The sequence below is a fragment of the Girardinichthys multiradiatus genome, chromosome 21 (genome assembly GCF_021462225.1).
Source record: "Girardinichthys multiradiatus isolate DD_20200921_A chromosome 21, DD_fGirMul_XY1, whole genome shotgun sequence".
NCBI classification, from domain to species: Eukaryota; Metazoa; Chordata; class Actinopteri; order Cyprinodontiformes; family Goodeidae; genus Girardinichthys; species Girardinichthys multiradiatus.
This window is the reverse complement of record NC_061813.1, coordinates 22,257,274-22,545,631: the sequence shown is the minus strand read 5'-3', so window position 1 is coordinate 22,545,631 and position 288,358 is coordinate 22,257,274. Positions and strand designations below refer to the sequence as shown.

The 288,358-nt window shown below is 39.7% G+C and overlaps 6 protein-coding genes across 11 annotated transcripts; 2 read left to right on the top strand and 4 right to left on the bottom strand.

The window, feature by feature from the left end:
- Positions 1-25,424: 25,424 nt before the first annotated feature.
- LOC124858334 (musculin) lies at positions 25,425-26,608 on the bottom strand. The gene is made up of 2 exons (XM_047350329.1): positions 26,001-26,608; positions 25,425-25,834 (listed from the first exon to the last, which is right to left on the bottom strand). Exons 1-2 carry the CDS (start codon positions 26,412-26,414, stop codon positions 25,757-25,759), a joined length of 492 nt encoding a protein of 163 aa, XP_047206285.1. The 5' UTR covers positions 26,415-26,608; the 3' UTR covers positions 25,425-25,756.
- A 1,587-nt stretch (positions 26,609-28,195) lies between these two features.
- trpa1b (transient receptor potential cation channel, subfamily A, member 1b) lies at positions 28,196-66,559 on the bottom strand. The gene is made up of 29 exons (XM_047350128.1): positions 66,498-66,559; positions 64,634-64,760; positions 64,297-64,399; positions 57,279-57,441; positions 56,907-57,082; positions 55,263-55,370; positions 55,027-55,135; positions 54,480-54,625; positions 53,634-53,770; positions 52,205-52,253; positions 50,710-50,809; positions 50,502-50,602; positions 42,993-43,168; positions 41,476-41,640; positions 41,205-41,319; positions 40,112-40,278; positions 39,918-40,008; positions 39,701-39,760; positions 39,525-39,614; positions 34,751-34,821; positions 34,482-34,638; positions 34,280-34,369; positions 33,899-34,068; positions 33,682-33,811; positions 32,706-32,888; positions 31,935-32,003; positions 31,427-31,528; positions 31,229-31,347; positions 28,196-30,041 (listed from the first exon to the last, which is right to left on the bottom strand). The coding sequence occupies exons 3-29, from the start codon at positions 64,390-64,392 to the stop codon at positions 29,828-29,830; spliced, it is 3,354 nt and encodes a 1,117-aa protein (XP_047206084.1). The 5' UTR covers positions 64,393-64,399; positions 64,634-64,760; positions 66,498-66,559; the 3' UTR covers positions 28,196-29,827.
- A 58,084-nt stretch (positions 66,560-124,643) lies between these two features.
- LOC124858084 (potassium voltage-gated channel subfamily B member 2-like) lies at positions 124,644-274,626 on the top strand. Its single transcript, XM_047349851.1, has 3 exons — positions 124,644-125,141; positions 126,139-126,845; positions 267,303-274,626. The coding sequence occupies exons 2-3, from the start codon at positions 126,261-126,263 to the stop codon at positions 269,232-269,234; spliced, it is 2,517 nt and encodes an 838-aa protein (XP_047205807.1). The 5' UTR covers positions 124,644-125,141; positions 126,139-126,260; the 3' UTR covers positions 269,235-274,626.
- On the bottom strand, positions 187,161-192,628 carry LOC124858085. Of its 3 annotated transcripts, none has more exons than XM_047349853.1 (7): positions 192,046-192,628; positions 191,880-191,939; positions 191,569-191,706; positions 188,360-191,367; positions 188,021-188,223; positions 187,745-187,877; positions 187,161-187,648 (listed from the first exon to the last, which is right to left on the bottom strand). In XM_047349853.1, the coding sequence occupies exons 1-4, from the start codon at positions 192,130-192,132 to the stop codon at positions 190,477-190,479; spliced, it is 1,176 nt and encodes a 391-aa protein (XP_047205809.1). In that variant the 5' UTR covers positions 192,133-192,628; the 3' UTR covers positions 187,161-187,648; positions 187,745-187,877; positions 188,021-188,223; positions 188,360-190,476. The 3 variants fall into 3 exon arrangements, with proteins under 3 accessions (XP_047205809.1, XP_047205808.1, XP_047205810.1); XM_047349852.1 differs by having other exon boundaries at positions 188,043-188,223; XM_047349854.1 differs by having other exon boundaries at positions 188,043-188,218.
- Positions 274,627-275,668: 1,042 nt separating the features above from the next.
- Positions 275,669-280,662, top strand: terf1 (telomeric repeat binding factor (NIMA-interacting) 1). 2 transcript variants are annotated; one of them, XM_047348994.1, is made up of 9 exons: positions 275,669-275,934; positions 276,830-276,925; positions 277,214-277,341; positions 277,468-277,554; positions 277,653-277,802; positions 279,212-279,324; positions 279,617-279,714; positions 279,828-279,895; positions 280,014-280,662. In XM_047348994.1, the coding sequence occupies exons 1-9, from the start codon at positions 275,754-275,756 to the stop codon at positions 280,173-280,175; spliced, it is 1,083 nt and encodes a 360-aa protein (XP_047204950.1). In that variant the 5' UTR covers positions 275,669-275,753; the 3' UTR covers positions 280,176-280,662. The 2 variants fall into 2 exon arrangements, with proteins under 2 accessions (XP_047204950.1, XP_047204949.1); XM_047348993.1 differs by having other exon boundaries at positions 275,671-275,934; positions 279,810-279,895.
- Positions 280,519-286,001, bottom strand: LOC124857655 (somatomedin-B and thrombospondin type-1 domain-containing protein). Of its 3 annotated transcripts, none has more exons than XM_047348996.1 (5): positions 285,078-286,001; positions 284,117-284,311; positions 282,784-282,862; positions 282,305-282,475; positions 280,519-280,890 (listed from the first exon to the last, which is right to left on the bottom strand). In XM_047348996.1, exons 1-5 carry the CDS (start codon positions 285,298-285,300, stop codon positions 280,794-280,796), a joined length of 765 nt encoding a protein of 254 aa, XP_047204952.1. In that variant the 5' UTR covers positions 285,301-286,001; the 3' UTR covers positions 280,519-280,793. The 3 variants fall into 3 exon arrangements, with proteins under 3 accessions (XP_047204952.1, XP_047204951.1, XP_047204953.1); XM_047348995.1 differs by having other exon boundaries at positions 280,519-280,895; positions 285,078-285,984; XM_047348997.1 differs by having other exon boundaries at positions 280,674-280,895; positions 282,277-282,475; positions 285,078-285,997.
- Positions 286,002-288,358: the final 2,357 nt, after the last annotated feature.

Genomic DNA, 288,358 nt, shown 5'->3' with positions numbered 1-288,358 from the left:
AGTGGATAGAGGAAATTGTTAAAACATGTGAGCCAGAGCCTCTGGTTGCTGTAACCCTAACCCCCTCTCTGTACCGACCCAAGCAGAGCTTGGGTGCCACCCTGTGCCGATGGTGCCAGGAGAAAATGGAGGAAGTGTGGGGGGAATGACTGGGGTGAAGAAAGACAGGAGTGAAAAGGTCAGCTGATCCTATCAGCGGCTCCCCTTTTCACATGGCTCAAGGCCAGAGAAAATTCTACCAACACAAGAGTGAGCAGTTTTTGTTAGGATACACAGCATTTTATTCATGACTTTTTTGTTAAAATGAATATTTTTAACAGAATTTACATTTATTTTTATTCAATGTAGTTATTCAATCCAGAATTTGCTTGCATGTGTTAAGTGTTGTTTGTGTTGTGTTAAGTAATTTCTGCTTTTTACTACAAATGAGGCCCTCTCGTGAGTGTACTATGGATTGTGTGATAAGATCAAGCCAAGCAAAATGATTAAACAGTAGATTTCTGATTTAGCACAATTTAATACATTTACTGCAGAAGGGTGAAGAACATCGCTATTTTTATCTGTACATGCACTGATGTGTGATTGCATGCGATGTACAGGGGTTGGACAATGAAACTGAAACACCTGGTTTTAACTCAGTTCAATTCAATTCAATTCAGTCAGTCAGTCATTTTCTACCGCTTATTCCATAGTGGGTCGCAGGGGAGCTGGTGCCTATCTCCAGCAGTCTATGGGCGAAAGGCGGGGTACACCCTGGACAGGTCGCCAGTCCATCGCAGGGCAACACACAAACAACCAAGCACACACTCATTCATACACCTAAGGGCAATTTAGAGTGACCAATTAACCTAACTGGCATGTCTTTGGACTGTGGGAGGAAGCCGGAGTACCCACTGATGGGACCATAATAATTTATGAGTATGGTGTAGGGCCTCCTTTTGTGGCCAATACAGCGTCAATTCATCTTGGGAATGACATATACAAGTCCTGCACAGTGGTCAGAGGGATTTTAAGTCATTTTTCTTGCAGGATAGTGGCCAGGTCACTACGTGATACTGGTGGAGGAAAATGTTTCCTGACTCGCTCCTCCAAAACACCCCAAAGTGGCTCAATAATATTTAGATCTGGTGACTGTGCAGACCATGGGAGATGTTCAACTTCACTTTCATGTTCATCAAACCAATCTTTCACCAGTCTTGCTGTGTGTATTGCTGCATTGTCATCCTGATACACGGCACCGCCTTCAGGATACAACGTTTGAACCATTGGATGCACATGGTCCTCAAGAATGGTTCGGTAGTCCTTGGCAGTGGCGCGCCCATCTAGCACAAGTATTGGGCCAAGGGAATGCCATGATATAGCAGCCCAAACCGTCACTGATCCACCCCATGCTTCACTCTGGGCATGCAACAGTCTGGGTGGTACGCTTCTTAGGGGCTTCTCCACACCGTAACTCTCCCGGATGTGGGTAAAACAGTAAAGGTGGACTCATCAGAGAACAATACATGTTTCACATTGTCCACAGCCCAAGATTTGCACTCCTTGCACCATTGAAACCGACGTTTGGCATTGGCATGAGTGACCAAAGGTTTGGCTATAGCAGCCCGGCCGTGTATATTGACCCTGTGGAGCTCCCGACGGACAGTTCTGGTGGAAACAGGAGAGTTGAGATGCACATTTAATTGGGCCGTGATTTGGGCAGCCGTGGTTTTATGTTTTTTGGATACAATCCGGGATAGCACCCGAACATCCCTTTCAGACAGCTTCCTCTTGCGTCCACAGTTAATCCTGTTGGATGTGATTCGTCCTTCTTGGTGGTATGCTGACATTACCCTGGATACCGTGGCTCTTGATACATCACAAAGACTTGCTTTCTTGGTCACAGATGCGCCAGCAAGACCAACAATTTGTCCTCTTTTGAACTCTGGTATGTCACCCATAATGTTGTGTGCATTTCAATATTTTGAGCAAAACTGTGCTCTTACCCTGCTAATTGAACCTTCACACTCTGCTCTTATTGGTGCAATGTGCAATCAATGAAGACTAGCTACCAGGCTGGTCCAATTTAGCCATGAAACCTCCCACACTAAAATGACAGGTGTTTCAGTTTCATTGTACAACCCCTGTAGCTATACATCTAAACAGCACTAAACAGCACAAAGTGTGTTGTGTCACACTTATAACGTGTGACACTCATAAAGTGTGACACTTATAAAGTGTGACACTTATAAAGTGTGACACAGCGTCTATGCATGGTCAACTGCTGTTTGCTTCAAAAACGTAATTAATAAAATACAGAATGGATTTTAAATTGGATAAGGTTAAATATATTTCTTATTATCATCTTATGGAGTTTTGAGATAACACAACCTGTAGTGTTTTTTTTTTTACAGATTATCTATGCGTTTAGGTTGTAGATCAGTTACACAACCTTTTGGATGAGTGTTTGGAATCTTTACCTTCAGGTGGAAGCCATCTTCTTATTGGAGTAAACATTTTTGTTGATGTTGTGGGATGGCGTGGTGTTGCATTGGTTACTGCTGTCGCTTTAGAGTGACAAAGTCCTGGATTTGAATCGCAACTGGTGTTTGTGTGATCTCTCTTTGCGTGCATGGGTTTTACTCTGGGTACCCTGGTTGCTCGTCCCGCAGCCCAACATTTTTCCACTGTAGGTCCACTGGAAAATCTATGTATGAGTTTCGTTGTGCATGGTTGTGTTACTGGTACCCTGGTGACCTGTACATAGTTTACACTGCCTCTTGCCATTTTGACACTGGCGATTGACACAAGGTCCTCCAGAAACCCAGAAAAAGATTATGTATGTATAGCTAATCAAGGTAAAGATGGACTGACAAATGTATAGATGAATGGATGTTTCGTGTTGTTCTGCCTTATAAATTACAGCGTCTTGCAAAAGTCTTTATACCACTTCAACTTTTTCATTTTTGTCACAATATGAATTGAATTAATATTAATGTATTTTTGTGTATATGAATATGTTTACTCTGATATTCCTATGCAAAAATTCCAGAAAGAAATCAACAAAACCAAAAAATCCTGTTTGCTGTTTGCCTCAAACCATGTAGAGGACATAGCTAATGTGTGGAAGAAGGTGTTCCGGTCATTTGAGACCAAAACTATACGTATTGCCTACATACAAAATATTGTATGTGATGTAAAAACAAATACTGCACATGACCTTGAGTACGATTGCCACATCATGCTGTGGGAATGCTTGTCCTGTGCAGGGACAGGAAAGCTGGTCATAGTTAAAGGTTAGGTGGATGGAACTAAATGCATTGAAGTCCTGGAGGAAAACATGTTTGAGGCTATGTTAGAATGTTAAAATATGTCAGAATGGTGCAACAGAAACCTCCTGTCTAAAGTGCTACTGAAACATTTTGAGCATCACAAATTAAAACACAAGAAAACATGTTGTACATACGGAAAATTAGAATAAGTAAAGATTTTAGACACATCAGGGAGAATTTAACTTTTTTAAAAGATGAAAGCAGAGGTTTTATAAAAATATTTAAGAAAATATACCTTTAGCTTTAGTGTTGATAGGAAGCTACAAATCAGACGCCACTGCCAGCTGCAGAGTGTGCCATTATTTCTTGTGCTCACAAATTATTTAGGCAGTCATTGTTTGCCAAATAACACGGCAGGTCTAGATGTACTTGTTTTCCTATTTCAAAATAGAAGTCTTCATTTAAAGACTTTCAGAATTTAAAGCTCTCGCCTTCTCAAAATACTGTAGAAAATTGTTCGCCCCTTTTATTCTGTTTTGTTTTTTTGTTGTCACACTAAAGCTTTCAGATCCAGAGACTAACAAAGACAACCTGGACAAAGACAGAAAGGACCTCTCAAATGATAATTTAATTTAATGAGGCAAAAAGAAATACCAAACAATCTGGCCCTATGGCTCAGTCTTTGCAGAATTGTTTTAACTCAGCTCATTGGAGCGTGTTCAATCATAAACAGCCTGTTCAAGCTCATGCAACATTATTTTATTTTGTCAGCCCACAGAATATTAGGCCAAAGGTCTTGGGGGATCATCCAGGTAAATGTGAGATGGGCCTTTGTTTTCTTGTCAGCAGTGGTTTCGGTTTTAGAACTCTCCCACTGAACTTAACTGAGACAAGTGAGACCTGGAGTTCATTCAACGTTGTTCTTAGATCTTGTGTGACCTCCTGGACGAGTCAGTGCACTCATGGTTCATGTTGGTTCCATGTTTTCTCAATTTGTGGAAAATGGTTTACCTGGAATCCCAAACCCTTAGAAATGGCTTTAAACCCTTTCCAGACTGAAATACAGGTTCTTCTCAAAACATTAGCATATTGTGATAAAGTTAATTATTTTCCATAATGTAATGATGAAAATTTAACATTCATATATTTTAGATTCATTGCACACTAACTGAAATATTTCAGGTCTTTTATTGTCTTATTACGGATGATTTTGGCATACAGCTCATGAAAACCCAAAATTCCTATCTCACAAAATTAGCATATTTCATCCGACCAATAAAAGAAAAGTGTTTTTAATACAAAAAACGTCAACCTTCAAATAATCATGTACAGTTATGCACTCAATATTTGGTCGGGAATCCTTTTGCAGAAATGACTGCTTCAATGCGGCGTGGCATGGAGGCAATCAACCTGTGGCACTGCTGAGGTCTTATGGAGGCCCAGGATGCTTCGATAGCGGCCTTTAGCTCATCCAGAGTGTTGGGTCTTGAGTCTCTCAACGTTCTCTTCACAATATCCCACAGATTCTCTATGGGGTTCAGGTCAGGAGAGTTGGCAGGCCAATTGAGCACAGTGATACCATGGTCAGTAAACCATTTACCAGTGGTTTTGGCACTGTGAGCAGGTGCCAGGTCGTGCTGAAAAATGAAATCTTCATCTCCATAAAGCTTTTCAGCAGATGGAAGCATGAAGTGCTCCAAAATCTCCTGATAGCTAGCTGCATTGACCCTGCCCTTGATAAAACACAGTGGACCAACACCAGCAGCTGACACGGCACCCCAGACCTATCACTGACTGTGGGTACTTGACACTGGACTTCTGGCATTTTGGCATTTCCTTCTCCCCAGTCTTCCTCCAGACTCTGGCACCTTGATTTCCAAATGACATGCAGAATTTGCTTTCAAAAAAGTACTTTGGACCACTGAGCAACAGTCCAGTGCTGCTTCTCTGTAGCCCAGGTCTGGGGAATGCGGCACCTGTAGCCCATTTCCTGCACACGCCTGTGCACGGTGGCTCTGGATGTTTCTACTCCAGACTCGGTCCACTGCTTCCACAGGTCCCCCAAGGTCTGGAATCGGCCCTTCTCCACAATCTTCCTCAGGGTCCGGTCACCTCTTCTCGTTATGCAGCGTTTTCTGCCACACCTTTTCCTTCCCACAGACTTCCCACTGAGGTGCCTTGATACAGCACTCTGGGAACAGCCTATTTGTTCAGAAATTTATTTCTGTGTCTTACCCTCTTGCTTGAGTGTGTCAATAGTGGCCTTCTGGACAGCAGTCAGGTCGGCAGTCTTACCCATGATTGGGGTTTTGAGTGATGAACCAGGCTGGGAGTTTTAAAGGCCTCAGGAATCTTTTGCAGGTGTTTAGAATTAACTAGTTGATTCAGATGATTAGGTTCATAGCTCGTTTAGAGACCCTTTTAATGATATGCTAATTTTGTGAGATAGGGATTTTGGGTTTTCATGAGCTGTATGCCAAAATCATCCGTATTAAGACAATAAAAGACCTGAAATATTTCAGTTAGTGTGCAATGAATCTAAAATATATGAATGTTAAATTTTCATCATGACATTATGGAAAATAATGAACTTTATCACAATATGCTAATATTTTGAGAAGGACCTGTATGTCAATAAATGTGTTTCTCTTCTGCTCTTGTATTTCTTTAAACCGGGCAGTGACATGCAGCCAGGGGAGGCAGGTGAGGCAGTGCCTCATCCTTAATCATGAGAAATAAAACACAAGCAATAATAACAGAAAATGAGTTTGCCCACGTTGTTGTTCTATAAATTAGTTTTCCGTATGATTTCAACATTTTTATGATTAAAATTGAATAGCTGTACCGACCACCAATGGCGCTGTGTCACACACACTGACTGATGCAGGCAGTTGATGCATGCCCATTGCTGTCTCTCTTTATATCAACAACATACATGTTGGATTACACATGTACTAAACATGCTGATATTCTACTGTCTGTCTAATATATTTAATGAATGTGTGTGTCATATATGTGACATATTTATTCTTTCTAAATGACCATAAATGTGCAGTGAAAATTGACAGGGTGGGGTAAAAGGTACAGTGCCACACTGATAGGGGGCAGTGCTGAGCCACATAGGCATAGACAGCTAACAGCACATCACTTCATACTCTACAGCTACGCAGAGGATAGCGGTGTTTTCATTGACAACACCTGTACACCGTAGACCCATTTAAATTTGGTCAGACAAACTGGAAGATAACTTCTCAACACTGGAAAATGACTTTTCTAAACTGGATTTTAAGTGAAACAGACGTTTTAACATGTGGGAGAAAGATAACACGCTCTTTTTCATCAGAGTGTGCAAGCTTCTATTATGGGTTCATATATTTGTAAATCCGACTCCAGAGAATTCTGTGCCTCACCAGTCATGAACACCATCGCACCTAACTGAAACCAGGACACAATGTGCTGCTACTTAAGACTCATTGTGTTGAAAAAGCAAAAACAGTAGAAATCAGGGGTCAAATACTTTTTCACAGTACTGTATCTGGATTCTGTATCTTTGCATCATAACAATAGACAAATTACTTCTGACAAAATCATGATGACAGCAACGAGAGTGCAGATTGTGAGACCAACTCAAATTTCACTGACAAATATTGTTATTTTAATATTGCATAACCTTGTTGCACAATTATATTCAATGTACATTTTTAATTTTTGACCACATTACGGTTCCCTTTTTAGTGCACCGGACTCCAGAGTGTGAGAAGATCTCCTCTCTATGGCAGAAATGTTTTTCAGTTTAGGGAATGAGAACCTCATCAATAGATAAATTAATTAGACACAGTTAAAAATCATCCAGAACTTGAGATTGAAGTTACATTTTATGACTAAATAAAACCTCACAAAACTATAATGGCACCACCTTATGTGCTGCTTAAAAATGGATAAAGCGTAAGGGGAATGTCACGCATATTATAGATAGTCTTTAAATATGTATAGGATGAAAGCAGGATGTTTTATTGCTCTTGATCTTGTAACTCTTCCAATATTCACATATGACATACACTAATTCCAGCATATTAGCAATAAGCAGCTTTCCTAGACCCTGTCCTCCTCCGTCCTGATTCCCACACAGTCAGACAAGCGGGTGGGCGTTCAACAGTTCTAGCTGAGACAGAGCAGGGGTAATTAAACTAGTCTGCGACATGTGGAAAAGACATAGAGCTTTAAATGCCCTCACTGGAGATAACATGAGCGCCACGCAGATAAACCACATAGGAGCCCCCTGTTTACTAGAGATGCCAGCTGCATACAGACACTGCGGCTAGCTTTGTCACCTTGTAAACCAACAAGGACGGACTGTGATGTGATAGGAAGTCCACGGTTTTATGTTTTTTTTTGCTGCACACCAGAGGCGAATAGAGTGGAGAGGGGAACGTGGGGTTTGAAGTTGCAGGGGGCTTAATAAAAACGCGGAGGAGGACGGTGTGCGACGCATGAAGTAGCTCAAACAAGCATCAGGTGTCTCTGGGATTTCAAAGGAAATTTCATGCTGGAAATCTATGATTTATAGTTCTTGGCTAAGAAAGACTGTGAAATTCAAACCCATGATTGTTGACATTAGATATTATTTAGTTTTCTTTTTCATAATATGGAGGCAAACAAGCCTTCAGAGTCTATATTTCAGTGCAAAGGATTTAGCAGATGAAGTAATTGTTATAAAAACAACTGGGTTTTGTTGAGGTGTGATTAGATCTAATCAAGTGCAAATAAAGTGAGTAAACGGATCATTAAGCATCCGGTCCTTATGAATACAACATAATTATTAGATGAATATAGTGATTACACACCCACATGCATTTGAGGGCTGTCTTCATTATCATACAAATTAATCAACACCACCTTCTAATGCAGCTGGCTGCTGCAGAAAAGATACATAATGAGCTGCACCCACTGGGATAAAATTGGATTTTACAAAGTGCCTCACAAAAATATTCATACACCTTAAATTTGACCACAATGTGTTATTTTAGAAACAAAACCGTCTATGCATTTTATTGTGATTGTATGTGATTGACCAACACAAGAGCAAATGAAGGAGTTTACAAAGCATTTTACATGCAACATTTTACCACCCCACCACCCCCCACTTTGTGCTGCAATTACGGCTACAAGTGTTGTGGTGTATGCCTTGACTAGGTTTGCACAAGCCAAGACAGAAAATTATACACACTCTTTTCTGGAAAATGCCAAAAAAGTTTCAGTCAGACTGAATGGGAAACATTCAGGGATAGTAATTGTCAAGTCTTCTCATATATTCTGAATAAAATTTAAGTCTGGACCTTGACTGGAACATTGTAATAACTGAAAATGCTTTAATCTAAACTATTCCATTGTAGATGTGGTTGTATGTTTAGAGTCAATGTCCTGCTGGATTGTTTTAATTGTTTTGCAGCTGATTTTTAAAATTACATACAGGACCACCCTATACTTCACTTCATTCACCCTCCCATCAACTCTGACGAACTTCTCGGCAACCCCACAACATGATGAGGATGTTGTGCTCTGGGTGATGTCCCGCATTAGTTTTCTGCTGCAGCTATCAATTTGCATGTAGCCCAAAATGTTTAGTTTTGCTCTAATCTTACTCTTCCACATGTTTGAAATTGCAAATCGGACTTGTTATGGCTTCTTCTTACGTTAAGGCCAGCAGGAGATTTTCCTACCTGACCAGTGCATCTCTGAAGCTCCTCCAGAGTTACCGTGGGCTAGTCAGTTTAAGTGGATGATCATGTCTTGGTAACTTTGCAGTTGTGCTATACTCTTCCCACTGCTTATAACCCTAACCTGCTTAATACTTCTCCACAATTGTAACCCTCACCTGTCTGCTGTGTTCCTTTTGAGGCCTTTACAAAACAACAGATTTTACACTGACATTAGGTTAGACTTTATTTACCAGTTAGGGAACTTCTAAAGGCTGTTGGTCAAACTGGATTTTATTTAAGGTATCAAAGGTTGAATACCAATGCAAGCAAAATTATGCAGTTCTTTTTGTTGGTCGGACCCATATCCCAGCAAAATACAAAATTCAAAGGGTATCAATCAATGGTCAACCATATTACTATCTTGATATGCAAGTGTGTGCTTGAACAAACAGACTTTTCTGTCATGCATGGCCTTGAGAACCCTCTGTGGATTTTGGGTTCCTGGGTGGGGTGATGGGGCTCTTTGGTTGTCCTTGAAGCTGCCTGTTTGTCTCTTTCCACACCACCGACTAGCCAAACAGCAGGATCCTCCACCTCTCCCACGGGTCAGGTCCCTCTCAACCCCCAGCGAGCTTTGATCTGACACACAGAAGAAGGGGGTCTGAGAGGCCTTTGGGAACTCGACGCTTGGTGTATGTGTGTGATGGGTTGGCTGGCTGAAAGCCAGAGGGGATGATTGGATTCAGGTGAGGTCAAAGGCCGTTGTCCATCTTCACTGTCTTCCACAACTTGGAGAAAAGTTGATACCAAAAAGCATAGCAATTTTGAGTTTAAAATGTTATAGTTTTCGTATTTCACTTATTTCTAAACCCTGTCCTGTGGATGAGTTTCTAGATTAAATCAGATAGACAATTAAAATATTCAGTCATTATTCTCTAATATTGCTTTGCATTGGTTGCATGTGTCACTTAAGTTGTTAAATGTACAAAAGAAACAGTGTTGATATTTTTTCTGTATTGTAATTTCTAAAGACAAAAAAGCATTTTTGTAGTTGTTTTAAGAAATATATTTTTTATGTTGCTGATTTTGTATATATAAAAAAGAATTACATGTATCCAAAAATTATTGACGTTACAAATACTTATATGCATTACGGTAAAACCTTTTCTTCTAATTGTTACATGTTTTAGCTTGTATTCTGATGATTATTCTTTGGTTATTAATCTCACTTCTTTGAGGTTGGAAGGCCTTCCAATCACATTAATCTTTAGCCTCCTACATATATTTTCTATCAGTGAAGTCCAGACTCTTGCTGGGCCACTGCAAAATGTAGTCAGAAGAAACATGTTTGTGAAATTAAAAGATAACTATAAGCCTAAATCTGTCATGGGATTTTCTTTTTTTTATCGTGTCCTGTCACAGCGTTTCACGCATACCATAGTTGTCTGCATGTGCCAGGGCAGTATTGTCCTACAAAAAGGATATCTCAAGACAGTCTCCTAATTGTATGATTAAATTATTAATTCCAGATTCAATCAAGCATCAAAATAGGCCACATTGACATTATAGTAACCTGTGTTCGTATGACCTTCAACCATTTAGAGTAATTGTGTGTTGGTGCATGGATGTGTGAGCATATTTATAGAAATAAGTGTATTTGTGTTGTATGAGTGTACGTGAGTGCCAGTTTGTGACCTGGAAGTGTACATTTGTATGTGTGGTGAGAACGGTAGGGCACCGAGCTCCCCCCTACCAAGCCACACAACCACCCCCAGCCACGCAAGCCAAGCTCTGGAACTGGCAGGACCAGTTGCAGAGCTTGCCGCACCAATCCCTGGCGTCAAGACTGCCTGGCATCAAGCAGGTGAGATCCCTGAAGCCCCCAATATGCCAGGCAGGCACCAGTTGGAACATGGAGGGACCAATGTATGAGGGGCACATTGTATTTCACAAAGCCGGTCCCATAGAGGTCTAGAAGGAACAATGCCCACTAGACCCCAGTGCAGCCCCTGTGGCCCTCAACCAGCCCAACACATTACTGGGAGACATAGGCCACCAGAGGGGGGCCCACCACTCCGGGACTTGGCCAGAGCCGCCACACAGAGAACAACCCACCAAGGCGGGCAGTGCCCCTGCTGGGGACCCACGCCATCCACACTCCCCCAATCCCAGTCCCCACCGAACCTGCATAGACTCAGTGCCGGGAGCCATGGGACCATGGTCCCCCCCAATGGTGTTAGAAATCATAGGGTATGGATACTATTGGACATGGCTGTATGTTTTATTATGATTCTGGATTGAGAAATTTTTCATGCTACTAATATGTTGTTTATGAACTGTTGACTGCACCAAAGAGTTGTACTTACATTTAATCAATAAGATATAAATTGACAAACATTTCTTATTGTACTTGAGGTTTGAGTCAATAAAAACCAGAATAGTTAGAAACGGATTTATTCGAGTAATTACCTTAAATTCATCAATTTGACTAAAGTGGTCTGAAAAACTAGTTACGATTTAGCAATGTTTTTTAGTAAGTACATTAAATTCCAATGAATATGTTGAAATTTTATTTATTTAGGTGTCTTTAGCTGTTTAACTCACATAATTTCTTCTCTAAAATATTGAGAATATTGAAATCTACATACATTGAATGCATGTAAACATTTTTTATCAGTACAAATAATTTTTATATAAAGTTTATTGACATTTTAAGTTTCTATATCAAAATGAGACATATGAATTAAGAATGTCGTATTATGTGGTATTGATAATATTACTTTCGTGTAAAATGTTTCCAGAAAAATCTTTTTCTTTCTTACATATTCAAAAAAGTTTATTGTTAATTAGAAGGGGCAAAAAATGTATGCATCTGTCTGCTTGTTTTCTTTTTCTCTTAGATAACCCGGCTGTACACCTGTCCACACCATGGTTGCATGTGTGTGCGACGTGCATCTACACCTCCACATGTGCCCTTCATCTCCCTGTCTTTTCCCCACAGGCAACCTCTCTGACCACCACACACCCATCAGTCCTCCACTCACTCTTGCCACAGGACAGCCCCCGTTTGAAGGCTGAGTAATTAACGTGCCATCTGATACACCATCCGGCCAAGGAGGCTCTCTCTGGGGTGGGGTGGTGGCACACATACATGCACAACCACATTTGCTATGAGACACAATCATCTCATGCACATACACACATTCAGGTCTGCGTAGACACTCTCCCAAGCTTACACGCACAGGTAATCCATCACACAGCGTTAACTGGCCAAGTGTCGCTGTCAGACGTGTGTTATGTATGATAGTGACCCGAAGGTTCGCCCAGAGAGACCTTCATGGGCTGTAATGGTAATCCCCACTCCGCCAAGCTGTCTGTGGATGTGTGATAAAACGAATCCTGAAATATCACGTCTGAGTGAAGGCCTCCGGCTAATAATTTGAATAGTTTCATATAAAGGATTTTAAAATTTATTTTTAATACTTTGCTAGTTATTTTTTAACCACTCCTAATGATTTGTATATAATCAAAGGCCAATATTTGTGTGTGTAGCTGTTCACAAAGAAATTTGTAGAAGTCTTTTTACCTCAAATGTAAATACTTTTTTTTATTATTATTATTTACAAAGAAACTCTACAGAAAATACCCACTTTGTTTGACTCTTTGTAAAAAAATCCTAATTGACTCTTGATTAAGATTTGCACTCAAATTTTAAATGTGTGTGTGTGTTGAAAAAGGCAAATAAATTATAATTACAACACTAAAGTCATGGAAAATAAATTTTTTCTTGTGTTGCACCTGTGCATGCAAAGGTGTCATCAGTGGCAATAAACAACAATAATTTTTTTCCTTCTACTTAAACTTTTTGTTTAAGACATCACGTTCTGCATGATAAGCGTGAAATCCCTTTGATTTCGATTTGTGGCCACGGAAAGTTCAGGCTTCTTACAGAAAAAGGTTGGATTTGGGATTTAGTTGCTTCATCGAGGCAACCAAAGAGCCCTGACTGAATATTTTCTCTGCGAGGTTAAAGGTGAGGCTGGGATGTCAAAATAAGACAGATGATGTGAAAAGATATCCTTCCTGACAATAATTTGGACTTGTGCAAACACTCAGAACACATACATGGTTTCAATAAAGTTAAGTCTGGTAAGACAAAAAATGTATATATTTTAGGATTTTTTTCTCTGAATGAAAAAGACAAATAGTGTGACAACAAAAAGAACCACTTGTTAATTTCCATGAAGGTACCTTTTTAATGTGGACATCAACACCACAGGTAACTTCCCCAATAATAGAAAAAGAGGACGACACAAAAGAACAAGTAGAACAATGTGGAAAAAGGTCTAATCCATATTTTGCAGGTGTGTTACACAGTTGTTGCCCCAGCAGAAGTTCACAACAGACTTAATGACAAAGGAATGGGCCCCACGTAGTCTATTGTGGCCCGGAGAACAATGTGGAGGCTGTGAATGGCTAATCCCTCCGGACTGCTGACAGGTCCGGCCTTAGAGCAACCAGGGGACTCATTTCTCCATCAGGCTGGGCTGCGGTCTAACGAGGATGGGAAACCCCGCTCTACTTAGTGAGCTTTGCCCAGAGCGAATACTGGGTGCCATTGTGAAGGAAAATATCATCTCCATTGTCAGGCTGTGGTCGTCTTTGTAATATCAGACGATGAACTTTGGGAGAATACAGCACCAGAGGGTGAATGGAATGGGGATGGAACCAGCTCTGTCTGTGTGAATATTATTCAGACAGGTTAAGAGGGTTTTGCTTAAAATCCTTGTCTCAAAACAGTTTCTCCTGACCTCATTAAGATTACAAACAAAACACTGATCAGCCCTGCCGAATCTATTTATAATCAGTTTAAATATCGAGCAATCGACAAACATTTTCTCTCTTTTTTTGTATTTTTCTAAACAATACCATGCATTGACAACACCATAAAGGGATTTGTTAGGATATTTGATGTGAGGATCTTTTAAAAGGTATAAAGAGGATCTCACTTGCAGCACTTACCTGTCTTGGCATCTTCATTTCGTAAACTTGTTCCAGGAGGTTGAAGTTAATGGCTGTTCCAAGTGGAGTGAAGACCAAACAAACTTATACCATGATTCAAGCACTGTTTTTTGAACCTTTAAACTGTCTTCGGGGGCCCTTTATTAGGGGCCATCCGGTCCCTGTACGAGCGGAGCAAGAGTTTGGTCCGCATTGCCGGCACTAAGTCGGACCTGTTCCCAGTGCATGTTGGACTCCGGCAGGGCTGCCCTTTGTCGCCGGTCCTGTTCATAACTTTTATGGACAGGATTTCTAGACGCAGCCAAGGGCCGGAGGGGGTCTGGTTTGGGGACCAGTGGATTTCGTCTCTTCTTTTTGCGGATGACGTGGTCCTGCTGGCCCCCTCTAGCCAAGACCTACAGCATGTGCTGTGGCGGTTCGCAGCCGAGTGTGAAGCGGCTGGGATGAGGATCAGCTCCTCCAAGTCCGAGGCCATGGTACTCGACCGGAAAAGGGTGGCTTGTCCTCTTCAGGTTGGAGGGGAGTTCCTGCCTCAAGTGGAGGAGTTTAAGTAACTCGGGGTCTTGTTCACGAGTGAGGGAAGAATGGAGCGGGAGATCGACAGACGGATCGGTGCGGCTGCCACAGTAATGGGGGCGCTGTGCCGGTCCATTGTGGTGAAGAGAGAGCTGAGCCGAAAAGCAAAGCTCTCAATTTACTGGTCGGTCTACGTTCCTACCATCACCTATGGCCATGAACTTTGGGTCATGACCGAAAGAACGAGATCAGGGATACAAGCGGCTGAAATGAGCTTCCTCCGTAGGGTGGCCGGGCACTCCCTTAGAGATAGGGTGAGGAGCTCGGCCATCCGGGAGGGGCTCGGAGTAGAGCCGCTGCTCCTCCACATCGAGAGGAGCCAGTTGAGGTGGCTCGGGCATCTATACCGGATGCCTCCTGGACGCCTTCCTCGGGAGGTGTTCCAGGCACGTCCCACCGGGAGGAGGCCCAGGGGACGACCCAGGACACGCTGGAGGGACTATGTCTCTTGGCTGGCCTGGGAACGCCTTGGGCTCCCCCTGGAGGAGCTGGAGGAGGTGTCTGGAGAGAGGGACGTCTGGGCGTCTCTGCTGAGTCTGCTGCCCCCGCGACCCGGTCCTGGATAAGCGGAAGACGACGAACGAACGAACGAACGAACGAACGAACGAATACCATGCATTGACAACACCATAAAGGGATTTGTTAGGATATTTGATGTGAGGATCTTTTAAAAGGTATAAAGAGGATCTCACTTGCAGCACTTACCTGTCTTGGCATCTTCATTTCGTAAACTTGTTCCAGGAGGCTGAAGTTAATGGCTGTTCCAAGTGGAGTGAAGACCAAACAAACTTATACCATGATTCAAGCACTGTTTTTTGAACCTTTAAACTGTCATGTTTCCTTAAGGTGGTTATTTACAATTAAACCAATGATTATTTAGATCACAAATTGAGGCAGGAGAGAGTGTGTGTGGCCAATGTTCTTCCTGGGAGAAACATGTACTGAGAATGGAAGATATGAAGTGTTTTCAGCAATCTGATATTCTGTACTTCCTCTGATTAAGCAATTGTCAAAGGTTTAGGTTGACAAATGCCATTTAGGCTCTATCTCATGCTTTGCTTATATACCAGCATTATCAGAATACACCTTTATCAAACAACTGATATCCCAATGGACTAAAAGTTGTTTCAAGATGATAGAAGTCAAATTCGGTCCTTGCTTTTCTCGAGCTAGCCTTTAGCTTCAACCTCCAAGACCAATTAATCCTGATTGTTTACCAAATAAAGCAGCCAAAAGAGTTATCTATCGCTGGTAAGATATTAACCACCTACAATGTTTGAATAGAGCCTTACTTTAACAATTCTGACCTGTCCCTCTAAAGAGAAAGTAAGTGAGCATCCAAAACAAGCCAAGTGAAAGAACTAAGTGGTGTAAATTTCGTTGTTAGAGAGATGGCAAGGTTAGGAGGAGATAATGACCTGTAGCCACCGCCCATTTCTTGTAAACAAGGCTGGATTGTCTGATTGACACCCTGAGAGCAAATACAAATATCTATTTCCTCTTGGCTCTCATTGGCAGCAAACCAGGAACCAAGACTCCACCCAGGCAGCTCAGGACGGATATTCTGTTTTCTGTCCTGCCACCACGTTATACTCAGACAACGGCAGATGAGGCAGAGGAATGCCGGTAAGGCTGACGTTGATGCTGTTTTGTCAAGCTTTCCTGCATTTTTATCCTTACATATTTACATATCCCCCATTCCAGTCTTCCCCTGATCTCTTTTATTATGTTTTCTTTTCATAGATCTCAGCTTATCGCGCCATTAAGAGCGCCAGTCCTCTACTGAGAAGGAGACCATCAGTTACTCGCTGCAACCCAATCATCTGGATCGTCTTCTCCATGAGTAACACATTACATGGAGCACCAGACCCCTCCCTTTTACACAAATATTGTGCAGAACGTATTTGCTTCAGATAGTCAGTTTAAATCCCAAACGTTAATCATGTTATCACTTCAGCAAATTGAATCTTGAAACGAAAATGTTGGAGATAGTTTATTTTCTATAGCTAAAAAGAAATCATAGAAAAAAAAAAGCAATAATAATGTCAAATCACAACAACCAATGTCTCATGTCATCCAAAGCGTTGCACAGTTTATTACACTTATTCCATAGATATGAATTATCTTGAAACATTGTCAATCTGCAAAATATTGGACAGGATCTGGTGGCCAAAATTGAAACGTTTCAATCATCTGGTGCATTTGATAAAGCTGGTGAATACAAATAAGTCCATGCATTATGTTCCTAAAAACATAATGAGTTTGTCCCAGCCAAGTCCCAACCTTAGATTTCATTGCAGCTGTTTTTGTTTGTCAGGCTCCTGATTTCATAGGCACTTTCGTGCTAATCTTTAGTGTTTGCTAAATTTACAAATAAATTAAAAAAAGATCAAATGAAAAAAAAAATGTGGAGAAACATTTTGGGGTATTGTGTAAAATGTCTGTTTTAGGAGAAGAGATGAGAGTTTAACGGTTAAAATGTTGCTCTCTGGAAAAGGAGTAAATTTACCAAATAAGAAATGTGTCCATTAAACAAATATGACTGAAATATGACTTGATATTTGAATATTTCCGTTCATATTAGTGCTACAGGATGAGAAATAATAAACAGTGAAAGTGGTCTTGGAGATCTTAGGCTGGATTCCTGCAGGTTTTAAGGCATAAACTCAGTGTTTCTGGGTGTAGCTACAAAGGCATCCTCCCTGAACCCCTCATGTTGACTTTGGACATAAAGGACCTTCCTATTCATGGAAATTATATTTCAGATGCAACAAGTTGCTTATGTATAAAAGCAATTGGACTGTGCAAAAACTTTGAGACCCATGATTTAAAAAAAAAAAAAAAAAGCATTTGGTCTGAATCCATTTTAACACTTGTTTAAAAAATACATAAATGTTTTGAATTAGCTCTGAAAACTTCGTGGAAAGCGTAAGTTTGTAGGATGTTTACTAACAGTGAGTAGAGAGATCTGCAGACGGTTACCATGCTAACATCTATGAATAAATACTGACCTCTGCTGGACAAGACAGTTATAGCTCTCTAAAGTCTAAGACCACACTCGTGTACTCTGGAAATAACACTGCAACAATAATCATTGTGAAAATAAAATGTTAATAATAATAATAATAAAACTAAATTAGAAGATAATTTGTGTTTCTTCTTTTCTCTTCAAAGTAGCAGTAAACTCAGTTCATATTGCAAGAGAGTAAAATAAAGAAAACATAATATACATTACATAAATCATAGTTACTGTATTATCAGCAACATTATTAAATATTGGACAATATTTAATTATATAAGAGCCAATAGAAAAGGGGCTATACAGCTCTCTCCACATTTTTTGGCACACTTGGTTACATACTCAACAGAGCTAATATTACTGGCACCTCTAACATTTCCTTTAAATATGTTTAACTGAAGCACTTTGAAACAAAAAATGGAATACTTTATTACCTTGATTAAAGTGATGAAAACAGGAGCTTTGCATTAGTAATCTAAGGTTTCCTTTTTCACTGGTGTATGATAATGATGTTATGTAGATGCCCATTTCTATTGATCACTCTTCAAAATACAAAAGACAAGATAAAAGATTAACTCAATTGCAGTAAAAGATTAATTTATTTTAAGGCTTTTTACACATCTATATCAGGTGTGCCAATAAATGTGGAGGGTACTGTGTGTGAATTGCAGTGCAGTAAAATAAAGATTTAAACAAAAAGGTTCAGTTACAAAATTGACTGTTCTGTCTGCTGTGTCGTGATTTTAAGGTCTTTATTATTATTAAGTTTGTCACTTTTTTTATTGTTGTGTTTCAGTTTTTATATTTTAAATTAGTCTTGTGTTGGTTTGTTGTGAGTTTAATTCGTTTCCCCTGAGTGTTCCCTGTGTTTTCTTACACCTGAGTCATTGCTCAGTCATTTGTTCCTGCTTTTCTTTGAAATTGCCATGACCAGTGCTTTTGTCCTACAGTTCAGCTGTTTGTGTTCCTGCAAGTTTTTGGAGTTTTGTAGGCATTAATAAAATTATTCATAATTATTCAATTTTTCAATCCTGCCTGTTGGCTGCTGTCTTCCTACATTTGGATCTTCACCAAACAGGTGAAGGATTCTAATATTCATCAGCATCGAAACACAACCGAATGACTCAATTTTCTTCGTGGAACTTAAACAAAAGGGTGGTAACGATCTGCACTTATTTCTCCCATTGTATTTTTTTGTAAATTTGCAACAATACCCTCCTGATTTAAATCTAAAAAGTTACAACTATTCACATACTGTATTGCAACCAGATGTTGAGTTGAGCTTGAAAATGCAAAACAAAGAAATAGAAGCAAGAAATAAAAAAAAACAAAAAACAAATGTAGAAGACATTTAATTTAAAGGACATCTTAATCTAAACAGGCTATGCATCGGTTGATGAGAAGTTTATAATGGCAGTCTCAGATGTGAGTAGGCCAAACTTTCTTGTTGAAATCTTAGGCATGGTTGATGTGAATCATCCTGGTGGAAATGCAGCTATATGTAAAGAAGATGGCTTCACAAAGGGCATCCATGGACTGAAACTAACTCCCTAATTAACCCCCAAATGTTTTCAATTGAGATTTAGATTAGGGGAACATGCAGTTTGGTCCGAAAGAGGGGCGTTATTCGCCTGGAAGAGGTTCTCCTTGAGTCAGGCATTGTGGGCTTGAAGGATCAGCTTTCCTGTCCCTCTTGAATAGTGGCTAAGGTGTATTGCGTTACTCCCTGTTTTCACTGTTACACTCAGTGGATTATTTGGTGTGTCAGTCTCTCTCGATTTGATCCGAATTCTCTCTTGTGTGACATCTTTGACTTATTCTAACACATTTTTTGGTGCTGCACTTTATGTTTGGGAACCCTCTGTATTTCACACTGTTTTTCTCGTCATGGTAAAGGGTTGCTAGGTTAGCTTAGCTTCAATAATATGGCTAACTGTCCTGGTCTTCTGATGAAAATTGAAAGGAGAGGTCATATTCCTCCCACCTTAGCTTTTCTTCATTTGCTCCCTGTTAAATCCAGAACAGAATTTAAAATTCTCCTCCTCAGATTTAAAGCCCTTAATGATCTAGCTCCATCATACATCAGAGATCTGATTGTTCCATATATTCCTAACAGAGTACTTTGTTCTCAGACTGTAGGTTTATTGGTGGTTCCTAGACTCACTAAAAGTAGAATGGGAGGCAGATCCTAGTTATCAGGCTCCTCTCCTGTGGTACCAGCTCACAGCTTTAGTCCGTGAGGCAGACACCCTGTCTACTTTTAAGGCTAGGCTTAAAACTTTCCTTTTTGATAAAGCCTGTAGTTAGAGTGGATTATCCTGAGCTTTCTCTGTAGTTATGCTGCTTTAGGTTTAGGATGCTGGAGGACATAATGACCACTTTCCCTTACTCTGCTTCATTCTCCTACTACTCTCCAATGTTGCGTTATTTGTGTTGTTTCAACTTTTAACTTCATGTTTTCACTCTGTTTTCTTTCTCTTAGAAGAGGCTACATCTGGCCTGGTTGTGTTTAGACGTGACACCGTCCTGTAAGGGGCCATAGGCTGAGCTGCTGCTGCCAACTGTCACGGTGTGGTTTTGGATCGGACCAAAGTACAGACAAGAGCTTGGCAGGATCATCTTTGTAATTCAGTGATTTATTTACAAAGTCAAAAAACGTAGCAACATCACTGCAGGTTTCCCCAAGGCAAGACGTGGCAAAAAACAAAGCATAATCATGGACGAGAACGAGGTGTGACGAACACAAGGAACCAGCACTGAACAAAGACACAAAACCAACGTATATACTGTGAGATAACAAAGGCAGATAATCAACGAAACAGGGAACAGGTGTGACAAGGAGGCAGAGAAGCAGAAGGAACAGGTGAAACAAATACAAAGACTGAGGATGGGCAAAGTAACTAATAAACAATAAACAGAAACAGACCAAGGAAACCTATAGACAAAGATAAATAATCAAATGGGGAATAAGAAAACTAGAATAATCATGACTAAAGTAAACAGAGAAACTAGAGGGAACATAAGAACAACAATAACAACCTAAGAACAAACAAAGAACCCATAAAGAAAACCTGAATACAAAAGTAAAGAAACCTAACCACACTGACTGAATTAACTGGAAAGGAAACAGAAAATAAACTAGTAAACAAGAAGAGTGCAAAGGAACAAATAAAACACAATTAACCACAAAGATACTAAAGAGAAACAAAACTATAGAATCCAGGGAAGACCAAGAACTATAATAATTACAATAATAATAATAAACCATACCAAGTAATAAGAAAACAACCATAAAATAACTTAAGAAGTAAACACTAGGAGGCAGAAGAGGGAGAAAAGAAAAACATGATACAAAAACCAAAATAGAAAAATCTGAGCAAAAGGTAAACAAACACAAAGCCACAAACAAAGTCCAAAAATGTCAGTCCGTGACACCAACAACTTAATGTTTTCTTTCTATAGATGATACACATGGCCCTGTCTTTCAGCGTTAAACCCCGTCTCTCTTCTAGACATAAAAACTGGCTCGGGGTTTATCTGCTTAGCTGTCTTTGTCTCCTAGATGAAGCCACTAAAGAAGCTACTACTGCCTCTAACATTTTACTTTCCTCTCACGCAGAAAGTACTCCTAGATCAGTGATTCTGTGTTCTTTTTGTGTGTATGCCCTGTCCTCTCAAACCCCCAGTCGGTCATAGCAGTTGGCCACTCACACTGAGCTGGATCCTGCTGGAGGTGTCTTCCTGTTAAAATTGAGTTTTCCTTTCCACTGTCGCTACATGCATGCTTGGTTAAGGGATAGCTGCAGAGTCAATGCAAGCAACTGCCCACTGTCACTACATTCTCATCCAGGAGGAGTGAATCCTGCAAGTCAGTGACCAGATGCAATCTGCTGGCTTTTCCTTAGATTGAAAACTTTAATAAAGTGAATTTGACTGCATTGACTTTGTAAAGTGCCTTGAGATGACATGCGTTGTGAATCGGCACTATATAAACAAACTGAAATTAACTGAATTAAATTGACTGCAGTGATGAGCTTCAGTGGCATATACCTGTTATGCCTGTAGCATTGGAAGCCATCATTACCAGCCAGATGCATTTTTCTGTCAGAAAATCAAACGTTTTTCGATCTCTCACTGTTCCATGTTATTTGTTTTCTTGCAAAGCCCAGAGGTTTGTAGCTGTGAAGGAGACCTTTTTTGTTCTTAAAGCACTACTTTAACTGATGCCACCTTATGTTTATTAGGCTGTAGTCAACATTTTTAAAAAGCTTAATACTGGTTGAGGATCAGCATGTGTTTTCAAGGACAATCTGTTGGATTCTTCAACTCAGCAGGCAATGTATTTTTGGGTGTACCACTTTAATTGTTTGTCTCATAATAGTTAGGATATTTTAAGAAATTTTAAATGACTGTAATGACTGTATTAAAGAAAGACAATTACATTAAAGACAGATTTGTACTTTTTAAAGTTAATGGGATTTTTTGATAATCTGATGAACTTCTTGTTTGAGTTTAAATGCAGTTTTCAATGCTTTGTCTACTGTATATTTCAGTCTTTTGCTCCTGTTTCTTGAGTGTGCATTTTGAACAATCTGGCTATAATCCAACTGCACGAATGTGATTACTTGCAATTTCTTTCCTGGTTTTAATTTAGTTTAGAAGCAAAACATTTTCGAGGCATCTTTTTGTGCGTGAGAGGGCATCAGTATTGAAGAAGTCAAAACCCAGCAGGAGACAGAGATATTACACCAAACTTATATTTAGAAAATGTACATCTCCTAAAAGGTTTTCAAAGAGATATTGTATCCTAATTACCTTATTATGTAGTTTGACATTGTTTGGCCTCCTTTTGGATTCTTACCACTAGATGGCATCCTTGTAGCATTAAAGACAAGTCTCAATGCGACTTGCAACAGAAGTAATAGGCACCATGGAATGCAGCTTTGTTTTAGTCTCCTTCAGCATACATAAATGAAAATGAAATATCTAAAAAATAATTTCATTTGTAGCAAAAAAAAAAAAAAAATATCCATTGAAAATGCAAATGCGACTGAACTGCTAACTCAGCTAGAGTCTAGCCTCATGGTTTTGTTGACACCATTTGATTAATGGGCGCTCATTTTCAGTGCAGTCAAGTCGCACATTGGACATTTACAAGTCGTTTTTGCTTTTTCTGCCTCGACTGCACCAGACGGTCCAAGAACAGGCAGGTGGAGTGTGAGAAGGCAGCTCATTAGCTGCTTGAGTCCAGCAGAGTGACCGGTGTCTCCCAGGAGAACAGTTTAAGGATCTGGGAAACTCACCAAGATGGCAACAGCTGCAGCTCTGCATTAACCTGATGAAAAGTCAACCTCTCTTCTCCTCGTTTCTTTCTGCATTTAAACCAGTTTGTCAGTGTGTCCCAGTAGGCCGCCTCAGCAAAGATCTCAGTCAATCTGTGCTCACATCATTGTGGGGTTTAACTGGATGAAAGAGCTGCTGCATCAAGAGATCCCTGTTATCCATTCTGTCTACTAAGAGTGGAGGCTGTTGAGTGCAAGCTTGCACATTTGGGAATTGGAAGTTTGGCTGACAGAACAGGATGCTCTGTTACTGACCTTCACCTTGTCCCTGAACTTCCAGCTAAACCTACAGGATGTTTTTCTTTTTTAACTTTGTTTTGACTGAAATGTGAAAGTCTGCTTTCAATCTTACATACATGGCCCACGTTTTCAAGACTCCTGCTGGCAGATATGAATTCCATAACCACATGTGCAGCTCAAGAAGGCTGTAAGTACGTATTTACTCTTTTAGCAGTTATGTGAAAATGACACATAATACATTTGCACCTGATTGATATATTACAGAATATTCAAAATATTTGAGGTCGTAGACTCATTTGTCGTTCCCATTGTACTGTTTGCATTCTCTCTGTATTTCAATCAAAGTAAAACAAAGTTAGAAAAAACAGTATATTAAATGTGAAAATGTGATTTGACTGCACACAAAAACAGAGGAAAGACACTGTTAAGTAAACCTCATATAATATGCAAACATTTAAGAAATAATTAGTTAATCGTTTTTCATATTTTCCTTTCTGAAATCTGGTTAGTAAAACCTTGAACGTTTTTAAGGTTTTCTTTGAAAAGTGCTATTTTTGTTTTTACTAATTTCCATCTTTTTATTTTGCTTGACCATTTTGAGGACTGCTTTTTGTTCTTATATCTGTTGTTTATTATTAGGGTTTCATGTAATGCTTACTTTTCAGTTTATGGCCATTTATTTCTGAAATACATGAAATATAGATTGAGTTATTTGAGTTACTTCAACATCTAAAAGCTTAAAATGGTCATGACATCAATGGATGAACCAGAGTTGCTTTTTGTGTAGGAAGCTATTAAAAAGGCTATTTTATGGTTTTAAGGTTAGGGTTTGTTTTAAAAAGCCTGGACAAAAACATCAGTTACAATTCCCTAGCTACAAAAAGCTAATGAAAACAGGGTAAAAAAAATGGCCAAAAGTATTTCTGCACACAAATGAATCTTGCCTGAAAACAAGAAGCATAAAAAAAGCATGGCTGAGTGTTCAGTATCGTTCCTTAAAATGTATGGGCTCTTGGATAGGTGCAAGTTGTGCCCATCTTTGCAACTCTGAAAAGACTAAAGCAGACAGAGTAAAATAAAATAATGAACAGTTTTAGTATACAATAAGAGTAAGGGTTAAAAAATAACCGCAGATGATAAGTGTCTCACATCCATTCATCTATCAGTTTATAACTACTTGAGCAGTTAACGCGCGAGGGATGTGTTACACTTTAGACATGTCATCAGTCCATCAGAGCGCTAACACGAAGTCACACAGGGCTGTCTGTTATGAACACAATCCCTCTTAAGGTGTTAGTCACCAAAACCCAACATGTATGTGTTTAGACTGTTGAAAGTGTCTGGCTGACATGAAGAAAACCAAAGTGTGTATAGATTGATTGACCAAATCCATCAAGAAAGGGTAAAGCTGGATGTTCCTGGTGTAAGGCAGTAACACTATGCACCTCACTACCACTGTATGTCCCCTTCCAAAAGTCATGTGTTGTCAGTTTTTTAGTTTATCTGCTTCGTACATGGGAAGGTTTTGGTTAATAACTTTTGGGGACTTTCTCTTATTGATGCAAAGCTACTATTATGTGTGTTTCCAACTATATTACCTTTGGCACTAACAAATGCAAACAATTTGTCACAGCTTTGAAATAAGAAAGTCCAAAAATATACAGTTTAACATTGATACAGTAAGTGCTGGTTGCCCGTATCAACATATACCAAGGTTTCTGAAAGTTACGGTTTTATGAATGATAAAATGTTCTGCTATATCTGCACACTGTCTCAAAAACCTTTAAATGAGATGCCAGAGAATGAGTTTGCTGTTTAAAGCTTTGCAGAGTGCAGCACTGCTCCTTTCTCAGCTGTTGCTGTGCACTGCAGGTGAGCTGGCTGAAAGAAGGCTGCATTATTTTCCCTTGCGTTTGAAAAAAGTTGAATTGAGCTGATTGGAAATATTACAGGTCATACTGTAAAGACTAAATGAGGCTTTTTTTGTTTTCAAATTATTTGTAACCAAGCCCAAACACACAGGAGTGTTTCTTCCCTTTAAAGGGATGAGCTTTAGAGCTCATAAACGTCCTAGCTTTAGAACAATTCTGTGAAGTTATTATGAGTGATAGTTCTCTTATTGACAACAATTTAAAGAGGACAGGTCATCAGATGGACCCTTTGTTGTATAGGTGTTTTCCCCTGTAGGACTGCAATTGTGAATCCAAAATGGTAAAGTAGGCTTGCATTTTCTGAAAATAGAGAAAACTATCAATCGTAACTTGTTCAAACAATGTTATGAGTGGTCAATATGACTCAACATGTCTGTTTATTGATGTTAAATCAAACCCATGCAGATCAATGACACTCTGATTCAGTGCACAGATAAATATGATTACAAAACAATCCAAGACTTGCGTTTTAAAAAGTCACCCAAAACGCTAATGAAATAAAATAATCTGAATGTTACACATGTACACAAAAAACATTATGGTTCTGAGGCAAGAGTCATTTAAACAGAAAAGTAAAACATGAGGACAGTTTATTAAGAATCCATTGACCGGAGGATTACTTCTCAGTCAGTTCTGGAGGTTCTGGTAGGCTAGCTGCCTAATGAAGAGAGATGGACTAGGCTGTAGCTCCACAAAGTCTTACAGTGGATGAAATGTCCTCTTCTGATCTTGCTGTCGACATAAAGGGCCAAGTCTGAAAAATTCATACATAACAGAACAATTACGCAAGAAATAGGCTCAAATCTTATTCTCTTAAGTGTTGAAACGAGCAAGAAAACTCTTAACTCGTAAGTGTAAATGCAGCTTTATTTCCCATTTAAGCATTTTTATTAAACACGGCTATTCGAGAGGTTTCATACCAGACTGACTGGATGTGCAAAGCTGTTCTCCAGCCGGTCCTCCTGCAGAATCTGTCTGAGGTGAGAGATGTAGCTGGAGGCGAGACGCAGCGTGTCCAATTTTGACAGTTTGGTGTCTGCAGGAACCCAGGGCAGGCTTGTTTTCAGTCTGGAGAAGGCTTTGCTCAGCACTCTCATCCTCGCCCTCTCTCGAGCGTTGGCTGCGTTTCGCTGAGACTGCCGCGAGTCCTTCTGGTGAGCCTTGGGGGGCTTGCTGCTGTCCTGCTGGATCCTCCTGTCCACACCCTCATCTTCCAGATCCTTGTCCGAATACCGCCTGGAATTGAGGTGGGTAGTTTTCCTCACATTTGTGGAGATCCTTCTGTTAAATATCTCATCGTCCTCAGGATCACTTGGAGCTGAGCCTGTTGACATGACTGTTCCAATTTGGCCTTAGAAGTGCAGCAGATGATAGAAGATGTTTGATTGGTAGATTTCAGTAGCCGATATCCTTGTAAATGTACAAATCCATTTGGGAACTCTGTAGCCGAAGACCCCAAAAGGCCAGCATTCAGCAGACTTACAAAGTAACGAGTTAGAGTCTAAAAACTGTGTCTGTACCACTCTAATTTAAGTGCCCTGCACTTGGCCTCTTTACATTTCTCCTCCCCTTTTTTCCAAGCCTCCATGACCCCAGTGAGACCGCTGTTCTGTCTCTTTGTGGAAACTGTTAAAGACTTGAGTTGCCTATCTCCAACCGAATAATTCGGTTAAACACTGTGAATTAATGCCTGGTTATTGGTAATCCTAGTCACTGTCTGAGGATTGGTTTTTACCAAAGCAACATAAGATCCCCAGTACATTGTAAAGGACATTGGAACCTTCCCACTATAACTGTGTGCACACTGTAAGAAAATTTGGTTGTGCACATATACAAAAAATGCCCTTGCAGTCTGTTGCTCCTACAGATGTGCTTTAATAGAAATGTCTTAGGGAGCTTATCAAAAGCACCTAATCCTTTGCTGGTTTCACAGAGGGATTGAGTTTCTGCAGATGGAGCAGCCTTTCACAAGGAGCCCTTGTGCACCAGTCCCAGCTGTTAGTGGTTCCCATGACATCTGGAGAACTGGCATGACAAGGGTGTGGCAGATGCAAAGAGGCCCCATCTTCACTCACATACAGGACCATTTCTTTTTGATTGTTTAATGTGGGTGATTATGTCTTTGTTTTGCGCTCTCAAAAAGATCTCATAGAACAATCTGCTTACAGAAATGTCGTGCAGAGAAAGAAGTAACACCTGTTGGAAAAGAGAAGAGGCATCTGTAAAAACTTCTTACTGAAGCTACGAAAAGACCTGGAAAAGAACACGGCTCTGTGGAACAAACTGAAAGTTTTCACTCTTCATTTTTAGAATATTTCTTAGGAAGCTATTATACAATGGGAAATTTCAACTAAAAAACACAAAGAGTTTGCCAAGAATTATGGGTGTGCAACTGAAATGTGTATATGCCCCGCTTTGTATAACAGGCCTTCCAAACATATTAAAGCAATACAAGTGATTTTTTTTTTTTTTACTACTGTGGGATCGACGCTATACTGTACTCCAGTTCTTCCCAGGATAGTACTGTGCCCTGCTTTTTCACATTTTGTCACACTACGTCCATAAACGGCTATGTATTTTATGGTATTATATTTTCCTGACCTCAAAAATCCAGCGAAACCAATTGCCTTCAGAAGTCACCTAATTAGTAAACAGAGTCCACCTGTGTTTAGTTTAATGTCAGTGTAAATCCAGCTGCTCTGCGAAGGCCTCAGAGGTTTGTTAGAGAACATTAGAGAACACACGGCATCAATGAGACTAAAGAACACAGCCGACAGATCATTGTGTAGAAGTTTAAAGCAAGCTTAGGTTATAAAATAATATCCTGCGCTTTGGTTCAGTCCCTGATCTGAAAATGAAAAATAATATGCTACATCTGCAAACTAAAAAGGTCCTGGCCGTCTATCTTCACTGACAGGCCAGGCAAGAAGATTGTGAATCAAAGAAGCCGTGGTCCGTAGTAACTTTGGAAGAGCTGTAGATGTCCACAGCTCAGGTGAGAGACCTATTTGATTTGATAAGTATTAGCACTTTACAACTCTGTTCTTTTATGAAATGTGGTAAGAAGTTATGCCAATGGCAGTCGACACTGGTTACAGGTAGAGAAAGTGCTCCGTTAGAAACAATCATATCAACATTTATTTTGTGCATCTCCCAGCAATGCTCATACATGGCAGTAAAGTAAATAATCAAAATAGTCCTAAACACCATCCCCAGCATAAAACCTGTTGGTGGCGCAGGTGCAGAAATGTCTCCTGTTGTGGGGATGTTTTTCATTTGGCAGGGGCAGGGGAGCAGAGGTGAACTGAAGATGGATGGAGCTTAAAAGAGAGCAAGACTGTAAGAAAACCTTTTAGAGGTTCCAAAAAACTTGAGACTGAGACAAAGGTTCACCTTCCACAGCAAGACTGACTTTAAACACACAGGCAAGGCTACAGTGGAAAGATTGTATAAGAATGGCCCAGTCAAAGTTCAGACCTGAATACAAATGAAAAGAGCTCTCTATCCAGTCTTACGTAGCTTCATCTAATTTGCAAATTGGCTTTGGTCTCACAATTTCAAATTGTAGTCTTATGGATATTATTATTATTGCAAGTCAGTCATTTAAAAATGCTCCATAGCTTTCTACTTAGACTTACCTCTCTCCTTTCCTGACAATGTACCCTAATGCAAGGACACATTCCTGCACCTGTGCTTTTCCATGCAGCCTTTCAAAACACCAAAGATCAGCTGGACCTTGCAGTGATCCCTGCTCTTATCATATCCTTGAATGAGTCATGACGTTGAGATACTGAGTTATGCCAGAAAGACAGTGAGAGTTTCGGGCTGTCAAGCCCATCTTCTGTCACTGCATCCATCAGCGAGGGGGACAGCCTGACTGACACCTATGAAGGTCCAAGCTAAGGGATTCTGCTGTTGGATTTACAGTTCATCTGATGAGGTGTCTTTTTTTTTTCCTTGACGGACACAAAAAGGCATTGGCTGTATGACATACGACATAATTCATCCTGGTGCTTTATTCACTGTCACTGAGAGAACAGGCGGAGATATGACACTGCACTCATTGGTCATTCTATGCATACACTTCCTTGAGTTAAACAGAAAAAAATGCCCCAAACATTGGTCTAATTGATGGCTTTATGGTTGTTCTATTTGCCCTAGGGATAATTAAATTCTAGGCCAGTGGCAATAAATAACTCTTTAAAGTGGACTTAAAGGGAGAGTAGGCATTTGTCCATCAGCAGCGACTTTCACAGGGTCTTGACCTCTGTCAGAGGTCTGGTTGGAGAAGCAGAGGAACAGGTGCAGGGCTAATGATGTCACAGGCTAAACTCTGTTGGCATCTTGTGTTTCCCATGTTCTCCACTGAAGCAGTTTACAGCACTGAACTCAAGGTCAAAAGTCAGATGTCTGATCTATTTATCTCTTAGACTCTACATAGGTACATGCCTTTCTTATATGATTGTATGTGCTATTGTTATATGACTGTTATTTGCTTGAGGAAAAGCTTTATACGTTTGCAGAGTAAAATCTTTATTTTGAAGTATGATGAAATTAAGAAACAATATATTTTGTTAGAGCAGACAAGGCACATGGAGGAGAGTTAGAGTATTACGAATAGATCAACAGTGACTTTAACATAAGGACACACACAATTTTATACCTTATAATTTCAGCTACACTTGTATAATATAGTTAAAATTCAACGTGCAAATTAGAAAGTTCATGCTGTGTAGGTTTCTCCTCCTTATTTGCGTTTGGCCTCAATTGCCTTAATCAGCGGCACCCAACGCGACGTGCTGCGGCCTCTTGCTTTGCTTTGAGCCAGGCTGGGCCACATGTTCCCTCTGAGTGTCACAGGACCGTCACACTCCTCTGCCTCAGAACAGATTTCCATCTTCTGGATGATGAGCTTCAGGAGACCGTGCTGCTTCTCCAGTATGCCTGACATTTCTTTCATTCTGCCAGAAAAAAACCCCCAAAACAAACAACAACAACAACAAAAAAGTTAATGCCAACTTTCATTAAGCTGTGGGTTTGCAGTATTGTCTTTTGGATGGTAAGTGCCTTGCAAAATTATTCATGTCCTTGGATTTACAAACTTGAATGCCTTTTATTAGGATTTTATGAGCTGGACCAACACAAAATGTAAAGCGGAAGGTAATTCCGGGTTTACTCAATTTTAATATGATACCCCTAAATAAAATCCAGTGCTACCAATTACATCTTACAGTAACCTTTAGAAGTATGTACAGTCCAGATACCCTCAACACACTATCCCTACAGTAAAACATGGTGGTGAAAGCATCATTCTGTGGGGATTCTTTTTTTAGCAGGGACAAGGAAGTTGGTCAGAGTTGATGGGAAGATGGATGGCAATCCTGGAAGAATCCTGATAAAGGTTACAACTGACTTAACAACTAAGTAAAGCAGAGGTTCACCTTCCAGCAGAACTGTGACACAAAACATGTAGCCAAAGGCACAATGGAGAGGTTTAGATCAATGCATATTCATGTGTTAGAATGACACAAAATGCAGACCTAATTCCAACTGAGAATCTGTTTCAATAGACACCCTCCATCCTGTCTGAGAGTATTTTACAAATAAGAACGCAACAAAATGTCAGTCTTGAATTGTGTAAGGTTGGTAGAGACATACCTTAAAATGCTCGTAGGTATAACAAATGGAGGTTCTGCAAAGCATTGACATGGGGTTGCGAAATAAAAGTGCATGACATGCTTTTCAGTTAAAAAGAGACATCAACTTCACAACTCTGCACCATTTCATGATGGTCTGATCCAAAATAATACCAATAAAATACAATAAAGTCTGCGAGAAAATGTGGAGAAATTCAAAGGTTAAGAATACTTTTGGAAGGCACTGTGAGTGAATCTTATTACAGAAAGTGCTATTAGTATTCACCCCTAGGGGTCGCTCAGACATAGAAGATAATTATTGCTGTGTTTCACAGCATTTCTCCCTTACAGTAATATATTTTGCACTGTATTACTGTGTATTGTATTTATGATGATTATTTCAAACTATTATTTCCTCCCCAAGTTGAACTAAATGCATTCTTATAAGCTTTGAGGAAATTAAAGAAATGAAGAACTGGTGATTGTGCGACAGCTACCTTTAGGTGCCTTACCTGGTCTTCTGCTTTTTGAGCTCATTTTCTACAAATGTGCAGCCTTGTGATTTGGACTGCAGACGAGTCCAGACTTCACTTCTTTCCTCCTCACCAGAGATTAATTGTTTAAGGAAGTGCTGTGAAATGGTGTGAATATTTATAAAAAGGGAAATTGACATGATTTATTAAACATGTTTACTGTTGGGACGGACGTACCCTGGAGCATTTGCGATTGGGGTAGATGGTGACTGAGGGCTTGTCCACTCGCTTCATTATCCAGTACGGAAGCTTGTCTTCCAGGGATGTGTGAAGATCAATCTTAGATCAGAGGGTAAACTTAGAAACTCTACATTAGAAAACTAAACAAACACAGTTAATCATTCTGAGACACGTCTGCTATACTAATTGCTTTATAGTACTGCCCCATTGCTTTATGGGTGTGTTTTGAGCATAGTAGAACAGGATATTAATAGTTTACTACTTAGTTTGCATTGAAAGCATGTGATCAATTATCTCCTGTTTCTAATTATGTTACTTGGACATGATCCCAAATTTAATATAAAGAGCCACAACAACAATCCATAACTTCATCTACTGTGTATATGATTTACATGACTGGTAGCTTAGCTTTAATGTGCTGTCATGACAGTCAGTGCAAAGTCAGAGCAAGCTGGAAAAGCTGAAGAAGATGAAACATTGTCCGAAAAGTCAGCTCCAAACTTACCTGCATTCCTATTCGTTTCAGAGAAGCATTTCTTTGAACTTCAGCAATATCTCCAACTGCTAAACCAATCTGTAAGTCAGAATTATCAATGTATCATCAAACAGTGCACAATTATACCAACCAACATAGTTACAAAGAGGCAACTGGAAAGACTGACAATCTGGCAAAACAGATTTACATGATGCATGGTCTGTACTTTGTCAGAACAGTGGGTGTGTACGGAACCCTAACTTAGCATTTTTCAATAACTACCACTAGTAAATACGAAATAGGACTTTTTAGAGGTATCGAAAATTAGATGAGGAAATTATTATAATTTTAAAGAAGCCTTTTAATTTGCAAAAGTAGTTCTCAAGTATAGTTAAATTCTAAAAATATTAACAACGGTTTTCATTACAAATTCTACCTAAACATTTTTATTAGAATTCAGATTTGTTTGCTTACTTTAACTTTTATTAGGTGTGTAGTGTCCAGCAGAAAACCATAAGGTTGATATGTTTATATGGGTTGTATTATGAATGAATATATCAACTTAGATAAAGCTAAGGACCATCATAAGACTTATGGTTGAGAAAGTTTATATGTATATATGGCAACACTGCTACAGTTACTTCAAACTTGCAGTTAATCTAGCAGTCAGCTAAGTTTCTGAACCAATTTTATGTGTTAAATCCTAGCAGTCTGGAAAGCACTGGTTTAAAGTATATTTTGGCCAACTAAAATCACTGACATCTTCCAATTGCAACAAATATAGAATGCTACCATCCTTACCATCAGGTTTACCAAGAGGATTGGCATGAGAAGAACAAAGTGCACAAAAGTGGCATATGTCAAAAAACCAAATGGAAGCGTGTTGTTCAAATAAGCATCCAGGAAGTTGTTCTGATAGTTCAGTTCCCCGACCATCATCACAAAGGTTTGAATCACAGAGAGCGGCACGCTGTTAAACTCTTTCTGTTGACAGAAACAAAGTGATATGTAAATATAGGTCAGTAAGAACAAATAAACATTTAAACAAAAACTGGATGTATATAGTTTTTTAGGTGTTACACAGTCTTGGGGTTTTTTTTTTTTGAGTTTTTTTGGTCAGCAATGGTGTTCACCATGAAACCTATTTTTGACCAGTCTCTTTCTTTATGTTAAATTATGGACACTAACCCTAGCTGTGGCAAGTGAGGCATGAAGGGCTTCAGATGCCTTTGTGGGTATTTGTGTGCCTTCCTGGATGAGCCATCAATGCACACTTCCAGTAATTTTGGTAGGCCAGACACTCCTGGGAAAGCTCACCACTGTTCCATATTATCTCCATTTATGGATAATGGCTCTTACTGCAATATGGAGCCCCAATGCCTTAGAAATAACAATTAGCCCTTTCCAGATTGACAGATGGGAACAGAGGTTTTTTGTCTGTTTCTCAAGCTCTTTTGATCAAAAAATGATGGATCAGGTTGCCCTGTGATGGACTGGCGACCTGTCCAGGGTGTACCCTGCCTTTCGCCCATAGACTGCTGGAGATAGGCACCAGCTCCCCCGTGACCCACTATGGAATAAGCGGTAGAAAATGACTGACTGACTGACTGACCATTTGAAAAATACTTTCTGTATTCACTTTAGCTATCTTATCTTTGCATGACGCTAAAATCTGTTTGATCAGCTTTTTTGGTCTGTTTAGTCTGACAAAAAAAGGAAGAAATCTGTGAGGGAGGAGGTACATTTTCACATCACTGTATTTGGTGTTTTCCCTTACCTGGTTAAGCATCAGAGCATGGAACGCCAAACTGAACGCCAACATCAGGTACACAAACAGCATCACAATACGGAGCAGCGTCTTCATGATCTCCCCAAACATCACAACGTAGATGCCGACACCCTCAAACCTAAAACGTGGAAATTTTACAACCTTGACAACACCGAAGACATGATGATAAAATAAATGCAAAGTCTTAAAATGAGAGTAAACGTGCCTCTGGAGATAAAGGAGAAACCCAATCCAGGAGTTTAAAACTGCCATTGCACCTGCTTGCCAGTGCCAAGAACCTTCTGCATTGACCATGAGGGGAATGACGAATAAAAGAGAGGAGATGGCAGAAGCCCAGTCAATCTGGTTAGAACCATCTCTGAAGTAACTCCAGCGCTTTGGGATAGCAATAGAAGATAACATGTAAAGTTTTGATAAACAAGATGCAAAGACAAACTGTAAAGTTGATTTTCGGACTCTGTTCAACCAGTCTGGCAAATTTGAATCAAAGAGCGTTCATCCATCAAAAACTATTGCTAGGATTAGTACAGAACTATGCTTATAGGATTTTCTTTAATGTTGTAATGGTATATGCATATTTTTGCACCTGCTGTGATATCTGCACCACTTCTTTTCCTATCGAATAGATATTTGTGATCAAGACCATCACCATGCACAAGGACAGGAACACACTTTGCTAGAAAAAAATGATAAAAATGAGCAGAATTAGGTATTTACTTGGTTAAATTGGCTAAATATGTTAGCTTCACATGCTACAGCACAGTGCATTACAGTGCAGGCTATTGCACCTCTGTGAATGAAATGGGGACCATGATGATGTCGAGCTCGCCTGTTTCGGTGGTGTTTACGGAGGGTCGAAGAGTTATTATCAGGTTTGTTAAGGGCAACAGCCCTAACAGGTACAGAAACATGTTGAGCAAGTGAGCTTTGCTCCCGTAGGCAACCCTGTGGAGAGGAGAGAAGTGATTTTGAATTAAATAAAATCAAAGGCCTACTTGAATTTTGAGGAATGAAAATAAACTATGCTTCCTCTGGGATTGACACTGCTCATACACACCATTTCATTGCCAGATACTTTTTGCAAACTGGGTGGTTGAGGAGTTCAATTCGGTTATAGTGCACCATTGCCTGCAAAAATTGTGAGAAAATTTATTTTGAGTCAGATAAAGTGATTTATACTATTAATCTTCCTACATAGAGCTGTGATTATATTTATTTAAGCTCTGCTTCTTCAAAAATAAAATAATACAACATGTAATATACAAAAGATTTTTAAAAACAAGAACCAGATGCAAAAGATTGTCTTTGGTGTGGATTTTCTAAATCTCTTTTTAACCGGTGCTGAAGTTTCGGAAGGTCTTGTACAGTACAGAAGGTCTTTTAACTTGACGTGACCGAGGCTTTTCTTTTCAGTGATCACTGACTTTAGCTGGTCGTTTCTACTTGTCAGCATTAAACTGATCCGTTTACCAGCATTCACTAGTCTGACCAATAGTTTCCCAAATTGTGAAATTACACAAGTTGGAACATTTCTTTGGAGTCATTTGTAATGTGGATACCAGGAATATCAGTTCAACAAACTATTCATAAGGTTAAGTAATTCAGTTGTGTAATCACCTTGGCAAGGTCTGAAAGAAGACCCACTGTCCACCTCAGATGAAGTGATATTGCTGACGATGTTCGTGAACAACAAAGAAACCAACATGGCTCAACACTGCCATGAACCCCAAACTGCTAAAAGACAACTGCCTAAAAGTGACTTGATTGAACCTTGACTGAAATTTGCAGCTGCCAACATGGACAAGCCAAGTGCTTTCCGGGAAAATGTTTTAATATCAGAGAGGACAAAGACTGAGGAATCTCGCAGTAACAACGAGTAGAATACAAAATGTGGCTTTCAAACCTGAGAACTCTGCACCAACTGTGAAGCATGGTGGCAGTAATATCATACTGTGCAAATACTTGTGTGCCAAATAAAGTCCCTCTGAATTAAACTGTCACCAGTTTATTTGGAGCAACCTGCGGAAATGAATGCACTCTTATGCATCGGACCTGTAAAATACTGTCCTTCAGGAGGGTTTGGCTTGGAGATACCCAAACTAGTTTGCAGGATGGCTTGGCACATTTGTTAGTTTGTTTTCTACATTCAGTAGAGACAAACAAATCTGTGAATATTATCAGAGGCCATGCATGGGAGAGAAAGTGAATAAATATTGTATACATATATGGCTGGAATGATCATACAACATCTAAAAGGAATTTTAAAAATAAGAATTTGGTGCACAAGTTTTATTTTATAGTGTATTTTCTCTAACTGTAAGATGATCAAACTTATAAAACTAGACCTAAATATATACATAGGTCCCCACAAATGTTTGGTGAATGTATTCTAGATAGTTGTACTCTGACTACAAGATATCTGAATGTATCAACAAGATGTGGGCAAAATTCTGGCTGGCTTTTAGACCACTCTTCTTGACAGAATTGGAAGCGTTAATTTAACCGAGTGGCTATACTTGCATGCTGTTCAGCATAGTTCACAAATTTAGAAAAGGATTGAGTTTAGTCTGACCAAAACAAGGCTTGAACTTTACAGGAACTGGAAACTGCTGGAACACCTGTATCATTGTTAATAATGAAGTTTCACATTGCCGGGGTTTTTTGAGGGTGCAGACAAAGAAAATTGCCCCTGCTCCAAAATAGACACATTTAAGCTTGAGTAAAATTTGCAGTTGCCCACTTGGACAAGCACAATGCCTTCTGGAGTAAGGTTTTATCATCAAATAAGATAAAGGTTGAGCTATTTGGCCACAATGACAAGAAGAATGTTTGAAGGAGACAAGGTAAAACTCTTTAAAGTGTCAAGCATGGTGGTGGAAGCATCATGCTGTGAGGCAGTTTTGTCACAAGAGGTTGTGGAACGGTGCGCAGTGTATGGAATAATGAACAAGCTCTTACTCCAAATTCTCCAATGTCTCCTCAAATCAACACTAGTTACTTGAAATGTGGGTTTTCCAACAAGGCATCCGAAAAGACTATGTTTGAAAGCCAAGTCACTTTCAGGAAGCCAAAGTTGTCAAATATCCAGCTAGAATAATGCCAGAAGCTAGTTGCTGGCTAAAAAACCATGTGCTTGAAGTGTAGTTTAAAGGATATGTGTTCACACATTACTAGGGTATTTGTTTGTTTGAGACTGTATGTGAAATTTGATACTGTGTAGAATACAGGAAAATGTACAACTAATTCAAATGTGTGCACCTAATTATTTGTTACATATTGATTCCACACAGAAAATAAAATAACTGAAATACATTATTAAATGTTAAAAATGTAAATGATATTCATGCCCATTATGAGGGTGTGAAAACTTGTGACTGATGCTTTATTTTCATGACTATGAATATTGTAGCTTCACACTGAAGGCATCAAAACTATGAATTAACACATGTGGAATTATATACTGATCAAAAAAGTGTGAAACAACTGAAAATATGTCTTATATTCTAGGTTCTTCAAAGTAGCCACCTTTTGCTTTGATTACTGCTCCACACACTCTTGACATTCTGTTGATGAGCTTAAAGAGGAAGTCACCTGAAATGGTTTTCCAACAGTCTTGAAGGAGTTCCCAGAGATGCTTAGCACTTGTTGGCCCTTTTGCCTTCACTCTGCGGTCCAGCTCACCCCAAACCATCTCTATTGTGTTCAGGTCCAGTGACTGTGGAGGCCAGGTCATCTGGCACAGCACCCCATCACTCTCCTTCTTGGTCAAATAGCCCTTACACAGCCTGGAGGTGTGTTTGGGGTCATTGTCCTGTTGAAAAATAAATGATGGTCCAACTAAACGCAAACCGGATGGAATAGCATGCTGCTGCAAGATGCTGTGGTAGCCATGCTGGTTCAGTATGCCTTCAATTTTGAATAAATCCCCAACAGTGTCACCAGCAAAGCACCAACACACCATCACACCTCCTCCTCCATGCTTCACGGTGGAAACCAGGCATGTAGAGTCCATCTGTTCACCTCTTCTGCGCCGCACAAAGACACGGTGATTGGAACCAAAGATCTCAAACTTGGACTCATCAGACCAAAGCACAGATTTCCACTGGTCTAATGTCCATTCCTTGTGTTCTTTAACCCAAACAAGTCTCTTCTGCTTGTTGCCTGTCCTCAGCAGTGGTTTCCTAGCAGCTATTTTACCATGAAGGCCTGATTCACACAGTCTCCTCTTAACAGTTGTTCTAGAGATGCGTCTGCTGCTAGAACTCTGTGTGGCATTGACCTGTTCTCTAATCTGAGCTGCTGTTAACCTGCGATTTCTGAGGCTGGTGACTCGGATGAACTTATTGTCCGCAGCAGAGGTGACTCTTGGTCTTCCTTTCCTGGGGTGGTCCTCATGTGAGGCAGTTTCTTTGTAGCGCTTGATGGTTTTTGCGACTGCACTTGGGGACACTTTCAAAGTTTTCCCAATTGTTCCGACTGACTGACCTTCATTTCTTAAAGTAATGATGGCCACTAGTTTTTCTTTACTTAGCTGCTTTTTTTTGCCATAATACAAATTCTAACAGACTATTCAGTAGGACTATCAGCTGTGTACTGTATCCACCTCCTGCACAACACAACTGATGGTTCCAGCCCCATTTATAAGGCTTGAAATTCCACTTATTAAACCTGACTGGGCACACCTGTGAAGTGAAAACCATTCACTTCAGGCAACAAGCAGAAGAGACTTGTTTGGACTAAAGAACACAAGCAATGGACATTAGACCAGTGGAAATCTGTGCTGTGGTCTGATGAGTCCAAGTTTGAGATCTTAGGTTCCAACCACCGTGTCTTTGTGCGGCGCAGAAGAGGTGAACGGATGGACTCTACATGCCTGGTTCCCACCGTGAAGCATTGAGGAGGAGGTGTGATGGTGTGGGGGTGCTTTGCTGGTGACACTGTTGGGGATTTATTCAAAATTGAAGGCATACTGAACCAGCATGGCTACCACAGCATCTTGCAGCGGCATGCTATTCCATCCGGTTTGCGTTTAGTTGGACCATCATTCATGTTTCAACAGGACAATGACCCCAAACACCCCTCCATGCTGTGTAAGGGCTATTTGACCAAGAAGGAGAGTGATGGGTTGCTGCGCCAGATGACCTGGCCTCCACAGTCTCCAGACCTGAACCCAATCGAGATGTTTGGGGGTAAGATGGACCGCAGAGTGAAGGCAAAAGGGCCAACAAGTGCTAAGCATCTCTGGGAACTCCTTCAAGACTTTTGGAAAACCATTTCAGGTGACTACCTCTTGAAGCTCATCAACAGAATGCCAAGAGTGTGCGGAGCAGTAATCAAAGCAAAAGGTGGCTACTTTGAAGAACCTAGAACATAAGACATATTTTCAGTTGTTTCACACTTTTTTGTTCAGTATATAATTCCACATGTGTTAATTCATAGTTTTGATGCCTTCAGTGTGAAGCTACAATATTCATAGTCATGAAAATAAAGACAACTCTTTGAATGAGAAGGTGTGTCCACACTTTTGGTCTGTACTGTATGTATTTACTCTTTCAAATGCATAATACAATATTCTACTGGAGAGCAAAAAGTTTATGAAGTATGATTCCTTTTTACAGTTTTATTTTAAGTGATCCAATATCATCCAATGATGCAATAATACTTTAACAGCACATGGATACAGTGTTGTCTTCACTTTTGCTTTCAACTGTCCAAAACAGTTCTAAAATCTTGTTTCACTAGCTTACACGTAGAAATAAAATGAACTGAGCTTCATGTGAAACACTTGCATCTGAATACACAAAAGTTAGATTTGAGAGGGGAAAACTTACATTGACTGCAGCTAGTGGTGGAGAAGAATAGCCCTGCTCAATTAACTTCGCCGAAATGGGAGTCTGGAGCCATCTGAAATCATATTCAATCTACCCCACATAAAGATTTTAGTTTTATTTCCTTTACAGTGATGATTAGTTTGATGTATTGTTAGTGCATGCTGTAAATAAATTACATGATAGTTGGGGCTGTTGTGGTCATCGTCAGACTCCCTCACGCAGCGGTCAAGCAGATGCTGTAGAAATCATAGCAACAGAGCTTTATTTCTGATCTTAGGTCTTAATCAAAACAGGATACATAATGGAAAACAGCAGAAATAAATTATTTATGGTGACTGGAGACAAAGATTTATGATATATGTGTGCTTAGTTTGTTTTTGCTAGTGGTAAAACCTTGCAGGACTCAGGCAGAAACTCAATCATGTCAAGAATGGGGCATCGCTGGGAGGAGCCAGGTACAAACAGTTTCAAAGCCTCCTCACATCTGCAAGAGGAAGGGCTTAATTGGGTCTTAATATTTTTATATTTAGCAAATAATATCATGAAATAAAACTCGACGCTAAATGTTTTAATTTTGATTACTTTACCTTTCGCTGTCAATCACAGCATTGACCACATCTTTTTTCCCATTCTGCAGCGCTTCATGGAGGAATGAAGTGTCATTCTTGTTTAAGACGATCTCAGCCCCTCTGACAAGCATCAGTCTGACTGCAGCCACATGTCCCAATCTTGCAGCGATATGGAGTGCAGTGTTCTGACATGTCAATGTGAAAACAAAAGACTCCATGAGTAATAGCGCAGCTTACTGTATAACCTTATAAAACTAGTATCAAATACAATGCTTATTGTTGCAAAAAGTACAGTACAGACCAAACGTTTGGACACACCTTCTCATTCAAAGAGTTGTCTTTATTTTCATGACTATGAATATTTTAGCTTCACACTGAAGGCATCAAAACTATGAATTAACACATGTGGAATTATATACTGAACAAAAAAGTGTGAAACAACTGAAAATATGTCTTATATTCTAGGTTCTTCAAAGTAGCCACCTTTTGCTTTTATTACTGCTCCGCACACTCTTGGTATTCTGTTGATGTACTTCAAGAGGTCGTCACCTGAAATGGTTTTCACTTCACAGGTGTGCCCTGTCAGGTTTAATAAATGGGATTTCAAGCCTTATAAATGGGGTTGGGACCAACAGTTGTGTTGTGCAGGAGGTGGATACAGTACACAGCTGATAGTCCTACTGAATAGACTGTTAGAATTTGTATTATGGCCAGAAAAAAGCAGCTAAGTAAAGAAAAACGAGTGGCCATCATTACTTTAAGCAATGAAGGTCAGTCAGTGCGAGCAATTGGGAAAACTTTGAAAGTGTCCCCAAGTGCAGTCGCAAAAACCATCAAGCGCTACAAAGCAACTGGCTCACATGAGAACCGCCCCAGGAAAGGAAGACCAAGAGTCATCTCTGATAAGTTCATCCGAGTCACCAGCCTCAGAAATCGCAGGTTAACAGCAGTTCAGATTAGAGAACAGGTCAATGCCACACAGATATTCATACAATATTCATAGTCATGAAAATAAAGAAAACTCTTTGAATGAGAAGTTGTGTCCAAACCTTTGGTCTGTACTGTACATTCTTTAAAAAAAAGAATTTTAGACAGAAATCTTTATTCATACCCCATCCTCATCAGTTTTATCCAGTAACTTGGGATTCGCAGAGAGCAAGATATCCATGGTTTGTGTGTATCCTTCAGAAGAAGCATGGTGCAGACAACTCCAGCCTTTGTAATCGCTGTAAAAAATTTTCACAGGTTTATGTAACATAGCTTTTCAACATATTGATTTGGCTTAAAATATTAGTATTAACAAGACTGTATGAATCACTTTTGCAGGATTTTTTTACTTTCGCAATGGGTATGCATGCTGTCTATAGAGCATTTGTGTCTACCTGTGAAAGAGAGCTCCTTTGCGCAGCAACAGCTGTACCACCTTGGTGTGCCCACCTTTTGAAGCCAAATGGAGTGGCGTCAGGCCCCGCTCATCACCTTCATTAAGCAGACGAGAGTCTGTGATGGTCTCCAGTAACCTGTGGCAGGTATTGATGCGCCCATATCTTAAAAAGATGAGGAGAGATATTGGAGAGATATTGAGCTGCGGAAACCCCAATATGCTCTAACAGCTATGCTGACTCTAAAGTTGAGTTGCAGAGTTGTTTAAATTACAGAATGAGGCCAAATGGCTGTTTTATTTCTTCAGTTATAACTTATACTAAATCATTCGTGTTATTAATAGTGTCATTGTTGATTTTCCTTTTAAACAAGCTCATACTAACAATACAAAACTTTTCATGAGCATCTTTGACATCTTTACTTGAAAGTACAGATTACAATTTACAATAAAAGTATAGCTGCTTAATGTATTTCAAACCTGACTTTTCTATTTCAAACTAAACAATATGACTACCTTTACAGTTGAGTACATGAGTTGACAAACATGTTTAAGTAGAAAAATGAGAGGAGCCTGGAGTTATGATTTTAATCCCCCAAAGCGAAAGAGAAAAAGAGAAAAAAAGAGAAAATAAAAAAAGAATCCCCCAAACCACCGCAGCACTCCTCAAACAAGTTTTTAACCTGTAGTTAAAAAACTACCGTAAAGGTTAGAGTCAACCATTCTAAAAGCTATGAAAATTTATCTGCTGTGTTATTATTAAATATCTTTCTTTGCCTCTGAAATTTTTAGAAAGGTCAGCAGGATTTGTGTCAGCACGATGAATAGAGCAGGGTTTAAAAGTGGGATTTCATCAAGATTTAAAGCATGATATCATAACATAGTTTTCTTTTGCCCCTGAGTTCTAATTAGATAGGGGAGAGTGATTGAAAAATCAATACAAATAAATGTCTGATGTTCATTCTTTTACAACATTTATTGCATTTCTTCACATTTCTAGCTAATTGAATTCTATTCTTATGACAGCACCTTCAGGTTTCAGAAGAATTACCGCATGGTGCAATTAATCTTTCAAAAAAGGTTATGAGGTAAGAAATTTTTCACTGGATTAAAACATCTGGTGACTTTTTTTAGAAGTAGTTGGAGCATTAATTTATTACCTGTCTATCTTTGTTTAATTACAGAGACCTAATTACAGAGACATCTCAGTTTGTTTTAGATAATAAGTCTGAGCAATTCATTCTTTTGATTAACCTTTTATTATCTTGTGCTGTCACTGATCACCTAAAGAAGGATAAAGTCACACTTGGATGGAGCTTCAACTTTCAAAAACCAGGAACTTCTCGCTGCAAGGCAATAGTGCTACCAACTGCACCACCGTGCAGCCAAATATCAATCAAACAATTTTAAAGTCTTGGGCCACTGTTGGCTTGAACAGAAACCCAAGCTAACACTGATCATTATCAAAGAACTAAGCAACTTTCACTTAAATTCCAGTTAAATCAGTGTTTTACTTACTGTGCAGCAAAGTGAAGAGCAGACTTCTTGTCTTTGGACTTACATGCAAGGCCGACTTGCCCCGAGAGGCCCAGCATGTTCTTCACTGAGTCATGGATACCCAGTCTGCAGGCATAGTGCAGTGGTGTGCATCCCTCTTTATCTTCACAGTTCAGCAACGCCTTCACATTGTTATGCTAAAGTCAGAGACATTATAGACAAGTTGGACTAATAGCAAACAAGCTCTATTCCAAAAAAGCTAGGCGTACATTAGTAATAAAATAAATGAGTGTTAGAAAACAAACAAATCGTGTGCTAAAATGTGCAAAGATAGCCTTTCAAACTATTTATTAGGCCTGAGCAGCGAAAGCCCTGCGAAGGCTTGTTGGAACTGCTCCGTTTATTATCTCCTGACAAATAAATTGGCTTTTTGGAGACTCATCAAACTTCACTGACAATTGTCCCGTTTGTAAAATCTTTGTATTTTAATGGAACTGAAAATAGCCATGGCTCTACAGCACCCCCTAAACTGAGATGGGCCAACTGGTAAGTCGTAGAGATTTGAAATTTGGTACATAGGTAGATCCCTCCAAATCATGAAAAAAGTCTCTTGGAGGTATGCCCTAAAACCAGCAGAAGGTCAGCCATTTTGGGTCAAAGTGTTATTTTGGGGCATCTTTGACATTTCATACATGTCAAACTTTAACAAACTCCTCCTAAGGATTTTGAGATATAGGTTTCAAATTTGGTCTGTATGCACTTAAGGAATAGGGGATTAAAAGCTATCAAAATCAAGAATTTTTGAGCATGCTGAAGGGGCGGACCCAGGCCTTAGACTTTTCCGTCTCGCCAAAAACTTCGAGATTTTGACATAGAAAGGTTGACATATACCAAATTTGGTATTCCATTCAATTCAAAAATACTTTATTAATCCCAAAGGGAAATTAAATGTTGTTATAGCTCATATTATGAAGGTTTCTTCAAAGAGCCGTTGTAGATGCTGATGGCTGTGGGCAGGAAGGATCTCCTGTAGCGCTCCGTCTTACAGCAGATCTGAAGAAGCCTCTAACTGAAGACACTCTGTTGTTTTAGGACAGTCTTATGAAGAGGATGCTCAGGGTTCTCCATAATGTTCTTCATTTTATGAAGAATCTGTCTTTCCACAATGATCTCCAGAGGAGTCCCCAGAACAGAGCCAGTCTTTTTTATCAACTTGTTGAGCTTTTTTAAGTCCCTGGCTCTGATGCTGCTTCCCCAGCAGATGATGGTAGAAGAGATCACACTTTCCACAACAGACTTATAGAAGATATGCAGCATCTTGCTGCAAACACCAAAGGACCTAAGCTTCCTCAAGAAGTACAGTCTGCTCTGTACCTTCTTGTGGATGGCTTCACAGTTGCATCTCCACTCTAGTCTGTTATCCAGGTGAACACCGAGGTATTTATACTCCTGCACCACCTCCACTTCTTCTCCCATAATAGAAATAGTTTTTGACTTATTCCTGTTTCTCTTAAAATCTACAATCATCTCCTTTGTTTTAGTCACATTCAAAATGAGATGATTGTTTCCACACCAGGCCACAAAGTGGTCCACCACCTTCCTGTACTCAGCTTCTTGTCCATTTCTGATCCACCCCACGACTGCAGAATCATCCGAGTATTTCTGCAGATGACAGGAGTCTGTCTTGTACTGGAAGTCTGAGGTGTACAGAGTGAAAAGGAATGGTGAGAGTACAGTCCCCTGTGGTGCTCCTGTGCTGCTGACTACCTGGTTAGGCTCACAACCCTTCAGTCTCACAAACTGTGGTCTGTTTGTCAGGTAGTCTTTGATCCAGGAGATTGTTGAGGCCTCCACCTGAGTCTTCTGGAGTTTCTGACAAAGCAAATCAGGTTGGATTGTATTAAATGCACTGGAGAAATCAAAGAACATGATCCTCACAGTGCTACTGGCTTTGTCCAGATGACAGTGGGTTTGTTGAAGCAGGTGTATGATGGCATCTTCAACTCCAACTCCACAGCGATAAGCAAACTGAAGGGGGTCCTGATGGTTTACTGTTTGCTTACTCAGGTGGGCCAACAGGAGTCTCTCTAGGACCTTCATGATGTGAGATGTCAGGGCAACAGGTCTATAGTCATTGAGGACTGATGGGTGAGTTTTCTTTGGTACCGGAACAAGACAAGAGGTCTTCCACAACACCTTCCTCCTTCTCTCTCTTCTCTTAGCTCCTGCTCTGCATCCACGGCGTCTCCTTTTCAACTCATCAGGGATTTGGGGTTGTAGCTGAAGTATTATTTGAGCTTTTGAGATATTAATCAGCTGCTCCCGGTTGTAAGAAACAACCCCGTTGCCATGGCAATGCATCATAACAAATGTCCAAAAATAGAAAGTTTTAAGAAAAATCCTCCAAGCTGCACAGCATTCGACACTGGAGTGGACAGTCATCGAAAGAAAATCAACTGTATCCACCACAAGAGGAATAGTTCCCAAAAAAGAATAAATCAGAATCAAAAGTAACAGAGCTACTCCAACCTGCTGCCACCTTGAGCGGCGCAATTCTAGAATTTATCCCTTTTACATGACCATTAATCCTATGTGGTCAAATGATACATTTTTTGCTCACTTGGTTTGGAACACAGACACTGTATGCTGGAAGGTATGGCCGTGGCGGCATGGCGAAGTGCAACCTCACGTCTGTCTCTAATTTCCACATATATCATCTCATCTGCACCAAATTCAATCGGATCAATCTTAGTCCAGCCCTCACAGTGCCCCATTAAATATTTTTAAAAATCACCTCCAAGCCATGCTTTGTCCGAGGATTATAAAATTAGGTACACCTATTTAACTTCTCAGGATATACAAAGAAGTGTCTGGGAGTCATGATCCAAACCCCAGGAAGTTGGCCATTTTGGATCAAAGCCCCCATTTTGTCTCTTTTACACAGGTTGTATCTGAGCGAACTCCTCTTACAGCTTTTCATGTACAAACTTCAAAATGATTCAGTTTATTCTAGAAACATCAGCGATCGAAAGCTTTTAAAAGCTTTTTGCTACAAGAAAGAATGTTGCTGTGGCCAAGCCTCAAAATCTGACTTCTCACCATGAAAGATGAAACTGTAATAACTTCAACACATAAGCTTGCAGCATCACCAAACTATATGTGTGTCATCTCAGACCAGCACTGATCATATTTACATGCTTATTTGCTAACATCAGTTTAGCCCCACACACTTAGAACAAGAAGTTACCTGTTTCACTGGTGGATATCCTTCTTTTACACTTTGACTCTTATAGGTTTCAAGCACAGAGTGATCACACTGAACAAGGTGATGTTGAATCCTATTGGGAACAGTTATTGTTGGCTAGAGTCTCTGGGCGTGGCAGCATGGCCAATTATTATATCTTGCCATTTGCATACATTTGCCTCTAAATTTACACAAGAGTGGTTGAATTTACTCTAAACGGAAAACGGTTGATCTTTTTCAACACCTTACAGCTCTATGGGATTACATTGGAATTTGGATCAACAGGACCCCCTAGGAAATTTCAATGGCTTTATCTTGCTCATACACCACTGGACCACACCAAGTTTTATGTGCATCATTGTGGATGAATGCTGAACACATTGGCATAGTCAATTAATAACATCACTTCAGCCCTGCCCTCTGACAAACAAATAATGTTTATTTGCTAATTGACCTTCCTTGACAGTCTCCACATGTTTTGAACTTTGACTAATAACACATAATAATTTTAGACAACATCTTCAAAGTACAACAGGAAGTCTTCATTAATCCCACCAAACCAGAAGTCACCTCACCTTCCGCCAGGAATCTTAGGTTTTGGACAACTTTTTAATGCTTCACCAAAGGTCATATGAAAGCTTGTTCACGGTACCATCTAGTGGTGACATCCAGAATCAAGCAGAGGGCTCGCTATTGGCTTGGCAGCAATGCAAGACTCCCACGGTCGCAGCACAGGCCAAGTGGTGCTAAGCAGCAAGGGCAGCCAAATGCTGCTTGCAGTTTTAATTAAATTTGACAGTTTCACAGTTTGTGACATATTTTGATAAATTTATTTTGTTTTTCAATTAAACATGTGGGACAATAACTCCCACAATAACTTCTGAATTTCAAAAATGTACATATGGTACTCTGTAATCCATCCATTCATCCTATTAGGGGAAACCAGATGTTATTCTACCCAGGCCATTCCTGAGAATATGATGGCAAGGAAGAAGATGTTTTTCCTTCTGTTGATTTGTGGTTTGCCCCAGTTGGAAGTACCTGGATTTGTTCAGTGTAAAAGAGCATTGGTACTACTTCAAGTTCCCCCTGGTTGATCAAGCTTCTTGCCCTGTCTCTATAGCTAAGTGCATCCTCCCTACAGAAGACACTTATTTTAGCTGCTTTAATGTATGAACTTGTGCGATCAGTCATGATAAATATCTAATGACCGTAGGTGAGGTTCACAAGATAGACCAATAAATCAAGTACTTAGCTTTTTGATTCAGCTGTCCCCATTACTGCAGACAAGACCCTAATCTCAATCCATTATACCATCACTTCTTAACAAGACATCAAGATACTTCAGCTCATCCACTTGAGGCAGTCTTACCCCTGATGAGGAGGTAGCCATCCACCTTTTTGCAGTTGAGAACCATGGCCTCAGACTTGGAGGAGCAGACTCTCACTCTGGCAGCTTCACACGCAACTGCAAACCACAGGGCAACCCCAGGGAAGTCTAACCCACACTGGAAACAAGTCCAATTCTAACCCAAGAATGCAGACATAACTCTTGTTTTGGGGATACAATGATTGGATAGCCACTACAAGATAGCTAGTTATTTCATACTCCTGCAACGTCTTCCACAAAAATGCCTCAAGGGCCTAGGTAAAAAGCCTTCTCTATATCCTGGACTAAACAACCGCAGTTCCATGACCAGGAAAAAAGCCATACTGCTCCCCCAGAATCCAAGATTTTACAAATGGTCAGAGCCTACATTCCAGCACCTTTGAGTAAGCTTTCCAAGGGTGGCTGAGACATATCATTACTTGACATTTGGTACACACTTTCTGGTATCTTTTTTATTGGATTTACTATCTTGTTCCCCCAGTCTTCAGTGCAACATTGATGAGATGTATCAACAATGATGGCCAACCATCTCCAGAGACTTCACCATACGACACCATACGTTCCCAGATCACCCTTACTATTTTCTTGGGTTTACTGGGTCTGCAGCTTTCACCACCATTGGATCCAACTTTCTAAAAAGTGGTGATCAATTGATAGCAATGCTTGTATATTCAATGAGTGTCCATGACACAGTATAATGCTGCACATCTGATACGATATCTAACTTGATCATCGACCTTTGGGCCAAGGTAATGCACCCCCAAGTACAATTGCATTGGACATGTCAAAGTGAGTAAAACTGGATCATCTGTATTGAATGGTATAAACTACTTAATAACTACTTATAAACTACTTAATGCTAATATCCAATGTTGGACCCAGCCATAGATGGAGAACAATCACGGAACTACACATACAAAAGAAACGGGCAACAACTATGAACACTAGAATGCATTAATCCATTTTCAGAAAAACTCCCCAGAAGGAGGAGTCACAGCTGGAATTGCATGAGATCAAAATACAAAACTGTGGTTTTGTTCTCTTCAATCACAACCATTAACTTGTTGCATTGGGAAGACGTGTGCATGAACATCTGAATGATCTCATTGGCTGAATAAATACCACATCCAGAATCCATAGCTGAGTACGGTCTGATGTTTGTGTATCTGTCAATCGTAAACTAGCCAAAATAAGACTAGTTGCCTTAATCTTTCTTTATGAGTGTCTGCACAAAAAAAACAAATCTGAGCCAGAGATTCCCAAATAATAGATGGTGTCTCTAACTAAAGTGGTTTTCCCCACTGCCCAAAGAAGACGGCATCAAAACCGCATTCCTGCATGCCAGTTCAAGCAGACGCTCATCCAAACACCACATGCTGCCCTGATGTGCCAGCCCGAGAAGCAGATGCTCCCCTAAGGCAGCTGAACCGAGATGGCATCTGCTCTGCAACTGATTGCCCTTTGGACCTCCTGTCCTCCTGTTCACCAGAACGGCTAACATAAGAGGTTGTGTCTTGGCAGAGAAAATGTATTTAGTCTAAAAAAATGTAAATGTTGTTTTTTTTAATTGTGTAACATGAGTCTGCGCCGCTTTTATGTGTTTTCCCTCCATCTCCTTTCAGTAACCTTTTAAACTATAGCCACATAATCCTATAAATGAGTTAAATTGTCTCCGGAATCTGCTAGGCTAAAGCTAAAAGCTACACTACTGGTAAAATGGAAGCCATAGTGGCTGTGTTTAGAGCAAAGCTCCTTTTTGCCACACTACAATCAACCATAACATACCGCCAGCACTCATACGCACATTAATATTTAATTGTCATAAAAGTACATATGAGACTTAAAGGGGTTGCTATATAAAGGCTGCTATTTTTCCTTTTGGTTAGCTGAACTGCTAACCTGCTAACACTATCACGTCTGTCTACTCATTCACCATCTTGTGAGAGGCTAAAACATTCCTTGTCGCTATGCCAGTGGTCCATCACTCCATTTCAACATTATCCACTGTGATGGCTGGTTTACAACATTAAAAATCAATTGTCCAAAAAGTTATTTTGCCAAATAAGATTTAAAAATTTTATTTTGCTAAAATAATAGTGGCAGTTTGAAACATTAAAAATCAAATTTTTACATTTTTGTTGATCTCTATTTTGACTTTTCAAAATATTGTTTTATTGAAATATTTTATTTTCCATTTTTTTGCATTGTGATTTGCTTGAACACAAGGGTTATTCTTAATTAGTTTTAAAACTAATTTGACCCCACTCTAAATTCCTCAGGATAAACCTTTGTTCTTAAAGAAGAGAGATTTTTTTGGCTAAAATTCGTTCCCCTTTTGTAGAGGATGTTTTCCTCATTCTTCTTATTTTTACTTAGTAATGTACTAGTCTAATAGAACAGTTGGTTAATTTTATCTTGAAGTTTAATTACTTTCTGTCAATGAATTCTTAGATTTTGGAACAAAGTTTCTTTGTGTTTATTCTCTAATGTATGCAGACCTTGCTGATGAAAGAATCTCCTCTTTCATCTATTGTTCTATAATGCCATGCCACATTGGGCTGGGATTAACAAGACAATACCTGACGGACTGAAAGTTATTTGGCTAAGGATTCCGGATCAGGTGGTGCCCTGATTTAGAAATCTCAGTTTCATATTGTAACAAATTCCTTTTTTGAAATCTGTGAAACCACTGTTGCTTCAGTAAAATCTATAATGTTTAAAACACTCTTTTAATTTAGCAGTGGAGTCCTCTGTATTGGCTTGCCATAAATGAGCCATTCACAGCAGAGCTCAAGGCAAATTGATTGAGGACAGTGCTTTAATTAGATTCCAATATGTTAATGCCTTTCTTTAAACTCCACATTGTGAATTTGTGGAGCAACGAGTCCATACGTACCTGTAGCACTTCTTCTGGGAGATTTTTCAGACCCTTGGGCTGCAGGATGGCCAGGTGAAGGAAGTTACAGCCACATTTGTCTCTCACATTCACATCGGCCCCTTAAAAGTTATGAGCATATACTTAAAACCTATACCAAGTAACATTATCAGTAATCATACGTTTAATCTGTGTACTTCTGGTAGAGGTGTGCAGCATTTTATCCCACCTTTGGACAGTAGCAGAGCTACAGTCTTCCATGCTCCACAGCTGGTTGCCAACAACAAAGGGGTGTTTCCTTTGCAGTCAGTGCTGTTCAGGTCAGAACCCTAGGAAGAAAATACACAAAAGCCTTAACATTACCTCATTTATTTTCAATGTATTCATTTTATTAAACCATTTAGAACATGGGTATGAATGGATATTTATAAATGGAAACAATTTCTGGCATTAATAGCACTACCATACTTTAGTTTAACTGGTCTCCCTCACAAAAACCAAGAATTATGAGCAAGGGTATCTCTTCGTAGAGCTCATTTGGGTCCTAGGAATGTTTATACTGCTACAGATCCCCAGGGGTAGAGTTGCATTTAGCAGGCGCTCTCTGTCCAATAATCTTTTGTTTCATAGTATTAAAATGGAAAGGATTATATTACATACAAATCAACTCCAACTGTGCAATGTTTTCTCTACATCTGGAGGCAGGCATGCTTTTTACCTGAAACATGCAACTTTAATCACTGGAATTCTTTACATTAATATGTGAGTAGATATTAAGAGCATATTTGATGTTCCCTTCATAAGATCATTTTAGAGGGACCAGATGGTCACATGAAAGATGTTCAACCTAAATACATAATTTAATTCAAAGACCACTGCATTAACACTATCCTTGCTTTTAGACCAAATTAAACATTTTATAAAGCTCAAAGAAAAAACAAAAGCATTGAAGTTGCACAAATAAGAAAAAATCATAAACTTGTGTCAAGAACAGAAAGTTTCTAAAGTGACGATTTCTAAAAACACACATTAGGAGGCCTGCAGCATGCAGTGCCCCTCAGCATGATGCTGCCACCATCATGTTTCACAGTGATACCCACTGTGAAACATGATTGTGGATGTGCTCAGGGTGATGTGCAGTGTTAGTTTCCCTGCTCACATAGGCAAAACTTTGAATTTTGGTCTAGTCTGACCATAGCAACCTCTTCCACAATTTGGTGAACCCCATATGACTTCTTGTAACAAGCCCTGAACCCAACATCTTATGGTTTTTTTTTTAGCAGTGGTTTTCCTGCATTATTTCTAAAAGGCAACTGGCAGCACTGGATTTAGGTGTTCCAGAGTAAAGGGGGTTGAACAAAAATGCACGGCACTCTTTTTGGATTTTTATTTGTAAAATATGAAATAAACAAAAGTAATGGATTGATTCCTTTCTCTTTAGTATTATGAGTGTCAAAACTTTTCCAAAACACTGTAAATCCTGTTTGATACCTTTAATAATTTTGACTTTAACAATGTCTGGGCTGAAGAGCGGAGACAGACCTGGTCTTGTAATGTTTGCCAGTTCATCTCAATTTTATAGTTTCAGAATTTAACAGGCTCAGCAGAACAGGATATCAAGTACAGCAACAGCTTCTGATGATGATACCTAAACCTGAAACAGGATGTTTCCCTAACAGATGTGTACTTGCATGTCCATGTGTATTTGTGAGGGCTATATTTACCAAAGAAATTAGGTACTCCGCCAGCTCTGCATGGTCAAATATTGTTGCCCTGGAAAAGCAAACACAGTTGCTGTAAACCAACAAAAACAGATGCGACAGCCAAAAACCTCAGTCATGGTGTCCAGTGTTGAATAAGAGTGACCTAACTCTAATTCTGTTTCATCAGAGTGTGACATAACAAATGGATTTTCCTTTATTATTTCATCTTTTATCTCCTGGGTTGCAGTTGTTCCTTTAGATGACGCAGAGCAATCATAAATTCCTCGCAGACTGGTGACGTTCTGCATTTGCAGTGTCTAAAGTGGATGATTTGTACAACTGCGTGACTGACGGAAAGATATTTGTTAATCAACATGTCTGTAAACCCATCATCTAAGGACAGCACAGACCTGCTACTGCATTAAAAGGAACATATTAGACATCATGTGATGTGATTTTTTTTTACACAGGATCGTAACACTGATGATGTACTGTTGTAGAACTTTAATATGGCAATGTACGTTATGCTCCGTTCTACAACATGAACTCTTTTTTTGAAGCACTCAAAAAAACTAAATAGGAAAAAATGTTGGGATTGCTTCAATGGCTAACTTTATTTGCACTTGTGAGTCATATTTATTTAATCATACACATAGTACTGTAAAATTTCCAATGATCTGCTAATATTTAAATCCAAAAGTTAATGAGAAATACTTTGGTTTCAGCCTGTATGGTTTATCCTAGTTTGCCTGATTAGCTAATTCTTGATTAGCCAAAACTCTTTGTGAGGTAAGAAATGAAGTGGTTCTTTTGAGATCGTTTTGTTGACAGAGTTGGCTAATAAGAGCTGCTTGTCCGGCTGGACAATAATACTTTGTAACTTTAGCATTAGAAAAGTCTTTAGCACTTTTAAATTATCTAGTAGTATTTAGAGCTGGTATCTGCTTTAGAACTTCCAATCGTTGCCTAACTAAAGGAACATTTCACATTTTCTTAAGGAATTTGAACTGGATTTTAGCCTTTCCGGTATGAAATCTAACAATACTGATCAAAACTAATGGGATCCTTCTAAACTGAACAGAATTTTATTTATTTTTTTAAGTGGGACTATAGAAACTTTTATTCTATTTGTGAAAACACAAAAGTGGCATTTTTAATGCTGTATTCAACATTAGAGCCACCTTAAATTAAGACAAGCAGGAAAACTGCAAATCTGACCTGAACTATTCGCTGATTACAAATTATTTTAAACAAAGTTAATCTATTTATAGTTAATCCTATAAAGGATTTGTATTGTTTACCATTACTTTGAACGGCCCACGTGTTAAATCTCATTAACTATCTCTTTATGTCTAATTAACAAATAACACACTTTGATAAAACAAATGAAGTATAAGAGGAGGCTAACTGCTGACATTCATTCTGGCTAGGATGACAGGAGAACACCCACCTGTGCAGAGGGGTCTGGCAAGCCCCATCAGTCAGGCTGATGACATCTTCTACTTGGTCCACAGTGGACAGCATCAGTTTTACCACCTCAATAGCGCCTTGAGTGCAGGCCAAATGAAGTGGTGTGCAGCGATCATTCTAAACCACAAAATATCACTGCATTACTGTATGTGGAATTAAGAATGAACGATGCATTAATATAACACATATCTGCATGCAATGGTCTATTAAGACGGAGTAAAATATGCAGGTATTTGAATGCACAAAAGCATATCTTGCACATGCTTTATACATCCAGTGAAGCATTAGAGATGTATCTCCCAGCCTGGGTGGTTTAACACTGTGGGTTTTATCTCAGCCTTTTGCTGAGATAACAAGAACTGGCACAAAAGGGGGCAGTGATTACCCCACTCAGCTCCATGGTGTAAGTGAAGATAATTTGTATTAATTTAGCCAACTAAAGCTTTTGCTATATTCCATACTCTTGCTGTAGATCTGGCCACTAGCCCGGAGCTGGAGATGATGAGCACTCCCAGATGAGCGGGATGAGACATGTTCTAATAGCATAATTGCTAGGGAAATGTTGTACAGGTGTAGGCAAATAGGCTGTAGAAATTTAACAAACAAAAAAAAAATGCAAATCTAACACAGCGTGCAATTGACAGATGGGAGATGAATTGGACCATTTGTATTGTGTTTATAACTATGCCATCATTGGAGATAGGAAAAAACTGTGGTCATAATCAAATGAACATCTGCGTTGTGATTGATGGTTTAAACGCTGATGGAAAGTGTAACTTTATGCAGAGCACTGTAGTCATTTTCATGCTATCTGTTGGTCACATACCTGTTGCTGGTCTATTTTGGCCCCAGTGGCGATGCAGAGACGGATGGCCTCGAAGTTCCCACCACGCACTGCCAGATGGAGAGGGCTGCTGTTGGACTTGTCCAAATAATTGATGTGGGACACTGCATTGTGGCCATTCTCTTCTCCTGCCAATGAATTAAATCAACCATTGCTTGATGCTTGGTATTTAGGATATATTGTGTACATACTGACACTTTCTATTGAGCTTGTCTATTTCTGACTTAATTTTGTTTTTCTGTCAGTATTTTAGTCGAAGGAAGTTATGAGTAACTGTGTCCATTAAAGTGGACATGAAGAAAACTTCCTCCAACAAACCAAAATTTACCATACAGTCTTATCACAAGCACTGAGTTTCTCTGAGGGATTGAATACACAAGCATTTTTCCTGAAAATGTCTCTTGAGGCTCTCGGGGCCAAAGTGAACTTTTGTAATCTATCAGCCTAATTTGCCATTTGGCCTTGTTAAAAATGTTCATTATTGTCAACACTTTTAGATTTTGTCGACAGATCCAATTTTGTTTCATACCAGCTTTCAGAATAACTTCCATGGCTTTCTTTGCTCCCGCGAAGGCAGCAGCGTGCATGGCGAAATGGCCCAACTTGTTCTGTCTGCAGAGCATGGCTCCGTGCTTTATCTTTAAAAGGAAGGGCAAGGGGAGACCATGTTTTATTGGAGGCAAAGCTGTTGTTGTCTTCTACTATGGTACAGTTCTGTTAAGATGCTAAGCTGGTGGTGAAATAGAAACTGAAATTGGTACGTACCAGTATACTCAAAGCCTCACAGTTATTGAGGGAGCAGGCCAGTATTAGTGGGGTGTTTCCAAGGTCTCCTTGTAGGTTGCAGTCTGTCATACTGTAGGACAAAAGCAGCTAAAGGTGGCAGGGATTAAAAAAAAAGTGTTATCCAATCTGTGACATCATTATGTGTCCTACCAACACATCCTTCATTGTCCTTCATTCCAAACCATGCTGTGTCAGGTTGAGGAGAAGAGCCAAATACTGCACTGACCAAGACAGGTGTCTTTCTGTGTGAAATATTAAGTATCTAGACTTTTCAAATATACGTGGGACACCATGTGATACTACTAGTATCATTGTTCTTTTTTATATTGACGTAAAATCTGTAAAATGTTACATTGCTAAATGTAGGACCCACAAAGGTTGATTGTAATTTGGTATTAGGGTGTTTCACAAAAGTATTCACACCTCTTGAATTTCTCTGGTTTTCAAACTTTTTTAGAAATTAAAATCTGATTTATGTTTATATTGAACGTGGTCTACCCCTAAATACAATCCCCTAAAGCAAAACCAGTTGCTTTTAGAGGTCAACTAATCAGTACGTGAGGTCCATCTGTTTGTAATTTATAGTCCTGATTCCACCACTAAGCACCTCTTTTCAATGATGTGGGCATTTCTGGCCATAGAATAAGATTTGTAACACTTGTTGAATAGTTGCTGTACTAGTTTTAATGAGCCTAAATAAGCATTACAAGCTTTCCCTACTTAGTTTGTCTGTACTCACATGAGGACCTCCTGGGCAATAGAGATTGGCATGTTGCGCCACTTGTTGTAGTTTTGGTTACTGTGTTGGATGGAATTTGTGTGCAAGCCACACTTTTCAGGTTTTTTCTTTGTACAAAAATGTTAAATTATGTACAATTTTACTTTTGTTTCAACACTGTGGAATACTTCATGTCAGCCTTATATAATTCAAACACAAATAAAATACAAATAAAATAGATTAAAGTACAATAAAGCAGGCTTAGTTTGACCACATGAGAAACATTTCAAGGGATGAGAATACTCTTACAAGGCCTTGAGAATAAAGTATTATTTCCAACAGAAATATCAATCCAACGTGATAACTTTGCGTTATTTTGTTACTTTTGTAGGTACAGTTTTTTTACTGCAGTTCTTAAACAGTGAGCTCTTGAGAGGCTTTTCTCCCTCCTCATCCTCTTCCCTCTGCATAATGGCCAAATAACTTCTGGACCTCATCCAGTCTCGTTTCTCACTGTTCAGTTGGTTTGAGCTTTTTAATTATTTCTCTGACTGAAGATTTTGGCAAGTTTAGGCAACTACTTATTTTTTGACCAAAGCATATCAACATGTGAATTGCATGTTCTAATTTATTTCCCCTTTTTAAGGGTGAAGAGAAGTGGGCCTCTGTGTCAGGTAATATTCATGCCCCAGCAAAACAGGATGTCATAAATTATACATTAAAATAACAACTCAAGTAACAAGTAACACTCTGATAACTTAAAAATAAAACTGTGAATTGAAAACAGTGATGAAATCTTTAATAGTGGTATGCAAAGGTTGGATTTTTCTGTACATTTCAGTGTAAAATTGTGCTGCTGTAATAAAAGATGAGTTTATTTTAAGGTGCACTCTCAGCCTTCTCACCTCTACCAGGTTGTTGTGTCCAAGGCTGACTGCCACGTGCAGGGGGGACAGGAGGGCATTGTTGAGGATGTTGGGGTCGGCCCCTAGGTCAAGAAGGACCCTGCAGCTCTCCGCTTTGTTCTTCTCCACTGCCCAGTGCAGAGGCACATTGCCCTGGTCATCACGGCTGTTCAGTTCTGTGACATAACACGCGAACACATGCGAAAACACAAACATGCATGTACATTGTTTTATATCCTCACCATTTTGATATGCACCATATTACAGAATGCAGAAGAAAAACATTTAGTCAAAGCCCCTTTAAGACAGAATTATGATAATTCCAATAAAGCATTCAGCAGTGCACTATGATCAATGATGAGTCATGCTTACCCTGTGAATCTATGACAGAGGTGATAAATTGAATGAGAGTGACGTGGCCCCCTGCAGCAGCATGATGAAGTGGACTGGCTCCACATTCATCTTTCTCACCGAGGACCTCTGGGCTCTTCCTCACCAGGTTCTCCAGAAGTGCCAGGTCCCCCTTCTCTGCCAACTGACAGTAATATTGATTGCAGTATATGTTCACGATACTGATCCACACAGATGCACTTCGTTTGTGTATCTTGTGCATTGTCATGATTATCTGCCTGTTTGCTTAGGATACTGTTGCAAAGAAAGCTTCTATTTTTAAATAACTGTCTTTTTGGTTAAATCTGGGCGAAACGAGTAGTTATCGAGAGAGAAGAGAAGCTATCTGTTTGGGAAGACTTTTCTCTGACTTATTGCTTATTATATCAAGAATTTAATATATTTAAAAGGAAAATACTTAACATTCCAATGACTGGCTCTCTTGGGGTTTTTGATGTGTTTACCAATATTTTACTGAACAGTTATTAGCTACAATATCTACCTTGAAACAAAGCAATAAATTAAGTGAAATTGATTGTTTCATCCAACATAGGGAACATTTTTAAACTGTTTTTCTTCTATAGGTACCTGGTTTTTAGTCTACCGCAAAATACTTTGAGTTGTTCAGCTTTATAGTTTTTGGAAAAGTTGAAAACTTGAAGGGCTTCCTCCAAAGATTTTCAATTGGGTTCAGGTCTGGAGACTGGGTAGGCCACTCCAGGACCTTGAGATGCTTCTTAAGGAGCAACTCCTCAGTTACCCTGGCTGTGTGCTTCGGGTCGTTGTCATGCTGGAAGAACCAGCCACAACCCATCTTCAGTGCCCTTACTGAGAGAAGGAGGTTGTTGGCTAAGATCTCCTGATACATGGCCCCATCCATCCTCCACTCAATATGGCACCGTCGTCCCGTCCCCTTTGCAGAAAAGCATCCCCAAAGAATGATGTTTCCACCTCAATGCTTCAAGGTAAGGATGGTGTTCTTGGGGTTGTTCTCATCCTTCTTCCTCCAAACACGGCGAGTGGAGTTTAGATCAAAAAGCTCTATTTTTGTCTCATCAGAACACATGACCTTCTCCCATTCCTCCTCTGAATCATCCAGATGGTTATTGGCAAACTTCAGATGGGCCTAGACATGCACTGGCTTGAGCAGGGGAACCTTGCATGCGCTGCAGGATTTTAATCCATGGCGACATAGTGTGTTACTAATGGTCTTCTTTGAGACTGTGGTCCCATCTCTCTTCAGGTCTTTGACTAGGTCCTGCTGTGTAGTTCTGGGCTGATCCTTCACCTTCCTCATGATCACTGATGCCCCACGAGGTGAGATCTTGCATGGAGCCCCAGACCAAGGGAGATTGGCCTTCTTCTAGAACTTTTTCCATTCTCTTATGATTGCGACAACAGTCGTTGCTTCTCACCAAGCTGCTTGGCTATTTTCCTGTAGCCCATCCCATTCTTGTGTAGGTCTGCTATTTTATCCCTGATGTCTTTAGACAGCTGTCTGGTCTTGGCCATGGTGGAGAGGTTGGAGTTTGTTTGATTGTGTGTGTGGACAGGTGTCTTTTATACAGATAACAAGTTCAAACAGGTGCAGTTAATACAGGTAATGAGTGGAGAACAGGAGAGCTTCTTAAAGATGAACTAACAGACCCGTGAGAGGTGGGATTCTTATTGGTGGTTAGGTGATCAAATACTTATGTCATGCAATAAAATGCAAATGAATTACCTAGAAATCAAACAATGGGATTTTCTAGATTTTGTTTTAGAATTAATCACTCACAGTTAAAGAGTACCTAGGACAACAATTAAAGACTTCTACATGCTTTGCAAGTGGGAAAACAGTAAATATTTGTTCTCCCCACTGTATTTTTTATATTTCTATTGACTTTATGAGGCAAAGATTGAGCGATTTTGTCAAAAAGAATGTCTTTGATGGAGTCAATGCGAGGTATTCAAATCAAAGAACACTTCACAAGTTGTAAACTTTTGGAAAAACTTTGCATCACCGGTACACCACAGTAAGCAGTGCCTATCACACAGTCCCCCGGCTGCTCTGGGTCACTCTGATCTCGTGATGGTCCATCTCATTCCTGCATACAGGCTGAAGATAAAGCTCTGTAAACCTGTGGTCGAGTCATCAAAGAAGTGGACCAGTGAAGCTGTACATAATCTTCATGTTTGCAGGAATCTGCATGTTTGGACGGCCTTGACTGGGATGTTTTTAGGAATGCTACCAACAACCTGGACGAGTTTACAGAGGTATGATGTCCTACATCAGCCTCTGTGAGGATATCTGTATGTCAATACGCACAAGGGCGAGTTATAACACTGACAAACCTTGGTTTACAGCCAAACTCAGACAGCAAGGGTTGGAAAAGGAGGGGGCAATCGCTCACCATCCCCCGTGCTTCTTCCACTCATCCCCAGTCCACCATTTCCTCCCCTCTCTCCTCAGAGTTGACCAGCTCCACCCACTCCACCCCCTCTCCTCCTCTCTCCATTTCAGAGAAGGAAGTCAGTAGTCAAGTCAAGTCAAGTTTATTTATATAGCACTTTTCAGCAACAAGGCACTCAAGGAGCTGTACATAAGAAAAAACATTACAATGATACAGAAAATCAAACAACAGAGGTAATAAAAAATAATAATAAAGAGAATGTGTTGTGAATTGGCGCTATTTAAATAAACTGAATTGAATAGAATAGAATGATGGATAAGAAAATGAAAGGAAAGTTGGACTGAAAACATAACTAATAATGTTTAGATGGCACAGTCAAAGGCCACTCTAAACAAATACATTTTTAATCTTGATTTGAAGCAATTTAGGGTTTCAGCACTTTTACAGTTTTCTGGGAGTTTATTCCAGATTAGTGGAGCATAAGAACTAAAAGCTGCTTCTCCATGTTTGGTTCTGGTTCTGGGTATGCAGAGTAGATTTGAGCCAGAACACCTGAGAGGTCTGCGTGGTTGATACACTGACAACAAGTCGGTAATGTATTTTGGTGCTAAGCCATTCAGTGATTTATAGACTAACAGAAGTATTTTAAACTCTATTCTCTGAGCTACAGGGAGCCAGTGTAGGGACTTTAGAACCGGGGTGATGTGCTCCACTTTCTTTGTTCTAGTGAGGACGCGGGCAGCAGCGTTCTGGATCAACTGCAGCTGTCTGATCGACTTTTTAGGCGGACCTGTGAAGATACCGTTGCAGCAATCAATTCTACTAAAGATGAACGCATGAATTAGTTTTTCAAGGTCCTGCTGAGACATTAGTCCTTTAATCCTGGAGATCCTGGAGTTCTTTAGGTGATAGAACAGTAGACTGTTTAAGAGGCAGAAACCCCACAAAGCAGCTGGACCAGACTATGTCTCCCCTATGTCTCCCCATCCACCCTAAAGAACTGTGCTGAATAGCTGTCTACAGGAAAGATTACAGCTGACTCCTCTCACCCTGGACATAAACTGTTTCAAACTCTCCCCTCTGGCAGGAGGCTGGGGTCCATTAGGACAAAAACCTCTCGCCACAAAAACAGCTTCTTCCCATCTGCAGCTAGCCTCATTAACAAGGCCCTGGTCCCCCACTGACACTTACCCTCACAAATAGTACGAACATCTCAGCACATGTAAATACTATTTCATTTAATTCTATATTGTTATTATTGTATATTTTTAATATTTGCCACAGTGCTATATTTTTCTCATAACATTCCTATACAACTTATTTTGTTTTTAACTACATATTTCCAAATTTGTTTATGTCAACTGTATGTTTGTCCATGTGTAGCACCTCACCACCAAAGCCAACTCCTCATTTTTTTCTGATTCTGATTCTAAATTCAAATTGTCAAGCATGTTGCTGGTAGCATCATACTGTGAAGCTTATAAGCTGCCAGGGGTGATGTTGTTTTTCCCAAGTGAATGTAAAACTGAAGATGAGGGACTACCTACAAATTATTTTTGTAACCCAAGATCAACTTCTAGACTGTTACAACCTTAAAGTAACTGGGTGTTTAAAGTTGACACCAATCGCTAAAACTCATTAAAACTGTTTCTTTATTTCATTAAAGCAGGCTAATTTTAGGCGTATGAATTGGTGCTGACCTCAAACCCTAATGAAAATTTGTGGATTTGTCCATGCCAGGAAACAATATTTATTTGAATGAGCTCTACCATTTTTCATACGAATGCTCAAATATTCAGCCAGAGTTACACAACAATTTAGTTGTACCCCCAGTACAATGACAATAAAGACTATTTTATCCCATTCTATTCTATTTTATTGGTGATGACTGCAAGTGTGTACAACTTTCATATGAGCCAGTATGTATATTTTTTCACCTGCATAAATTCTGTTTCCCCTATTTATTTGCTAATGAATTGTAAATCTACATTTGAAAAATAGTGCTTCAAATAAATTATTAAAAGCACAAAAACAATTTGGCATTCATGCAAATGTCGGACCAGACCTTAAATATTTTCCAACTCTAAAGTTTTACCTATTTAAACCCTGACCTAAACAAGGTTATCAGACAGCAGCGTAGAAAGACGAGTCACCACAGATGTTTTGGTGACACATCCTACAATAAGCACTTAACACATAATTTGTTTACTCTTTTCCATTTCTATAATTCTAATTAATCTTGACATTATAAAGAATATATAAAGAACAGAAGAGTAAAAATACATTTAATGTAAACATATCTGTATTTCTTGTCATCGGTGATTTTGTTGCAAAGAAACTGCAACCTAAACATTAACATTTCAATAAATATAAATACTGGTTTGCAATTCTTATTACATATTTTCTCAGGCTGTTCTAATTGCACAAATGAGAGTTTTTATGAACAAACACAATGTTCTGTTTTGATGGATCTAAGAAGTGAAATAGTCACAATATGTATCAGAAATCTGCACCACCTGAAGCAAGTTCACAAAAAAACAAAGGTCTTGCTGTTGGAAATAAAAATAACAAAATGCAACAACCAATTCTTTAATTTAAGTCCGCATTCAATAATCAGAGCAAACTAAATAATAACTCAGATACAGGCTAGGGCTTTTTACGGCAGAGATAAAATCATTTGTTTGCTCGGTCCTTGGGGCTAAAGAAGATTATTGCCCCTTCTCCTGGAGAAACATCCCAGATTTATATGCTATGCAGTAGGGGAAAATGTGAAAAATAAAAGTAAAGAAACAGAACTATTTTAAGGCTTATTTTTGTTACAACTTATTTTTATACTCAACAAATCATAGAATATGATTTGCTTATATGTTGGAATTAATATGTGAATGTGAATGAGTTGTTATGATGTTAAGATGTTTTATTTTCTGGTTTGTTGACTGGATAAATTGACCCTTATGGATCCATTTAATAATTGAAAATAAAATATAAAAGAACTGTTAGCATCCTTAGATGTTTGAGTGTTTGGGTTTGTTTTATGTGTCTGTTTTCTTTATTCCTCTGTTGTTTATGTTCAACACGTGTTGCTATTTTAGTTCATTCTTTTGTTTATTAGTTTCTTAGTTCATTCTTGTGTTCTTTGTTCAGTTGGAATTATTTCTACTAGATCTTCTTCTGAGTTTCTTTTCATCTCTGTTCTGCTCCTTTCTGCTTAATTAGTCTCTCTGCCTTAGCTCCCTCCTTTCACTCTATTTCCACTGTTTCTCATTTCTCTGATTAGCTCATCTGGTTCCATGGTCTATGTCCAATCTTACTGCAGTATTTTAGCCTTTGACTTCTTATTGTTCATTGCTGGATCCTTCTGATGGACTGCCGGATGGTCTGCTGTACTGCTCCTTTTGTCACTACCAGATTATCTGCTTATGTCCCATGTCCTGCTCTCTGTGTTCAAGACCTACCTGTAAGTTTTATTTAAAAATTCTGTTGTCATTAACTTTGCAAAAACCAACACAAATATGATAAGAAATGTTTGATAAGCCTTTGAAACTCTTTGTCACCAAGAGTGGATACTCTTTACAGAGATGTTCATATGTCGTGTTTTCCAAACTAAGTCAAGTCTCCAGTCTTTCATCCCTGTGAGGCAATTCCAAGTCAAGTCTCAACTCCTTTACCCCAAACTGAAGTCTAGTCCCAGGTCCTTAAAGGGCAAGCCTAGTTCCAGTCTGTAATGTTTCAAAGTCCAAGTCAGGTCTGAAGCCTTTTGCCCTCAAGTCTTATGTATTTAAACAGCCAGTCCATGTCAAGCATAATTTCCTTTGCCCGAAGAATAAACCAAGTCTCAAATCTCTGACTGAAATTAAGAATCTTACACCAAAGGCAGGTCATCTAGCCCATTACACAGGATTTGTGTAAATTATGAATTCAAATCAGTCTTTCTGCATGGAATTTGCATTTCCTAGCTGTGCATGCATAGGTTCCCTCTGTGTACAATGGCCTATTTCTGAAGTCCAAAAGACATGACTGTTGGGTCAACTGATTACTCTGAACTTCCCTTAAGTATTAGCGTGTGTGTGTGTGTGTGTGCATGTCTGTTTTTCCTGTGTGTGTCTGTGTTGCTCTGTGATGGACTGCAGACCTGTCCTGGGTGTACCCCACCTCTCACCCATAACTGCTGGTGATAGGTACCAGCCCCCTACAACCCTTAAACGCAAGTGTAGACAATGGATGGACAATCCAAGTCAGAGCTGAGGTTTGTGGCTAACTTACTGTAAATGTTGCTAGATGCCAACATAAAATAGACAAATATTGAAGTTATCGTCACTACCTCCAATGGGCAAGTACAAAGCAGAAAATTTATAATTAGTATACGCAACACTGCAGTAATAACTGGTCATTTGTATACACTAGAGCGGAGCCTCAAATAGGAAAACATTATTAATTTACAACTATAGTACATAAGATAAAGACCCGGGTCCCAGACCTTGAGTCTGGGTCAAGTCTGGAGTCTGTATAGTATAAGTTTGAGTGAAGTCTGAAGGCTATTTTTCGTATGCCTTTAGTGCGATTGAGATACAAGAGTTCAGAGTTTTACAATGTAAAATTAATCTCACCTCGACTGCATTTAGAGTCGCCAGGGCTGAATCTTCATCCTCTATTACGTAAGTATAACAACTGGTCTGGCGCGCCACATCTCTGCTGAAGTTCATCCCTTAGCTGAGGAGACAGGGGCTTAACAATGGAGGCTTTTTATACCATTTAAACATTCAACATGTATGAAACAGCAAAACGGAAACATGGAAAACAAATCCACTATATTCTCAATGAAGCATTAGGACTAAGTGCAAACAGGCTGCTAAATGTGCTCAAGAACAGAGAGTTGCTCTTTGACAGAGCAGATAAGGCATTGTTGCCAAAAGGAGAAATGTGCATAGATGTCTTTGTCTTTACCCAGAAGGGCATTTAGATCTATGGAGTATTTTGGAGGCTGAGACTTTCAGTTTAAGAAAATGACGATGTCCTTCACAGCTTGCTTGTGGCTTGTTTGGGTCCTTCCCAGGTGGCCTACGGGGTGATCCTGGGTGAACAAGATTGAGAGAGACCTTATAATATGCTCCATAAAGCCCATCAGTCACATCCAAAGTCCAAACTATAAACTACTTTTTGGGACATAAAATTCACAGGAATCCCCTTTATTTATTGTAGATGTATTGCTTTCACAAACTGCCGCTGTCCCTTGCCATAACATACTGTAGCTTTTAGGGTTTCTTGTTTGTCTGGCCGGGAAGTTATTTTGTGGAAATGTTTGGTTTCTGCTGACCACCTGATTCAAAAACGCATTTCTACACAGTCAGTGACAGCTCACAACAAACATTTAGGCAATCGAACATGGATCAGTGGCCCTGAACATTGATTCTAACAAGGACTTTTCCATTAAGGGTGGCAGAATGAGCCAGTCCAGATTAAAGTTTGATAATTAACTGTAGGCTCAGTGAGCTGTGGTCACCAAAGCCATTACATTTATTCACTTCTCTTGGGGTGTCTCTGCATTCTAGTAAATGGTTGTTGAGTGCCATAGATGAGAAAACACTCAAAGTAAAGATTGGTTTATTCAATACTATAAATAAAAATGCATACATAAGTTATTTTTTACTTGTAGCTGTAACCTATTTACCTGTTTCTTATTAGAATTTACGTTTCAATCAGTGATATAGCTCTAGCTTAGTGCCCCACTTTATATGCGATTTAGAATTGCACTTAAGCTTTAACCACAAATATAAGTGCACAATACTAAATGATGGTTTGCAATCAGTACCACTATTGAGTCATGATTTCTTGCACATCTTCTGCAGCACAGAACCAATTTTGCAATGCTCAACAAAACCTTCTGTATAATTTGATCTTCTCTAATATGGTGAATTTGGTAAAGAGGCCAGAGAATGTGATAACGCTCATCATTTCCGAGAAGCTGTAGCAAATGTGTGCCACTGGTTTCTACAGTTGATCCTGTCACATATCTGCTTGAAGGAGCCACATGTCTAGGAAGAGCACTAATAGGCACTGGTTGAGCAATTTTTCCAACAAAACAAGAAAACAACTGTGGCTGTTTTACAAATACAAGGATTTATTCTATCATTAAGATTCAAGAGTATAGAAGCACTAAGAGGTAATAGTCTTAAACAAATAAGACAACTGTTTGCATATCCAAATAGATTAGGGTAAAATTACATTTAGCAATTTTTCTGAAAAAACGTTATTGATATATTTATATTATTTGTCTCTTATTATTTTATCTCTTTCCTTTATATTATCCCCCTTTCTTTTTTATCTTGATGTGCTTTTGGGCACATTCTAGATGCCTGGTACTTTTAATTTATCACTCATTTATTTATTTATCACTTTCTAGATGCCTGGTACGTTTTATTTATCTGTATGTCATATACGACATATAAAAATTGTATTACATTTAGTGTTCTAAAACAAGTAAGAGTTTTAAAACAGATTAATTCCCAAATAATAGCAGATTTTGTCACTCCAAAATGGAATGTCAATCGTAGAATGATAGTAAAATATAAGGTATAAAACAATATATATAATATATATTATAGTAAAATGTAATAATCTAAATGATCTAAATTATTTTCAAATATAACGTAAAAAAGAGTAAAACAATTATCATAAACTGTAAATGTTGTTAATCAAATCATCTAGAAATTATTCTACATAAAAAAATATTCAGAAACAGCAAATATCATTAAAACAAAATTCTAAGCATAAAAGATTAAAGACATCCATGGAGACAAGATGTACTTACTGTACGTGTGTGATGCTGCTCCTGAGCTGGGCTATCCAGATGCTCCCTTCACCACCACTAAAAGGCTTTAAATAGTGTGGGAAGCAAGTCATTTCCATGGGTGTTGCCTAATGCAGGCAATGTTCTGCCCTCCTGTGAGCAGAACAGGGACTCACTTTCCATAGTCAGGGAGAGGTGTAACCTGATAGGACACTTGACTGGAACCAATGCAGTAATACAATGAACATAATACATTTTATTTCTTTATAATCCGTTTTAATAAAGTTTCTGAAAGCTGGATACTGTCTTAGTCATTAGGTTCCTGTATTAGACAAAATTACTTCAAAAAGTTTCATGTAATCTGGTTAGAATCTTTCAAGCACAAACGCCAAAGTTCAAAATTTGTGAAAAACAAGTTTCACCATGATTTCAATTTATATGTACCAAAGTTTTCAAGCAACTACAGAGAGAACACACTTTTTGCATGTACCACACGCCTGTTAAAAGGCCAGGCTTTTGAGATGTGCAAAAATAAAACAATAATCATTAATTTCAAAACCTTTTCTGCATATTATGGGACATTTATTATGCACAAATCTACTGAAAAACCAATAAACCAATTGTTGGTCTGTTTTGACCTCTTTGCCTTCCATAAATTGAGATCTCTGGTCTACTGCTATTCAGGTGATCCACAGACTTTCTGTCTGATTTAGTCCTGGACTCTGGCCAGCCCATTACAAAACTTTCATTTTGCTCTCATTCCTATATGAATATAGATGGATATTATATATAATATAATATAATATATATATATATATATATATATATATATACACCCCTCCTTGAACTGCCACCTTAACGTGGTGGAGGGGTTTGAGTGCTCGAATGATCCTAAAGGCTATGTTGTCTGGGTCTCCCATGGCAAACAGGCTCTAGCTGACGGTCAGACAAAGAGCGGTTAAAGAACCCCTCATGACGACTACTAAATCGAAGCACGTGACATTGACTGGTACGGCGGAGCAGGGGTCCACCCTGGAGCCAGGCCTGGGGTCGGGACTTGTCGGAGAGCGCCTGGTGGCTGGGTTGCTCCTCACGGGACCCGGCCGGGCCAAGCCCGAACGAGAGATGCGAGGCCATCCCCCAGTGGGCCCACCACCTGCAGGGGGAACCGTGAGGGACCAGTGCATAGAGGATTGGGCGGCGGACGAAGGTGGAGACCCTGGCGGCCCGATCCCCGGATGCTTAGGCTGGCTCTAGGGACATGGAATGTCACCTCGCTGGGGGGGAAGGAGCCTGAGCTCGTGTGGGAGGTCGAGAGATATCGACTAGAAATAGTCAGGCTCGCCTCCACGTACAGCATGGGCTCTGGAACCCATCTCCTCGAGAGGGGCTGGACTCTGTTCTACTCTGGAGTGGCCCACGGGGAGAGGCGGCAGACTGGGGTGGGTATGCTTGTTGCCCCCCAGCTCAGCCGTCTCGTGTTGGGGTTTACCCCACTGGATGACAGGGTCGCATCCCTGCGCCTTCAGGTTGGGGACAGGTCTCTGACTGTCATTTCGGCATACGGGCCGAGTGGTAGTGCGGAGTACCCGGCCTTCTTGGTGTCCCTGTCGGGGGTGCTGTATAGTGCCCTTCCCGGGGACTCCATTATTCTGCTGGTGGACTTCAACGCCCACGTGGGAAACGACAGTGACACCTGGAGTGGCGTGATCGGGAGGAATGGCCTCCCCGATCTAAATCCGAGTGGTGTTTTGTTATTGGACTTCTGTGCTTGTCACGGATTGTCCATAGTGAACACCATCTTCAAACATAAGGGTGTCCATCAGTGCACTTGGCACCAGGACACCCTAGGCAGGAGGTCAATGATCGACTTTGTTGTCGTATCATCAGACTTAACCAGAGGCACTCTAACCCTAGTTTAGGGTTAGGGTGCCTCTGCCTGTGCCGATGGCAACCGAGGTGGTTAAAAAGCTCCGCGGTGGCAGGGTTTCGGGGGTGGATGAGATCCGCCCCTTGAGTACCTCAAGTCTCTGGGTATTGTGAGGCTGTCATGGTTGACACGCCTCTTCAACATTGCGTGGTGGTTGGAGACAGTGCCTCTGGACTGGCAGACTGGGGTGGTGGTCCCCCTTCATAAGAAAGGTGACCGGAGGGTGTGTTCCAACTACAGGGGGATCACGCTCCTCAGCCTCCCTGGTAACGCCTACGCCAGGGTATTGGAGAGGAGAGTCCGGCCGATAGTCGAACCTCGGCTTCAGGAGGAGCAGTGTGGTTTTTGTCCCGGCTGTGGAACACTGGACCAACTCTATACCCTCTACAGGGTACTCGAGGGTTCATGGGAGTTTGCCCAACCGGTCCACATGTGTTTTGTGGACCTGGAGAAAGCATTCGACTGTGTCCCTCATGATGCCCTGTGGGGTTGCTCCAGGAGTATGGAATTGGGGACCCTTTACTAGGGGCCATCTGGTGTCTGTACAAACGGAGCAGGAGTTTGGTTCGCATTGCCGGCACTAAGTCGGACCTGTTCCCGGTGCATGTTGCACTCCGGCAGGGCTGTCATTTGTCACCGATCCTGTTCATAACTTTTATGGACAGGATTTCTAGGCGCAGCCAAGGGCCGGAGGGGGTCTGGTTTGGGGACCAGAAGATTTCATCTCTTCTTTTTGCAGATGACGTGGTCCTGCTGGCCCCCTCTAGCCAAGACCTAAAGCATGCACTGGGGCGGATCGCAGCTGAGTTTAAAGTGGCTGGGATGAGGATCAGCTCCTCCAAGTCCGAGGCCATGGGAGTTCCTGCCTCAAGTGGAGGAGTTTATGTATCTCAGGGTCTTGTTCAACGGGGGGGGGAAGAATGGAGTGGGAGATCGACAGACGGATCGGTGCGGCTGCTGCAGTAATAGGGGCGCTGTGCCGGTCTGTTGTGGTGAAGAGAGAGCTGAGCCAAAAAGCGAAGCTCTTGATTTACGGGTCGATCTACGTTCCTACCCTCACCTATGGCCATGAACTTTGGGTCATGACCAAAAAAACAAGATCCCTGATACAAGCGGCTGAAATGAGCTTCCTCCGTAGGGTGGCCGGACACTCCCTTAGAGATGGGGTGAGGAGCTTGGCCATCCGGGAGGGTCCCGGAGTAGAGCCGCTGCTCCTCCACATCGAGAGGAGCCAGTTGAGGTGGCTCGGGTATCTATACTGGATGCCTCCTGGACGCCTTCCTCGGTAGGTGTTCCAGTAATGTCCCACCGGGAGGAGTCCCAGGGGATGGCCCAGGACACGCTGGAGGGACTATGTCGCCTCGGGCTCCCCCCCGGAGGAGCTGGAGGAGGTGTCCGGGGAGAGGGACGTCTGGGTGTCTCTGCTGAGTCTGCTGCCCCGCAACCCGGTCCCAGATAAAGCGGAAGACGAGTACAACGACAATATACAGTATATATATATTTATATATATGTATAATTAGTCGTCAGTCATTTTCTATACCGCTTCTTCCATATTTGGTCGCAAGGAAGCTGGTACCTATCTCCAGCAGTCTACAGGCAAGAGGCCATCGCAGGGCAGCACACACAAATAACCATGCACACACTCATTCACACACTTAACAGCAATTAGAGAGACCAATTAACCTTACAGGCATGTCTTTTGACTATGGGAGGAAGCTGGAGTACCCGGTGAGAACCCACACATGCACAGGGAGAACATGCAAACTCCATGCAGAAAGACCCCTGGCCAGGAGTTGAACCCAGGATCTTCTTGCTGCAAGGCAACAGTGCATATACATAATCTTTGGGTCAAAACTGAATACATTATCCACCTTGACAGGAAACCCAGATCATGATGCTGCCACCATGATATTTCACTATGACCATGATGTTCCTTTGGGGATGAGCAGGACAGTTTTTGCATCAAACTAAAGTTTGGAATTGAGGCCAAAATTTTAAGTTTGGTTTCATTTAACCACAACACAGGGGTTTGGGTGATTTTAGCATCACATCAATGCTTTCTTCATAAGAAAAGGCTTCTGTTTCGCATCCCTAGCCCTTAGACCTGACACATGGAGAATAAAGAGAGATTGCTTTCTCATGTATAACTCAACCAGTCCTTGTTGGAAACTCACCCAGGTCATTTAGTGTTATTCTCTGCTTCTTGTCAACCTCCCTGGCCATCATGCACAACTATGGAGGAACAAATGTTAATTTATTGTTACTGTTGTCTAACAAAGATGACATTCTTTTTGGTTCTATCATATAGAAATAATGCTCTGGCACTTTTAATACATTTGCCTTGACGGATATCTTTGTGCAGTGACATTTTTGTAATCCTTTGTAACCTTTCAGTCAACTATGGCTTTGGCTAAAGGACAGAAATGGGGAGAGGTCAGGAAAAACTAAGTAGGAAAGCTGAACTTTATTTTAGTTTAATCAAGTTCAAAATAATTAATGGAAGATATAAACTAAAGAAAATCTAATGCTTTAATGAAACAGCATTCTGCCTCTCCACCATTACTTTTCGTGCAGGATACATTTTAACAGATATATGTGGGAACATCTTTAAAAATGGTTTATTATGTTTTCACATGTTTACATAACGAAAACATTTTAACAAGGGTGTGAGCTGCTGTATTTGACTTGAATATCTTGCAGCATTTTTTTGTTGTTGTTTGCGACGTTTGTACTCAGGCCTGTTCTGCTGCTGTTTTTTACTCCTGACATGACACAGTAAGGTCAAGTTCTAAGTCCTCCTTGTTGATGGGGAGGATTAGGGAGTATCGCTCAGGGAATCTTTATCAGACAGGATTATCAGATAAGGTATATCATTAACTAAGGATTATACAAACATTTCTCCCATGGGAACAAGTATCTGATTGCAGTTCTGTCTCTGACTGTACAAATTGTGTGGCAGAGCTGCCCTGCTGCTAGTTTTGTAAAAATCCTTTTGTAGCATGGAATACAGCTGTTAGCAGAGTCACTGTGAAGTAAAAATGCTAAAAGCCAACCCTGGTTTATGTTAAAAGAATGACAATGCTTGCTTAGTGAAACTTTCATCAACATTTGTTCCACAATTGACAGACAGCAAAAACAACTCACAGATTTCAGCACAGTGATAACTACAGTGAACAGCTACCCAAATGCTTTATGTCTAGGTCGTGGAATTTGATGGGTATGTTTTTGTTTATCCATGGGTTAGGGTCCTTCCAAATGAGGATATCACAATGCAGTTATTATCAAAGCTAACGGTAAGCTACTTAGAAAAAAGACCATTTGTCAGGTTCTGTCAGAGGTGACAGGTCTGACAGTGTAGAAATGGAGTACAGTCATGGAGGGAAATCTGCAAAGAGATCATGCAGTAGAGAGGGTAGGGAAGTACAGGGTAGGTGCTAGGGTAGATGTTCTCTGAAGAGCTCAGTTTTCAAGAGCTTCTTGAAGATAGACTGGGAAGCCCCTGTTCTAGTAGCGCTTAAAAGGTCGGTCCATCATTGTGAAATGACACATGAATAGAGTCTCAATTATCTTGAGCTTTATGTGGACACTGCTTGCCAACAATCCTTTGACAACTAGAGTGACCGAGTTGTGACATTTGCCTTTGCGAGAAGCTTTAAGTAGATGGGAACCATTGTATTAAGCCCTTTGTACGTTCTCAGTGACATGGATTTGATGGGGACGGCCATGGGTAGCCAGTGAAACTCAATGAGTGTGCACTTTTAGGCTGATTGAAGACCAGAAGCGCCACCGTGTTCTGCACCATCCGCAGAGGTTTCACAGCATAGCCTAGGAGACCACAGAGGAGGACATTCCAGTAGTCAAGACAGGAGATAACCATAGACTGCACCAGGAGTTGGTTGGCATGTTGGGTTAATTCAATTCAATTCAATTCAGTTTTATTTATATAGCGCCAATTCACAACACATGTTGTCTCAAGGCACTTCACAACAGTCAGGTACATACATTCCAATTAATCCTAACAATTGAACAGTGCAGTCGGAGTTAGCATTTTATTCAAATTGGATAAAAAGTTTTTCTGTCTAAGGAAACCCAGCAGATTGCATCCAGTCAGTGACTTGCAGCATTCTCTCCTCCTGGATGAGCATGTAGAAACAGTGGACAGTCACTGGCGTTGACTTTGCAGCAATCCCTCATACTGAGCATGCATGTAGCGACAGTGGAGAGGAAAAACTCCCTTTTAACAGGAAGAAACCTCCAGCAGAACCAGGCTCAGTGTGAGCGGCCATCTGCCACGACCTACTGGGTTTTAGAGAACAGAGCAGAGACACAAAAAGAACACATAAGCACTGATCCAGAAGTACTTTCTACGGGAAGGAAAAGTAAATGTTAATGGATGTAGCTCCTTTAGTCGTTTCACCTAGAAAGAAAGAACAGATAAACTCTGAGCCAGTTTTCAAGGTTAGAGTCTGAAAGAGAGCACATATAATTAGTTACAGTAAAAGCTCAGTCAATTTCCATGTCTAGGAGAGAGAAAGGGTTAAACACTAAAAGACAGGGCTATGTGGATCATCAGTAGAGGGTGAGCATTAAGTTGTGGCCAGAAGCTCAGACAATTCCCCTCTCCAGAAAGGTGTCACAGGTAGACACAGAGCCAGGCCAGGTGTAGCTTCTAGGAAGACAAAAGAGAGAACAAGGTTAAAAGCTGAAATAACAGCAAACAATGCAAAATTGGAGAGTAGTGTGAGAATGTAGCGAAGAGGGTGAAAGTGGTCATTATGTCCTCCAGCAGCCTAAGCCTATAGCAGCATAACTACACAGATAGTTTCAGTTCAGATTATTTAGTTAAACGGCGCTTATTTACAACAATGTCGTCTCAAGGCACCTCACAAAGGGTCCCACTGATGGTCATTGTTATACTAAAAACCACAAGGATTGGGATACCTCCCTCTGTCAGACTGATTTTAACCATTGGAAAAGAGAAGGGGTCACACAGGTAGCAGAAATGGAGGGGTTAAGTACGTGCTTATTGCAAACCTGCATATAAGCCACTTCAGCTTATGTGTACCACGCTCGAACACACATGACTAAACAAAAATATCAGAACCAGCTTTATTTGCCACGTTTTTGGAAACAAATAAGGAATTTGACTTTGGTTCCACTTTGCTTTTAGTGAAGACATTTTAAATTTTTATTTATAAAAAGGAAAACAAAAATGTTTTTGTGAATAAGTGCATGTGTATCTTCAGTGTATTTACAAAAGAGGAGGCAAAGTTGAATTACTTCAAATACGTATGGTATTAATCTGAGCACTGTTACTTGTGCCGTAGAGAGAAAGCCTGGGAAAAGAATCTGTCTTTGTGGCAGATGTTTTTTGCAAATATCGCTCTACAGGTCCTTCTCAAAATATTAGCATATTGTGATGAAGTTCATTATTTTCCATAATGTCATGAAAATTTAACATTCATATATTTTAGATTCATTGCACACTAACTGAAATATTTCAGGTCTTTTATTGTCTTAATACGGATGATTTTGGCATACAGCTCATGAAAACCCAAAATTCCTATCTCACAAAATTAGCATATCATTAAAAGGGTCTCTAAACGAGCTATGAACCTAATCATCTGAATCAACGAGTTAACTCTAAACACCTGCAAAAGATTCCTGTGGCCTTTAAAACTCCCAGCCTGGTTCATCGCTCAAAACCCCAATCATGGGTAAGACTGCCAACCTGACTGCTGTCCAGAAGGCCACTATTGACATCCTCAAGCAAGAGGGTAAGACACAGAAAGAAATTTCTGAACGAATAGGCTGTTCCCAGAGTGCTGTATCAAGGCACCTCAGTGAGAAGTCTGTGGGGAGGAAAAAGTGTGGCAGAAAACGCTGCACAACGAGAAGAGGTGACCGGACCCTGAGGAAGATTGTGGAGAAGGGCCGATTCCAGACCTTGGGGGACCTGCGGAAGCAGTGGACTGAGTCTGGAGTAGAAACATCCAGAGCCACCGTGCACAGGCGTGTGCAGGAAACAGGCTACAGGTGCCGCATTCCCCAGGTCAAGCCACTTTTGAACCAGAAACAGCGGCAGAAGTGCCTGACCTGGGCTACAGAGAAGCAGCACTGGACTGTTGCTCAGTGGTCCAAAGTACTTTTTTCAGATGAAAGCAAATTCTGCATGTCATTCGGAAATCAAGGTGCCAGAGTCTGGAGGAAGACTGGGGAGAAGGAAATGCCAAAATGCCAGAAGTCCAGTGTCAAGTACCCACAGTCAGTGATGGTCTGGGGTGCCGTGTCAGCTGCTGGTGTTGGTCCACTGTGTTTTATCAAGGGCAGGGTCAATGCAGCTAGCTATCAGGAGATTTTGGAGCACTTCATGCTTCCATCTGCTGAAAAGCTTTATGGAGATGAAGATTTCATTTTTCAGCACGACCTGGCACCTGCTCACAGTGCCAAAACCACTGGTAAATGGTTTACTGACCATGGTATCACTGTGCTCAATTGGCCTGCCAACTCTCCTGACCTGAACCCCATAGAGAATCTGTGGGATATTGTGAAGAGAACGTTGAGAGACTCAAGACCCAACACTCTGGATGAGCTAAAGGCCGTTATCGAAGCATCCTGGGCCTCCCTAAGACCTCAGCAGTGCCACAGGCTGATTGCCTCCATGCCATGCCGCATTGAAGCAGTCATTTCTGCCAAAGGATTCCCGACCAAGTATTGAGTGCATAACTGTACATGATTATTTGAAGGTTGACGTTTTTTGTATTAAAAACACTTTTCTTTTATTGGTCGGATGAAATATGCTAATTTTGTGACATAGGAATTTTGGGTTTTCATGAGCTGTATGCCAAAATCATCCGTATTAAGACAATAAAAGACCTGAAATATTTCAGTTAGTGTGCAATGAATCTAAAATATATGAATGTTAAATTTTCATCATGACATTATGGAAAATAATTAACTTTATCACAATATGCTAATATTTTGAGAAGGAACTGTATAGCACCAACCTGAAGGTAAAAGTTAAAACGCTTTGTATCCAGGATGTGTGGCAGGATTTTAGCTGCCCTTTTCCTGACCCTAGCGCTGTGCAAGTCCTGAAGGGAAGGTAAGCCCTGATGATCCTTTGTTGTAGTTTAGATATGTCCTGATTTGTGGATGGGCCAAAGCACACAATGATAGACAAACACAGGACAGAATAAACAATGGCAGTGTAGAAGATAACCAGCAGCTCATGTGAAAGGTTGTACTTCTTAATTTGCTGCAGGATGTACCTTGCAACTATCCATGCACTTTTGTTGAGAATATGAAGGAAAAAAAAAACATCCACGGTATTCAGTGATTGCTTTAAAATTAGATTTCACATTCATCTTTAATCCTCATGTGTTGGTAATAACTGAAAAACCATACACTGATAGTAGGAACAATCCCATTTCAGTTTAGGTACATTTTCAAGCCACAAGTTAAGCCTCATCTGATTATACTGTAGATGCAGCACCAAACAGCACAACAAATTGTCCAGGCTTCAGTTTCTGTAAGAATTTGACTGTAGAAACAGACTAATAAGAAATTTACGTCCCAACATAGTAGGCTGTCCGGAGGACGGCCGCTAAGAAGCCGGCGGTGGAGCTCGAAAGGCTCAGAACCACGGTGGAGTTCTGAAGAGCGGTGCAGATACCGCTGTGATCCTGGAGAGTGGTACAGAAACCGCTGGAGCCCTTGGCAAAGCCATGAAGACCTGAGGCACTGCTAATGAGGAACGGGGTCAGGCAGCAGTTCGTCCTCGAACCGCTTAGGAACAGGATCAGGCAGTGGAGGCAGCTCGGCTTCAAGCAGTCCGTCCCCACACCCCACACAGGCAGGAACAGGTTGTGAAGGCGTTCGTCCACAGATCCCTCCGGAACAAGATCAAAACAGAACTAATACAACAAGGAACCAATGAAGAATAATGAAAACTAAAGAGCTTAAATACAAACAGGGAAAGCAGGGTGAACCAATGAATAGAGGGACCAGGTAATCAGGGGAAATGGAACAGGTGTGGGTAGACCGAAGGGAGTGAAATTAATTAACACCGCAAAACACAGAAGGGTAACCTAAGGACCAGACCAGGTATAATAAACAAAAACACAAACTCAAAACTCAGACACTGGCTGGCAGGAAAATCAAAGCCTTGTTATTGTGTTTTCTTTGTTGTACTGCAATGGATGTCATTAGGTTTGTGTATCATTGAGTTCATTGATGACCTAATTTCCTTTTTTGTTTAGTGCTGTAAATAATATTTTTGTAGTTATTGTTTAAATGTTCTTTGTTTAAACAATTAAAGAGAGTGGTTCTAAAGATTCAGGAGAAAAGTGTTGGATGAGGGATGAATAAGACAGGAGATTGTAGAAAACACAGATAATTTTTTTTCTGTACTGTGAACAACATTAGAAAATGATCAACTATGTGACTACTTTCGTTGTCCGATGAGCTAACCCCTCCCTCCTACTTCCCTATGTCTAAAGGGATTGCTCAATCCATCAAAGATTACTCATTTTATTTAATACTTGTAAAAGAATGGAAAATCATCATACATCATTTCTTCGGATACACTTGTTTATATTTCTGCAAGATAAGACAGATAATGTGTGGCTCCACACAGGCCCCACCAGTCTCTCAGTCCCAGAATATGAGAACATGCGTGTTTCACTCTCTACTGCTTCAACTGTGTATTTTAATAAATATTACATGGATTACACATAAGGATACTTATTGTAATTTTTATGGATTTAACTGTGAACAGTTAATGAATGTTGCATGGATTACATGGAAAGATCTCACCTTATTTTGACACCACATTTTTCTCTTTTTTACGCTTTTCATGCAATATATAGTTTGAATAATTCATTGTTATACATATTTCAAACTCCAAAATACACTAAGTGAAAATCTGAAAAACCTTCTGAAATTGAAATTTAGAAGAATTTAACAAGAATTCAATTTTGATTTTATTCTGAAAACATTTTTAAAAACATCCTGAGTGGGGTTATTATAATTAATGCAAAGGTTGGCTCAATCAGTAATTGGCAATAATTCAATATTTGTACTGGATAACAACATGGGATATTGGTCAAATATAACGTTTAGCTAAAGAATCAAGGCTAATTCTGCTTTCTACAGTTTTGAACGACTGGCATCTGTTGTGGCTCAGATTAGTCTAAGCAGAGGGGAACACCAAAGTGCCGTTTATTCAAACACGAGCTGCATAAAAACAGAATGTTTGGTCCGTATCTGGGCTGTAATAAAAGTGAACTGCAGCGCAAATCTGATCTACTTCAAGCTCAGCAATTTGATATGGGTGGACTTGTGGTCAGGGCCAGCCAGACGTATTTATGAATTTTGCCACTCCTTGGGGGCCCCCTGTTGGCTTCAGCACACCAAGAGAACTGTAGAGTATAGACAGGGCAAGTTAACAAATAGAGCCGCTGTACATATAATAGGGAAAGGCTGCATAGTTAGAAATGGTGTTAACAGAGTCCAAAGTTAGTAGTTTATATTTAATAAATAATTTGAAGTGGCTGATGCGATCTTCAAGCAACACACATTTAATCATATAGAAACATTATTTCTTTGCTGACTTTCTAATTAACTGTAAACAACAAAAATGAGCCTCCAGCTCACTTGTGGCACAGATCCAGCAAACAAAAGGTCTGCTTAGTGCCAGGCATTTCCATAGGTACCATGCTCATTGGTTTGGTGCTTCCCTGACTTTACATCTAATGCCACCTTGTGGTAATTTTCAGTGAGATCAATAATAGGTGGAGGGTCAAAAAATTGGTCCTTTTCCCTGCATCCTTTCCCACTTTGGTTAAAAAAAAGACATCTGTAATAATATACATTAACTTCAACATTACAGATGCCTTTTTACCTGAAAAAGCAGGACATATGTAACTGCTAACAAAGATAACTAATTGCTCCTCTTTTAATGGATCTGTGTTGCATTAACTTTTACACTTGTTTTGAATTAACATTCTCCCTAGTATTTAGCCAATAACAATGACCTGAAACTTCAATTCAATTCAGTTTATTTATATAGCGCCAATTCACAACACGTCGTCTCAAGGCACTTCACAAAAGTCAGGTACATATATTCCAATTAATCCTAATCATTGAACAGTGCAGTCAGAGTTAGTTATTTATTCAAATTGGATAAAAAGTATTTCTGTCTAAGGAAACCCAGCAGATTGCATCCAGTCAGTGACTTGCAGCATTCACTCCTCCTGGATGTTGTGATTATTAATCTGAGAATATTATTTAATATGTAATATTAATATATTAAAGTTTTTTCAAATAATATTTCAGTCTGTTAAGGGTTGTCCTATGAATACCAGCCCAGTAAGGTGATGGTATTAGGACAAAATAGAAAGGTGTGAGATGAGCTCTGACATTATTGAACAGCATAAACTCTGCACATATATGGAATGAATTCACACAATTTCTTAAAATACAAGAATTTATTAACAAAAGTAAGTCAACTCAAAGTCAAACATATTTCAATCAACAAACTCTTTACTATGCTAAAACAATCCAACTAAACTACCAAGCAGAATTAAAGAATAAGGAAGACTAATGGGCTGTGTACAATATAAACAAGTTGATTAAAGATGGTTAAAACCATGACCAAAAGAGTGATGCAACATTACCATGTAATTGTTTATGTTTGAGAACCAAGGATTATCTTGAAGAATCTGGAAATGGAGTTAAGTTAGTCTTGGAACTAACTTAAGCAATAATCAGCAAACGTTTAGACCACGCTTCACAATGCAAGATCAGTTAAAATATTATTTTAATAAAATAATGTTTTAAAGAATGATCTGATGAATAAAATCAACCGTCTGGATGACCATTTCTCAACTGTGTCTAATTAGCTGCCTTTATTTATTGAAATAATATTTGAAGAAATATTATTAAGGGAGTATTTTGTAAACGAGCCAAATCTATCTGGAGAAATGGGGCTTAATGGTGTTTACTTAGTTATCAAATCTAGCAAAGGATGTTTAGGGACTATTATTTACTGGATTGAAGACTAAACCTTTCTGGGTAAATATTATTTAGCACCAGAATCAAACACACACCTATAAAAATACCGTTAATAAAAGGGTTAAAATGCATAAGTTTGACTTAACTTAAAAAACACAAACACAGAACACAAACAGGGCACGTGTGCTGCAGATAGCCTGCTAGCACTAAGATAGCCGAGTTTCACACAAACAAAACCAAACTTCATAGAATGAAAACGTTCAGATCATTTCATCCTAACTGTTAATCTGCCCAAACCTAACCTCATGAACTGTGGCAAGGAATGTTGTCCAAAAGACGATGAAGTTTGAAGAAACGTCCACAGTGAACAAAGGGTTAGCTCGGTAGCTTCGCGGGGGGTTAAATTAAGTAAATGTTAATGGATGTAGCTCCTTTAGTCGTTTCACCTAGAAAGAATGAACAGATAAACTCTGAGCCAGTTTTCAAGGTTAGAGTCTGAAAGAGAGCACATAGAGTTAGACACAGTAGAAGCTCAGTCAGTAGCCATGTCTAGGAGAGACAGGGTTAAACACTGAAAGACAGGACCATGTGGATCATCGGAAGAGGGTGAGCATTGAGTTGTTGCCAGCAGAAGCTTGGACGATGCCCCTCTCCAGAAAGATGTCACAGGTAGACACAGAGTCAGGCCAGGTGTAGGAAGAAAAAAGAGGGAGAACAAAGTTAAAAGCTGAAATAACAGCAAATAATGCAAAATTGGAGAGTAGTGTGAGAATGTAGCGAAGAGGGTGAAAGTGGTCATTATGTCCTCCAGCAGCCTAAGCCTATAGCAGCATAACTACACAGATAGCTCAGGACTTCCCACTGGTGTCAGATTTATTGCAGACAAATTAAAAGTATAATAAATGAAAATTAAAAAAGCATAATTTTTAATTAGAGATCTTTGATGCTTATTCTACTGCAAGATAATAATGAACAAGCCAAAATAATAAATGTCACCAGGGATAAACCATCCTTATTACTCCCCCACCAAATGTTTTATGGTACAAAACTAATATTTGTCCAGTTATTGTTCTTACTGGTCATCACAGATACGAGTTCTCCAAGCTCTATTTGTGGAACAGCCACGTGTGAGTCAGCATGATGAAGCATGTTGAGTAATATTTCTTCTGCCCAGCTTTATGTATTGCTGCTACCGACAGATTGCATTTGTTAAACAAACATTTGCCAGAACAATAAGGTTGTGTTTGTCCTGGAAATTTGCGCTGGATGGTAAATTAAGGCAAAAAGGAGATAGAGGGTAGATGAGGAAGGATGGCTGAGGAGAAAATGAGCACTGTGAGTTAATTTGATTCAGGGTTGACTTTACTAATGTGCCCATTTGTTTAATGACTATGTAATGATAATTTATTGTGAATTTCAAGTCATTCAGAAAGAGGCCATGTGCACTTATCTATCTGGTGAAGCTGTCCAGATCCCGTCAAACTATTTATTTGGTAATAAATCAACTGTATTACTACAAAGGCTATTAAGGGATTACACTGATGCCTGTGTGCAGAGGACATACCTTGAACAATTTACAAAACAAAAAATCATAACAAAAAATACAATAATTTTAGCAAGTTTCTGGTATATTTAACTACATGTGGATTTCAATTAAAGAGGTGAGCCAGTTTTTATCTTAAAGGTATACCACTTGTTTTAAAATTAGTTAAATATTGCATCACATTGGGGGGTTTTTTAAATAGAGGAAAGAAACATTGCAGAAATTTTTTGGGGCACAGAGGATTGTATATGAGAGCAACTAGATTAAAGCAATTAATGCAATTAAAATAGCAAACTTTTGTTATGAAGTACCAATAAAACTGGGATTTTTTTTTCTCAAAATGGGATATAACATCAGAATTTTACACTGTTAGATATTATTATTGTGCTTAATTATCAAGGATGGACATTTTTTATTATTCATGGCCATTTTTTTCTGTTCAAGGATCTGTATGTGGTCCAGTGGTATTTTGTATTTTATATATTTACCTTAGCAGGTATTATTCAGTCTGGTAATAATATCTCCTGTCATATATATGCTGATATTCAGTTCTACATAACCTTTAAAGCATTTCAGTTCAATAGCCCATCGAACTCAATCTACTGCCTCACTCTGATAAAGGATTGGCTGTCTGATGATTACCTTTACCTAAACTGCGGCAAAACAGAAAAGTCCAGTGTTTGTAGAACTCAAGGGGTTATTTCTGCTTTTTATCTAACTTTAGATAAACTTATTAAATCCGTCTCTCGGTCTTGTTACCTTTAATTACAGAACATCTGAAGACTTAAACCAATTGTGCTCCCCACTAAACTAGGAAAAAGAGCCTATCACTTTGGGTTGTTTTACAATTCAACTACTGTAATATTCGCTGAAGCATGCAGAATTTTCACTCCATGTTATTAATTAGTATTCATTTTAAAGTACAGGGGTTGGACATTGAAACTGAAACACCTGTCATTTTAGTGTGGGAGGTTTCATGGCTAAATTGGACCAGCCTGGTAGCCAGTCTTCATTGATTGCACATTGCACCAGTAAGAGCAGTGTGAAGGTTCAATTAGCAGGGTAAGAGCGCAGTTTTGCTCAAAATATTGAAATGCACACAACATTATGGGTGACATACCAGAGTTCAAAGGAGGACAAATTGTTGGTGCACATCTTGCTGGCGCATCTGTGACCAAGACAGCAAGTCTTTGTGATGTATCAAGAGCCACGGTATCCAGGGTAATGTCAGGATACCACCAAGAAGGACGAACCACATCCAACAGGATTAACTGTGGACGCAAGAGGAAGCTGTCTGAAAGGGATGTTCGGGTTCTAACCCGGATTGTCTCCAAAAAACATAAAACCACGGCTGCCCAAATCACAGCAGAATTAAATGTGCACCTCAACTCTCCTGTTTCCACCAGAACTGTCCATCGGGAGCTCCACAGGGTCAATATACACGGCCGGGCTGCTATAGCCAAACTTTTGGTCACTCATGCCAATGCCAAACGTTGGTTTCAATGGTGCAAGGAGCGCAAATTGTGGGCTGTGGACAATGTGAAACATGTATTGTTCTCTGATGAGTCCACCTTTACTGTTTTCCTCACATCCAGGAGAGTTACGGTGTGGAGAAGCCCCAAAGAAGCGTACCACCCAGACTGTTGCATGCCCAGAGTGAAGCATGGGGGTGGATCAGTGATGGTTTGGGCTGCCATATCATGGCATTCCCAAGACGAATTGATGCTGTATTGGCCGCAAAAGGAGGCCCTACACCATACTAACCAGTTTCAGTTTCATTGTCTAACCCCTGTATAAGTGCTAACATATGAAATAGTAAAAGGTCCCATCTGTCAAATCATTTAGTTTCGCGCTGTCGTCATTCTCACAGTCAAATTATTTTTTCATTCTTAGCAAAAACAATAAAAAACAATTCATTTAATCAGGATATTGATTCGGGATTATACTAGCATTTGTACTTGTCGCAATGTATTGTATTTGAGACTAATGCAATCAACAACTACAGACAACTGTAAGTGATTTGAACGGTTTCATCCAGGAACAGGTGAGGATTTCAGGACGACACTAAGGAGGAGAGCTAAGTGGTTTTTGAAGGGAATGATCTCTGATAACTGATGATGACTGTAGAGAAGTAAAAGATTAACTGTTGTCATGGAAGTGACGTTTCCAGGGAGCAGGTGAGTATACCCAAAGGGGCTGAGTTTGGCATGTTGTTGTGTGTGGTACGTGTTGATGATGATTCTTGTGTTTCTTTCCAGTTTGAGACAGAGATGACGGCCATTTCAGTACAGTGAACTCATTGTCATGTTCAAGAAACCAGTACACTGTGGTCATAAAGGGATGGACATGGTCCCCAACAATACTCAGGTAGGCTGTGGCATTGACACAATGCTCAATTGGTACTAAGGGGCCCAAAGTGTGCAAAGACAATATCCCCCACATCATTACACCACCACCACCAGCAAGAACCGTTGATACAAGGCAGGATGGATCCATGCTTTCATGTTGTTGATGCCAAATTCTGACCCTACAATCTGAATGTCGCAGCAGAAATCGAGACTCATCAGACCAGGCAACGATTTTCCAATCTTCTATTGTCCAATTTTGGTGAGCCTGTGCGAATTGTAGCCTCAGTTTCCTGTTCATAGCTGACAGGAGTGGCACCCGGCGTGGTCTTCTGCTGCTGTAGCCCATCCGCCTCAAGGTTCGATGAGTTGTGCTTTCAGAGATGCTCTTCTGCATGCCGAGTGGTTATTTGAGTTACTGTTGCCTTTCTATCAGCTCAAACCAGTCTGGCTATTGACCTCTGACCTCTGGCATGAACAAGGCATTTGCGCCCACTGAACTGCTCTGTAAACCCTAGAGATGGTAGCGCGTGAAAATCCCAGTAGATCAGCAGTTTCTGAAATATTCAGACCAGTCTGTCTGGCACCAACAACCATGCCACGTTCAAAGTCACTTAAATCACCTTTCTTCCCCATTCTGATGCTTGGTTTGAACTTCAGCAGATCGTCTTGACCATGTCCACAGGCCTAAATGCATTGAGTTGCTGCCATATGATTGGCTGATTAGAAATTTGCATTGACAAGCAGTTGGACAGGTGTACCTAATAAAGTGGCCTGTGAGTGTATACAGTACTGTGCAAAAGTTTTAGGCAGGTGTGAAAAAATGCTGTATACAAAGAATGCTGTCAAAAATTGAAGTGTTAATCATTTATTTTCATCAATCAACAAAATGAGGTGAATGAACAAAAGAGAAATCTAAATCAAATCAATATTTGGTGTGACCACCCTTTGCCTTCAAAACAGCATCAATTCCTCTAGGTACACTTGCACGCAGTTTTTGAAGGAACTCGGCTGGTACGTTGTTCCAAACATCTTGGAGAACTAACCACAGATCTTCTGTAGATGTAGGCTTTCTCACATTCTTCTGTCTCTACATGTAATCCTAGACACACTCCATGATGTTGAGATCAAGGCTCTGTGGGGGCCAAACCATCACTTCCAGTAAGTCTTGTTCTTCTTTACACTGAAAATAGTTCTTAAGGACTTTGGCTGTATGTTTGGGTTCGCTCACTTAACATTTTGTAAATTGATAAAAATAAACAATCATTTATATTTCTGAAAGTATTCTTTGTTTACAGCACTTTTTCACACCTGCCTAAAACGTTTGCACAGTACTATATTCGCCAGTTACAGGGAGGCCTTATCACCACTTGACAAATAAGAACAATCTGAGATCTGCCTCAGGGGATCTGCTCCACTTTAAGCTCCTCCTGATTGAACCTTAACAGGCCGCAGGTGTGAGGACGCACTTGTGACACACACACACACACACACACACACACACACACACGCACGCACACACACACACACAACCTGTATACAGTCTTGTGGATATAACAATACTTCTTCACATTTATTTTCATTTTGTTATTTTTTTTGCTTTTATAGCTTCTGATTTAGTGATTTTGATTTTTATGATTGTTTATTTATTTTCTTGTATTTTGTGCTTTGTAAAGATATATCTGTGAAAAGTACAGTATAAATAAAATATTCATTCCCTGAGTTATTTATTCATTCATTCATTGCATGGTGTCTAAGTTTAATGTCCATAGGCAGCAAGGTTTAGGTACTTGAATTTTAGAGAAGAAGGAAGATGTTATATTAAGTGTCTTGCTTGCAGAAAAATACACTCTTACTCATTTATAAAACAGTAAAAAGTGCCAGTGTTGTGGAAACGCAAAAGTGGCTTAGAACGGCAATATACAGAGTGCATTAATTCAGAACTGCCAGTCAGAAGTTCACAAAAGGGTAAATTTTTATATTGTGTGTGTGTGGAGGTGTGAGCTCCCAGTAACATGTGGCACTGCATAGGTGTTCCATCATTTATAAATGAATTTGCCTCTAATGGGGAGAGAGCAGCAGGCCAGATGCCAGAATGCCTTTTCACTCTTTATCTGTTCCCTGTTGAAAAGCCACTCAGCAAATTGTACATTTATTTGATTTATCACTGAATTCCAATGAAAACAAGACGTTGTATTGCAAATCAAACCTTATGTAACAGTTACTGTCTTCTCCTTGTAGAGATATTCCTGCTTGGCAGTGATGAGCTCGATAGACCATGCAAATAGCTGTCAAACGTGATTGCAAATTGGAACATAAATGTGTTTGCAAAGGGAATCTCCTTAGTCATACTGGGGATTAAATTCCTTCTAAGCACACAATTAAAAGCTCAACGCAAGCTTTTCAGGCATTTCTCAGTTATTAGGATATGCAGACATTTTCATATAGATTTGGAGGGAATGTACGTACAATGCTTACAAATTCAATCAGAAGCAGCTTTAATGGCCAAGATTGTTTGCACAAACAAGGAATTTGACTTCAGTTTCAAGTGCTCACAGCATACAGACACTAAGTGTACCTGCTCATTCAAAGAGTTGTCTTTATTTTCATGACTATGAATATTGTAGCTTCACACTGAAGGCATCAAAACTATGAATTAACACATGTGGAATTATATACTGAACAAAAAACTGTGAAACAACTGAAAATATGTCTTATATTCTAGGTTCTTCAAAGAAGCCACCTTTTGCTTTGATTACTGCTACGCACACTCTTGGCATTCTGTTGATGAGCTGATCGTCCTACTGAATAGACTGTTAGAATTTGTATTATGGCAAGAAAAAAGCAGCTAAGTAAAGAAAAACCAGTGGCCATCATTACTTTAAGAAATGAAGGTCAGTCAGTCCGAACAATTGGGAAAACTTTGAAAGTGTCCCCAAGTGCAGTCGCAAAAACCATCAAGCGCTACAAAGAAACTGCCTCACATGAGGACCGCCCCAGGAAAGGAAGACCAAGAGTCACCTCTGCTGCGGATGATAAGTTCATCCGAGTCACCAGCCTCAGCCGCAGGTTAACAGCAGCTCAGATTAGAGAACAGGTCAATGCCACACAGAGTTCTATCAGCAGACACATCTCTAGAACCACTGTTAAGAGGAGACTGTGTGAATCAGGCTTTCAGGGTAAAATAGCTGCTAGGAAACCACTGCTGAAGACGGGCAACAAGCAGAAGAGACTTGTTTGGGCTAAAGAACACAAGGAATGAACATTAGACCAGTGGAAATCTGTGCTTTGGTCTGATGAGTCCAAGTTTGAGATCTTTGGTTCCAACCACCGTGTCTTTGTGCGGCGCAGAAGAGGTGAACGGATGGACTCTACATGCCTGGTTCCCACCGTGAAGCATGGAGGAGGAGGTGTGATGATGTGGGGGTGCTTTGCTGGTGACACTGTTGGGGATTTACCCAAAATTGAAGGCATACTGAACCAGCATGGCTACCACAGCATCTTGCAGCAGCATGCTATTCCATCCGGTTTGCGTTTAGTTGGACCATCATTTATTTTTCAACAGGACAATGACCCCAAACACACCTCCAGGCTGTGTAAGGGCTATTTGACCAAGAAGGAGAGTGATGGGGTGCTGCGCCAGATGACCTGGCCCCCACAGTCACCGGACCTGAACCCAATCGAGATGGTTTGGGGTAAGCTGGACCGCAGAGTGAAGGCAAAAGGGCCAACAAGTGCTAAGCATCTCTGGGAACTCCTTCAAGACTGTTGGAAAACCATTTCAGGTGACTACCTCTTGAAGCTCATCAACAGAATGCCAAGAGTGTGTGGAGCAGTAATCAAAGCAAAAGGTGGCTACTTTGAAGAACCTAGAATATAAGACATATTTTCAGTTGTTTCACACTTTTTTGTTCAGTATATAATTCCACATGTGTTAATTCATAGTTTTGATGCCTTCAGTGTGAAGCTACAATATTCATAGTCATTCTCTGAATGAGAAGATGTCCAAACCTTTGGTCGGTGCTGTATATTTATGTTCAGCCATTTTATATAAAGAAACGAAAACAGAAAGGCAAGGTTGTGGTAGTGCAAATATGCCTATTTTGTGTCACAACAGAGTAGCTGACTAATCAGGCTGTAAGGTTTTCATTGTGTTCATCCGAGAGACAGTCTGGGGGAAGAAGCTGACTCTGTAGCAGCTGTTTTTCGCAAATAACGCTCTGTATCACCCAGTCACAAAGGTAAAAGTCTAAACAGATTGTGTCCAGGATGTGTGGGGTCAGCAGAGATGCTAGCTGCCCTGGTGTGCACAGGACAGACTGAATAATGGATGTGTAGAAGATGACCAATAGCTCCTGTGGATAGTTGTACTTCTTTAGGTAAACTCCACGTAGATATGTTTTGTATAGCTGTCACAATTGGGAAGTTTGGTAGATGATTATACCCTGTAATCACATTTTGCAATGTTTCAAAATGTTTGTGGTTATAAAAGAAGAAATAAAGTAAGGAGAAGTGTGGCATGTATTTGTATTCACTTACCCTAAATAAAACCCAGTGCAACCAATTGCCTGAAGAAGGCCCCTAATTGGTAAATAGACTTCACTTGTGTGTGAATTAATTTCAGCATACTGTAAATCCAGCTGTTTTGTAAGGCCTCAAAGTTTTGTTAGAAAATATTGGTTTAACAAAAAGTATCATAAAGACCAAGGAACACAGCAGACCTGTCCATGGTGTACCTCACCTGTCGCTCAATGACCCTGATGGAGATAGGCACCGTTTAATCAGCAGGGACAGGGTCAGAATTGATGGGAAGATGGAAGGAGCTGAATATAGGGAAAGCCTGTTATAGGCTGTAAAAGACTCAGAAGTTCACCTCCCAGCAGGACAAATATTCCTAAAATACAACCAAAGACACAATGGTAGATCCAAGCATGTACTGTATGTGTGTTAGACTGACCCTGTCAAAGTCCAGATCAAACTGCAACAAATAATGTAGGTCAAGCCTTAAAAATTGCTGATTGCAGATGCTCTACATCCAATTTGAATCAGCTTGAGTTATTTTGCGAAATAAAAAATCGACAAAATGTTCAGTCTTCAGAGATGCAGAAAAATACACCAAAATACTTAGAGATAAAATTGCAACACAGGAGAATTTACTCAGAGGGGGTGAATTAAAATGCACATCAGACTTTTCAGATTTGTATTTGTAAAATCTTTTGAAAACCATATGCCATTTTCTTTCATCTTTTTAATGATGCTCTATATGGTGTTGGCTTGTCACACAAATCCCACTAAATTGAATTTAAGCTTTCGGTTGTAACACAATTTTGTGAAAAGATACACAAGCTGAAAGACAGGAGAATATGACTAATAAGTGTTTATTTCAATAAAAAGTGCCACAGCATCAGGATGTCAATAAAACCTAAATTATTGCTAAGATCTATGTGAACATCAACATTAGAGCCGGTTTTAGGTGTATGAGAAGAGTCCAACAAGAAATATCAGGTGATAAATGTACTGATGGACTTAAGTTTGTAGCAAAGAACAAAGCAGGTAAGAAACAGTTGAATGGAACAAGAAATGAGAACATATTTAAGGTTAGGTTTACAAAAGAACTGACTTAGTGTGGGGTAATAAAGATCAGAACAGATGGAAAATCCACCTGAAAACCTAATTTCAAAACAGAATGAAAAGGGGATAAAAAAAATCATCAACTTATGAAAACAGTTTCAGTTATCAAAACTATCAGAGTTTTAAAGTGTCATGGGTATTTTTTATCACTTTCCTCCCTTTTCTTTGTTTTCTTTTTGTTGTAACTGTGCTGAGTAAAGCTGAGGCAAGCTCAACTACATTATTTGGAGACTACTGTGGGCATTAAGGCCACTAGAACCCCTCTGGGGTCCTAAATCCTTCATCCTGAACCCTGTTATGATCTGTGTGGATTTGCACGGCTCAATTTGAAGAAAAAAAAACAATCATAACGTACACAGACTGCCACCAGTGTTCATCAGAAACAGTATCATTTCATCCCAGCTAGACCATCTGTTCAGTTTGTAAGGCTGTGCCCCCACACACTTGGGAGCCTTGCGCACTGTAGCTTTGTAAACATCAGTTTCAGAATACATTTTTACCATTTTAAAGTTCTCTAATTGTATTTACTTTTTTTTTATTTTTATACTTTGGAAGATGAATGACACTGGTGTTTCAGGGAGGTTTTATTCATATTGGGCATAACTACAGACTTATATGACTAGATTTCAGAAATATTGGATCAGGACATAATGATGGATGCAAGGTTGGAAGACAATCCAAAATACTGAGAACCAATACTCATTGTATATCTATCTTTAGCTTTATGTGGGCAATAAGGTGAACAGGGTGTTAGAATTATGATTATTGATTAATTAATATTTATCAAGAATTATAATTTAAAATCATAATTTGAGAAAATTTAATTCCTTAACCAAAAATGCTTATTTATGAATTGAAACCAGGGATGTCCTCTGGTGTTGTAATTTGTGAATCAAAGTCCTTGATAATTACAATTGTTAAATTCTCAGTAATAATTGATAACTATTACTAGATGTTACTGTTTAATTAACTGTTTCACCGTAGGTGGAGGATCTTCGACCTTATTTTGACTGACAAATCACTCTTGCTCAAAATAAACACAAACGCTCTCTCTTTATCTACATGAATATTTATTAAATCAACAGCCCTAATACACCACGCTCTTCCGATTCAATAATCTTCACCTAATCAAACATGCAACGTTCTACATTAAAAGGGTAAAATATCTAACTAAACAGAATAAAACAAAACAAAACAACATTGAGTGTGTATGAAAATCCAACCAGCAGTTATGGCAACAAGTGATACTATGGTGCTGAGTGGAGCTTTGGGAGCAGCCCCACCAAGATGTAGCTCAACGAGTCACAAAGTCATAAAACCCCCCACAGTTATAGTTCAGGGGGCACACAAAGGATCATAAAACTTTTGGCGGCAACCCGTAGCAGGGTGCGGACAAAGAAAATGCTAGTTTCACAGCATTCCTAGGTTACAGCAGTCCAACTTTAAAATGTACCCTGAGCTTGCTCTCAGGTGTTAAAACAACACAGCAAAACACACACAGCTTGAAAAGCACAGTGGCCTTTAGATATCAAACAGCAATCAAAGTTTCAATAAAATCTTGCATGCACATACAATTTAGAACACACTGGACTATAAGTGGCGATTCTAAATCACCCTAAAATCCTACTTTATCCTGCCCACGCTATTTCTAAAAAAATAAAAATAAAATAAAATGGTATTACTTGGTGGTGAGCAGAGGGAGAGAGGAGGAGGGGGAAAAGTTTCCACGCGTCCGTGGATAACTCAGGAGAGCGGTCAGCTTCATCCTCTGGCCTCCTTGGCGAAAAGGAATGATATGATGGACCGTCAGCAGTCGACTTGAACAAAAACAAGGGTGGCGATTTCGTCTCCTTGAACCCTCCGTGGGTTTTTTCTTCTGTTACGTGTTATACTCACGTCTTCGATCGGTAAAGTGAAATTTCTGGCCTTCCTATTCCAGAAACTTCTTTCATGAATTTCTTCTCGTTGGCCAACGGGGGGAGAATGAATGAAAGTCCACGTGGGATTTTCTTCTCCAGAGTGATGCTCCAGTTGCGTGATAACCGCGTTTCGGTTTCCAACATGAAAGGCAAAGCTGAAAGGTCTCAGAGTATGTTATATAGCCCACTGTGACATCAGAGCTGCGACGCCCCCGTCCTATCAGCCGCAGTGCCCTCTGGGATTTGTAGTAGCAGACTATCCTGGGGTACAAAATGGCCGATGACACTGAACAGCATAGTGGCGTCCAGCAGCTTACAAATGGTCCAATATTCAGCAAACAAATGGTCCACCAAGGGTTAAGCCTTTTCTCTGGAAGTTTTCCGACAACATGTGAAACATGTTCTCTATATGGTGGATTTATGACTTTATTTAGGGGTAGCAGAGCAAAAAGGATGAAGACAAATTCCTGCCACACTTTAACATTTTTATTTGTAAACAATCTTGAAAACCATGTATCCTTTACCTTCTACATCACTATTCATGTACTACTTTATGTTAGTCACTCATGTGTCGTTGTCAGTTGACAAAATTTGAAAAAGTTCAAGGTCTTTTGGTATTTTGGTCAGGCACTGTAAATGCAGTATTTGTGTGGAGCAATCCTACATAACAGAGACTTTCAGCCAGTTGATTAGCTCAAGTAAAAGTTAGTATTTGAAACACTGGCCTTCAAACCTCTGCAATACTTTTTGTGGTTTCTCCTCCGGGCAGAAAATGGTTCACTTCTCCTACTTTACTTAGATATTTCAAGTGCAGGGTGTACATTTGTAAGCCGATCATGAGTCAGGGTTAGTTCCACTTGCTTGACCCAGACAAAGCTTGTTAACTCTGACCCTTACTGTACACTCAGTTACAGGCAGAGCTGACCATTGCTGCAGCGTATCCCCAGACATGAAAGCAGTTTATGGTGACAGAAATGCAAACTTACTCATCTTTGACCTTTGCATATAGCAAAGGATTTTGAAGATCAATAATATCAACAAACTAGACAAGCCTGATCTGCATGTAAATTTGTGCAGGCAAGTTCGGATGACAACAATGGGTGAGAATGAAGAGCAGGAAGACACAGAGGAAGAGATTAGGTTTGAAGGCTTAGCGCAGAGAAGAAAAGAAATAGGCAGCCAGGAGATAGGGATGAGAGTCCGCTCACCACTCCAGGACGTCCTGTTTGCTCTCACTTATTTTGTGATTGATGACACAAAAGCTCATGGACTGACAGCAATTGTGGATAATGAACTCACTCTACACCGCAGCAACTATGGCTTTAAAGGTCAGTGGAAGGGTCAAGGCAGCTACTCTTCAAATTGAGATAATGGTTTTGCTGAAGTGCTTTCTGCAAGGAAATGAGAGAGGCTTGGAGCTTCACACTGCTGGATATAAAGGTCCCCTGACAGTTTTAACTGGTAGTCTTAAACATCAAAAAGGATGTTTTATGGAGCCCTTTTCAGAAAATTTTAAGTGTGAAGTAGAATTAGAACAACAATAAAAATAAATAAAAAAAACATGTCGGTGTAGTCAGATCAACTGTCAAAATGAGCTGCAACATTCAGCTAATGAATATGACACCACCTTGTGGAGACCAAACAGATTTCTGACTGGGAGACAAACTGCAAAAACCGACTTTGTTTTCACAAACATTATGCTTCGCTTAGGCTAGGAGGCTGTTAAATTTTTAATTAGAGGGAAAAGAGTTAATCTGAAAAATGCTCTAATAGGCCTTTGGAGCGCAGTGTCCTGAAAACCGTTGCGTCCTTCATTAATCTTGTTTTTTTTTCCAACCCTGGGGACATCATTTATCCATTATTTCCCCAGAACACAGCATCAAGAACATTCAGTGTTTTTACTTTTTTTTTTAAATGTGTTCAGCTTTACTTTTCAGGAAGCGCCACAATATTAAACCTCTCGCTTTCTCACCCCCTAACTCTCTAATTACGGGTAATGAATTTTGATCTGATGGAAAATCTTCAATCCATGCAGGGCACTAAGTCAGCTGATGTGTGGTTACACTGTAAAAAAAGGGTAAGGAGGAGAAAGAGGTGAGGAGAGACAGAGAAAAACAAGGATACAGTGGTAGATTTATGACTTCTTGTTTAGCGGATACTGCTGAAACAGGCTCATAAATGTTTTTGATGGGGCACAAATAAATTACTTCCAACTTGTCGGCTCAGCGGACAATAAATAATCCTAAAATAAATTTTAATTACTTCAGATTCATTTTGGCGAAATTTATATGAGCCCATATATACTATATATGTAGGCTCGTATATCACTAACATGTCACCTTTAAATCCATGGGATGTGCAAATGTTGAGCCTGCAGCATGGTGAGAAGCTTTTAGTGACTTTAAGTGAAATTTTCTTGGCTTGCTTCCAGGTGTCAGAAGTGTACATACACTCATCATCTGTGTGAATGGAATATTTATTTTTGGCTTTTTATTACGCATTTGACCCAGTCTTCTTTAAGAGTGCCCTAGCCGTGAGACTAGCCACAATGACAAGAAGAATATTTTAAGCAGTCAAGGTAAAGCTTTCAAACCCAGCAACCTAGGAACACTGTCAACTATAGAGAGTGCTGTAGATTATTAATTCAAATTTCAGACTAATTTAAAACAGAACAATCAAAAACTTTTAATCTTTTAGCATTTATTTCAACATGCTTTACAGTTGTTAAAACAAAATATTTACCCTACTAAAATACAACATGCAATAATAGAAAATAATTAACACCTGCTGCATAAATCAAACAAAGTGATTTTTTTTTTTTTTTTTGTCTTTGCCATGACCTGCTCATTCTGTGCTCTTTATTCTTGTACTGCACTATTTAGGGTTTGGAGGTTTTTCTCCTCCTCAGTCAGAAGCAGAAAATGTTTTAAGATTATTAGGAAACTATGTTCTAAATTAACTTCTAAAACATTTGTGTCATATCCACAGGGCTGCATTCAGGTGTGTGTGTGTGTGCTTCACCTCTTCTGATTGCAGGGTATGACCGGTAGGTGATTCCTCTCAGCTGAAGCTCATCAAGTTCAATCAGGAGGAGCTTATAGAGGAGCAGGTTCCCTGAGGCAGATGCCAGACTGTTATTACTCGCTGAGTGGTAATGAGGCCTCCTCTGGTTTGTTGCTTGTGCTTTTCTTATGCTTCTCCAGCCTACCTCCTTGTTGACCTCCTTCATTCATTGGAGAACAATTCCAAGTTTCCCTTCTTTTATCTCATCATCGCCCCTTTAGTTTCCCTCTTAGATTTGTTGCTTGGACTCCTCCTTAGCTCCACCACTCACCTGCCTCACTACCCTCCAACACTCCACCATCACCGCCACCATCTCCTGGAACAAAACAATAAACGATCATCAGCAACCTGCACCGCTCACCATAACCTGACAACCTCAGCTTCTGTGGGTATACTCGCTTCCCTCCTGGAACTCCACCATTTCCTGAAACAGTAAGAACCAATATCTTATATTCATCATCATTGTTTGTCAAACACTACTTTGCCCAATAACCACTTACCTCTCTTCCTTAGCGCTGTCTTGGACTTCATCCCTGAACCCAGAAGAAACATTCACTTACCTGATTGTGTCAATAAACCATTTAAACCGTTTTGTTTTCCATAACTGTTTCCTACACAACTTGACACTTTGCTATCAAGTCTAATCGGTAAACACACTGCTTCGAGATATGTTATAAATTACAACATAATGAGCAAAAGGGATGTAGAGAGTAAATGAGAACGTCAAATTTCTGGCTGAACGGGAAGTGCTTTTATTTTGATGAAACAGAATTGTTATTGTAATCATGTGACTAGCATAACAGCAAGTGAAAGTCAGAGGTAAGTCAGGCTTATTTTCTTCTGAAATGACCTAAAGTCATTTCATACAGCGGTCAGTAGGAGAGACATCTGTGTGGTGATTTTTATGAAACAACAGTAACATGAACAATTGTCGGCAAACCGACAATACTCTAGTCTCAAACTGCAAATGTTTAGGACACAAAGCTAAGGCAAAGCCAGGCAAGATTTTTACACTATACTGTATAACACCATTTATACACAAAGCAATCCATCCAAATCCAAAGTGCTATACGGGACATTAAAGGAAAGAAATAAAAGTCATTAAGCCAAGTATGAAGTCACATCCTAGTCTGAAACTTTTGTCCCACTCTGCTTTAAAGCATGGTGGTGGCAGCATCAGGCTTTAGGGCTGTTGTACTCCCACAGTTAATTTTAAGTGCGGGAAAAGTAGGCAACAAGACCTCTCTTTTGTCTTCATGTTCTGGATAACTAAGAATCTACACCAGCTACGAGACATGAAGCCTTGCACAAAGTGGTTGGAATGATAAAAATGGACGACCTCATAATTCTTCAACTCAATTAAAACCTGAATACAAAAGGGGGTTCTAAGAAGACAATGTTACCAAATAAAAATATTTTGGAGTGGATAAAGCCCACTAACATTAGGCTCATGTAGTCAGAATCAGAATTAGAATCAGAATCAGCTTTATTGCCAAGTTCGTACATACAAACAAGGAATTTGCCTCCGGTACACTTTTGCACTTATGCTCTTTTGTTCTGTTTTTGCATTACAGAATATACAAATTTACAATTTACAATATACACATATCTAATAAAAAAGGTGCATTTGCAACATCTGTATGCTGTTGTTTGGTACTCTATTGAATGTTCATCAGAGAAACAGCCTGGGGGAAGAAACTGTCTCTGTGGCAGCTGGTTTTAGTAAACAGTGCTCTGTAGCGGCAGCCTGAAGGTAAAACTCTGAACAGTTTATGTGCAGGGTGTGTGGGGTCTGCAGAGATTTTAGCAGCTCTTTTCCTGACCCTAGACCTGTATAAGTCATGGATGGAGGGAAGGTCAGCCCTGATTATTCTCTCTGCAGTCCTGATTATTCGTTGCAGTCTGGACCTGTCCTGTTTTGTGGATGAGCCAAACCACACTGAGATGGATGAAGACAGGACAGACTGAATGATGGCAGTGTAGAAGATGACCAGCAGCTCCCGTGGAAGGTTGAACTTCTTGAGTTGCCTCAGGAAGTACAGTCTCTGCTGGGCCTTCTTTCGAACAGTGTCTATGTGTGAAGACCATCTCAGGTCCTCAGAGATGGTGGTTCCTAAGAACCTGAAGTGGTCTACGGCCGATACAGTGTTGTTGAGGATGGTGAGGGGGGTGTATGGGGGTGGTGTTCTCTGAAAGTCCACCACCATTTCCACAGTCTTGAGTGGGTTCAGTTCAAGGTAGTTCTGACCGCACCAGTGTACCAGCCGATCCACCTGCTTTCTGTATGCAGACTCATCACCGTCCTGGATCAGTCCAATGACACTGGTGTCGTCTGCAAACTTAAGGAGTTTCACGGACGAGTCCGATGAGGTGCAGTCATTTGTGTACAGAGAGAAGAGGAGTGGGGATAGAACACACCCCTGGGGGGCACCAGTACTTATTGATCTGCTGCAGGAGAAGATGCTCCCCAGTCTCACCTGCTGGTGTCGGTCCATCAGGAAGCTGTTGATCCAATGACAGGTGGAGGCTGGGACGTTGAGCTGTGTGAGCTTCTGGTGGAGGATGTCTGGTATGATCGTGTTGAAGGCCGAGCTGAAGTCTACAAACAGGATCCTGGCGTACGTCCCTGGACGGTCGAGGTGTTGCAGGATGAAGTGTAGACCTAAGTTAACAGCATCATCTGCTGACCTGTTTGCTCGGTAAGCAAATTGCAGGAGGTCCAGCAGGGGGCCTGTGATGTCTTTCAGGTGCTTCAACACCAGCCGCTCAAAGGACTTCATGATCACAGACGTCAGGGCTACAGGCCTGTAGACATTTAATCCTATGATGGTGGGTTTCTTGGGAACCGGGATGATGGTGGATCGTTTGAGGCAGGAGGGGACCTCACATTTCTCCAGTGACTTGTTGAAGATCCTTGTGAAGATCGGAGCGAGCTGATTTGCACAGGCTTTCAGGCATGATGGAGAGATGTTATCAGGTCCTCCAGCTTTCTTTGTTTTCATTCGCTGAAAGAGCCTGTTTACCTCTTCCTCGGAGATCTTTAGTGTAGGCAGAGGATCTGATGGTGGGGGGTTGGTTGCTTTATGGGAGGAATTTGTTCCTGAATGGGATGTAGAGGGGATGATTTGAGGTGTGAATGGCTTCTTGTCATGTCTGCAGTAGAAGCCATTCAGAGGGTTGGCCAGGAGACGACTCTGTTCAGGATGGGTGGAGGGGCTCTTGTAGGCAGTCAGGTTTCTCAGACCAGTCCATACAGTTGAAGTGTCACCAGTAGAAAGGCTGTTCTTAAGCTTCTCACTGTAGCTTCTCTAGGCTGCTTTGATCTCTTTTGTTAGTTTGTTCCTGGCCTGCCTGTACCGCGCCCAATCTCCACTGCTGTGAGCTTCTTCCTTTTCCCTGCGCAGATTCCTGAGGTGTGGAGTAAATGGCAACAAACTCATAAGTGTTACATTTGTATAGATCATGCTGAAACAAGGGGTCTGTCCCCGGATGCCATTTAATTTAATTAAACTCTAAAATTTGTGATGGGAATTGTGGCACAATATCTAGCGACACTGGTACCAGAAGCTAGTTGATGGCTACAAAATGCTAGAAATTACCAAAAAACATTGTCTAAATAGTAGTTGTGTGTATAGATATATCGGAGCCTGTAGAGTTTGGACCTTGGGTGAATCAGAGAGATTCCACTTTGTCCGACCAATTCTTGTTTTAAAAAAATACTGAAGTTGTTTGCAGTACATGGACATGTAGTCCATCAAAGGGCAACGCAGAAAGACACATGACAAACAACCACCCAAGTACACAATCATACCTAAGGGCAATTTTTAGAGAAACTAATTAACCTAACAGTCATGTTTTTTCAGACTTTGTAAGAAAGTCAGAGCACCTCGAGGGAACCCATGCCTGCACAGGGAGGACATACAAGCTCCAAGCAGAAAGAGCCCTGGCCAGGGTTTAAAACCTTCTGGCTGCAATGCAACAGTGCTAACCACTACATCACCAAGATACAGAACTGGATAAATGCATTCTTAACACCGACATTGGTGACAAGTATATGTAAACCTCTGACCCCAAGTCATTATTGTACGAGGACAGTAACATGAACAAATGTCGTTGCAGGTCAGTGGTTAATAATTGAAGAGCACCCTTTTACTGTAAAATGTTGCTTTAACTAATGAAAACACGAGATTAAGGTTGTACAGAAGATTGTTTTCCATCCTCTCCGATCGCAGTTTTTCACATGCATGCCTAAAAAGACTTGCTATAATAATGTCCTTTATATATCTCTCAGAAAAGGAACGCCTAGTTCCTTTTCTGCAAGAATGGACCTCTTCTTCATGTGGAAGGCAGAAGTACCAAACATGCTGCAAGTCCATGCAAAACCTACTAGACTGCATCTCTTTGTAGGAACATATTTGAAGCAATGTTTGCGGTAAATGTCTGAGCTATTGCGAATTTGGCAGAGGTTTCCCCAGACAAGCAAAGCAACAGAGCTGACCTTGCAGTAAAAAGACAATTTTTCCTCTACTGCTGTTCTACAAATTTCCTTCTCTCTTCAAGTAGATGTTCAGCTTTTATCTCAGCAGTTTTAAATGGTCTTTTTCCCTAGTCTGTCAGGTATTGATTTCTCCAAAACACTCTATCTTTTAGCTTAGGACACCAAGATTGAGATCAGAATTTATGACCTTATTATCAGTGTGCTTTCAGCGTTGTCTCACTCACAGTTTAGGAACAGTTTTATACCTCTTTCAGCTAAATCCATATTTACATACTTCACTATGTTGTACATTTTTAACCTTTAAGCTTTACCCAGCTGGCAGTTTCAGACAGATATCCTATAGGATTTCCATTGTAGAGAAATTAGTTCAATAAAATACAAAGAGGGCACTTAGAGAGCAGACAATTTAACACCTTGGATTGAAGGCAACTCAGCTGTATTTACAATGACTCAAAGCTTAGACTGATGAATGTAGTCATTAAAAACGACAGCACTCAATACAATTTCAATGGACAGTAAACACACGTGCAGCTGGCAACAGGAGGGCTTAAGTAAATCTCTAGAAGGGTTGTTCAAATTGTATTGGCAAGATTAGGCTACCTTTAAGAGTTTATCCCTTAACATAAAGAGTAAAGGGGGTATGTTTGCTTTTAATTTAAATTATTCATCTTTCAGCTTCTTTAAAATGCCATTAGCAAGTAGTGCTTGTGTGAAAATATCTCAGTGCTATTCTGCACGACATGGTCACCATACCGTATAAACAATAAAATAAGTCCCAGTGGGATACATCATTCAAAGCAGAAAGAGGACTTTCAAATTACTGTATTTCAAACAAATAAGCTTTAGATCTTAAAAAAATTATTTTTGGTTTGATTACCATATACATTACCTGCTTTTCTCAGGCCCCTTTGGCTGTTATGTCTCTGAGTATGGTTGCTGCAAGGCCGTTTGTTTCAAGTGTCACATTCAAATTGTTGTTCATTTATCCGTTTGGACTGTCTCAATCTGCTTTGTGCTTCCAATACCCAGAGGAAAAAAGAAATCCCCTCCCAAAATGGAAAGTTTGGCATACAAGCAAAATGCTTTGCCATCATCTTAGTGACCCATGGTTGTGGCAGCATCATACTGCTTCCCCTCAACAGGAACAGGACTGCTGGTTAGAGCTAATGAAAGGTTGAATGGAGTTTTATACAGGACAATACTGGAAAAATACCTTGTAGATACTACATCACCTGCTTTTCTCATCTGACTTTTGGCTGTTATGTATCTGAGTTTAGGTGCTTTGAGACATATTATTATTGGAAATATGAATCTGAGAATATTATGAATATTTAATATTAATATTTTACCAAATAATATTCCGGTCTGTTAAGGATTGTCCTGTGAATACCAGCCCCATTAAGGCGATGGTATTAGGACAGAATAGAAAGGTGTGAGACGAGCTCTGGCATTATTGAACAGCATAAACTCTGCACACATATGGAATGAATTCACACAATTTCTTAAAATACAAGAATTTATTAACAAAAATAAGTCAACTCAAAGTCAAACATATTTCAATCAACCAACTCTTTACTTTGCTAAAACAATCCAACTAAACTACCAAGCAGAATTAAAGAATAATGAAGACTAATGGGCTATGTACAATATAAACAAGTTGATTAAAGATGATAAGAAATCATGACCAAAAAGAGTGATGCAACATTACCATGCAATGTTTATGTTTGAGAACCAAGGATTATCTTGAAGAATCTGGAAGTGAAGTTAAGTTAGTTTTGGAACTAACTTAGAAAATAATCAGCAACATTTAGACAACCCTTCACAATGCAAGATCAGATTAAATATTATTTTAATAAAATAGTGTTTTAAATAATGATCTGCTGAATAAAACCAACCTCCTGGATGACTAATTCTCAACGGTGTCTAATTAACTGCCTTTATTTATTAAAATAATATTTGGAGAAATATTATTGAGTATTTTGGAAAAGAGCCAAATCTTTCTGGAGAAATGGGGCTTAATGGTGTTTACTTAGTTATCAACTCTAGCAAATGATGTTCAGGGACTATTATTCACTAGCTTGAAAACTAACAACCTCTCTGTTGACTAGCCTTAATGCTAGCACACATGTTCTTATCGGCTGGCCGTTGGGCTAACAAAGAAGCTAGCTAAAGTGTTAAGCTAGAAGATAGCTTAGCACCAGAATCAACACATACCTTTAAAATACCAGGGTTAAAATGCATAAGCGCGGACAGCGCGTTATGAGCAATGTTCTGGTTAAAACCACCCTTTAAATAAAGTTTATCTTAGCTTTAAAACATACAAAGAACACGAACCGGCCTGTGTGCTACAGGTAGCATGCTAGCACCAAGATAGCCGAGTTCCACAAAACAAACTTCATAACATGAAAACGTTTAGATCATTTCACCCTAAACCAATCTGTTAATCTGCCCAAAGCCAACCTCTGAACCTGTTGAGGGAATGTTGTCCAAGGGCAAAGTTTGAAGAAGATATCCGTTGTGAACAAAGAGTTAGCTTCCCGCTAACTTCTTCAGTTTCTCCCGATCAGAAGGTGACCAGCTGTTCGTTACCGTAAACACGGCTGCGGGCCGTAGTCTTTCCTCCAGACTCGGCTTGTCGAAACAGCTTCTCCACCGGGGCTTCTCTCGAACACCGTTTGCTTCTGTGGGGCCTCGAAGAGAAAATGTAAGCAACTCTTACACCTTAATTTCCCCGTTCATGAATGAAAATACCAGATACACAGACAGTATTTCATTCTATTTAACTTTGCATATGATCGGTGATCGTATGCTTCCTTGGATCCAGTTGAATTTATGTCTTTTTGCCAGCAAAAGACCTCAGCGCGCTGTGTTTCCCCTCCTAACCGGTACCTCTGGAAGGCCGTGTGGAAGAGAAAGACTTGTGGAAAGGTGGGGGCTTTTATTTGGGTATTGGCGCCACAGGAAGTCCGCAGTTACCCCCTTTCCTGGCTGTGCTGGAAGAAGGTTAATGCACTTTATTTTGAAAAGTTCCAGGAAAGTATGTACCGGAGTTTTAGTGTTGAAACCCATGGCTGTATGGGCCCAACATTATGTTCAGCTGTCTTACTCAGCTGTGTGCTTTCACTACCCAGGGAAAAAATTAAATCCTGCTCACAATAATCAAACTTAAACCTCTATGTCTGTAATAAAATGTATAAAGTTTCAGAGAAAAGTTAAACTTTTTGCTCTACATGCAACCCCTGTTTGGTGAATACTAATATTGTTCATCACAGGGAATGGTGAAGGCAGCATCATGCTGAGAGAATGCATTTCTTCAGCAGGGATAGGGAATCTGGTCAGAGTTGATAGGGATATAGGTAGATATAGGAAAAAAACAGTTGGAGGTGATAGTTCCAATAGACTTTTAGCTGTTATGTATCAGAGTACGGCTGCTCCAGTGCCACTTTCAAACTGATGTTCTGTGATCCCTTGTGATTGTGAGAACTATGACTCAACTCCCTATGTTAAAGTATAAGGCTTGTGCCTCATCCCCACATGGGAAGGTTAATGTGGGCGCAATGATCCAAGGACCTGCCATTTGTCCTCCAGGGGGTTGTCCTTTCAGGTGACAGCAATAGCTCATCTAGATATGTCTCATCATTACTCCACATTTGGACGAGGGCATGAGATACACACAACTGCCAAAAGAATGCGGCATGATGGATCAGCACTGAACATGGCTTGTCAATAGGGATTTGTCTGAGAGTAATTTTCAAGCACAGTAAAAAAATTCAATCACAGGAGGCGTTTTCCTAAATCAGCGCCTGAGATAAAATGACCTTACATCACACAGGATTGGGATAAACTTTACTTTCCCTCTGCAGAAAATATAACAGGTCAACACAGGGCTTAGGTGGGTCATAAAGCAACAGGAAAGAAAGAATGTATTTTTTTAAAAGCACTGTTAGGAAAGAGGTCCAGGCTGAGATTTACAGAGGTAAGAAAAACCTTATTGGCTTCCCCTGATGGCTTACTCTGTTGAAGAAGTGGGCTATAAAGAACTGTGTGCAAAACTTATGATTTCAGGCAGGCAAGATGGTTATTAAACCATCTTTAAGAAAGCAAATATTCCCTCTTATAACAAACTAACTATGTTCTGCACTCATAAATGCACATTTGATGTCTTTCTGTGCTCAGAACACAGGGAATTTCTGCTAAGACATACAATACCTGTCTTCTTTAGGCAGGAAATAGCTATTATGAAAACTTATTGCTGCAAGGAGCAATACAAAATTTACATTGGTGGAGTTAATTCACCATTTTTTTTGTGAATTAGGTGCAAAATAGATTAGTGTTATGTTTGTATTTGCATGTAAGAGTCACAGAAAATGAGCGAGAGAAGGGATGCACATAGAAAGGGAAGCTTCGATTCCTTATTCTCAGAAAAAAGCAAAAGAATTTCCTAAATTGAGCCACTTTACAAAAGTGAGCACTTGTACATCTCGTACTAAAGACAAAAAAGCGACAATTGATGTTTTTGTAAAAGGTATTTGTGATAATGTCCAAAATGAAAGGATTTTTGTGTGTGTCTCTAGCTGGGGTGCTTGAGTAAGCAACTGCAGTGCATCTATCAGCAGTGCCATTCCCATTACCTTTTGTGAAATATGTGTTTTTTGTGGATGAATTCTTGAGTACCTTGCCCCTAATTTGCATAGTGGGGGGTGGATTAAATATTTTATGCAATAATAACAGTATTCCAGACTGTGGGAGACTTGCAATGTTTATGCAAGAGGAAAATATGCAAACCCAAGACTGTTTGCCTCACCAGGCCTGATATTTGAACATTTTCTGCAAAGAACATGTGAACCTTGAAAGACCCAACCAATAGTGTATACAGTGCATTTCAATAGTATATGCTTCAAAAACCAAAAGAATAAAATAGATATAAAATGGCTTGCGGTTAAAAATAATTTTTGTGCCTTGCAAGTGTTTATGATCCTTCTTATAACACATCTTCACATGTTGTTACATTACAATCACATAATTTTATGTATTTTACTGGAATTTAATGTGATAGACAAACACCAAGTGATTCATAATTCTAAATTAAAGTTAAAGGTGTACAATGCATGTATAATCGCCTTTACTGAGTCAACACTTTCACTGCAATTACAGCCAAAATGACGTCTGGGGTATGACTCTACCAGCTCTGCACAGAGGCTACATTTTTTTCTTCTTCACAGAATATTTCAAGCTAAGTCAGATTAGATGGAGACAATGTGTAAACATAAATTTTCAAATATTGCCATTCTATTCAACTGTAGTTCTGGTGGCATGTTTAATGTTGTTGCTGGAAGGTGAACATTTGTCGATGTCTGTAGCAACCTCAAACAGGAACTCATCGAGAATTGCCCTGTATTTAGCTCAGTCTTCCCGTTACCAGCTTCTTCTCATTACAAATGAAGAAAAACATCTCCACAGCATAATGCTGCCATCACACTTTGAGTGATATGCAGTGTGAGTTCTCTACCACTTACAGTGTTATACATGTAGGCCAAAAAAAAGTAACATTTTGGTCACATTTTATCAGAGCACCTTCTTCTACATGTTTGCATTGTCCCCTGCATACGGCAAACTGCAACTGGAACTTCTTCTGATGTTTTTTCTACAATGGCTTTCTACTTGGCACTCTTCCATTAAGGGCCATAGAGGAGTGCACGATTAATGGCGTCAATAGATTCACCCACCTGAGTTGTGTATTGAGCATTGAGAGCGAGTCATGTTATTTTTCCATTTTATTTTTAAACATGTGCAATTGAAATACACTGTTTGTGATGTTCATGTAAGGCTCTTGCAAGTCTTTCTTTGCATTTTTGAACTGCAGGGTTTTTATACGTTTTCACAAGCATCTGTTGTTACATGGTTTGGCTTTGTGTTCGTTTTGCGTTTAGACTGGAAAAAAACAGACATGGGGACTTACCATGCCAGTTTTATATTCTGTTTTCTTTGCTTTCAACTTTTTGAAGGTACCAAGAAATTTGGGATGACCGCCAAGAATTGCATATCCTTCCAATGCTTTGTTTTCTGTTTTGCTTCAGACAACCCACAACAACTCAGAGGTGAAGTCGGAGCCAGAATCAAAATCACATACCAGTACTTAAATCTCCCACCTCTTCAATCTGTGTCAACCATAATTGTCAAAAGGTAAGCTGCTTATGCCAAGTAGATGTAGTAAATGACTAAATAAAGTTGCCGCTGTAGTTTTCCAGGTTTCCTTTTAAAGTTTGTAAATTAGATTAAGAGTCTTAGAGCAAATGACCTTACCATAACCTGTCTAATTTTTTCCAAGTTAATTTAAGCTATCTAATGTTAACCAGCGCTTCAGTTATTGGTAAACTAATTTTGGCTTGCTCATTTTATTATTTATAGTAAAATTAGGACTAAGAAAATGCAGGTTGCCTGGAAATGTGTATTTTTGGAACACAAGCTTAATGATGAACTGAACAACATCAGATTTAAGAGCTGTGATGGATTCTTTGTCATAATTATGTATTTTTCTCAGAATGCAATGCATTTTGCATGTCTGCACCAGTTTATCTTACTAAAAAGGTGATGGTGAATGAATAGGGATTGATTGCAATTTTAAGGTTAAAACATTAGAATACTGGAAGGATTAGAGAGCTTCAATTTACTGAGGTGTATGTCTAGCATTCGACCAGTATAACAGGGCATTGTTGATACATTACCAGTTTGAAGGTTTGGTATTGAACTGTACCTGGTTACAAAATCATAATGTAAAGCTGCCATGAACGCTATGTACAAGATGAAAAAGTACCTTCATTTTAAAAGGACCTTTAAATTTTTTTTGTTTGTTTGTCTTTTTGTCTTTTTTATAAGAATCATAAGAAACATATGTGAGCAGTTGAGATATACAGGTCCTTCTCAAAAAATTAGCATATTGTGATAAAGTTCATTATTTTCCATAATGTAATGATGAAAATTTAACATTCATATATTTTAGATTCATTGCACACTAACTGAAATATTTCAGGTCTTTTATTGTCTTAATACAGATGATTTTGGCATACAGCTCATGAAAACCCAAAATTCCTATCTCACAAAATTAGCATATTTCATCCGACCAATAAAAGAAAAGTGTTTTTAATACAAAAAACGTCAACCTTCAAATAATCATGTACAGTTATGCACTCAATACTTGGTCGGGAATCCTTTTGCAGAAATGACTGCTTCAATGCGGCGTGGCATGGAGGCAATCAACCTGTGGCACTGCTGAGGTCTTATGGAGGCCCAGGATGCTTCGATAGCGGCCTTTAGCTCATCCAGAGTGTTGGGTCTTGAGTCTCTCAACGTTCTCTTCACAATATCCCACAGATTCTCTATGGGGTTCAGGTCAGGAGAGTTGGCAGGCCAATTGAGCACAGTGATACCATGGTCAGTAAACCATTTACCAGGGGTTTTGGCACTGTGAGCAGGTGCCAGGTTGTGCTGAAAAATGAAATCTTCATCTCCATAAAGCTTTTCAGCAGATGGAAGCATGAAGTGCTCCAAAATCTCCTGATAGCTAGCTGCATTGACCCTGCCCTTGATAAAACACAGTGGACCAACACCAGCAGCTGACACGGCACCTCAGACCATCACTGACTGTGGGTACTTGACACTGTACTTCTGGCATTTTGGCATTTCCTTCTCCCCAGTCTTCCTCCAGACTCTGGCACCTTGATTTCCGAATGACATGCAGAATTTGCTTTCATCCGAAAAAAGTACTTTGGACCACTGAGCAACAGTCCAGTGCTGCTTCTCTGTAGCCCAGGTCTGGGGAATGCGGCACCTGTAGCCCATTTCCTGCACACGCCTGTGCACGGTGGCTATGGATGTTTCTACTCCAGACTCAGTCCACTGCTTCCGCAGGTCCCCCAAGGTCTGGAATCGGCCCTTCTCCACAATCTTCCTCAGGGTCCGGTCACCTCTTCTCGTTGTGCAGCGTTTTCTGCCACACCTTTTCCTTCCCACAGACTTCCCACTGAGGTGCCTTGATACAGCACTCTGGGAACAGCCTATTTGTTCAGAAATTTCTTTCTGTGTCTTACCCTCTTGCTTGAGTGTGTCAATAGTGGCCTTCTGGACAGCAGTCAGGTCGGCAGTCTTACCCATGATTGGGGTTTTGAGTGATGAACCAGGCTGGGAGTTTTAAAGGCCTCAGGAATCTTTTTCAGGTGTTTAGAGTTAACTCGTTGATTCAGATGATTAGGTTCATAGCTCGTTTAGAGACCCTTTTAATGATATGCTAATTTTGTGAGATAGGGATTTTGGGTTTTCATGAGCTGTATGCCAAAATCATCCGTATTAAGACAATAAAAGACCTGAAATATTTCAGTTAGTGTGCAATGAATCTAAAATATATGAATGTTAAATTTTCATCATGACATTATGGAAAATAATGAACTTTATCACAATATGCTAATATTTTGAGAAGGACCTGTAAATGAAGTATGAGCTTTTCTAGTGAACATGATCAGATGAATAAAAGCTCTTGTAACTTCAGGCTATCTAATTATTTGCTATAGAACACCAGCCACAACCAACCATCAACATGCTGAAACTCTGACCCCTGAGCACTTAGCAGTCATTACTGTCCTATTATGTGGCTTATGTGATCCCATTGAAAGTTGCTCTCTTGTTTCTGATTAAAATCAGAACTTGCTGTATTCATCTTCCACACAGGGAGGCATCTAACATTGTGCCGATAATCTTAATGCTCAAATTGTTCCTATCTGCATGTGACTGTCATGACTGCTCAATACAGACTTTTTTTTTAATGTCTTTGTCAAACCAATATAAACCAAAGCATCCTATATTGACAAGATAAAGTGAGTAGCTATTTGCATGCAGCAGATTTCATATTTAAGATAATAATGAACATCTTCTGTACTTGGATGGCCTGTTCTGCTGACTTTCCCATTTTGTAGAGTCACCATGAAACACATCATATTTATTGTCCAGGAAACAGACATTCATAGATCACTAAGTCAAAGTTCTTAGATGCTCTGATCAATTCAAAAAAGGTAATGATGAAATTTTAAGAATTTGTCTGTTACTTGTACAGGGGTTGTACAATGAAACTGAAACACCTGTCATTTTAGTGTGGGAGGGTTCATGGCTAAATTGGACCAGCCTGGTAGCCAGTCTTCATTGATTGCACATTGCACCAGTAAGAGCAGTGTGAAGGTTCAATTAGCAGGGTAAGAGCGCAGTTCTGCTCAAAATATTGAAATGCACACAACATTATGGGTGACATACCAGAGTTCAAAGGAGGACAAATTGTTGGTGCACATCTTGCTGGCGCATCTGTGACCAAGACAGCAAGTCTTTGTGATGTATCAAGAGCCACGGTATCCAGGGTAATGTCAGGATACCACCAAGAAGGACGAACCACATCCAACAGGATTAACTGTGGATGCATAAGGAAGCTGTCTAAAAGGGATGTTTGGGTGCTAACCCGGATTGTATCCAAAAAACATAAAACCACGGCTGCCCAAATCACGGCAGAATTAAATGTGCACCTCAACTCTCCTGTTTCCACCAGAACTGTCCGTCGGGAGCTCCACAGGGTCAATATACACGGCCGGGCTGCTATAGCCAAACCTTTGGTCACTCATGCCAATGCCAAACGTCAGTTTCAATGCTGCAAGGAGCGCAAATCTTGGGCTGTGGACAATGTGAAACATGTATTGTTCTCTGATGAGTCCACCTTTACTGTTTTCCCCACATCCGGGAGAGTTACGGTGTGGAGAAGCCCCAAAGAAGCGTACCACCCAGACTGTTGCATGCCCAGAGTGAAGCATGGGGGTGGATCAGTGATGGTTTGGGCTGCCATATCATGGCATTCCCTTGGCCCAATACTTGTGCTAAATGCCAAGGACTACCGAACCATTCTTGAGGACCATGTGCATCCAATGGTTCAAACATTGTATCCTGAAGGCGGTGCCGTGTATCAGGATGACAATGCACCAATACACACAGCAAGACTGGTGAAAGATTGGTTTGATGAACATGAAAGTGAGTTGAACATCTCCCATGGCCTGCACAGTCACCAGATCTAAATATTATTGAGCCAGTTTGGGGTGTTTTGGAGGAGCGAGTCAGGAAACGTTTTCCTCCACCAGTATCACGTAGTGACCTGGCCACTATCCTGCAAGAAGAATGGCTTAAAATCCCTCTGACCACTGTACAGGACTTGTATATGTCATTCCCAAGACGAATTGACACTGTATTGGCCTCAAAAGGAGGCCCTACACCATACTAATAAATTATTGTGGTCTAAAACCAGGTGTTTCAGTTTCATTGTCCAACTCCTGTATTTGCATGTGTCACTGGCGAATCTTAACGTGTAACTTTACCCCCACTGAATAAATTACTAAAGTTGGACTATTATAAAGTTTTTAGTGTGATATTGTGCTATTATTGTAGAGTTTGCCTTATATATCTAGTTATATGTGTATGTTTACATGACTTCATTTACAAAACAACAGTAAATGGCAATAGATTGTTGTTCAATGTAATTTAGATTTCAAAAGGCAGACTTTGTGCTAAGCACCACATGTATCTTTTCGGGGTTATGTGTCATTAACTGCATAATGTGTGATGGTACATCAAAAAGAAAGTCAGTGGTCTCTTCTCTTCATCCCTCTGGTTTTAAAGCAGCAGCCACTTATAGATAGTCTGTAGCAAAGGTCATCAAGAGCCCGGTCAACTTCATAAGTTAGAATTATCCTTAAGGTTCAATATGTGTAACTTTGAATGAGATGAGTGAGATAAAAGGATGACATATCGCTGCTGAATGTTCATAGCAACCAAGTAAAATCAGCTCTATGCAGTGGACCACAACCCACAGAAACTTGATGAATTGATCAATGCAAATTTACAAGGTACCACATGTATGCACTGTTGTGTTGAATTACATGTCAGTGCATCGTCTGTCCACTGTTGTACAAGACATTCAACATGCTTTATGCAGGGCTAGCAATACTGTACATTTATTGCACATTGGGGATACATAAAACGAGAGAGAAAGGGAAAAAAACATAAATAAATAATCAGTTTGTTTGTACAAAGGATTGAGCAGTATTTTTATGTCACAGCTATTCCTGCTTTTTTTTTTTGGCTGTGCTGCTAGAGCCTTTAAACTTGCTTGCTAAGATATTAAACTGGAGTCAAAATGCTCTCACAAAATTCAGCTAACTTGGCCAGTTAGTGTTTAACCACTATATCGATATTACAACAGGCTAGATCACTACCAGTATAAGGCCAGCATTTTAAGCAAACTGACATTCTTCCCATGTCTTTCATGTTAAAAGTACACTGCTCAAAAAAACAAAGGGAACACTCAAAAAACACATCCTAGATCTGAATGAATGAAATATTCTCATTGAATACTTTGATCTGTACAAAGTTGAATGTGCTGACAACAAAATCACACAAAAATCATCAATGGAAATCAAATTTATTAACCAATGCAGGCCTGGATTTGGAGTCACACACAAGATTAAAATGGAAAAACACTACAGGCTGATCCAACTTTGATATAATGTCCTTAAAACAAGTCAAAATGAGGCTCAGTATTGTGTGTGGCCTCCATGTGTCTGTATGACCTCCCTACAACGCCTGGGCATGCTCCTGATGAGACGGCGGATGGTCTCCTGGGGGATCTCCTCCCAGAGCTGGACTAAAGCATCTGCTAACTCCTGGACAGTCTGTGGAGCAACTTGACATTGGTGGATGGAGCGAGACATGATGTCCCAGATTTGCTCAATCGGATTCAGGTCTGGGGAACGGGCGGGCCAGTCCATAGCTTCAATGTTTTCATCTTGCAGGAACTGCTGACACACTCCAGCCACATGAGGTCCAGCATTGTCCTGCATTAGGAGGAACCCAGGGCCAACCGCACCAGCATATGGTCTCACAAGGATCTGAGGATCTCATCTCGGTACCTAATGGCAGTCAAGCTACCTCTGGTGAGCACATGGTGGGTCGTGCGGCCCACCAAAGAAATGCCACCCCACACCATTACTGACCCACTGCCAAACCGGTCATGCTGAAGGATGTTGCAGGCAGCAGATCGCTCTCCACGGTGTCTCCAGACTCTGTCACGTCTGTCACATGTGCTCAGTGTGAACCTGCTTTCATCTGTGAAGAGCACAGGGGGCCAGTGGCGAATTTGCCAATCCTGGTGTTCTCTGGCAAATGCCAAGAGTCCTGCATGGTGTTGGGCTGTGAGCACAACCCCCATTTGTGGACGTCGGGCCCTCATACCATCCTCATGGAGTTGGTTTCTAACCGTTTGTGCAGACACATGCACATTTGTGGCCTGCTGGAGGTCATTTTGCAGGGCTCTGGCAGTGCTCCTCCTGTTCCTCCTTCCACAAAGGCGGAGGTAGCGGTCCTGCTGCTGGGTTGTTGCCCTCCTACGGCCTCCTCCACGTTTCCTGGTGTACTGGCCTGTCTCCTGGTAGCGCCTCCAGGCTCTGGACACTACGCTGACAGACACAGCAAACCTTCTTGCCACAGCTCGCATTGATGTGCCATCCTGGATGAGCTGCACTACCTGAGCCACTTGTGTTGGTTGTAGAGTCCGTCTCATGCTACCACGACTGTGAAAGCACCACCAACATTCAAAAGTGACCAAAACATCAGCCAGAAAGCATAGGTACTGAGAAGTGGTCTGTGGTCCCCACCTGCAGAACCACTCCTTTATTGAGTGTGTCTTGCTAATCGCCGAAGATTTCCCCCTGTTGTCTATTTCATTTGCACAACAGGATGTGAAATTGATTATCAATCAGTGTTGCTTCCTAAGTGGACAGTATGATTTCACAGAAGTTTGATTTACTTTTAGGTATATTGTGTTGTTTAAGTGTTCCCTTTATTTTTTTGAGCAGTATACTTGCACCGAGGTATAAACATAATCTGTCATTACATGTTTGAACAGTATTCACTGGTCTTTCTGCTGTATCTGTGCTGAGAGAAAGGAAACTTGTCATCAAATTATCCCTCCCCAGAGTGGGCAAAGTTTGGGTTTGCTGTCCAAATGATTAATCTTTCACATTATTTTCCAGAGGGACTCATAACACTCCGGCAATACCTGTGGACCCAATTACACAAGCCACAACAGCCTCAACTCCCTGACTTATCAAAGTGTAAGCAAGCCATTTTCTTAACTTTGAATGAAATAAATATAAATAAATATAAAATATAAATCAATTGATATGATTAGCATCCAAACATCCCAGCACACAGATCTTATCAGAGATTTACAAATATATGGGCATAAATATGATATTTATTTTAGGCTTTTCATGACTCATCTAATCTGTTCCATTTCCCAGTTGGAGTTTTAATATTACAAATAACAAAAAACCTTTTATTTGCATGTAGGTAAAAAAGGTTAATTTTGGTTCCATCTGATCAGAGCATCTTCTTCATAGTTTGTGGTGAACTTCAGATAGAACTGCTAATAGTTCTCTGCAGCTCCTCCAGAGTTACCATGTAACCACGTGGATGGCTATGTCTTGCTAGATTTGAAGTGGTAAAATACTGTTTCCATTTTCTGATTATAGATAAATCATTACTACATAGGATCTTTAAAGCTTGGGATATTGTTTTATAACCTCACCCTGTTCTAACTTTCCCTACAACTTTATCTCTGAGCTGTTTGCTGTGTTCCTTGGTCTTCATGATGCTATTTTTCCCCATTGCTCTTTAACACACTCCTGAGGACTTTACAGAACAGCTGTACTAATACTGAGATAAAGTTATTCATAAGTGGACTATATATGCTAACTTGGTAACTTTTGAAGGAGGTTGGCTAAAAAAAAAATTATTTAGGGGTGAGTGAGTGCTGGAAAGCATCACCCTCACTTATGGTTCTTTTCCATTAATACCTGCTCAACTCACTCTACTGAACTCTACATGGTTCGGGACGTTTTCCATTTTGATTTTATACCACCCCAATGTGGGTGGGGTTGTCATAGTAAGGCGACCAAAATGTAACATCACATGATTTGTATGTGACACAAGCACAACGCAACAATGTAGGACATGGAAGCGATGGTAAACCTGCTGCTCAATCTATGGCCTTTTGTCAGAATCAAAGTAAGAAGGCCAGAGAGGGCTGCGGGCGAAACATTCTGAAGAGTAGAGGAGAGTTTGGGAGGCCATAGAGAGGTATCAAACCAAAGGGTACGACACAAACAATGAATGAATCTAAGCTAATGGTACCCAATGCTAGCTTGCTATAGTGGTCATATACACAATAAGCCAAGCATGCAACAATTTGATGGTTAAGGATATTAGTTATAGTTATATATAGCGAGGGGATTTAAGACTTGTCAGTGCCGTATCATATCGTTATGTATGCTGTGTGTGTTTCAAATGGCTGTCCTGACGCAAATTGTTCGCTGGAGATCATTAATTTGGGCATTTAGGCAAGCCCTTCAGGGGTTTAAAAAAAACTGCATCCTGCTCTGGAATGACAAGATATGACTTTCAGTGAATGTGTGCCAGTACGAACTTTTCTGAAACTTTCAAAATAAATCGCATTAACCTACTTCCAGCACAGCCAGAAACAGGGAATAACAGCGGACTTCTTGCGACGTCACTGTCCGAATAAAACCCCCACTTTTGCAACAAACTGACCTCTTCCACGCAGGTCCCCAGAGGAACTGGACGGAGGGACACAGCACGTTAATGTCTCTTTGCTGGCAAACAGACATAACTCTTCAAACTGGATCCAAGAATGTCATACGATCATGCGATCTAATGCACTAAGTTTAGTAGGAATTAATTGCTGTTTGTGTATCCAGTATTCATTCATGAACGGGGTAATTAAGGTACAAGTGTGGCTTGACTTTTCTCTCTGAGGTCTACAGAAGCAAACTGTGTCCCAGAGAGTTCCCAGCAGAGACCCTGTCTCTACAACGCCGAGTGGAGCAGTGTCCGGGTCTGAAGAAAGGACAACGGGACCGCATCACCATGGTTACAGCAGTAACGTGCAGTTTGGCCAGCCGACAGAACGAGCCGCACCACCCCACAGCTACAGAGGTTAGCTGCAGTTAACCCTTTGTTCATTGTGGATGCTTTCTTCAATTTCGTCGACCCGGACAACTTTTCCTCAGCACGGTTCACGTAAGAGGTTGTGTTTAAGGCAGAGAGAAGTAGTTTAGAGTGAAATAATCTAAACATTTTGTGTTTTATGACGTTTGGTTTTGTTTGTGTTGAAAACTCAGCCATCTTAGTGCTAGCAGATTATCTGCTCAGCACACGTACTCAGTTTGTGTGTTCTGTGTGTGTGTTTTTTTTAAAGTTGAGACAAATTTTAATTAAAGGGTGATTTTAAAGACAGAAGATCGGCCATAACACGCCGTCCATGCTTATGCATTTTAACCCTTTTTAAATGGTATTTTAAAGGCATGTGTTTGATATGGATGATAAACTATAAGCTTCTTTTGTTAGCTTCAACCGCTAACAGCTAAGAACACGTTTAGTTGGATTGTTTTAGCATAGTAAAGAGTTTGTTGATTGAAATATGTTTGACTTTGAGTTGACTTATTTTTGTTAATAAATTCCTGTATTTTAAGAAATTGTGTGAATTCAGTCTGTGTGTTTACAAAGTTTTGCTGTTCAATAATGCCAGAGCTTGGCTCATCCCTTTCAATGTTGTTCTAATACCACCGCCTTATTGGGCTGGTATTCACAGGACAACCCTTAACAGACCGAAATATTATTTAATTAAATGTTACAGTATTAATACTAAATAATATATTCATAATCACAACAGGAAATCTTTCTGAACTCAGCATCCCAACTGGCTGCAGGTGTGTGCAACAGTTTTGTGCTGCTGCAGTTATAAGCAACACCATAATCAAGTTCGCGGATGACACCACGGTGGTCGGGCTCATCTCAGGAGGGGATGAGACGGCTTACAGGGTGGAGGTGGAGCATCTGTCAGCATGGTGCATGGACAATAACCTGACTCTGAACACGTCCAAGTCAAAGGACCTCATCGTTGACTTTCGGAGGTGTAAACAGGACACACAGCCCATCAACGGGGACAGGGTGGAGATGGTGCCGGACTTCAGGTTCCTGGGCAACCACATCAGCGAGGATCTGACGTGGACTACTAACTCTACGGCGATCCTGAAGAAGGCGCAGCAAATACTGTACTTCCTGAGGATTCTCAAGAAGAACAACCTGCGACCAGAGCTGCTGCTGTCCTTCTACTGCTGCTCTGTGGAGTCGGTGCTGAGCTGCGGCATCTCGCTGTGGTTCTCCAGCTGCACTGCAGCAGAGAGGAAGCAGCTCCAACGGGTCATCAACACCACCCAGAGACTGACTGGCTTCCCTCTCCCCTCCCTGTAGAAGATTTACTCCACCCACTGCTTCAGGAGAGCCCACAGCATCATCAGGGACTCCTCACAACCCAGTCACTATGTTTTTTCAACTGCTCCACTCTTGGAGGCGTTTCAGGGCAATAAGGACAAAAACAAACACACTGAAAAACAGCTTTTTTCCGAGAGCTGTTGTTGCCCTGAACGCCTCATGTACACTGTAACAACTGTCACTATCAATTATGACATAAACAGTAAATACATTCCGTGCAATTTCTTCAACACTAAGTGCAATATGCTACCTCATGTGCAGTACTGGAACAACCTGTAAATATTCTTGTATATATATATATATTTTCCACCTGCACAGTCCTTCTTTTATAACTATTTTATACCTTTTTATAACTTTATAACTTTTAAACTTTTTAATATATATTTTCTTTAATTTGCACTACTTGCCTGCACTGTTTTGTTCTGTTTTGTTTTGTTTTGAAAATGTTGTTGGACCCATGTGGAGCAATGACAAATAAAGAATTCTGATTCTGATCAAATATTCTTGTTGAATTCCCAGCCCTGAGCTCAAACCTGCATTACTGAATCTTAGTATGAATGTTGACAGTAAAACTTTGTGTAAAAATGTCTCTGCTTTTGTTTTGTACATATTACAAATACTTTATGACAAATAAGATCCTAAAAGAGAAAAAGCTAAGAATAATCCAAGACATTGGTTGAGTTAAGTTAAAATACCATCTTGAACCTTAAGCACCAACTACTAAACAAATGTAGCTGGAAGTATGTATATATTTGGACTCAGAGGGAGTTACAAAAAACCCACAATGAATTTAAACCTTAACCCCAAATATCATTGTTTTATATAATCATTCAACTTTTTTCCACTCTGAAAAAAAAAAACCACTTGAAATACATTTGTGAAAGCTCAATATGTAATGTTCATGTTTGGACCTAAATTTCTGACTGCAGCTGTAAAGCTGATGATGGTAATGATTATTCTTGGGTTACCTTATTTGCTTTTGTCATTTAACTTTGCAACCCTCTTGATGTGGGTTTTATTAAAGAAAAGCCAACGCTATGGGACCAAAACAGTTGATGTCCTCTGCGCATTCTAAAGATCCTAAAACATTATTTCCTGTAAATTTATTGGACATTAAAAGGACATGTTAAGCTAAAGAAAAAGTCATGTAAAGAATAGCAATTCTTCATGGTCCAACTAGCCTGCCAGAGACATCATCTGTCACTTCATTGCTACTTATCCCAGGTCTCTTCTGCCTGCCTGCCTTTCACTTTGGAGTACAACACACAGTGATCACTAGAACAGACTGGAGAGGTCACACATGCCCTGATTGCAAAATAGGTTTTTTCTCATGAGACAACTCCTCTCACAGTACCAGCAGGTCAAAATGCCAACATGGGTATTTTTGCTCCAATTAGCCCAGCTGCATTATTTTCATATCATTGTGGTGTCACAAGCACTTTAGGTTAAGGAGCGGCACTCTGTATCTTGCCTACCCTGAGAGGCAGCACTGCTAACACCGATGAATGCTGATTAGTGCGCCGCAAACTCTTGAAATCCAGAGGCTGTACCGAGCTGCAACAAAAGCAACAGCATTCCCTCTTTTTTAAACAACAAACTGAGGTGGACAGAGATTTGCATCTGTGTGTTTTCCTTGTCTGACTGTGGCAAGCATGTGTGCTGTGGACAACATGAAAGTATTGAATAGGCTACAGGTTCCGAAATCCCATTGACAGCATACACAAAACGAAATCCATTTAATTTGTGATCAATGTGCAGAGATGTATTATGCAAACATAACCAGCAGGATGAAGTGGTAATTAATCACTTTTGTTTGTCTGCTGCGTCACAGAGTGCTGTGGACATATTTTATATTTAGATTTATATTAAGAATAGTTTAGGACATATTTTCCTCACTTTGATTGATTGCAGAGGTGGATGATCTATTGCAAAGGTCCTGTGTTGGATTCAAAGCAAGGTTTAGTAGCTGCATGGTTATAAAGTACACACTAAGACCCCTTAACCCTCTAAGGTGGACCCCCAATACTACACTTGTCTTTTCGCACAGGCAAATGGCAAAGTGTTCTTATTGTTTGCTGGGTATTTTTGACACATTATGCCAAGCTGGCAACATCAGAGGGGAACAGGTGCCTTTGTGGGATGAATGAAGACATGACAAAGATTAATGACTATGACGCAGATCATATACTAAAGCTGCCCACAGTGGGTGGGTGTGTGTTGTTTGTGTTTGTGTGTGTGTGTGTGTGTGTGTGTGTGCGCGTGTGTGTGTGTGTGTGTGGGGGGGGGGGGGCTGTTGACACAGACAACAGCTAAAAATAGCCATACAGAATAAATAGGATGCTGTTGTGGAGCGTTCCCTCCCCCTTATTGACTAAAATACAAACACACATATCACAGAACACACATTCATACACGCACTTTTTATTTAACTTTAATTTTAACCAAAATATTTAATGAAAAAAACTGCATGAGATTTCCACAGTGAAGAAAATCAATATTTCTTCAACCAAGTGTTTTTTTTGTTTTTTTTTTATAACCATTCAAACCAGTTCAAGCATTCTATTCATAGAAAGGCACTCCACATTGATTGAAAGTTTCTTATTGTTATTTAAATCATTTTGACTTTTGCTCTTCCACTCCTGTAGAGGCTCACCGTAAATTACAGCATTCATATGCCTCCTCAGATCTTGTGTACCACCAACACACAAATGGATTTTATATGCAAGACTATATTTAAGATCAGGTCTTCTCAGTATGAAAAAATGAAAATCTGTTTTGGTCTAATATTTTTATGCTCATATTTACATCACCTAAGACCCTAACAAAGACCAGTGTAGCTTAACTTTATCAAAAAGTTGATTTATTTCAGTAATTAAAAAGTGAAACTTATATTTTATGGGCGCTGTGTTGGTGTTGTAGGGGTTGAGCACGCCATCCATGTGCAGAGGCTTCAGTCCTCCACGCGGCCATCCCGGGTTTGAGTCCCGGCCATGGGACGCATGTCGCATGTCTTCCCCCTTTCTCTCTCTGCCCCCATTTCCTGTCTGCCTACTTTGAAAAAAAAATACTGTAAAAATACAGGCCACTAGTGCCACCAAAAAAATAAACTCGTATTTTATACAGATTTGTCACACACGGAGTGATATATTTAAAATATTTATTTCTGTTAATATCAATGATTATGACTCGCAGCTGATGAATATGGAAAATTCTGCTGATTGGATAGTTGTCACATGAGGAGGGTAAGCTGCAAGGGGTCATTGATAAAGAAGCTGGCTGTTCACAGTATCTAAGAGTATTAACAGAAAGTTGAGAGGAAGGAAAAAGTGTGGTTGATGGTAAGTATAAGTTCCATGTCTTTTTTAAATCAAGATCTTATGATTAAATCTTAGATCTTATGATTTGTCATTTTCCAGCTGCACTTGGCACATGCCCACACTGTTCCTTTCATCTGAAAAGATGACTTTGGACCACTTTGCAGGTCAACTGTTTTCTCCTTAACCATTTTCTACCACACTTTTTCCTTCCACTCCACTTTCCATTAATATGCTTAGATGCAGCACTCGCTGAACACTTTAACAATGATCTTCAGTGGCTTTTATTGTCTGCTGGATAACTATCATGTGAGCAGTCTTCCCCATGGTTACATAGGCCATAAAACATTTCTATATTAAAAAAAACTGTTTTAACTAAAAAAAAGTGAGTTAGCTGTAAGCCACACTGATCATAATATTTGGAATAAAAGCTTATAGCTATAAAAGCTATAAAATGTATGTTTAACTTATTGAGCAAATTAAAAGGATGTTATAAATTAATGTCTTGATGTTTTTTATTCTAATTTACATAGATGGTAAATTAGGATGGTAGGTTAGGGTGGTCTGTACACTGCTCTTCAGTGTGTAAGCATATGATGAGCAGATGAGAATGTGTGTCTCTGACATGCCGATAGCAACAGAGTACGGTACAGCCTGTTTCCAGTTTCCAATGTTCTCAAAAGGTTGTACAGGTCCTTCTCAAAATATTATCATATTGTGATAAAGTTAATTATTTTCCATAATGTCATGATGAAAATGTAACATTCATATATTTTAGATTCATTGCACACTAACTGAAATATTTCAGGTCTTTTATTGTCTTAATACGGATGATTTTGGCATACAGCTCATGAAAACCCAAAATTCCTATCTCACAAAATTAGCATATTTCATCCGACCAATAAAAGAAAAGTGTTTTTAATACAAAAAACGTCAACCTTCAAATAATCATGTACAGTTATGCACTCAATACTTGGTCGGGAATCCTTTGGCAGAAATGACTGCTTCAATGCGGCGTGGCATGGAGGCAATCAGCCTGTGGCACTGCTGAGGTCTTATGGAGGCCCAGGATGCTTTGATAGCGGCCATTAGCTCATCCAGAGTGTTGGGTCTTGAGTCTCTCAACGTTCTCTTCACATTATCCCACAGATTCTCTATGGGGTTCAGGTCAGGAGAGTTCGCAGGCCAATTGAGCACAGTGATACCATGGTCAGTAAACCATTTACCAGTGGTTTTGGCACTGTGAGCAGGTGCCAGGTCGTGCTGAAAAATGAAATCTTCATCTCCATAAAGCTTTTCAGCAAATGGAAGCATGAAGTGCTCCAAAATCTCCTGATAGCTAGCTGCATTGACCCTGCCCTTGATAAAACACAGTGGACCAACACCAGCAGCTGACATGGCACCCCAGACCATCACTGACTGTGGGTACTTGACACTGGACTTCTGGCATTTTGGCATTTCCTTCTCCCCAGTCTTCCTCCAGACTCTGGCACCTTGATTTCCGAATGACATGCAGAATTTGCTTTCATCCGAAAAAAGTACTTTGGACCACTGAGCAACAGTCCAGTGCTGCTTCTCTGTAGCCCAGGTCAGGCACTTCTGCTGCTGTTTCTGGTTCAAAAGTGGCTTGACCTGGGGAATGCGGCACCTGTAGCCCATTTCCTGCACACGCCTGTGCACGGTGGGTCTGGATGTTTCTACTCCAGACTCAGTCAACTGCTTCCGCAGGTCCCCCAAGGTCTGGAATCGGCCCTTCTCCACAATCTTCCTCAGGGTCCGGTCACCTCTTCTCGTTGTGCAGCGTTTTCTGCCACACTTTTTCCTTCCCACAGACTTCCCACTGAGGTGCCTTGATACAGCACTCTGGGAACAGCCTATTTGTTCAGAAATTTCTTTCTGTGTCTTACCCTCTTGCTTGAGGGTGTCAATAGTGGCCTTCTGGACAGCAGTCAGGTCGGCAGTCTTACCCATGATTGGGGTTTTGAGTGATGAACCAGGCTGGGAGTTTTAAAGGCCTCAGGAATCTTTTGCAGGTGTTTAGAGTTAACCCGTTGATTCAGATGATTAGGTTCATAGCTCGTTTAGAGACCCTTTTAATGATATGCTAATTTTGTGAGATAGGAATTTTGGGTTTTCATGAGCTGTATGCCAAAATCATCCATATTAAGACAATAAAAGACCTGAAATATTTCAGTTAATGTGCAATGAATCTAAAATATATGAATGTTAAATTTTCATCACGACATTATGGAAAATAATTAACTTTATCACAATATGCTAATATTTTGAGAAGGACCTGTATAAACTTTTCAAGATTGCCTCGAAACATGGACCTGAGGGGGAAAACCCAAAAGCCAAAATCTCCAGCCTCAGGCTCATCTCAAGCAAAGTTCAAATGGACCACGCCAAGCACAACACACTGAACCTAGTAGGACTTCATGAGCAGAGTGCTCATGTTCCAAATGGTTGGGATTTTTCCACATTTTTGCATAAATTCAAACACTGATCATCAAAAACATGCTCTTTGTTGATGTGTTAATGGCTGAAAAAAAGTCTGAGTTTAAAATTTTGAACAAGAAAACAGAATAAAAAAAAATTCTTCTTTTTTTTTATATATTTGACCGAACAAGCTGATCAAGGAAAAACTGGGCTGACGTCGACATAATGGGAAATGTCGTGTGCAGTTCAGACCATTTTAGAGCCTGGCAAAGATAACATCATACACTTAAGGCCAAAACTCTTCATACCGCTGGCAGGCTTAGGTTTAAAGTATTTTTTCAATTCGACCAACACGTTTCATCTGACTGGAAGTAATATTGTTTTGGTGGGCCCACCCAGAGTCTCGACTTGAATCTCATAGAGGATCTTTAGAGGAATCTATGGAAAACATAATGTCATGCTCTGCCCTTTTGGAGTGTATCTTTTGTTTACGTTTTTCGTTTATAGGTGTTTTTGTTGTTTACTTCTGTCGGTTTTTACCTTCTAGCTTCTTGTGTTCATTTTAGTTCAATTATTTATCTGTGTTCCCCAGGTTTTGTCATTTTGTATTGTTTGTTAAGTTTCTGTCCTCATGTTTGTTTTTCTCCCTTAGCAGCCTGGTCTCGTTAGTGTAATCAGTCACCTTCCCTGAGTTCCCCTGCAACCAGGTTCCACACCTGTTTCATGTTCCATCTGATTACCTGTCACCCATTTTAATTAGTTCACACTCCTCTTCCCTCAATATATATGTTTGGTTATTTTCATTGTTCCTCGCTCGGTCCTCCTGTTTACTTCCATGCTGATCCCTGTTCCATGTCATTGTTTTGAATCTTTGAAAACTTGTGTAAATTGATCTATTTTGTTATTAAAGTCTAAAGATTCTTACATCTGCAACACTGCTGCCAAGTATTTTTCTACACTCCGGTTCCGTTCAATCTCACATTATGACACATATAGAAAGCTGACGAGCAAAGAAAAAAAGGGAATATAATAATAATAATAATAAATAAAGATTTTTCCCCTGATTATTGAGAAGGGTATAAATAATTGTTGCCATAGCATTTTCTAAATGTAAATTAAAAAAGAAAAATATTTATTTTGACAACTGACATTCCTTTTGCATGGTTTTATGATTTCTTTGAGAGATGCTTGTCTTGTTTCCTATGAGGAATAAACTTCTTGGTTGAATGAAAATAATTTCAAATCTAAAATTATCTAAAAATCTGCCAGGGGTATGAATAATTTTGTTCTTCCTTCAGTGCCTTAAACCCCTAGAATTGAAACTCTTGAGTGTATATTTTCTTTTTCCATGGATGTAAGTAACCACAGCCATCTATGACAATAAAGTAAACTTAACTTTAAAAAATCTGCCCTGGAACCACTGTGCTCTGAGTAGCCATTGGCTCAACTTTACTCTATGTGATCCAGAAAATAAATAAATTAATTAATTAATTAATACATAAAAATACAAAAAGAAATTGTTCCAGGATTCACAAAATGAAGAATTACCATGCAGGTTACCTATTGCAGGTAAGATCCTGAGTGTTTATAATATCTTCACATAACCATTTCTGCATATTTAAACCATCCAGCTCAGTATGCATCCATCAGCAATACTGAATTTACTGTGCAGCCATTAGTAGTAAGCTTCATTCCACTGTCCAAGCAAAGTGAACAGTGCAGAAACTACGCATAAACACAGATTCTCAACTTCATTGCCGAGGATGTTCTAAATTTTTTACTATATAAACTGAAGGTTAACAAATCAATTACTCATTGCACTGACTGTATTAACAGACAAGCTGGAAATTGGTGAATTTTCCAAACAATTCTTCTTGGCCAATTTCTGTTATTTCTCTTTTTACAGATGTCTCTGTTGGACTATAAAATCTCCTCTGACATATACAGATACTGAAGGCTAATTGAAAAACCAGCTGATTCAATCATTCAGTCTCACAGAGCTGCTGAGTTAGCCATCCGGATATTAATCTCTCTCTGGCTCTGTTGCCAAATATGCCTCTTTAACATTATGCTACTATTTGGGTTGCTTTAGCAACAACCCACTCGAGCTCATGCCCACATACTACATGGAAATTACAACAACAAAAAAATCACATCTTCATCCCTTCAAACACTCTCCAGGAATAAAACAACACATTACAATCATTGTGATCCTTTGGTTAGATATTAATTGTAGGTATCAAACTGATAAATAGAGTTATTCCAACCAAATATATATGGAATATGCAAGCTGCTTTCAAATCTCTGCAAGATCAATGTATGCAGGCTAACATTCACTGAGAAGGCAGAAGCATCTACTGCAAGCATGTCCCACACAGCACACTCTGAGTGGAGTAGAAGCTGTGGAGCTCAAGGCTCACTTTGGTGATCATTTCCAGTAAACACCAGAGCAACCTCATATATCCTGACTCATGGAATCGTTTGATTGGCTGCCAGTTTGATAATGAAAATTAATGAGATGGGACACAGGCAATTACCCCTAATCATCTCTGTGTAGCCTAATGAACAACTGTTTCATCAGCAGCTTTGTTAATATTTTTTATCTCACAATTGGGGGTAGAGGATGCTCCCCTTTTATCAGGACTGGGTGCCATCATGTAAATGATGATCACAGTCACAAAAGTCAAATTAATATCCATATTACATCTCTTTCTAACACCTCTTGCAATATGAGTGGTAAAGTTATGTTGTGTATTTAATGCTTAAGGTGACATTTAATCAACAGAAGCTGTGATCATGAGCCACCAAAGTCAGTGACCTTTCAAACATGCAGTGCCCAAAGGGTTTAAGACATGGACAACATAAATACAAAGGTTTTGTTTAGTCAGTGCAGCTATATTGATTGTTTGCCACAGGAAGGAAGGAACATGGAAGGCAAATCAATTACATATATGCAGCCTATAATCAAATTTCTGCAAAACTGCTGAGCTGTGGCAAACTCTTCAATTGACATTTACAATATGCTAGACCTACATGGTGATATTACAGCAAACTGAAGAAAGCTGATATATAGAGAAAAAAAAAAAACAGTTGGAAAATTCAGGAATATTAGTTAATGTGTACTTTATTATTGCATTTATGGTATTTAAGAGGACAGACCAACATAATTTTGAGGAAACCACATTAAATGTCATCATAAAGACAGAGGGACACAATACATAGGCCAGGGATACCATTGCAGAAAAGAGTAAAGTAAGGTTAGGTTTTTAAAAACAATATTCAAAGCTTTGGGCAGCTTACAGATTTTCTAAGTGTATGGTGCCAGTACAAGTCTACCAAGGCTGTCACCTAAACTGACAAGAGTGGCAAGGAGAGCATTTATCAGAGAACTAGATAGAGGCCCATGCTAACTCTGGAGGAACTGCAGAAATCCAAAGCTCAGGTGGAAACATCTATTTACATAACAAATGTTAGTAGAGCACCCAAAAAATCAGAATTTTATGGAAACGCAATGTGTGCTGGAACACTGACACTGTTCATCACCATGAACACACCGTCCCTTACAGCATGGTGGTGGCAGCATCATGCAGTGGGGATGCTTTTCTTCAGCAAAGACAGCGAAACCTGTTAGAGTTGATGAGAAGTGTGGAGCTAAATATAGAGTAATTTTTAAACATCTCAATGCGATAACCCGTCTAAATAAAAGTAAATTAAAAAAGCCAGACTGACCTAGTCCAAGTAAAAAATTTAAACCCAATTAAGAATGGGTGGCATGAAAATGTATGTTTACCAGCACTATCAATCCAATCTGACTGTACTGGAGCTATTTTGCTATATTACTTTACGCGGAAGGGTGTGCGTTTGTTATTTGGTTTATTCTCCGTGCATCTATATATGTTCAAATCACAAATACATGGTTTAGATTTCCTTATATGCCGAACAATTAAAAAATGCAACAAGCAACGGGTGTCTGAAGTATATATTTTTCGCTCAGGCGTGTTTTATTTAGTTCGCTTCGGGATAACAACCTGCTGCCCGGCTGTGATTTGGTCATCACCTCTGTGCTGCGGTGCAGCCTGTGCAGTGCGCGCTCCTCCGCTCCTCCTTTCTGTAGTACACAGCGGGACACTCCGCAGTTCGCTCATCCCGCTCCTTCCCCTTGCCGGCTTTTTACGCGCTCGACGTCTCTGCATTGACAGCGCTTCAACGAGCCAGTCTTCTTCTGAGCTTTTTAGGAGGTGGAAAGGCGCAGGACTCAGCGTTCCGATGGCGAAGCGGTCCATGTGGTCGTTTTAAGAGAAGGATTAAAACCTTTTTTTTTTTTTTGTTCTCCTTCCATTTTCTCTCGCTCTCTTTCTGTTGTTTTTCTTTTCTACACTAATTTTCCACATAATGTGGAGCGCGCGTTGTGTGCGCGGAGTTCTCCCCTCAGTCGTAGCCACCTAACTGAAGGGGAATCCCGGCTCGGTTTTTCCATCTCTGGTCCCCTAGGATAACGAGGAGTTTGCATGAGAAGGCTGGTTCACAGCGGCAAGGTGAGAGTGGCTATTTTAATGCAATATTATTAATATTTTTGGCCTAGTACTACTTTAAATTGGGTCCAAAAGGAATCTGGGGGCTTTCAGAGTAATGATACTGGAGCTAGTTGGCGTATTGTGAGGGGGATCACAGTTACTAGTGAACACACTGTAACAGGTATGCTGCAGTGTTTATCGTGGACACACACACACACACACACATATATATATATATATATATATATATATATATATATATACCTATTATACCATATCCAATAAAACAAGCAAGCTTTGCCAAAATTTGTTATTCAAATCAGCCAAAGCCAAATGTAACTAATGTCTGTTCAAGACAAATCTGTCATATGAGGGGTAAATAATCCCATAGTCGTATTCCTGATTGAAATGTGAACTTCCAAACTTTATTATGTATATGGATTCATTTTATTTGTTTTGTGTCATTTCACAGCTCATACACACCAGTACTGATGTCGAATTACATAGAAACATGTCCAGTTGATTTCAGTACAATCCGAGGCAGATTCAATAACATACAATCCAGTTGGATTGTAATACAATACAGTACAATCAAATACACTTAAATGACAAATGGTAAAAACGTTTTCACATAAGGAAGGCCAGCAAATTGCATTGAGTTAATATCATTTTATAAAATGTAAGACTTACAGTTGGATTCCCAAAGCTGGATTTTAAGCATGGTCTGCTCTAAGTGTAGTGCTACAGTGGGATTATACAGCATCACTATAAAGAAACGTTGCTGAACCACAGAGCAAAGCAGACATATTGACTGGTAAAGTGAAAACATTGATTTTGACCAATGCTTTCTAAGGAATGTGATGAAAGGGATCATTAACACTGTGCAGCTGTCATAAAGTTTGACTTGAAGACATGTGATAACAGGTGATTCATGTTTGCAACCTGAAGTGAGGTACTCTATGTTTGAAGTGTTTAATTTCTTCACTTTCTCAGAAGTAGTTTCATTTTTTTTTTTCAGCCATGGAAGGACTTGCCTAAAGAGGATCCAACATAAGTCAAAAGGTTCATACTTTTTTCCTGGCTTTCTTCTTCGCCTGTTCATCCTGGTAACATCTACAAGAAGTTTCCTGTTCCATTATCATGGCTGAAAAGCTTGGACCAGTGGGGCCAAAACCCAACAACGTCCGAACTGCACCATCAATGCCCCCCGAGCCTATCGAGATTATCCGTACCAAAGCCAGATTGCGGAGGGTCCGCCTTAACGTCGGAGGTCTGAACCATGAGGTCTTGTGGCGGACCCTGGATCGCCTGCCCAGGACCCGGCTTGGCAAGCTCCGGGACTGCAACACCCATGAGTCCCTCATGGAGATCTGCGATGACTACAGCCTGAATGAGAATGAGTACTTCTTCGACCGGCACCCGGGAGCCTTCACCTCCATCCTGAACTTCTATCGCACGGGCAAGCTGCACATGATGGAGGAGATGTGTGCCCTCTCGTTTGGCCAGGAGCTGGACTACTGGGGAATTGATGAGATCTACCTGGAGTCCTGCTGCCAGGCCCGCTACCACCAGAAAAAAGAGCAGATGAACGAGGAGCTGCGGAGGGAGGCTGAGACCATGAGAGAGAGGGAGGGAGAGGGAGAGTTCGATAACACCTGCTGCCCGGACAAGAGGAGGAAACTGTGGGATCTCCTGGAGAAGCCCAGCTCCTCCGTGGCTGCCAAGGTTAGAATCCGAGACTGGAAAGTGAGATTGTACCACCTCAGTCTCACATTTACTGCTCACAATGGTTGCATAATAACACATTGCAGGCATGCTTGTTAAAGACCGACTCCCACGTGCGCTTCAAAACATGCTCGTGAGTTTATCAGCTTGAATCTGATATGGTCAATAGAAGCAGTGGTTAAGATTATACAGTTAAGCCTGATCATTCCCTATTCCCTATTTTCTATGAGTCAATCAGTGGTAGTGATTGACAATGATCCTGTCTCAGCTTGATTACAGCATTCATCTTTTATAGGGAAGCCGTGTAGCATATGAATTAATTAGACAGAGACTGCCGATATCTAATTTAGGGGCGACTCATGTGACAGCAGTTGAGTAATTTGCTGTGTTGTGCGATGTCTGAAGTGATTTACTCCTCAATACAGTTTTTTTTTCCTCCAGACACATCTGAGTATTGCTGACTTGTACACTATCATGAGGGGGAAGCCCTTGGTTCATGGAAGGGAAATTCCATCCTAAATCAAATTGCATTAACGTCCTGCTGACAGGCCTATGTGGAGAGCCTGATCATGACTACAATAGCTCAGGCTATCGCCAGCTGAAAGTCATGCGGAAGTAGAGTACTGGGGCTGCATACCGTCTTACAGCAGCTTGCTGAGTTCAGGGAAGCCTTTTACGGCACACATCGTGCAGTGAGCTCTCTTGAAAGCCCCTGACTAAGGAAATACCATTACTAGTCCGCTACACAGCCATGTGCTTTCATACAAGGCAGCCAAAGCTCTTTGTCAAATGCAATTTGTCTTCTGGCACACACATTTCCCCTTTCCTCTCTTCTTTTCTTATCCTGTTACTCAGTCTTCATCAGTCATTAGAGCCAGATCTGGTGCTTTATGTCACCTACAGCCCTTTTGGACCTTAAATAAAGGTTAAGCATGTAAGTAGTGACCTTTTCCATGGGGTCAATCAGGCCATGATTTCATTCAACAATGCCTACACGGCCTTGGAGTTTAAGCTGAAAAGCTAGAATTCAATACACTTTGTACAAAATCTAGTTGCTAGAAGCTGTGGAGAGATGCTGAGAGAGGCCACAAGTGATACAAAAAAGGAGGTAGAAACGAAACTGGCAGAACAAAGCTTTGAGTGATCTAACTGGTGCAGTCACTTAAGTTCTGCTCAGGTTGCTGAGCTTGATGTTTGCAAACTTTTAGTGATGAAATATGAATGAAACGGTAAAAACAAATATGCAGTGACAAATATGTGTAACTGTGTTTTTCATTTTTCTTTCGAGAGAATATTGGGATTAAAATCGGTGTCTAACACTATCCAATGCTTGTTTTTGTGAAATATTAGTCCAGGGGAAAGTAGAGTAGCTTATTTAAACATAAGTTCCTCCTCCAAGTTCTCAGACATGTAGACTTTAGGGCAGGTATTCACAAAGTACATTAGGGGATGAGTTTTTTCTTACTGGCACAGTGTTAAGTGCATTAGGCTTAATAATGATGTAGATTCTGCACACCAAAAAACAGGTGACTATGTTGGCAAAAAATCCACAAGTACGTCAATCTCTACACTAATTATCTACGATGTTATGACCTCTCACAGGTAACATTACAGTGATGCACATTATTATAATGAATTGTTCTTCCTACATTATTGGGTTCACATAAATGTTATTTTAAGACTTTCCACCAACCTACACGAGTTCTGTCACGACTCCATATGGAATCCCAACTCTAACTTTCAGAACCACTGTCCTATATTAGTAGCTACACAAACACTGCTGCTTAGGACTGTTTAAAATAACATGACATGGCCTTTAAGGCACGAATCTGTTTGAGTGCCCTTGGGCTACCCCAACAGACAAAACTCTACAACACAATACTCACAGGCTACAAGGCAAATGGCAACCCCAGATGACCTGACTCTATAGAGACATTTTGATGGCTAAAAGGGGACCAGCTCAAGTTTAGGCAGCTGGTCATAATAGTGAGGCTGATGGCTGTAAAAGGCAGTATCTGGCTGTTTTCTGTTGTGTTTCTTTCTTAAAAGTGTGCTTAGTCAAACTTGTGCCTTATGATTATTATGTTCAGAGCCATGTGCCATACTGCATAATACTTTTGTGGTATTACTCATGTTTAATCAATTAAGGCCTTGTGATATGGCGGTTCTTGGATGAATGACACTCTGGATGAGTCCCTCCTTCTTCTGCTCAACACACAACCAAGCATCCCCACTCCACAAAGCCTATTCAGCCATTAAAAATATTTTTAGTATACATTTAGTAACATTAAGAGAGAGAGAGAGAGAGATAGAAGCATCAATAGCAACACCCAGGTTACATTTTTATACCTGGTGGGATGGAGGCATGGGGCACCAGCTCACCCTTACCCACTGACTAGATATGGAAATGAGCAATGAAAAACGTTTTGAGTTCTGGCACCCTAAAGTTTATGCCAACCTGGGCAGAGAGCCATATCCCTCATATCAAAAGCAACCACTGCTCTCACAAACACATACAGGATATACAAAGTACTGCAGCTGCAACTTGCATTTAGTGTAAGCGGAGTTAGAATTTTTGCGAGGAAATTGGAATCTGACTTTTGGTACTATGTGGGTCCCACAATTTAAAACCTAAACTATTTTACATATATTTACTCAAATTTAGCCCATATTATAAAAACTCTGCCTTTGTAGATTTATTTTGTTTGTATTAGAGTAAAACTTGAATTTTGTTTAAAAGAAAGATTGTCAGTCATTTTCTACTGCTTATTCCATAGTGGGTCACGGGGGAGCTGGTGCCTATCTCCAGCAGTCTATGGGTGAGAGGCAGGGTACACCCTGGACAGGTCGCCAGTCCATCGCAGGGCAACACACAAACAACCATGCACACACTCATTCATACACCTACGGTCAATTTAGAGTGACCAATTAACCTAACAAGCATGTCTTTGGACTGTGGGAGGAAGCCGGAGTACCCGGTGAGAACCCACGCATGCACGGGGAGAACATGCAAACTCCATGCAGAAAGACCCCAGGCTGGGAATCAAACTCAGGACCTTCTTGCTGCAAGGCAACAGTGCTACCAACTGCGCCACCGTGCAGCCCAGAAAGATCGGCTTTACACAACATATATCGAGCTTAGAATAGAATGTATTTTTATGCTAAATAAATTTTGGTCCTATTTTGGTGTACATGCATTAGATGGTAAACATGATGGGGATGACAGGAGAGTTGTCCCTTTTATTTTTCATAAATATAATTAGATATTTTCAGATAGAAGTATTAAAACTTTAGTGAAACAAATAATGCATTCTCAATATATTACATGGCAAGGTTCACACTTGTTAACATTTTCAGTTGCCTTATTAATAACGGGCTTCCCCAGAAAAGAATAGCAAAGGATCTGCGAGCATTTTAAAGCGATCAGCGTTTCTTCCTTGCAGAGTCAGCCAGCCAAACACCCCCACACACACCAGCCATGTTCGGCCTTGTTTTTGCTCCTTAATGTGGATGGACTCCATTACTCTCCTCTTTATCTAATAAGCTAGTCTAGCTAGTGGAAATAAGCAATGAGCCGGTATGGGCACAGCCTTTTGCTGTTCGGTTCTGCCGAACAGCAAAGGCTGTGCCAAAGCAGCCAAAGCATCTCCACCACATACACTGTTGGCAGGCTCTCGTGCCGTTGCTCAAGGGTGTTTGCTTCTGTTCACGACGGGCTGCCTCCTTCCAACCAACTTTTATCTTCCAGGCATTGATTCACTGAGCCGAGGCTTGTAGGTACATTGATTTAGATGGTGATGCTTGAAGAGACCAAGAGGAGGAGAGGTTGGGTCAAAGAAAAGAGTAAGAGCTCTTTAGTCAGCTATGAGAGAAATGTACTCTTTCAAGTGCCTCAGAGTTAAATTCAAGGAGCCCCACCTGTTTTTATCTTTCAGTGCCATATGAGTTGTTGTCAATCTTTAGAAGGTTAAGTCAATGTGCAGACTTATTTTATACAGGTAACACTCAAACTATGTTCGGCAAATAGATCTTTGTTACTTTGTGCTACGTTTCTAAAAATGTATGTAGTTAATCCTTATTTATTTAATCATTTTTAATAGTATTTCACAAAAGCTTGGTTATCTGTACAGAGAAGCTCAAGGTAACACCAGTCGACTGGGGTTATTGTCTTTTCAGGCCGTTAGCAAATTATGCTTATGTACTACAAGAGCACAGTTTACGAGAAGCACACCTTCTTTTCCCCCGGTTGTCTCGCGGTTACATAACCCCACCAACAGACCTCTAATCAGTATGGCATAGCATTTAGGCACTAGCACCTAAATCCTCTTTACTCGCATTCATAATCAGATAAGAGAGAACCTCCTAGATTATAGGTGACATGAGTTCTTATGGGCCCCCACATGGGAATTGAAGTAGCAGCATTTATTATCTGGATGTTCCAGGACACACTTAAAACCCAGTCCCTCATCTCCCAATATCTTTCTCTTCTCCCTATATGTTGGCTATAACATGGGGATTATTATTATTTTGGATAATTTCTGTGATGTAATGATCAGATTTAGAGAAATATATGCACTGAGTTTTTATTTTAATTCTCCAAACAGATGTGACATGCTGCTGATTTTGCCAACTACTGTTATTATGAAAAAAAAAAAAAGATTTAATTTATATTTTTAGGAATATTAGCTACTTTGATGTCTATAAACCAAACAGTCTTATTGGTTTTTTAAAATTTAATTAGTCTCATAAGCATTGATAAAGTTGTTTCACGAAAATGTGTTCTTCATCTTTCCAAACTGTTTAACACTACTTTCAAGAAGATGAGATTCATTTCTATTTTATCAGCATTTAGGTTTATCGAAAGAACCACGAAGGACTCAATTGTAGAAAAACATAAGACTTAAATTACTAATCTACAAGACAATTCTATTCTCAAGTACATGCTATTTACTGGTGAAGAGTTAATCAAAACACAGATGCTCTGTTGTATAAGAAATAAAGCTCACAAAAGATCTATGTTATCAAGACATGTCTCTAATTTGTCTTGTGAAAGAACATTTTGATAGTGTAATTTGGAGTTTTAGAACCTATTTTAATACAAGAGAATAGAATACAATGGGGAAAGAAAAGAAAATTAAAGTGCCAATGTTACAAACTACCAGAGAATCTGGCAGCATTGACATCAGATCCACTTAGGATGAGGAGTAAAATGCCTTCTTAGGTCCGACTCGTGCTGGTGTCTTTAGCCCCTGGGACCAACTTTATTCCTACATATGTAGCTCCCTTAAAACCTTTTCTTTGACTTAGATACACATCTGGACACAGAGGACAGCACTATTTCTTAAAGCCTATGGAGGTTATTTTAATATACAGCAGTGGCAGCGGTCTCTTTTGCTCCAGACCTAGATGTCTAGACGGTCTTCACTTTGGATTCAGAACAAGGAGGTAATGCAAAGAGGAGAAATTAAAAAAGTTTATGATTGACACAAAACACTCGATAAAGATGGGTGGAAAATACAAAAATGGCATTTCTCTGGACTTCACCAAAACGTAACTAACTTAGAGTAACCTACGACAGAAAAAACTAAAATCTAGCATAACCGCAGTCTACAAAGCTTGACCAATCCTCGCTTTGGGTTTCTAATGTGAAAAAAGCTTCTAGGAGTTCTAGTTCAGAAACACTCTTCAACCTGGACTTGCACTTCTGCCCCAACCAGGTCAACCAGGGCAATTTACAAGGTCTAAATTACCTTTGAGTAACATAGGAGCTGTATCTTTCATATTCACTTGTTTTTTTTTACATAAGAGTAAAAGCATGTAAACATATTGGTAGCCTAACAGTTTGAAAGTAATTATAATGCATTATTTCAAGAAATCAGCTCATTATTTTGAGAAATATGATTTATGTTGGCTGAACTAAGAGTTCATCTTGTCTTAATCATAAAATCCAGCTGGCTAGATGAAATTGGCAGAGGAGTAAAATGCCTCTGGAGATTAAAGCTAAGAAATAAAAAGTTGGTTCATCCTACTATGCTCTGAAATATCTGAAATTGTTTTGCTCGGTGATCAAGGATCCAGTTAGATAGACAACAAACAGTACTAGCAGCGGATAAATAGGCACACATTACATGGATTTGTTACAGATGCTTATATTCACAATAATGTAAACAGTATAGATTTTTTTTTATCTGAGTGAGAGGTAATAAAATCAACTTAAAACCTAAAGTTCAGACACACTCCAAAGTTAGATTTAACAATAAAGATTTAACAGAATTTGCTCACACGTATGCTTTATAGATGTGTTTCATTTATGCTTGCAGGAAAACAGAAATACTCAAAAAAATCAATAAATTCACCAGTTTACCTCACAAGCTAATCTGTAATGTAAATGCCCATCTCAGATGTCCTATTTGAAGAAAATGACTGCAGCTAATATCGCAAGGTCCTCAGGGTCATTTTTAAAATTTGACTAGTTCTAAAGTTACTGTCTCAAAACTGCCTAGAGACGCTGGAGAAAGCACTGGAGTGATCCGATTCTTTTTCCAGCAGTTTGAAGCATAGATTGGCTCCCTCCTCCCCCGCATGTTGCTGTGTAGCTTTCAGTACTTTTCCCTTACAAGCAAGGTTGTCAACTTTCATTCTCCTGGAGGTAGGTTCAGACAACTGAAGAGATTTAAGAATATGTATGGACTAGATTGTGATGGTGGTGTTTTAGATTGATCAGAGCTTATTTTGCTTCTCTGATCGAAAGCACTGCTTCTTGTGCATCAAACAGGAAATCATTTATCATTAAACAGACAAGAGCTAAAGATAACCCCATAGTAGCTTTAACATCTATAATGTTCAAAATATTGTCGGTGTCGGTGTTTGTATGTCATTAACAAAGGTATTTTAACAAAGACATTTACTTTAAGTATGAACTATGTATATTATACCTATACCAACAGAATAAAGTTAAAAATATCTAAAACAAATACTTTTCTAATAGCTCATACAATGCTAAAAAGTTTATTCAGAACAAAAATGCAAATTAGATAAACCGAATGCCATCTTCTTCATAGAAGTAAAAAGGAAAAAACAAAACTAATCCAACCTTTTTTTCCTTTGCTTTGTTCAAATAATCAAACCCTTGTGTGCCATTGTGTATTATCATTACAAGTTGGATCTTGCATGCATAGGAATTAATGTTACGACGCAGCTCAGTGTCGCTGGTGTCACGAAGGAGCCCACTGGGCTGTCTTACGACTTATTGTGCTTGACCGTGCACATTATGAGTCATGAATGGAGACATAATTAGGTAAAACTCATGAGGCACACCTAATCCTTACTGTGTTATCCTCATTGTTAAAGAAGCGAGGGTGGGGGGACAACAAGTATACTGATGAAGGAAAACTCTATAGCATAAGTTTATAATGTAAACAACACGGCCAATGTATGCCAGGGCTAATGAGAGTGGCCAGATGGTGTTGGAGGCCAGGTCCTACGATTAATTGCACCTGTCATCACAAGAACATAACTACTGAGGATTTTCTAACTAAACAAGCCTTTTACTCCACCATTACATTAACAATCATTTTCATAAATGATTAACCTGTCCCCGAGCCCACATGGGTTGCTGTCCTTTAATAAAAATCCTTAAAACAAATTGAGTAACATATGATGTATATGGGAAATGAACAAGAAAAAATATTTTCATTAAATTTAAAATATGTAAAAATGTATTAATTTATCAATCTACAAAATAATGACAGCTTCCCTTACCTATTACAGGTCCTTCTCAAAATATTAGCATATTGTGATAAAGTTCATTATTTTCCATAATGTCATGATGAAAATTTAACATTCAGATATTTTAGATTCATTGCACACTAACTGAAATATTTCAGGTCTTTTATTGTCTTAATACAGATGATTTTGGCATACAGCTCATGAAAACCCAAAATTCCTATCTCACAAAATTAGCATATCATTAAAAGGGTCTCTAAACGAGCTATGAACCTAATCATCTGAATCAACAAGTTAACTCTAAACACCTGCAAAAGATTCTTGAGGCCTTTAAAACTCCCAGCCTGGTTCATCACTCAAAACCCCAATCATGGGTAAGACTGCCGACCTGACTGCTGTCCAGAAGGCCACTATTGACACCCTCAAGCAAGAGGGTAAGACACAGAAAGAAATTTCTGAACGAATAGGCTGTTCCCAGAGTGCTGTATCAAGGCACCTCAGTGGGAAGTCTGGGGGAAGGAAAAAGTGTGGCAGAAAACGCTGCACAACGAGAAGAGGTGACCGGACCATGAGGAAGATTGTGGAGAAGGGCCGATTCCAGACCTTGGGGGACCTGCGGAAGCAGTGGACTGAGTCTGGAGTAGAAACATCCATAGCCACCGTGCACAGGCGTGTGCAGGAAATGGGCTACAGGTGCCGCATTACCCAGGTCAAGCCACTTTTGAACCAGAAACAGCGGCAGAAGCGCCTGACCTGGGCTACAGAGAAGCAGCACTGGACTGTTGCTCAGTGGTCCAAAGTACTTTTTTCGGATGAAAACAAATTCTGCATGTCATTCGGAAATCAAGGTGCCAGAGTCTGGAGGAAGACTGGGGAGAAGGAAATGCCAAAATGCCAGAAGTCCAGTGTCAAGTACCCACAGTCAGTGATGGTCTGGGGTGCCGTGTCAGCTGCTGGTGTTGGTCCACTGTGTTTTATCAAGGGCAGGGTCAATGCAGCTAGCTATCAGGAGATTTTGGAGCACTTCATGCTTCCATCTGCTGGAAAGCTTTATGGAAATGAAGATTTCATTTTTCAGCACGACCTGGCACCTGCTCACAGTGCCAAAACCACTGGTAAATGGTTTACTGACCATGGTATCACTGTGCTCAATTGGCCTGCCAACTCTCCTGACCTGAACCCCATAGAGAATCTGTGGGATATTGTGAAGAGAACGTTGAGAGACTCAAGACCCAACACTCTGGATGAGCTAAAGGCCGCTATCGAAGCATCCTGGGCCTCCATAAGACCTCAGCAGTGCCACAAGCTGATTGCCTCCATGCCACGCCGCATTGAAGCAGTCATTTCTGCCAAAGGATTCCCGACCAAGTATTGAGTGCATAACTGTACATGATTATTTGAAGGTTGACGTTTTTTGTATTAGAAACACTTTTCTTTTATTGGTCGGATGAAATATGCTAATTTTGTGAGATAGGAATTTTGGGTTTTCATGAGCTGTATGCCAAAATCATCCGTATTAAGACAATAAAAGACCTGAAATATTTCAGTTAGTGTGCAATGAATCTAAAATATATGAATGTTAAATTTTCATCATTACATTATGGAAAATAATGAACTTTATCACAATATGCTAATATTTTGAGAAGGACCTGTATAAAGAATGAAAAAAATCATAAAACATGATTTTTGCTTTTTCCACCTGTCATGTTTTACCTTCTTAACTTTTAGAGAATTTGATGCCAGTGTAAATGCAATAAATGCAGGGCAACTGCTAGAGGATATAAAATACTTATTGGAGTCAAATACCCACATTTCCTTAGTGTAGACCATGAGCAGCTTATAGAAACATAATTTAAATCATCAGTTGGTAAATAAGGTACAAAACCTCCATGGGATTGGCACACATTGAAGCATGATCTGTTAAAAATGTACTGTGGCAGAGATCTCCATTTAGTACAGAACAAAGTTGGCTACAAAAAGATCAAAACAGCAAAATTACAAAATGTTTGACACAGTGATTAGTACCCAGTAAAATAATTTAAACCACCTTTACAGTAATGACAAAACTGTTATCAATCAAGACAAATACAGGCCATTCAAAAAGGCAATGAAGGTTGTGTAAGTCTTATCGAAGTTGGTAAAGGGATAAACTTGAAATATGAAATGTTAGGACAGAAAACTACGGTGGCTTTTCTGTAATTCATTGGAGTCCCAAAGCTTTCGCAATTTTATACAACTGTTCAGACTGACAGTTTTCATTGACTTTGTTGCTCATCTGTTCTTGAATTTCTTTAGATCAATGCATGATGTGTTGCTTTTTGAGATCTTTTAGCCTACTTTACATTGCCAGACAGGTTCTACAGGTCCTTCTCAAAATATTAGCATATTGTGATAAAGTTAATTATTTTCCATAATGTAATGATGAAAATTTAACATTCATATATTTTAGATTCATTGCACACTAACTGAAATATTTTAGGTCTTTTATTGTCTTAATACGGATGATTTTGGCATACAGCTCATGAAAACCCAAAATTCCTATCTCACAAAATTAGCATATTTCATCCGACCAATAAAAGAAAAGTGTTTTTAATACAAAAAACGTCAACCTTCAAATAATCATGTACAGTTATGCACTCAATACTTGGTCGGGAATCCTTTGGCAGAAATGACTGCTTCAATGCGGCGTGGCATGGAGGCAATCAGCCTGTGGCACTGCTGAGGTCTTATGGAGGCCCAGGATGCTTCGATAGCGGCCTTTAGCTCATCCAGAGTGTTGGGTCTTGAGTCTCTCAACGTTCTCTTCACAATATCCCACAGATTCTCTATGGGGTTCAGGTCAGGAGAGTTGGCAGGCCAATTGAGCACAGTGATACCATGGTCAGTAAACCATTTACCAGTGGTTTTGGCACTGTGAGCAGGTGCTAGGTCGTGCTGAAAAATGAAATCTTCATCTCCATAAAGCTTTTCAGCAGATGGAAGCATGAAGTGCTCCAAAATCTCCTGATAGCTAGCTGCATTGACCCTGCCCTTGATAAAACACAGTGGACCAACACCAGCAGCTGACACGGCTCCCCAGACCATCACTGACTGTGGGTACTTGACACTGTACTTCTGGCATTTTGGCATTTCCTTCTCCCCAGTCTTCCTCCAGACTCTGGCACCCTGATTTCCGAATGACATGCAGAATTTGCTTTCATCCGAAAAAAGTACTTTGGACCACTGAGCAACAGTCCAGTGCTGCTTCTCTGTAGCCCAGGTCAGGCGCTTCTGCCGCTGTTTCTGGTTCAAAAGTGGCTTGACCTGAGGAATGCGGCACCTGTAGCCCATTTCCTGCACACGCCTGTGCACGGTGGCTCTGGATGTTTCTACTCCAGACTCAGTCCACTGTTTCTGCAGGTCCCCCAAGGTCTGGAATCGGCCCTTCTCCACAATCTTCCTCATGGTCCGGTCACCTCTTCTCGTTGTGCAGCGTTTTCTGCCACACTTTTTCCTTCCCACAGACTTCCCACTGACGTGCCTTGATACAGCACTCTGGGAACAGCCTATTCGTTCAGAAATTTCTTTCTGTGTCTTACCCTCTTGCTTGAGGGTGTCAATAGTGGCCTTCTGGACAGCAGTCAGGTCGGCAGTCTTACCCATGATTGGGGTTTTGAGTGATGAACCAGGCTGGGAGTTTTAAAGGCCTCAGGAATCTTTTGCAGGTGTTTAGAGTTAACTTGTTGATTCAGATGATTAGGTTCATAGCTCGTTTAGAGACCCTTTTAATGATATGCTAGTTTTGTGAGATAGGAATTTTGGGTTTTCATGAGCTGTATGCCAAAATCATCCGTATTAAGACAATAAAAGACCTGAAATATTTCAGTTAGTGTGCAATGAATCTAAAATATATGAATGTTAAATTTTCATCACGACATTATGGAAAATAATGAACTTTATCACAATATGCTAATATTTTGAGAAGGACCTGTAGTTAAGTAATTCCTTGCTTCTACTGCTCAAGCAGTAATCAGACTTGGGTGTTGTTGGTGAAACTAAACCAAAAACAATGGGGTTAATTACAGTAAATTCATAATTTAACACGTGGGCAGTTATATATTCACATAGGGATGGTTAGTTTTTTTCCCTTATAAATGAAAGTGTCCTTTGAAAACTACATTGTGTAATTACCCAGCTTTTCTTTGTGTGAAACAATTTGTTTATTGATCTGAAACATGTAATTATCAAAAAAGGAGAGATTTGTTAGGAGACAAATGCTTTTTCATGACACTGAATAAAATCCACCAATAGTAGAGAATAGATTCAGTTTCTTTAGATGCTAAATGCTAGTTTATTAACCTTTCATCTGTGCCATTTTGTAAAGACTTGGATGTTCAGCAGAGCTTTATAGCTTGAATGATTTGACACTGAAGGCCAGACAACTTGACTGGAACATTGCTGTTTGTACATCATTTCATCAAAAGGGATATTAAACAATAAAAAAAACCATCTAATTTGATAATATGAAAAAGTCCTAGGAGTAGCTTTAAGTAAGGATTATTTTTATTCAAATCCCTTCATCATATACAGATTCCATTAGTTGCATGTGTTTGACTTATTCAGCCTGTAAGAAGTCCAGTGGACCAAACGGGCAAAATGCTCACAATCCGTCTACCATCAGAGTAAGACATAAATCCTATTGAAGGTTAGGAGAGCTTTGTGCGGTCCCACAGCAACTAGCAGCGCTGGCTGGTGCTACCAGTTTGAGTGACACGCTGAGTAAGAGGGTAATGTGTTCCTTCCTCCTCCTGCCCTACTCGTCTCCTTGCTGTCCCCCTGATCATTGCTCCCTCCACCGCCTCGAGGAACGTTTGTTCATCTCGTGCGCTGCCATTTTCTACCTCCCAGAAGGCATTGGAAAAAATGGGAGATGGAGAGGAGTGGGATAGGAGTTTAAAGGTGTCATCATTCTAAAGGCTATGAACACCAGGTCTCCATTACATGCTTCAGTAATCTCTCTTCACACTCTCAGCTCACAGCCAGCCTTCCACATCCATGCACAGTCATACAGTATTACATATATTATGCCTTTCATAGTGTGTAGTACGCAAGCAGGTGCTCCTACTTGCAGAGTACGCACACTGAAATATACACACCTCTTCCTCTGAACACCCTCAAGTACTGCTGAACTGGCTTTTCTTGGGTACCACAATGCAATGGTTGCTATACTGTTTTCTCCTTCCCTCTCTCCATGCCATATCTTTTTTTATATTCTTTAGTTCCTTGACTTGTCCTTGTGCTCTCACAGCCATTCTTTACCTTTTTCCCTTACCATCACAACAACATTTCTCCCCTTCATCCTACATTTATTTTCACCTTTCCTCTCTGTATTTTCAGTTTCCTGCACATTTCAGTTCTCAACTCTCTGGAAAACTGAGTTATAGCTATTTTTACTGCTTTATCTTGAGAGCTCTGACATGGGAGATTATTGGTATTCATTGTAGTGTTCTTACATTTGACGGCTCATCAGTCTTGCCTATGTTTGATGGCAGGTGAATAGAGAAATGTTTTGTTGCCTACTTGCCCTAGTGAAACTATTCTGAAAGTTTGGTTTATTTATTTTTCCTCTGTTTTTGCAAAAAACCTGTAACTACAAGTCCTTGGGATTCCAGTCAGAATTGCTTTAAGAACTATTCTGCACCAGTAGGGGGCAACAGTATTGACATTAACAACATAAGAAATTTGACAGATAATAAAAGCCATATAATTTACATGTGGGTGGGGTTGCAAGCGGAGTAATGTATGTTGGAATGTTATTTTTGTGTCTGTCTATACAGTCTGTGATTCCAATCAAAACTGTAATACACTTTCTTCACCAGTAGATGGTGATAAAGTTGACATTAATGACAGAATGCAAAAGAAAAGGATCGTGAATATAGCTAAATTGATGCTAGACTGAGGATTGAAAGATTCACTCAAAACAATCTCACCTCATGTTTTCTCTATATACTATTTAAAATTTTATTGCAGTTATAAAATACGTTTAGCTCACACTTGCTGTTTGATTGCAATTATCATGACAAGGTAAGAAAATTACAACGTAACAGATGACGGTTACTACAATAATATATTGACATCAATATTTTTAGATAATACACAATGTGTACATGGGTCGTGTGTAGGTCTAGTCACTGGTTGACTTTCTCTTAGCAACAGGTTCGAAACAAATATGGTGGATAAAGCAATTGATTTAATGTTGAAAGAGGTGGGTTCAAGATTTTTTTAAATTCCAGTTCTCAATGTTCCAACTGGTTTAAATTACTGAAGTGAGGTTTTGTTGTGAACCACAGCAAAACAAGCCAGATGCATGTTGAGCATCTGAAGAGACGACACCCAAAACATCCTTTACATATATATCCTTTAATTAATATCCTTTAGAGCCCCACTCATGACTGAATGGGGAAGCCCTGGCTTATGTTAGTATGACTGAATTCAGAATGTGCACAACATAACAGCCGCCAACCAGTTTAAAATTCACAGAAGACGATAACGATGGCGGATTGCAGAGTACTTAGTTGTGCTGCTGACTCATTTGAATTTAACAAAGGTTCTCCAACAAAGTGTTCATTTTCTCCCCTGTTTTGTAAGCAAGAAGTGTTTGCACACATTGAGTTTAAAGAGCATACCATTAACTAGTGATGTGGCTGGGAAATTACACCATTCTCATATCACTACTGTTGCCATGTGAACATACAGGTCCTTCTCAAAATATTAGCATATTGTGATAAAGTTAATTATTTTCCATAATGTAATGATGAAAATTTAACATTCATATATTTTAGATTCATTGCACACTAACTGAAATATTTTAGGTCTTTTATTGTCTTAATACGGATGATTTTGGCATACAGCTCATGAAAACCCAAAATTCCTATCTCACAAAATTAGCATATTTCATCCGACCAATAAAAGAAAAGTGTTTTTAATACAAAAAACGTCAACCTTCAAATAATCATGTACAGTTATGCACTCAATACTTGGTCGGGAATCCTTTGGCAGAATTGACTGCTTCAATGCGGCGTGGCATGGAGGCAATCAGCCTGTGGCACTGCTGAGGTCCTGGAGGCCCAGGATGCTTCGATAGCGGCCTTTAGCTCATCCAGAGTGTTGGGTCTTGAGTCTCTCAACGTTCTCTTCACAATATCCCACAGATTCTCTATGGGGTTCAGGTCAGGAGAGTTGGCAGGCCAATTGAGCACAGTGATACCATGGTCAGTAAACCATTTACCAGTGGTTTTGGCACTGTGAGCAGGTGCTAGGTCGTGCTGAAAAATGAAATCTTCATCTCCATAAAGCTTTCAGCAGATGGAAGCATGAAGTGCTCCAAAATCTCCTGATAGCTAGCTGCATTGACCCTGCCCTTGATAAAACCCAGTGGACCAACACCAGCAGCTGACAACGGCACCCCAGACCATCACTGACTGTGGGTACTTGACACTGGACTTCTGGCATTTTGGCATTTCCTTCTCCCCAGTCTTCCTCCAGACTCTGGCACCTTGATTTCCGAATGACACGCAGAATTAGCTTTCATCCGAAAAAAGTACTCTGGACCACTGAGCAACAGTTCAGTGCTGCTTCTCTGTATCCCAGGTCAGGCGCTTCTGCCGCTGTTTCGGGTTCAAAAGTGGCTTGACCTGGGGAATGCGGCACCTGTAGCCCATTTCCTGCACACGCCTGTGCACGGTGGCTCTGGATGTTTCTACTCCAGACTCAGTCCACTGCTTCCACAGGTCCCCCAAGGTCTGGAATCGGCCCTTCTCCACAATCTTCCTCAGGGTCCGGTCACCTCTTCTCGTTGTGCAACGTTTTCTGCCACACTTTTTCCTTCCCACAGACTTCCCACTGAAGTGCCTTGATACAGCACTCTGGGAACAGCCTATTCGTTCAGAAATTTCTTTCTGTGTCTTACCCTCTTGCTTGAGGGTGTCAATAGTGGCCTTCTGGACAGCAGTCAGGTCGGCAGTCTTACCCATGATTGGTGTTTTGAGTGATGAACCAGGCTGGGAGTTTTAAAGGCCTCAGGAATCTTTTGCAGGTGTTTAGAGTTAACTCGTTGATTCAGATGATTAGGTTCATAGCTCGTTTAGAGACCCTTTTAATGATATGCTAATTTTGTGAGATAGGAATTTTGGGTTTTCATGAGCTGTATGCCAAAATCATCCGTATTAAGACAATAAAAGACCTGAAATATTTCAGTTAATGTGCAATGAATCTAAAATATATGAATGTTAAATTTTCATCATGACATTATGGAAAATAATGAACTTTATCACAATATGCTAATATTTTGAGAAGGACCTGTATATTGTAATTAAAATGTTGTCATGTAGACGTGTTAACAGAATTGGAAAAAAATATATTTTTTCAATGGATTGTTGTCGCGTTAACAGGGTCTAAGTTTTACTTTCTTCTTCTAAAACATAGTGCTTGTATGGTTTCTATGGCAACCATGATGTGCTATGGCGATACGCTGACACCCAGTTAGCATTCCTCTCCATACGAGCTGTGTGAGATCCACAGCAGCTGGTAACTCAGTTCCCACAACCAACCCTGGATGCAAATTTGAGGGATGCATTTTAGCTCTGTATCAGCAGTGCTCTCAGTGAGTAAAGCCTGTGCTTGAATGGCATGTGTTTTTAATGGTCAGAAACGTTGCTTGGCTTCTGCTATTGTCATTTATAACAAATGGCTTTCAACACACTGAAACAGGAATGTTTCCTGTTCAGTGGTGCAGTTATTTGATGAGTTCAAGCTGTTGTTTGTAGTGCAGCGGATCCAGCAGACTTCTTTTGTAGAAACGTCTGTGACAGTAATGAAGAAGAAGTGAAATTGGCCTTTCTTGTGTCCCAGCTCTCTAGGCCAATAACTGGATCAGAATGAGGGCTTCAGTTTGTTGGATTGAAGAGATTAATTAAAAGCTTCTGCAGTGTAACGGAGCCTCTCAGGATATATGAAAGAACACTTGTTAGCCTGACTGATACTGGGGTACTGTGACAGAGAAAATGTGTGTCATTGCATTTCCTTCCAATAACACACCTCCACCTTCTGGTCCTCACATTTGCTCATCTATTCCCTTTTTTATAGCTTCTCTGCAGGACAATTTTAAACACCATCTTTCTCTCTTTATCACCACATTTGTTTTTTCTTGTGTAATCATGCTGTTGGCGTCACCGTGGGCAGAGCTGCCAGCTGTTTGCTGTCTCCACGCACCCCAGGAAGTGACAGAGTAAATTATTATATCTCCTGCTCTGTGTTGTGGAACACGATGCCTCCTGAGTCACAAAAGGGCCTCACTGATGACCAAGGCGACTTACATAGAGACAGCATCCAAGAATCTTTAAAAATTACATGAAGTGTTATAACCAAAAGTCATATATGTAGTCCTGTGAATACATGTGAAAGTATTTGTCAGAACCAAAAATTAAGCACTCCTGTTTAAATTCAATATTTGTTTTTTCTTTTTATTTTTTCATTTCATTTTTTTTATCAAATATTGGAACTAAAAGTTAAGCCACAAAAGCCTTTATGTCTATTTGCCTCTTTGTGCATTTTTGTTTTACGTATTATTAGTTTGTTTCATTGACTTATATCAGTAGGAACAGACATAAGAGTAACAAATAATAAAAAAATATATGTTTTTGATTGATGAATAATCAGGATGATCAGAATGTTTACTTTTTATTAACATCCTGATTTCTTTGCTTCTTTAAACGTGGGATTAAATCCCTGCAACAGATATAGGATTCATCCGTCAGAGCTGTTTTTTGATAAATTAGAAAACAGATTACTAGACTGAATAAAAATGAGTGTTTACGTATATTGAAATAATTTAAAGTAGCTTCCATCTGCTAAAAGTTACACTGTGTCTAAACAAATTCAAGTCTGATTACTAAATGCTTCCCCAACTTGAACTGTCAGTCCATCCGTCTTGTCAGGCAAGGTGACAAGACACAGTGATACTGTCCTTTTAGCTCACTGGTGTGATTGTAATCGGCTTAGAGTTCATGGCTGAAGAGGACCTGACTAGCCAGAGGGCAAACAGGGACAAAGACATGCACTCCGTGCAGACCATGTGACCCATGACCGTGTCAGGATGCTGTGCAGTGGGCCAAAGGATCAATGTCTGACACACCTGAAAGGTCATGCTGCCTTGTGGTTTACACCAGTGTTCACATGCAGACCACATTCTGGTTTTAGACTGTCTATTATTATTATCATTATTATTATTATTATAGGTTAATAAAGCCATCTGAATCTTAATTAGTGTAGTATGGCAAATCAAGGCACCAATCAGGTTTTTATGCGGTGTTGCCTTCTCAGGAAGAATCTGCCTTCCATCACTTGAAAATCATGAAAGATTCTGGTCTTGTGGGTTCTGACATTTGGTTGAAGTCTTGCCAATCGATAGGGCAACACACAAGTATTGACCTGTGTGCTGTAAGACCCACCTGTCTCATTTTATTTTAACCAAGATGCCTCTTTAGTCGCTCCCATGGGCTTCTGCCTCAGATTTATGTGTGTTTCACATATTTGCTGTTTCCCTCCCTAAACAGGGTACCACTTTCACAGTGTTTTGGTACTTTTGGGCCTGTTTCTGACCTTTTGGGCCTGTTTCTGACCTTTAGAGATTTGCTGTTGAGTTTATTTTCTTTTCACCCTTCTGTGATTATCTACATCTCTTGGGGGAACTCCACTCATTTAACCCTTTGCCTCTGCCCTCCATCTCTCCTTTCTGTCCTGCAATCATTCAGCCTTACTGCGTCTTTTCTCAGCTGATGTCCTTTGAAAGAAAGAAACAAAAATTAGTTGCATTAATGGGGGATCTGAGCAAATGTTATCTAGCAGCAAAAGGTCACTCTTTTATCACTGTTGATTTGTCTCAGGGGCTGGAGCTCGGATCTGGGAATAACGCGGTGGAGTGCATACCAGTTTCAATTCAGAAAACCAGTGGAATATACTAATGTTTGTACTAAGTGACTAGGCTAATTACTTTAAGCAATACAAGCAAATCCCTCTGTATTTTACACGTTCAAGCACTAAAGTAACATGTTTACACATAGAGATGCTATAGCATGGCTAGGCTAGGCCATACATAAGGCGGCCGTTAGTGGGTTGTGACTTCCTTGCTTCCTGGCTGGAAGTGTTTTGTCAAAGAGGCTTATTCGTATGTGTTTGTGTTTTGCTAAAGTGTATTGTGTATTCATTCAGGCAATAAACACTGATTTTTCCCTTTGATGCAAGGTCTTTTTTAATTTTTAAAAGATTAAAAAGATTTGTGTAGTTACCTTACCAACAAAAAATAAGTTATTTCCAGTTCAAATTAATGTAGAAAAGATGTTGACACCATTAGTACAGCAGTCTTGGACTACTTCCATCCGTTATTAATAGTACAGTTTGAGGGTAAATGTTTTTATTTCATGACAGGTGGTTGAAAAAAATCTAAATTCTTCCAAATGCCCTGGACAATCCAGGGCCTTTTGTGCTGAAGAAAAGTTAAATTTAGAGAACGCTTGAATGCATAAAATCCCATACTGTATACAAAAACAATAAAAGTGAGTCATACATCAAACAATCTTTTAAAGTAAACTACACTTGGACTGCCTCAGTTATTTTCCATTACATTTGCTTTGTATTGGCAGTCCAAACCCTGCGCAAGTCGGAGTTTTGCCCTGCACCCACACTTACACCACCGATGCTGGCAGCTGTTTCTGGCTGGGACTCAAATAAAGATTTTTGAAGTATACTTGTTTTGTAATAAATCCCTTTTAAGCAGTGTGACAATATCTGAAGGCCACCTGAGACTCTTAAGCATCCTCAGCTTTTGCTTCCTGCTTCAAAGTAATGAATAAGGTGTCTGAAAGTGAATAATACACTTATGTTGATGGATGACTGTTGATACGGGACATAGGAGCACACGCCTTTGTCAGTGTGGCTGCTCTCGTCTTTTTAAGTGGCTATTTCCTCCAGCTTGTCCTATTTGAATGGCCCTAATGATATCTCCTGTGCTAATGATGCAATTAAAAAACAAGTTAAGCTACAGATAGATATAAATCTCAGTATTGAAATGCTAACTGAGGCATTTTTAAAATATAAGCTAAACTCTTAAAATGCCAACTTGTCTGCCAGTCCCTATAATTACATCACATTGGTCAAGGCTAAACAGCAAGCTGTTAATAGGCAGATCATAAAAGCTGTATAACACATTTTCTTATCACAGGCTAGTCTCAACAGGATCAGAAGGTTACATTTAACCATGTAGCTGAATTATGATTGGGGTAAAGCTTAATACGGATTATGAATATGAAGCATTCAATCGGTTAAGGCAGTTTTTCATAAGCCTTTGGGTGCAAAGCTCATCTCTCTTATTACATCAAAAGGGATAGATTCCTTTTTTTGCTTGTCGCACCTGATGAAAACATGGTCTAGTTCTGGTGTAACCTTTAACCTGTGTAAGCATGTTTTAACTTTAAGACACTCTGAATGAGCTATTGTAATGACTCCAGAATCTACACCTCTTGAACTTACACTAAAATCACAGACTTGAATAAATGTATTTTATTGGGTTTTCATGTGATAGACCAACACAATGCAGCACATATGACACAGAAGAAAAATTATGCATGGTTGCCAACATCTTTCACTAATAAAAATGTTGTTGTTTTTTATCACAATATTTTGAGGCATTTATTGTGATGGAAATAAAAGGGATAATAAAATGTTTTAAAATAAAAAAATTAATGCTGTGTTTTTTAGATTATGTTTTATGGATTATAGAGCACACACACAAATACTGTCCCTAAACAAACATAAACATACTCATTATCAATAGGCTACTTTATGACACCAATTACATAAAGTAGTGCAACTTTACCATGGAAGAGCAAACAATACGTGCCTTCATTATTATTTTCAAATATATTGATATTTATTGACATTTTCATGGAACCTATAGTGAAAAAAAACACAAAAATAAGAATACCAACCATACTCTTAGTGCATGATTGTACTCAGTAATCTTTTCTATGGTACCCACAAATAAAATCTATAGTCCATGGTTACCTTGGAGCAGATCAGGTGAAAATATCAGCTCAAACGAATTACTATTAGTCATGTACAGGGGTTGTACAATGAAACTGAAACACCTGTCATTTTAGTGTGGGAGGTTTCATGGCTAAATTGGACCAGCCTGGTAGCCATCCTTCATTGATTGCACATTGCACCAGTAAGAGCAGAGTGTGAAGGTTCAATTAGCAGGGTAAGAGCACAGTTTTGCTCAAAATATTGAAATGCACACAACATTATGGGTGACATACCAGAGTTCAAAGGAGGACAAATTGTTGGTGCACGTCTTGCTGGTGCATCTGTGACCAAGACAGCAAGTCTTTGTGATGTATCAAGAGCCACGGTATCCAGGGTAATGTCAGCATACCACCAAGAAGGACGAACCACATCCAACAGGATTAACTGTGGATGCAAGGGGAAGCTGTCTGAAAGGGATGTTCAGGTGCTAACCCGGATTGTATCCAAAAAACATAAAACCACGGCTGCCCAAATCACAGCAGAATTAAATGTGCACCTCAACTCTCCTGTTTCCACCAGAACTGTCCGTCAGGAGCTCCACAGGGTCAATATACATGGCCGGGCTGCTATAGCCAAACCTTTGCTCACTCATGCCAATGCCAAACGTCGGTTTCAATGGTGCAAGGAGCGCAAATCTTGGGCTGTGGACAATGTGAAACATGTATTGTTCTCTGATGAGTCCACCTTTACTGTTTACCCCACATCCGGGAGAGTTACGTGTGGAGAATCCCCAAAGAAGTGTACCACCCAGACTGTTGCATGCCCAGAGTGAAGCATGGAGGTGGATCAGTGATGGTTTGGGCTGCCATATCATGGCATTCTCTTGGCCCAATACTTGTGCTAGATGGGCGCGTACTGCCAAGGACTACCGAACCATTCTTGAGGACCATGTGCATCCAATGGTTCAAACATTGTATCCTGAAGGCGGTGCCGTGTATCAGGATGACAATGCAGCAATACGCACAGCAAGACTGGTGAAAGATTGGTTTGATGAACATGAAAGTGAAGTTGAACATCTCCCATGGCCTGCACAGTCACCAGATCTAAATATTATTGAGCCACTTTGGGGTGTTTTGGAGGAGCGAGTCAGGAAACGTTTTCCTCCATCAGTATCAAGTAGTGACCTGGCCACTATCCTGCAAGAAAAATGGCTTAAAATCCCTCTGACCACTGTGCAGGACTTGTATATGTCATTCCCAAGACGAATTGATGCTGTATTGGCCGCAAAAGGAGGCCCTACACCATACTAATAAATTATTGTGGTCTAAAACCAGGTGTTTCAGTTTCATTGTCCAACCCCTGTAGTCCACAAAACTGACCTTTGTGGAAGAATGACAAGAAGAAAGCCATAAGAAGCACCAGTTAAAGTTGGCCACATGGGGACCAAACAGACATGTGGGAGATGGTGCTCTGGTCAGATGAGACCAAAATTGAACTACAGTCAAAACACAATGTATGGCGTACACTCAGTAATACTGCACATCATCCTGATCATACCTTTAAGGAAGAGAATTTGTTGGAGGCAGCAGAATACATATGAATTGGGTGGAGGTTCACCTTCAAGCAGGACATCAACACTAAACATATAGCTACGACAGAGTGGTATAGTATAATGTAGATTCATGTGTTAGAGTGCTCCAGTCAAAGTCCAGAACTAAATCTAATCGAGAATCCGTGGCAAGACTTGAATTTTAATGTTTATAGACACAGTCCATCCGGTCTGACTAACCCAGAGCTATATGCAGCTGCAGCACAAAATGGTTCTGAATGTATTGACTCGTTGGATCTGAATAAAACACCACACTTTTCAGATTTTTGTCTGCACAAAAAAAAATTGTATTGGTCTTCAGAAAAAAATCTCAATAAAATTTGTTCAGTTCTGTGGATGGAAATTGACAAAATGTGAACAAAGTACAAGGAAATAGATATGAAGGTTTTTGTAAGGTATACAGCCGATAGTTCCTTCCTGATTTAAAGAGCGCATCAGGAGAATCGGAACATGCCTAAGCAGTGGAAAGTTCATAGGAATGCTGTTTACATTAAATGGTTTAATAGTTTAAAAAGTTGAATAAATATTACTTTCCAGATGTTTAGCATTTTGACATGTTCAAGAGGTGCAGCAGTTTAATTCTTATGGTGAAGTCTGTGCCACCAAATACAAAAAAAGACTACATTAGTCTCTTCTAATTGAAAACCCAAGTTTGGCTTCTTGAAAGGATTAACTGTGGCACAGGGAGGTATAAACCCAACCGCCTGTCTATCTGATAAACTGACACACCCTCCAACCTGATGTGCTGCTACCCTAATCCCCTTTGATGACACCACAAAGTCTGAGGACAGAAATTAACAGTCCGGCTACGCAGCATCAGCTGCAACGTGCAGCGCCTGTCTGACATTACAGCAACCGCAAGCTCATGACGGCACGAAGAATCAATTAGAATTGCTGACACATATCTGATTAAGGCAAAACAGGGCCAAAGGCGGGCTCATTAAATGCTTTTCTGTTTGGTTATTGCAATAGAGGTCAAAGGAGAAGCTTATTGGGGGAGTGGGGGTGGATTGCGGAGGCTCAAAACTTAATCTGGAGCAATAGGCTTCTCTTTCTCTATTCTAAGCAATCTCGGTAGATAAGAAGAATAGTGTGAGCTTGATGTAAAAATGTTTTTTTACATTAATTTAAAGCAGCTGTAATTTTTATTAAACAATAATAATCTTTCTGATCACCATATTTGCAGTGAAATTGAAATTTGCCACACATCACGCATCATAAAGTCTTGTTTTTTATTTTTCATTTACATTGTTTGCTGCTGTATGACTCAAGTAGGCATGTAGTACGCAGTAGCAATAAAAACAATTTTTACTGAATCTAATAAGTCAAGGTTAAATTGTATTAAAAGCTCTTAAATTACTTTGAAGTCCACAGAGTAAAAAGCCTTTCTACTGTATACATGTCTGTGAAGGTTAAGGCTAAGTCTCAAGACTTTTGCATCACGTCCAAGTCAAGTATCAGGTCTGTAAAGATTGGAGTCAATATTCTAACATGATTTCAATGCATCTAGTCTGACTAAAACACTGAACCACTGTATTTCAATTCAATTCAGTGTATTTATAAAGTGCCAATTCACAAAGACAATTCAATTGAATTATGCAGATTCCAAGTCAAGTATATACATTCCAATTGATGCTAGTTCTCAAACAATGCAGTCAAATTCAAACTCATTCCAGCGGAGTATTCACTCCTCCTGGATGATTATGTAGCAACAGGAGACAGTCGCTTGCAATGTGTTGTTAACTTTTCAGCAATCTCCCATACAACCTTTTAAGTTTGTAAGTTATGGATTCAAATTATTATCCTTTGGCCTAACTTAAAACATGAATATATAACCTTTATCTTTTTCAGGATATTCATTAAATAAAAACAGACAAACTTGGAAGCTGCCTTTAACTCCTTTAGCTGGTACGTACTGTTGAGAAACATTACAGAGAATAACGGTACCACGACCTTTAGCCATTTTTACATACTATGTTAAATCATAGGGGACAACTTTAATCATTTATACAGAAGATCTACAATTACCATTTCCTTTTCACACCTTATTACAAGAGGTAAAGATGTTTATGAGACTTGAGTCTCACACCTCAAGTCTGAAGTCTGTGTCTGCAGCTTATTAAGTTTCTGATTCTAGTCTAAGATGTAGACTCGAGTCCCTATCTCTGTGCTGCCTCTGTACGGCAAACATTTCATGAATTCAATCACAGAATTTTCATTTGTTCTCACAGTTAATATATATAATACAAGGGCATATTTATAAACCACAAAAATGGAGTAATATTTTAACCTTAACTTAAAATGTTTTAGCTTAGTCGTTACTATATAGTCCAAAAATGTTCAAAACCTTCTTTAGTGCAAATCTGTTGCAAACTGATTTAGAGCAATCATATTTCCCTGTACTACTCAGTTGTAACTTTTTTTGAAAGCCTGATCAATCAGTGTCATGTAATGAATGCACACAGAGAAGTTATATGTCTGATGTCACTGCTGCTTCAACAGATGATCCCATCCACACTGGAAAGGCTGCTGGATGCAGTGGAGAATTGAGTTGGGACGAGCTGTTTCCCACTGTATCTTACCACCACAAGAAATATGTGCAGTAAACTGCTGGCAGACAGTTCAGCCACATCAAGAGTCATCAAAAAAGGAGGAGTTTGTTGTTGAATGCAATATTAAATATGCAACAAGCTTTTTTGGCCTCATTAAAAGATAAGTAAGCTCCAAAGCTGCTGCCCTTTCTGCCAGAGACTTGTCTGTAACGTATTTACAGTGTGAATGCAGCAGTAATAGTCTTTTTTATAAAACCCCTTTGTCCTGAAAGACTTGTATGTCTTTGTGACCAAATGTGTTTGCATTCACATAGGCAGACATTTCTTCCTCTTTTAAATAATGTAACCGCAATAAAAGCGGTGAATGACATCGCACTGTAGTAGAAGAATCGTTCTACTTGTTGCCTCAGGGCTTCATGCTAAAAACGCACACTCCACAGCCAGAAGATTAATTTAATGCACACTGCATGTGCTGTATGTGTGTGTATGGCGTGTGTCCCTTTTTAGGAGTGCAACTGCAGCACATTGCAGGCAGGCGTGTAAAACATTGCATGAACAGCACCATGCAAAGCACTTGCCTCACCATTCACAAGAATGCATTTGATACTGTATCAGTGGTAAGTATCAAATCAATTTCCCCTTAATTCCTGAATTCTGACATTTTAGATTAAAATAAACTTCTGGTGCACTAACATGTCCGTTCTTTAGCCTTGAATAGTAATCTAATGAAATCACCAATCTCATCAACCCTGGATACCGGCTCCATGCTCTCATTGGTATCCGGTAGCACCAGTAGAGCTCCGTTTTGAAGGAGGCGTTAGTAAGAAGGATGTACTTTGATATGAAATATTGATAGGCAGAACATTTAGTTGAATTGCAACAAAGTGCTCACAGACAGAGAAGTGGGGCTTTAGATTGAGAGAGATAAAAAAAAAAAAAGAAAAGAAAAATTGAGCAATAAGAGGGAAATGCCAGAGAGAGGGAGAAAGAAGCTGCACTATGACAGTGTAACAGACTGCAGCAGGTGGAGGAATAAAAGCCTATTATAAAGATGAGTGGTAGTCACAGCTTCACGGTGGTTATGGTTGTGCCTGGAACAGGGCTGCGGATGATTTTTCTGATAACTCATCTCCTTCTGCCTGCCACAGACTACCTTACAAAATGGTTGAGATTCCTCACAGATGACTAAACATCTTAAGATACTATTCCACTTCTAAAGAAATATTTCTAATTGTTCCTTAGTAATTTCCAAATTCTGTTTACTCATACAGCATTCAAATGACATAAATATGTGATTGTACCCCCCCATCACCACCCCCTTAGTAACTGCAAATTGAGGTAAATATTTAATGACCAACTTTGTCCAGCCTGCACCAACATATGTTTTGCTTTTGCTTGCCCTAAAAACTTAGGCTGTGCATGATTTTTCCCTTTTAAAAGTCTTAGTTTGAACTGTATTTTTTTTTTGTGTGCCTTACCAGCCTTTGTAGCCTTTATGGTTTCGCAAAAATTGAAGCTTAGCGTTTAAGTTGCACCTCATATGTTTGTGTGAGATGTATTTGCATTCAGCTGATGGTGCAGAAAGTGTAACGGTATGATTTACAGAAGTAACAAACAGGCTGTGTTGGCACAGCAAAGTACAGGCACAATAAAAAACAAATTCAGTATTTCAGAGTCAGTTTCTTTCTCAGACCCTGACTATTCTTCACAGCTCAAGTATGATAATTTATTAACCTTTTCAGGTTTTCTTCTTTTTTTTGGTTGTCAGTAAAAAGATGTGATATAGTAAAGGATGCATTTATTTTAAACATAACACTTCTATTTATCTTTCTCAGTAATTTTACTCTCCGTTATGTTTTTCTGGCATCTAAATGCTTCCACCTACTTACCCACCCACAATTTCTTGCTCCTTTATCCAGCAGAAAAAAATACCTGCTTTGTATATCCACCCTTTAAAGATACTGCTTAGATAAATCAGATATATATCATATGTATTGTTTTGCAAGACCAGGCTTCACAAGAACTAGTTCATACTGAGTATAAATGAATTGGTGTATGTTCATGGTGTACAATTTCATATGTTTAGTCATTTTTACAGTCTGAGATAACTGTTTTAATTGGCCAGATTTTTATGAACTTATTATTGAATGTTGGTGAATGTTTTGTGGTAATAAAGAGTCCAATTTAGAGCTGGAGAGTAATAGGTGCCGTCATGCATTGCATGGAGCATGCCTCCATTCATTGTTATAGCATTTTCACTGCATTATCACATTCTCCTTTGATTCTTTTCTCCTCTATCTCTATATGTGTATCCCACGGTTGTAGACTTAATATAATTATGGGTAAATTACCAACAATTTAGTTTTTGTTGTCAGAGGTTCCAAAATGTGAAGAATTTTTACTAAACAATATTATAACAGAACATCATTTGACAAAATCCACCTTCCAGTAGAAATAAACACAACACTGTTGAGTTTAGCTTTACTTAGTCCAATCTATTTCTACCAGGTTGCGTGTTGGTGATCAAGTAGCTACTGAGTTAGGAAGACTCAGAATTAGCTTTGAGAATTTTTAGGTGTTTAAAAATAGAATCAAAGGAAGCACAAAAGTTGTGAGAAAGTATTTAAAAGCAATCTGCATTTTTTTTCTGAGGAATGTTGGCCGTTCATTCAAGCTGCTTAACTCGACAGTTGGACTTTGGCGAGTCCCCGTCATTTTGCTCCTTTACCATTTTTTTAATTTTGCAGTTTTTTTCATTTCATGCTCTCCTTTTTGAGTATAAAACTATATACAGTAAAGTTGGTCTGTTTTATCCATATATAGCTTTTGACATCTTTTGATCATGGACCATGCAGCCCTGCTAAGTGGTTAATGCTAATCTTTTTAGATCAACATATCTCTCACAGACTCACACTTCTGAAATAATCTTTGCTTGTAATAAAAAGGTAGAATGACTGCTTACAGATGGAAGATAAAAAGGGAACTACTCTGAGTTCTCTTATTTAATTTGTGAAAAGAAAGAAATGAAATTTTTACTAAAAGCACAGATCGGAATTCAGCCACAAATTGCTGCTCCGTGCATCTCAGACAAACAATGTTGCATGGCACCAAATACAGAAAAACTGGACTAAACATATCATCATTTGTTTACCTTGTACTTCTGCATTGCAGAAAATGCAACCACGCCATGAATCTGCTCGTAAAAATTTCAATGCCTCACTTTTTAAAAAAAAGGGTGAACTGAGCAAATGCTGACTAATAAGCCCACAGAGGTAAAGGTCAATGGCTGCACAGCTCCTAATCTGATGCCACCACTTAAGGCAATTTAGGGCAAATTAGAAAGTGATCTTGGAATACGTCAGAGCTAATCTGACATGGGCACAGATTGGACTACATCAAGTTTGGCTTCCACTGCTACAAATCAAATTTCACCCCGAAAGAAGTGTATAAAAATCCCTTTATCATCTAGATGATTTGATCCACTCTGTGTCATACAGAGGGCAGTGACTTGAGGTGAAAGACCTGAAGGTTACATGAGGAGTACTAATCTTTAAATTAGCTAATAGAGATGCAGCAGTAGGATAGAGAGGGAATTACTGGGATTGGCTTTGAATGGAATGAATAGCAACAGGTATGTATGGGCAAAAAAGAAAGAATTTAGAAAGAGTTATATTTATTCATTTAACAAATACACTTTTAGATTACACTTTATATGAGCACTATGACCACTGAGTGTGCCACTGATGAGCCTTCAATCAAGGTCGTCTGCCGCAGCTTTTATTTCACTTTAATGAAATTACATTCATATCAATATGATAACATTTCTGTTATCAGTCCAGAAAAGGTGTGGTGGTAGAAGAGAGGGATAGGACACAAACTAATGAACCGTTGCTCTGAAAACGGAAATGTAAACGTGGGGACTTGAACTGCATGAAAAGAAAAAAAGTGCGATGAGAAAAAGGAATGAAATGGCAGAATGGAGGGTGGAGGGCACTAATGTGTCCTTCATGGGGTAAGGCTGGACCAAAATGGCTCAGCATGGAGCTAAATTGACTCCATTACAAGAGCACTGCACCGGAAAGCATCAGTGACATCACCCGCCCATCCCAAGATGGGCAGTTAACGCTCTCGGAGGCACTGATGGGAGTAGTGCCTGCAGGATGTGGCAATCGCTGTGGTTTGTACTGCTGCTTTGCATTTTGTTTGTATGCATGTAATATGATGTCCTATATGCTTCTGAGCTGGCATGCACAATAAATCAGTAACCTTTACTGAAGTATAAATACTGCCTGTAAAGACTGCAGCTACAAAACATTTTCATTATTCTTTATAATGAGGCAGTTTCACTTCTAGTTAAAAATGAATTATGTTTTTTTAGTAACACTGTGTTTGCTATGATATACACACACTTTTATGTCACACTTTAGGAAATGTGCCAAAACTAAGTATACCCTTATACAGATTTCTTCAGTTTTTACTTGTTTGTCACACCTAAATGTTTTAGATCATCTAACAAATTTTAATATCCAACAAAGATAAACTTAGTAAATAAAAACAGCATTTTTTAAACACAAATTTTAAGGACTAAAGTAACCTGGTCCTATTTAAAAATATAATTGCCTAAGCCCTTTTAAATCTGGGGTTAACTGCAAACTCATATTTCAGACAAGTGAGGACAATTTCACCAGTCACACCCATGTCTGATTAATACTTGATCTGTCGAATCAGGAAATTACTTAGTCTGTCTTATAACATGAAGTAGGATAAAATATTTCCAAAAGCAACATGCCCTGATCTAAAGACATTTTAAATAGATGAGACACAGTTTTTGACATCTACAAATATGGAGAGGCTTACAACACGATTTCAAAAGGTTTTGGGACAGTAAAACACAATAAGGGTCATTATCCATGAATGGAGAAAACATGAAACAATGGCGGACTTTCTGAGGAGTGGCTGACCTCCTGGAGACTCATCCAGGAGGTCACAAACAAACCCAACAAGATCCAATACACTGCTGACATCACTTGCCTCAATTAAGGGTTGTTTCACGATTCAATAGTTAGAAAGAGCCTGCTGCTTACCAAAAGAGTCCTGCAATATTGCAGGACTGTTGATTTTTCATCTGATCCACCAGTCATGTGGAGGTTCATCCTTTACAAGAAATTGAACTATTTTTTTTACTTCAGCCAAGGTTAATACTTTTCTCAAAACAAAACCTCTCACTGAAGTAAATCATTTGACAAAACCTCCACCCAAACAAGTGACGATAATGTTTTATGTGTTCTAAAAAGTTTTTCTGAGCTATGTTTTAATTCTTTCTATTTGGCCTGCATGCTGAGATGTAAGCTGCTTCGATTTCTGGGCAGGTGCCGTCTCCGAATGTAATTTGAAAGGACTGATGCGAAGAGTGGTGTAGAAGTCAGCCCTAATCTGTTATGCTCCCTAATCTGCTGACTTGTATAGACACGGGATGGCCTAACAACTTGAAGAAGTGATGTAGTGATGATGTACGGTTGGTGCGACCAGTCAGATTTAAAAGCATAAACAAGACTTCAGAAATAACTGTTGGAATGTGAGATATAAAGTTTCAGTTTGAAGAATTGCTACCCTAAGTTTGCCTGACTGTCACGTTGTGACAAGGTCGGATACCAGACGACCTCTGGGAACTAACAAAAATTTAAAACAAAACAACCCACCCAGGGTGGGCGGAGGGAGGCCGTGGAAGGAGGGCAAGAGTCCGAAACACAAAACAACCCACCCATGATGGGCTGAGGGAGTCCATAATCTCCAGGAACGAGAACAAAAAAATCCAGGAGGCCGATGATCAGGAGGCCTACGACGACGTAGCCAGCGGCGAAGAGAGTGATGATGCGGGGTCGGCAGCAACGAAGTAGCCAGCGAAGTGGTCGATGGTCTGGAGGCCTGCAGCGACGGAGATGCAGGCGTCTAGGAGGCTGGCGGCGACAGCAGTGATGAAGGAGCCGATGATCCGGAGGCCTGCAGCGGAGGAGCCTACGAAGAGGCAGACGCCTCAGAGGCCTGCGGCGAGGATGCAGGCTGCCTGGAGTCCGGCAGTGGAGATGCCATGCAAACCCACGAAGCGAGGAGTCAGGCAGTCTACGACGTGGCGAGATCCTCAGAGACTTGGGCCTGGCGTCCGGCGTGGACCCAGGCTGGAACCTAGAAGACTTGGGCCTGGCGTCCGGCGTGGACCCAGGCTGGAACCTAGAAGACATGGGCCTGGCGTCCGGCGTGGACCCAGGCTTAGAGTCGTCAGTTGGCAAAGCGTCAGGCACTGAATCAGGCTGTAGTGTGTCTGGCGCCACGTAGTCTGGCTTTGGGTCAGGCGCTTCGTAGTCAGGCTGTTAGCCTGGTGTGTCATGGTGCGCGTCAGGCTCTGGTGTGTCATGGTGCACGTCAGGCTCTGGTGTGTCATGGTGCGCGTCAGGCTCTGGTGTGTCATGGTGCGCGTCAGGCTCTGGTGTGTCATGGTGCGCGTCAGGCTCTGGTGTGTCATGGTGCGCGTCAGGCTCTGGTGTGTCATGGTGCGCGTCAGGCTCTGGTGTGTCATGGTGCGCGTCAGGCTCTGGTGTGTCATGGTGCGCGTCAGGCTCTACAAAGTCAGTCATAAAGTCTGGTGCATAGTCAGTCAAAGTCAAAGAGTCAGTCCGTATTTCCAGTAGCACCCCCCAGAGGAGACTGAGCAGGTGCTCTGGACCAGGTCGTGGAGGCAGCCCACCCACGGGCTCCTCCGGAACAAGGCGAGGAAGTGGAGGCAGCCCACCCACGGGCTCCTCCGGAACAAGGCGAGGAAGTGGAGGCAGCCCACCCACGGGCTCCTCCGGAACAAGGCGAGGAAGTGGAGGCAGCCCAACCACGGGCTCCTCTGGAACTAGGCTAGGTTCAGATGACCCTGAAGAGGCCAGCTGTGGCTCTTGTGGCTTGGCTGCATGCTGTGGATCAGGATACTTGGGGCTCTGTGCTGCTTTTACGGCCACCAGAAGAGGGTCGAAGGGACCTCCAGCAGAAAGAGGAGCTGGAGCGTCGAGCCATCCCTCCGCAATGAATTCGGTCTGAAGAACACAGTGCACCAGGTCCAGATCCTCTGGGTAATCCATTGGATGGACCACGAATCCACAGCAACAATTCTTCATGGACTTCCTCTTCATTTCCTCCATCCCAGCTTGAATCCAACTCGGGGCTGGAGGCTGCACCGGCGGCTGGAGAACTGCAGAGGGCGCTGAGTGACCATCACCCAACTCAGGGGAAAACAGCCGCGAGAAAAACATGGCTTGTGGACCCTCCGTGGACGGGTAGGAGGCGTCCACCCGGAAATCCCCATTGGCGACTGCTTTGCGGCGACGACGTCGCCTTGGTCGGGAACCGAACCCAGCGGGAAACTCTGCTGCAGTAGGGGTTGCTGCAGACGTAGGTGAATCCGGGGAAACTGCTCTGACTGTGGGTGACGAGGAGGGACCGCGGCGATGGCGTCGGCGGCGTGAGGAGGTGGAGGAGGCCGAGACTGTCGGAGGTCAACTGGAGCGCTTCCTACCCGGTATGAGAAATGCAGATTCCGGCATCGGTAGGCTGATTCCAGCCTCCTCCATTTCCTGGAGCAACAAGGGTGAGAATGATATTTCCGCCTCATCGCCATGCATCCTTCTTGATTCCTCCTCCTGTTGTTGCACCCACTTCTGCAGCTCTTGAATTCTGTCTGCTTGGTCCTTTAGGCTGGTTCCTTCTGTCACGTTGTGGCTTTGGATCGGACCAGAGTGCAGACAAGAGCTCGGCAGGATCATCTTTGTAATTCAATGATTTATTTACAAAGTCAAAAAACGTAGCAACATCACTGCAGGTTTCCCAAGGCAAGACGTGGTAAAAAACAAAGCATAATCATGGACGAGAATGAGGTGTGACAAACACAAGGAACCAGCCCTGAACAAAGACACAAAACCAACTTATATACTGTGAGATAACAAAGGCAGATAATCAACGAAACAGGGAACAGGTGTGACAAGGAGGCAGAGAAGCAGAAGGAACAGGTGAAACAAATACAAAGACTGAGGATGGGCAAAGTAACTAATAAACAATAAACAGAAACAGACCAAGAAAACCTATAGACAAAGATAAATAATCAAATGGGGAATAAGAAAACTAGAATAATCATGACTAAAGTAAACAGAGAAACTAGCGGGAACATAAGAACAACAATAACAACCTGAGAACAAACAAAGAACCCATAAAGAAAACCTGAATACAAAAGTAAAGAAACCTAACCACACTGACTAAATTAACTGGAAAGGAAACAGAAAATAAACTAGTAAACAAGAAGAGTGCAAAGGAACAAATAAAACACAATTAACCACAAAGATACTAAAGAGAAATAAAACTATAGAATCCAGGGAAGACCAAGAACTATAATAATTACAATAATAATAATAAACCATACCAAGTAATAAGAAAACAACCATAAAATAACTTAAGAAGTAAACACTAGGAGGCAGAAGAGGGAGAAAAGAAAAACATGATACAAAAACCAAAATAGAAAAATCTGAGCAAAAGGTAAACAAACACAAAGCCACAAACAGAGTCCAGAAATGTCGCTCCGTGACACTGACATAAAAGAACAGCATTAGGAGACTTCCAACACTGATAATAAGCAGTTCTGTTGTCAGTGTCGCACCACAGCACCTGTCAGTATGCACTGTTGGTGTCATTTCTAAAAGATGTGTGTAACAGTCTTATTGTCAGGCACTCATACACTAGACACCACATTCCTGATTTAAGGGTAAAGACAACAAGTTTGGTCTCTCTGAAGTACTTAAAATGTGCTCTAAATGACAATAATGCAAACATTTAAGATAGTTAGCACACTTTTTTTCAAGAAAAAAAGAAATTAAAAAAGTATGAACCTTTTATTGAAGATTGTGGAGGGGACTGCTTTCATACTTTACCGTCTTGCTTGTTGTTTCACAGATATTTTGACCAACACTGGCCATGTATCATTGCACAATTTTAGCAGAAAAGCACGTGCAGTTTCTTTTCAACGCAGTGAACCATCACCGCCTACTCTCCAAGCATAATTTCTAAATACAAAATGCAGTTAAAATTCTGTGTTAAATCTGATCCGCCAGCCTGGATCAACTGCCAGCGCACTGGAATGTACATCAGGTCCATTCCAGTGTCCGATTGCTCAACACAAGCTCAAGAGAAGGTCATGCTACCAAAAGCACTGAAATCACATGCTGTTGTGTCATTTGTTTTGTGTACTTGTTCTCTAATACTCGCATGGATGCTTTGACCTTTAAGAGTTTTGGGTGGTACAGTGACGCATAGAGTGACAGATTTAATAATATGCCTGATGACAATGTTAAAGTGCATGTTTTTAAACACTTTCCCATTCAATTCAACTACTTCATGCCTCACACTGTGTTCTAACTGTTGACTCATACCACTGGGGCTTCCTCTGCCTCAGTGTTATTTATAGTCAGAAAAGACAAGAAGGAAGATGTAACCAAGACAACAACGGATACTTTCACAGTTCTCTCTAGATTAGAGGGAATCTAAAAGAAAACATGCAATTATGTCTCTTTCCTTCCTGTGATACACCATTGTGATTAGAGAAAAAAAAAACAAAAAAACAAAATGCAAGCTGGTGAAGACATCCAAATAGATGCAACTCTGGAACACTGTGTGCAACAGGAGGCGTAAAAAGCAGCATTTGTCTCTTCGTAATACAAGCTTATGTCACATCTATGGTCATAGCTGCCACTGACAGCCTGCATACCACAAACGTAGGCATTGCCATCATTTAGGCTAAACTTATGTTGACTTTTGTTTCATTGATGGACTACATTCAAGTAATGTAAGAGTATAAAAATATGGCACGCACGATTGAACAACTGATTAGGGGAGGTTAGCAGAGCCATTATGCAGCAGTGTCGAGTAGTTAATTAAAAGGAGCTCTTGGTAGATCAAGTGTGTTAGATATGGAGAGCACAAGGTGGAGGTGGTTTGCCGTCTGGAGGGTTTGACGTCCAACCCTCCGGATAGTGGAGAATGTGCAGCCCCAACTTTTTGGACCCTGGCCCAGTCCTTGGTTTTTATGCCCACAGCCTGTCCTCTCCACCCAATCAATCCCCGGCCCTTCTGCGAAGCCGGAGAACCTGGTATCTGTTTTCACCTGGATCGATTTCCATTCTTTCTTTTTAGAATTTCCCATGAAAAATAAGCTGAAGCGAGACAAAGGAAGGAGACCCTCTCATGGTTAATGCAAAAGAATTACGCTTTCTTGTTGTCTCATCTCGTCTCAGGTCCTTTCCATTATTGATGGCTTTATCCAGGGGAATTGCAGGGCTACTGATTTCAGCTGGCAGACCTAATTCAATAAGCAGTAGCCACTGACTCATTTAGCAGGTGTTTTGGGTTCAAAAGAAGGCAGTGCTTGTCTGTCTGTCATATCACAGAGCTACAATAAATATTCCCCTCAATGTATTTTTACTTTAAGATATTTGACATGTTTCAATAGATATTCTATCCTGTATTTTTCTGTTATCTTACTGCCATTGCTGTTATCATTTCTGTTTTGATATGAAAAATATTTTCTTAATAATAAAAAGCTTGAAAGTAGTTTGGTGAATGTTTCTTTATAAATCAGAAGAGTGGAGATGCACAGAGCACAGAATACTTACCACTGCAAGGTTGATGTTTTATCTCTGTTATTAAAACAATAGCTTTTTACGCAACATCCACTCACATATTTGAAGACTTTCTATTTGTAATCCAGGTGTAAAGTTTAAAGAAAAAACTTTAGCTTTCCTCCTATTACTTGAAAGAATAGGCATAATTCTTAAACTGTGATTTGAGATTTGAATGGCCATTTGTCTTGATATCGTGTGTGTCTCTGTTATGTTTGTTTTCCTGCACAATATATGGTACCAACTAAAAAAAATCAGTTGCTTGCTGTTTCTAGCCTAAGATTAAGTAAAGCACAGGTAACACATTCAAAAGGTTTTCTCCAGGCTACTCTAGTTTTTACTTCTGTCTTGCCCGCATGTTGGGATTTGCACTCAATCTCTGACTGGGTTACAGTGGGAGACGTGCTGAACTGGGTGTGCAGCAAGCAATTTGAAATTGTATCAATTATGGAACCCCACAACTACCTGGAACCCCATCTCCTTAACTACTGGTAACCAGTAGTTAAGGAGACACTCATACAGCAGACACCTACAACCTTCCTGTATGGTTAATGGTCCATTTAGGTTGTCCCTGACAAGTTGGAAAACCAGTGGAATCTGCAATTTGTTACAGAATGGTGTGGAGTACTAATATTCCTACAATCCTACAACAAAGTTTTTCTCCTCATTTTATGCATTCAGACTCTAATGAAACATGTTCACTTAAAGTACTAAGTGTACTGCTGGTTTAATGAGATAGAAACCGTGAGAACTGCTCGTGTTTTCTCTGTGCTAGATCTAAAACCAAGGATCAGCGGCACTTTTGATTGTTTTAAATCACATTTGAAAACTTGCCCTTTTTGCAAGTATTTTACTGTTTGATTCAAACAATTATCCAAGTCTGATTATTTGTTGTGTTTTGTCTTTGTTTTATTTTGCATTAAACATAAATCACTTTGTAACTTATGTTTTAAAATTGCTTGAGAAAGAAAACTTTACTTACTTACTCACCACGTGACTTACTAATAAATATTTTATTCCTGCAACTTTCTCTGTTGTATATGGGTGGAAGCCATATTGGATATGAATTTGAGGCTGCTCAGTGATCTCCAATTTGCCCAGTCAGAATTCCGACTTCAGGAGGTGTTTTTGTTGTAATTCCGACTGGGAAAATCTGACTTCGAAGAACACATATGGTAAGTCTTTTCACCATTAGATAATTTAAGTTTGTTCTATATAACAATTATAGAAACTTTTCTAATATTCTTAAAGCTAACTTTTTTTAAATGTAGGAAATAAGTAGGTAAGAAAGTACAAACTTTGCAGCTGCTCATTCTAGAACAATTGCTTATACACAAATAATGGTGAAAAGAACTGTCTACATACTTTTGTTATCGCATTTTGACCACAGCTGGCTATATAATACTGACCAGAAAAAATAAAATAAAATGTCTGATAGCTATAGTGTGTTCAGTGACCATTCAAAAAAAAATAGTTTCTGCTAAATTGGCCAGTCACTAGTCATGCCTAAAATCGTGTCGGCTACGGCATCCCAACTGAAAGATACAGAGGGATTTGTTTGGGCCTTACTTTTTTTTTCTTTAGTGATTTGAGCTATATTTCCCTTTCACGACTCACTTTGCTCTCATTAGTAAGGTAATTATCCAACAGGGCCCAAGGGGGGATAGGGCAACATTTAGTCAAAAAGTCTCTGTTATCATACCAGTATTAATTAGAACCAACCTGACTCAGCATTTGGTAAATCCTCTCTTTTAGGAAACGTCTCTCCTGGAATATCCTCTCTCTTGCAGTCAGTGCCCCTGCACCTCCTGTGCTAATAGCACAGCGATTCCTGCAGTGTCTGTCATCACAAGGCAGTGCTCCAATATCTCTACTAAAGCTTTATGCTTCAGGTGGACAGGTCTCCTGGTACAGAGGGGGTGAAATGAAAGACATTTATGTTTGAAAGGTGCCTTAAGGAAAAGCTGCCCTGTAGGGAGAAATGCACAGAGGATGGGTTTGTGTTGAAAAGGTATGAGGGATTATCTGTGCTTGCATTTATGCTAATATTGAGGCTTTCTTACCTCACAGCATGACAATATGGGATGAGAAGGTTACATTTCATCAATGAAAAAAAACAGCTGATGTAGGGAAACTGAAAGAGAGGTGTCCTTAGGCAATGGCAAGTGACAGAATAAAAAGAGAGTGGCATTGAAAGACAAAGGAAAGGACGCAGGTGTTTGACGAAGAGTTGGCCTACTTCTGTAGAAAGGCCAAACTTCATAGTTGCATTTGACCTCACCTGGATAACTCTGCAGCGTTCTATGATGCGTTTCCTCCTGAAAGCAAACATTTAATGGATCCAGCTTTTTTACCCTCCAGGATAAAAACGATGGGCATTCCTTAACTTGCCATTGATAATTTTATGGTTCAAAGCCTTTAGTCTTTTCTTTGATTCTGACATGCTTCCAATGTGCACTACACAGTGAGATAACAGTGTTAGCTAACCGAGAGAAGGTCATAAAATCAATGTTTTCTGTGTCACAAAAATGACACTAGGATGACACCAGACCACCGAGATAACTGAAGTTATACCTCTTTATTTTTAATGTTTTGGATAAAATCACCATACAAAATGTTGCTATCTGACAAAAGCACTTGACCAATGTTAAACAAAACATTTTTACATTTTTACTTGCAAATCCGTGGCAGTAAACAACATGTTGATAATTATAGGTTTGACTTTTTATAATCAGCAAATTTAAAAAAATGCTAATTTTATATACATTAATATTTAGTTATTTTATTATTTTTCTTTTTATATCAGTTTTATTCACTTATAGTGCCAGGTCAAAACAAGGTGCCTGCCAGATATAAAGCTGTCTGCCAGATAAAGTACTGGCCATGCGACAAATTGTTGACGTTAAAGTAATTTTCTATAATCTATTCTCAGCCTGTCGAAAGAAAATATGCATAATGAGACTGTTGAACAAGTAAAAAGAAAATCTACAATGTAAGTCAAGTATAATTCAGTTGAAGTTCATTTTTGTCTAATTTGCTAAAACTATTTATACAATGCCAATTTATAAAACTTTATCTAACATTGGGCATTTTTTTTTTTATAATCCATCACCCAAAGCACATAAATATGACCTAACACATGTCAGTCAGTCAGTCATTTTCTACCGCTTATTCCATAGTTGGTCGTGGGGAAGCTGGTGCCTATCTCCAGCAGTCTAAGGGCGAGAGGCGGGGTACATCCTGGACAGGTCGCTAGTCCATCGCAGGGCCTAAACACATGTTTAATGTAAAAAAAGAAGATCCTGCATAGCCTTTTAGATTGAGTCTAAAATTAAATGGAAACTATAGTTACATCAAACACTTTTAACAGGAGGTAATGAGTAGGGGTGTAATAATGCTCATGATCTCAGGAGATGAGGCGAGATGAGAAATGAATGAGACAAAACAAGACTTTAGCAATATTTAGTGGAAACCTACAAATCTCCTTTTTATTGTTTTTATCGTTTATTGCATTCAATTCTCTTAATCTTTGTAATAAGTGTAGAATAATCCAATGCTTGTTTGATTAGTCATGGTTTTGTTTATTTTATTCATGCAATGTGTTTCATTTTATTCCCAATTAGCAAAAAGCCTTGCAATTTGCTCTTTGCGCATTTTTAAAAATAGAATAAAAGTTTCATAAATCTCAAACTGAAGAGACTCCAAAATCAGGTGTCAACTTTAGCATTGTTAGTGGCTAACAGTTAGCCTGTCACAGTCTTACCACATTGCAAATAATTTATTTTCATCATGAGGGTTTTTGTTAAACTACCAACTACCAAATAATTTGCCACATGCAGTCAATAAAGCAGGGCAAGTCAAGAACAATGTCCTATCATATTTCAAAATAAGAGTCTCAAACATGGATTAAGGTTGTCAAAAATTCATATCCAGGGTTTATTATATTAATAGCTTACAGATTTTACTCTGACAAAGAAAATTGTAACATTTTTATATTGTGTTGCACCCCAAGTAAAAAGGTAAATATCTCACATTTTTAGACATAGACTTAAAATGTTGACATGTCCTTCATTACAGAACATTGTCAGAGTTGTAAATGCACTTGGTGAAAATCATCTCTTAATGTTTCATTTCAAATATTTCTTATTTCATAAGATGAAGAGCAACACATTTATTGTCTAAATAAAAAGGCATTTTATTGGGCACAAAGAGGTATTCAGCAGAGCAAGCAAAACCATAAACTAAAGTTAAAAAACAACCATATCTCTTATCTATTGTTCACCACTCATAAATTCAAAGCTGTCAGAGCTGTACTTACTGCAAATGCAAATCCAAACATTTTATTACTTCTGCTAATTAGTGTTCATCAGCCACATGCAAACTGCAGGGTTTTTCTAAATCAAGCTACAGAAACTGTTCTTTAAAGATTCTTTACCAAGAAAAACACAATTTTATTGCTTTTTGTGATAAATAAAGACAAGCTGCAGAAGTTAATCTCAGAGTGTGCGAGTTAATGAGGTTCTCTCTGATGTTCTCTTTTCCTCTACCAGATCCCCATGCCCCTTTTATTTATTTTAAATACCAACGGGTGTCGCAGCCAGCATTCACAGCGTCACAAATTTAAAGTAGTTGATGATTCTGTCATCATGTCCCTCCTCAGCAGCAGTGATCCTGATCATGGGCGAGTATTCAGAGATTTCATTGACTGGTGTGTCTTCTTTTTCAAACTTAAATGTCTCAAAGCCAAAGTCATGGATTTTAGAGAAGATAGGGATGTCGCCTTACCTGTGGTAATCAATGGTGGAAATGTTGAGATTGTGAGACAGTTTCCAGTATAAATACGTGGGAACTATCCATAATGACAGGCCAAGCTTTGAAGGCTATGTGGACTCACTCTGTAAGAAGGCTCATCAGTGAATATATTTTTCTCGGAAGTGTGGTTTGAATGTGAATTTTTTTTTGTGTAAATGTTTTATTATTCTTTTATGGAGCCTTTATTAACTTTTCACTTCATCTGCTGGTTCTGGCTTTTAGCTTGAAAGAACAACAATAAACTGCTAGGAATTGCTAAAGTGTGCAGTAAAATTGCTGGTAACAGCATTAAATAACTTGACTGAACTGTAAATGGTTAGGTCAGTCAAAATAAGCCAGAACAATCCTGATGGATCCAGATCACCAGCTGCACCATGAGTTCAAGCTGCTTTCAGATATCTGTTGCTATGATGTAGGACTAACAGACGGAAAAACTGCAATTCTTAAATTTTTGTTGAGTTGAGTTGTCATGATTGTTTAGCGAATCGTTGTTGCATATTATTGGTTGTCCCATGTCATTTTTGTTTTTAAACTTAGGGGATAATAAACCTTCTTGAACTTGGGTAACTTCTAAGTTACCCAAGTTCCAGCATGCTGAGTCACTCTCACAGTCATTCTCTTAGCATACTATATGCTCGAAACTGAACTGAAACAGGGGCTTGCTCTACATTCTAATTAATTTGGTTAATTATTGCATGACCACATGGGAGAACCATTGCACATTAAGATTCAGTTCTTAGATGATTAGTTGAACTATAAATATGAAAAATAAATAAATAAAAAGAGGCTGAGAGGTCACCTCAAAAATAAACATCCCCCATTGGGCAAAACACTAAATTCTACACCCTTAATCCCAATACACATGCACTAATCAAAACAGGAGTGCATCAAAAAACCAACAGACATAACTGAAAGGTATTAAAGGACTTCATTGATATTTTTCACATTATTGTTTTTTTCAGTAACTTACCATACATGCCAAAATGTTTTTGATTGCTCAAAAAAAAATTTTTTTGTTACCTCTCCTTATTAAAGTTTATCACAAAGGAAAATATTTGCTTCTTAGACCTAGCCTTTTTGGTCTAAATATGTCCAACTGGTGGAAAAGTGTCTGCTAAGATAGAAACTGTTTGAACTATCCCCATGGACGTTCTGTTCCACCTTTATTTTTTGTATCTTGACAGCAGGACTGACTTGACAGTGCTCTACCTGTCTTGTGAATGTATCAGACTCCCCCTCATCCTTCTGGGGTCCTTCCCACACAGCAGCAAGCCAGCATAGCCGTTGGCAAAGTTAGCCTTTCCGCTTCATAGGAAAACACACACACACACAAACACCCATATATAGATACACACAAAGAACAGGCAGCAACAGAAGCAAATGCCAGAGACATGCCTAAAAAATGAAAGATGTAAACCATAACCTGTGAGATTAATAAAAGGGCAAGATATGAGGGAGAAGGATAATAAAAGTGGTTTTACTGAGTTGCAGGGTAAAGAAGAAGGAAAACAATAGAGGAGATGAGGTGATGAATACAGTAGAGACAGCTGAGTCACTTGGCTTTGGTCTAAATAATCAGATATTGTTATTCATGTGGAGCAAGCTGCTGCACACCGCCATGGGCCATGTGCAAAAGCTGAATGACTGTAAAGAAACGAATGACAAGCTAATGGACTTCTGTGGGAGTGTGAGGAAGCACTCAGAGGTAAGCTATGTGGATGTGCATGACTATTTACTTTGAGGCAGTTGCAGCATCACTGTGGCCTATTAAGTTCTCTTTCTTTTCCTTATTTTTTTTTATTGTAATACAACAACCACTAAGGTTTGGCTTAAATAAGAGAAGTGAGCATTTATTTACTTTTATTGCTTATCTGATTAGGAGTATTAATCTGCTTTTAGGTAAGTTGGCTAGGGAGTTTAAGGGGCTATTTTTCTTATAATTCCCATCTCTTGTATTTTCTTCACAGAGAACAATAACTCTATACTACTCTATACTACGTAGCCTTGGCAAACATGAGATCTGCACAGATATGTGTGCACCCAAATTCCCATCCCTAACATGTAAATGCTCCAACTATATAATCCACAGAGGAACAATGATTGTATTTATTTATGACCATTATAAGCAATGCCAAAATACATCCTTTTCATGAACACACAAACTTGTCATTTCATATCGTCAAAGCTCTTAAAATCCTGACATTTTAACTAAAGACGGCCGAAAAAGGTTGCAACCGGAAGCTGGGTACTCATGTGGCTGAAACTACATCATCTCATACTAAGCCTACAAGGTTCTTCTTTCCCCTCACCTCTTGTTTCATGAAGCCCAAGCTTATTTACTACGTCATACTACGTTTGCATTCTCTTCAACTTCCTGAGTGATGCACACCATCAATTATGAACAAATATAAAGGAATTGGATGGGGAGGAAAGCTTGCAGTACTTTGTATCTGCTGTAATAGAATTGCTTCAGCACACGGAGGTAAAAGAGGAGCTAGTTAAATATTAATTTCACTTGTCTACACATTTCCATGCAGCAAATGTATTGACTTACTCTTTACAAATTACTAGATTATTGTATTTGTTTGCTCTAAGCTTGTACACAAAAATTCTTAATTTCATGTAGAAATCAGTGCTAAATGTTGGCCAACAGCTTAAGGAAAAACATGTAAGCAACAGTTTTGAGAAATTTAGCAGCCAGATAAATGATAGCTTTGTCAACTAATAGTGCAGAGTGAGGTTACAGTCAATCAAAACTAAACCTAAAAACAGATGCATATAAATATTACCTTGCAAGCAGGTTAATGTAATAAATTTTACTGTGGTTCCCCTAGAAGCATTTGCTTTATGTTAACTTCAAATATGTACAGTACTGTACTAAAGTCCTGGTCCTTGAGGAACATTTCTTCAAGTTTTCTGAATATTTTATTTTTGTTTCTTTGCCACTCAACACTGACCTTTGCATAATTTAGGCATGAAAAAATCACCTAACTTAAAAGATTGAATAGTGTTTTGTTTACACATAGCAAAAAATTTGCAGAGAACATGTTTTAAACTGTATTTTAAGGCAAGCCACAAGCATCATTTTCTTCATTCTTTCGATTCATTTATTCCCAACAATAAAAATGTATTTTAGCATTGACAAGGTGATTCACAAAAAAGGATTTGCTGAAAAGCTGCCATAAATGATCAACTGAAGAGCGGTGCACCTCTTTGGTTTTGTGTCAGGTCTTTGTTGGATTTTTTTTTTTTCCTATTTTATAAGAATTTGACTTTCAGATACTTCTCGTCTGGTTTAGATTTCTTTTTTTTTTTTTGGTTCGTTCGACACTGTTTTCTCCACCAATGCAGTTTCCTCTAAACCTTCAAGGACAAACTTGAAACAATATAGAGAAATGTTTGACCTTATATGCACTGGTTGGGTACCATGACAGCACAGAAAAGGTTTTAGAAGTGATGCATTGTCTACTGAAAATTGAACACCTCTTTTAAAAACACTTGATGGAGTTTGACTCATTAAAAGATAATTTTTAGTTAGAAACAGGGATTAATAAAGGACCAAAATGCAGTCCAAAATAATTTAAGAAAAAAATATTGCTTGTGGTGTTTCTGTATGGACAGGGCAGGAGATTAGTAAAAGTGATTATGTAGGATGGCCTACATCATGCTAGAACTTTCAGAGCTAGAAAGCACAACAACAATGGAGCATTTTTATGGGTTTTTCCATATCTGTCTCACTTCTTTCTGAATCCATTTCCATTAGCTTTAAATGTAAGCTGAAGTAGTAAAGCACTGTTTTTAACTGGACTCCTGTGAGCCCAAACAGCAACCGAGGAATAAATGCCTGAAAATGTTTCAAATGTAAAACTGTTAGATTTATGACATATTTAGATATGACTTAGTTAAATATCTATGTTGAAATACGCCACAGGGTGTTTGATACCTATGGAGACCTTAAACATATTTTATGTTCCCCTCATTTGTTAGTTGATTTGTTTTAGTGGAGATGCATTTTGTTTCTATGCCTATGTATCTCCTCTGGGGTGCCTGGCTTCCTCTAATAGGCAAAAAATATGCATGGTAATTGTATTACTAACTCTAATTTGATCTCAGGTGTGAGCATGAGTGTTCATACTTATCTCTGTGTTAGCCCTCAGATGGACTGGCAGGTCATTGTGGGCTAGCTGAGATGGGTTTCCGCCAGAAGTGCTAGACATAGAAAATGAATGTTTATTTGAAAATGAAATAGTTTATATTACTCACCCTGTAAGTTGGCTGACCGGAAATAGGATTATTTAACTTTAAGAACGTAATACCTTACATTTTTCTTCATATACTGAAGAAGCAGCCTGATGTACATTTAGCTGTTGATATTGTCAAGTGCCAACATCAGCGTTCACTTATGATGTTTATTAAAACTCTGAAAGGGTTTTATCAATTATTAAAAGTACCAGTATGGTCCTATTTCAGCCTCATTTGTGGCCCAGTAAACTTTGATGACCTATAGAGTGCAGGGAAGAGTATTTTATTATAAAATAAATATTTTATTTTTGCTTTTATGTTTCTTACAAATGTTTTACATCATCCAACAAATCCTTATGTCAGACAAACATAACCTGACTAAATGCAAATAGCTTTTTTCAAATGGCGTTTTCATTACCTAGCGGGAAAGAATGCTTTCCAGTGAACCACACTGAGAGACATTATCCACAAAGTGGAGAAAACATGGAGAAGTTTTGAACCTCAACATCAACACTTATCCAGGAAGGTGAAAAGAAATAAGAACATCTAAAACAATGCACGTCTCACTTGTCTAAAGTACAGTCCTTGTTGCTGTTTCAATTAAAAAAAAAGGGACTGGACAAAATGGCATCCATGGGAGTTCTAATGTGAAACTCAATGCCAACAAAAATGAAATACAACAAATCTTGTTTACTTTGATGAACATAATCTGTGGAAAGAAAAGACAAAAGTAGAACTTTTTGGAAGATGGACTTCCTGTTACATCTGATATAAAAATAACACAGCAATTAGAGAAAAGGAACACCATAAACAGTCAAACATGGTGACGGTATAGTCTGTTGTGTGGGGCTGCTTTGTTGCTTTAGGACTAGGATGACCTGTCGTAATTAAATTTTGCTCCCTACTAGAACATCCTGAAGGAAAATGTTGGGCCATCAATTTGTGACCTTCAGGCTCAACCACGCTTGGGTTATGCAGCAGGACAATGATCCAACCTCTGAATGCCTCTGTAAAAAATTAAATAAATGACCTAGTTAAAGTCTGAGCTTAAATCCTACTTGAGGTGTTGGTTTGGGTAACTTGTTTCCTTTTAGAAATAGAATTATTATTTGAAAACAGAATTTTGATATTATTTTCTTTGTCCGTTATTAATATTTGTTTGATATGAAACATTCATGTGTGACAGGCAAAAACAGATATGATATTTAAGGGTCTTACATACTTTTTGCAGCACTGTACCAGTTGTCACCATCAAGGATGTTATTCAAACTTATTGTCAGGTTTGTGGGAAGTGGCTCTCATAATAATCTTGGTTACTTTTTGCTTACTAATGAAAATAATCATATTGGAACTTCCTATTCATCAGGTGCAGACAGACAATCTTTTACATAACATATATATATATATATATATATATATATCTCACACTGGCTCGGAATAGGCTCCTTCAGCTGATATTAATTTGATATCTGAGTATGACTGAAAAGGTGGAGGAACTGTTACAATATGATGACCACACCATCCCACATCTTCCTCTGCCAAGAACCCATTATTCTGTTTCATTTGTCACATGGGGCGTGCAAGACAGTCCTTTGATTAATAGGGGGTTCACGTGGATGTGCACGTCTCCTCCTCTTTACCCTTTCATTTCTGTCTTTATTTCAGCCATATCCTTCCCAGTTCTTGTTGAAATACCTCCTGCTTTGATGCCCTACACTTGTTCTGTCGGACAGAAACCGCAGAACATTTGGCGAATGATGTGTCGAAGCCTGTTTTTGGAAGACATGTAATGGACATACAGAAATGGTTGGAGCATTTGTGATAAATGGGAGTAAGTGGTTGCGAACAGATGTCTTGTCAGAGCAAAGACGAATGGACAGACAGATTAACCTTTTCCTTGAGGAGTAATAACTGCCTCTGCTGACCCTCTCTGTGTCCTCCCATCTCCATGGGATGAAAGGACGACAGTAATTAGCCACCATGTACCCGCTGGGGTGTCATTGGCCTTGGCCTAATTTAATGCAAACTGATTATATGACACTGTGACACAACTGAAGGGTTTTAAAAGATATGCCCAAAGCAAAGCTTTAATGAAGGCACTGGTTGACTTTTTTTCATGACAAACACTCCCTTAACAGTTCCTGATGTCCAATGCTGAAAGCTGTTCTTAAAGCGTGCAGAAGGTTAAAGAGATGTAACGAGCTTCAGTTATTGTGCTTGAAATAATCAACACATTATGGAACGATCCGCGCACTCACATGGCATCAAATTGCTGGCTTTTAAGAGACTTCACTTCCTCTCTGTGGTTGTTTTCTAATGATTGGGGTTAACTACTTTTATGTGACTTTGGCAAGCTTGCTAATGGTCAAGAGTCCTTGCTGGGTTCCTCTATTAGAACTGAATGTTGTAATTTGTTGTGCTCTACATAAAGCTGTCATTTACGCAAGCCACTGAATGATGATTTGTTGCTGATTGCAGGAAGAGGTATAAGATCTGTTGCACCCAGACACAGATATTTAATGGATTCACGTTTAGATACGGGAAGAACATATCCATAATGTATTTATCATACATAATCATGTTTCAAGATTTTGTCACGTTATGAATGCCACAAACCTCTGTGTGCTTCATTGGGATTTTGTGTAATAGATAAACATAGTGTAGTACATATTTCTGAAGTGGAAGGATATAGATAGATAGTTTTCCAAACTCTCTTAAAAATCTGAAATATGTGGCATGGATTAGTTTAGACTTTGTAGAACTACCTTTTGCTGCAGTTACAGGTGAAGATCTTGTTATGTGTGTCTCTACTACCTTTGCAGATAGAGACAAAAAATTTCACCCATTCTTCTTTGTAAATCAGCTCAAGCTCATTCAGATTAGTGGGAGAACGATTTTCAAGTTTTGGTACCATTACTCAATTGGGTTTGGATCTAGATTGGCTTATTGGAACACATGAATAGCCTTTGATCTCTCTAGTTGTTGAGGGCTTGTGTATTGCAACTTCTTGATGTCTCTGCTTAAACAGACCTAAATAACTAATTAGGTCATCACCAGGACCCTGTAGAATGTACTGTATACTGAGAAGACAGTTCTGTAATTTGCGTCAGCTATGTTGCAGCAGGGACTCATCTAAAAATTGGAAAAACTTTCCAGTTTAGCTCTGGCTGCATGTTTAAGGTTGTGGTCTTGCCGGAAGGTGAACATTCATCCCAGTTTCCAGTCTCTTGCATCCTAGGTTTTCTTCCTGAATTGCCCTGTGTTTAGTCCCATCCATCTTCTCAACAGTTCTGAACAGCTTCGCTGTCCCTGCTGTTGAAAAGTATTCTCGCATCATGGTGCTGCCACCGATATATTTTATCGTGACGACAGTGTGTTCATGGTGTCTTCTGCCACACATTATTGGATTTTGGCAAGAAAAACGCTTCTTGAAATGTTTGCTGCGTCCTCTACATGACTTGAAGCAAACTTTAAACTGGACTTCTTATGGCTCTCTTTCAAAAATGACTTTCTTCTTGCAATTGCTCAATAAAGGCCAGATTTGTGGAGTGCTGTCCTGGAATAGGATATTGGGATATTGTTTTTTAACCTAATCCTGCTTTAAATTTTTAAATAAAAATTTTCTTTCTGCTTGAAACTTATTTCTTGGCCTGTCTTTGTCTTCCTTGATCTTCATGATCAGTAATGTTCTCTAACAATGAGGGGACCTCTGAAGGGAATTGGTTATAGTTGATTTTATTTAAGGGTATCGGAGTAAAGGGGTTTAATACAAAGCACACTGGACTTTTCAGATTTTTATTTGTGAAAAAAAAATTATTACATATAATTTGGTTTGGCCTATCCCATAAAACCCCAATAAAATACATTGAAATCTTTGGTTGTAGCTTGACAAAATTTGAAATGTTTGAGGAGCATGTTTGCAAGACATTGTAAACAGAAAAACAGATATAAAGTTGACTGGGGAGACATGGTTGAGTACACGGCAACAAACTTCCTTGTCCTAGCATCCGTGTGACATTTTTATTGCACCACTGACTCCACCCACTGATAGCCATCAGCTGCTTCATCTGCTGGTCACAACCAGGTCTCACTTCATTAACAAGGCCATTATCCCCGATGATTTGTGTTGCGATTGAATAGACAGGGAGCATGAATGTGTGAAGTTTTATGGGGGAAATTATTTTTGTGAGTGCCAAGGACTTGATGACATTCTGCACTCTCAGATCCAAGGTGTCTGTTATGTGTGTGTGTTTCTGAGGTGTGACATATAAGATGCACCAGACCATTCAACACGCGGCACAGCAAGTGTGATACTGCCTGAAAGAATCTGTTAACTGAGACGGAGACTTTGTCTGTGACTTATGATGGGACCCATTTCAGAACATTAGAGAAGGCCATCATTGTAATTCCGCACCATTGTCCATCTCGTCAGTAAATTGCATATTCAGTCTGTTGACCAGAACAGCCATATGACTCAGGGGAAGCCAACCCTGTTTTATTCATGACTTTTTACACATTAAAATGATTCATAACTATTTTTTTCCCAAACCTACTACATGCATTGAGCTAGGTACACTCCCTGCAACTGTCTGCATTCATAAATCCCTTTCTTAATATGCATCGATTCCCTTTCATAGTAGAACTTTACATTTATCTTATTGATGCATTTCACAGAGTGAAATGGTGGTGCAGTTGGTAGCACTTGCCTTGCAGCAAGAAGGTCCTGGGTTCAATTCCCAGCCTGGGGTCTTTCTGCATGGAGTTTGCATGTTCTCCCCGTGCATGTGTGGGTTCTCACCGGGTACTCCAGCTTCCTCCCACAGTCCAAAGACATGCCTGTTAGGTAAATTGGTCTCTCTAAATTGCCCTTAGGTGTATGAATGAGTGTGTGCATGGTTGTTTGTGTGTTGCCCTGCAACCCTGTCCAGGGTGTAGCCCTTAGACTGCTGGAGATAGGCACCAGCTCCCCCACGACCCACTATGGAATAAGTGGTAGAAAATGAATGACTGACTGACATTTCACAGAGCGGTTCAGCTGATTCAACCTGTCATATGAACATTTTTATAAGGTACATTTTAAAGGATGTAGTTAATGGCCATTTTGTGCAACAGGAAAAATTGAAAATATGTAGCAGAGAAGAATCCTAAAACTGGATAGATAGATAGATAGATAGATAGATAGATAGATAGATAGATAGATAGATAGATAGATAGATAGATAGATAGATAGATAGATAGATAGATAGATAGATAGATAGATAGATAGATAGATAGATAGATAGATAGATAGATAGATAGATAGATAGATAGATAGATAGATAGATAGATAGATAGATAGATAGATAGATAGATAGATAGATAGATAGATAGATCTGATAGACAGAGTATTTTCTTTCAAAGAAAGCTATCATGTCTTGCTAATAACACAAAAGCCTTTTTAGTAGTATGTATTGTTTGTTGATGAAACCAACCTTGCATTTCTGAGCCACAATTCCAAAAGGTGTTTGGTACAAAAACCAAACCAAATATTAGCATGTCAATATGTGGTACGTTGATACACTCCTACCAAAGAAGACTGAATGCTATAAGTAAATAAAAGTTGATTCTATCCATCCATCCAATATCTATACCCACCTTATCCTTGATGGTGGCTATCTAAAGCTGTCATGGGAGCACAGGTTACATCCTAGACAGTTCACAGGTCAATCAAAGGGCAACACAGAGACACACACATTTGTTTTTTAGTTAAATAGTACTGGATATATGTCTGATTAAAGGCAGGAAAGGTTGGAAGTGATTTTTAATGAAATCTGTTATTACATGCCAAAATCATGGAATTGAAACAGGGTTGTGGGAACTATTAAATATAGGTCCTTGGTCTGGAAAATAGATGGGATCCACTGTAACTAGGTTGATGGTACCATGTTATGTGACTCCTATTTTGTATATTAGAATTAGATTAGCTAAGACTCAAGTTGCCATTCAGGAACATCAATGTCACAGACACCCTGTAGTGATGTCTGGTTTCCTGCAAAAATGCAATTTTGGCTAATGTTTTTAAATGCCTCTCCGACCTAGCATGGGAATGAGGAGGCTGTGTTAAATTCTCAATTCTCTCAACTGATAATTTAATCGGGCAGTTAAGGTCATTATTTTGGATTTTTTCACTTGTCTAGATTAAACTATAGGTACATTGTGTTTGATGACATTTTCAGGTGTCAGGCCTGAGCGTCTTAAAATTGTAAATTGTAAGACCATTCATCAGATATAAGGTCATCGCAAATTTATAAATACACAGTGATAAAAAGTACAGAGCAACTTCTAGGACAAGAACTCTTTACTGAGCACCACACAAGACTTTAATGCATTTTCAATCATACTTTTGTGAGGTTATAACAGATATACAGTTTATGTATGTTTTTTTTTAGTTTGTCACAAGAGCCAATAAAGCATGGACTCAAGAACAAGAAGACTGTGAGTCCATTATGTATTTTGATGTGTTCTGTCAGACTGACCTGAGTAAATGACTGTTGACATCAGGTCTGCCTGTCACATTTTTGAGTCTTGACATTACAGCAACATCCACAATCAAACATCTACAGGAAAACGGTCAGAAAATGCGTACTGCATAGTTTGTCGGCCAGCATGATGGAGAAATAGGTCTTCACAAACATAAATTTTGGCACCTAACTAATACCATGACAATATTTCAACATAAGGACATTCACTTTGACTTCTTTCAGCTTATGTGTTTATGTTCACTTATGTTGATTGAGTAAACGACACTATGTCTGCTGTACGGTGTATGTGGGGTAAGGGAAAGTTTGTTATATCGGCATCTTATGAAAAAGTCTAATGATTAAACGAATAGTGGAAAAGTTTCAAAATAGATAAAACTTCTTATTTATCTTAGTAGGGATAAATAAGATGTTCAAATTAGGATTATTTATGAAGCAAAACCTATAATAAAAAAAATGAAATGGGGTTTGAACTGAAAAGATGAATCATCTCATGAAATTCTTAAACTAAAGCATCCACATGCATTTGCATCAGAATCCATGTATTAGGGACAATTAAGCTTTAAAGTGTGTGAATGGATACGCTTGCACCATTTCTCAAACAATAAAAGAAGCTGTGATTCCTGGAAGTCTGTGTGATCAGTTATATCTTTATTGTCAATGTCTTTTTCCTGTGTCTCAAATAAGGACTCCAGTTATAGAAAACAGAGGGGAGGTGAGTGGGGCTCATTTGTCCATTGAATCAATTCTCTGGCAGCATTGTCATGAAGCAAAGTTTTTTTTTCCTGGCTCTAGCTTTTATATCCCAACACGTCTTGCAGATTTACAGAATGCTTTAGCTCGGTTCGTTGTTAGGGTCACAGCTGCTGTGACATGCTAACACCTAATAGAAGCTTCTCTTATGACAAGCAAGGGTGAACTGTAAACTTTCCCATGTAAGGAGGTAGGATCACCAACAACACTAGTGTGTTTGTTTTAAACTCAGCTGATGTTTTTAAAAGATGAGTTTATGGTTTGTTAGTTTTTTATATATTTTGTGGCAGTAGTAGCCTTTTTTTTACAGGACACAGACAGGGAGAGGGAAGAGAGGAAGACATGCAGCAAAGGTCCCAAGGTAGGGAATTGAACCCTGGGCAGCTGAGTCGAGGACTCATAGCCTCTGTATATGGTGCACACTTTCTACCCCTACACCATGAGCCACGCCAAAACAAGAGGTTTTCACATTACACAAACAATTTCCTTTTTATTTTATTATAAACATTTGTAAAAAAATAAAAAAAACCTTTTTCTAAGGTAAATAATTACTGTAGGAATTTATATGTCAAAATGTTTTGTTTTATCTCTGATTTTTACCTTGTGGAGATTTAACATTTTATTTGGGAATGGCAATCTACAGTTTTACGACCGGAAAAAAAGAAATATATCTGGAACCAATTTCTTTTTTTACTATCCAGTGTATAAAAAAAAGAGCAGAGCGAATAATTCCGAATTAAGTTTACACTAAGTGATTAGTTGTTAGAGCAGCTCTTAGAATTTGCAGAAAATAGTAGAACACAATTCTGACACAAAGCTCAGGCTCTATAGAGCATTCAAATCTCATGTAAAGAAATAACTGCCTGCTCAATTCGAAAGCGAAATAAGCTGCTGCTTAGGGCCCCAAAACTATCAGGGACGTCCCATAAATGCTTGAATTTTAAATCTAAAATGTGAATATCTGTTTATTGAGAATGAGAATACAATTCAATTTGCTTTGATGGTTTTAAGCAGTTCCAATTGTAAAATTTTAAATTCAATGGAATTGGCAAGTTTACTGTACACATTCAAAGAATAATCATCATTGTTTGATTGTTGTGTTAACATAGTTACAATTTGATGCTGCGACTCTTTTATTCATGTTTCAGCTCAGTTCATAACCAGTTATCTGTAATTGCTATTAACCTCAGCCAATTAAATTTGGCACCCTCTCCAGATTCCACCAAATCTGTATTGAAGCACTGTTAGTGGTGGTGATGTTCTTAACAGGAACAAGGACCTCAATGTCCCGTACAACCTTTGAATATCCCTGATTGCTTTAACAAAGCAGTACAATTAATATCAGCCCAAACAATTATAACTGAAGCATTTTTTCATTTTTTACACTTTACTTTTTTTTAAGTGACACAGGGGCTTATATCTCACTCTAGAAAAAAGGAATGATGAGAACATACTATTCAATTAGGGTAAATGTGTCTTGGTCTTTACAAATCAAGAAACTACTGCAAGAAAGTTGTTACCCACCTAAACGTTCTACAGGTCCTTCTCAAAATATTAGCATATTGTGATAAAGTTCATTATTTTCCGTAATGTAATGATGAAAATTTAACATTCCTATATTTTAGATTCATTGCACACTAACTGAAATATTTCAGGTCTTTTATTGTCTTAATACGGATGATTTTGGCATACAGCTCATGAAAACCCAAAATTCCTATCTCACAAAATTAGCATATTTCATCCGACCAATAAAAGAAAAGTGTTTATAATACAAAAAAACGTCATCCTTCAAATAATCATGTATAGTTATGCACTCAATACTTGGTCGGGAATCCTTTTGCAGAAATGACTGCTTCAATGCGGCGTGGCATGGAGGCAATCAGCCTGTGGCACTGCTGAGGTCTTATGGAGGCCCAGGATGCTTCGATAGCGGCCTTTAGCTCATCCAGAGTGTTGGGTCTTGAGTCTCTCAACGTTCTCTTCACAATATCCCACAGATTCTCTATGGGGTTCAGGTCAGGAGAGTTGGCAGGCCAATTGAGCACAGTGATACCATGGTCAGTAAACCATTTACCAGTGGTTTTGGCACTGTGAGCAGGTGCCAGGTCGTGCTGAAAAATGAAATCTTCATCTCCATAAAGCTTTTCAGCAGATGGAAGCATGAAGTGCTCCAAAATCTCCTGATAGCTAGCTGCATTGACCCTGCCCTTGATAAAACACAGTGGACCAACACCAGCAGCTGACACGGCACACCAGACCATCACTGACTGTGGGTACTTGACACTGGACTTCTGGCATTTTGGCATTTCCTTCTCCCCAGTCTTCCTCCAGACTCTGGCACCTTGATTTCCGAATGACATGCAGAATTTGCTTTCATCCGAAAAAAGTACTTTGGACCACTGAGCAACAGTCCAGTGCTGCTTCTCTGTATCCCAGGTCAGGCGCTTCTGCCGCTGTTTCTAGTTCAAAAGTGGCTTGACCTGGGGAATGCGGCACCTGTAGCCCATTTCCTGCACATGCCTGTGCACGGTGGCTCTGGATGTTTCTACTCCAGACTCAGTCCACTGCTTCCACAAGTCCCCCAAGGTCCGGAATCGGCCCTTCTCCACAATCTTCCTCAGGGTCCGGTCACCTCTTCTTGTTGTGCAGCGTTTTCTGCCACACTTTTTCCTTCCCACAGACTTCCCACTGATGTGCCTTGATACAGCACTCTGGGAACAGCCTATTCGTTCAGAAATTTCTTTCTGTGTCTTACCCTCTTGCTTGAGGGTGTCAATAGTGGCCTTCTGGACAGCAGTCAGGTCGGCAGTCTTACCCATGATTGGGGTTTTGAGTGATGAACCAGGCTGGGAGTTTTAAAGGCCTCAGGAATCTTTTGCAGGTGTTTAGAGTTAACTCATTGATTCAGATGATTAGGTTCATAGCTCGTTTAGAGACCCTTTTAATGATATGCTAATTTTGTGAGATAGGAATTTTGGGTTTTCATGAGCTGTATGCCAAAATCATCCGTATTAAGACAATAAAAGACCTGAAATATTTCAGTTAGTGTGCAATGAATCTAAAATATATGAATGTTAAATTTTCATCATGACATTAAGGAAAATGATGAACTTTATCACAATATGCTAATATTTTGAGAAGGACCTGTACAGTCAGAGCATTAAATTAAAGGTTTAAAACAACAAGGAGAATCCAAGTTTATCTTCAGTGATAAAGATGCTAATGCAGGTAAAAACCCTTCAGAGTTCTTTCCACCTATTTTTTCAGTAAGAGATTATCCTTCTGCAAAACAAATTTAAATCTACTTCATGGCTTTTTTACACATCAGAGCTGCTAATAAATATGAAAAATGTCTGTACAAACTAAAATATTTCTATGTAGTATTAGATAATGCGCACAGCATAGGTGTCATAGAAACTTGTCACCAGAGAGAGCAGACGTCTGCAAAAATCATCGATCTTGCACTGTGGTCTTTTAAAGTTTAAATTATTTTTAAAAATAATCTTATCAACTTTGCTGCAACATCTGTAGAAAAATGTATGTAAATGGTTCAAACATAATTTCAATTTCAACACTGGTCATCTGGCACTTTACAAAGTCAGTTCAACCAAATCACACAGATTTCAAGTTAGGAACATACATTCAAATTGATGTAAAAAACAACAGAAAATCCCCAAAATTGCCTCTTAAACCGTGGACCTTTTCTCAGTACAAATGTGGTTGTTTTTGTTAACTTTTTCATCCAATGCCTTGGAACTCTTCCTACATAGCTTTAATTGTGTCAGACAAAATGCCGATTTAAAGACAGAAATTGCTTTCAAGCATTACTACACACATTAAATCTCAAATGTAAGATACATCCCAGATGCTTCATTCTCACTGCTTTGTAAGCAGTAATCCAATTAAATTAAAGAACAATGACAGCCATAATTGTTGTCTAATTGCCTTTGCATCATTAGCTTGTTGGCAGAGTCACCACAAGGCCTTGGAGTGTTTTCCGGAAAGCTTCCTACCCACATATCAAGAGAGGGATTGTACCGGAAGTTTTGAGTGGAAAGGATAAAAACCTAGTCGGATTGAATTACTTTGCCATTACTGACCACTTAACAGTGGAGGCTTTGGCTTTGTCCCAACATCTAGGGTATGAAAGTCTTGATGCTAGGCACTCTGTTTCATCCACTTCCTGACATGGGTATGAAACAGAAAACAAAGAAATGCTGTTCAATGCAAGCTGCTTTAATTTGGACTCTCTAATGTAACATAAAAGTAATAACTGCAGTGAATACCACACTGGAAAATATTGACCTTTAATTGACTCTCTGACATAATTACTCATAAGTAAGGATCACTGGAAGCATTAGAGCAAAGTTTGAAGTTGCTTGAAGTTAAAAGAAGTTGAAGAGGTAGTTTTGATAGAGATGATATGAAACAAAAGGGTCTATTCATATTAATACTATTGAAATCCTATTTTTATATGCTACATGGGATCATCAGCATCAAATTCTGTTGATTTGCAGTGAATAAGATATTCCTTTCATATGGTTAAAGGATGCCCACATTCTTCTGAGCATTTTCCTTGTGGGGACTAAATGAACCTTAAATAAATAACACCCCCTAGCATTTGGTAGAGTTGCATTTCAAATTGTGTAATGTTTTAACTATCCTTCCACAAGCTTCTCAGAACAGTTTGCTAGAATTTTGGCCCATTCCTCCTGACAAGACTGATGTAACTGAGTCAGGTTTGGAGGCCACCTTGCTTGCACATACCATTTCATCTCTGTCTGAGATTAGGTTGTTCCCTCTCCCAGGGCGCAAAAACAAAATGGAGTCTTTCTGTTTTTGCAGCCATCATTTTAGAGTTCTTGCAGTTTGTTCTTGATGCATATTTTGGGCAGAACCCTTTTCTTCTCTGCTGACTAAAAAATGAAGTGGGTGTGCTGCCGTGGAAGACCCTATGAAGACTTCCCGGGAGTCCGGGACTTCAGTTCTTATGATGTATGAAATTTTCTGGAAAAAAAAGAATTTTTTTTTCTTGTTCTTGTATCCCTTGGGGACAGAACAAATTTCTCTGTTATTTCTCTGTATTGGCCTTAAATCAGATGTTGACAATCATCAGAAGATAACCAGATAGCCATAACCTTATCATATGGGCTTTCACAAATTGTTTAAAGACATAGTAATCTTTCAGAATGTAAACTTCTGACTTTAAAGAAAGTTCTAAAAACACTCGTACTCGTCGTCTTCCGCTTATCCGGGACCGGGTCGCGGGGGCAGCAGACTCAGCAGAGACGCCCAGATGTCCCTCTCTCCAGACACCTCCTCGAGCTCCTCCAGAGGGAGCCCAAGGCGTTCCCAGGCCAACCGAGAGACATAGTCCCTCCAGTGTGTCCTGGGCCATGTCCTGGGCCTCCTCCCGGTGGGACGTGCCTGGAACACCTCCCGAGGAAGGCGTCCAGGAGGCATCCGGTATAGATGCCCGAGCCACCTCAACTGGCTCCTCTCGATGTGGAGGAGCAGCGGCTCTACTCCGAGCCCCTCCCGGATGGCCGAGCTCCTCACCCTATCTCTAAGGGAGTGCCCGGCCACCCTACGGAGGAAGCTCATGTCAGCCGCTTGTATCCGGGATCTCGTTCTTTCGGTCATGACCCAAAGTTCATGGCCATAGGTGAGGGTAGGAACGTAGACCAACCGGTAAATTGAGAGCTCTGCTTTTTGGCTCAGCTCTCTCTTCACCACAACGGACCGGCACAGCGCCCCCATTACTGCAGCAGCCGCACCGATCCGTCTGTCGATCTCCCGCTCCATTTTTCCCTCACTCGTGAACAAGACCCCGAGATACTTAAACTCCTCCACTTGAGGCAGGAACTCCCCTCCAACCTGAAGAGGACAAGCCACCCTTTTCCGGTCGAGTACCATGGCCTCGGACTTGGAGGAGCTGATCCTCATCCCATCCGCTTCACACTATTTCTTATTATTCTGATATTTAGCAGAAGAATATTTTTTGTAATCTTAATTGACATGAATTAGTAAAAGTTTAGTCTGATTTAATGTCAGACAGTGAGGAAACATCTAAATTTCTGATATCTACTGTGCTTTGGTACTACTAAACATGGATTTAAAAACCCCAAAATAAAGCAAACTTAACATTGAAAATGACAGCAAAAACACAAGAGTAAAATGTTGTTTTGTTGTAATTTCCTGAGCTCCTTCTTCCTAATGTCCTACCTACGTATTTGGAAGCAAAGAGAAAATAGTCTGTCGTAGAAACATGGTAAATTACAAGCCGCTTTGTTCATCTAGGATGGCATTGTAATTTTTCTGCTGGGATGACATTACCACAAAGATCACATTGTTGAACAAAAAACTGATGGTTGACATAAAATCAAGGAGTTCAGTGGTCTCTGCTGATAACGTTAGTTGCCATGGTTACAAAAAGTAATGGCCTCTTAGTTGTAAATTATTAAATCCTTGATGAGTCCTGTCTTTGTTGTAGTTGTTGCAATGCTGATAAGATTAAATTAGTCCCAGTGTCGTCATTAAAATGGTAGAAAATCCTCTGTGAGCTTTCTAAGGGTTCCATTAATGTCCCACAGAGCACGCACACCTTGAGTCCTACAATAGTCAAGCAAATTGAGGGCATTGCTTGGCCAAAGCACTCCATGTTAATGCACATAAATTAACATTTATTACCACATAAACACTCACAAATGTACAGAAAACTGGTACCGTTGAGTACCAACACTGTTTCCTAGGTACCAGACATCGGTACCTAATCGGTTCAAATGTGAAAGGTACACATCCCTATGTGTCACGCAATGAGCCCAAATTTGTAGTACTGTGTCAGTTTTGTTCTTTTTATCAAATCAAACACCTTCAATTTAAAATCCCTTCATTAATATCCTCCACCTGAGCACTGTATAGACGAGGCTTGGTTCGTTCTGTGCACGAAAATCATGTGCTGTGTGTGGGCCAGTGGTGCTGACCTCTTTGCTTGCTGTATGGATGATTGTTTGCTCTGCAGTTGGTGTAAAGCGTTGTTCTTGTCAGTCAGGTCAGTGTGCAGACACACTTGTATTGGTTATATAAGTGCAGGTTTTGGAGAATGAATATTTGATTGGGGCCCTTAATGCAGAGTGAACGTTCAGATGAGGAGGCAGTCAGTAGGCGGAGAGCGGTGAGCTGCATCTCTGTCCACAAGCTGGCAGGATGCCAGCAATAGAAGAGGTTTTACTGTACCCACTCTTCTACTCTTTTCTATCCGCTCTCCAATATTTTTTACATTTATTTCCACCTGTCCTATTTTCTCATTCCTCTTCTGCACCCAGTTTCTAAGTTCGTTGTTTTTCTGTTTACCTGATTCATTTTTAACTTCTTTTAATCTTTAAATTCCATTCTATCCTGGTTTGCATCTTTATGACCTACTCTAAAACTCATGAGCAGCCAAAGAAAATAGTCAAATTATAATGAGATTAGAATCATGTGGGTGAATGTGAGCACATGACTGGGCAAGTGTTTATGTTTATGTATATGCCTTCCATCATCTTATAGTTCAGAAGAACTGGGAGGGTGTTAAATCACATGTACGAATGCAAAGGTTGCATGCATGTCTTTTATAAGGCTGTGAGTTTATTATATGTAAATGTGAGAAGTTTTGTAAATATTATTAACCAGTACCACTGTTGAGCTAGTGTAATTTAAAGATTAATGAATCCTAAAATAATAGGGAAATGTAAAACTAGCAATAGAAAAGCCCTGCATGTCTGTGAAGAAATGGCTAAAAATTCAGCAGATATGACAAAGCTGTTCTCTGTAATTGCCTTTGGTCGCTGCTCAAAATCTGCCCAAATAACAAAAAGCTGAGCTATGTAGAGATGGAAATAAGCCTCAGGCCTACATTCAGTTGTGGAATATTTAGAACTTTTTCACCTGCTCCTTGTACTTTTAGATTTACTACATTTTTAGTGATTCAAGATAGTGGAATACTGCATTAGATTCTGGGGTATAACAGTGGTTCACATTACTTTTGCTGAATGCAATTTGGAATATATTAATATATGGTTGTTGTTGTGTGCGCAGACACACAGATTTAGAGTTTATCATATTGATTAATGTGATAAAAAAATGTAAACTTATATTTTTGTTTAATAGAAAGATTACATGTTTGAAATCTAGAATGTAGAAACAGCTTCTTTCAGAAGATAGTACTGAATCTACAAAAATAGATTTGTTGACATCGTGTTGTATCTCTCACATCATCCCAAATCCTTTTCTGACCAGGTGATCAGCCCTCATGATAAATCCTTCCCCAGAAACTCCAAAACCAGTGAACCCAACAAGAAACCAGATCAGAGATGACCAGCCTTTCAAGTTCTATTTGCATGGATGAGCATGTAGAGACAGTGGACAGTCACTGGCGTTGACTTTGCAGCAATCCCTCATACTGAGCATGCATGTAGCGACAGTGGAGAGGAAAAACTCCCTTTTAACAGGAAGAAACCTCCAGCAGAACCAGGCTCAGTATGAGCGGCCATCTGCCACGACCGACTGATAGACATTTATTGATCCAAATAAACTTGAAGAGAAAGCACTATGAAATGACTGAAGTCCTTAGCGATGACAAACATGACAATTAGTTTCCTTCAGAACAGATTTGAACAATAACATTTGGTCTGACAAAGCAATACATGTAATTAGTTCAGCTCAGTGATCTCCTGCTATAGTTTCTTCTGAAGCTCTTTGACTTGAGACACTTTAGTTTCCTGTTGGGATGTGATCTGCTGCTTCACATCAGAGCCTTCATGGTGAGAAGTGGATGAAAGTTCAAAATAGCCACCTGTAAAATTCAATTTAAATAAATAAAACATTAATATACATGGTACATTTATTTATTTATTTGATAATTAACAAATGCAGTGGAAATTAAGCTTACATAAGTCCAGAGGTTGCAGACTGTGTGCCGCAAATGCTTGATGTTTGGTCCCGCCTCGTTGACGCTCCAGCTGTTGGTCAAGTTGTTGATGGCGATGACCCGTCCCATGGCATGTTGAAAGAAACTTTCAAGCCTTAAGAAAAATCATCATCATTTAAAATCATGAACATGCAGATTTCCAACTACATAGGTGACCCAGGAGGGGTCGATGTTGCAACTGCAGTAAGTTTTGAGAAAAATGTACAATCACAACTTCATTGTGTTGTTGCAAATTACCCTGAACTTGTCATGGACATACCTGGTCATGGGGCACGGAGTCCAGAAACCTTGACATAAAGAGACAAATTACTTCAATGAGAAAAGCACACAAAATAACTTATTCTAAACTCAGTTAAGGAAAAGCAAAATGAAAGCCATATCTTGTTCTCTGTAGACTGCTTGGAGAATCAAGGCTGCCAGGTGGGTTGGGGTGTCCTGCGCTAAAAGCATGGATACATGAATAATTACAATCATGAGATTCATGTTATATTTGAACTTTTACCAACAGCTACTATAATTGCAACATACAAAATACTTTTTAGGTTCATAGTCTATCATCAGCTAGATTTTGGATACCTTGGTGACGTATGATGGGCCGCTCTGCAAATCGACCAGGTCCAGCCTCCTCCATCTCTTCTTGGAACCCTCATGAGTCATGCCGTGCGTTGCATGCTCTCAAGCCTGCAAACATTTACTAAAACTGGGCAAAAAACGGTTATTTCCACTCAAAGCAAATTAACATAATGGCCAAGCAAACAGAGCGGAGTGGAGAATGTCCATAGTGTGGAAAAAACTGCTCCATCAGACTGGAGTATTGGCTCATGATCAGAAAGAAAACCAAAAAAGGAAAATAAAAAGAATACTAGAGAGCTCTAGCAGGTTCTCTAGGGGAGTTAAATAAAATGTTTCAAAAATGCACTGGTCTCCAAATTAGTTCAGTGGTCGTCTGAAGTAGCTGTATTCAAGAGTAATAAGCTTCACAGCCGTTACTGGACCTGTACAGGCCGTCAGCCGACACCGCTATTCTTATTACCTGTTAAATACATTCACTTTCTTACAATATCCCAGGGGTATCCTAGGTGACCACTCGGTGCCTCAAATGGAGTACTGTGGTCATCTCAAGTTGAAGTATTCATGAGCAATAAGCTTACAGCCGTTACTGGACCTGTACAGGCCGTCAGCCGACACCGTTATTCTTATTACCCTTTAAATACATCAACTGGATTTCCAGTATCCAAGCGAATCATTGAGGACATTTGATTCTGATTATTTGTTCTCACTTTGGTGTTTTTACCTAAGATGGAGTACCATTAAAAATGACAGGACTATTGTCCTAGTGTAATTTGTTTCCCAGCCCTCCTCTCAAGTCATGGTGAAGATGCAGCTGAAAATGAAGCCAAAATACAATATACAGGGTTGTGGTAACTGTAATAAGTCTGCAACACACCTGACTGAACACAATATTCTGGCTGAGATATGTAAATGTGGTCAATGAGAGTCTGCCTTTCCGTTGTTGGATCCGAAATGAGTTGAGTAAATCCTTTGCTTCCAAACAACTCCTTGATTGCTTTTTTCCCCGGAGAGAGGAGGTCCTCGTTGAAGTCTCCCAATACCACAACTGGCTGAATATCCATTGAATTCAGGCCATCCAAAAGATTTTGACGTAGCTAGATCATAACTTGGTGGCCTGTAAACCACCTCTTACGTGAAAAGAAACAATAACCCTCCATTTGGCAACAAGCTGGAGCAGAAGATCCAAAATCCATAGCTGCTCTGATATTTTCATTGGCGTAGATCTTATTCTCATCCAAATCAATGATTTTACGTCATTCCAGAGAAGTTGTGCGACTAAGGGCGACGTATGCCATTCCGTGTTCAAAAACTCTCTTCAAAGAAACAACTGCAGACTTCATGGTCATCCCTTGTACTTTGTGTGCTGTACATCCAAACGCCAACTTGATTGGAAACAGATATCGAACAACTCCTTTTATGCTGGTTTGTTCCTGAAATCTCTCGATGTAAACAAAGTTGTCTGGTTTCCCTTTGATTTTTTTGGTGTGGCCAGCTGTGGGACTATCCAGTTTCAGTCCTATTAACTTCACGGTTCTGTTTCCATCTTTAGTCCTGGTGATGATATCTGCAATAGTGCCAAAGGTTCCATTGACAAGACCATCCTCTACGTTCAGGTTTCTTATGATCATGACTGTAATTCCCAATCCGACCTGTAGATTGTCAGGCAAATCTCGTTTCTTGGCTTTGACGCAGCTACCTAGATTTGTCATGTTTCCTGTTTTTTGTATCCCTCTTGTAGTCCTCTGCCTGAACATCAACTATTACTGTTGATAAAGAAGCCACAACTGCTGCATTGTGAGCATCCACCTCTTTGTTTGTCGCAAAAACATGCAGCAGGGCTCAATTTGGGTATTTCGATTGCTGGCATGGCTCCACTGTTGACATCAACTTGGTATTCTGGGACAGGGTCTTGTTCTTCATTTTCATCGATTGAGGGTCACTCCGCTACGCATTCCAAACGAGATATTTTTCAGGCAATCCTGTCAGCCAAACATTCTCTTCATCTGGGGCCATGTTCATCAGTTTGCTCATGGGAAGGCTCATTTTCACACAGTCTTCATCAGTTTGGATAAAAATGACACTGCGTGATGACTTTTTAAGGGGTAGACTACATGTACGGGCTACTGACTCTTGAGCACTAACTGTTTTGAATAGGCCTGCATGATCTTTTTCATCTCGTCCTGTTGGTTGACATCGGACTTCTTTACAACTTCAGCAAGCCAAGCTGGCATTTCCTCTTCATCAGAAGTGCTCTCTGGTTTCTTAGCACCTGGGCTTGCTTGTGTGGATCCAGGTGAAATATTCAGATTGCTCAAGGCCGGAGGAGGGGCATCACCAATGTCGTCGCTGACAAACGATACTGATACAAACTCATACGTGGCATAGGGGCCACGGTTCTCAAAGAGTTTGTACAGATGTTCAACCATGAGCGTTAGGTTGCTAAAAGTCATGACTACTGCAGTTCCGTTAGGATGGGGCAGGCCTGCTGAGTTTCTGGAGTGAGAATCAAAAACTCCAAACCTACCGTCTCTGTCCCGGAAAACTGCAATGCACTCTGGAGTCACCAAAAGAAAAGCATGGGTGACATTTTCAGACAGACACTCTAGTTGTGAAGCAAGAGGCAATCCCATTCGCCGTGATCTTTGAGGGCTATCATTCCGACACAAAACATGACCAACCCTTACACCTGTTGTGTGTACAGTGTAGATGTTCCCGTCTGTCAGTACTTGTTGGGGCATCTCTTCAACTGTCAAGTGATTATCAACAAATCTACCGTCCAACATGAGCTGCTGTTTAATGACAACATAAAGTGCATCTCCTTGCTCAAGTACTCTGTCAAGTAACACTGTGTCACACTGCAACCCCTCACTGTGGTACGCTAAAAATGTCAGAGCCATACAGGTGCACTGGTGATTACGGGAAAATGTACCGTATCTGTAGTCAGCCTGGCAATGTGTGGCCCTCAGAGTCTGGACAGGCGGACCGCTGGCGCAGGGTTCCAACGAAGAAGCCTGAATCATAATCAGAAAATTGCATAAATTTAGCATTTTTGCATAATTGTTTTGGCTCATAAGTTAATAAATTAAAAATATACAACTGTATTAAACAAAAACTTTTATTATCCTGTTAACAGTTCAAACAAACTTTAGTTTCCAGGATGTAGATATTCAAAATATTTGACATTTCAACAGTAGATTATTCATGAAAGTTACCTGGCAGCTGTCATCCCTGACATGGTCCTCGAGAGGCACGGGAGAGGACTCGGCGGGGGCGTCAACCTCCAACGTGGGGGCGGCTCTCCTGGGCTGGCGACGGGCTGGCCTGGTCCTCTCAGTCGGAGTTCCCTCCACCTGAATTCAAGAGGAGCTTTAAATTTGGTAGAAAGTACAGAAGATGCACAAAACTATACATCTTGAGGTCTCTGATTTAGGCTCTGTTGCAAATATATTTTAAATAATTTAAGACAACTTACATCCACTACTATTCAACTATTGAATTACTGAAAAGTAAACTACAGCTTTACCTTCTTCTCCGGAGACCGGGTGGGGGTCCAAGCCTGCGCGGTGGGTGGGGATGTCCTGGGCTGCAAACACAGGGATAATTACAACCATGTTGAAAGCACAAAACTACCAACAACTACTGTTATACTAGGAAAAAAATAAACTATTACGATTTATAACTCAAAATACCTTGGCGACGTCCGGCTGGCTGCCCTGCAGGTCCAGGGTCCTCCATCTCTTCTTGGCGGCCTCGGAGCGTCGTCCCTTGCGTGGCATCCTGTTAAGACAATGAGAACAGAAGAAAACTGGGGGAGGAAAAACAGGTTATCTAGACCAAAGCAACAGAGAAAATACAAACTGTGGAATGTATTTAAATATGTTCCAAATTAATTAAACAGTGTTTGTGGGAGGATGAGTGAATGTATGTGTGTGTGTGAAAGTGTGTGTGTTAGTGAATATTATGTGTAGCTTTGAAAATAAATGTCTTGTGTGTCTGAATATGTTTATCTAGTCAGTGTGTTGTTTTCTGATTGAGATGTAACAGTAGTGTAGATGATTTAAGGTGGGTGTAGTAAAGCACAGGTGAAGATCACAGCTGGCAGCACTGGAAATCTTCCAAATCGCAAAGTCTCGCACAAGTGAAAAGCTGTAATAAAAAGCAAAAATAATATCCATTAAAAACAATGCTAATCAAAATATTCAGTTCCAAAATATATTTAAAACCAGGGATAAAGCTCAAAATTGCTCTTTAATGCTCTTAAAGGACCAATATCATGTTCAAACATCAACACATTTCATAACCCTGGTCATTAGTAGTATTTAAAAGAATCAAAACCAAAACAAAGTGAACATTTTTTTGTGTAAACAAAAATAAAGTTTAACCAAATTATCAAGATCTTTCACTCTAGAAGCTAATTAAAATAACCAAACACAGCTGTAACATGTTGAATTTGTTCTTAAATGTATATCCAGTCAATCTTAATTGATAAAATATGATAACTGAATAAAAGGCAAATTAAACAATATTGAACAAATACTGAATGGCAAGTCAACATAGTATAATAAATGTCAACATATATGAAGAGTTGCAAACAATCAGGCAACAAATTACAAGTAGTCATATGGTTGATTAGAAAATATTCCTCATGATCTCTGTGATAAAAGACCAACAAACGTAATACTTTAGTGATACATTTCTGTCTTTATTGTTAAAATAAAATCAGCATAAAAGTATTTAGATCCGTCTCTTCTACTAATGTGCAGTTCCACACAAAGACAGAACCAGCATTACATTGATCCACGTTTTCACCATCAGAAACAAAGCTTCACTGCAGAGCAGACGGTAAACAACGCGTGTTTGTGCTGGTTTGTAACACGTAGTAGCTCAACAAACGATATATTTTATATTGTGGACCAGCAGCAGCCCAGCATGTTTGGGCAAAAACATGTAAATGGACATATGAGGGCAAAACAGCTTTATAAAGTAGATGGGTAAACCTCCCCAAAACATGTTTGAGCTTTTCAGGACATGCAGAACTCCTTTGAGACACAGCACACTATCTGATGAGTAAACACGGACTGATTTAAGATTTTTTTACCTCATTATACCTCAGCAATTCACTTTAAACCACACAAGAAATGTGAATACCATACAAAATATTAAGAAAAGCCCTTGCCTTTATTCTGTACTTTTCCGTGTTTATGTAAATCAAATACAAAGCAAACAATGAGATGCTATCAAGCTAGCATCTATACAAGCCAAAACCGAACGTTTCACGACAACAAAACATATAAAAACACACTAGCTGTCTATAAACACGCATCAGGTTTAACAAACCTAACCATTTTAAATCATATTTCACCCTGATAAAGCAGCTAAACACGATATTTTATAGAGAAAGCAAAGAGACATCTTACCTCGACCGGAGCGGACTAGCAATGAAAACACTGAGAAGCAGACCGGAAGGGGGGGGCGACATCTGTAGGGGTGTGTCGTTGTTGACGACTTGGCTTTTCAAAAAACACATTTTAAAAATAAAAGAACTGTATTAAAAGCTTTATAGTAAATAGATCAACTTTAAGACATTATAAAAAACGAAAATAAAAAACGTTTTTTTTAACAGACTGAGCCAGTCATTACATTGTGTTTAGTGAATCCCAGCGAGAGCTCATGACGTCACAGACGTGAGTACAACATTACATGGTCTAAAATCACACCTAAATGCTTCTGGTATTTAATGGATCTCCTACAAAACTGATGCTCTGTACTTATTTTAAATGTAGATTTGTAGTTTGTAATTAACAGTATGCTCCTGTTTTTAATCCATGCTGAAATATCAGCTCCAATTACTGATTGTGACTTTTATCCTCTTGAAGGATACCAGAATCATAAATATTATTTCTCAGTTAAACATGCCTAGGCAAACTCCGGTCTCAGAACGCAGTCAATCAGCTGATTGCTCACAGCAGTGCAATCAGCAGAGGTGCTGCAGTGATTTTTTAGGGCCTGGGCTGGGGGGCTTTTTGTGCTAACAATGCATGATGATTAATGGAGTTGTATTTGACTGTCTGCTATATTATGAAAAAATAGTTTGTATGTGAGTCAGCCTCATGTTTGATCATTAAGTCACATAAAGACCTTTGAACAACCAACAGCTGTCTGTGTGTTGGTTCTATTGTGATAAAAGGATCAAAAAAGTTGTGAATGTGTCCATACAGGCCCCTAATAAAATCCATTATGCCTATTAGATTCATCTTTTGGAGACCAAAACTCAGCTGCATATGAATGTGTGTGAATGTGATGCAGCTAATTGTAAAGCTAACACAGAGTTCACCTAAACAAAACCAACCAACTGGATCTTTCTCTTTACTGGTTCTCCTGGCCATTTAATTCAATTCAAATTCAGTTCCAATTCAAAAATACTTTATTGATCCCAAACGGAAATAAAATGTTGCTGACACTCATATTAATTTAGATTTTGTTTTAAGTCTCTGTTGTGTGGATCAGAGGTCAATGGGTTCCTCTCAACTGCTCTGTCTCTGTGAGAGTGGATCTCATAGTGTGTCGCTGTGTCTGTGTTAGAGACAGGGCTTTTATCAAGACTAAAATTTTAAGAAGAAGCTGGTACACTGACAGTGACAGCATGCAATGATGTTCAGTGTAAAATAAAAATATTTTTATTTTGTAGAGTATGTGTAGGCCTTATTTTGAAATTTCAGTTTGGTTACCAATAAATGCTGGTTTAATCTTATTAGTCAAATGGAACCTTCACCCACTTCTAATATACAGTTTTTTTTTAGCTTAAAAGGTCTACAGTAGCTATGGAACATTGAGGGTTTTATTTATATATTAATTCTAAAAGGCCAATGTAGTCCCATTTATAAAAGTGCTGGTGTTAAACCAGTCATATAAAGGCCAAATCTGCCATGCTCAGCTGTGGAAATATGAAGGCTTTTATTTTGTATAGTATTGGTAGGTCTTATTTTGAAAGCCCAGTGTAGTTGTCAGTTATGGCTGGCTTGAATGTGATCAGTCATGGCAGCTTCTGGCCTAAGGTCATGCTCAGAGTCACTCTTTGTCAGAGTTAACTTAAGTTCACTGGCAGCTGTGTTCTGTTGCTTTGGTAATTAATGAGACCCAACAGCTGTGTGATTGACTGCTCAGGCCTTCGAACTCCATTTCTGCCCCTTTGATTCAGCAGGATTTACTCAAAACAGTAGTCCGAACAGATCCTTCGCAATCGAAAGCAATACAGGCTATTGTAAAAATTTTCAAAGCATGAGCGAAGGCAGTCTTTTGTCTTCTTTTGTCTTTTGTACAATCACTAGTAATTATTAAAGATTGGGGCTTTTATTTTGATAGTTTCACTAAGCCTTATTTCAAAGGACCAGCATGGTCCGATTTCCAACACTGGGTGAGCTCCAACATTAGTGTGAAGCCCAGTGCTGCAATCATCTATTGTTTAAAGGCTTTTATTTTGTAGAGTATGTTTTGTCTTATTTTGAAAATCCAGCATGGTTCTCCTGTCAGGTCTGGGTTACTTCCATCAATTATGTAGAACCCGTGTGCTATTCTAAAATCATTGTCTGTGCTATTATCAGCTTTCAAAACTCATTAGTAACCATTGAAGGTTGATTAAATAAATTGCCCTTTAGGACTAATCACTGTTGTCTGGATGTTGGAACAGCAGTACATGCTGTTTAAGGACCCTACACCAAATGGCCGCCATGTAGTTGCCCCCTATGAAGATGGTCAAAGGGTTAGGTCAGGTTTAAGCCATAGGAATGAATGAAAGTCAATGGAAGTCCTCAGAAAGATAGTAATCCATGGATGTGTGTGAGACACAGAGCGGCAGAAAGAAAGACAGAATCACATCCAGACATCTACAGTAGGAGATACACAGAGCTATAAATAGAACAGTGAGGAATGAATCAGCCAATCAGCAAAGAGCGTCAGTGTAACGTGACACCTGCTGTTTCTCACTCACGCAGCACCTCACTCTGTGTCTCCCCTGGTCTAGGCTTTATAACATGGAGGCGCATGCTCCCGAACGACTGGCCATAACTCTGAAACCGTAGGGGCGATCGATGTCATTCTTGGACCGTTTTTATCAGAACGGACAGGGGAACATTAATGTTCATCCTTTATTTTTGAAAATATAATAATAAAGGCACAACACTGGGTGAAAAGAGAGGGAAAATGGGGAAAAAGGCAAAAATTCCTGAACATGCTCCCGAACAAAGTCTAATATCTCGGAAACCGTACATGGTATTTGAATAATTGTTCAACTGTGGGCGAAAGCCATCCCTCGTCCCCAATCATGGAGATTTTCATAGCTCTATGTCATTTACAGTATAAAATAGGAGGATGGAAAGACATGGTGTCACTCATGGATTACTGGTCAAAGTGTCATTGAAAATACATGGGAGAAGGCCTACAGAAATCTGCTGACTCTTGGCGATCGAGGGGGTTTTGACAGAAAACTATGAGACCTAGAACAATGTTGAAGTTATTGTGTGAAAGCAGAGGCCCGGCCCTACAAACTGACTGAAAATTGTGACTTTAGAGCGAAATCTGTGGCCGTGAGGGCCAGTTAAAAATAATTTGAAACGCCAATAAAAGTAATAGCACACCTCCCGGGACCGAGCCGGACGTTTTGATGTATATATCGTGGGGGTGCGCGCTGCGGTTCGGGCCGCATTAACGGAGATAGGTTTTGACCAGGTGCATAGTAATAGGTGCCTGCCATAGCAATGCATAGGAGAGCAGTGCATATGCATTCTATGGCAGGCCCCAATTATGGAATCATTTATTTGAACTAATATAGTTCAATGTAATAGTGTAATTTAAAAATGGTTCAGGTACATCAGTTATAACAGCAGTTCATATAAAGATAAATTATGAAGTTACTCTACAGTCCTAGATTCAGTTTTTGGCTAAACTAGTTGGTATTTTGTTAATTAATCATCCTCTTCTGATTTTCACTGATGTTAGAAAGTAATTTTGCTACGAATACACAACATTATTTGCCTAACATTTTGGCAGTGGAACAAATTTGGTTTTAACATTTCCTTTAAATTGTATTAATGTTTTGATGGCATAAATAAAGATATTTCAAAGTTTTAATGTCTGCACTTGTGTCTGGTAATGTCTGTAAATCTATTTTAGGCAAAGCAGTTGCAGTTCAATGTGGTTCTGGCTTATTTTTTTCTATCAGATTTTCGAGAATTGATTTCAGATTCTGAATAGGTTATACCTTGGTTATAACCTCTTTATAACGTTGTTATAGGTTATAACAGTTTTCTGCTGTATCGTTCCTTTACGTCCTTCAGAACCTCAGTGCTTGATGCTTTCCGTGGACAGAAGTTGTTTTTTTTTTTTATGCTATTCTTGTCAGAAGCCATTGCCATTTTTTGCCTCATGTGATACAGATGCACCCACACTAACTCGTTTACTAATTTTGATCAAGCTCTGCAGGATTCTGGAGCACTCACCACAGGAGAAGATGATCGTGAGAGTTGCTGGACACTCTTTTTCATGGCAGATGAACGATGGCGAGAGGCGCTGAAGATAGTGAGAGGCCTTGAAATCCTTTATGATATGGAAAGCTGTTCTTTCAGGTGCACTATTCTTGGAAGTGATTTCCTTTCTTCTGAAGCTATTTTTATGCAGAGTTGGCTACACACTTGTCTTTGGAGGTAACCACTGCTAACAGAGTTAGACAATAATTTAAAGCACATCTGCTCCTTTTTATAGCACCAGTCTGCTGTATTCAATAGATAAAATGATGACAGCTTGATTATTTCATGTGCTTTGATGAACATGTGACACGAAGCTTGCAGATATTTTGGTGATAGGGCAGAAAATACAATGAAACTAGGTTTTTATTACAAAGTATACATTTAAGATTTGCAATAAATTTGTATGCATCGGTCTTACTTAAAAGTCTTACTTGTCAGGGTTCAGTTTTGTGCACACTATTGTAATTGTGATTATGTACAGTAAATCTACAGCATAAAATCCAGGATAGCTGAAAAATGACCATAAAATTTATTTTGTGTGTTTGTATTGTTTTTGGCTGTCCATTAACCTAAATACCTGAAATCAAAGGAAATGGCACAGAAAATGTCAGTAAGGAAGGACGAGATTTGGCCAACTTTGTTTCAGCTGGTTCACTCTCAAAGAGCCAATGGAACTTGTTTCACCTCTTTACTTCCAGATTCACTTTCAGTTATGGATCAGACCCTTGGACACTGCAGTTGTGCACATTTTCTCTCTCTTTCTTCAGTCAGCTCCTCGACCGGTTCATCAGGGAAATATTTTAGAGGTCGCAGCCTTTCGGAAAGGGTTGCAGCTATGTGCAGGCACTTTTTCAGCTCTCCTCTGTTCTTTCCCTTTGGGGGAGGTCAGAGTAGGAGGTGGTTTGGCTCACCAGCCTAATGCCTCCCTAATTGTTGCTCCCAGGAGGGTGAGTTAGCGTTGGGAAGAAGAGAGAGAGGTGGCTAAAAGTTCTCTCATAGTGACGTAAGATAATGATAGCTGCACGGACACACAAGGAGAGCCAGGTAAACCGCAGTGTCCGCACACAGACCTGTGGGGGACAAAAATAAGTCTGGGTCAACGCAGCAATAGATGCACAGAAATGGCAAAGGAAGATGGAAGGTGAGAAATTAAGGACAGAGAAATTGAGAGATGGTGAAACGACATCATCTCCATCAATACTTAGATGGATTTAATATATCATAACATAAGTAAACAGTATAAAGCACTGCAACCCAGCATGTTTTAAATGTTTACTAATAAGAACTCTGGAAACATTTTCTTCAAGTGGTACCTTTTTGAGGTAGTTATAGGAAGGACTTTAGTGTGTTAGTTCTCATTGTCGTGAGGTATTTTATTGGAATATTCTTTTGACCTCTGCTTGAATGTGTCACGAGATCCCAGTGGGTAAAATATGCTCCACTTCTGCTGTGGCATTTAACAGCTGCCATGGATGTATGCTGTATTTCCCGACTGCAGGCCACAGCCACTTCTGGACAGTCTGTGCGCTTTATTTTGAAAGGCTCACAAAACAGTTTAAGAGGTTCAGACCCTTGCAAAAGTGTTCATACCTCTCGAAAGTTTTCACATTTAATTCTTTGTGATTTTATGTGACAGACCAACGCAAAATAGATGTGAAGTTGAAGGAAATTGATACATGCTTTTTTTTTTTTTTTGGCAAATATAAATCTAAAAAGTCTGGTGTGTATTTGTATTCAGTCTAACTGAGTCAATAATTTTTAGAACCACCTTTTCTTGTAATTATAGTTACTAATCTTTTGGGGTAATTTTATTATTTTTATTTACCATTCTTGTTTCCCAAAAAGCTCAAGCTCCATCAGATTAGATAGAAAGTGTCTCAACAGTTTTTTCACGTCTGGCTACAAATTGTAGATTGAAATTAGGTTTGGACTTTGACTAGGCTATTCCTAAGCATGAATATTCTTTGTTCTGGCTGTGTTTAGGGACGTTGCCCTGCTGGAAGGTGAACTTCTGTCTCAAGTCTTGAGCAGTCTCTAAAAGATTTTCTTTCAGGATTATCCTTTATTTTACTCCATCCATCTCTATCTCTGACCCCTCAACTCCGACCATCTTCTCATTTTCTGCTGGAGAAAACCACACACAGCATTATGCTGCCACCAGCATGTTTTACAGTTGGGATGGTGTGATCAAAGTGGATGTGTGATATTAGTTTATGGTCACACATACTGAGGTGGATGCAAATAAACATGTTCAAAATGTTTGGTCTTATCTGACCAGGCCACTTATTCCACTTTTCCTGTTTGCCTTTGAAAACTGCAAACAGGACTTCTTAAATTGTTTCCTTTTAATGATGGCTTTGGGGTATCAGAACAAAGGAGGCTGAAAATAAATGCATGTCATATTCAGATTTCTCTTGTTAAAAAGTTAAAACCTCATTTAACCTCATCATTTTGCTTTTCTATATAATCATGGATTTTACATGTGACAGGCCATTGTGTTGGTCTTTCACAAATTAAAATCCCAATAAATACATCAAAGTTTGTGGTATGAAAAATAGTCGAAGGTTTATGAATACATTTGGTGGGCACTATGTATAAATTAAAGGATGTCCACAAAGAGTTCTGTTACAAAGAAACACTCGTTTGTCCTTTATACAAAGTGCCCTAAACTTTCAACAACCCTTAGATTAATAGCAATATTTACATGGTCAAATGACTTTCTGATTTCCTAATTAGGAATGATTGATTCTCTACACAATCATCATTCATTTTGTAGCAAGGAAGGGTTTGCATCACTTTAAAATTAACTGTGAGCACAAAAGCTGCAACCCATTAACATGAACTGCAAAGGTTTCTTGTAATATATATATTTTCTTCCTGCAGCCTATGCTCCAAAATAAAGCTATTCTTAGCTTTGGTAGCTCCAGGCAACTGTTGCCATGCATAAATATCCATAGATGCTTGTGGAGGGGGGTAGTAAGGACAGTAACATGGAAGTGTTGAAATGAACCCGAGGGACCATTGTAAAGAGTGAAAGATACAGCCATTTGTTTCCACAGTAGAGACCCGAACCATGAAATGCTCGTTGTTTAAGAGTAATGATTATATTGTCAAAAGGTCTATTGAGAGTGTCCCTGGTGGGGCGAAAGACATTAAATAACATTGAAAAATAAATATACGAGGCAGAATAAAAATGCATTGCCGTGTGGTAGAGGATTGTTCAAGCAGTGTGGCACAAGCCTTTACCTACACTTGTGTTGTAGGCTCATCTGCGATCACGAGCATTCTCTCTCTCTCTCAAACACACATACAAATGCAGCGGCTTAGTTGTTCCTCTTGGCCTGGTGTGGGCAGATGTTTGTGGAAGACTTCCCAGAAAAGAAAGCTTTCTCACGTAAACATTTCAACAATACCTTAAGCTTCTTATGGTCTTAAATGTCATAGCTGTGTTTAAATTGCATCCCTTACCTTCGCTTTTATTTCATCACCCATATACAAGGCTATCTCAATGGATTTCCCATTTCTGTGGATAAATGTAGCTACTCTAACTTGATCGAAGGCACATCTTTATAATTAAAGATATGTGTATAATTATTATGAGAAGCTGCATTCAAAACACTTTGTTAGCATCTTTTTGTCTGCCTCTGAAAAATAGCCCAACCCCTATGAAACCCCCATACCCTGTCATAACCTGTCATATTCTGGAGGAACCTGGTCCCTGTTTTTGGAAATTTGATTTGCTTGTTGAGATTTTGAAAGGCCAGGGAAGTTGTGTAACTGTATGATTTCTTTCTCTTTAATTTAAAAGTAGTTTACAGTTGTGAAGTAAAAGGAAATATCAAAATTCTCATTTGGATTTTGGCATGGACTGTTTACATATTCACATTCTAACACAGAAACAACATGTACATTAGGTCATGATCATACATGATGACCATATTACTCAAACACAGACATGCATTGCCCTACAGAAGTTTTTATCCCACTTGAGCTTTCCTCCAGCAGAGCCCACGCAGCTGGGACCTCAGGCCAGCTGGGTTACGGTACGTAGAAAGCATAGTCCTAGATCCCAGCCTACAGGTCACCACCAACGCGTCTGCGTTTCTAACAGATTTTCCCCGCTCAGCGACACACCAGAAGAAAAGCCAACTCTTTTAACTGTCAGCTCCATAGTCAGAAACGTGGCACTAGAGACACCAGAGACCATAGTCAAATATTTGCCAGGGGCCAGAACGGGCGACATCAAATCCTACCTGAAACTGCTGCCCAAGAATAAGCGGAAATACAGTAAGATTGTTATTCATGCTGGCGGTAATGACACCCAGTTATGTCAATCGGAGGTCACCAAAGTTAGTGTTGCTTCAGAGTATAAGTTTGCCAAAACAATTTCGGACTCCATAATTTTCTCTGGTCCCCTCCCTGATCTGACCATGTTTAGCCGCATGCTGTTATTCAACCACTGGCTGTCTAGGTGGTGTCCAGAAAACGATGTGGGCTACATTGAAAATTGGTGAACATTTTGGGGAAAATCTTATAACAGAAGACAGTGTCTTGCCCACGACCAAAATTGAATAGTTTAAAATATAAGCTAAAAGGGTGAAATCATGAAAATCGGATAAAAATAAACACAACTCGACTGAAAAGAAAAATAAAACAATTAAATATGGCTTATTGAACATACGATCTCCCTCTTCAAAGACTGCTAGTTAATGACTTGATTTGTGACAATCAGATTGATTTATTTTGTCTCACAGAAACCTGGCTGCAGCAAGAGGATTATGTTACTATAAATGACTCAACTCCTACTAATTATTTAAATTTTCACATACCTCGAAATACTGGGTGAGGAGGAGGAGTAGCAATCAGTCTGATCAATTTCAGACCGATTTATTGATTAGTCCCAGACCAATTAATAGCTACAACTATATTGAATATTTAATCCTTAGCTTTCCTCATCCAAATTGCAAAGCACTAAAATCTATCTTAGACTGCTATCTTAGACTCAATTGGTTTTGTTCAAAACATTAGCAAACCTACCCATCTTTGTCTTCATTCACTGGACCTTGTGCTGACATATGGCATTGAGTGTAAAGACATAACAATATTTCATCATAACCCTGCCCTGTCTGACCATTTTTTAATAACCTTTGTGTCACGATGTGGGGTTTGTTATGTGTTTTGTCTGAGTCTGTCTGTCACGAGGAGAGCCACTGATGAGCAGTGAGTGGCTTAATGCTGTACACCTGGGAGCAATCCAGACTGAGACGCTTATACGGAGCTGCAGGACATGCATTCATCGCTTGATGATCCCACATGAGTGGTAACCTGAAGCCTCTAGGCCATCTTTGTTTCAGAAGATTTTAGAAACCTGTCTAAGTGACCTGTTAAGCTTTGTTCAGCCTGTCTAAAGTTTATCTCTGCTGCAACCTCCAGGTCCTGTTAGCTGTCTACATTCTGGAAACCATCTCCTACCCTCGAAGACCATACCCACTGGACAAAATAAGCCCTGGCAGTTCATTCTGCAGCTCCTACCTGTGCCAGACGCGCTCCTCGCTCCTCACAGACTCATTTTCTCAAACAGGTTGTGCCTGCCATCCCGCTCGCTCTCCAACGCTCCACGGACTTTCCGACTTGGACTCCCGGTAAAAACCTTCCCGGAATAAAGCCTCTTTAGTACAATTGCTAAACTTACACAGAGTCACAGCTCTGTTTAACCATCCATTCCCTTAGCTCTCAGCAGTAATGACTTTAAGGGGTTCCTTTTAAATAAAATTGATTCTATTAAAAACAAGATCATTGGTATACTCCCGAAGATGATTACTTCATCCTCAGCAAGTGAGACAACATTGGAAGTAACTGTAGAACCTGATCTGTGTTTGGACTGTTTTGGTCCTGTGGAGCTTCCTGAGTTATCAAAAATATTAGCTTCATCTAAACCTTCAACTTGTCTGTTAGATCCAATCCCAACCAAATTATTAAAGGAAGCGTTCATAACTTTTATGGACAGGATTTCTAGACGCAGCCAAGGGCCGGAGGGGGTCGGGTTTGGGGACCAGTGGATTTCGTCTCTTCTTTTTGCGGATGACGTGGTCCTGCTGGCCCCCTCTAGCCAAGACCTACAGCATGCGCTGTGGCGGTTCGCAGCCGAGTGTGAAGCGGCTGGGATGAGGATCAGCTCCTCCAAGTCCGAGGCCATGGTACTCGACCGGAAAAGGGTGGCTTGTCCTCTTCAGGTTGGAGGGGAGTTCCTGACTCAAGTGGAGGAGTTTAAGTATCTCGGGGTCTTGTTCACGAGTGAGGGAAGAATGGAGCGGGAGATTGACAGACGGATTGGTGCGGCTGCCACAGTAATGGGGGCGCTGTGCCGGTCCGTTGTGGTGAAGAGAGAGCTGAGCCGAAAAGCAAAGCTCTCAATTTACTGGTCGGTCTACGTTCCTACCCTCACCTATGGCCATGAACTTTGGGTCATGACCGAAAGAACGAGATCACGGATACAAGCGGCTGACATGAGCTTCCTCCGTAGGGTGGCCGGGCACTCCCTTAGAGATAGGGTGAGGAGCTCGGCCATCCAGGAGGGGCTCGGAGTAGAGCCGCTGCTCCTCCACATCGAGAGAAGCCAGTTGAGGTGAGCATCTATACCGGATGCCTCCTGGACGCCTTCCTCGGGAGGTGTTCCAGGCACGTCCCACCGGGAGGAGGCCCAGGGGACAGCCCAGGACACGCTGGAGGGACTATGTCTCTCGGTTGGCCTGGGAACGCCTTGGGCTCCCTCTGGAGGAACTGGAGGAGGTGTCTGGAGAGAGGGACGTCTGGGCGTCTCTGTTGAGTCTGTTGCCCCCGCGACCCGGATAAGCGGAAGACGACAAGCGTTCCCTTTGATTACCAGCCCCATTTTAGATATGATTAATCAGTCAGTCATTTTCTACCGCTTATTCCATAGTGGGTCACAGGGGAGCTGGTGCCTATCTCCAGCAGTCTATGGGCAAGAGGCAGGGTACACCCTGGACAGGTCACCAGTCCATCACAGGGCAACACACAAACAACCACACACACACACCTAAGGGCAATTTAGAGTTACCAATTAACCTAACAGGCATGTCTTTGGACTGTGGGAGGAAGCCAGAGTACCCGGTGAGAACCCACGCATGCACGGGGAGAACATGCAAACTCCATGCAGAAAGACCCCAGGTTGGGAATTGAACCCAGGACCTTCTTGCTGCAAGGCAACAGTGCTACCAACTGCACCACCGTGCAGCCCAATTAATCTATCTTTGGTAAATGGATATGTACGGTATTTAAATGGATATGTACGGTATTTAAGGTAGCTGTAATTAACCCTTTACTTAAAAAACCTTCACTTGATCAAGATGATCTTCCATTCTTATCTAAAATTCTTGAGAAAATAGTTGCTAATCAAATGTGTGAGCATTTACATAGCAATGACCTGTTTGAAGAGTTTCAGTCAGGTTTCAGAGCTCATCATAGCACTGAAACAGCTCTGCTGAAAGTCACTAATGATATTCTTATGGCCTCAGATAATGGACTTGTGTCTGTTCTGGTTCTGTTAGATCTCAGTGCTGCATTTGATACAGTCGATCACAGTATTCTCTTAGAAAGGCTGGAATATGCTGTAGGGATCAGGGGAACAGCACTAGGTCGGTTTAAATCTTATTTGTCTGACAGATTCCAGTTTGTTTATGTAAATGATAAATCATCTACAAACTCCATGGTTAATTGTGGAGTACCACACCATACCCACACCATGATGCTGCCACATCCATCACCACATTTCACTTGGGGAATGTTGTGTTTTGGGCAGTGATTTGTAGGTGACTTTTAAAGGTAGTTGGTTGCAGTGGTTCGAGCCCTGTCCCTGCCATTTTGTGCTGCATGTCTTCCCCCTCTCGTCAACCCACTTCCTGCCTGCCTACTTTCAAATACAAAATAAAGGCTACAAGTGCTGCCCTAAAATAACCTAAAAATAATCTAAAAAGTTGTGTTATGGTAGGATATGTGATAACTACTAGAGAACAAAAAGGAAAGGCAGCAATTTTGCTTTTAATATTGTGTTTGTAAAAATGCTTATTAATATAGCTGAGGAAGTCAGTACAATAATACATTTCAGTTCAGCTTATTTAGCAGAGAAGTGGGTGCACTAACTCTGACCTCCTGAATGAATGTCAATTCGCTCTTGGAGTAATTTTGGGCAGGCCAGCCTCTCTTGGGAAAGCTCACTTTTGTTCCATGTTTTCAACATTTGTGGATGATAGACCTCACAGTGGAGTACAAAGCTTTAGAAATTGTTTTGTAACCCTTTTCAGACTGATAGGTGTTAATGACTTTGTTTCTCATCTGTTGTTGAGTTTCTTTAAATCGGAGCACGATGTGTTGCTTTTTGAGATCTTTTAGCCTACTTCACGTGGTCAGACAGGTGCCATTTAAATGATTTCTTGACTCTTGATAATTGTGGTAAATCGCAGTTAATTAATGACTTAACATGGATTATTTCACTTTTATTGAAATCTTTGCTTTTTTTTTACTTTTGGTATCTGCTCAGGTTGTCTTGTCTTACTTTAAAATTTGTTTGATCTCCTGAAACAATTAAGTCTGGGAAACAAGCAAAAACAGAATAAATATATAAGGGAGAACATCATTTTTATTCAAATGTACCTTTTGAATTGCCTCGTTTTCCCTTCTTATTATGAGCAAAGATTTAGTCAGAACATTTGCAGACATTAATTCATCTGTCTTTCTATTTGCACCTTCACACCGCCACCCAAAGATCCAAACGCCTTAGTTAAATTAATTCTGATCCTGAACCTAATTCTGTTCTGCTGACTCACTCTCCTCAATCACTGTGTAATATCCTGACAGCCTAACGTACTTTGACCTCCCAACATCTCATGTGCCATGAGCCTTGAGGGTTGATTTCAGCTCTGGAATGTTTCAGCTTTCTGCTTTCCTGCAGTCCCTACTCACTGGGTTTCCACATGCAGTCGTGACAATCTGGAGTTTATGTTTGTGTGTAAACAGTAATAGACCACACACGCTCCTCTTTATGAGACTGTGGCATTAGAGAGCTAAAGCCAAAAGCAATTCCTTTCTTTGAATGCAAGTAAAAAAAAAAAAAAACATGCCTATCCTGCTTTTACGATGCCGTCCTGAAAGTCATATTTCTAACTGGAAGTGTTTTTCTCTGTCACAGCTAATGTTTATCCTCTGCTCGTGTTTCCAGCTGATTCTGACAAGCATATCATCATTTAATGAGACAGTTTTAAGCAGCATTTTATGCAAATCAAGCTTGCATAAAGAGTCATGGCTGTTTGAAGCCATTCTATCTGAGTTGTTTCTAGAGCTTGAAGGGTCTGTTTTATTCATTTTATATCACTTTTAATTTAAAGCGAAACAGCACAGTTTGCAAAGGGGAGGTGCAATGTTATGTAAAGCATAAAATCTTCTTGGTATAAACAAGATCACTGAGTGCTTTGCTCTGTGCTGTGGTGCTCTGTAAGCTCTCAGTACAAACATGATGCAAGTATGAAGGGAGTGGCTACAAGCATGTTTCTGTGAATGTTGTGCCTTTGACAGACCTGCAGTTTACAGGCTTGGATGTGTTTTTTGTGTAAATGCTGGCAGAACCTGAAAAAATCATAAATCTCAACAATTTTTTCTACAATAAAAACCCACATTAGGTTATTCTACTTAATCAAGAGTGAGCCAAACGATTCCCTGTTAAAATCAACAGAGCACATTAATACTATTCCTCATAAAACTCAGTTCAGACTTTCCTCAGGCAGAAACATAAATAATTTGGTTGAATGCTAAATGCATGGAGTGCAAAAGGTCGTGTCACAGACCTAACGCAATAATTACAAGACAGCTTTACCTCAGTCTTCAAAGGCTTCTATTGTTGAACTATCTTGTTGATAAAATTTCCTATGAATACTTTATTGACATTTACTCTTCAGGATTCGGTGATCTGCCCTTTACAAAAACTGAAATGTGAACACAGGCATTCAATGAATGTACCAATGTATCTTTTTAAGTATAATATTATTGTGGTTAAATGAGTTTGTGATGTTTTCATGCAAATTATTGTATTCACTTTTGTAAAAGAGTGGAGGTAAGGACTTTGTAACGCTGAAAAAAGTAATCCGTTTGATTACTCGTTACTGAAAAAAGTAATGCCATTTATTTTGACCCCGCTATTCATGTCACTGGATAAAGGTCAAAATCAGCTGCTCAACATACATGGCAATCATAGCTTGCAAACTAGTTTTAATGCAATATTAGCTGTATGAAGGGACTTTCAGACCGAAAGCAGCACAAGTAGCACTGTGCTCTGAGAGCAATTTATTTTTGGAAATGCTGAGCAAGTGCAGCACATTGCCCACCTAAGCTTGGAGGTTTTGCAGCTTAGTGGAGCCTACGGAGCCTAAAGTGGAGCCTAAAGTTTAAATTTGACACCTGTGTGTTGTGGCATAGGCAGAAGTATTTCCAAACTGCTGAATTTGTTTTTGAAGTAAGTGAAGGAAAAGTGTAACGGCTTTATTTCAGCCAGCTAACAGGCAGCATGCAGCACAGATGAGGGAGGGGCAGCATTGCGTTATGGTCTATACAGTCAAAGAAAACAAAGTTCACACTTTTCTACCATCTAATTAAAAGGACTTTAAACGAGAAGAGTGGTATGACCACAATTTAGCACATTGTAAGATATGCCTTCATATTAGCTTACTAGCATAGGCTGTCACATTTTAGGTGTATTTTAGAATCAGCGTCATGTCTGTCTAAACAGTTGTGTTTTTCACACCATGTATTAACACATACATTAAAGGGTACAAGTGCACCACACATTTAATGATGCCTTGTTTACCACATACGGGACCATAATGTGACAGAAACTTAAGTTGATGTATGTAAAAAAATAATAATAATTTTGACAATTTTTCCATAGTAATGGTTTTGAATGAGGTCAACATTACAGCTAAGCATGGTCAGTATATCCCAGTAAAAGTCCATTTTAAAACAGGGAGCCATACTGACAACTTTATGCTTTTCCCTTCTTTTTTTCCAATTTTTTTATGTTTCCTACATTACACTGATTTGAAGCACAGAGAAAGATAAGCATATAGGTGTTTTGCTGAAATTGGGAATCTTAACAGCTTCCACAGCATACCCAGTTGAAATTGATATTTTCCATGTGTATTTCCATGCTGTTCCCTAAGGAGCTCATTTAGCCTCATTGTTGCAGGTTTTACCTGCTGGTTTCAATGCTCCTTGAATATCATGATACATATTCAACTTTATGTTGCAACGACTTCCTATCCCTGCACATCCAGGCAGAATTAAACTGCATAAAAAAAGGATGGGATCTTCCCTTTTAGATTACAGCAAGGTTTGATGTATGTAAGAGATAAAGCTCAATGAACTAAGCTAAATGGGGACTTTTACTCCCTGAGCTATGAAACACAGAAAGAATATGTGTAGAGAATGCACCTAACCTTACTGCCTAATAAAGTAGATCACCCCATGCCTTGCCAGCAGCATGATGTAGAAAGAAAGTAATAGGAAGGTGACTATATAAAGAAATATGACTGTCATAGCCCATATTCCTAATACCTATGCATCCTTACAGGCTGTAATTTCCAACTCTAGCCACAGGTCCATAAGGTAGATTGCAGTGCTTTGCTCTGAGCACCTTATCCATCCTCTCAAAATGGTGGCAGCAGAAAACTGTAACCATGGTTCAACACATTAAATGAGATGAGGATGGAGAAAAGGAAAAATTATAAACTCATAGTGATTCAAGATATCACACACTCACACATATACACCCACACAGTCACCAGCACTCTAAGAGCTCATAAAAGACTGCCGTAATATTAAATGTGTTATTTTAAGCATGTTGTTTGAAGTATTGAAAGTGGTGATGTCACAGAAGCGGGTCATGGAGGTTTAGGCCAGTAATTATGGGCCTTTACAACAGCTATCGATGCCATTAGTAACAAACCTGCAAAGGCAAATTGGGTCTTAATTTAGCAAGGCTATTTTGATAATGTATAGGGAGAAAACCTTGGAAAAGCTTTCCTGGGAAACACTTTGGGTTTTTCTCCCATTAGTTTCATCTCCTTTGATTCAAAATTGCAGGAAAAACTCAATACGCCCACTTTGTTGCTGTTCCTGGAATAGCAGGGGCAATATTGATTTAGATATTCTTTGGCTTTGGCAACACGTGCTTGTCTTCTTCTAGAGAACAGTGCACTCAGTCTTCCCCTAAAAAATACCATCCTGCAGCCTCTACTCTCTCAGACCTACCAGTTCCAAGAAGCCTGCTGCTCCATCACTTCAGTGGTTTTAATCTCACAATGGATAGTTATTTTGTAATTTGAATCTTTTCATCATTGTGTGGAGATTAAAGCAGTAGATTGCATTGTGAGTGTAGTAGTCAATATTCTTTGTTCACTGTTTTCCTCCATTAAAAAAAACTTGATATCTAAGTGACTGGTACAAAGAGTGAGGTCAAAGGCCATTGACATTTATGAATGTGACACTGCCATTTGGAGGTTGAACCCTTTGCATATTTGCTTTGCCTTTCAATGGTTTAGAAAAATACACCGTCTTTCTATGCATTTCACAATGTTATGTACACAATTGGATCGCCAGGGTGACAGATGTTTGGGATATGTCAAAAAATTGTCCCACCAGTGAACCACTGCTATAGCACTTCTACTCAAACATTGTAGCAGAAATGTAACAATAACATTACTTCATCTCATGCAAGACCTTGCATTCTGTCTGCACTGATGAAGAGTACCAGTTTCAAGAACTTCAAACTGGTAAATTTAATTGTTTTGCCCTTCTGGTTGGTTCATTAGGCAGCTGGCCAGCCTACAGTTGCTGCTTTATAGATGTATCAATCCTGGTTTGTCAACTGTACTGGTAAAACAGCTTTACCTTAATAACAGTGATGGGTGGCACACTTTAGTTCCCACACAGGGACTGTCTGTGTTTATAACCATCTGAAATAATTCCAAACAGCCAAAATTGTCTTACTTGTAAGCGATGAAGATCAGTATTTTTGCCAATGAATCCTTTAAGGCCTCTCTATTAACAGGTTACATTGTTCTCTGTTGCACATACTAAAACAATATGAATGAAATGGTCTAGCTGAAAAAGTACAAACATCTTCAACGTTGTTGTGTTGCTCACGGAGTGGGTATGGAACAAAGATTGTTTTTCAGCAGTGATTAATTTCATAATATGTACTGCATGTAATGATGAATGAGCCAAATGGTCATTTGGAAGCACGAAAGCAGTGCAGCAAAACAATTGCTGCTGCAGCTGGAAAACTGATTATTCTACTTTATGCTGTTTGCTGTACAAAGCTGTTGCATTCTTATGTACAAGCTGTTCATTCAAATCTGTGCAGCATTGTAAAAGAATGCAGGGATGAAGCTGGATGATAAAAACGTATTTGGGCTCAGTAGCTCTTGGCTTGAAATTAAGGCTTTAAATCAAGTTAAAGCTATTCATTAAAAGAAGAGACACTATTTATAAAAAGAAAATAGTATTTATCTTTAAAAGGTGATTTGACCTTAAGCTATTTGTTGAAAAACGTTTTTAGATATAAATCTTTATTAAACTTTTAATGTGGCCTTTATTAAAATTTGAGAAGCTTTTATAAAAAAAATACGTTCATTATTTTTTCTCCCTATTGGGTGAAATTAAAACTACTTCCTATTAACTTTTTATTAATGGGACTGATTATTCTTTTTTAAATAGCTTAATTTATATTTACATAGAAATGTAGGGCTGCATGGTGGCGCAGTTGGTAGCACTGTTGCCTTGCAGCAAGAAGGTCCTGGGTTCAATTCCCAGCCTGAGGTCTTTCTGCATGAAGTTTACATGTTCTCCCTGTGCATGTGTGGGTTCTCACTGGGTACTCTGGCTTCCTCCCACAGTCCAAAGACATGCCTGTTAGGTTAATTGGTCACTCTAAATTGCCCTTAGGTGTATGAATGTGTGTGTGGTTATTTGTGTGTTGCCCTGTGATGGACTGGTGACCTGTCCAGGGTGTACCCTGCCTCTCAACCATAGACTGCTGGAGATAGGCACCAGCTCCCCTGTGACCCACTATGGAATAAGCAGTAGAAAATGACTGACTGACTAGAAATCACTGAGAAATCCAGAAATACACCAGTAATCAGGATAACCTAAAACACAGCAAATGTTATACTTGGCCTCAGCAGAATATCTCTGATGTTACCTTTTATATGATGTCATGTTTTCCAGAGACACTTGGCAGGCTGCAATCACTGATCAATACATTAAATCAGGCAGTCTCAGTATAACTCTAATGGGAATGTTCCCCTTTTTCTGAGTGTATGCACAACTGTCGTACTACTTTATCTCATGTAGAATTTACTTTATTGTGTCCTGCAATACACTTAGATATACAGTCATTCATATTCATAAATATGCAGTAGCAGTCACAGGTTTACATAGAATAACCATCAACAAACATTAATTATTGGATTCAATCAGGCCATTTAAGCCTTCTTACTTTTTTTGAGGTTGACAAGATTATACAAACACAACTTTAAAGTATATTCGCTCCTGCATAATTCTGGCTGTATATTTGACCATTCTTCATATCAGAATTGGTAGAGCTTATTTAAATGGGTTGGCTTCCAGCCCTGGTCTCAGTTTTTTAGCATAGTTCATAAATTTTCGATAGGGTTGAGGTTGGGGCTATTCCAGAAGCTTTATATTAGCCTGCTCTAACGTTGTCCCGTTGAAAGACCCAGTTGTGTCCACGTTTATTGTATCTAGTTGTTGATTTATGGAGGTTTTCATTACTCCTGCCACAATGTGTATTAGTACCTTTGTTAGCAAAGCAACCCCAGAGCATGAGACTTCCCTCACCATGCTTGACAGTTGTGAAGTGTTCTTTGGTTTGTGACCAAAAAGCTCATACGTCCTCTAGTCTAAGCATAAAGCTTTTCACCAGAAGCTATTTGGCTTGTTTAAGCATATGCAAATTTTAGTTCTTATTTTTAAAATGCATTGATGTGGTATATTGGATACACATTTCACCCTGGAAAAAGCATGGCGCAAATGCATCATTAAAAGCTGAAAATATATAACATTCATAATGATTTGTATATTCAGATGTCCAACCGGCCCCAATAACAATCTTTTGTAATGCAAATATACCTGTGGTTTCTAGCTACTACAGAGCAGGAGCATATCAAATGTAATTACAGGTAGCTGAGGTGGATTGGTCTCACTTGACATTTTAAGAAATTTTTGTCCATTAAATCTCTATGATAGATTAAATATTTTTATAACCATATCTGACCTTCCATGTACAGTGTACTTCAGACCATTTTAAATTTTTGGTGTCAGTTTCAGGCGAACTGACCTAAAAACAGAAGCAAGTAGCTTGACCTTTTTGTTAAAAGCATGGGAGGAATTTTCTTACTGTATACATGTCATGTGTACATGTGCATGGAGGTATGTAGGCACACCTGCCCTTTTAGCTGTGTATAACCATGTTGATTTCCCAGTGTAGGTCTCAGCAGAAACAGTACGGGCACATTTCTGCAGATCTTTCTGACTAACATGCTGAATCATAAACAGGACAGAATGTACCAGATAAAATATTTATTTACAACAAAAAAATTATAATCTGTGTGACTTGGACTTCTCTTCGCTAATCTAGTTCTGCTATGTCTGGAGGAAGAGAGAAGCAGTCGGATGGAGAGGAGGAAAAAACGATGAGGAGTCTTTTAACGGAGCAATAGAATAAAGAGGCTTATTGTGCTGAAGTTGATAGATGAGACTGAGGGGAGCCAGGGATCATGGTGGCAGCTTAAATCAGGGAGTTTTACAACGGCAACCAGTGTTCCAAGAAGGATTCTGATGTGAGCAGGGCAGATGGAGGTGTGAGATCCAGGAGATGGAACAGAGGGTGTTGGAGACCGGGCAGGCTGATGGCAGCTGGAGATGGAGGAGCTGCATTGGATGATCGTGGAGATCTTTCAAGAAGAGGTTTGTAGAAGTGATCCTTAAGTTGGCGTGGGAACCATGGAGAAGACTTCAGCCTGGAAGGCACAGAGAATACAGGAGATGCGCTTGAGAAAGCTAAGAAGGGTAACATAAACACTGTGCTCAGGAAATAGGCAAATAACACTCAGGAATATTCAACTAGTGCTTGACTCTACCAAGTAGGTTTATCATCAGGTAAAGTCTGGTTGTCCAACAGCTCCTTAAATCTCCAACAGCCAGATGAGGGAATTGCAGACAGGTGTGTAGCAGCCACGCCCTTCAGCAAAGATCCTCTGTTCAGCAGAAAACTCATTCATACACACACATTCACATACCAGGATCATGACAAGTCCCTAGAGCCAATGGGGAAGGGGTGTCAATCTCCATTCCTGTTATGACCGAATCATTTGATTCAGGTGTGTTGATGCATTGAGTCAGTGACCCAGCTAAAAACTGCAGGACACCGTCCACCGAGAACTGGTGTTTCACATCTGTGCAGTAGGGGCTGCCTTGCAGGTTCAGCTTCAGAACTGTTCCTGCCTTGTTCTTTCCAATTATTTTTTTTTTCCTTTTTCTTTTTCTATTTACAGCATTAGAGTAGGAATGTATTTTATCTTTCAGTTTTATATTTGTACATAGTTGTATGTGCAATTTTGCTCAAAATAGTAGCAGTGTGTTTTAAGAAGTGAGTAAAGTGACTTGGTTTTTATAATAGCTTCTGTTTCCGAACACAAACGTGTTTAGAATGTTTCACATTCTAGTCCAAATCAAAATAAAAAAATTATAAAATTTATATCTCCATAGAAAATGATGAAGTAACAATAATAGGCTATTAAAAAATAGAAGGGTCTGCATGTTCTTTTACAAACTCAGACTGAAAAATGCTTGAAGATTTAACTTTCCCGTGAACCACTGAACCCATATTTAGTTGTATAACCAATGATCTTGAGAACTGCCTCACATCCTTGTTGCATGGTATATGAACCTGGATGATTGGACTAAATTCCACAGTTTGTCTGCATTTCTTTGTTTTGCCATTCAAACTGACCTGTTATCCCTGTTATGTGACAAATACCCCCAACACCATAATAAAAAAAACATCCCCCTATCATAACGCCTGGGCCACCCTGCTTCACAGTGTACTGTGGTTTGAATTCAGCGTTTTAGGGTGGTTTGACAAAAAGTTAGAATAACCCTGCTTTCATCAGTCCATTCCAGACATTTTTGAACATTTGGATTATGCGAGGGCTCTATGCTAAAGGCTTTGCTTCACATTGGTGTCGTCTACTCGGTACAGCAACGCAGGTAAATGTCATTGATCATACTGGGGCTGATCACTGTCTTCTTTGATTATTCATTGAACCATTCAAAGGTGCAGTTTTTTGTTTTCTTCCACATTGTTCTGCTGTTTTAATTAGAACTTATTTGACACTATCGTTTTAGCTGATCAGACTATCGTTATCTGCCATTTTAATACGTTTTAACCTCCCTAATCAACTGTTTTATCAAAGTACTCTGGTCTTCAGAACTCAGGTTTTCAGAGAGGAATGCACTATAAGAAGCACGTGAAATATATGAATTGTTCATCGTTAAATAAGGGCTGGTTTGACACTTCTTTTCACAGAGTAAAGTAACTCACCGATTGAACTCTGAACACCCACACCCTCGTCGTACTCGTCGTACTCGTCTTCCGCTTCATCCGGGACTAGGTCGCGGGGGCAGCAGACTCAGCAGAGACACCCAGACGTCCTTCTCCCCAGACACCTCCTCCAGCTCCTCCAGGGGGAGCCCAAGGTGTTCCCAGGCCAGCCGAGAGACATAGTCCCTCCAGCGTGTCCTGGGCCGTCCCCTGGGCCTCCTCCCGGTGGGACGTGCCTGGAACACCTCCCGAGGAAGGCGTCCAGGAGGCATCCGATATAGATGCCCGAGCCACCTCAACTGGCTCCTCTCGATGTGGAGGAGCAGCGGCTCTACTCCGAGCCCCTCCCGGATGGCCGAGCTCCTCCCCCTAACTCTAAGGGAGTGCCCCGCTACCCTACGGAGGAAGCTAATTTCAGCCGCCTGTATCCGGGATCTTGTTCTTTCGGTCATGACCCAAAGTTCATGGCCATCGGTGATGGTAGGAACCTATACCGACCGGTAACTCGAGAGCTTCGCTTTTCGGCTAGGCTCTCTCTTCACCACAACGGACCGGCCCAGCGCCCCCATTACTGCGGCAGCCGCACCAATCCGTCTGTCGATCTCCCGCTCCATTCTTCCCTCACTCGTGAACAAGATCCCGAGATACTTAAACTCCTCCACTTGATGCAGGAACTCCCCTCCAACCTGAGGAGGACAAGCCACCCTTTTCCGGTCGAGAACCATGACCTTGGACTTGGAGGAGCTGATCTTCATCCCAGCTGCTTCACACTCGGCTGCGAACCGCCCCAGTGCATGCTGTAGGTCTTGGCTAGAGGGGGCCAACAGGACCACGTCATTTGCAAAAAGAAGAGACGAAATCCACTGGTCCCTAAACCAGACCCCCTCCAGCCCTTGGCTGCGCCAAGAAATCCTGTCCATAAAAGTTATGAACAGGACCGGTGACGAAGGGCAGCCCTCCCGGAGTCCAACATGCACCGGGAACAAGTCCAACTTAGCAATGCGAACCAAACTCCTGCTCCGCTTGTACAGAGACCAGATGGCCCCTAATAAAGGACCCCCGACTTCGTACTCTTAGAGCACCCCCTACAGGGCACCACGAGGGACACAGTCAAATGCTTTCTCCAGGTCCACAAAACACATGTGGACCGGTTGGGCAAACTCCCATGAACCCTCGAGTACCCTGTAGAGGGTATAGAGCTGGTCCAGTGTTCCACAGGCGGGACGAAAACCACACTGCTCCTCCTGAAGCCAAGGTTCAACTATCGGACAGACTCTCCTCTCCAATACCCTGGCGTAGGCCTCACCAATGAGGCTGAGGAGTGTGATCCCACTATAGTTGGAACACACCCTCCGGTCACCCTTCTTATGAAGGGGGACCACCACCCCAGTCTGCCAGTCCAGAGGCACTGTCCCCGACCGCCACGCAATGTTGAAGAGGCGTGTCAACCATGGCAGCCCCACAACATCCAGAGATTTGAGGTACTCAGGGCAGATCTCATCCACCCCCGAAACCCTGCCACCACGGAGCTTTTTAACCACCTCAGTGACTTCAGCCTGGGTGATGGAAGATCCAACCCCGAGTCCCCAGCCTCTGTTTCCACCAGGGAATGCGTGATGGCAGGACTGAGGAGATCCTCAAAGTGCTCCTCCCACCGCCCGATAATGTCCCCACCCCCACCCTTTCACTTAATAATTAACTTACTCAGATTCAGCAGCATGCATGTCATGACTGTAGGATATGTAGGTTTTCCATTATTCTACTACACTTACTAGTAAATTATTACATTCATAATCATTCAGAAATACATTTTCTTCCAAAACAGTAATTAGCCTGATTAGTATTATTGGACTGCTAGTGTTTTCAGCTAAAAAGTGAAAATGCAGTTTTCATTGCACAATAATAACATAAGGGCTGATAATAAGCCTGTTGATGATATGTTTTTATTTAGTGTATTTTATTCCAGTTTTACACACTTAGACCTGAATTTACTCTTTCCAACTCTCCTCTGTGAGCAGTAAATATTTTTGATTCTTGGTGCGAACAAGCGGAGGACTTGTAAACTATAGCAGGATATGGCACTAAATAATACTCTGACTATATTTTAGAGTCCTTTATAACTCTGTGCATTTAATGAAAAAGGTGGACTTGGTGAACTGAGGTTGAGAAAGGAATGGAAAATCTTGGAGCCAGGCAAGCTAAATGAGAAAAAATCCAAATCTTTCAATTAATCTGCTTATCTGCCCTGTGGGCAGATGTTAGAGGAACTGCATCAGGGCAGAGAAATAAATAGACCAGAGAAATAAAAAGTAGGAAAAAAAGAGGTGAGAGCTGCCCAAGCTGTTAACAGGCATCTACGTAATCTTTTCTGCCCTTCTAGCCACCTTGTCTAAATCTATTTCTCTATTTATTTTGTTTCGATTTGCACAGAGCATCTGGTTGTCAGTGGCTGGAGCAACTTAGTAGTGATGTCAATAAGGCTCCAGGCCAATTTTTTTGACGTATGCATGCATGAATGGAAGCTAGTAACACTAATTAAACATAACATTGTGTGTGGTAAATTGATATATTACCACAACTACCAGCAGTAGGCCATTTTAAATAATCTTCATCACCATGAGACTACATTCAGATACAAACTGTATTTTTCAATTATCAGTATACCTTCATATGTCAGGGAGCCCTTGTTCTTTAACAAAGGTAAGATGTGGCTCCATTTGTTTTCCTGAGAAATAGAGATTGTTCAGCAAAGCTTTAATCAGCACCGGCACGCTGTCCACCATCTGATAAACAAGCTCTCTTTATTAGATGTGAACAATGCTGACAGGGACATCAGATTTGGAGGGAGGACAGGAGGGGGAAGTGGGTGGGTGAAGAGCAGTCCAAAGAAGATAAACCTTTATACATTCTGAAAAAGCACGATAACATGCCATTTATTTTTGGGGGAGTTAGTAAACAGCTGCACTTCAGGTATTTCTACTAATATGTTAAGCTTTTTTTATTTAAAAAAAGGTTGTCACTTTAATTGACATGACATCCAACACCTTGGATTTGACCTTTCTTCCACAAGAACTGCTTCTCTCCAGGTCTCTTCAAAATGTCTTGCTAGGCTACAGATCTTCTTGCCTGTCAATACATGTCAAAGTCCTGCAATTTATCATTTTAGTTTAGTAGTTTTAAAATTCAGAAAGCTTTACAATAATCCCTAGTCATAACTTTAAATACTGATTGTTGGTTTGGTGAAGTCTCAAAGGTGAACCTGTCTGTTATTTCATGGATTGACTACATTTTTAAAACAGTAATGTAAAATCAGTCTCAGTTATGCGATGGAATTTTGGCTAAAGTGATAGATTGTTGACATTTTGGTGTTTCTGAGTTTAAAGAATGTGTTTTAGAAAAAATTGTAAAAAATCATTTTTTCTTTGGCTTAATAAAATGAGCCCCCATGTTACTCCAGGTCCCAGCTTGATTGGCTGATCAGTCCAATCCAGACTTCAAAGCTCTCGGTGATATGCATTTGGCAAGACTCAGGCCGAACGTTAGAATCCATCATAAAAGTTTTGCCTGACCTAGTCAAAGAGATGACTGATCATTCTTTCGAGATCTAGTTGGGATAAATGATCTTGATTGTATCTGATGCTACATTGTGTCTTTTTTTGTGTAAAGTTTTTGCACGATTTTGTTTTGTTTCGCCTGCAGACTCTGGATGTGTGCTCAGCGTCACTTAGTAACTTTCTTTCAGAGCTTTATACTTTGTATCCAAAACTCGGTTCAACTGGTGGTGCAAAGTGGGGATCGTCCCGACATTAAAAAGCCTGTGCCAGAAGTGAAGGCCTGGGAATCTCAGAGTGACCTGCAGGCAGACGAAGTCACGGTAGAAGCAAGACAAGCCAACTATCCCTCCAGCCAAGAGAGAGTTGGGTAAACACATGAGCAGAAGTGCAAGTCGGTTCGATGAGAGTAAATGGTTAAATCTGATCCAGAAAAGACCCCTTTCACCCATATAATCCCACTCCTGGTACTGAAATCTGATTAATTAAGGCAGGCTTAGAAACTTCATCATTTCACTTTTCCTTCCTCTCTCAGATGAAAGTATGAACCACCCAATATTCACGTTAAATTAGGATGAATCCGTTTCGCATTTCAGTGGCCAAGGAACACGCGATTCCGAAAAATAAAGCCCTAATATCAAATTAACATTTGACAATGAATCACACTCAATTTGATAAACAGGCCTGCCATAGACTTTTGTGGGAGATGTCAACAACTTCCACCTTAGCTCTAACACACCATGTATGCGCATGCACTGCACATTTGCACCACTGCTACAGAATCAACACACATGCAGCTCAGAAATTGTGGCAAGGACCTAATGAACTGAAATTATTTAATCTCACACTTTGCTCTGCTGTCTGAACTAATGAAGATTCACTAACATGGTGTGTCACATTGTTGGGATTATGAATCTGAGATTATTATTTAATATTTTATTTTAATATTTTATCAAATAATATTTCGGTCTGTTAAGGGTTGTCCTGTGAATACCAGCCCGGTAAGGCGACGTTATTAGGACGAAATGGAAAGGTGTGAGACAAGCTCTGACATAATTGAACAGCAAAACTCTGCACATATGTGGAATGAATTCACACAATTTCTTAAAATACAAGAATTTATTAACAAAAATAAGTCAACGCAAAGTCAAACATATTTCAATCAACAAACTCTTTACTATGCTAAAACAATCCAACTAAACTACGAAGCAGAATTAAAGAATAAAGAAGACTAATGAGTTATGTACAATATAAACAAGTTGATCAAGGATGATTGAAAACCATGACTGAAGGAGTGATGCAACATTACCATGCAATGTTTATGTTTGAGAACCAAGGCTTATCTTGAAGAATCTGGAAATGAAGTTAAGTTAGTCTTGGAACTAACTTAGGCAATAATCAGCAAATGTTTAGACAACCATTCACAATGCAAGATCAGATAACATATTATTTTAATAAAATAATGTTTTAAATAATGATCTGCTGAATAAAACCAACCTTCTGGATGACCATTTCTCAAAGGTGTCTAATTAGCTGTCTTTATTTATTAAAATAATATTTAAAGAAATATTAGTAAGGGAATATTTTGGAAAAGAGCCAAATCTTTCTGGAGAATGGGGCTTAGTTATCAAATTTAGTAAAATGATGTTAGGGACACATTATTTACTGGATTGAAAACTAAACCTTTCTGGGTAAATATTATTTAGCAGGCAAGCACATGTCCTTAGCTGTTAGCAGTTAAGCTAACAAAGGAGGCTAATAGCTTAGCACCAGAATCAAACACATGCCTTTAAAATTACCGTTGATAAAAGGGTTAAAATGCATAAGTGCAGACGGTGCGTTATGATCAATCTTCTGTTTAAAATCACCCTATAATAAAGTGTGTCTTAACTTTAAAAACACATACAAACACAGAACACAACCTGAACACATGTGCTGCAGATATTCTGCTAGCACCAAGATAGCTGAGTTCAACACAAACAAAACCAAACTTCATAAAATGAAAAACGTTTAGATCATTTCAATTTAAATCTTTCTATATTATTGTGCCCAAACACTTAACCTCATGAACTGTGGTGAGGAACGTTGTCCAAGGCGGATAAGTTTGAAGAAACGTCCACAGTCTTTAAACGGTTAGCTACAGCTAACCTCCTTAGCTGTGGGGAGTGGCGGCTGTTCTGTTGGCCGGTCTGGGAACACACGGTTAGCTTCTAGCTAACTTCCGTGGCTGTGGATGAAAGACGGCCCGTTCTGTCCGCCAACCACACTGTACGTTACCGTAACCACGGTGATGCGTTCTGTGCTGTCTTCCTTCCAGACTGGGAGACCGCTCCGCTCGGCTTCATAGAGACCGCTTCTCTGTAGGGAACATCTCTGACAGTTTGCTTCTGCAGGCCTCAGAGAGAAAGTAAGCAATTCTTACACCTTAATTTCCCCGTTCATGAATGAAAATACCGGATACACAGACATTAGTATTTCATTCGTACTTAACTTTGCATATGATCGATGATCGTATGACATCCTTGGATCCAGTTGAAGAGTTTATGTCTGTTTGCCAGCAAAGAGACATCAGCGCGGTGCTCCCCTCCTATCCCGATGATCACCGGTGGAAGAGGTCGGCTTGTTGGAGAGGGGGTGTTCTTATTCAGACAGTGGCATCATGGGAAGTCTGCTGCTACCCCCCTTTCCTCAGTTGCTGGAAGTCAGTTAAATGCAATTTATTTTGAAAGTTCCAGAAGAGTCTGTACCGGAGTTTTAATGTTGAAATCCATGGCTGGGTCCCAACAATATGCTTAAAACTAATGGCTAGATCTACTTCTGATTAGTTCGGCAAATACTAATCCGACCAATTGGATCTATAATCAGTTTAGATAATATATAGTCATAAAACCTTCTTCTTTTAGTAATAATTTGTAGAGTACAACTGGTAAAATTTGTTTGTTTTTTATATGTGTGTTTCTTTTAATTAACTTTTGATAATGAAATGTTTGTCTGATTCATAAAAAACATTTATTCTCTATTTTATTTATTACTAGCTCTCATTGACTCTTCTTATAACCTTTAGTTGAAGCATTGATTCATTTTAGTGTTGATTCTAACTCACTTTTTGAACTTAAGAAATATGCAGAAATTTCTCTTTTAAATGTTTCATAGAGATCAGTCAGTGGGAAAGTCAGGAATTCATCCTGATTTTAACAGATTATGAGACTGATTTATTCATGAAATGTCATATTCTTGAACACAGCCTAATATCACTATTACAGGTTGAAGTGAGCTACACCAATACCCATGCTTTTTCCAAGGACCTTGGAGCTTACCACTCCATCTACAGTACAGGATTTTAGCTGTAGTTTATAATGTGAAGGGTGTATGAAATGGAGTTCCCAAAGTCATATATATATCTGCTGAGAGTGTACTGTATAAGGATTATTTCTGTTTCAGTATGCTGCCGTTATACCCTTTTGTTATAATGTCCTTTGTGAGACGGCTTATGTGTGACGTTGGTATTTAACTAGAAATATGCATAGGTCTATTTTGTCAGTGAACTAACTATATTTAGTGCCATTAAAGGGTTCCATTAGAAGAAAGAGTTTATGGTTTTGAAAAAAGATAGATTTTTCCGGCATGTTTTGCCTTATTGCAAGTGGAGATGAATAATAAATCTAGTAGAAAATAAAACTTTTTTCCAGCCCAGTAAGGAAAGATGTCCATTTGCGGTTTTCATTAATTATGCCTGGTTTCAACCAGCTTTGTGTTTCACTCTATTAGAGATCATAAATGGGTTTAAAATAAAAATTTAAAAAAACTCAATACACATGAATGATTCTTCTCTTCAAGATATAAGTATGTGTCTGTTAGCAGAAGCCATTATTGTTTTTTTTAGTTCTTGGATTCTTTTCCAATGAAATATCCCTTATTTCATGCTTGAGAGTCAGATTACTTTAAACTGCTTTTTTGTTGGAGCCAAATGAAAGACTCATTTGTTATAACTGATTTAGTTCTGGATGCATTAATGCCACATGATTGTTCCAAAAGAGACATTTTGTGTACTCAGTGTGTTTTCTAAAGGCCATAATTTAACCCATTGAGTTCTGAAATATCCTCCAAACATGGAAAAAAATAATACGGTTTAATTAGCTTTCAGTGGGTTGAAGTGTTATCATAGGAAACAGCAATAGATTCTATCACACAAAAGAAAATATAGCTTTACCAAAAATGTAATGAGGCAATATTCATGCTAATCATTTGAAATTAGCGTTATGAACAAACAAAAGCAGCCTTTTACTCTGATACGTTGGGTCCTTTGTGTTGGAGGCAGGAAGTTAAAAATATTGATTCTTCTGTATTTCATTAAATTATGTAAAATTAGAGAAAAATTGACAACTGTAAACTGTTTCTTTCTTAAAAAACATTTGAATCATTAATACCTCTCTACAGTGTATTACTGTATGGCCTAGAAATTATTGTGATGTAATGTCCTATTACTTCAGGTTATTGAGGACATTTAAAATGTTTCTTATCTTTTTACAACTTTTTCTTCCTATTTCTCACTTTTACAAACTGATAAAACAAAGGGAGCAAATGGTTCTTAATGTTGTCGAATCAATATTTAATGTCTAAGGGAGTTTGTATTTAGTTTACCTGCATAATGCTCCTACTAGGTCTGGAAACTTTGTAGCTAAAAGTCAAATCTAAAGGTTCTTGTAATACACAAAGATGGAGAATGAATGTTTTTCATCTTCTAGGTTCACAGACTCTCTACAATAATCAGTCAGCTCTGCCTCTGCTTGTTGTACCATGGTGTGACCTGCCTCTTCCACGTCAACAGTTTTTTTTTTTTTCTCAGTGACTGCTAGACATTAACTTTCTTTCTTCTATAGATTTGAATATCTAAATTCTACTCATTAGGTCCTCTGATGTCTGCTGAACTACTGACAAATGTTGCGGTGGTTTCTAGAGCAAGCTTACGTACTTTACAAAGGTTCTGACATCAGATACTTATACATTATTTTATCAGGCTATAAAATGAAACAAGTTAATGTCAGAACATATTGTCTTGCAAGTCATATTGCAAGCAAGTTGTGATTTTTAAATAGCTGAGTTATTGTTCACTGCACACACTCAATGTATTGAGCTATACAGAATGTGTGAGACAGAATTATATTGCATTTGCAGAAAGTGGTAAAAATGTACCTTGTATCAATATGTTTGTACAGAACTGATGCATATAGTGTAGGGTGGCCACCTTTTCCATAAAGTATGTTATTGTTGCAGATACAAAACATGAAACACAAACTGATGAGGAATGTATGTTTGCTCCATATTTTTAGTCAATGCAAATCTATTTAAAGACCCAGGTAAGCTAGAGTTTTCCAAGGACTATCACTCTGCCTCAAGCTATGTGTCAAGCTTCACATCAACCCAAATCCATCTCAGTCTTAAATGGCTTGTCTTAAATCACAGGAACTTTGCAGTAACATCCTAATGACTGTTCCCCAGTCATTTTTAGCATATAAAGTGAACAGATTAATGCCAGAACATTCTCACAAGTTGGTTATATTGCTAACAAGTTGTGACAAATGACAGAGCATCTATTCATACCTGTTTACTGCACTCCCTCAGCATAATGATTTATATAGACGAAGTGTTGACAACCAGATACCTCTGAGATAAGATAAGATAAGATAAGATAAGATAAGATAAGATAAGATAAGATAAGATAAGATACAGAAATAAATGCGTATTTGCAAAAGAAAAATGAAGGTATCATAATTTCCTCCCACACTTGACACATAGTACAGGGTTACCAACTTTTCCCTAAAATATGAAATCATCACACATTTAAAACACAAAACAGGCGCTGCTCATCGAATTGATGAGGAGTTCACTCAGAGTTCCATATTTTGAATCAGTTCCAAATGTTTCCTTCATATAGGTATGTCAAAAAAAAGACACTCTTGCTAAGCTCATCTGTTATACCTGACATCAATCCGAGCTGACAGACCATAAATCACAGCCCCCTTTTCAAGAACCCTTTAATGATTCATGCCAATTTCAGCTACTTATAGACTTCTTTTAGAAGATAAAAGCTAGAAGGTCCACTCAGCTTTTTGTTTTAGGCCAAATCAAGATATTATTTAGAGATATTTTCAGCCAAAATGAGCTCATCAGCAGGAAGGTTTTGAAGATTTTCCAGTTTGGCATCTAAACTCAAGACGATTGGCTGACCATCAGGTTTGCAGACTAACATTGCCTCTCTTTTAGTCTCCTAGGAAGAATAGCTTAAAGCTACGGTGTACATCCTTAGAACTTGTGCATCTTATCTTTCTGTCAAGCAGCAGTGGCCACATCTGGTCCCTCTGCTCTGCATGTTGCCATGTTGTGCTTGCTAGCAACACAGCTTGGATCCTTATTAGCACTAACAAATTTGTTTTTGACACTAATTACAGCTTTGCTGTGAAGCTGTGCAGTGGGCTAGACAAATGAAAGGCAGCAATCTTCCCATCAGCAAGGCTTTTTGTATGCACAAATAGCGTAAGGTGTGGCGGAAGAGGGCGGACTACAAAGGATTCTCATCTTGGTGTTGGATTGAAGGTGGTCTCTTCGAACAAAGGAGAAGGAGGGCTGGATGTTGAGATGGAGCAGAGGCAATATTATCGGGAGGGAGTTCTTTTTGTCTTTATTTAGGGTTGAGGAGAGAGGAGGGTTCCTAAGCTTTGGTGCTTCATGCGTCACTAAAAAGGCAATATGTCTCTGACAGGATGGGTTCCTCTGTGCTTTAATGTGTTCTTTTTATTTTCTGTTTCCCTTCTAGCAGACTCATGTAACCCACAGCAACAGCAGCACACCATCTCTGGATGCTACTCATTGCTGCTGTCTGAGAACAGTCTGCATTTCCTGTTATAGACTTCAGTCCCAGTGTGTATAGGTGTATTCCCATGTGCAGTGATACATTCTGAGAGGCAGGAATGACCTTTGACTATGCAAGTGTCTAAAAATGGAACAACTCCCCTGATGTCCAGTTACTCTCAACCCACCAAACATCCACTGTGAAGGCTCGTGGTGGCAAAATGGTGGCATGGGTAATGGGCTCACTTACAGGACTTTACTACTTTGGAAAAGTCAGGATGCAACTGATGATGAGGAAGGTGTGTGGGTGGCACCACCAACGCTGCTGCAGATCAGTGGAGGGAGCAGCAGGCTTGAGGAGCCACAGTACGCATGCAGATTCACACAAATACAGACGCTAACTCATGCTCCTACACTGAGCTGATAGAAAATAGTGAGGGACCTGGAGATAAGTGTATATGGAGTGTTGATAATAAAGTAGATAGCGAGCTTGTTTCCTGTCAGGGATCATAAGCCAGGCGATGAGATGGCTGTAGCATTTTAGTATCAGAGAGGAAAGTGTATTTTTTTCAAAGGGGGCCAGCATGCTTGGACTGGTTTCTTATTTACAGCGGAAGGTGGCTGAAAGATTGTTAGGGTTTGTTTGAGCTGAGTTTGTTGTATTTTAGGTGCCAAATGGGTTGGAAACCTTATAGACACACCCAGCACTGAGCTGGAGGATGTTCATGTAATCTCCGGAAAATGTTTCAAAGTAAGTTTATCATGCTTTTCTGTGAGCAACTGCATCAGGTGCAGCTGAATAGTGCTGATAGCGCACAGTGCCTTGCAAAAGTATTCACAACTCTTGAACCTGTTTTCAGGTTTAAATCACAAATGTCCATTTGTTTAATGCATTGGAATTTTATGTGACAGGCCAACACAAAAGATGGAAAATTGGAAATAATACATTCGTGGTGGTATGTATTTGTATTTTATGTAGCATGCCTTTACACTGTTGCTGCTATGTGTGACTTAATATAAATCCAGCTGTTCTGTGTAGGCCTCAGAGGTTTCTTAGAGAATATTAGTGAACAAACAGCATCAGGACAACAAAGGACCACAACAAAGATAAAATTGTGGCAATATGAATACCTCGGGGAGCACTGTTCAATTAATCAGCCACAAAGTAAAAACTGACAGGCTGGGCAAGTAGAGCGTAAATCAGAGAGGTGGCCAAGAGGCCCATGATAACTCTTGGGGAGCTACTCAGGTGGGGGAATCTCTCCACTCTACAACTATTACTCTTAAACTAAAAAAATCAGCACTTTGGAAAAAGAAAGCCATTTTTGAAAGAAAGCCAAAGGAAGAGTCATTTGCATTTTGTTGCAAGCTGTCTAGTGGATACAGCAAATGTGGAATAATGTGCTCTGGTAAGATGAGACCAACTTTACACTTTTTTGGCCTACTTGCAAAAAACTGTTCTGACACTGCACATCACTGTGAACACACCATCACCACTGTGAAAGGTTTTCTTCTGTGGTGACAGGGAAGCTGGGTTTGATAGAAAGAAGGATAGAGCTAAACACAGGGCAATTCTAAAAAAAAAAAATGTTACAGGCTGCAAAAGACTCGAGACTGGGTTGGAGGTTCACCTTCAAGCAGGACAACAACCCTAAACGCAGCCAAAATTACAATGAAAATGTTTACATCAAAGAAAACTGGTCTTAGAATACCCAAGTCAAACTTGGTATTCTACTGAAAATTGCAGTAAATTATGAAACCGCAAACTCGTATGCCTTTGTACCTTTTGGCTCGTCTTAGAACTACTGGTTCAGTAACTCTCAGCATCCGGTGGGAATTATAAAGTTGTAAACGTCTCTGGGTCTTTTCTCTGTATGGGGTCATGAAAGGAAACTCCATATCTGCAGAATTAAAAATTAACACTGTCTTTTAGATCCAACCTGCAGCAGTTTCTAAAGGGCCAGCCAAGAAGCCATGAATGATTGCACTGTTTTAAAATCTATTTGATGGTATTGCATTTTGTTTAAGTCATTTAGTTTGTCTTTATTAGTGTTGTGTTTCTACTCTGTTTTGTATTTGAATTTCACAGCTTTATTATTGATTGTTTGTTTTTATGTAATCATACGCAAAAAATAAAGGTAGTTGTTGAAAATATAACCAAGCATCATTGTCCTACCACTTCACAATTATGCATGACTGTGTGTTGGTTTAGATAAAAACCTTGTCAAATACATTGGAGTTTGAGATTTTAACATGACAAAATGTGAAAACATTCTAGGGAAATACAGTCTAAATACATAAGACACTGTTCTTGCAACATAAGACAAATATTAGAAATATTTTAAGAAGCTTCTTACCCAAGGTCGTCTGGGTGTACACACTGTACTTGATGTTTGTCTGACTGACAGTGATACTCAGAATCACCAAATATGGCGCGGATGCAGCGCAGACTCTTGGGAAGATTCCGTGGCCCTCCCACGCAAACTCCCATCCGCAGCATTTTGTGGCATTGTGCAACTCCCGACTGCTCCTGACCGAATTTAGTACACACAGTCATGCATGTGCAATCTTTCACACCCGCTACAGATCGTGGTGGCATTTTTTTTGTCGTTTTAGTAGATTTTATGGAAATTTAAAAAATGAATCTGAGATGACAAAGAAGATAGTTGGGTCTTGTTTTCACAGCTTGAGTGCACACGTGTGTGGTGTTTTGAGTAGAAGTGAAAGAAGGGAGGGCGGCAGCACAGGATATTTTGACTCAATTCCTCAGACAGACATCCATGTGTCTTCTTTCCCTCTGTTCTTTCCTTCATTCACTACTCTCCTCTTTTATTTCCCACTGTTATCTTTCTTTTATTAGTGATCTTATTTTATCCGTTTTGCAGACGCACTCAAATATCCCAAATTATTTACTCGTTCTGAGAATCACGGTACATTCATAATTGTGTCACTTGTAATCGTTCATTATATAAATAGATTTTTATCTCATTTCAAGCAACAGCCAGTGGTCCAACCATCCTTTTCCTTTGGGATCAATAAAAGTATTTGAACATTTACTTCCGCATGTATAACCAGACCTGCTCAAAGTGCACAAGCAGCTCCACATAAAGACAAAGGTAAATCTATATGTAATCTTTCTGTGATGGGTGATCAGCATTATGTCTGTCCATCCACTAGAATCGAAGTAATGGCAGACTTGGGAAAACATAATGATTAAGGGAGATTGTTTCTTAAAAGCCAGTTTGCAACACATTTTAATTGTTCATTGGTCTCCGATAGTCAGCCTTTTTTTCTGGGTCAAAAGACAGAAATTTCCATTAAAGGAATTTTTAATTACTTAATTTAAGTAATTAAAAATGCTCTCTTGGGCATGTTTTGGGTTTGCTATCACATGCAGTATTGTATGTAGACATTTAAGTGCCTGAAATGCAACAACTCCCATAAGCCCAAAGGCATCCACATGTTCTGTGTTCTCTGCCATTGGTTCATTTCCCTATGCGGCCCCACACCTCATCACACTCGCACAAGAGGGGGGGAAAACAGCTTGTTTGTCAAGCTGGCTATCATCAGTATCTGCTTTGTTTGCGCTCTTCATCTTGGGTGTGTTGCACTTCAGTTTGGCATGATTGCTAAGAATGGCTTCGGCAACTTTTGTAGTGGCCCTCAGCAGAGACAGCAGAGAAAACAAAAAGTGTGTCATCCTGTGTTGATGTCTTTGCTTCAGAATTGGTCTGAAATAGTTTGCACACAGAGAACAGGTTGGATGCGCACTCAGGCGAGGGAGAGGAGTGGCAGCGTCAGGGGCACGCATTACGTGAAACTGAAAGCATAGCTGTGATAAGCTCATCATCCTTCTGCTTTGGCCATTGCATCTGATCATACCACGTTGGATCAAGTTTGTTTCAGATGACGCCAGCTGGTGTTGACAGTCAGCAGTGTAAATCATTGTGTGGGGTTGAATGGTTCTCATTGTGTACTTTCTGATGTAGCTGGTTTGGTTTGGTTTGTTTCTTTACTGAGCGTTGACTTGAAGGTTATTTTTATTCCAACAAAGTCTTAAAACAGAAGGATGTAGGCCTAAGCATTTAACAAACAGAAGACTGAAATACAAACCATAAAGACAAGCTGTACAAAGAGATGAATTGCTGCACTGCTTGGTACTGTTAATCCACATTTTACCTGAAAGCCACAGCTGCCTGTGATTAATTTTATAATAAAAATTATATATTTACCTGATGTTTTACCCTAGAAGTGGCCTTTGAAACATCTTCATTTTATTCTTAAGGTCATAAAAGGACAACAAAACAACTACAATTATTTAAAAATAAACCCTATGTCACCTTTTTAAGTCCTTCCAGAAGAGGGTGTTGTGCATGTTTTTGACTATAACTGACCTTTTTTGCCAGATCCAACTAAGATTAAGTTCTTCAAAAAGAGAAATAATTGTAAAACTGTACTTTCTAACATGGATCTAACATTTAAAATTTGCCTTCAGGAGTTTGTTCCCTATCCACCTTATTAGTAAAACCCATGACACTTTGTGTGAATTTAATAGAGGATTTTCCTCCTTTGCTTCGCTTTTAGTTTACACGTAAAAAGAGCTCACCCACAGGACTTTGGGTAATTGCTTTAAATTTTGATTTACAGAGTCATGTCCAGCTTAGGTGGTGATTATCAAAACAGACAAAAAAGAAGAAATTAAACTAAACTGCAAACCGGTCACTTAAAAAATACAACTCAGTACATAGGATTAGTTATTAGAAAACACATTTTGCCGCAGCTTCTGCTATCATACCAGAGGCAAACACACTGGAACCTACCTCAGCACCATCAGCAATATGGTCAATATGGTAGGTATGCTAGAAGATCATTTCTGTGTTTTGATCAATCGTGCTAACTAAGCCACAAGCTTGTGTTTGAAAAACTAACAAAATCTCACACAATTTTTCTCATCTTATCTATCTACCTAGAATATATTTTTCCAAAGTAACCGGCCAACTATAACCCAGAGCAAAGGTTAGCTGTATGCTTTAATATGCAAATATGAGCAAGGCCAAGATTTGACAGTAGCTATTTTATAGAGGCTGTCATCGTTTGTTATTGAGCAGCTCCAAAATGCAGGCAGGAGGACGTCGACAAGATTTTAATAATAGTTGGCAAAACTTACATACATACATAGGCAGAGTGACACGCAAAACACTGAGAGGTAGACCTAGGGAGGTTGCAGCTAAGGCAGCACATGCAGAGGCAACAAATGCAGAGAATCCAGTCGAGAAAAATGAATACCAGAGAACTTAAATGCTGAGGGATGTGGAGTGTGAACCAATGAACTAGGAGAGGAGCTAATCAGGAGAACGTGAGACAGCTGAGGACTAGGGAACCTAAACAATACAGGGGGAGAATGACTAATTAACCTGATGATCATGGAGAGCACGGAGGTGACCAGAACACAAGTAAACCATGACTAGAATGAAGAATATAAACAAGATGAAACCAGATCTATCAGGATATAGCTAAATACATCTAATACCGGAACCCAGGGAGCAACAAACACAAGTAACAAAAACTAAACAGAAGAAATCTAATAAACATGAATAAACAGAAAAGCACGTGGCTTCGCAGAGAAAGTAAACAAGCACAAAAACCTAACAGGGACGGATCTCGACAGAGGCAGGAAACATAATGTGTCTGTAATTGACTTAATGTCTAACCCTTTGATTGCTTTCACTAAGTCACAATTTACCTCAGGGGAAAAAAGTTTGGTCAACTTTGTAATAGTTTTTTTTTTTTTTTGGATCAAATTTGTCAAATTTATTTTATGTTTTACAAAGCTGTGAGCCACCATGAAAAACTAAGACAGAATAGTTATCTTTTCTGTATGTTAAGGTTGAATTTAGAAATTACATTAAAATTTTGGTTTTTAGTAAGTGGAACTACAGTATGGTATTTTCTTGAGCCTCAAAATGTTTTACTATGACGAAGTGAAATTTACGTTTACATTTTCTGTTAATACATTTTTTGTATTAATGCTGTAATGAGCAATCCGATTTTTTGCACTGATTTGACTGTTTAGAAAAGAATATTAATATTCTGCAAAATAAGCAAGTTGACTTTTAAACTATACAGACTTTAGCTGATGCCCTGCGATGGACTGGCGACCTGTCCAGGGTGTACCCCGCCTCTCGCCCATAGACTGCTGGAGATAGGCACCAGCTCCCCCGCGACCCACTATGGAATAAGCGGTAGAAAATGACTGACTGACTGACTGACTTTAGCTGATGTGTATTTTGTTCTGTGCAGGTCTCCATTTTGTACGTCTGTTTTATTTCTTAACAAAACCCCAATATCCTTTAAAAGTGGCCTGCTTTTGGTCTAACTGACACTGTCTTTACCTTTATATCTATACCAGAAATTAGATCCAGATTTCAACCTTGATATTTGAAGTATCTATAGCTGACACTGATTTAAAAATCAATCTCATAAGTAGCTACATGAAGGAGCTGACTCCAACTGCCTGTCAACATACTCGACTGTGTCCTCTCACTTTTCATGAGTGTGTGTCTGTATTATATCAAAATAACGAGAAATAAAATGATAGGTTTTACTGTTATAGTGCCCTGCGATGGACTGGCGACCTGTCCAGGGTGTACCCCGCCTCCCACCCATAGACTGCTGGAGATAGGCACCAGCTCCCCCATGACCCACTATGGAATAAGCGGTAGAAAATGACTGACTGACTGTTATAGTCTATACTATCATATTATAACAGTTTGTGAAATTATTTAGCTGTAGTGGTAGTTGTTTTAAATTTGCATTTGTGTTGTTTTAAATTTGTGCATTTTATTTCTTTTATACTTTTGCTGAAGGTGACCATTCGTCTGGCACTTTCTTGTCTGATATCTGAAAATCTGGTTCAGCTTCTGGAAAAGCCATAGCTGTCTAACATATTGAACGGACAAAACAAAAGGAAAAGACAGTTTCATTTTATTTTTCTAAGAAACGACGAACTATGTGCACAAAGCCAAACTCTAATTCAGGCTTTTCTTTTAAAAATGTGCCTCTATTAAAACCCATTTTGATGAATGTCATCCAGTGTGATGTAAGAGCCTCATGTTGATATCTTCTGTGCGGCTCAATCTAATTACAGACCATCTATCCACCATCTCATCCACATTTAAAATTGTTACGCAAATTAAATTTCCTTATTAATCCAAGCCACGCCATAAATTTTCAAAGCAAGGTCATTGATGGATGTGAAATCCCTAGGGATGTTCTAGAGATACCAGTCTGGTTTTCTCCATGTCCTCCATGTTGTCATGTCCATGTGTCACATTCTCCTTTTCTTATTTTAAAGATCAAGACTTGTTTGTATTCCTGTAATTAGCCTCATCAGTTACATGGGGTTGAATATGAGACTGACATGAGGAAAGAACAAAGGTCTAGTATAGCATTCTCATAAAGCAAAAGGAGGCAGAGAAAACAAGGGGATCGTTCCAAGGGGAATGTCGTTATGGAACGCAGTATGGTCAGGGTGCCAAGGTTAAAGCCATTGTTGTTCATGTGGCAACTGTTCTTAGACCACCGGTGACATCAGAGAGTTGACCCCTGTCCCAGGCCTAATTTAGCCACAAATGCTGGCTGTGGTGGGATCTTCTGTTCCTGTTTGTCAAGCTGGAACCACTGATGGCAGCTGTGACATCACTGTTCAGATGCACAGGAAAGCTTTTAAACCCAAGGCACCCAAACACAGGCATGACCAGCAGGAAACCTACATGAACATCATCTTTTTATCTCGCAATTGAATTATTTTGTAATATTGCTTTTTAGGCAGATTTTCTTCTAGACTGAGATGGAAAATGGAAAACCTACGTGTCTTACTGATGTATGGAAGGAAAAGAGCTCTGAGTCATCTAACCAGCTAAACATTTATACCCTTCCTTGAAATAAATAATTAGAATCAAATGCACTTTATGCAGCATTTCCTCAAAAAAATGATTTCCTCCCAAGTTTTCTGAAAATTTCAAACAGATTTTCAAAATATTACTCCATTCTGAGAAAATGTGTCCCTTATGAAAATAAATCAATATTTTGATGGCCCTTGTGGGATTTTCTAACAGCATGTTTTTGCCTTAGAGATCTGTTTTAATGGCAATAAATATTGCAGCTTGACAAGAAACAATTAAAAGAGGCCAACACGGGACATAATAGCCTAATGTTTTACATTAGCTGTGGTTTGCAAAGAGGTGCATGATTTACTGCAGCTTCTCACAGCCTTTATGTTCATATGCCAACACAATAGCACACATGCAGACACTACTCTTGTCATGTGGACGGTAATTAGGCTTTTTACAACACATTAACAGCACCTTTCAAAAGTATTCATATGCCTTGAAGCTTTCCACTTTTTCACACGTTACAACTTTAAAGTACATCATTGAGGTTTTATGTGATAGACCAGCACAAAGTAGTACATAATTCTAAAGTGAAAGTCAATTGATGACTTGTTGCTGGTAAATGATTTTACCAGTCTTGGGTATGTTACTTAAAAAAAAACATTAGTTATAGTTACTAGTTACTTCTCCCAAAAGGTATCTGAGTTAGTAACTGAGTTACTCCGCTTTAAAAGTAACTAGTTAACAGGGAAATTAACTATTGTGTTACTTTTTTAAGTTTAAATATGTCTACAAATTAAAAATGTTTTCTAAGGTTTCACAAGCCAGTTGCATAAAATGGAATTACGTTTGCGTTTGTGGTTTGTGTTAACTGAACACTGCCTCTGATTGGCTTACCATAAATGCTTACTCTACCTTAGCCAATCATCATCACTTATAAGGTTGTCTCGCCCCTTGCTCCTCCCTTCACCAAAGGAAAAAAGCTTAGCTCCTGTGACTGTGAGCCACAACAGATGACAAGAGCTTTAATGAGTAGCTTTAGTTTATAACGCCCCCCATTTAATTGTCGGTAATGTAACGGTGTTGTAACGATGGAAAAAGTAATTCGTTTGATAACTCGTTACTGAAAAAAGTAACGCCTTTAGTAACGTAATTTATTTTAACGCCGTTATTCCCATTACTGATTTTTACAAATAAAGTTTGAAAAGTTTGCCCCCGAGCCAATAACCTTATAACTGCAGGTGTTTTGGGGTATATCTCTGTCATCTTTGCACACACTGAATAAAGACAGAAGTTTTTGCTCATTCTTCCTTGCAAAATACTACAAGCTCAGTCAGATTAAATGAACAGCATTTATTAAAAGCATAATTAAAGTCTAGCCTCAGATTCTTAATTGTGTTTGGTCTGGGCTTTCATTGGGCCATTTGTTGTTCATAGCTAAACCATTCTAGTGTCGGTCTTGTTTTATTTAGTGTTGCTGTCCTTTATTTAGGGTTGGTGAACCTTCACCTCTAGCAGGTCTTCTTGTTCCAGGTTTGCCCTGTATATAGCTCCATCCTATTTTCCCATCAACTCTGAGCACCTTCCTTGTCACTGTTGAAGGATAGCATCCCCACAGCATGATGCGTCCCATACCATGTTTCACAGTAGGGATTTTGTGTTCACAGTGATACGTAGTGTCAGCTTTCTGCCTGCCATAGCACTTTAAACCTAGGTGCAAAAGTTCAATTTCGGTCTAATCTGACTAGAGAACCTTTTCTTTAGAATACAAGATGCTAAAGACAAGAGAAAACTACTTTTATATTTGTAAGGAATTATAAAAATTGCGTATCATTTATAATTATACATGACTTTATGCCGTCTATTACATAAAATACCATTAAAATATATTGCTGTTTGTGGCTCTGAAATGACAAAAGTAAAAAATAACAAGTGTATGAATAGTTTTGCGAGACATTTACTTCTTTGACTTTTTTTATTATACATATAGACTTCTTCTGCTACAAACTTTTAGAATGCAGAAGGTTGCTGCCATTTTATCACCCATGTTTAAGTCTTTTGTGTGCTGTTTAGAAACATGGAGCCTCTCCTAAGTAATACCTTCACCATATCCGTCGTCTTAGCCTGAGTGTAGTTCAGAGTGGTTATGTTTGTTTGCTCAGTGAAGAATCAATTTGCAAGGTGTTAGCTTGAAGTGCATCACTAGCAGGGTGTGACGGAAAAGACTTATGTTGCTCCATCCCTGTTTGAGTTATGAAGAGCAAGGCGCTCCCCTGCTGTTCGGGTTTTAGCTGTAATAAATTGTTGACCTGCTGTAACACATCCCAGGCAACATAGTGCAAAAAAAAAAAAATCAGTGACACCTTAAGAGAACAGCCAATTATTTTGACCTTGGCTTTTTACAGCTATAGTGGCTGAAGCAGGATCACAGTTGTGATGCTGTGTTTTACAACTGTTTTTCCTTTCAGCTGAGGTCAATAAGTGGGAAGTAGAAACTCAGAAAGCAGGCCAGTTACAGCCATCTTGAAAACCTTTGTACATGCTTGGCAAAAACTAAAGCCATGGTAATAAATTTTACATTCAAGCATTTTTGAAAAGATTTCTGTCTTAAAAAACAATGACTAACCCTGGTTTCAGAGTGCTCTAGTTTTGCTCATTACAAATTAATGAATTAGATAAGTTTATATTGCAAGTTTGTTATGGAAGTTATAAGAGAAGCACAGAATAAATGTACTAGGAGCAAAATCAACATGCTTTTCCACTTAGATTTACATATTAACCTCTGGATTTTTCATTAGAGAAAATGGGTGTTAGAGATGGCCTGTGTTAAAATAGTCTCTTTGATTTGAAACCAAGGATTTTATACAGCCAAAAACTGTGCCCCCAGGTTCTTCTTTATCAAACTATAATTCACTCAGGGTTCCACATAAGCCAGTTTTATTGTGTTTTCTGCTTGTTGCACAATAGGAACATTAGGCATTTAAAAATGTAATAGAGCCCGGCAAGGTGACCATGTTTGCTTTTTTATTACCTTACAGTTTTAATTACACTGATTAATGGGCATTACTCGCACTGCAGTGATAGATTGCAGATTAATGATATCACCCACCTTTTGCCATAAAGGACATCAGCAAGTCTCTTTACACAGGGAAAGTGGTTGTAATCAACAGAAAGTAGTGGTACAGAGTTGTTCTGAGTGCTGCTGTTCAATGAGAACAGTTTTGGCAGCACTTAAGAAGATCTGTTTCCCTGATTTAAAAGAAAAGAATTAAATAAATAAATAAATAAAACATAATAATAACCACTACTACAACAATAATAATAATAGTAATAATAAAGGGAAGTAGTAAATTGTGGTAAAATATATATTTTTAAATAGACAAAATCTTGCGTAACAAATGCTTTAAATTGTGATAACAAATTTCTCTTTATGGTTAAAATATTGAAGATTCAGCCTGCTAAACGGATCCCATCCTCTCTGTTTTAATATAAGTCATTGCTTTTTCAGCTTATTACTTTTCCTTGCAGTTCCTGTTAATTCTGCACAAAACAACCTTACAGAAACACCAGTTCTCCTACTTCAGAAAATAGGCACTTTGCTTTAAAATGTGCATTTCTCAAGGTCTATTGTTGCAGTAGTGCGGTCTGAGCCCACACATCAGACTGAGACGGGAAGACACAGCAGCCAACACAGTCACGCTTTTACTCTAGTAGTTATTAAAGTGGTAAAAATAATTAGATTGGTAGTTATAACCCTTGTCTGTTCACATTCACTAATTAACAAATTCTACAATCAACTTATTTTTTGTCATTCTATAAAAATAGCAAGTAGGTTCACATCACATTTTCAAAGAATTTTATAGCTTTTCAGACTTTCATTGCAGAACAGTTGGTTTATTATTTATGTAAATAGGTAAGACACACCCTATAAATTCTAATAATGCCTTTGCTTTTATGCAGTGGGGGGCTAAATGGCCAATTTGCTAGGATTTGATGCCCTGTGCAGAGCTTCATCATCACGTTTGCTTACAAATCTCTCCCCCATGACTTAATTACTTCTTGTCTCCACATGAGTACATTTCATGTGCATTCAGATTTGCACATCTGCAGGCAAATCAGCTCCAGAGGCTGTAAACAATGTTATCATCATGAAATGTTGGCTGTGTAATTTGGTCTCCTGCTGGGTCTGCTCCTGTGTTTTCAGCCCCCTAATTCTCTCATCTCCCGCCATCATCCCACACACAGAGCTGTATTAAGTGTGGAGCAGTGCGCTGAACTCGTGGATTGGAAAAACAAATAGCTGAAATGCTGAGAATCCACCGTCCATATGTCGGGGCAGCTCCTCCTCTGCCTGTGCATACCTGCCGTTTTGGACGTTGCACATTCATGAGTATTCATACCATTCATTGTGAGGATGAATGTGGATAACTAAAATAGGATTTGAAGTCTATATAGAGCAGTTTGTCACTCTTTCCCTAACATGAGAGGTAATAAATAATCTGATACACACCTGGCTTATTTTAGCTTTTTCCTTCCACCTGTATGGAAACCCACTCTGTATTTGCGGAAATGTTGCAGGGGCTTATCATCTTACACACAGAGAGACTTGATAATCCGGTACCTACTCTGACGCTGCCGCGCCGATTACCTGATTTTACTTGACAATAAGCCGCATGGTCACAGTGACTCACATTACGCTAATGTGCTAGCGAGATATGGACACGCAAAGCACAACGAGTCATTATAAGACAAGAGTTTCAAAGCAGAGACGCTCCTGTCACATGCAGAGGAACAGAGTTTTATTAATGATGCTAAATCCTGGACGCCTGTGCATCCAGAGCACGCTGGCATGTTTATATTTAGTATCAGGAGACAGATGAGCACCGGCTGGTGGTTAAAACTGCTACTGGAAAATTGGACTTTTAGTACAAGAAGTTTGCCGCTCATGCAGCTGTTGCCACTCCCCCATTGATAATGAACGCCTTTAAGTGTTTGTAGTTTTATTGGTGGAAAGACGATTAGGACTAGAAGCAATCCTTTTTTCTTAGTGAATGAAGGGTCTTAAATCAAACTTCGGCTGGTTATATCAGCACAAGGAAGATCTCTTGTCATTCATGGGATTAACCATCTGTCCTTTATTAAGCTTGGCTCACTACAATTGACGCACACACACCTCTGCTCAAGACAGCAGTAACCATTCTGAAACTATATAATGAAAATGTGTATTTTGATATGAATTTTTTTGTTAGCCAAATTAACAAAGTTGTGGAAGGTCTAAAGGTTGTCTGTGTTCTTAGCACTGCAGAGCTGTAGGCTAATCATCTGGACTTAATGTAATTAAAATGGAAGAAGGTCTTCCAACATGTTTGCCCATTAAGCATGTTGTTTAATGACCATTATGCATTAGAATGGACCAGGATATGATATCCAAGTTTCACAGTATTACTATTTTAAAACATTTGTTAAACAAATTTATAAAACTACATCACATGATCTAATTACCAAAAAGAACTGAGGAGTCTTTAAGGTTACGGATTGAATGCGACTAGGGCAGTTTCTGAGGAACCCAGGCCATCCAACCTTAAAGTGCCTGTGACACGCTTTTCCTACAAATGCAGAAATTGAAAGAAAACATCTATACATTTAGGGACTGGGCAGTAATTGACATGATATTATAATTATGCATCCAGATATTTTCATATGTTTTTTTCCCTGAGTTCATTTGTTGCTTAATTTGGTGTATTTAATGTTTAATTGCTCGATTTATAATACCTTAGTTAAGTGAACCCAGTAACTGATCCAATGTTAACAACTGCTAATACATACACGTGTATGTATAAATATATGTGTGTATTTATTAATATAACGAGATCTAGTCTGTCTTTAGTGAATTATTTTGAAAACCTGGAAGTTGTGCTGGTTCTGTTTCCTGGTGGTGCGGTACCATTCATGCTTATTGACTCTGACTGTGCTCCGGCATCCGGCAAAAATAGAATCTGGTCGACGTCCGCAGGCCGCAGCACTGGTGCTCTGCCATTTGATGAAAACTGACTTTGTTCTTCTGACTCTGCTGCATCTCTATGTGATAGTGACTGAAATATATCTAAAGAAATATATTCTTTGCTGCTGTCTGTGTTGTTGGCCATTGTAGCAGCAGTCAGTTTAACTGCAGGAGTTCCCCTCTGACGTCATAAAAGAGCGCAACAAAATCACAAAGGAGTCATCTGGAAATCCCTTTTTAGTGAAGTGAAATTTTTGACCATAAATCTCAACAAATGTTCATTTCAGTGGCATGAATTTACTTTTTAAAATATTGTATCAATGTTTCCTTTCCATAAATATAATTGGGTTTAACATGAAAATTTGATGTCACAGGCACTTTAAATATTTGTAGTTTATAAACAAAAACAGATGGTCAAAACACCAGTGAAATCATGAAAAAAGCTGCTCAGCAGTTATGTTCGATGGCTGTAATGCCAAAAGAGATTTTTTGATTTATTATTGGCTATACTGACGATGCATCAGTTCGCACCTGTCAGGTGGACAATTTATACCTGCTTTGACAGTTTGAAGGATAATCAAGACCATAGTAAATAGAAATGTCTCATCACATAAGAGCTCAAAACACCAGTAGAAAGCTGGTCAGCAATTTTAAGAAGAGGTTGATTTAAAGTTAAAACTTGTATTTACTATCTCCAGCTGGGCACTTTTCCACTTATCAACCATTTAAATTAAAGGATTACTCCATCAGGCAATATTAAAATAAATGTTGTTTTTTTTCTCTCCTTTGGTGCAGTAACACTTTTTCTGAGGACATCAAACTTAAAAAAATAACTGTTGTTTGATACTGTCATTGCCCCATTCACCGCTGCAGTGTCACAGCTCGCAGTCATCCGTTCATGTTTTGGGTTTGTGTGAATTGCAACATCGTCCTCCTTTGGATTAATTAAAGCAAATCTCCCATGAAGAGTTTAGGGGCGTAACTATTGCGCTCTTCTAAGGACAGACAGGCTATCAATATCCCCCAGACTCCAACACAGCGCCTCCCACTCACATGTACACACACACACATATATACAGCTCTCACACAAAGGTATGTCTCAATCTAATGTCCTGGAAACAGTCACCCATGCACCCTGAGCATCGCTGTCCTCTGCGGTGCAATAAAAGCAGTGAAAATGTCCATTCTTATCAGCTCCCCCTACTTGCCTTGACCACAAAGCAACATTGAGCCATTTATACCACATTTTTTTCATTGTCACATTTCTATTGTGTTTTGGCTGTTCTTTTCTTACTGACAACCACAGAGTATGATCCTGTATGAGTCATTACTAAAATAAACATCAGTGCACATTGCGAGGAAGAGAGCCTCATGTGTTGTTCTGAGCAGAAGAGGTTGCCCCAGCTAAGATAATAGCTGAAATTGCTCTAATATGTATAATTCTGCAAGTAAAATGGGTTAAAAAAAAATTTCGGAAGCAAAGTTAGATTGCACTGGCAAAATAAAAAATAAATCGCTGCATGTGATTACAGCTGCCTCCCAGACATGAGAACCAGAGATTTCATTCACAAGTTTCTATGGTTACGGCAACAGGCGTCAATATGTCACTGACACTATGTTTGCTAAGCATCCTTCTTTCACCTTCACAGGAGAAAGTAATGTCTAAGTGATAAGACATAATTTAAATGAGATATAAACTGGTGCAAAGCTCAAAACTTTGGGAAATAAACAGCAACAACAAGACAGAGTGATTTCATAAATAGTGGATCTTCTTTGTTTTTTCTCATTTGTTTTTTCCTTTGCTTTTGTGTTTGTTGGTGTAGCTGTCTGTTCTTTGAGGGTTTATGTAGTTATTTAATAATCGGGCGGCTCGGCTGCTTGTCTCGTCTTCCCTTCCGCATCAGCCTCGCTCATGAATATATTCATGCAAACATTGTCTGAGCGAATATCATTAAAAGGGAAACCATGTCATTAGTAAATTTGGTGCACATTAAAACTCTGCTTTGAGATCGTGGTTTGGAACAATTTTTTGTACAGCAACAAAAAGAATGAGCACATTTAAACTACATTTTCAATAACTTTAAACTAAGGTGCTACACAGTGGTGCAGTTGGTAGTAATGTTGGCTTACAGCAAGAAGGTCCAAGGTTTGGAGTTTGTGTTCTCCCCGTGCATTTGTGGGTTCTCTCCCTGTACAAGAACATGCGTGTTAGCCTAATTGGTCTCTCTAAATTGCTATGAATGTGTGCATGGTTGGTTGTGTGTCCTATATGTCTCTGTGTTGCCAGGTAATGATCTGGCAACTTTTCCATAAGTGCCTATGATGGATGGATGGATGGATGGATGGATGGATGGATGGATGGATGGATGGATGGATGGATGGATGGATTGCATGGACGGACGGACGGATGGACGGACGGACGGATTGATGGATGGAACTAAGCTGTTCTATGCAGGATATAGGTCAAACAAGTATCCAAAAGGTATATTCCTTTTTATGAAAATAGCTCAAAATAAAAACTGACAAGTAATGGTGGTTTCATTTAGTCCCATGAAAATGAAAGACTACACATAAAAATATTTTTTTTTGTACATGACACTTGTTTCTGCTTATGATTAATGATTGTTCTAGTATATTTGTGTTGATACAGAATTGAAAAAGCTAAAAATGGTAAATCACCTGAGAGACACTTTGAAGTTTACTCTGTGCAGAAGTTAACAACCGTCAGCATTTTACTCGCAGTAAATAGCTGGCTAATATGCAAACGTTAATGTGTTTACCTTTACCATTTTAGTGGCACTACTTTAAATGTTTAGTGAAATAACTTGTTGCTAGGTTTTTAGTACTTTGTGTTTGTAAGGCTCTGACTGTTTGCAGCCATAAATGTAAGGCCTCAAAAGACCTCTCCATGTCCCTGAACTCGAGTCTCTTGGACAAGCCGGCACCCCATTAAACAAGTTGTTCTCCAATAAAAAATTGCAATCCACCCACTGATAAAGTTTTTACAACAGCCGCTCAGAGGGTGGTGATGCGTCGGTTTATTCATTGTTTACTTAGAGGAGAAGAAGAAGCAAAAAAACATAAAAGATAGAATAAAGTGATTTGTCAAGAAGATCTCTGGGGAGAAATTGGGGAAAACAGCAGATATTTCCTTCCCATATTTCTTAAAAACAAACTTTGTTATTGCTTTTTTTCTGTTCATGACCTGATTCGTCACTTTCTTTATCTGTTACCTGTTTGGTGCCACCCTGTGACTGGTATTATTGTCAATGTCAGTGCGCACACTCAGCAAGATCACAAAAATCTGGGTTGCATTCGAACGTCCACAGTAAGTCCTAGTGGACCCTAGTTGGCCATTGCAGCTGACAGAACTTACATCACACAGGTTTTGTGGTTGAGTGAAGCATGAGGTATGAACTGCGTATTAGAGACAAGAAGATTGTTGCATTTTGTAAGTGGTAACATTTTTGTTAGTAAGTGGTAACTAACTGGTAAAAATATTTTCATGAAACCTATGTCAAAGAATGCAATCTCTTACAGATAGATTTTATGAAAGAATTGCAAAGAGTACACATTTTAGAAAGGAAGATTTGAGATGGATGCTGTGAGGAATATAAAGGACGGCATATACAGCTCAGGGTTGTACATTCATTCTTTCATCTTTCTTGTTTATTCTTGGTATGAATTAGCTGACTCCTCTGTGACCGCTATTTCCCAGCAGTCTCAAAACGAAAGGCTAGGGGGGAGAAAGAGATAGAGAGAAGTGTATATTTCATTTTCTGTGTGAAGGATAGAGGGTGTAACCGAGAGATCGTCACTCCTTTTGTGTCAAAAGCTCAGCTGGAAACTTCTCCCCCACCTTCAACCAACCTCCTTGTATAAAAAAGGAGTTAATGTGTGTATGTCTGTTTATATTCGATCTTTTTAACAACTGCTTCCATTTTTCTGTTTTACTTAAATCATTTATTGCTGACCAGATAGCTTTTTTTTCCTCAATTTTGTTTGTACTTGTAACAATGACAATAAAGGATATTCTGATTCTCATTCGGAAATAAGAAAGGGAGGAAGAGCTCTCTCTTGTGGACAGAAGCTTAACTCAGTTTCCTTCGTGGAATAACTGCTTCATTTTGAAACATTCTAAAAAGAAATTATATCTTTTGCATGTATAGTAGGGTGTTAGAGGATGATGTTTCTGATTAACCTGTGTTATATCATACTGCTCCTGAAAGTCACAAAAACTCTTAGCACTACAGAAAAAACATTGTTTTAAGTCATAAAGCTTCTTTCCACTGGACTTGTGTTAGTAGGGCTGAGAAACATCTCCATGGTTACGCGGCTTGAATCAGACAACAAGGTGACACATAGTTTTTCAGAATAACAGACAGAAGAATTAGAAAAAGGGACAGCTCTCCTTTTTATCTTTAACTGCCTGTTGAACCTGGTGTTTTGTGGTTAGAAGGAAAACATACAAATGTACAAGCTATAAAAGACATTCCAGGAGAATCTGTTCAGTATGTCTCAGTGTATGTGTACACTCCTATCTGTGCATATGTGTGTGGGAGGTGCTGGGAAGAGCAAACTTCTCCTTTGAGGTTTTCTCAGTTTTTATCTGCAAAGTAAAAGCGCCCCGGAGATGTGACTCTTATTTAAGTAAATTTCTGGAAAGATACACTCACAAAAAAGAGGCACTTATGAGTATTTACCACGGCTACCCACCTTCACATCCTCCCCCAGCCTCCCATCTTAGATGGATGATGTTATCAGTAGACTCAGGGGTAAGACCGTGGAGAGCTTGTAAGAAATCTTGCTCTTGTCGTTATCTGTATACATACAGGAAAGCTCTGGAGCTCCCCTGTAAGATATTTGCAGCACTCAGAGCATCATAAATAATGAGACATATGCAATACATGTTAGTTCGTCCTTCCTTGGGACTGGGAAAGTGTTGGTTATGGCGTCTCCAGCACAGGAGGGCGCAAGCTAAGACGTATTTATACATAACCCTGCTGACTACTTTTTTTGTCACACATAGGTACATACACATTTCTCTGCAGCAAAGCAGATGAAAATTACCCAAAACATAAGAAAATTATCATTTTAATTATGTGGTTTTCCTCTGGTGTTATTTGGGTGTTGATCTTTCGAGCACGCAGATGCATTGAAACAAGCTTGCGTATAGTTGTGGAACTTGCATCTATAAATACACTTATTGTTGGCCTCTCCCACCATGGTGGGATGTGTTAAAGTAAGATCCCCATGAAGGGCAGCACCCAAGGTTTCCAAGAAGTTGATGGCTTTGCAACCACACCATTAGCTTCATTTGGGTCACCTGTAAGTGTTTTTGTTGTGGCCATATAGTTATTCGTGCATGTACATGTGTATCTCTATAGCAGGAAAAACTCTATCTCTGGTCACCTTCCTGTTCTTTCCTATCAGAGAGGGTAAGCTGGGGCTCATTTAGGTTGATAAAGCTTCACGGTGTGATGGCTGAAGGTTTGTTCTTCCTAGAAATGCACACATATACACATTCGCATGGGTGTTTTCTTCAAATGCCCAGCAGTGACAACTGGGAATACTTAAAGATGCATTATTTCTGAAAAAGATTTATTGCTATGCTAAGTTATTGGCAAAGCAGGTCCTCTGCAGCTAGTGACAAGAGAAAAGGACCTTTGACCTTTTCACTTCAAAACTCTAATGCATGCGATTGGGGTTTTATGGACTCGTACTCGTCGTCTTCCGCTTATCCGGGACCGGGTCGCAGGGGCAGCACACTCAGCAGAGACGCCCAGACGTCCCTCTCTCCAGACACCTCCTCCAGCTCCACCAGGGGGAGCCCAAGGCGTTCCCAGGCCAGCCGAGAGACATAGTCCCTCCAGCGTGTCCTGGGCCGTCCCCTGGGCCTCATCCCGGTGGGATGTGCCTGGAACACCTCCCGAGGAAGGCGTCCAGGAGGCATCCGGTATAGATGCCCGAGCCACCTCAACTGGCTCCTCTCGATGTGGAGGAGCAGCGGCTCTAGTCCGAGCCCCTCCCGGATGGCCGAGCTCCTCACCCTATCTCTAAGGGAGTGCCCGGCCACCCTACGGAGGAAGCTCATTTCAGCCGCTTGTATCCGAGATCTCATTCTTTCGGTCATGACCCAAAGTTCATGGCCATAGGTGAGGGTAGGAACGTAGACCGGGTTTTATGTGATAAACATGTAGGATCTCTGCTCCTCCCCTTCTGGTTGGTTCTGGCAGCTCATTGTCTGCAGCTGCAACGTATTCTCCTAATGAGCTCATGGGCTTCTTAAGGTAGCTGCTGATACAGACCTTTGCTGGAACATAACCTCAGTTATGTGGACTCCTGTCTGTCTGCCTATCCGTCTGCCTGCCTGTCTGCCTGTCGACCTGCCTATCTGCCTACCTGCCTGCCAACATCTGGTAATACTCCTTCCTAAGGACTGCACTGTAAATATTCTCATCACCAGTACTCTCTCTCTCTCTCTCTCCTTGGATTCCTGGGTTTACCTCCTCCTCCTCTGGCTTCTGGACAACTCCAACTCAAGATTCCTTAAACAAAGTCTACAGTAGAAATATACCTCATTTACCGTCTTATCCTGTGTGCTGAGTCTGTTTCATCCTCTGGTTTTGTTCTAATTCGACTATCTAAGCAATTCATTATAAAACACAATTATGCATTGTGCATAGTAATGTAATACAAAAAAAACGGTACATAGATTTCAAATGTTTTTATATTCACCCGCATTTATCCTAATACCCCTTAATAAAATCCAGTTCAACCCATTTCCTTTAGGAGGCATCTACTTAGTAAACTGGGTAGCTAGTAGAATCCATTGAAATGAGAACTTAGGAAGATTGACAAGAAGAACAGCATTATGAAAAGAGAAGATAGGAAGCCTGCTACAAGTCATGTTGGGCAGAGGCCCCTAACTCTGGTCCTAAGGGCCCATCGTCCTGCCTGTTTTAAGTGTTTCTGTGCTGCCACGGCTTATGTGGATGGGTGATTTACAGGCTTCTGTAGCACATGGTGGCTTGCTGAATTTTCAGGTTTGCTGGACAGGACAGTGGGTCCTGAGAACTATGGTCAGGGAACATTAAGTTGGGGGGCACAACAAACATGTGGAAGAAGGTGCTCTGATCAGATCAGACCTGAATTAAACATTTCAAACATGCAAAATGTCTTGTGTGGAGCAAAAACTTCACCTGAACACACCATCCTCATTGGGAAGCAAGGTGCCGTGATGATGTTGTGAGGAAGCTTTTCTTCATCAGGTACATGGAAGCTGGTTAGAGTTGATTGAAAGTTGAATGGAGGTAAATACCTCTTGAAAATGGAGCATACAAACATACAAAACGAACCAGAGCTGCTAAGGAATGGATTACATCAAAGCATAGTCAATGGTTAGAAAGGCCCAGTCAAAGTCCAGATGTAAATCCAATTGAGAATCTGATGCTCTTCTTCCATACAAACTGAGCTTGAACTATTTCAAATGAAAACATTCAGTCTCTAGGTGTTCAAAGCTCGTGGAGACATGCCCAAGAAGACGTGCAGCTTTTAATTGCACTAAGAGGTGGTTTCACAAACATTGACTTGTTTGTGTTCATCTTTCTCATTAAATCCCAAAAAAATATGTAACGTTTTTTGTCACAATGGGATTAAATGTGTGTCCAGAGGGTTGCTTTGGTATAGCTGCAGTTTTAAGTATAAATTAAACCTTATGTTTTTGCAACGCTGACAAAATATTAAAAGAAATCTACTTATGAGTCTTCGTGTTGTCAGGCCAGCCTGTCTGCTCTGTCTCACCAGCTGCATATTTTTGTTCCTGACGTTTGTGTTTTGAAGGGCCAGTAATTGGCCACAAATTGGACCAAGGGCAGTAATGTTCGACAAATTACACAACGAGGACCGAAAAAGCCAGTCAAAAACTGCAGCAAAAGACTAATGAAATTTTAAGTTTGCCAGAAGTGTTAAAGCTAAAAGAGTCAGTCTTACAAAGACTAATCACGACACTAACTTCAAATTCAGGTAATTCTTTAACATAGCACCAAGACGCTGTTGGATATATGTCTTTAATAGACTCTTGTTAAACTGCAGTCAGATCTATTCTTATAGTTTTACTGGTTGATGAAATCTGATAACAGAAGTTAAATAGTAAGTTATGCTTATGAAGAATGAGGCAAGCTTCAGGTATCTATTTCAACATTAAATAAAGTCATCAATATACATGATTATTTAGGAAAGTCTGGATTTCTTGTAAGAAGACCACCAAACATCTACCTATTATTTTTACATTAGTTGTAGTGTTCTGTTGTAACTCTGTATATTTTGTGTATATATTTTTTGCATCTTATCATGAAAACAACTTAATTTAAGGGGTGTAACTGTACTCATCAGGATAGATAAATAGAATGTTTGTTCATTTATTAATTATGGAAAATATAATTTGACTTTACAGCAAAACTGGATTCAGATACAAATGGATTAGGAATGGTAGTTCAGTGCATTCCTGTCAGAGCATAATGTATTTATAAATGTTTGGCCAGTGGTGTCCACGTGGCCTAAATTCCTGAAATTGAAGGTACTTGATGGTTCTGTTGTATTTTTTTTTTTCATTTGTACCAGCTCAACAATTAACTAAACATATAACATATGTTTATGTTCATATATAACATATTTATTTAAATTAAATCATAGATCTGGGACATAAAAATGATCTTGTCTTGTCTTCAAAAGAAAGGCATATAATTTTTGAGTCAACTTTTTTCTATGTGGGGCTGCACGGTGGCGCAGTTGGTAGCACTGAAGACGGTCCTAGGTTCAATTCCTGGCCGGAGGTATTTCTGCATGGAGTTTGCATGTTCTCCCCATGCATGCGTGGGTTCTCAGCGGGTACTCGGGCTTCCTCCCACAGTCCAAAGACATGCCTGTTAGGTTAATTGGTCACTCTAAATTGCCCTTAGGTGTGTGCTTAGTTGTGGTTGTTTGTGTGTTGCCCTGTGATGGACTGGCAACCTGTTCACGGGAACCCCGCCTCTCGCCCGTAGACTGCTGGAGATAGGCACCAACTTCCCCGTGACCCACTATGGAATAAGCAGTAGAAAATGACTGACTGACTGTTTTCTATGTTTTTGGTCTAAGAAAAACATTTAGTCTATTCACAGCCTCAAAAACGTCTTATAGGTCCCTCTTTGTTTGAAAACGCCTGCTGTACTGAGCCAAGCATTAATTCACTTCAGTTCAATTCAATTCAGAAATACTTTATTCATCCCAAAGGAAAATTAATTATTGATGTAGCTCATTTTATACAGGTTCAAGAATGTGTGTGCCCAAGTTTGCATTTTGGGGAAATAAAATGAAAGCAAAAAACATGTTTTTTGATAAACAATGACAACACAAAGGAACAAGTTTGTGTTGTACCTAACATTTTCCAGGGGAAGAACTTCACAAAAATATATACTGTCCATCTGCATCAACCATGTGTGCTGGCAGGCCAAGTTTATACCATTCTTGAATTCTGATCGCAGGCCACACAAAATCATCCTAAGGACTGCAAATGGCCCATGAGCCACACTTTGGACTCCTATTTTAAGTTGAATTACATGGGGTTATGATCTGTTCCTCAGATTTATTTTAGATGCTGTTATATAAATTTGAAAGTTTAATGCATTTCCTGTAAAGTGTAGTCCTTATTTGTTGTGTAACAGCTTTTACAATCTCCAGGGTTGCCTGCAAAGGCAGACCACAGCGATGCATCTTATTAACTTTATTTTATCCAAACAGCCAAGCAGCATACAAAAAACAGCATCACATGAAGCAAAAGCAACAAACTAACCCAATATGCTGCTCCGGTCTTATCCATGCTCTCACACTGTATATGCACATATTTATACATGTTTGCCTCCACATTTATTGACAGACTGTGGTGAAGATGCATGAAAATCATAAATTCATTATTACAGTTTATTTACCTCACACAGACGATTCTTTTGGTGAACCCTACCTCTGTTGATTGCCAAAGCTCCAGTTCTTTTAAACGTCTAAGTGGTCTCATTGTAAATATGGGGGGGGGGGGGGGTGTTAGGGGTGTAGCGGTTTTCTTGTTGCCATTTTCTAAATTCACGAAGATAAACCCATTTCTGCCTTAATTGAATTGCATGTTCTCTTGTTTTTCATATCTTGAAGGTTGGCCATATTTGATATGCAATTAATTTCATATGACTTTTTCCGCATTTTGAGTATATGCTCAAAATGTGGTGTATATGCTATACTCAGAAGGGAGGTTTCCCTCTCTCCAGCATGCTTGGGGTGAATATTTAGCTTGTACATAACCATTATTTCTCTGTAGATTTGTCTTTACCAGAGGAATCCATTCTGTAGACTGCCCTCGCTGTAGCCAAGAAAATGTTTGCCACTGGGTTACAGCCACTAACTTTTCCGTCTTGGCAGCAGCGGGCAACGTGTCACCCTGAAATTGTCTTGATGGAGTGGTCTGTAACTCAAATGTGTGAGGCCAGCTTTGAGTTTCTGCATCACCAGGGATCTGGCTCACAATTTAAGTAATAAAAAAGAATTAAGTTTAGCTAAGACTGATGTTGCTTGAGATGAATTTTAAGCATCCCTAGGTTATTCCTCATAATAATTACAGGTAATAAATTTTGCATCTACCAAATCAATGTTCTGAAGAATGTCTCGGTATTTGGTTTTATTGATGTTAACACAGCTTCCGACTGGCATTTACCAGGCATAGAGTAATTTTCCTTGTCCTCTAGTTTAGTTCTGTGTATTCATAATTTCTCACAAAAACAGTCGGAGTTGCCTGCATATCATTTTTAAAAAGCAGAGATTTCAGCATCTCAGAGGATTCATATTTTTCTTTCTGCTCCTAGCAACTGTCAGGACGTCATTCACTGGCACACTTTTCTCTCAGGGTTATCATTACATTTAATTAGAGTCGGCTTTAGAAGGATTTAGGTGATGTGTCGCCTGAACACCACAGCAGGTATTTTCAGTACACCAAGATGGGATTTTCTGCATGTGATGTTTTCACCTGCTAATCAGACTTGTCATGAGGGTCAAAACGTACTGTAGACTGTAATGGAGCACCCCACACTTGCACAATGTACCTGTTCCTTCTTGTGTGGAGGCTTGTTTGTGTGAATGCCAACAGATTAATAGATGCAGAAACTATAAATAGTGCATACAGCCCACTTTCTTTCATGGCTTTAACCAAAAGCTATTTGTTATAAGTAGAAATGCACTTATTAGAGGTTTGATGTGGCTTTCAGATATCAGCTGTTTATTAAGTTTTGACCCACTGAGACCTAATTTGGTTGATTCCATTTTCTTTTTGTGAACAATAATAAAAGTCCTCGGCCAGGGATGTATTTAACTCTCACCTCCGGGAGAGTTTTGACCAGATTCCGGGGAATGTTGGAGACATAGAGTCCGAGTGGACCATGTTCTCCACATCTATTGTCAATGCTGCTGCCCTTAGCTGTGGCCGTAAGATCTGCGGTGCCCATCGCGGCGGCAATCCCTGAACCCGGTGGTGGACACTGGTAGTAAGGGATGCTGTCAAGCTAAAGAAGGATTCCTATCGGCTGTGGTTGGCTTGTGGGACTCCTGAGGCGGCTGACGGGTACCGTGAGGCAAAGTGTGCCACGGCTCGGGCTGTAGCACAGGCAAAAACTCGGGCCTGGGAGGGGTTTGGTAAGGCCATGGAGAAGGACTACCGTTTGGCCTCGAAGCGATTCTGGCAAACCGTCCGGCGCCTCAGGAGGGGGAAGCAGTGCTTCGCCAGTACTGTTTACAGTGGGGGTGGGGAGCTGCTGACCTCGAATGGGGACATTATCGGTCGGTGGAAGGAGTACTTCGAGGATCTCCTCAATCCTGCCATCACGCATTCCCTGGTGGAAGCAGAGACTGAGGACTCGGGGTTGGACTCTTTCATCACCCAGGCTGAAGTCACCAAGGTGGTTAAAAAGCTCCATGGTGGCAGGACTTCGGGGATGGATGCGATCTGCCCTGAGTACCCCAAGTCTCTAGATGTTGTGGGGCTGTCATGGTTGACACGCCTCTTCAACATGGCGTGGCTGTCAGGGACAGTGCCTCTGGACTGGCAGACTGGGGTGGTGGTCCCCCTTCATAAGAAGGTTGACCGTAGGTTGTGTTCCAACTATAGTAGGATCACACTCCTAAGCCTCCCTGGTAAGGCCTATGCCAGGATATTGGAGATGAGAGTCCGGCCGATATTCGAACCTCGGCTTCAGGAGGAGCAGTGTGGTTTTCGTCCCGGCTGTGGAACAGTGGACCAGCTCTACACCCTCTGCAGGGTACTCGAGGGTTCAGGGGAGTTTGCCCAACCGGTCCACATGTGTGTTGTGGACCTGGAGAAGGCATTCGGCTGTATCCCTCGTGGTGCCCTGTAGGGGGTGCTCTAAGAGTACGAAGTCGGGGGTCCTTTATTAGGGGCCATCCGGTCTCTGTACAAGTGGAGCAGGAGTTTGGTCCGCATTGCTGGCACTAAGTCAAACCTGTTCCAGGTGCATATTGGACTCTGGCAGGGCTGCCCTTTGTCACCGGACCTGTTCATAACTTTTATGGACAGGATTTCTAGGTGCAGCCAAGGGCCGGAGGGCGTCTGGTTTGGGGACCAGTGGATTTCATCTCTTCTTTTTGCAAATGACCTGGTCCTGCTGGCCCCGTCTAGCCAAGAGCTACAGCATGCACTGGGGAGGTTTGCAGCAGAGTGTGAAGCGACTGAAATGAAGATCAGCTCCTCCAAGTCCAAGGCCATGGTTCTCGACCAAAAAAGGGTGGCTTGTCCTCTTCAGGTTGGAGGGGAGTTCCTGCCTCAAGTTGAGGAGTTCAAATATCTTGGGATCTTGTTCACGAGTGAGGGGAGAAAGGAGCGGGAGATCGACAGACAGATCGGTGCAGCTGCCGCAGTAATGGGGATGCTGTGCCGGTCCGTTGTGGTCAAGAGAGAGCTGAGCCAACAGCGAGGCTATTGATTTACCGGTCTGTCTACGTTCCTACCCTCACCTATGGCCATGAACTTTGGGTCATAACCGAAAGAACAAGATCCTGGATACAAGCGGCTGAAATAAGCTTCCTCCCTAGGGTGGCCGGGCACTCCCTTAGAGATAGGGTGAGGAGCTTGGCCATCCGGGAGGAGCTCAGAGTACAGCCGCTGCTCTTCCACATCAAGAGCAGCCAGTTGAGGTGGCTCGGGCATCTATACTGGGTGCCTCCTGGACACCTTCCTCGGGAGGTGTTCCAGGCACGTCCCACCGGGAGGAGACCCAGGGGACGGCCCAGGACACGCTGGAGGGGCTATGTTTCTCGGCTGGCCTGGGAATGCCTTGGGCTCCCCCCGGAGGAGCTGAAGGAGGAGTCTGGGGAGAGGGACGTCTGGGTATCTCTACTGAGTCTGCTCCCCCCGCGACCCAGTCCCGGATGAAGCGGAAGACGAGTACGAGGACTATAATAAAAAAAATATAAGCATCACATTAAAAACATATTTTCTAAACTTTGTGCCACAGGCATTATTTATTACATTACAAAAACAGCTGTATCCATGTGTGTGTTTTAGAGATGATAAATGGCCTGCACCTGAATAGCGGATCCCAGAGACCCCAAAGGGCTTTACACTACAATCAGTTAGAAGATGTAGATCCTTACCCAAAACCCAAAGGCTGCCAACATTTCCAGATTCATTATATGAGAGAGTTCAAACGCTCAAAAGAATAGAACATCTTTGTTGTTGTCCGTTCAGCCTTCTTGTTATCTGCTGAAAGTGTCTCTCTCTTGCAGCCGGAATGAACACCAGGCATGTCCCAAGATGTCGCAGAAATGCTGTTTCCTTTTAAAAAGCATCTTACATCTCTCTCCCTACCTCCCTGATGCTAAAAATAAATAAGACTGAGTAAATAACAGCATCTACACCAAAGACTGTTCTTGACAAAGATCATATTTTTGAAATTCTCAGTATAGTTGGTCACCTGTCTAGACTGATCAAGCTAAAACAAATGATGTAATTTTGGTCACCAGCCAATTTTTCTGTGCATCCCTAGTATTATAAGTTAACAAATAAACATTTTTGCTGTATAAAAACATCCTTGAAATTAGTAAAAGGGCTTTGAGGGGGATGTTGGTAAGAGTGAACAGTGCGTGTTTTATAAGACAGAGAGGGAAAGAGAACACAAAGATGTTTATTGGAGCTATCAGATAAGATGAAAAAATATATGCAAAAATGCTGAAAGGTTTTTAAGATTATAAATGCATTTTTCATGTATTTGTTCCCTGCATATGACTGCCATGTTGTGGTTAAAACGAAGTGCCTCTGCTCTGTAGTAACTGAAGGTGCATGTATCCTGCGTGCAGAAGTGCTCATTGATTAGGGCTCCTCATATGCTGTCGGCCCACTCAACCATTTTAATTTGAGCTGCTGAATGATTCTCACACTCTTAGTATAAAACAGTAGATGAATCCATCTGGTTTGTGTAAGGATTTTGCAAAGATAATACAGGAGCACCAGAAAGGATTTGTGCTTTGATAAACAAATAATGAAGTATATGCTGAGCTGGTCTCTTTGCACCAATTTGGAGGCCCCCCACAGAGAGAGACCCTCAAACTTTAATCACATGATGACAATGGTGCTAGGGTTGCCAAGTGAATAATCTAATCTTTTTGACTAATGAAAAATAAAAAGGCAAGTGACAGAGTATTTAGAGTCTGCATTATGCTTACATCCACAGTAATTATTGACTGCACTTAGTATTGTCAAAGGTACAAAAATGGCTCAATAATTTGCCTGAAATAGGAATTAATTGTTGTGCACCTTACTCCCCGTGGAGTCTCTAAAGATAGTTCGACAGATGGATGCTGGAGTGATTTATTCTCATTTGAGTTTGTTCCAGACGCTTTGGGACAAACTAATATTGTACCAGTTTTATTTATTTGAGTTGGATGATTTTAGTCATTTTAGGCAAGTTCTTTATAAAGCCAGTCATTTTATCCACAGATTAATGGCTTTAGAATTGAGGTCTAAATTGTGATGGTTGTGGCATTCCTTAAAAATGCACTGAAGCTTGGAGAAACTGCAGAATAAAATAGTTGATGGCAACCTAATATCACCATCCAGTCCTGTTTCCCTCTCTCTCTCCATGTGTGTAAAGTATTTGGAAAGTAGCCATTGTAAAGGCCATTGGCCTGCAGAATCTTGACACGCTGGGGCAGAAAGGCAGGGGGTTCTCTCCCTCTTTGTTGTTGATTAATGTCTGCTCTCTGGGAATGCATGCAAGTCATACTCAAAATATCCATGCCTTATAAATTCTTGCTTTAAGGATGAATCAGGTTCTCGAAAAATGACATTTTTGCTCTGTGCTATTAGTAATTGTTAGTAATGGCTTAGATACAGACTTTAAATGGATGTGGGATTCATACCTTGCTATTTTTGCATCCCCTTGAAACTTTTTCCAGTATGTTCAGCCAATGATGCAACAATCAGACCTTTTATGGCCAACGCCATTTTCTGCTTTTCTTTAAGGTCTGACCTGCCTGGTTGTAATGCATACAGTAAATGTAGCATCACCCGGATAGATGGATGGATATCATAGTCATGTACAGGATATTAAAAAATGAGAAGAAAAAAGGAACAAGAAAATAAAAAAATGGTAAAACGTACAAAATTGGTGAACATTTTCAAGGGGTGGGCAGACCCACCATTTTCCCAGACACACTTTGACACTGATCTGTTCATCTGTTACATGAAGAAAACATCTCAATAATGTGCTACAGCTTATATATTTCCTTTCAATATTAAATAAACAACAATACTACTATGTATAAAAGCAACAACAGCAATAATAATAATTATTACTATAATGTAAATATCATATCCATTTATAATAATTTTTTGGACATTGCTTGAGCCAACACACAAAAACGCAGATGTTTTCTCTGTTGTTCTGATGATGGGTGTTTGATATTGATTTAAACGTTTCAACCCATGAGCTTCCTCTCTTTTCTTAAACAGTTTTTAAATGTTTTCTGGTAGCTGATTATATTAGGCTTTGAACATAATTAGTCCTGTTTGTAATTCAACTATATATATGAATTTTTATAATTTTTATTGTATAAATAGTAAGGCATATTATGATATATTGAGCAGTTCACCTCGGTAACGATAAATGAACATTAACACTAACCTACCTACTACCAGCTGGACCCGCCACCGCAAACTCCCTCAACTCCCCAAACCGAACCTTGTCGCCAGTCTTTTGTTCAACATCGTCCTTGCTGAACCCACTTTCTTTGAGAATGAGCTGCTCCTCTCCCTCCTCCACCAGCTCTACCGCCACTTCAATATTTGAAATTTCCTCAATTTTCTCAACTTCACCATCTCTTTCATTTCTTGTAGCAAACTCAATAGGTTGGAGTCATGCAGTGTTGCCAGGTGAGAAATATAGGATTATCGTACTAGAGACGTAAAATTATCGTATTTTGAGGGAAATTATCGTAAACTCGTCATAATCAAAATAACAAGTCTGTTGATGTGTTGAATAGCGTCTAACAGGCACTCGCAGCTTTGTGTGGTCAGTACAGAATGGATTTTTCAACATCTGCGGCCCTACAGTGCCGGGCTCTGCTTCTTCTTCTTTTCTTTTTTTCTTTTCCTCAATCATGGGCGGGCGCATTGGACTATTCAGCCAATCATGGCCGTTGTTCTGAGGCCAACGCATTCACGTCACTCGTAGGTCACATTTAGAAAAGCACGATTGGCTGGAATTTCCAGCATCTGTTTCCGAATCCGGACACCGATGCCTGCAGGTTCTTTGAAACAGAAAATTAAGGAATTACAAGATTGTCCCCATTTATTTAAGTCCCTGACCTTTAGCAGATTTGCATGAACTGAAAACAAGATCCCTCAAAAAACATGTGGTTTGTTGATCCAGGTATAGACTAAAAAAGTGGGAGTTTTGTTTTTTTGTTTGTTTTAATAATTTAGATAATTTGCCGATTGGTGCATTATTATTAGCCAAAGACTTTCACAGACTGTGGGCTGTAGCTAGCTGATAATCTGTTTATGCTTGATGTAGCTTAAAAAGAATGATAACACAGATGTGTCTCAAACTGAATTCAGTATTAACTGGCTTAGGATCATTTTAAACAAGATAAACCTGACTACCTACCTACCAACATCCTGTTCTCTCAATGTTAAGCTAGTGTCATCACAAGGACAAATCTGGTTCTTCAAAATAAAATCACTTTTGGTTACAGTCAGTGTCGAAGCCGTCTCTGCTTCCCCAGGTCCGTTGATTTGGGCACAGGTTTCAAAAGAGTGAAATAAACACAAAATACAATCAGCTTGAGTTCGCCTCAGCGCAGAGTGAGAGAGATGCTCCAGCCAACACCTGCGAGCCCAACTCTGCTCTCCCTCTGGTTCCAGCTCGTTTTATTAAGTCTCCAGGGTGTGTTCACATTTCCTTCTTTACATATATCATATCACTCAGTTGTATAACATAACAGTTCCTTATGTCCAAATAAGGAGTGCTTCTTGTTATTTCTTCCGGCAAGCTCATCTTGTCCTGTCTCCGGCCCTCCCTGTCCTTCACCAATTTATGACCTTGCACTCCCTATCCTCTACTCCCTGTCCTCTATCTGCACATTCCAGTTACACACATAGATAGTTTATATTCTACAACAGCCCCTTTTGAACTCTCAAAAAGAGTTCACACCCTAAAATGTCCTTTAACCAAGTACTTCTAAGAATAAGTAGAAATACGTTAAAATATTACTGTACCACCTGTAAAACGAGAAAATCATCAAGAAAACATGCATCCATCTTATTATGCGTCCATGAATTCACACTCTGAGTCCTCATCCTGGTTATGGTCAATTTGCAACAGTGGCATCGTTATCTTTGGATCCCTCAGCTCAATTGTGGAGGTGATGAGGTGCACCATCAGAGAACAAATGCATGGTACACAACAACATCCACAGGTCACCATTATACCATTGCAGTAGTAACACACATCAGCACCACCCAGTCTCCTCTGTGGTCCTCTCTGGAATCCCCTTGCTCTCGGCCCTCCACGTCCCCCAAAACGACCAGCATGTCCCTGATATGGGACCGGGGCCTGATGCCACTGTCCTGCTGTTTCTCGATTTCCAGGAAATGGAGGAGCCTGAGGGGGCTGAGACACTGCACCTTCATACATAATTTTAGGTGTTTTACCCTCCTTTTTCTTTTCCCCCACCTTCTGTTTAGCTTCTGCTAATTGCATTTTCAGGAGCTGAGTTTGTAACGTTTTTAATTCACTGTCCTCATTTTGTTTTGCCTCTTGGACTTTAGATAAATGATGCATCAGATGGCGATCCCATACTCCAGTCTCTGCCCCAGGGAGGTCGGGATTATTCTCCATATTAGTTTTAACCTGCAACAGTAACCCTCTTAAGACAGCATCCCGGAACCAGTCCCTTTGGGGACCAGCTCTGTCTGGATTAGTTCCTGTCTGTGTTTGCCACATGGATTTGCACTGATCTAAATATTCTCTAGGATTTGTGTTTGCGTTCCACTCAAATTTTGGAATGGTACGTCCTCTGGTTAATAGATACATTTGTCTAAGAGCTATGCCTATGAGAGTGGAATAGAAGGTAAATGGGTCCCCATCTGGTGCTGTTGTTATACCCGCAACAAGCTCTATGTCCCTACAGCTGTGTGGCTTCATGCATCGTCCAGCAAAGGCCCTGTAATCACCTAGAGCTAACGTGGTGCCTGCTGTCAGGGAATCCAGTCTCTGTAGCCATAAAGAGGCCCCTTCTGTGATAGGGGGAAGTTTGTCACACAAAGTGGTGAGGTCTCTGTTGGTCCTTGTCAGTGATCCCAATTTTCACCTGTTCTCCCAAATCCCGGACGAGCCCCCAAGTTGTCGAAGCCATCTCTGCTTTCCCAGGTCCGTTGATTTGGGCATAGGTTTCAAAAGAGTTAAATAAACACAAAATACAATCAGCTTGAGTCCGCCTCTGCCCAAAGTGAGAGAGATGCTCCAGCCAACACCTGCGAGCCCAACTCTGCTCTCTCTCTGGTTCCAGCTTGTTTTATTAAGTCTCCAGGGTGTGTTCACATTTCCTTCTTTACATATATCATATCACTCAGTTGTATACATAACAGTTCCTTATGTCCAAATAAGGAGTGCTTCTTGTTATTTCTTCCAGCAAGCTCATCTTGTCTTGTCTCCGGCCCTCCCTGTCCTTCACCAATTTATGACCTTGCACTCTCTATCCGCTACTCCCCCTGTCCTTCACCAATTTATGACCTTGCACTCCCTATCCTCTACTCCCTGTCCTCTATCTGCACATCCCAGTTACACACATAGATGGTTTATATTCTACATCAGTCAGTCGGTCATATTCTACCGCTTCGTCCATAGTGGGTCACGGGGAACCTGGTGCCTATCTCCGGCAGTCTATGGGCGGGAGGCGAGGTACACCCTGGAGAGGTCGCCAGTCCATCACAGAGCTTTTGGTTACATTTATTCGTTAATTCAATTTCATGTTCCTTCTCATTAACTCACCACATTAAGCCTTGCTCTGTATCTTGCAATTTATCATGCACTTTAAAACATATGTACTATTTAGACTTAGCTTAAAATCCTTTGAATGTATATTTTATACATGGCTTTCTAATATTCCTGCTAATCTTCTGATAGAGTAGGGCAAATAAAGGCCTCTAATCCCTATATAATCTGCTACATATTAAAGGAGTAGTGAGTTTGAACACAGGCATTGACAGGTGCTCACTAGAATGACAAGTCACTGATGGTTCTTCAAAATAAAAGCATTTCCTGTTTGATTCATTCAAAAATCCAACATCATCTGGTGTTATCCCATTTCTACTAGTTTTCTTTAAGCATAGATACATATTTATATTCCTATTGGGGTAAATATTATTCATTATGAATTTTTTTAATTATTCGGTTAACGGTATTTTACATGTTGACCTAAATGTTCTATAAAGAAAACATGTTAAAAGTTTAAGTTTTAAATTTGGTTTAAGGATAATGATTTGGATTTATAACCTATAGTAGATTAACCTACAGTAGACCAGACAACAGGTATCCAGTGGGAAAATGGTCATTCTAATTATTAGAGACTTAAGATACGACTTGGACTTAAAAGGATAAGGCTTAACACTTGAAAAATAAATATTTTTGAAGATCTCTGCTGTAAGCCATTGATCATGAAGCAATAGTTTTCTCTGTTACATATCATCCGACACCATTGGAACTTAACTTAGTTTAGTAAGCAGAAAACTAACTGTTCAGACTCACAGCTGTGCATGCTTTTACAATGTCATCACACTAGAAGAGATACAGTCTCAGAAGATAAAATACCACTCAGGTCCTGGGATCAATCTTTATTAGCATAACCATAATCACTTGGATTGATTCTGCAACAAAAAAAAAAAAATTATACCTAATGAATGGCTCAATTTGTCTAACACAGACTGATGATGCAAGTGCCCAGAGAGTAGAGCAGCATGGACGTCAGAGGTGGTGGATCTATGGTCCATAAGATGCCTGAGAAGGGGTGCAGTATCTATAGGGGCTCTCTGCTCAGTTTCCACAATCTGATGTGTACACAATCAATAACAATACCAGAAGTGGCAGATGGGTCATCGGTGTGACGCAGTTTATTTTCTTCCTTACTATTTTCCTACTTCCAGCCAAAAAAGGAGGCAGGGAAGATGATGCAAGGAGTGAAGTGTTAATGCGACCACAAGGTTGTCACTGATGACAGGACATTTAGAGAGGAATTAGTGCCCCTATCGACTGCTCCTTTCAGAGGAAGGAGAGGAATGATTCTTGCAATTTCAGGACTAGTGGTTGGAGATGATAAGTGGTTGAAAAGGCTGTAAAAAGACACTCCAGAGGGCTCTTAACACAGGGAATCTCATGTGTTTTCTATTCCAGATCACTAAACTTCCTCCTCCAACACTTCTTTAAAGAAGCTGCAGATATATATATATATATATATAGTGGGACACGGGGGGAGCTGGTGCCTATCTCCAGCAGTCTATGGGCGAGAGGCCGTGACCCACTATGGAATAAGTGGTAGAAAATGACTGACTGACTATATATATATATATATATATATATACATACAGGGGTTGGACAATTAAACTGAAACACCTGGTTTTAGACCACAATAATTTATTAGTATGGTGTAGGGCCTCCTTTTGCGGCCAATACAGCGTCAATTTGTCTTGGGAGTGACATATACAAGTCCTGCACAGTGGTCAGAGAGATTTTAAGCCATTCTTCTTGCAGGATAGTGGCCAGGTCACTATCCTGCAAAAAAAATTATACCTAATGAATGGCTCAATTTGTCTAACACAGACTGATGATGCTTGTGCATGTCATTTACAGCCATAGAAACAAGGCTGTTTTTAAAGCTTCTTGTCCTACAGTTTCATTTTGGAACTAATATTGTCCATCCGCAGGGTAGGAGCTGAAACTCTCTTTGAATGGGATGGGAGTTGTTTAAAACACAAGAGGCAATCCACCTGCCTGCTGTACAGAGATGATTATTGGGAATTCCCACTCAGTTTGGACAACACTTTAACTATCTGCTATAGGTATTATTTTCTTTCAAAGCTGTATGACCAAACTATGACACAAAAGAAAAGGATATAACAGATTCAATAAAATCATGATAAAAGAGGGTCATTATGGTTCGGTCTGTTTTAAAGTGGCATAGTTTCCTTAGACAGAATAGACGCTGATGCGCCTTTTTGCACACGGTCTCACAGTCAACTTCAAAGTTCAATTTGTCATCTACAGTAGTCTCTCAATGGCATGACCTTTAATTACAGTGACTTCATGGTGGTGAGGTTTCCTCCTAAAATCATTGATCTTGTCTTTGATCTTATTAGCATTCAGTTGAAGGTAAGACCCGTCGCACCATTGAACAAAGTCATCAGTCACCGGACAGTGACTGCTTTCATTCTCCTGGAGAAGACAAACAACAACAGAATCATTCACATACTTTATTATAAATCTGTTGTCATATCTGCTATGACACATATAGTATACACAATTTAAAAAAAAAAGGTGACAACACCCTGCCCTGAGGTGACCCAGTGGAAGTATATTTTAAATCTGAGCGACAATTGTTTACTCTCACTTTGTCTTTGTCCTGTTGATTGAAAAAAATCCAGGATCCAACCTAGCGGATTGAATTTAAATCAAAATGTTCAAGGAGCTTTTGAACTAAAATATACGGTTAAATTGTATTAAAAACTGAGAAAAAATCCATAGGATTCCACTTCACAATTATGCACAAATTTGTGCAATCAAATACCTTGGTGTTTGTGGTTGTAATGTGGCAAAATGTGTAATAGTGTATGAATGCTTTTGCCAGGGATTTTTTCAAACAGCTGCCAAAGCAAAATATTTGAGCCATCTCTCAGAGATTTGTCTTTCCAATGTTTGTTTTACAGTGAGCTCGAGAGTAAAAGAGTAAAGTATTACAAGAAGTCATCAGATTGTTTTGTAAAACTAGGCCACGTGACATTAGAGAAAATCTCCTTCTTTGTGTCCATCTGTCTTTTATCTCCTATCTCAAATCTCTACATGCAAAGCCATCTCTGCTGCGGTGCAGCTGGTGCAGAGGAAGTGCAGCAGCTAAAACAGCCATGGACATTTAAGGCAGGCCACACACAACCTAATCATCTAAGAACATTTCCATTCCATCTAAGCCAATCAGGTCTTATGACCGAGCTGTCCACGTCCTGACTGTGACTTCCTCCTCCCACAATGAGAGTAACATCTCAGAGACAGACAGTAAAGAGACATTAATTTGAGTAACTTCTTAAACAGTGATAAATAAGAATGATAAATCAATTTAGGGTAATCTTGTTTCTTTATTTACTAAGCAGTAAGTGGAAATCACAACAGCTCTGCCAGGACATTAAGAGGTTGTTTTACTCTTTGAACTCCTGACAAGAGAATTATCCAACAGATTATGAAGTTTAATCGAATATCTAATATCTTCCACAGTTTCCTCTCTCCTTCAGCCCTCATCCTGGAGGTCACCCTCAGGCCGACTGGCTTTGCTGGCTCTTTTTTTTTTAATCCACCACGCACGCCATTTGATGCTATTCTTAATGCTGCAGCACAGGCAAATCAAGGGGGGTGGGAAGGAGACTGAGTAATTGATCCTCTTAACTACTCCCACTCAATTACAGCACACGTTAATGCAAGTAACCTCAGGTCCGCTCGTCCCCACGCTCGAGCAGCAATTTGCATATCAGTGCAAAAAAGGCGTGCCTGTGCATGAGAGACGGGTCTCTTGGCGGTCCACACCCGGTCATATTGCACTTTTAATTGTCCCCTGTGAAACTTTCAAAAGGAAGGATCTTAAAGATAAGATGATTTCAGTTAGAAATTAGTGTTTTAATATACGCCAAAGTGTACTGTACATTATTTTAAAAATCTGCATCGTCAACATATGATTTGCCCCAGATTGTTTCCTGCTTGTATTTCCATCTTGTTGAGAAACACCAGTGAAGGCCATCGGAGCCACTTAGCAGCAAGATGTGAGCTTCTAACAAGCTTGCCAAAAAGTTTCGGGGGGTTGTGGATATTATCTCTGTCTTTTCTATGACTCCACAGTTTTTTCAGCTCTGTGCCAGCGCTGCCAGGTTAGCCTCACTTAACTGCTAATAGGTTTAACCTAATCAGTACCAGCATTTAGTTATAACACTTCCTCTGCTGAGCCATCATGCTGGCTTCTCTACAGTGACTTACAAGAGGTATTCATACCAATTGAAGTTAATACAGTCACAAATCTCAATACATTTTCCTTGGCTGCAAAGGGGCAGAAAATTTCTGTATAACTTCCAGAAATTGTGGAATTTTGGAAATATTTGAAATTGGACATTTTGTTTCAGCAAATTCATTTGCAGTGCAGGAATGCACTGTGCATGTAGGGGTGTGGCCCCAAAATCCCTGCAGTAACCAGTCTTATATGTGCATGTGATTAAAATAGAATAGGAATATCCTTCATTGTCCCTTCCTGAGGAAATTCAGTTGTACCAGCACCAAAATGATGAAAGCATGCCAATTCACACAAGATCAAAAATAAAAAATAAGAATAAGGAACTATACAGTAAGGGAACTTTACAACATAAGAAAATAATACTGTGCCGTTATTAGGGATTTAGGAATAGCGTGGATTTACTGTAGTGTATGTATGAGTAATCTTGTTGTTTTAGCCACGATTATGTTAAAATATATTTTTCCCCAATTATATTTAATTATTTCCTATAAATTCTAATGGAAAGATTTAAATTTTAAAACTATACTTTTTTTCAAATCAATCGTCTAAGAGTGAACATGCATTTGTTGAAAAAAACAGTATAAGTTTGGTCTATTTATTCATTCCAATAAAAAATTTTGCAGGCAACTGAAATAAATTACACACAAATGGACTATATTTAAAAAATATTTTATCCATGTCACAGTTTGGGGCTCCTTTGTTTTGATCTATCGCAAAAACAACTATAAGAAAGTTTGTGGCTGTTGCGCAGTAAAACTTAAGGGGTATGAATACTTTTGCTAATCACTGTATTTTGTCTGCACCTCTATTATTTGAAAGAAGGAATTTCCCATTCTTGGTTAATTTCACTGGCTAATTGATAGAAACGTCAGGTTATGAAACATTATAAAATCCTTAAGCTTCTTCAGCTTATCTTTAACTTACCTTCAACTCATCATATTTAGAATTTAAAAGTAGCTAAATTAATGAATTCTCAAAGGAGATGATATAATTGTCTACTGGGCTCTGAGTATAAATTTATGTAAGATCATTTGTGTGTTCTGCAGCTAAATGTAATTTGTAATTTGTATTCAGGGTGACATGACTGAGGCTCTTCAACCTCTCTCCATTAGGTTTTAATATGTTTTATATTGCACAGGTCACAAAGGACTTTGCACAGAAGCATGCAAATTTTTCCATGTGTTGGATTTTAGGACTGCAGTAGTTATACTGCAGTGCTGTCCTTACTGTATGATGGAGATTATTCACCTGTGGGGGTTGGGAAGGCAAAACTGGCTGAGGTGAGTTAAGGGAAAAACGGACATCGACTAATCCCAGTAGCTTTGCGAGGAGCCGGGTATAAGTCAGAGCGCTGGATGAAGAATTCCAGCTCGTTGCCTAACATGATGTGACATTCAAACGCAATTCTCCTCTCTCACATGATTGCTCAATTTATAAGTCTCGAACACCAGACAAGACATCTGAGGCCAGATTTAACCGAATGCTATCAATAAACCCTGGTATAAAGTGCTGCTGCCGAATCCTGCCCCATGCTGACCTCTACAGATTAGACCGGATGTTCTTAGCCTTTACAACGGAGTGTACAGTGGAAAATGGTTGCATTGCAATAACTACCATTTGATTTCAAGTATGAAGTGTAGTTACTTTTCTTTAAAAGAATTTAAAAGAAGAAACATTACTATGGCTGGCAATAGCTTTAAAGTGTTGATGTTTCCAATTGATAGAACTGATGTTTTTCTCTTCATTCCTCATTAAACTTTTATTAAATAGACAGAGAAACGACATCAAAGCAGTGTGACAAAATGGTTGAAAAATTGCCTACTGATGCCTACATGTGGTTGGTGACAGGGGTCCTTTCACTACTTACTGATTTCATTGCTTTGTAGTTTTGGCCATATCTCAACCATTGAATTTGAGCATTAAAGTGCTGACCATGCAGCAGTTGGTACTCACCAGATGTGATGTTTTATTCCTTCTTCTAGGACTTAAAAGAAACGTTCCATATTTATAGTCTACTGTAAGGAAATGTGGTTGTGTGCAGGATTTCATTATTTTGGTTTAATAATCTGTTATACTTTATGAGCACCAACAAGTGGATCAGAACCAAAATAAATCAAAATAGAGAATTGTCAGATAATAACATGCCATTTAAATTAAATTACCTATCAGATTTAAACATTTCTATGACTATGTCCTTAATTCAAGAAAATATTTAGCCACGAAGAAAATTACACTTAGAAGTGTAGTTGTAGTGGTGTCCCGACTTTTTGTCACTGGGGGCAAATAGCATCAATTTGAAAGTACTTGTGGGACACAAAAATTATCATTATTATTATTACAAAAATACTAAAATGTTTTTATGGTGGTATTTTTTATTCTGCTAAATAATAACTTTAACTATATTTTATTGAAACAGACGAATGAGTTTTTGTTATGTAGGTCCGAAACATAAAATAGGTAATTTGCTACATTTGCTTTATGTCAGCTGTATTTATGTCTTTGTGTAGCACCTTACCACCAAAGCAAATTACTCGTACATGTGAAACATTACTTGGCAATAAAGATTTTTTTCTGATTCTGATTGTGGTTCTTTCTTATTAAAACAAAGGTATAACGTTTCAAAAAGAAGGTTTAGTCTACTCTTCACAACAAAAACAAGTTATGGGTCTGTCTTTCTTTCAAAATGTTTGCTGTATTTATCCAAGTTAAATTAATGGGTGCACCCAAGTCTGCATAAAAGTAAAGGCTGCGGAGTGTCTATGGTCCTAACCACTATGAAAGCAAAATGTAAGCAAACAAAATGTGCTTAATTAAAGAACAGATATGTTGCATTGTACTTAACATTTTACATTTTAAGGAGATATTTCTCAGGAAAAATCTCTCTCTAAAAAAAATCTAGTGGGTGTACAAATAAACCTATTTGGTTTTCGTATTCATATTTTTTCGTATTTTGTAGTTTTTGGTCTTAATCAAAACAAGGACCGGGAGAAAATCTGGTGCAAATGAAACCACATACATTAATACAAGTTTCTGACCATCATTTTCCCCTAATAAAACTACTTCACTCATCATTCATAAAATGTTGCCTTGATTCAATTGCATTATTTATTAGTAAATACCATCCTTTTACATGTTCATGCTGTCCTACCTGGTCATTTTATACATGTAGACTTTCCACTGGCAGTAGGAAAACAAACAATAGCGCAATAGAGTAAATCTGTATATATATAATGGACTGTTCATCTGTATTCAGGAAAGCCTCCAAGGTGTCTTTCAAGAAAAGAGACGCTCCATTGGATTCAAATCACTCACTCTTAAGACATTTGAGCTTTATTTATGCAGCTTTTTTCTGTCTATTAATGCAAAGCAGACTCCTCTGATTATGAATGCCATTGTGATCTGCCAACTGAGCCGTAAAACGTTGACTGTGGGACATAAAGTCATAGGCTGCAGAGGTATCTTGGCTGGACATTCAATGGCCCACTTATTTAATGTGTTCATTTATTTTAATGTATCCTCTTTTTGGGAGAATTTGGTAAATAGCTTTTTTTTGTGGCATCAAGCTTACATTTTATTCTTTTTCTCTCTCATTTCAGATTCTCGCCATCATATCAATCCTTTTTATCGTCCTGTCTACCATCGCCTTGTCTCTTAACACCTTACCAGAACTTCAGGTCAAAGATGAGTTTGATCACCCTAATGATAACCCCCAGCTGGCCCACGTTGAGGCTGTTTGCATCGCGTGGTTCACAATGGAGTACATCCTACGCTTCCTGTCCTCTCCGAATAAGTGGAAGTTCTTCAAAGGCCCACTGAATGTCATTGATTTACTGGCCATCTTGCCCTACTATGTGACCATCTTCCTAACAGAGTCCAACAAGAGTGTACTACAGTTCCAAAATGTGCGCCGTGTAGTACAAATATTCAGGATCATGAGAATATTGAGAATCCTGAAGTTGGCCCGACACTCTACAGGGCTCCAGTCTCTAGGGTTCACCTTGAGAAGGAGCTACAATGAACTGGGCTTGCTTATATTATTTCTTGCCATGGGCATCATGATATTTTCCAGCTTGGTGTTCTTTGCTGAGAAAGATGAAGATGCCACCAAATTCACAAGTATCCCTGCTTCATTCTGGTGGGCCACCATTACAATGACTACAGTGGGGTATGGTGATATTTACCCACAGACTTTACTTGGAAAGATTGTTGGTGGACTCTGCTGTATTGCCGGGGTGCTAGTCATTGCCCTACCAATCCCTATTATTGTTAACAACTTCTCAGAGTTTTATAAGGAACAGAAAAGGCAAGAGAAAGCCATCAAGAGGAGGGAAGCATTGGAGAGAGCCAAGAGGAACGGCAGCATTGTATCAATGAACCTAAAAGATGCCTTTGCCCGTAGTATGGAAATATTGGATGTGGTGGTAGAGAAAGGAGAGGACAAAACTTCCCTAGACAACCACCTTACACCAAGCCGTTGGGGCGGCTCCACCCGGCACGCCACTTCAGAAAGCAGTCTTAGATCTCCAGACAAACAAAACCTAGAGTCAGGACCTCAAAGATCGCCACACCCTATAACCATCACCACCACTGGAAGTCCACACCGGATAAGCAAGACCCCACAGCACCTCAATGTTCAGAAACTAGAGGAAATGTACAACCAGATGACAAAGTCACAGTCCCTCACGAATCTCAACACCACAAGCTCCAAGAGTACTTTGAGCACAACCATGACTGTCACTGGATCACCAAAGAAATCTCTTACCCCCGACTCAACATTAAAGGAAGAGGTGCTACTTGAGATGAGGGAAGTCAGAGATTATTCGAAAGACAATTTAGTCAGCTGTCCAACAGACTGCATAAACCAAGGCTTTAACCAGGGTGGTGGTGATGGTTGTTTATGCGAGATCAGACACTCCAGAGCTCCAACACTTTTAGATTTTAGCCACCTGAGCTCTAGTGGTAATGACTTCTATCAATCTCTCAACCCGTGTGACGGATCAGATTTACATACAGAGGAAGGAGAGAGCTTTAACAGCGCTGTGGAGATAATTCAAGGCTCCTCATCAGAAAATAACCCTCTAAAAATAAAAGGGATGAAGGTTAACTTCAGCAAACCCTCCACTGAAGGTCCTCTTACACCGCCTAGCACCACCTCTCCTGGGGACATCAGCTCAAGCATTGTGGGAGATGAATCCCCAGCGGCAGAGACTTCACCACTCATCCCTAGATTGGAGGATATTCTCCCAGTCAGGGCTGAGGGCACCTGCAGCCTCTCCCCTAAGAGACTGGTGGTAGACACCCCACCCGGTGATGAAGGTCAGTCCTCGGACAACCACGAGGAGAAGCATCTTATGGAGGAGGCAGGTGCTGCAATTGCACCCTTGTCACCCAAAACAGCAGCACAAAATTGCACCCAAGGCACCAACCCAGGTGGACACAAAGTAGAGAATCACATATTTACATCATCTGACATCCACCTGATACCTGGAGACGGCAACCTCTCTCCAACCTGTGAAACAAGCATGTGAGGAAGCTAGACCTATAACAACCTCAGCCCTGGCATGTGGGAGAGCAGCAGGAAAAGTCTGGATGCAGTATAACTGAAAGATATCCTTGCATGGCATGACAGGTTCTCTTTTACTTGTGTTGTTGTGTATTGCTGAATCAGAAACTGCGGTGCTTTATGACGTTTTGAGAATGATGCTGGAGCAAACCGTGGGCCCAAAGAGAAAAAGCTCTGCAGATAAGGGGAATTCATCAAATCATGCAGACACAAGTTCTCCTACCATAGAAAATGACTTTTTCTTGCAAGGGGAATGCACAGACAAGCTAATCTGTACAAAGCATGCATTTAAAAAAAAAAGACAAATATTTTATGGTGCTTAGTTTGCTGAAAGCGCTCCACTGTAAATACAATGACATGCAAGGCAATGACAATGCACAGGATGTCAAAGGAAGGCCCAAGGTACAAACCTTTGTAATGTGAAAAAGAATGATGGGGGAATGAATCAACAGCCATGAAGGAGGGCGTTGGCATCGTAGCGATCTATATTAAAAAAACAAAAAAAACATATCATTACCTGATGTGGAAATGCAAAGTGTTCCTATGATGAACCCTGTTATGTTTTTTATTTTTATTTTCTGTTGTGCTAAACAATGTTTCAACCTGTAATACTGACATTATTGCTTTGGGTTTTCATAGCACCTTTTCAATGTTTGGTTTGTCAGCATCCAGATATACAGTCTCTGCATTAAAACACCTCTTTTCCTCTAAAGCACATAACAGCTATACTGCAGATGCCAAATATGTATATAGTCAGTAAAAAACAGGAGCTATAGCAGATATTTTTCATACAGTTTCACCATTTAGGGCCCGGCTTCAGATTCTACCAAAATCACTGCTAAGAATTGTATGTACTCTCTGACAACAGATTATATACATCTACAAAAATAAATAAAATATCACTTTTGTAGATTTAGACTGGCTTCAGAAAAAAAAAATGGCAAAAGTTCTTTAAAGGCTAATTAGGCAAAATGTCAATAGTAGAGGTAAATGCTTAATTATTAATAGAGATGCACCAAGAAATTGGCTGTTGACTGAAATTAGACGATTTTTCAACTCTAAAATCTTTTTTGATTAGTGTATACCTTGAACTTAGTGCTACCGGGTAATGTTGCAAACACTGACACCTATTTTGGTGTTGAAGCTGGGACTGAAAAATACTCAAAGTTAGCTGTTTTCAGTAGCAGAAAGGTAAAGTCAAAGGAAGCACAGAGATGAAGGAGGCTAAAAGGAAACTGTATTGTCTATTTATGTCTAGACATGTCTGTAGCTCATTTAGGGTAAAATAGAGTGAGAGAGAGCCAGACTTCAGCAAACAGAAAGATTGAACAGAGTACAGCAAATATGCTCTGTTTTCTTATTTTGAGCTTTCAGTCTCTTGTCTGTCATGGAACATCTTAGATTTAGAAATGTTGGCAGCCGTTTAAAACGGCTAGAGCTCCAGTAAGAATCTTCATTATCCAGGGAATACACACAGAGAATGCTATTTTATAAATGCTAGCTATGCTAACTGCGGTGGTTGCTAACAGGAATCTAAAAGCAGCTTAAAATACCATCTATGTAATCTTCTTGGCTTTGTGTTAAAATAATAATAAAACCCCACTTTATTGCAACTGCTCTCTCACATTGCACTGTGTCGTCGCCTCTGCTTCTCAGTTTTTAAAAAAAAAGGCCGACCACGTCAGGAAGGCTTGATAAATAATATTATAAATGTTCTTCTGATATTTAATAATATTGTTCTTATTGAGAAATCACAATCAGCTAAAATTGGTATGGACAGGTAAAAAACCAGAGATTGGAAAATTGACACATAATTCTAAGCTTTGCATTACTAAATATTATGCCAATTTATAGGATATTAACTATAACATAAAATGACAGTATTCCACCTAATACTAATGGACCAAATGAAACACAGTTACAGGCTTTTATCTATCTCAGCTGCATCATACTATCTATTAAAACATCTTATAACCAGAGTTGTATTTGTTGCTTATGGTTGGTTTGCCTGCATTGAGTTCATTGTCTTACCTCCCCTGCATCCTAACGTCTCCTGAAACTTTACCCAATTTAGCTGGTCAGTTTATGCCATTTTTTCTCATATTATTTATTTGTGGTGTTATTTATTGTGTGTTATTCAGTCCGACATGAACCCAAAGGAGGTTGTTTTCTCATTTTGTCTCTCGTCTTCTTCATGCGATTGTTTTACACTGACTGAAAATATATGTGGTATGTTGCCTTCAACAATTGCGAATTTTTTTATTTTATTTTGTTTGCTGGAATTGTATACATTGTCTCGGCATGTCTGTATGAGTGAGTTTGAGCCGCACAAATCTGAACTGCAATGAAAACAAAGGACATGGGTGAGTTGTTTAATGTTGTTTTTAATTTTATTTACTATCACCATGTCTTTGTTTGTTTTTTCACAGAAAGTTGTGGAATGTGCAATACCGCATACTGCAATCTATGCAGGCCAAGAATTGTGGCACTTTATTTTCTGCCAATGGGAATTTGTAAGTGTACAGGCAGAAATGACTTGTATTTTTCAAATGTTATATCTTTAATATGGGGGTGAAACAATGTTGCAAATACCAGAATCTCTCAAAACAATGCAAATAGGAATTAAAGGTTTGATTTCATATTATATAGATAAAATGCTGTCACAAGCATGTTAATGCCAGGTATCAATGCACCTCAAATTTGAATATTTGTGGGTAAATCGATCAAAAATTGACCACCAGGGCCTTTTATATAGCTGTTAATTAATATTAACCTGACCTAATTTCAGTGGCCGCAAGCAGTATTTTGTGTTTTTTGTGAATTAAGAATGATTCTTATTTTTCTAAACCAAAAAAACGGAGCACGACCACAATTTCCTGCCATACGGTGGTTGAAAGTATGCCCGTATTTTCATAACAACGCTGTTTATGAGAAGGCAGCAAGTCATTTTGCTTTGTTCATATAGCACTGTACAGAAAATTCTAATTTTATAGGAGAAATCAGGTCTTTATGTAACAAATACAAGTAATGTTATTGAGTTCTCAGGTTTTCTATAAATCTCTGATGTTCTCATTGGATAAATGGTTTGTTCTTTATGTTGTTATTTTTTTTCTTTTCTTTTTAACAACTAATGTCAAACTCTCTATTTCTGTACTTTTTCAAAGCTGTTGTCAAACTCTTGTCGATGTCCTGGCTCCTTTATAATGGAGCGACAACATATATCCCTCCTCATGGATAAATGTGTGCAGCACATTCAGTATTCACCTCCATTAGTCTTCAGTGATGAGCAAAGGAGTGACAATGGGAGAGTCCATAGCTGATCCATCCGTCTGACTGCATTGTCTTGCGAAAGTGTTCATATCTTTTGAACAATTTCAGCATTTTGTCACGTTACAGCCACTAATTTCCACGTATTTCATTCATTCATCTTCTATACTGCTTATTCCATAGTGGGTCACAGAGGAGCTGTTGCCTATCTCCAGCAGTCTATGGGCGAGAGGCAGGGTACACCCTGGACAGAGCGCCAACAACACATCGTGGGGCAACACACAAACATACAGACATACAGGACAAACAACCATGCACAAACTTATTCACACCTAAGGGCAATTTCAGAGACAACAGTTAACATGATAGTCATGTTGTTGGACTATGAGAGGAAGCTGGAGTACCCGGTAAGAACCCACGCATGCGCGGGGAGAACATCCAAACTCCATGCAGAAAGACCTCCGGCCAGGAGTCGAACCCAGGACCATCTTGCAGCAAGGCAATGGTGCTACCAACTGTGCCACCATGCTTGGTTTTTAAAATGTTTTACAAAAAGAAATTATATAAACTGTTAGAAGTAATTTACTCTGATACCTCTAAATAATGTTCAGCAAACTGGCTCCAAAAGTCATTTAATTATTAAATACAGTCTACCTGTACGTAAATTAATCTCAGTATAAGTCCAGCTGTTCTATGAAGACCTTGGAGGTTTGTTAGAGAACATTAGCAAACAAACAGCATTATGAAGACCAAATAACAAAGCTGACAGGTCAGGGATTAAGATTAAGATGTCGAGAGGTTTAGACCAGAGTTAGATAATAAAGCAATATCCCAAAGCTCTGAAGATCTCATTAAGCACCACTCGATCCAATATCTTAAAATAGAAAGGGTATGGGACAACTGCAAACCTACCAGGACACTGTCTGGCAAGGAGACTCTAGAGGAGCTGCAGAGATCCACATTTTTATTTTGTTTTGTTCATGCTTTTCTTTCCACTTCACTAATATGTCACACTTTGTGTTGCTCTATTACATAAGATCTTTATATAAAACATTTCAGTTTGTGGTTGTAATGTGCCAAAATATAAAAAAATTACAAGGGGTTTGAATACTATTGCAGTGCATTGTACATTGTCTAGTGCTCCAGTCTCCACAGCTTTACAGACTTTAGCCACCCGGTGTTACTCAGCAAAGGCAAACACTGGATTAAAGGAAAGCCGTGTGGAGAAGCAAAACTGTCCTGTTAAATGTTTTGCATTGCATCGGCGATAAATCGGAAGTCCATCTTTTTTCTATGTACAACCTGTATGCCCAACGTAGCATAATCAAACTCAGTATTCAGAGATTCACGTGACCTCATGGAGTCATCTTTGTGAAATGACGATGCCTCTTTGGAAACTTGGATGTTTTTGGTTCCCTCCAATGTTAAATCCAGGGTCAAGGTTGTTTCTTTTTTTTTCTTTTATGAATAAAGGTTTGATGATTGAAGCTCTTGTTGAAGCCCTCAGTTTTCCCTTCATCGCTTGTTTCTGGTAATCATGTGTCTGTGTTAGCCCCGAATAATCCTTCATAATGACAAAGTTGAAGAAACAGAGTGGATACAATTTGTATGGAAAGGAATTCTGCAGGCTGACAGCAAAAATACCATGCTCTGTCTTACCATCTCATAACAGCACATTGTTCTGTGATGCTGTGCAGAGTGGAAATAATGTCTTTATTTTCTCTGAGAGAATGTTTATTGTCTGTGTCGCTCATTTGTGCTTACCAATCCATTCTCCCCAAAATGGACAAAGTTGCATTGTTTGTTCTTATTTATCTCTATATTGAACTGTATTGCCTCTTACATTTATTTTTTTTATTTCCTTTTTTTCTCCATACAGCTTTGAGATGACATTATCATTAGACATATTCTGAGCTACAGACTGTTTCTGTACAAAGTGACATCTTTGTATGCATGTTGTAGTCCGAGCAATTATGTGACCATAAAACAGTTTGTTATGGTACATGTTTGTCAACATTTCTGTAGAGCATTGTTCCCCATTACATCTACTAGCATTATGCAGAATAACAAATAAATGTGTATATAACGTATGCATCCGTGTCTGCTTTTCTGTATATAAGCAGGTGTTTGCACACTTGGGGATTGTTGCATCATTATGCAGATACCAGATATTTACATGCACTGTATAAGAAGACACATGACCTTTTTTTCTCACTGTCTGACATTAAATCAGAATAAACGTTTCCTGTTGTAGGTCAGCTAGGATTACTACAGCTATTTCTGTTTGCTTTGCCAGAGTAAGGGGACAGGATGTTTTTTTGTTGCTTTCTTAAAATTCAAAAGTTGCATACACTAAGATTAGTGTATGGAAATTTAATTTGGTTAATTAGACCTTAAGATAATTTGTTAAAGCCGAGATGATGATGTCATGACTTTGGAAGCTTCTGATAGATTAATTCATAACATCTGAGTAAAATGAAGGCATACCTGTTGAAGTGTTTTCAGGCAACACCTCAAGCAAACTGATTTCTTTTGTGACATGGGAAAATCTTAACAGATCAGTCAACATATCAGGAAGAGAATTTTGGACCTCCATAATTCTGCTTTATCCTTGGGTGTAATTTTTAGATACCTGAGGATGCCATGTCAATCTGGTCAAACAATTATACACAAATGTAAACACCATGGGAATGTCCAACCATTAGAGGGGTTCTGTTTCCCAGAGAGGCACATGTTCTTGTGCAAAAACAAACGACCTTGTAAAGATACTGGATGAAGGAAAAGTGGCAGAAAGAATGGAATAAAGAAAACAAAGGAAGATGGTATTAGATTCAAGCGGAGGTGGGAGAAATGAGGAAGGAAAACAGAAGAAAAGAGAAATTAGTAACAAGGGTAAGATTTGGACACACTGGACTCAGCAATACACTAGTCACTGACGGAAAAATGTAAACAAATATTAAATAAACATTAATTGTAATAAATATACTGCCAAAAGAATCAACAAGTAAATTATTCAAATTCTAATAAGGTTTTCCAGGAAAACAAAAATTAATAGTAAATGATCATGTACAAAATACACTCTATACCAGTAGGTGGCGATACTGTGCAGCGTATGATTTTCCCAACCGCCAAAAAATCCCGAAAGAAGAAGAAAAGTAAAAAAAAATAGGAATAAGCGCGAGGAATCCGTTTACGGAGGTGAACAATCAAGAAAACAATGGACTGTGCAAATAAAGAACTGGCCTCAGATCCGTCCGGTACAGATGAAAATGTCAACTTTGCGCATGTCACCGCCGCCGCCTCAGGATGGATGCTGGACTTCGTGTTTGTGAGCTTATGTCGAAGCTTCAAAGAAGGAAACTTTGATGAGTTTAACGAAACTCTGTCAGTTTTTCAGGGTGAGTAATTCAACAAAATGACTAATGATCCCGCGGGAAGTGGTTAACTACGTCATTGTGCTCTGTTTGTTCCACGTGTGAAGATTTTAAAGCAGCTACCAAAACTTCTACACAACTTTTAAAACAATTTCCGACATTTTTTAATCGACCATCATCACGCTGGTGAAACTACGTAGTATTATCAGTACTGTTTGTACGATGCATGAACGGAATGAGATTTATGTGAAATCATTTATATTTATGTATGTTTTTTTCCGACTAAGGAGCTATTTAAATCATTAAATGTACCAAATTGCATCTATATGAAATTGTGCTTCTCTCAAACTGGCTCGAGTAGCTGCATTCATCTAAAAAAAATAGTTCCTAAAATGAAGTTGTAAAAATTATTGTTAATAATTCTAAAAAATATTAAGCCTTATTTATTATGACCGTTTTTTTCTTTTCTTTCATGCATATCGTTAGTTGCCCAGCAACTGTAAACATTTTATATAAAAATAACGTACCGGACTTCTGTCTCCTAAAATAAAAATAGGAAATCTAGGAAATGTACAATGACATGGATCATGACATTAACAATTAAAAAGAGGAAATATTTTTACGAACATCCCATATATTGGTGCTGAACTATGAAATAAGTTGGCTTTTGGTCCAACTGGATTTTTTAAAAAGGGCCAAATCTCTTGGGGATCGATTGATAGCAATGAGTGAAGAATGAAAAGTCTTGTTGGGTTTATTTGGGGGGAAAGTCATGCCTTATATTGCTTGTTAAGCCCGTCTAATTTTCTTTGTAGTTGTGAATACTCATGTGAAATGTTTTTTGTGTGCCTACATGTTGGAGAACCTTACAAATGGTTCTATAAATCCGGCAACTAACTGTGTGTTTGCTCTTCCTCAGCTCTTTCTCAGTGTAAATCTCTTAAAGCGGCTGCTCATACCGAAAAATCCTTGATATGTGCCTTTCTAGCAAGAGTAATGCATGGAAAACAGCTGGGTGAGTTGCTCCAAACTAATGCTGAACTTTTTTTCTATGTTTACATTCATTTCTGTGCAAAGTTGGCAGTGATAAAGCAGATTTTGACCTATTCAGCAGTACATTACTCACTCAGCGAATGTTGTTAGGGTTTGTTACTTGTCCATGAAAAATATTTTGTGGGTAAATACTTCAGGTTTAATTTTACAAAATATTCATCAGATCAAAATTATTTCAGTCAAAACGTTTGGTTTTTATTGAAGTTTTGGTTTCTGCTCTTATGAATGTGTCCCTCCACCCTTTGCCCAGACGTCCTGTTTGAGGAAGATGAGTCTGTAATGCCTCTGATGTCTGCTGCCACAGTTTGGTCAAGCCTGGAACACGCTGTGGAAGATGAAAGTTTATTTGAAAATATCACAGTTCTCCTGTTTGTCCAGGTAAGTTTTCCATCCTTTCACGTTTTACTTCCAGCTAACATCAAAATATTGTAGAACCAAACAGGACTTTGAGTAGATAAAGTTTCTTCTTTTTTGAGTAAGGGATAGCCTTTGCCTTGTTTTTAGGCTGTAGCCGTCTGCCTGGATAAAGGTCAGAGGTCCTCTGCCTCTTCAGTCCTCAAGTCGTTTGAAAACAGACACCAATTCCCTCGGGTCTGTATGTCCACTTCTGTGGACTTCAAAGACCAGGTTGCTTATCTTTTTCATTCTGTATCCTAACTTGTGTTTTTTTTGTTTGTTTGTTTAAACAGAACTTGGGAGTTAAGCTCAGAACTATTGTAACAAAGATGGAAACGTATCACCCATTCCTCATGAGCTTCAGCTTCAACCGCCTGCTGGAGAAAATATACTCCTTCTTGGATAACTACTTGGAGAAGAATCCATCTGACTTCCTCCTCAAGGTGAGATGTTCATGAAGTTAAATGCTTTGTATGTCTTATGTGGTGTAGACGGACAGTCCTCTGCTCTTCCTCCCAAATCCCAAGAGGAAACTCTTCCAGTGTGAAGTACATGTGTGAACAGTATCTTCAAATTTTCAATAATTCTGATGTTTATGTGGAAAAATAACCAGAAACAGGAAACAGGTCAATAATAAACGTGTTTAAAGGATGAAACTGATTTGAACTGGGATGGTAGGAATTTGCAACTCTGGAAAAAACAAACAGCTTTATCAAGATTTAGATTTCATTTCAATCAGTTCTTGTTCACTGGAGTGAAGGAAACAATATTCCAGAAGAGCAAAGAACGTGCCTTATCTTGATAGCAGGGAAGCATTTTTCCTGCGTTGCATGTTTAAAATTAATTTTAATAGACGAGGTGTGTCGATTTACCCAAAAGGGCATGAGATTGTTTTTATTGCCTGTTTTGATCTCAAGTTGTAATTGGCAAACACATCCAATGAAGAACAACCATTTCCACTGTTGTTTTTTATGATAGTTTGTATTTATATTATTGTCATCAAATTATTATGTATGGTCATGTCAGGCATTATTGGGTTTGCTCACTGTTTATTAACAGTAATATTTATTGGCACCCATGTTATGGCAGTTTCATGCTGTGAGATGATTTTATTTTTTCTCATGGTGGTTGTCGAACCCATCAAAACAATGTTTTTATTTTTATGCCAAATAAAAAAGCAATTTAAATATAATGTAGAGGTTCTACCTTTTTGAATGGAGCACAACCAAATCAAATTTGGGACATAGTTCATTACCACAGAAACAGTTTAGGTGAAAAGTATGTGCACCCTCCTTCGCGTTTTAGATTTAATGCATTTCCTATATCAAAAAGTAGTCAGCTAGTTAGTCTGATGAGCCTCTGACTTTTCTTGCTGATTATCAGCAAAGTATGTTTTACTTTTTATTGATCTGAAGTATTCTGGGGCTTGTTGACACTGAGCCATAGAGGTAAGATGTGAAGGGCCTTCGCTGCTTGACTTAAGTTTGCTGTATTGTGGTGGAAGAAATCACTCAAAACTTGTGGAACAACGGATGAGTTAAAAGCTGCAGTTGCTGACCATAATGCACTGCATCCCAACAGGTGAAACCCAAACCCTGCTTATCAGAACAAAAAGCTGATGCCAGCTGTGAAGCACAGTGGTGGATGGGTGATGATTTGGGCTTAATTTTTTATTTTTTTGGCTACTGGATCTGAGTATACCAAAACATATTAATAATAATTGCATCCGCTCCCAGCAAATTGCTGTATTAACGTGGAGAGTGTTTAAAAACAAGAAGGTTACTGTATTTCTTGTGTGTGTGTGGGGGGGGGTTGTTTTTTTCTTCATAAATGTCAATTGTGTCTCAATCAGGTAGCGACGAGGTTCGTCCAATCTTCCCCAACTGGTCCGGATTTAAATCCTGTGGTGTCAGAGGACGGCACGCTCTCAGAAGAGTCCAATGAAACAATACAGAAGGATAAAAAGTAAGAGAAATGATTACACTTACACTTGTGACAGGCTATATTTTGATAAAATGATACCTGTACAAAACAGAATCAAATTTCTTGGTTGAATGAGAGTAACTTTAAATCTGCAAGCAGTATGATTAATTTTAAGGTCCAACGATAATTGTTTTGATTAAAGTTTAAAAGGAAAACCTATTTTAGAGCAGTGTTATGTCCACTCAAATTTCACTTTTCCACAAAGAAAGAAAAATTATAGTTTGTGTGGTTTTTTTTATTCGTTTAAAAAAATAAATCTGTTGTATTTCAACAGAACAAAACGCAAATTACTCTCTACTACAATTACTGACATATGGACACTCGATACGGTGAAGAAGCCCTGCGTTTCCCTCAGACGTCTCTCCAGAAATGGTAGGACTTTCTTCTGTTTTTATCTGGCATCACTCAAATTGTTCCCAGCATACTTTTATGTAGCATGACTAAAGCTAAAAATCTTTAAACATCAGAGTTGTGTCAACTGACAGCGAGGAAGACTCTACAAACCTCCAAGCAACAAAACACTGAAAAACACAAGAAAAGGAAAACACGAAAGGTAAGTCAAAATTACAAAACTCATTCTGTTCGTCTAATTTATTCCTAATTAAGTAGCCTGTGTATTTGAGTTTAATTCCTTTTGCTAAGAAATGCTACGTTTTGGTGTTCTGTTGTAGAAATGGACTCCCGAGTTGGACAAATACCTTGAAGATGGGGTGAAACGTCACGGAAAGGGGAACTGGTCTCAAATCTTACTGGATTATGACTTTGAAGGACGCACCGGGATCATGCTGAAAGACCGCTGGAGAATTCTGTTAAAGGCAGACAAAGTCGGCTAAAGAGAAAGGAAGCCTCCAACCTCTGTTAGCCTGTATAATGTAGCAGTTTGTTTATAAGATTACCCACCGAAAGGTTTATTTTGTTTTTAAGATGTTCATCCAAGAATATTTTAGTCATTTTTGTATAAAAATCCAATATTATTTGGGGTTTTTTTTATTACATATTGGCTTTGTACACTGTTAAATTATTCATTTAATATAGCCAGGTAAATTTATTGGTCTTTGCTGCTCCCAGTTTTTTACCACATACCACCAGAGGGCGCCTAAGACAGAAATATTACCTTGTTGCCATCATAACCTAAACTATTTTTGTATAAATTCATTTTATGCTGGAAACTTCAGGTGTAAAGTAGTTCTTTTTTTTTTTATTATTGTTTGACATCCAGTTTTTTACAGAAGTGTTATGCAATGTTAAATGCAATAAAATTAGAAACCACCTGTATGGATGTTTAGTTTCTAATATTAAAATAAATGAAGTGCATTTCAAGTTTGCAGTGATCTCCTTTGCATTTAAATCTTTATGCAGCATTTAGTCTCTTATAAAACATCCTGTGGTGTTCTGCACGTTATTTCAGCTGGTTCTGAAGACTGGTTTGCAAAGGTCAGATGAAGACAAAGTTATGTTGTGTTGGACAGGTGCATTGTGGAGTTTTCCGGACCTTCCTCCACGTCCCTCTGCAGTGTGGGTTCCCCACTGCCTGCCAATGGAGCGAAGCTTCTCTGCAACACAGTTAACATTGCATTAGAAGATTTCGGTCTTTTTATCTTCGTACAGTTTCGGTCAGAGGTTCATGTACGCTTAGCGATATAAATCTCCAAGCAATTATAGATGTTTATGATTTATTTTAACCCTTATCATTTTCAGGGTGTTTTTGAATATACAGCAAGTAATTTAAAATGTATTTTAAAAACAAGAATTTTGTCCACAAGTCTGGATTTATTGTGGACTTTCCTCAATCCACATACATAACGGCACACATGAAACCCACCTAAAATTTTGCTAAAGATCTTTTAGCACACATTTTTATAGCCATCAGCAAGTTTCTGGCATAATTCTTGCTAGAATTGGTAGCGTTCATTTGAACTGGTTAGTTTCCAGGCACAGATACAACTTAGAAACACGTCACTTTTAATAGGGTTCATTTTTGGCTTTGGATGTGATGTAAGCCTGCTTTATCTATTCCAAAACTAGTTGCTGATGTCCTGTCGGGACATCCTAAAGGTTTAACAATCTGACTTAAACTGTCGGATGAAAGGAATTTTGTTTAGCAGAAACCACTAAGCCTCAAGTATGGTGTGAAATGGAAACTGCTGGAATACCAGTCACTTTCTACAATGAAGCCAGTTGTACATTAACATAGACTGGGAGAGTGGCAAAAGAAAAAGCATCTAGTCCAAAATAAAAATCCATCTGGAGAGAAAATTGAGTTTTTTGGAAACAACCATAAAATGAAAAGATAGGAAGAGTTAGTGTGAAGCATGGTAGTGGAAGCATTATGCTATGGGGCACTTAAGCTGGTTAGTGTTGCTGGTGCCCTCCAGGATGTAGATGGAATAATAAAGGAGGATGGAATTTGGACAAAATTGGGTGTTACAACAGACCAAAGATCCCAGACTTCTTAAAAATGACTCTGGGAGGGATAAAACAGGCTTGTATTAAACATTTGGAATGGCCCCTGACCTCAGCTCCACTGACAATATGTGAAGTATCCTTAAAGCTGGGTCGGTTCAAATATTTAAATCATTTTTACCAGTTCTGCAAGAAAAAGTGGTTGCATATCTAGCCAGATTTTTACCAGAAGCTTGTTTATGCCTTCAAAAAAAATTGATTAAGGAGCAACATGCTCTGGAATTATTGAAACAAATATATATAAATATATATATATATATACATATAAGCAGGTATATAAATGAGCCTGTTTGTATGATTTTGATCTTGTGTGGATTTGATCAAATCTGCAATAAAGTCAAAGCCTAGTTGTTTTTTGTGTATTTAATTACCCTCGGAAAAAAAGTTCAAATAGATCACTTAAAGTCCAAAACTAAAATGACAATCCCACTAATTTCACCAGAACTGTATATTTTCTGTATATCTACTGACCTAAAGTTGCATAAAAACAACTTCCTACTTGTCTGATTCTTGCCCATCGCCCTGGCAGCTACTGTTTCGCAAGGCAGGAGGTTCACACGCTACACACACTTTAAACCCTCCGGTTATGTAGCGCATCCAGCGTGTGTGAGGCTGGTTCTGCACCGTACAGTGTGGTGTCCGGGACTCCAGTTCAAACTCCACACAGAACCTGATAGGAGTAAGGGAAAGGTTGTGGAAGTCACATGAAAAATACACCCAGTATTTGAACCGAATAAGATAATAAAACTTTGTGACATTCATGAGGATTTAATTTCAACTGATTGTGGACTGTCTCTGAGCACTGCTGTATAATCATATTTACAGACAGCCAGCTGGGCAACAACAATAACTCATTTAGATGGAACAGAGCTGGTTTACACTTTCATATTATGAGGTAAAATTGTACCTCCATGAAAGCATTTTTTACTTCACTTGTCTGGATTTCAAAGTCGCAGTTTGAGATTATGTGAAACGTACCCTGGGTCCAGGGGGTTTCCAAAGTTGTCATGTTTGGGTCTTCCTTTGCCAAACTCCATGCTGGTGATGAATGCGGGGCCTTATAAGAGAAACTGGGTCAGGTGTTTTTTAACAGTAAACCCATTAATGGATTAAAAACAAGCTGAACCATTGAACTTCTGTAAGATGTTTACATATACACACATAACCAATCTAACTATGCATTAAAGATAGGGCTTTAATGATTTAATAAAATTTTAATTTTTTCCAGGGTTTGATAATTGATAACACAACATACAATTTAAATGTCTTTTAAAAGAAAGAGTTGGGTTTATAGGTTTTAATTTACAATGGATTTTCTTCTACAGGGTCAAAGGAACACATGCTAAAATATATGCAATACAAACACCTTCACTAATATTTTGTTCCCTGGAGTATTTCTGGAAACATTGTCCTTTTGGAGCAGGCAGTTGTGTCCAAGTTACAATTACTAAGCTGTTGATTAAAAGTGAAGCTGAAAAAATAAGTACTCCTTGGTCAACATTATTCTCACCATTTTGTGCAATGAACAAATACCTCATGTAGCTAAACAGACCCTTGGTATGATGCGAGCACCACCATGCTTGACAGTTGAAAGCCTCACATTGACGCCTCCAAATATACATCTTGTCATTATGGCCTAAAAGCTTCATCTTTGTCTCGTCTGAAGATAAAACCTTTCTCCAGAAGATCCTTGGCTCGGCTGTGTGGACAGCTGCAAATTTTGGTCACACTTGAGGGTGTCAATTTTAGAAAAGATGCTTCTTTATAGGTTGGAGCCCTCTCAGTTCTGAACATTCTAACCAATCGTCTTTCATCAGAGGGCTGACACTATAGGTTAGATGTTTGATACTAGGGCAAAATTGAAGGCTCCAACATGAAAACTAGTTTGGACATGTGCACCCTGCCTCTCACCCAATGATTGCTGGAGATAGGCACCAACCGTATTGGAAATTTGCGGACTTTAAGTAAAAGTTCATGCCAAGAACTGCCAAGAAGATACCCAGCCAGAATGTTGTTGGTGTCTTGTATATGGGTATAAAAAAGAATGTGGCTTCTCTGCAACTTGCCAAAGGACATTTCACCAAAAATAAGTAGAGAAAATCCATAATAAATTTAAACCCAATTGTTTTTAAAACAATTTAAAGATGTTTTTTCTGTCATTCTGAAAAAAGAACAGTTCAAAGGATTCATTGATTCCAAAATGAAAAATACATTCATGGCAATTAGCACTTCTAAATGGAACTGTACATGCATTCTAACAGAAAACAGCTGCAGTCATGAAAGCTGATAATATTTTATATGTTTTATATACCTGAATTGAGTCCACAGTGGCTACCCCGGTGGTCTCTATGCTCCCTGCATCCAGCTCTCTCCTCCAGCAAGGGACAGGGATCACCGCTGTTAACGGGCTGCTGCTCTACGTGACGAACTCGGACTCTGACTGATGGCTGGCAGGGCTTGGCACAGCCACTCCAAAAGCTCCAGGCGCTCACGACACAGTCCTGAGCTAAAATTGGCCCCCACAGGACAAAAGAAAGATCTTCTATTGAGGCAGCAATCAATTCGACCCAGAGTTAGACTCAAAGATGTTGGACCTCACACTGAATGCTTTAAACATTTACACAGGTTCTAATTATCACCCAGACTCTAAGGATATGTAATTCTATCATTGTATTGCTATGGGGCCATATTTCCATGAACTAACTTTAGATCAGTTTAGCACTCATTGTAGAATTAGTGGGGTTTTTTGTCTCTGCTACAAACTGGTTTAGTCTGCCAAGAGAACACCAGTTCATTTCTTAGTGCTTGTTAATCAAGCTTTGATGTTGTAAGTGTGCTGATTTTGTGGCTACCAGCCTGTAACACGTATTAAGTATGCTCTGCTTGTTTGCCTTGTTCTGTAATTGCTGCAACTGATTGACGGAATCTCATTCTTCAAATATTTGTCCTAATGCCATTATAGTGGGCCAGTCCACTGAAATGAGGCTTGGCACAAAGCTGGCCGAGGTATTTTGTGTACACAAAAGATAAATGGGAAAAATTACAGATAGTGTTCCAAATGATTCCATTCTGCCATAAGAGCTACATCAGTAATGATTAGACAAGGATAACCAGTCCTTCCCAACTTTTTCTACCACTTGTCTGACAGTTTCAGAAAATAATCTGTCCACTGGTGATTTCGTACTGATGTCATAAAGTTAGGTCGTGAAAGAATTCACGATACTCATCTGATTCATTCACCCTAAGACTGGTCCCCTCCCCTTATCACTTACCTGGACACTCTGTGAAATAGTCGAAGCAGCAGTCCTTGGTATTAACACAGTCCTCGTCGCAGTAGCATGTCCCGTACGCTCGGTCCATCCTCCAGTCAGTAGTAGAACAGCCCATGTTTCTGCCCCGGCAGCACTTTCCCAAACAACCACCGGTCACAAGATGTTTTTGTCCAAGATAACACAACACCATCAACCAATAAGCCACCTCTACAGAGGATCCCATCACAATGGGACAAAGAGCCAAAAGTCCAGTCTTAAAGTAATACTGCAGCCTCTTGGTTGGCTTAAGATATGGAAGGCTATTCTCCTTAAAACATATCTATTCCTGCTTTTCTTCTAGTATGTTTCTTATTGTCAGAGTGAACAAAACGGAGCTCCACCACAGTAGCCCTTGTGACCTGGAGTTCCCGCTTCTGTCCCCCACGTCCAGGCTTTCAGCTCTGCAAAAGCAACCTACAGTTCAAAGCATCCCAAAGCTCCTACAACAGCTTCATTCCTCATGCTGTATTTGCTTTGACTTCTTCTCAGAGCTGGTGTCCCCCTCCGGGTTTGCCAGCTGAGTACCTCCCTCAACAAGGGGAGGGTTGAGCTGTAGGGTTTAGGTTTGTGTGCTTTCACTCAGGTCTCTGCTCTCTCTTTTACCTCATTTTTTTACCTGCCGTATTTTTATCCGTCTGTTTGTCTCATCCTTTCCTTTCAGAAGAGCTGTAATCCAGATATCATTCTGCCCGTGATGCCACCCCTGATCTCAGAGTCCCAAAAGAAAGGCAGGAATGTGTGCATTTGGCAAGTCTCCAAGTAACTGTGCTGCAGGGTCCTCAGAGGACACTAAAGCCACCCTTTAGTTCTTTACCTTTCTGCCTTTTTGCCTCACTGTTTCAGGGTTGTGCAGCAAAATCAGATGAAGCAGAATTTTGTTTGTTTTTGTCAGATTTTTGTTGATAGGATTCAGTAAAGTTGCACTTTTCAATAAAATGGTTAGCTGTCTAAAGGTAACAATCTACAAAACATACTTTCATCTGATACCCAGTAACAGACTCTGGGTAGCATCTGTGTTTTATAGACAAGCGTCAATAATGAGTACACAATCTGAGTTTGTTCTTATCCTACAATATTGATCCAAGACTTTTAACTAGCACACGTGTTTGCGTCATCGCTGCATCAACGGATTACTGCACATTATATGAAACACAGTGTTGTCAAATATCTGTATCTTTTATGATGTACATGTTTATTGGACATCTATTGGGATCATTTTTTTCAAAATGCAGAAGGCTACAGGTTTCTTTTGCCCTGAAGTTACTGTCTCATTTTCTTTCTTTTTGCAAACTTTATGAACATTTTGGGCTGAAAGTTCAATGCTTTATAAAAATGGTGAATGGACTGAACTTATATAGCACCTTTCCAGTCATGCAGACCACTCAAAGCGCTTTACACTAGAGCCACATTCACACATTCATACACCGAAACGCAGATCGGTAGGCAACTTGAGGTTAAGTGACTTGCCCAGGGGCACATCAACATATGGCAGGAAGAAGCTGGAATCAAACCCAAAACCTTCTGATTGCAAGACGACTACTCTTCCTACTGAGCCACAGTCGCCTCTATGTCTAAGTCTATGAGCACCTCAAACTGGTCAGATATTTATTGGCTAAAATATTAGGAAATACTGCAGTCTCTGTATCTCAGAGTTTTAGATCAAGTAACATTATCCAGTAATTGCATAGTCTTTACATAAATGCCTTAGTAGTAGTGCCCATATGCATATCTGCAGTACTGTGAAAAATTATTTGCCTTCTTATAGATTTCTTCTGTTCTTGTTTTGTTTTTGTCACGCTTAAAGGTTTCAGATTATATAATAAAATTGAATATCAGGCTAAGATACCCTGAGTAAATGCAAAATTCAGTTTTCAAAGGAAAGCTATCCAAACCAACATTGCTCAATGTGAAAAAGTAATTGCCCCCTGAACCTAACACCTGGTTGTTCCACTCCAGACTTTTATTAGGCCACTCTAAAAACTCCATTTGGTTTTATTTTGAGCCATTCAGAGGGTTTTGTTGGTGTGCTTCAGATCTTTGTCCTGCTGCATAACCCAACTGCGCTTAAGCTTAAGGTAACAAACGGCCGACTGGACATTCTTGTTTAGGATTTTCTGCTCAACAGCAGTATTTATGGTTATTTAAGGTCTTGAAGCAGCAAAGTAGCCCCAGACCATCATACTACCACCACCATATTTGACTGTCAATAAGATGTCAGTTTTTTAACAAAAATAGCTGTTAGTTTGACGTCAGTTCACAGAAATCTTACTCCAAGTCTTTGGGTTTGTCACTATATTTTTTGGTTAGCAGTGGTTTTGGCCGTGACACTCTCCCATGAAATATGCTTTTGCAGAGCCTCTTTTTTTAATTTTTAATCATGAACTCTGACCGAACAATTGGAAGTAAGATCCACAGTGCTTCAAATGTTTCTCAGGTTCTTTGTGACCTCCTGGATGAGTCGTCAGTGCACTCCTGGAGTAATTTTGGTAGGCCGGCCACCTGAGTAAGTTCACCGCGGGTCCATGTTTTCTTTATTTGTGTATAATGGCTCTCACTTTGTTTGAGTCACAAACCTGTCTTTGTATCTCTTTCCAAACTGATAGACGACAGTGTTTTCCATGCTTCATGTTGTCAGACAGGATCTATTTAATTGATTTCTTAATTCCCTTAAGCTGGCAGTAATCAGGCCTATGTCTGGCTAATAAGTCAGAAACTAAGGTGATTGATCACAATCAATTGATAATTTTGCAAGGGGGTGATTACTATTTCACAAATAGCCATGTTTGGATAGCTTTCTTTTGCTTTAATAAATAAAATAAATTGAAAACGACCTATATGACAGTAAAATTTTTTTTTTTGAAAAATAACAGAAGACATCTAAACTTTAGATGGAAATAATTTTAGGTATAGCAAAGCATTAATGGGGTTCTACATGGGACCTTTAGATCTACCTCCTATCAAGCTGGTTGCTTGACTTACAGTAATAGCTTTCAACTTCATCCTAATTATCATCGGTATGTTTCATCAGCAGCACACAGCATGTTTCTAAACCAGTGAACGTAAAACATTGAGTGAACTCAACCTGAACTGACCTCCGATGTATGAATCATGTGCCTCTTATTTGGACACTGTGGAACACAGGCACCAAATGTGTCGTCTGCCCTCTTGCTGTAAAATTACACACACTTAGACAAGTACAGCTTGGATCAGTCATAGTGCTGATTTGATCTGTCCACTGATCC

Coding starts and splice junctions, on each gene's coding strand:
- LOC124857655 (XM_047348995.1), bottom strand. CDS start 285,300: ATGGGATCCTCTGTAGAGGTGGCTTATTGGTTGATGGTGTTGTGTTAT. Junction 284,312..285,077: donor CTATTTCACAGAGTGTCCAG/GTAAGTGATAAG, acceptor GGCCAATTTTAG/CTCAGGACTGTGTCGTGAGC. Junction 282,476..282,783: donor GGAAACCCCCTGGACCCAGG/GTACGTTTCACA, acceptor TACTCCTATCAG/GTTCTGTGTGGAGTTTGAAC.
- trpa1b (XM_047350128.1), bottom strand. CDS start 64,392: ATGAACTTCAGCAGAGATGTGGCGCGCCAGACCAGTTGTTATACTTAC. Junction 54,626..55,026: donor GGAAGTTATTCTGAAAGCTG/GTATGAAACAAA, acceptor ATTCATTGGCAG/GAGAAGAGAATGGCCACAAT. Junction 31,529..31,934: donor TGAAACGAATAGGAATGCAG/GTAAGTTTGGAG, acceptor CTCTGATCTAAG/ATTGATCTTCACACATCCCT.
- LOC124858084 (XM_047349851.1), top strand. CDS start 126,261: ATGGCTGAAAAGCTTGGACCAGTGGGGCCAAAACCCAACAACGTCCGA. Junction 126,846..267,302: donor GCTCCTCCGTGGCTGCCAAG/GTTAGAATCCGA, acceptor CTCTCATTTCAG/ATTCTCGCCATCATATCAAT.
- LOC124858334 (XM_047350329.1), bottom strand. CDS start 26,414: ATGTCAACAGGCTCAGCTCCAAGTGATCCTGAGGACGATGAGATATTT. Junction 25,835..26,000: donor TTGCACATCCAGTCAGTCTG/GTATGAAACCTC, acceptor TGAATTTTTCAG/ACTTGGCCCTTTATGTCGAC.
- terf1 (XM_047348993.1), top strand. CDS start 275,754: ATGGACTGTGCAAATAAAGAACTGGCCTCAGATCCGTCCGGTACAGAT. Junction 275,935..276,829: donor AACTCTGTCAGTTTTTCAGG/GTGAGTAATTCA, acceptor GCTCTTCCTCAG/CTCTTTCTCAGTGTAAATCT. Junction 276,926..277,213: donor AATGCATGGAAAACAGCTGG/GTGAGTTGCTCC, acceptor CCCTTTGCCCAG/ACGTCCTGTTTGAGGAAGAT.
- LOC124858085 (XM_047349853.1), bottom strand. CDS start 192,132: ATGCCACGCAAGGGACGACGCTCCGAGGCCGCCAAGAAGAGATGGAGG. Junction 191,940..192,045: donor GCCAGCCGGACGTCGCCAAG/GTATTTTGAGTT, acceptor CTGTGTTTGCAG/CCCAGGACATCCCCACCCAC. Junction 191,707..191,879: donor CCCGGTCTCCGGAGAAGAAG/GTAAAGCTGTAG, acceptor TCTTGAATTCAG/GTGGAGGGAACTCCGACTGA.